The 288,358-nt window shown below is 40.5% G+C and overlaps 2 protein-coding genes and 1 pseudogene across 10 annotated transcripts; 1 reads left to right on the top strand and 2 right to left on the bottom strand.

Annotated features, from left to right (window-relative positions):
• Positions 1–54,093: 54,093 nt before the first annotated feature.
• On the top strand, positions 54,094–215,665 carry EML4 (EMAP like 4). 4 transcript variants are annotated; one of them, XM_015112230.3, is made up of 24 exons: positions 54,094–54,378; positions 132,257–132,439; positions 143,598–143,727; positions 148,176–148,349; positions 150,227–150,355; positions 151,751–151,776; positions 151,962–151,994; positions 167,800–167,923; positions 169,783–169,932; positions 171,606–171,675; positions 173,203–173,313; positions 175,123–175,218; positions 182,289–182,423; positions 182,545–182,680; positions 187,669–187,820; positions 189,552–189,677; positions 189,763–189,894; positions 190,936–191,003; positions 203,038–203,126; positions 204,529–204,626; positions 208,657–208,744; positions 209,285–209,383; positions 212,002–212,132; positions 212,852–215,665. In XM_015112230.3, the coding sequence occupies exons 1-24, from the start codon at positions 54,354–54,356 to the stop codon at positions 213,320–213,322; spliced, it is 2,976 nt and encodes a 991-aa protein (XP_014967716.1). In that variant the 5' UTR covers positions 54,094–54,353; the 3' UTR covers positions 213,323–215,665. The 4 variants fall into 4 exon arrangements, with proteins under 4 accessions (XP_014967716.1, XP_014967718.1, XP_014967717.1 ...); XM_015112232.3 differs by lacking the exon at positions 148,176–148,349; XM_015112231.3 differs by lacking the exon at positions 151,962–151,994.
• Positions 107,696–109,868, bottom strand: LOC144333783 (small ribosomal subunit protein eS1 pseudogene; annotated as a pseudogene). Its single transcript, XR_013402813.1, has one exon. The product of XR_013402813.1 is annotated as a small ribosomal subunit protein eS1 pseudogene (transcript).
• Positions 215,666–217,961: 2,296 nt separating the features above from the next.
• COX7A2L (cytochrome c oxidase subunit 7A2 like) lies at positions 217,962–254,712 on the bottom strand. 5 transcript variants are annotated; one of them, XR_003721765.2, is made up of 4 exons: positions 246,923–247,142; positions 236,722–236,853; positions 219,668–219,872; positions 217,962–219,352 (listed from the first exon to the last, which is right to left on the bottom strand). XR_003721765.2 is itself a non-coding variant. In XM_028831729.2 (3 exons), the coding sequence occupies exons 1-3, from the start codon at positions 254,682–254,684 to the stop codon at positions 234,721–234,723; spliced, it is 336 nt and encodes a 111-aa protein (XP_028687562.1). In that variant the 5' UTR covers positions 254,685–254,712; the 3' UTR covers positions 234,001–234,720. The 5 variants fall into 5 exon arrangements, 3 of the variants coding, with proteins under 3 accessions (XP_028687562.1, NP_001288633.1, XP_028687561.1); XR_013402429.1 differs by having other exon boundaries at positions 247,028–247,142; XM_028831729.2 differs by lacking the exons at positions 217,962–219,352; positions 219,668–219,872; positions 246,923–247,142 and adding exons at positions 234,001–234,861; positions 254,622–254,712.
• Between the last annotated feature and the right edge of the window lie 33,646 nt (positions 254,713–288,358).

The following is a 288,358-nucleotide window of genomic DNA, read 5'->3' as shown; positions in this document are numbered from 1 at the left end:
GGTTTTTGTTTTTGTTTTTTGGTGGTGGGGAGGGATGATTTATAAGCAGAACTTCTCAAAGCTTTTAATATGCTTATATATGTGGCAGTATTGAGAAGGGAAGATTTGATATTCCAAGCATCTTTGGCCACAGAACTCTTGATCATGGAACATTTCCAGTGTTCCATGAGACACAATTAGGGGCTAGTGAGCCACTGACTTTTGAGTTGGAAAGTGACACATGGAGAAAACAAAGTTTTGGAAGATTGATCTCATGGTAGAATATAAAGCGAATAGGAGAGAAAAGAGCCTGGATTCGGGCAACACAATCAGATGATTGGATAAAGTCTCAAGATTAGGGGGCGGGTTGCACTACACTGGAGTGGAGAGCAACAGCATTGATTGAATGCAAAAGAGCCTGGATTCGGGCAACACAATCAGATGATTGGATAAAGTCTCAAGATTAGGGGGCGGGTTGCACTACACTGGAGTGGAGAGCAACAGCATTGATTGAATGCACAGTCTTCTGTTGGACCCTGGGATGATACAGAAGTGTCAGAATTCCTGGGTCTTGTAGGAGTAATGAGGATCAATCAGGAGTTTGATTGTGAGGCATAGAAATCAACTTGGACCAGCTAAAGCAAAAAGACCATTTTTAGGGAAATAGGGATGTGTCACAAGGACTGGATCTAGGTACTGGAAATCAACAAAAAGTTCCCCATCTGATCTCAGCTTCTCTGTGTGTCCACTACGTATACAACCTTTCTCCTATTTGCTTTCCTCTCCACCCCCTACCTCCTTTCTCTCTCTCTCTTTTTTTATGTTTGTTTGTTTGTTTGTTTGTTTGTTTGTTTGTTTTTGGAGACAGAGTCTCCCTCTGTCATCCAGGCTGGAGTGCAGTGGCTTAATCACTGCAGCCTCAGTTTCCTGGGCTCAAGTGATCCTCCCACCTCAGCCTCCTGAATAGCTGGGACCACAGGTGCAAGCCACAGTGCTCAGCTAATTTAAAAAAAAAATTGTTATCAGAGATAGAGTCTCATTATGTTGTCCAGGCTGGTCTCAAACTCCTAGGCTCAAGCAATCCTCCCATTTCAGCCTCCAAAAGTGCTGGGATTACAGGTGTGAGCCATTGCACTTGACCTTCTCTGCAGTTATTGAGTTTGCATATTACACTGAGTTTACATCTTACATTTCTAGCCATATCAGAAACTACCTCTGCATCTCTCCTTCTCAATTTCAGATTTCTAGTAGAAAGAATCTTGTTCACCCAGCTTGGGACTCACTGAGTTATGACCAGTGGGATAGATTTTAGAAGATAAACATGGCTGTAGGGACTTACCCTGTGAATTAGTGGGGGAGCTGCTTACCAGGAAAAGGGATCTGCTGTAAAGTGATACTGTGACTTTAAATTGAAAGTGTGCTTCTAGAAGAGTTGAAGAGGAGTGGATTATTGTTGAATGGAATTAATGAAGCTTTAAAAGAACTTTATTAGAAAGTCCATATCCTTGTCTCTTTCCCAAACTCCTTTAGTTCCCAAGTCCTGAAAGAATCTATGGATAACAGAAGCAGAACACTACAGTGGTTAAGAGCACATGCTCTGGGGTTACACTGTTTGTGTTTTGGATCCTGGCCTTGGGGACTTGGGCAAGTAACATGATGTATCGGAGCCTCAGTTTCCTCACCTGTAATATGGGTATCACGAGGAATAAATAAGGTAATACGTGTAAAGTGTTTGGCACAATGCTCTTGATAATGTTAGCAACATAATTTTGTAATGAAAATTAACTGATGGAGCTGAAATGTGCATCAGCAGGTCCAAATATCCTTGATAAACTGGCCAAAAGAAAGATGAATTGGCATAGAGGCAAGTGTTCATCTCGGTTCTCCAGATATCCCTGTAAACGTGGCCTCTGGAGTAGAAGATTTGGGGAGAAAAATAAGCCATGAAGCTCTTCTGGCGCCAGCATGAACATCAGCAATCATGGGTCTTTTGGGCCAGTCACATTCCTCTTTGTTCCTAGAGATTTAATATCTACCTACCTACTAAATGGCCTTGATTTGGAGGAGAGAAGACAAGAAGAGGAATTGCTTTCAGCTGGTCCTCGCCTTTAACTAACCAGGGGTACAAAAATTTTTAAAACACAGAGGAGACCATGTGTAAAACATTAGTTAAGTTCAGATATAAATCTAGTCTTTGACCAGTCCAGAGCTAATCAATATGCTTTTCTACTCTCTTTGAACTTTTGAGTTTTCTGGCAACAACAAAAATCCCAAACCTCATCCAAAACCGTAGTCCAGACAGCCCAGTTTCTGCACTCCCTTCCTTGTGTCACATATTGTTGACAGAACTACTCCTGTTACCACATTCATTCCAGTGGTGATTCAAATTCTTCTGCAGAAATGGACTTGAAAGACAGAAAACTGCTCCTGTAATCACTTAATAAGGAATCTTGGACGAGGAATACAGAGCTATGAATACGAATTTACTCTTAGCCTTTATGGATGCCTTTTTCCCAGTTATTTTCATTGAAAATCTTGATGAACTAATTTAAATATCAAGGTAAAGTGAGATGGAAAATTACCCAGAATAAGAGTTTTCTGAAAATACAGATCGGCCTCTTTTAAGCACATCAAGTTTGCTTTGTTTAAATTACAAATTCACATATATTTGAAATGTGTTTAAATGTGTCAGTTTTAAGCAAAACTAAACTATTTGATTCCTTTCCAAAAATCAGGAATTTGCTTTGGAAAAACCCCATGAAGTCTGATTTACAAAGCAGAGGGGGAAGTGAGTAGCGGGTGAGAAAGACCCACCCAAAGGCTGCAACCAGCTTCCCCAGGAAGATTCATAACCATGCCACAATACTACCCTGCAATTCGTTCCAACAGATTTTACTGTAACTCTAAATCATTAGAAGCAACTGCTGCTATTACTAGTGCTATCTTTGCCTCAAAAAGAGGAAAAATCAATATAATCCCCTCAGGATCTAGGAGAGAAATCAGCCCATTTGTCATAAGAACTGAAAACCTCAGCTAAATAGCATATGAAACGTCAGTATTTCATACCTCGATATTATATATTTTTGAAAATAAAGTGAGCATACACACAAGAAGTGGCTAGATGCAGCAGTTATAAAGTGGCTTAAGTTGGGTTAACTAAACATAACATAGAAAAACCATCCTATCTATTGCAAATTCTTTCCAGAAAAAGGTAAGAAAAATCCAACCACTTTTTAAACATCCTGAGCTATTCACAGCAAGTGAATCCTTACCCTTACCAGATGTATAAACATTTACATAAGGCAGGTTCATCACTTGGAGAGTGTAATCAAGGAGGTACTAACGCAGTGCTCCTCTTGAATGACTTCCTCCTCATTAGGGTCATCATTGTTTTGCAGTGTCCAGGGATGAAAGGACTTTGAAAGGTCATGTGTCTTGTGACCCAACTAGCAGCATCGGCATCACTGGGGAGAAGCTGGTTAGAAATGCAGAAGCTTGAGTCCACGCCACTCTTACTGACACCGAATCTGCATTTTGACAGGATCCCTGGGTGATTCACACACATATTCAAGGTTAAAATATGCCACATTCTCCTGCTTCTGAGCAAAACTGGGCACGAGGGACAAACTGGTCTCCTTCAGCCACTTTCAAGTCCTTTATGGAGTGTCCTGTGTGAGTCACTGAGAGGAAAGGGGAAATAATGCTTATTTAGGGAAGTCTTGCATAACTTAACAAAGTAACTTCTTCAATACACTCAAGTACCTATTTTTGGAAGCCCTACAGGTTAGGTCAAAGTAAAGAGAAGCAAAAAATGGAGTGAGTTCAAGTAAAAAACTCTGACAAAGTAAGGGAAGTACAGAAGCTGAGTCTATGAGGGATGAGAGGAGCAATTTAACCAAATTATCAGATCCAAAATCATCTCTGCACTGTAGATGATTTATAGCCCTAGAAGCTTAGAGGCTTGAGTCTCTTGCAGTATTTCATTTCAAATTAATAATTTTTATCTAGGGCTTCCCTATGGCTTAAAATGAAGGCCCTGGAATTTCTGAAGTGAGATTATCTGACGATTTGTATGTATGGTCATTCTGTACTTATCCTGTAAGTTTCATATTTGTAACGAGACTGGAATCTGAACAACAGAAAACTCTGTGGAAGTAAGCCAAAAGCTGATGGACTTAGGAAAGTTACATATGTGCGTTTCAGTGGTCCTCAAATTTAGCTGCACATTAGAATCACTTGGACTTTGGAGAAAAAAAAAAAAACAGATTTCTTGAGGTATAACTGACAAATAATAAGACAAACATATTTCAGTATACAATTGGATGAGTTTTGACATGTTATATTCTTGTGAAACCATCACCACAATCAAGCTATTCACCCCCCAAATTTTTTGTGCCTTTTTGTTGTCCCACCCTTCATTCTGCAACCACTAATCTGCTTTCTATTACTATGGATTAATTTGTGTTTTCTGGAAGCTTAAATAAATGAAATCATATGGTGTGCATGTTTTTGGGGGAGAGGGCAGGGGGAGCTGGTTTCTTTCCCTCAGTTTAACTGTTCTGAGAGTCATCTGTGTTTGCATGTGTTAATAGTTTATTCTTTTTATTGGTAAGTAGTATCCTGTTGTGTGGATGTACCACATGTTGTCTAACCATTCACAACTGAAGGATATTTGGGTTGTTTTTCATTTGGGGCAATTGAAAATAAGCAGTATAAACTGCTATAAAGAGTCATATACAGACATAAGCATGTACGTTTTCATTTTTCAAGGTAAATACCTAGAAGTGGGTATAGTAAGTGTATGTTTAACTTGAAAAGAAACTACCAAAATGCTTCCAAAGTGGTTGTACCATTTTGCTTGCCTGCCAGAAATGTATGAGTTCTAGTTACTCCACATCCTTCCTAGCAGTTGATATTCTCAGTATTTTTTTTTTATTTTAACCATTCTAATAGGTGTGTAATGGTATTCCATTATGATACTAATTTAAATTTCCCTAATAACTACTGAGGTTGAAAAATCTTTCATGGTCATATTTGCCATCCTTGTATCTTCTTTGGTGAAGAATCTTTCAAGCCTTCTGCTTATATTTTAACTAGGGTTTTGTTTTGGTTTTTCTTAATTGTTGAGTTTTAAGAGTCTACATATACCGCAAACAACTCCTTGGTAAGATATATGATTGGCAAATCCTTTCTCCTAATCTTTTTATTCCCTTAACAATGCCTTTCAAGAGCAGAATTTTTTTTTTTTTTTTTTTTTTTGAGACAGAGTCTCCCTCAGTTACCCAGGCTGGAGCGCAGGGGCGAGATCTCGGCTCACTGCAAGCTCCACCTCCCAGGTTAACGCCATTCTCCTGCCTCAGCCTCCTGAGTAGCTGGGACTACAGGCTCTTGCCACTACACCCAGTTAATTTTTTTTTTTTTTTTTTGTATTTTTAGTGGAGACGGGGTTTCACCATGTTGGCCAGCATCGTCTCGATCTCCTGACCTCATGATCCACCCGTCTGGGCCTCCCAAAGTGCTGGGATTACAGGCATGAGCCACCGCGCCCGGCAAGAGCAGAAATTCTTAATTTGATGCAATTCAATTTATTACTTTTTTTCTTTTCTTTTTTTTTTTTTTTTTTGAGACAAAATTTCACTCTGTCGCCCAGGCTAGAGTGCAGTGGCACGACCTCAGCTCAATGTAACCTCTGCCTCCCGGTTTCAAACGATTCTCCTGCCTCAGCCTCCTGAGTAGCTGGGACTACAGGCGCACGCCACCACGTCTGGCTAATTTTTGTGTTTTTAGTAGAGATGGGGTTTCACCATGTTGGCCAGGCTGCTCTCGAACTCCTGACCTCAGGTGATCCACCCGCCTCAGCCTCCTAAAGTGCTGGGATTACAGGTGTGAACCACTGTGCCCAGCCTATTAATTTTCTTGTATGGATGGTGCGTTTGGTGATCTGAGAAATCTTCACCTAACCCAAGGTCACAAGGATTTGCTCCTGTTTGCTTCCAAAAGTTTTGTACGTTTAGATTTTATATTTAAGTCTATTTTGAGTTAATGTTTGTATATAATGCAAAGTTTAGAATGATGTTTAGTTTTTTGTCTATAATCTATGAATATCCAATAGTTCTAGCACCATTTATTGAAAAGACTGACCTTTATCTACTGAAGTGCCTTTGCACTTTTATTGAAAGTCAATTGACAATTGACGATATATTTGTGGGTCTATTCTGGATTCTTTATTCTGTTACGTTGATCTATTTGTCTATCTAATACAAATACCAGATTGGATATTTGTATTAAGACAAATATTATTTGGGTATTTGTCAAGACAAATGAAAATTGTCTTGATTACTGTAGTTTTATTGCAAGTCTTTAAGTCCAGCTTTATTATTTTTCTAAGAAAAATATGAATTCTAGATTAAGCTTAAATTTTAGAATAAGTTTGCCAGTTTCTGAGAGGGGAAAGCCTACTGGAATTTTGATGAGGATTGTATTGAATCTGCAGATCTATTAGGGGAAAAATGACATCTTAACAATATTGGGTCTTTCAATTCATGAGCACAAAGTCCTCTTTCATTTTTCTCAGCAATGTTTTCTTAGTTTACAGAACTTACAGCTCTTTTGTAAGGTTTTTTCTCTAAATATTTGATTATTTTGCACTATTATAAGTGTCATTATTTATATAATTTTAATTTCCAAGCATTTATGAAACCATTTAGAAATAGTTGATTTTTTTTATATTGATCTTTTATCCTGCAGGCTTGTTAAACTCATTTATTAGTTCTGTAGTTTTTTTGTAGAGTCCATCAAATTTTCTACATAGAGTGTCATGTTGTCTGAGAATAAAAACAGTTTTATTCTTCTTGTCCAATCTTAATTCATTTTATATTTTTTTCTTGACTTACTGTACTGGCTACAACCAGTACAATGCTGAATAAATATAGTGACAGTGGACAGCCTTTCTTTGTTCTTGGTCTTAAAGGAAAAGCATTCAGTCTTTCCTATTAAGTATGATGTTAGCTTTAGGTTTTTCATAGATGCCCTTTCTCAAATTAAAGAAGTTTCCTACTTTACTGAGAGTTGCTTTTATTTAAAATCAGAAATGAGGCCAGTCACAGTGACTCACACCTGTAATCCCAGCACTTTGGGAGGCCAAGGTGGGAAGATTACCTGAGGTCAGGAGTTCGAGACCAGCCTGGACAACATGGTAAAACCCCACCTCTACTAAAAATACAAAAATTAGCTGGGAGTAGTGGTGCAGGCCTATAGTCCCAGTTACTTGGGAGACTGACACAGGAGAATTGCTTGAACCTGGGAGGCAGAGGTTGCAGTGAGCCGAGACTGTACCACTGCACTCCAGCCTGGGCAACAGAATGAGGAAAAAAAAAAAAAAAGAAAGAGAGAGAGAAAGAAACAGAGAAGAAAAGAAAGAAAGAAGGAAATAAAGAAAAGAAAAGAAAGGAAGAAAAAGGTCTTGGATTTTGTCATTTCTTTTTCTGTATCTATTGATATATTCACATGGTTTTCCTTTTCAACCTGTTACTGTGGTGAATTACACTGAGTGACTTTCAAATATTAAACTAATCTTGCATTCCTGGGTTATGGCCATAATGTACTATCCTTTTATACATTGTTATATTCTATTTGCTATATTTTCCTAACAATTTTTGCGTTTATACTCATGAAGGATATTGGTCTGCAGTTTTGTTTTCTTGTTACGTCTTTGTCTGGGTTTGATATCAGAGATCAGAGTAATATCAGTATTGTAGGCACCATAAATATTTACTTGTAATGCTTTTTATTTTAATTTTTTCATTTTTGAGACAGAGTTTTGCTCTTGTTGCCCAGGCTGGGGTACAATGGCATGATCTCAGCTCACTACAACCTCTGCCTCCTGGGTTCAAGCGATTCTCCTGCCTCAGCCTCCCGAGTAGCTGGGATTACAGACATGTGCCACCATGCCTGGCTAATTTTGTATTTTTATAGAGACAGGGTTTTACCATATTGGTCAGGCTGGTCTTGAACTCCTGACCTCAGGTGATCTGCCTGCCTCGGCCTCCTAGAGTGCTGGGGATTATAGGCATGAGCCACCGCACCTAGCCTATAATGCTTTTTTTTTTTTTGAGACAGAATCTCACCCAGGCAGAAGTACAGTGGCATGATCTTGGATCACTGCAACCTCTGCCTCCATAGTTCAAGTGATTCTCCTGCCTCAACCTCCCTAGTAACTGGGACCACAGGCATGCGCCACCATATTCTGCTGATTTTTTGTATTTTTAGTAGAGATGGGGTTTCACCATGTTGGCCGGGCTGGTCTCGAACTCCTGACCTCAGGTGATCTGCCCACCTCAGCCTTCCAAAGTGTTGGGATGACAGGCATGAGCCACTGCCTCTGGCCATGGCTGGGATTTAAACTCAAGCTTCCTAAATCAAAGTTTATTTCTTTTTTTTTTTTTTTTTTTTTTTTTTTGAGACGGAATTTCGCTCTTGTTGCCCAGGCTGGAGTGCAATGGCGTGATCTTGGCTCAACGCAACCTCTGCCTCCAGGTTTCAAGCGATTATCCTGTCTCAGCCTCCTGAGTAGCGGGGATTATAGGCAGGTGCCACCACAGCCGGCTAATTTAGTATTTTTAGTAGAGACAGGGTTTCTCCATGTTGGTAAGGCTGGTCTTGAACTCCTGACCTCAGGTGATCTGACTGCCTCAGCCTCCCAAAGTGCTGGGATTACAGGCATGAGCCATGGCACCCGGCCAGTTTATTGCTATCTTTTTGTATATCATAGCTACTTATATTTTGTTCTGTGACATGTGTTTATTGACTTGAATTCTGTCTGCATTTCTCTCTTGTCCCCGGAATACACTGTTTTGGATTGTGGGAAGGAGCCCCATCTAACCCCAAACCTTATAATTTTCACTGGACCTACCGCATTGTCTGTACCCAGAAGATGATTCTAGGGTTTTTCTTTTTCCTTTTGAGCGAGCTAAGTATCTGGGTTTATCTGACCGCACAGTATTCATCAATCTGCCTTTTTCGTGGTCCATCCACAATCTAAGATTTAAATCAGGCTGTAATTAACTCTAGCACACAGGCTTTTCTACAAAAACCTTCCCAGGCTGCAGACTGTCAGCCTGCTTTTCTCCATTAATGCATGCCATTGGCAGCCAGCAACCAGATTTTGCCCCGAGCTACCCACACAAGTTTGAGGCAAGATTATGGGTGAAGAAAAGCTTGGGGTGGATGCATCTCCTATGTGTAAAGCCTGTTTTGGTTGAGTGATTCCAAGTGCTGGTACACTATGATTAATTAACTTGGCTAAGCATTAATTCTTAAAAATCAGGAATCATTTGAATCATTCCTCCAGGTGAGTTGCTCAGCTGCCTCCAGGGAGAGGATCAGTTGAAAAAAGTGAACAATTAATGTCTTAGAGATGACACACATTCCAAAGAGATAAAGAGAAAGGCTAATAAGGCATCTCTTTGATGCACACTTTCTCTCTCTGTTTTGTTTTGTTTTGTTTTTGGTTCACAGGTATCCTCAGCCTCAATATAGACTCGTATGTAAATCTATGTAAGCCTGTGAGTTTGTTTCTTTCCATAAATATTCAACAATGCAAATCCTACCCCCAAAACTGCCTTCTTTGACCCATTTCCTGTATTCCTGTGTCTGTTATCTTCAGATCTCTCCACCTGACTGTCCTCATTATTGAAACGTCATATTTTGACCTCAACACTTCATAGTTGCTGGTGTGACTTCCTCTATGTTTGAAATGTTTTCTCAGTTACTGCCCTAAGTAAAAAGCAAACACAACAAGTTAGGGCTTGGCTATCTTTTTTTTTTCTTTCAAAAAAGAGCTATTTATTACTAAGGCAAGTCTACAATAACACTAAAAGTATTCAAAAAGAAAAACATCACTCATATTTCTGCCACTTACCACAACCACTTTCTTTTCTCCCAGATTTTCTTCCAGTCTTCAGTCAGATATAGAAATATTTTACATAAGCATAATTATAATGTTCATGTAATTTTTGTGTTCCACTTTTTGTTTAACATCACCTAATAAACATTTTCTTGTCCTTGCATACTCTACCTAATGATCTTTTTTTGTGGCTTCGTGGTTTCCCATGGATATGCCATAACTTGTTTAATCATTTCCCCTGCTGCTATGGATTAAGTTGTTTCCAGTTTTTAACTATTATAAGTGGTTCTTTTTTTCTCTCTCTCTGAGATAGAGTCTAGCTCTGTCATCAGGCTGGAGTGCAATAGCATGATCTCGGCTCACTGTAACCTCCAACTCCCTGGTTCAAGATTCTCCTGCCTCAGCCTCCTGAGTAGCCGGGATTACAGGAGCGTGTCGCCACGCCTAGCTAAATTTTGTATTTTTAGTACACATGGGTTTCACCATGTTGGCCAGGATGGTCTCAATCCCCTGACCTCATGATCTGCCTGCCTCAGCTTCCCAAAGTGCTGGAATTATAGGCGTGAGCCCAGCCATAACTATTATAAGTGGTTCTTCTATAAACATGTAGTGCATGTAAAGATTTCCCTTCTTCTTTTTAATTATTTCCTTTGTAGAAATGTCCAGGAGGGCTGTTGCCAAGTTGAAGGCTTTGAATGATTTTCAGGGATGATGAGCTCTTAAAAAGGCAGTGCCACAGAAGTTCATAACACATGTTATATCTTGATTTATAAAACTAATGATGGGGCCTGGCGCAGTGGCTTACACCTGTAATCCCAGCACTTTGGGAGCCTGAGCCAGGCAGACTGCTTGAGGTCAGGGGTTTTTGAGACCAGCCTGGCCAACATGGTGAAACCCCGTCTCTACTAAAACCACAAACATTAGCCTGGCATGGTGGCAGGCGACTATAATCTCAGCTACTTAGGAGGCTGAGGCAGAAGAATCACTTGAATCCAGGAGGCGGAGGTTGCAGTGAGCTGATACTGCACCACTGCACTCCAGTCTGGGTGACGGAGTGAGACTCTGTCTCAAAAATAAATAAATATGAATAAATAAATTAAAATAAAACTAATGATGATACAGAAGGGCCAAGATACTTCATAAAGCATCACTAACTGTCCATTCTCATATTCCAGAGCAGTCCAAGCAATGCACAATAAATACATCTACATCGCCTTATTCTTTATTCTACTGATGCCCATTAAAAGAAAATTAACCAAATTTTTCCCATATTTCAAGTGAAAATCTTTTGGAATAAGTTTCAAGAAACTCAAGAGCAAAGCCATGAGCTAACCAAAGATCCACTTTCTGAGATAAATCTTGTCTTAGAAAGGAAATGAAGGCATACAATGTGTGTGGCAGGAGGGGCCATGAGGAGGGGGCTCAGGTCAGATATGATCGGAACGCTAGTGTCACAGTTGTCTCCTGTAAACTGGTCTCTGGGAGCTGGGTCAAGGCAGCAGATTTGAAAGCCAAACACAGACAGCAGCTGTTGAGGATGTAAAGTCTCTGGAGAGAGTGGATAGGGAGCTGGGTGTGGTCACCCAGAAGCCAATTTCCACCCCACCCTGCAGACCTAGCGACTGGGGCTGAGAAGAAAGAACTTCCCGTGTTGCATTCCAGCCCTCCTGGTTGGGCTTAGTGAGACTGCCAAAGACTGGCTGCAAGCTGCCTGATTGTACTGCACACACCTCCCTCAATGGTGTCCCAGCTGGAAAACACTGAGGCTTTTAAGAATACCACGTCCAGATGGCCAGGATAGGATGCAGGATTGACCTGCAACTGCCACTCTGGGCACCAGGTACAAATAGATCTCACTGAAGTCCTGGAGGGACTGAGTGAAACTGCAGGGGTATGTGGGTCTTTCCCATGTTGCACAAATCCGTGCTGAGCAGCATAGGTGACACTGATCCCTTCCACAATTTCCTAGAACATTTGTCAAGAGCCTGAAAGGGCTGCATCACTGAGTAGGGAATCTTCATTATTCATTTCAACATCACTTTTCTTGGAAACCTTGACTACTCCACTCTCCAGAAATAATCCATCAAACTTTTCTTTTTGTTGAAGTCATACTGCAAAAACTCCCATAATCAAATTCCCCACATTAGGATTCCTGTTTATTATGTAACAACAGAGTCAAGAGGGAAAAGACTGAATCAGACATCGACATTTTTCTCTCTCTCTCTGTTTTAACTTTTTGTCATGAACATTTTCAAACACACACAAAGTGAGAGAAATGTAAAAATGAACCCGGATGTACCCACCACCCAGCTTGGACAATCTCAACATATACCAATCTTGTTTTATCTATTGCCCCTCACCCCCACAACTATGCACACTTTTCTCTTTTTTTTGGCTGGAATTTTAAAAAGCAAGTCCCAGACATAGCATCACTTCACTAATACATACTTCAGCATGCATCTCTAACTAATAAGGGCTTTCCTTTTTTTTTTTTTTTTTTTTTTTGGAGATGGAGTTTCATTCTTGTTGCCCAGACTGGAGTGCAATGGCACAATCTTGGCTCACTGCAACCTCCACCTCCGGGGTTAAAGCGATCCTCCTGCCTCTGCCTCCTGAGTAGCTGGGATTACAGGCACCTGCCACCATGCCCGGCTAATTTTCTGTAGTTTTAGTAGAGATGGGGTTTCACTATGTTGGCCAGGCTGGTCTCAAACTCTTGACCTCAGGCGATCCGCCTGCCTTGGCCTCCCAGAGTGCTGGGATTACAAGCATGAGCCACTGAGCCTGGCCAGGACTTTCATTTTTAACATAACCTCTGTAGACACTAGTATTTATTTAGTATCTATTGGTATCTATTTACCATTTAGCATTTAGTATTAATGGGAGCCATTACAGTAAGACTCTTTACACTGTTTATTTCATAAAATCTCAGATCAGCAAAGAAACACCTTGGAAATTCACAAACTCCCCAGGAGAAAGAAAGAAATGCCAGGGCCCTAACAACATTGTTATTTGCATTTTACTCATAAGGAAAGGTGCTTAGCCAACTCGAGGTAAGCTGTGGAAAGGCTGCAGTCCAAGAGCCTTCAGAACTTGAAACAAGAGGCATGTCAGAGCCCGACTTTGCTCCATCCCCTCTGAGTAGTCAAGGTATTGAAAGAGCATCACTTCCTCATTTGAAAACCACCTTTAAAAACACACACACACACACACACACACTTTACGCCTATCATTTGAAGTTATATTGTCAAGATAGAAACACGCTTCTCGGGAAGGTAGTACCTTGAAAATAGAAGCTATTCAGCAAAAACGTTTTTGAAAAATCCAAGGTACATTTCCACTGATCAGGCTTGTCTGCGAATGGAGCAGAGGGAAAATGCTGCTTCACACAAAAGCAATCTCAGGGTAAATATTTCTGTTTGCTGTGCACTCTTCCTTTGTCATCTCTGTCCTTTATACACGAAAGCTCAGGAGATTTAGGCACAGCAGCTACATTGGGTTGACTTACCTGAATAAAGGAGTGGGGACTACACAAACATGGAATTTGGAGCGAGCCTTTGCCTCAAGGACAGACTGATAAATCCATTCTGAGTCACAAAGATGCCACACAGGCTTTGGGCTACTACCTGTGGCTGGACCTTCTGACCCCAGGCTCCTAGATACAAAACCCAAGTCAGCCCCCATAGACAGTCACAACATGCTGTTGATTTTCCCTTCAAAAACTCTTATGCCTTCTTCTTGTTGCCCTCCTCCAGGTTCTCATCACTTTATGCAAGATTATGCCAGGGACTGGGATGTGTTATACAAAAGAGCTGCCAGGAGCTGCAGTGTGGGTGATGGCTATGCCTAACAAGAGGGACGGATGTTAGGATCTGGGCCAGCACTGCACAGAGTACTCACTAAAACTGAGCTGTGGCATATGCTTTGGTGGGTGTTTGCTCTGCCTGGAGCACCCTGTAGTTGTCTGTTTGACTTGCCCCTCAGCCCACTCTGCTTCTTTCAAGTCTCTGCACAAGCATCCCATTCTTGAGGGGGCCATCCCTGGCCACACTATGTCAGACAGCACACCCGCTGCCACTCTTGAGCCCTTTATTCTGCCTTATTTGCCTCTATCCTCCTTATCACAACCAGATACAATAAATTTATTATTTGTTTTGTGTTTTGGTCACTACCATATCCCCTGCACCTAGAACAGTGCCAGGTATATGGCAAGGATTCAACACATTTTTGCAGAATGAGTGATCTCCTTGAAAACGAGATCTTGTCCTCTTATTCTACCACACGACTGATCTAAGCATGCCCTAATTATGGAATGCCCCGTTTTGGAGGAGGGGCTCCTCTGGAAATCCACAGAGAGATACAAACGGGCTTTCCAGAGCCAGCACCCACCCTGAACATCTAACTGTTCTAAAAGGAATGTAGATTTCTTAAATCTGCATCCTCTGTGACTGCCCCAGAGCTTGTGACTACCAGCTCCTAACCATGCATTCTGTTCCTATCATTTGTTCCTAACCTTCAGGATCCTTGTGAAGCTTCCCGATGGCCTGATGCTAACAAACTCTCAAGCACATACACTTTAAGAATAATATATTCCTCTCAGAGCTACACCACTGAAAGGTGTTGCTTCAACAACAGAAAGATTTATTACTTTCTTCCCTCGCAGAAAAACCACAGGAATATTTCCTTCTTGACTGCAGCAGTGAGTTCCAAGTTTCATTAAAGAACTGGCCAGATGCTTCCTCCTAGCTTGCGTGGGAAGAAGTTAAGATAAAGAGCATTTGAAACTCTACCTCTGCACACCTGCCCCATACCTTATTCCCTTTTGACAGTTCTTGTTTCCCCAGGGTTGGGGATATAGAGCCATGTGACCCGCCTCCCAGACAGCTGGGGCCCTGGAACTTCCCTGGCCCCTCACCCTCTGGTATTAATAATAGATGACTCTTAGTGAATTGCACATCTGCCATAAAGCAGGCACTATGCTTTTCAAATTGTCTCAAATTCTTAACACCCAAACCGGAAAAGAGCTGTAACCTGAGTGTCTGCTGCTTGGACAGCCCTCGTATTCGTAACAGCAGAATCTATCCTTCTGCCTCTGTCACTGAAAAGCACCTTCCTCCAGTATGTCTGCAGACAGGGAGTAAGTTTCTTATTCCCAAAGCCAGTCCACGCGGCAGGCTGTCCCTCTGCTCTTACCTGTCCCTAAACTCCACACTCAGCTGGGGCCTCTGCTCATAGTACTGTGGGTCCTGCCCCAGGACTCAGGGCTGCCCTCTTCCCTTGACATGACACTGATGGTGGCCTCAAGGGTGTAGTAGGCAGAATAATGATCCCCAAAAATGTCCACATTCTGGAACCTGTGAATATGTTACCTTATGTGGACTTTGCAGGTGTGATTAATTTAAAGACCTTGAGATGGAGAGATGATCCTGGCTTATCCAGATAAGCATGATGTAATCACAAGGATCCTCATGAGGGACAGAAGGAGGCATGAGAGTCAGAATCAGAGTCAGAGAAAATGAGATGATGGAAGCATAGGTCAGAGTGATGTGAGGTGGAGACTGAGGAACGCAGGTAACCTTCAGAAACTGAAAAGGGCAAGAAAATTCCTTCTCCCCCAAAGCCTCAGGAAGGAACACAGCCCTGCCAACACCTGGATTTTAGGTCTTCTACCTCCATATCAGGACAATAATGAATGTGTGGTTTTAAGTCACTAAATATGTGGTAATTTGTTACACCAGCAATAGGGAACTGATACAAGAGGTGACACAGGGATGACACATTGTTCTAGGTTCTAGAATAGAGCAGTAAACACAAACGACAAAAATCCAAGCCTTCACAGTGCTTACATTTTAATGGAACCCCCCTTTATGATCCTGACACTCAAAAGGGTCCACACAACCTCTACCCCTCTTCCCCAAATAGGCTAATCTGTAATATACAGATAATCCACAGCAATACCTTTTTCACAGTCTGAATTACTCAGTTAGGAATTATGCCATATAGTTAGATGATTCCCAAAATAATCCACGGTAGGCTTCATTTCTCCATTTCTTATTCTTTTCAGGGTCCTTCTGCCAGCTTGAGGTCAAAATACTCCTCCTCACTCTTCCTATGGTCTTCTGATCTCCTATGAGTAACTCTTAGATCTCTCTCTCTCTCTCTCACGCCGTCTCTCTCTCTCGCTCTCTCTCTCACACACACACACACACACACATACACACACACACACACACAAGCACACACCCCAAAGACTATCATTCTCAACCTAATTCTGTATTAGTAAGGAGGTCTTTCTAAAGGCAACATATTCCAACCAACTAAATTAAAATATGCCTTTGCTTTTGTTATTCAGAGTGGCTCCAGTCCCCTTTTTTCAGCCCCCCACCACCACTTATAGACTATGCCCTAGGCCTACCTGGCATTGGAAATGCTGCCCATCACTGTGCCTTTCTTTTTTTTTATTTTTTATTTTTTGAGACGGAGTTTCGCTCTTGTTGCCCAGGCTGGAGTGGGTGCGATCTTGGCTCTCCGCAACCTCCGCCTCCAAGGTTCTCCTGCCTCAGCCTCCCGAGTAGCTGGGATTACAGGCATGCACCACCATGCCCAGCTAATTTTTTATTTTTAATAGAGACGGGGTTTCTCCATGTTGGTCAGGCTGGTCTCAAACTCCCCACCTCAGGTGATCCGCCTCTCTCAGCCTCCCAAAGTGTTGGGATTACAGGCATGAGCCACTGGGCCCGGCCCATCACTGTGCCTTTCTAAACAGAAGGCCTCCATTCGTGAGCATCACCCTAGCTATCCAGAGAACTGATAGAAGCTGAGTGGATGTGCTTTTTCGATACACTGAGCCACAGCAAATTCCTACCCAGGGCTTCCTCTCTACTAACAGTCTCTGCTAGAAGTGAATGAGAACTCCCTTTTCCCCATCTATCACAAGCCCCCTAGTGTCATGGGATTTTTCTTCTTTTAGTTACAGACAGGAATCCCCAAGTATAAGTACCTCCTTTTAATCATTTATAAATGATCCTTTTCTCCTCCTTTCTCGTGGTCTTTTCCTAACAAAAAATGAGGACAATTCCAATCAAACACAGGCACTTCAAGTGAGTACTTCTGATTAAAACAAACTTTAACTCGGGCACTGAGGAATTTCAGAAGGAAGAACTGTTGCTGTAGACTCTGATTAAATTTGCCAACAATAACAATGCTTGTTATAGAGTAATTATTGTGATATAAAGAATAATACATCTCTTATATGCTGCCTAAGTACTAGGGACATGCGCTGAATATTTTACTTGTATTAGCTCATTTAAACCTCACCAATGAACTTAAGAGTGTTATTATTCACATTTTACATATGAAAAGATTGAGCTGTGAAGGGCTAAGAAAATTACTCCAAGATGACACTACTATTTAGTGGCAGAGCCAGGACTCAAACACAGGTTTGCCTGACAGCCAGACCCTAACCACTCTGCCATTCTGCTGTGGAATGCTTTTCGTACTAGAAGCCTATCCAGGGTGGCACCTTCCATCTCTATTTCCATTTTCAAGTGAAAATGCTGAAGGAGGAATGGAAGAAAAAACGCAGGTTCTTAACAAAAATTTGACCACTGTGAGAATTATGGATAGATAAGAAGAAACCTGAAAAGCCACGAACAACAACAACAACAAACTTTAAAAACCACATCGAATTGAGCAATGGTAAATGCAGAAATTTGGGGTTTATGGTCAAGAGTGGTGTAGGGACTGGTGGCAACATTTATTTGCAAAGCGTCAAGGACTGCCACCTCCAATTTAGATGCCTTTAATACATGAAAGTCTAAAATACTCTAAAGAGAATCCCAGCAGAGGCTACAAGCCAAGAATCTTTGGCTTACAAAATAGTGGGGGCTGCTTCTTCCCAAGTTACCATGCACAGAAGCAAAACTTGGCAGTATCTGAAACAGAGGATTTTGATCCTGTTCCTACCATTGCTTCCAGAGAAGGAAGCAAAACAAACCACTGAGTTCTATCTACTCCTGCTCCTGAGCACCAAGATCCTGCTCGGAAGAGAATCTCACCTTGCGGTCTGCTCAGGGAAATCAGCTCCTCTAGAGGAAGCACCAAAAGACCTAAGTGCAGGGCTGGAGTTTCCTACCCGTACTTATTTTCTGCGGAGTTCTGTTTCTTGACGAAACTTCCCCCAAATAATCGAGCTGCCACTCTGACACCATTTTCATTGAGTAATTCATGGTGATGTCACACCAACCAGGCACTAGGGGAAGCCCTGCTTTTATGGGTTGGCTCTTAATTTAGGAATTTTTATTTTCTGACTTCCATCCCTCTTTCGCTGGACTCCACTTTTTTTGAGGCAAGATGCCTGAGTGGTGAAGTGTTGCTTGCTTTTGAGAAAAGGAATTTCTGCTGGTTGAGAGGCAAATGGTTGAGTGAAGGCAAGATGCATGTCCTGTAATAGTACATCTTAATTGGAGAGCTGGCAAGAGAGGAAGGAGGTGTGGGCCTGCTATGGGCTCTGTTATTTCTAATAGGGTTCATTGAGCCAAGTACAGAAGATGGGCTGGGGGCACTAGGACTAACCGCCGCCCCCTGAAGACACAATCGCTCATGCCTGGGGAGCTGACCACCTCCTCTTGACACCTGGGCAGCCACATCTAACCCACATCCCCACCTTCCCACCTTGCCTCTCAGCTGCTCTGTGCAGCAAGACAGCAAAGGCAAGCTTGGCAAAGCTCGCCTGTAAAAGCCTAATCCAAACAGCATGTCTGCTGAGCTCAGCGGGGTGACTCATGTGCGGTGATGTGTGAGGCCAGCAAGCAGAGATTAGGATCTGGCCCGCCCGCCAGCCTACCCTGCACTTCCTTTGATCAACTCTGATGGTTTTTAATTCTGCAGAAGCAGCTTCCTGCCAGCAGCGAGCAGCTCTCAGTGGCGGCTGGAGCTGCGTCTGTGCTGACCCACTTGTCAGTGGGGAGGGAGGCGTGTGCTGATGGCACTGGGACATCCCGGGCTCACAGGCTGCACGGAGCGAGAGGGCAGCCTCTTTTGCTGAGGTGCCCATGGTGACATCAGAAGCTTGCTCCTCAGCCAACACCAGCAAGGCCATGCGTGTGAGCAGCCTGGGCTCTGAACCTGCTGCTGGCATTGGTTAGAATCACTGGGTAATAAAGAAAAATGGGACTCTCCCTGGGGGACATTTTTCGGTAAACTGGGGCATCTCTAAGGACGCCATCTGGCACAAAATGAAGCACTCTCTGGGTTCTTCAGAAGTACTCCTCTACATCTGTTTTGCTTGAAATGGAACACATTCGGAGTATATTACTTTTTTGAACCGCTCTTTCCCTGCTTGGTTGGAATGTGTTTGCCTCTCGATTCTTCCAAATCCCCTCGATTACCACTGCCAAGCAGAGCACCTGAAATCTGGTCTCATGCTTTCTCATTCCCTCTCTCCCATGTCTCTCCTTTCTCTCTCTTTTCTCAGGAAGGATAGCAGTGATTCTAATCTTGGCTGCATGTTAGCACCACCCTGGAAGGGGGGTGTGGTTAAAAAAACTCCCCAGGCCCAGGCTCTGCTCCAGTTTAATTCAATCAGAGTCCTGAGGGTAAGACCAGGCATTGGTACTGCTTAAAGCTCCTATTGTGGCCCGGTGCGGTGGCTCACGCCTGTAATCCTAGCACTTTGGGAGGCTGTGGCAGGCGGATTGCCTGAGTTTAGTAGTTTGTGACCAGCCTGGACAACACTGTGAAACCCCATTTCTACTAAAATACAAAAAATTAGCCAGGCATGGCAGCGCATGCCTGTAGTCCCAGCTACTTGGGAGGCTGAGCCAGGAGAATCGCTTGAACCCAGGAGGCAGAAGTTGCAGTGAGCTGAGATTGCACCATTGCACTCTAGCCTAGGCAGCAGAGCGAGACTACGTCTCCAGAAAAAAAAAAAAAGAAGAAGAAGAAAAGAAAAAAGCTCCCATTGTGCAACCAAAGTTAGAAGTCCTTGGGATCTTGGGGTCGTAGGCCATCGGCCAAAAGCCCTAACAACGGTTCTTATCTGTCCTCCCATCACCATTCAGGAGGGTCTAAGAAGTGGTGTGTACTTTAACCAGTTAAGGCAAAATAGTATCTGGATGGGATAACTAGCCTACATATTAAGAAGAATTTCTTCTTCTGATTAAAAGTATTTACCAGCTAGGTGCGGTGGCTCATGCCTATAATCCCAGAACTTTGGGAGGCCAAGGCAGGAGGATCGCTTGAGCCTAGGAATTCAAGACCAGCCTGGGCAACATAGTGAGACCCTTGTCTCTACAAAAAATAAAATAAAAAGTTAGCCCGAGCATGGTGACATGTGCCTGTGGTCCCAGCTGCTCAGGAGGCTGAGGTGGGAGGATAGGATCACTTGACTCTGGGAGGCAGAGGTTGTAGTGAGCTGAGATTGCACCACTGCACTCCAGCCTGGGCCACAGAGTGACACTCTATGTCTCAGAAATAAATAAATAAATAAATAAGTATTTACCATCCCACTGAGACTTAGCACAGACAATGAATATGCGTGACTGAAATACAGAATAGACGAGTCTTAACAGACAAGTAGGGAATGATTCAGTACACAGAACATCATCAACTGAATGGAAATTTCTGGAAAGCAGGTTTGTGATGAAAGGTTGTGGGTAGGGCAATGAATAAAATAAAGACCCCTAGATAGATTTTAATTTCAGCTATAGAAAAATAATGCAGTATTTGGGACATATTTATATTAAAAAATTATTCATTGTTTATCTGAAATTCAAATTTGATGGGATGATCTGCATTTTTTTTTTTTTTCTAAATCTGGAAATCCTAGTTTGGGTGGCAGGCTAGAGAGGAGAACCTCAGGCATTTGAGGGAGTGGTGGGTCTCACCTGTGTGGAACTGTCCCCCAGGAGCTGCGGGGAAAGCAAACAGCATGTGGGGTTGTCCCAATAACTAGGGGTTGCTAGCAGCACTTGGTGGATGAGGATCAGGATGCTAAATATAGTACATTAGGTATAGTTCAAATGAAGTTTTGTTCCAATGAAGAATTGTCCCATCTAAAACACCAACAGCACCTAGACCAGTGCCACCCGCTGTACCATTTTACTGAGGACTGACTCTATCATTCTCACATAGTTGATTCCCAGAAAGCAGTACACCAGCTACTCAGAGAGCTTCAGGACCTGCCCTCAGGGAATGAGACAACCAATGTCCCAGGTATTTGCCCCAAAGCCTCCCATGGTCCAAACCAAGCCTTATAGCTGGTCCACTGAAATGAACCCCTGAAACGAACTCCAAGCCTTCAAAGCTTACTCTAATTACCACCTCCTTCAGGAAGCTCTCTTTTGACTGCTCCAATTTTCACTAATCTGTCTGCTCAATCCCTAAAACTCTTTTTCTTCTAATTTAACACTTGAACATACTCTGCTAATAGTTCCCTGTGTGCTAGCCTGTGAGTTTTTCTCTTCAACTAGCTGGGTACTCAGGAAAGTAAGATCAACTTCTGGGTGACCTTGAGTGTAGCTGACATGTGCAAATAGGCGAGACAGTTGACATACAGACGAAAGGGGAGATGGGAAGCCATAAAGAGGAAGGAGAAGATCAGGAACCAGAGATAAGATAATTTTGTAAATGGATACTAAATTGAAGTCTGGGCTTCCTGACAGCTCCATCAAAAAGTGAAAGACAATTGGTTACATCACTCTTACTGTCTGAAAAAAAGGAAGCAATATCAGCTCATGAGGAAATGTAATCTTTTCCCTCATGCTGAATTGTAAGTGAAATTTATCACGTAGATCCTAAAAGACAGGACTCTGAGAAATAGAATAAACAATGTCTCCAATTGAGTTTTCAGAATATACAAAAAAGGGTGGGTTTGTTTGTTTGTTTTCTGTGATTACCCTCTAAGAAAATCAGAACTGGTGGGAGGCGGTGGCTCACGCCTGTAATCCCAGCACTTTGGGAGGCTGAAGCAGGCGAATGACTTGAGCTCAGGAGTTTGAGACCAGCCTGGGCAACATGGTGAAACCCCGTCTCTACTAAAAATACCAAAAAAAAAAAAAAAAAAAAAAAATTAGCCAGGTAACGTTATCATCCCAGCTACTTGGGAGGCAGAGGTGGAGGTTACAGTGAGCTGAGATGGCACCACTGTACTCCAGCCTGGACAACACAGTGAGACCGCGTCTCAAAAAAAAAAAAAAACAGGAAGTCAAAACTCTAGTATTGAACCTTGGCTTAGTGCAAAAATTTTTATAAGGAATTAAGCTAATATATTCTAAATATATTGGTTTCTAGTGATTTTTATTAATAAAGGGGTACTTTTCAACAGCCCAGAGCTGTTATGAAGGCTTCATGTGTGGCTCCCCCAGGAACTTCTGACAGCCTTAAGGAAAAAGTGGGGGTGGAAGCTAAGTTTGCGGTCGGGGGTAGAGGAAAAAATGGGAACAGACACACTCTACTTGTCACCCTACCCTCCTCTCCCCAAGCTAGAATCAGAGTGGGAATTACGCACCCTGCCAAGAAGGCGCTTCCCAGCCACATCCCAGTAAAGAAGAAAGGAAAACAGGATGTCACCAAGGGCCCACCCCAGGAGAGGATCGTGAGAATGACTTGAGAGACTCCCTGATGGTATGGATCATCTTCTAATGAGGGCTACACTTTGGGTTAGTTTGCCTCTCTTCCAAAGGCAGGGAACAAATAATTAGATGACTCAAAACAGAGTTTCCATTTTTTTGTTTGTTTTATTTGAGGCCCAGGGGCTGCGGGTTGTTGATTAACACACATGTCCCTCTCCATACCCAGCCATCCCCATCTCAGGTAACACCCCTAGGGCTTGGTGGCTAGCTGTGGCAAAATCATGATCAGTCTATAGGTTACCAAAAGTCTAAGCGGCAGGTCTGGGATGAGAGGTCAAAGCCAAAGGTACAAACCTCTGGCACGGGCTTTTGTCTTTTGTTTTTTTAATGGCAGTAGCTTCAATTTCCTTCCTGCTGGTGTGAAAAGGATGACCGGAGCAGGCAGGGCTGATCCAGATCCAGAGGCTGTTTGAGCTCCCCACTGCTCCCTCTCCTTTCCTCCCTGGGGCTGAGGGAGTCTTCTGTGGGAGAGAGGGGGCCATCCTTCCTTCGTCCCGGAGGAGAGGTCAGCCTGATTGTGCTGCTCTTGTTTGCCTAGGGCAGTTGCTTCTCAGGTTGATAGATTCTGGGCTTAGTGCTGGAATGTGGCTACTGGACTCATTTCTGATTTTCTGGCTCTTCAGCAATGTTGACCCAGGCTCTCCCCATCACATGGGATTAGAAGAAGGAGGTTTAGATAGAGTCATTTGTGGCTACTCAGCATCTGAACTCCCTTCACATGTTTAGGACATTTATCACTTTATGAATCTTGGTGTCCTAAGAAAGAGCCCCAAGGACCAAATACTATCTTATTTTATTTTATTTTATTTGAGACAGAGTCTCGCTTTGTCACCCGGGCTGGAGTGCAGTGGTATGATCTCAGCTCACTGCAACCTCCACCTCCCGGGTTCAAGCAATTCTCCTGTCTCAGCCTCCTGAGTAGCTTGGGCTACAGGTGCCTACCACCACACCCGGCTAATTTTTATATTTTTAGTAGAGATGGGGTTTCACCATATTGGTCAGGCTGGTCTCGAACTCCTGACCTTAGGTGATCAGCCTGCCTCAGCTTCCCAAAGTGCTGGGATTACAGGCGTGAGCCACCATGCCTGGCCCAGATACTCTTCTTTCTAGTCTCTTTTACAGGTAAGACATGGACACATAACCGAGACTTGGCCAACAGGTGCAGCTGCTCCAGAAGGAATCAGAAGGTACTGGCACCAACAAATACGGACACCTTTTCATGGGAAACTGCAGGGCAGTAAAAATATACAAGCCCCCAGAGCAGTGGTGCTCATGGTGGTATCCAGTGTCTGAAGCTGAAGATGGTGACAAGGTAAGCTGTGGTCCAGCACTGGGCAGTGGCAACAGTGGTATCCTCATCTTAGTCCCTGTGCTGTGATTGTACCTATAGCCTTGGCTGTGATCCTGAATTTCTGGTTCCTGTGTTTTTTGAGCCTGTTTCTCTAGCCTTCCCAGTTATTCTATGAGTTGCCCGATAGCATTTCAAAAAATTATTTTTCTGTTTAAATCAGAGTTGGTTTCTGTTGCTTGCAATTGAGAACCTGATTCTGTCTCACTACAACTGGCTTCGGTCAGTCACTGGCAGATGCTTTTTCTCTTTCGCTGCCTGCATTCTTCATGCCTCTGCTCTCCTGGCAATTCCTCAAGTAATCCAGAAAAGGAGGAAAGAGCATGCAGAGAATTTGACCACGGCTGGGAAGCGAGCCAGGAGAACACTAAAGAACTTGACTATTAGATCTCTTACTTTGTTAGGTGGGGTGAATGCAATATTAATGGGACAGAAGGCTGTGAGCTGTCATTTTATTTTATTTTTTTTAATCTCTAACTTGGTTATACAACGATACAATTATTACCTATGGTACTTAAAAACCCATGAAGGCATGGACCAAGTCTCCCTTGTTTGCCCCAGAATCTAGGTCATACCAGGTACTCAGTAAGTAGTAGTAGGGGATGATGATGGAAGTTTGAGAAAGAGAATTCAGGGAAGAGAAGCTTAATATATCCTTAACGTCTTTAAAAAAAGAATTGTCTCATCTATGTGGGAGCTAAAGATTAAGGTCTGCGAGTCGAGCCAACACTGCAAATCTGTGGTGGTGTTGATTGAGGAGCAAGAGCCTGGAGCTTGAGCCGTCAGACATTCAAAAGCCGAGATGACATTCTCCCGGGCAGACAGAGCCTGACTTGGGTCTAGCCCAGACAGAATGCTGGTCCATTTCTTCTTGGAAGGGGGCCCCAAGAATGCCTGCAAGCTGAATTGAGATGGATCTCCAAAAAGCATTTTGAATCAGTTTCAAATGCATTGGCAGTCTGGGGGAGTCAATGTGAGTCTAGATAACCAAGGGCAGGGTTTCAGCTCTCTTAAGCAGAAAATAACTTCAATGCATCTCTTTTTAGTTTATTTTTTTTTGTTTTTTTGTTTTGTTTTTTGTTTTTTTGAGACGGAGTCTCCCAGGCTGTCTCCCAGGCTGGAGTGCAGTGGTACAATCTCAGCTCACTGCAATCTCCTCCCCCAGGTTCAAGTCATTCTCCTGCCTCAGCCTCTCAAGTAGCTGGGACTATAGGCACCCGCCACCACGCCCGGCTAATTGAATCTCTTGTAGTAAGCTTAGTTTTGAGTAACACTGTCATCTGTCTCATCTGGATTTGGGTCCTTGAGGATGCATAGTTCCAAACTGACTCAGGTGCTAATCCGTGTCCATGGGATTAACTAGTGAACGCTTACCTTAGGCCGTCCTCTTAATTAAGCTATTTAAGCTGTCATTTCCCAATTTTAAAATCCCTGGTTTCAAAATATAGGGTTTAAATTACTTTGCTCACCAATTTCTTATCTAAAATGTGACATTTCTTATTACTTCCCTTAAGGACAAGCGTATAGGCATGAGCCACTGCACCCGGCCTAGCAGTGGTAAATTTAAAAAAGGGAGAAAGGATCAAGCGCAACGGCTCGTGCCTGTAATCCTAGCACTTTGGGAAGCCAAGGTGGGCAGATCACTTGAGCCCAGGAGGTCGAGGCTGCCATGAGCCGAGATCACACCACTGCACTCCAGCGTAGGTGACAAAGTGACATCCTGTCTCAAAAAAAAAAAAAAAAAAAAGACGGGAGGATGCTGACATCCTGTGACTTGTAAATACAATCTGACCTGGCATAGTGGCTCACACCTGTAATCCCAGCACTTTGGAAGACCGAGGCAGGCAGATCACATGAGGTCAGGAGTTCGAGACCAGTCTGGCCAACACGGTGGAACCATGTCTCTACTAAAAATACAAAAACTAGCCAGGCGTGGTGGTGTGTGCCTGTAGTCACAGCTACTTGGGAGGCTGAGACATGAGAATCACTTGAACCCGGGAGGCAGAGGTTGCAGTGAGCTGAGATTGTGCCACTGCACTCCAGCCCGGGCAACAGTGCAAGACTCCATCTCAAAAAATAATAATAATTAAATTAAATAAACAAATACAATCTATAACCAGTTGCAGAAACTGTACACTGCTTTTTATGTTCAGCTTTCTTTGTTGCTGGAGCTGGATTGCCAAGGAACCTACTTCTAGCCCAGGCTTATCTTTAGATTCACATTGAACAGGAGAAGATGGTAAAGGGTAGCATGCCTCATACTGCCTGAGGCTGTTGGAGCAGAGAGCTGTGAGCTAGCACACACAGGTGTATATATACATATATATAATTTTTATTTATTTATTTATTTATTCATATGGAGATGGAGTCTCGCTCTGCCACCAGGCTGGAGTGCAGTGGCGTGATCTCAGCTCACTGCAACCTTCACCTCCCGGGTTCAAGCAATTCTCCAGCCTCCCAAATAGCTGGGACTACAGGAGCACGCCACCACGCCAATATTTTTAGTAGAGACGGGGTTTCACCATGTTGGCCAGGGTGGTCTCAATATCTTGACCTCATGATCCGCCTGCCGCGGCCTCCCGAAGTTCTGGGATTACAGGCGTGAGCCGCCGCGCCGGGCCACACAGGCATCTATTTTAACTGTGCTGTCCAACAGGGTTCTAACGTGTAGAATCGACAGCAAGTTGCTTTTGCTCCGTAAGGGTGCTGTGACTCTTCTTGTCCTGGGATTCAAGTGATAAGCAGATTTGAAGGTCATAAGTAACAGCAGACAGGATGGTCATCTTATTTCCTCTGCTTTCTCCCTGGAGAGGGGCCAGAGGACTCCAGAGAAAAGAGAGATGGGAATGGAAACAAACGAATCCCAGCAGGGGAGCAGGGAGGAGAGATGAAATGGCAGCCGACTTGAGAGCTCAGCTGCCAGCTTCAAAATTTGATGCTCTGCATTGCTCTGCATAAAGGAGCCCAGGCTTCCGAAATCCAGGCGCCCCAACACGATTGCAAAAGCCACACCCATCAGCCCACAGAAAGCCAACGCTGCTGCAGAACCAGTGAGACACCTTGGGAGGCTGCCCGAGTTTCTGGAGATATCTCTCTAAAAGCCGCTTTTCTCCCTGGTGGATGCTTGAACCCCGGCAAATGGTGGCGGATGGGACCCAGAGCTGCCATACCAAGATAGAAAAAAAAATTTTTAAGGAAAAGTTAATTTCAGGAATTATGCTCTCAGTTTTGTTGTAGGGCTAGTTGCCAATTCCTTTTCCCACTGGCAGCAGGCAGGGCTGACTGAGCCAGCACACAGAGGCTTCTCAATGAGCTTTGATGTCAACAAAGGTAGGCAGGGCAGGCCGCGGTGGAAAATTGTGAAGTCAGCAGAGTTATCTCCGGCACTCCTCCCTTCCCCTTGCTTCCCCTTTCTCCACCCATTTCCCCCTCTCTCGGCTTCCAGCTTCTCATTTCCCAGGGGACCCTGTAATATACGAAAACCCGCTGTCATAAGATACCAGGGGCCGGCTCATGGCTCCAGCTATCAAAGTCTGCTTTTTCTTCCCAAGTCTAAAACAAACAAAAGCGTGCATTCCATACATTTCCTAAGAAAAGAGAGGGCACACAGAAACGTTGTCCTTCGTGTTCTCTCAGTTAAACCCCGAGAGTTTGGAGCCTCAAGTTTAAAGCTGTCCTCTTGCCTCCTGGGGTTTTAAGAAGATTCAAAAGTGCCTCAAATCAACACAGCTGCTTGGTTTATGGCTCAAATTTAAACCACAAATTATAAAATGATAAATCGCTGCTCAAGTCTCTTCCAGGAAAGACTATGTTTTCAGATTAAGTTACAACCTCATGGACGTATGAGTGAGTGTAGCTGCTGACTAACTCTCACACTCATTTTCCTGCTGGAGATTTTTTTTTGTTTTTTTTTTTTCCTTCATGAACATTCACTGTTTCTAAATGCTTTAAACAAAGAAAATGACCGAAGGCAGGACAAACATCAGGGACTTCTTAACCCATGGAGCTTTGTGCTTTATTATGTAATGGCTATTTTTATTTTATGAGAATCAAAGGAAGTTTAAGAAATATCTTTGTTCTTGAGCACTTACAGTAAGAAAGGGCTTCACGGGGGCAGCTACACGCACTTCAAACCCTAGCTGGCATGTGAGGCGTGTAGTAAGTCAAAGCTGTCTTAGGGAATTGGGATGTTAAAGGATCTGTTCAGTGATTTGGGCAGGATTGCAATATCAATTACTGTATTTTGTTCCCATAAAAATAAATTCTTTGGAATTCTCTTATAGGGTCTGGTCTAGCAACAGAGAAGTATGACAGGTAATTAGGGTGCACGCATGCTTTGTCGTAATGACTTCCCTGCCAGAGCTTTGGCAGGCAGGAGGTTAGGAGAAGAGATGAAATATGGACTTGCTTGAGGCAGCTATCTTGCCTCACTGCAGACTCGGTCACACAGACTTCATTTTGATCACCTGTGGCTGCAGGAGGCCGCTCCATGGTCCATCCAGCAGAGTACCTTGGTTATACAACTAAGATCTGGTTTCTCCAAGTCCCTCAAGCCTTGAGTACCATGAGGCTGTGAGTCATAATCACTGTAGCATTTACTCCTAAATTCAATTCCTGTTTACTTTCCTCCTTGACTTTCCATCTTCCCTTTCTTGGGGCTACTCAGGTCCTTTTCTGACTTCATTTCACGTTATCGAGGCCCCCCTCCAGCCACTGCAGGCCCCGCCATGGCTATTCCACTCTGCTTTTCTTGAAATCTGCCCTCATTGCTGCTGCTTTTTCTGGGATACTTCAAATTGTGGAGAGAGTTCTTTTCCTGTGATTATAGCTCTTTCTTCCAATTTTGACTAGTCTGGCGTCTCTGTGATTACAGCTCATTAGGACTCCCAAGGCTAGAGAAGGCATTAAAAAAAAGTTGTCATGTTTTTATTTTTTAAGATAACATTTATTATAACTTACTTTTGCAGAGCAGTATGAAAAAGAAAGCAATAATGGTCATGAATCCCACAGTCCAGATAACCCCTAACCGTATTTTAAAAAATAAAAGTAATACATATACATGCGAAGAAAATTAAAACAGTAAAAAAAGTATAAAAGGAAAAATAAAAGCTCCCTCTTCTGCCCTGAGTTTCTCCCCTAAAATATAACCAGTGTTACTATTTTTTTGTGCATCCTTATTATGACATATTTATGTATGTCCCCTAACAAAATTTTCCATGAGGGAGATCTTACCGTATTAATCATTCCCTATTGTTTTTCACCTTAAACGCCATCTCAGAGATCTTTCAAACACGAGCTACAGATATATTGTCTTTTTTTTTTTTAAGATGGAGTCTCTGTCACCTAGGCTAGTGTGCAGTGGCGTGATCTCAGCTCACTGCAACCTCTGCCTCCTGGGTTCAAGCAATTCTCTGCCTCAGCCTCCTGAGTAGCTGTGATTACAGGTACCTGTCACCACGCCCGGCTAATTTTTGTATTTTTAGTAGAGACAGGGTTTCACCATCTTGGCCAGGCTGGTCTTGAACTCCGGACCTCGTGCTCCACCCGCCTCGGCTTCCCAAAGTGCTGGGATTATAGGCGTGAGCCACAGTGTCTGGCCATACTCTCTACTTCTAATGTCTGCACAGTCTTTGTTAGGAGAGAATGTGCCTTCCAAGTGAAAGGCACTCAGCTAATGTCATTCCTGGCCCCTTTCTGTCCGTTTACTTCCACCACCCCTTGAGTGCAGAGTGATTTATCTGATTATATAAATTGAACCCTTTAGGTTCAATTCTGCCCTTTTCTTCTTAGGATGGAGTTGCCTACCGCTCCTCCAAAAGTGGGCAGAACTGGAGAATGTCTATCCAATTCGGGGTTTCCATAGTAGAAAGCCTATTTGTCTCACAGGATGAGATAACACATGGTGCAGCATGCACATTAGCCTTCATCAGAGAGATTTGTGCCTTCATCTGCCATTTTCTCAGTTTGTTCAGAATCTGAACAGGGAAGAAGGCTGCTATGTATTGGGCCTTTTCAGAGTCCTCAAATATTATTCCTTATTTGTATGAATCACAATGTATTTAATCAGTTTCCTTTTTTTTTTTTTTTTTTTGAGACAAGGTCTTGCTGTGTCACCCAGGCTGGAGTGCGGTGGCACAATCTCGGCTCACTGCAGCCTCGACCTCCCAGGCTCAAATGATCCTCCCACCTCAGCCACCCAAGTAGCTGGGACTACAGGCACATGTCACCTTATTTGGCCAATTTTTTTTTTTTTGCCCTGGCTGGTCTTAAACTCCTAGGCTCAAGTGATCTTCCTGTCTCATCCTCCCAAACTGCCGAGACTACAGGAGTGACCCACCACACCTGGCTAATCGGTTTCCTAATGATGGATGTTTAGGTGGTTTCCAGTTCATTGCTAGAACAAATAACACCTCAGTGAATATCTTTATACATCTATCTTGGTAAACTTTTTGCAATCACATCAAAAGGTAGATTCCCAGCAGGGCACAGTGGCTTAAGCCTGTAATCCCAGCACTTTAGGAGGCTGAGGCTGGTAGATCAGAAGTTCAGGAGTTCAAGACCATCCTGGCTAAAATGGTGAAACCCCGCCTCTACTCAAAACAAATAAATAAATAAATAATAAAAAGTAGATTCCTTACAGATATTGCTAGGCCAAAGATGTGTCTTAGTGTCCCAAATAAAGATGGGAGAAAAAGATTACCCTCAACCTTAATAAAAGTTGAAAAGGGGGTGCCTAGATAATACACCAATAATTATAATGAGAATAATTAACATTGATTTATTTCTTACTGAATGCCAGGTTCTGTGCTAAGCACTTTATGTATACTCATATTCTTAAATCCTCATAACAGCCTTATGAGAGTGACTATTATTATCTCAGGGTTTTTTTGTTTTTTTTTTTTGAGACGGAGTCTTGCTCCGTCTCCTGAGCTAGAGTGCAGTGGTGCAATCTCGGCTCACTGCAAGCTCCGCCTCTCGGGTTCACACCATTCTCCTGCCTCAGCCCTCCGAGTAGCTGGGACTACAGGCGCCCACCACCATGCCCAGCTAATTTTTTGTATTTTTAGTAGAAACGGGGGTTTCACCATGTTAGCCAGGATGGTCTCGATCCCCTGACCTTGTGATCCGCCTGCCTCGGCCTCCCAAAGTTCTGGGATTACAGGCATGAGCCACCGCACTTGGCCTTTATAGTTGAGGATACAGAGATCAAAACTGTCAAATAACTAGCCCAGGATCACACAGCTAGTAACTAGCAGAGATGGAATTCAAGTCCATGTCGGTGTAGACTAAAGGGTGTTCCCCACGGCATAGGGTGGTTGGTAGTCTTGTCTAGAATTTGAAAATGTGTGAAGACCATTGGCTCAGATCTCAGCTCCCACATGCGTGTGTATATGTGTGAGTGTGTGTGTGTAATCATGATTAAGAACACAGAATCTGCAGTCACACTATATGGGTTCAAATCCCACCTTAGTCTCTTACCAACTGTGGATTGACTACCTCAGTTTCCTCATCTGCAAAATGGAGACTTTTAAGAAGATTAAGTTATTTAATATTTGTAAAACACTAAGGAACACTGCCTGGCATCAAGTAAGTCTTTTGTAAGTGTTTGTTATTAATTTATTTTACAATTATTTTTAATTCTAAAAGCAATATACAAATTCATGTATGTATAATACTCAATAATTCAAACAATATTCAGACATATATAATAATAAATGAAAGTCCCCCTCACCTTAAGCATCTGCCACCACCTGACGCCACTGATTCCCATTCTTCCCTTTATAGATTCGTGGTTACTGTCTACGCCTTCAGACCTTGTTGTTCTTAACGTGCACTTTTCTTTATACATATGTAGTTGTATTTGTACACAACTGAGATTATTCTACTGGGAGAGTAGCTTAGCATAGTGATTCGTAAATGGACACTGGAGCAACACCGTCTGAATTCAAGTCCTAGCTCATCTACCTACCCACTGTGTGACCTTAGACAAGTACCCTAACCTCTGAGACTCAATTTTCTCATTAATTTCCACAATGAAAAATGGTAAGTACCTGGCTTATTATGGAGATTAGGTGAATTAATATATGTAGAGCTCTTAAAACAGTGCCTGACACAGAAAATATTCAGTAAATGTTAGTTCTTATAATTACTCCTACATGTGCTGTACAGGGACTTCCTCTGTCTCTTAACAATATATCTTACGGGTTATCCCACAACAGCAGATATAAAAATGCCTCATTTAAAAGTGGCTATAGGACAGGCAGGGTGGTCCATGCCTGTAATTCCAGCACTTTGGGAGGCTGAGGTGGGTGGATTGCTTTGAACTCAGGAGTTTGAGACCAGCCTAGGCAACATGGTAAAACCTCGTCTCTCAAAATAAATAAATAAATAAATAAATAAATAAATAAATAAATAAATAAAACTTAGCCAGGCATGGTGGCACACACTGTAATCCCAGCTACTTGGGAGGCTGAGGCTGGAGAATCACTTAAATCCGGGAGGTGGAGGTTGCAGTGAGCCAAGATGGCACCACACACTCCAACCTGAGCGACCCAGTAAGACCCTGTCTCAAGAAAAAAAAAAAGTGGCTACACAGTGTTTCATAGTACAACCATATTGTAGTTTATTTAGATCTGCCCCAATTTGGGTTGCTTCTAGCATTTGTATTCTTTCTTATGTGAGAATGTAGAATTCTAGACTGAATACCAGTCATCAGTATATTCCACTTTATTGAACAAACATATATGTCATTTACTACATGTCAATTTCCTAATCATCTTACTCATTTAATACTTATATTAACTCTATTAAAGTAGTGGCTATTTAATCCCTATATAACAGATGGGAAATTGAGGCACCGGGTAGTTGAGTAACCTGCCCATGATAGCATGGCCAGGAAGCTGGGCACTGGGATTCTAACCCAGGCAGTCTGGCTCCTCAGTCCATGCTCTTTACCACCACACTCAGAACCTCTCTCCTCTGTTCTAAAATCTGTAGCCTGCACTTCATTAGAACTCCGAGCCTCATCTCATCACAGTTTACACCTATACTGTGGATAGGAATTCACAGTCTTTGAATTCACTTAGGAATATACAAGTAATCTAAGGGACAACATGATTGCTAAACCAACCCGACTCTTTGAACTACCAGGAGCAAGCCTGTCTAAGGACTGCTCCTGACAACAGCCAGCCAGCATTTAGAAAGCTCTTCAGCGATGATACCAGTACTTTCCTCCAGAGGCCCCGGGTCTGGTCTCTCAACTCTGTCTCTGTGCCATGCTGGCCCACTGAGCAAACTCACAATGCGGGGCAGCAGACAGCCTTAAAATAAACAAACATGTTTTTGTTGTGCCTGGTTAGGAAAGTGTCTATCCAATTAGGTAGTAGAAAAGTCATGTAAATAATCTGTCCTTTTTTTCAATTCCTGCTATGTGGGAGTCTTTCACAACTGACTTGGCCAACTCAAATTCCTAAAATGCTAAGATTCAGGAAGTCTGGTCAAAAGTTTGCTAGTAAAATATGAAACTCTCTCTTCTCTGTCCTCTATCCCCCACCCCTACCCTCAAGCTACTTTAGCTTTTAAACATGTATGAAATGCTTTTTTCTTTAAAGATATGAGTGAGCTATTTCTTTTGGAGTATGTCCAGACAATCTGGCAAATGCACACTTGGCATTAGCCACAGGGAAGCACATTTAAAAAAAATCAGAGGAGCAACAAATAAAATTAGGGCAGACTATGGACCTACCCTTCTTACAAATCAGAATATCTTTCCAAATGGAAAACTTCATGAAACTCAATGAGTTTAATTTTTTTTCTTTTGCTTTGTTAATGGAAAAAATACATTCACAGACACATGTAATGTAATATTCTGAAAAGTTCTGACATTAACGATAAGAGTTTACATTTTAATTTGAAATATTATTTCTCATTCTAACATATTAAAACCTACATTTTCCTTTTATAAATATACTTCTATCTCTGGGTTGTGTCCTTATGAAAAGAAGTACCGAAAGCCAGTCTTTCACTCATCCCAAAGCTTAACTTTTGGCTCAAGGAGCTTCTTGTCCTGTTCCAGCTGTGACATGTTGAAAGTAGACCTGGAAATTGTGGACAATTTGCTATACTCTATGAATCTTTGCTGTGGTTCTACCCCTTTGCATTTTAGGAAATAAGGTAGGAGACAGGGAGTTGTATCAGGCCATTCTTGCATTATTATAAAGAAATACCTGAGACTGGGTAACTTATAAAGAAAATAGGTTTAATTAGCTCATGGTTCTGCAGGCTTTAAAGGAAGCATCATGCTGGCATCTGCTGGGCTTCTGGTAAAGCCTCAAGGAGCTTTCAATCATGGCAGAAGACAAAGCGAGAGCAGGCACTTCACATGGCAAAAGCAGGAGGAAGAGAGAAAGAGAGAGAGTGGGAGGGAGGCACTACACACTTTTACATAACCAAATCTTGCAAGAACTCACTATCAGGAAGACAGCATCAAGCTGTGAGGGATCCACCCTCATGATCCAAACACCTCCCACCAAGTTACCACCTCCAGCATTGGGGATTACAATTCAATATAAGATTTGGGTGGGGACAAATATCCAAAACTATATCAAGAGGGAATCATGGGGAGAGGCTCTGATAGGAACAGGGAATGGGTCCTGTTCAGGGGACTCCTTTCTACTTTTACTGTTCACATCATCCAAAGGGACAAACTGCCTTTACAACATATGTTTAATCCAACTCCTCTCACAGAGAGGTAGTTGAGCAAGGAATAGACTGGTTGGGGATGGGACAATAGGCTAGTCTTACCCTTAATTACAGTAGATAAAACTGGATCTTGAATACAGGAAACTATATCCCAGCAGATTATTAAGACCAAAGACAGGCCAGGCACAGTGGCTCACACCTGTAATCCCAGCACTTTGTGAGGCAGATGCAGGCAGATCACCTGAGGTCAGGAGTTCAAGCCTAGCCTGGACAACATGGTGAAACCATCTCTACAAAAAATACAAAAATTAGCCAGATGCAGTGGCACTTGCCTGTAGTCCCAGCTACTCGGGAGGCTGAGGCAGGAGAATCACTTGAACCTGGGAGGCAGAGGTTGCAGAGAGCCAAGATCACACCACAGCCTGGGCAACAGAGCAAGACTCTGTCCCCTCCTGCCCCCCCCAAAAAAACCCAAAGACCAAAGACAGAGGTTAATTGCAAAAGAGTTGATCCATTTTTTTTTTTTGAATTAAAATATCAATCAACTGGCCAAGCATGGTGGCTAACGCCTGTGATCCCAGCACTTTGGGAGGTCGAGGCAGGTGGATTACCTGAGGTCAGGATTTTCAGGAGACAGGCCTGAAACAACATATAGTGAAACTCCGTCTCTACTAAAAAATACAAAAATTAGCTGGGAGTGGTGGCATATGCCTGTAGTCCCAGCTATTTGGGACACTGAGGCAGGAGAATTGCTTGAACCCAGGAGGCAGAGGTTGCAGTAAGCTGAGATCCCTCCACTGTACTCCAACCCGGGCGACAGAGTGACATTCTGTCTCTCAAAAATACAAAACAAAACAAAATATCAATCAATCAATCACACACACACACACACACACACACACACAAATCAATCACCATGCCCTCCTGGCCCCCGTGAAAAAAGTAGACTCAGCAGCCATGTTTTGTACCATGAGATCTAGCTCTCTGGTCTCATGAATGATAGGATCGGGGTGGGCACCTGATTTAAGGGCAACCAAACCATAGATTGGCTAGATTCCCATGACCTGTAATCAGACATGAAAAGATACATTGGGCTGGGCGCGGTGGCTCAAGCCTGTAATCCCAGCACTTTGGGAGGCCGAGACGGGCGGATCACAAGGTCAGGAGATCGAGACCATCCTGGCTAACCCGGTGAAACCCCGTCTCTACTAAAAAAATACAAAAAACTAGCCGGGCGAGATGGCGGGCGCGTGTAGTCTCAGCTACTCAGGAGGCTGAGGCAGGAGAATGGCGTAAACCCGGGAGACGGAGCTTGCAATGAGCTGAGATCCAGCCACTGCACTCCAGCCTGGGCCACAGAGCAAGACTCCGTCTCAAAAAAAAAAAAAAGAAAGAAAAGAAAAGATACATTGGACACATCAGAATTTCTCTCTCAGAGGAATGGCATGAAAGTAGAGAAATTACCAGTTCATAGCAGGACAGAAAGGAGTATGGCTGAACTATAGCTATACTGATGAAATACAGTGAAGACTTACACATTTGTAATTGGTAAAGCGTACAGCCACCTCAAACTGAGAACTAGCTTTTAGCACTAGTTTCTCTGAAGCTAGCCCTTTATGGTTTTTGTTCTTGGGTTTCCAAAAGCTTCTATTATCTTATCATGTATTTTTCTGAATGTTCTTATACTTGAGCTAACTGGAATGAGTACCTGATACTTGCAGCCAAAATAAAGCCAAACTAAAGCATTATCAAATAGGCCAGCAAAAATAGAGCCGAAATAAAGGAGACTGAGGAATCAGGAAAGTCTGAACCAGAAGTAATACACGTGGGTGACTTTGCTAAGGCTCATGAGGTTGCAAATAATGTTACTGATATCAATTCAAGTTGATGAAAGAAGAAGGAAAAAAAAGAAATTCATATATTCATGTGGAGGATACTGAAGTAGCTCAAGGACAGCCAGGACTATTAAACATTAGTTCCAGACAGTTCCTCAAACTGTTAATCATAAAGTTATTACCATATGACCCAGCAATTCTACTCCTATGAAAACATATGTGCATATAAAAGGTACACCAATGTTCATGGCAGCATTACTCATGATAGGCAAAAAGTAGAAACAACTCAAATTCCTATAAAGTGATAACCAGATAAACAAAATGTGGTATGTCCATATGATGGAATATTATTTGGTTATAAAAAGAAATGAAGTTCTGATACATACTACAAAATGGGTTAACCTTGAAAAACTTAATGCTGAGTGAAAGAACCCAGACACAGAGGGCCACATATTGTATGATTGATTCCATTTATATGAAATATCCAGAATAAACAAATCCATATAGACAGAAAGTAGATTAATGGTTGCCAGGGGCTAGGTAGAATGGGGAATGGTGGGTGGTGACTGCTAGTGAGCTCAGCGTTTCTTGTGGAGGGATGAAAATGTTCCAGAATTAGATCGTGGTGATGCATAACTCTATACTAAAACCCATGGAATTGTACACTTTGAAGGGTTGAATTTTATGTCATGTGAATTATATTTTAATAAAGCTGTTATAAAAAATTATATGTATATAGTTTTTATAATTATATATACATATATAACAAAACAAACAAAAAAAGAATGCCAGAAAGTGGAAAGCCAGGAAGAAACCACACAAGACTTTTTCACACTCTCTCTCCTCTCTGTGTCCCTGTGGACACCTGTTTCATTCTTGTCACTCTACAAATCTTAGCTTTTACATGCACATGGTAGACAGATGATGGCTACCCCACCATTCAAAATTTACATATTGTGATAGAGACTGACTAGATGGTCACCTACCCATTTTCTCTTCTTTCTGGGCATACAACTGGACTGTGTTTCTCAGCATCCCTTCCTGTCAGGTAGGGCCATGTGATGAACTGTGGCCAGTAGAATGGGGGCATGATGCATACTATTTCCAGGTCTAACCCATTTAAAAAATCTCCTGTGCACCTCTCCAGTCTCTCCCTCTTCCCTTGACTAAGGTCTTAGAAAATAATGAAGCCACTAGATGGAAAGAACCTGGGCACTTAATAGAATTTATGGAGCATAGCATTTCCCTCGTCTCCATCCTCCATTGGCCTTCATTAAAGTATGATATGGTTGAGAAATAAACTGAAGCCATTGAGATTTGGGGATTGTTTGTTATAGCAGTTAACCTTCTCTGACCAATACATAGGTATCCTCTGCATAGGAGACTAACTCAGATTGACTGGATTAGTCTCACTTCTAATTTGAAATACTCAAGTGAGAAAATCATATTATCTCAAACTGTGTCAGATGGTTTCCTAGTTCAGTCAACTGACATCAGGGAATGAGGTCACAGGGCATAAACAGAGTCTCCTAGGAGCCTATCCATGTAAGTGAACAGCATTTCTTAGAGGACAGATGTCTACTATAGTGGTTAAATATTAGGGGTCATTGTGAATTAGGGAGATGGTACAATGTCTAGTGTACACACACACACACACACACGCACACACGCTCTAGTTCCTAATTCTAAGGTTCCTTGCAGGCAATATGAAAAACATAAAAAATGTCACCATTTTTTAGCACTTCTTTTCCTCCTTAATTCCCTTTTTTTTCCTTCCTCCTGTCTTTCAAGGCAGTAAAGTGTAGTAGCTAAGAGAGGCTAAATCCCTAGAATGACATGATGTGGTATATTAGTTTATTTTCACACTGCTGTAAATAAATACCCAAGACTGGGTAATTTATAAAGGAAAGAGGTTTAATTAACACATAGTTCCACATGGCGGGGCGGGGGGGGGCCTCAGGAAACTTACAATCGTGGTGAAAGGAGAAGCGGAAGCAAGGACCTTCTTCACGTGGCGGCAGGAGAGAGAAGTGTGAGGAGTAAAGGGGGAAGAATCCCTTATAAAACCATCAGATCTCGTGAGAACTCACTCACTATCTGGGAATAGCATGGGGAAACTGCCCCCATGATCCAATCACCTTCCACTGGGTCCCTCCCTCGACACATGGTGATTATGGGGATTACATTTCAAGAAGAGATTTGGGTGCAGACACTGCCAAACCACATCACCTGGACATAGCCTACCTTTACCATTTTTCTGGATCTGTGGCTTTGGGGAAAAGTACTGAATTGCTCTCTGTCTTAATTTTTTCATCCATATGGTTAATGATAGCACTTACCAGAAGGTTTTCACAAAGATTAATTGAGTTAATACACCTCCAGTGCTTAGTATAGTGCCTGGTTCATAGTAAGTACTTACTTACTATTAGCTGTTATTATGTATCTGAAACTGCATTCCAGTGTTTCTGCATTCTTTCTTGAACGTTCTAAGGATGGAAGATGGCTTTGTCTTTAGGGGCAACTCTTTTTATTTTATTTAATTAATTAATTTTTTTAGACAGTGTCTCGCTGTTTTGCCCAGGCTGGAGTGCAGTAGTGTGATCTCGGCTCACTGCAACCTCCACCTCTTGGGTTCAAGCGATTCTCCTGCCTCAGCCTCCTGAGTAGCTGGGATTATAGGTGCCTGCCACCACGCCTGGCTAATTTTTGTATTTTTAGTAGAGATGGGGTTTCATCATGTTGATCAGGATGGTCTTGAACTCCTGACCTTGTGATCTGCCTGCCCCAGCCTCCCAAAGTGCTGGGATTACAGGTATGAGCCACCGCGCCTGGCCTATTATATTATATTATATTATAATATTTTATTTTATTTTATTTTATTTATTTTTGAGACAGAGTCTCGCTCTGTCACCCAGGCTGGAGTGCAGTGTGCAATCTTGGCTCACTGCAACCTCCGCCTCCTGGGCTTAAGTAATTCTCCTGCTTCAGCCTCTCGAGTAGCTGAGACTATGGGCACGTGTCACTATGCCTGGCTAATTTTTATATTTTCAGTAGAGATGAGGTTTCACTATGTTGGTCAAGCTGGTCTTGAACTCTTGACCTCAAATGATCCACCCATCTTGGCCTCCCAAAATGCCGAGATTACAGCCCTGAGTCACTGAGCCAGGCCCGGGGCAACTCTTTTTAAATTCCTCAGGATCCAAAGGAAGTAACAAACAACTGTGCTTGGAGGGCCCTGAACCAGTGGAGTAATCCAAATGCAAATGTTTTAGATGAAGACACTGAGGTTTCTGTTTAACAATGCAGAAAACCATTTTTATTGGGAGCAGCTATAGCTGTCCAGATTATCAAGTTTCCTCTGCTGATGGTCAGAAACAAGAACTTGGGGTTCTAGAACTTGAGTCAATAGGAGGAGACCCCCTCTGGAAGGGTGAGGCAAACCTTTGCACAACTGTGGCAGGCTGAAAACAAAGGAGTGGACCTGTGGTGTAGAGTCCCTGGAAAGAGGCTTACAGGGAACTTTAGGAGCAAATGATATCTAATGTTCAGTGTTAGTTTTTTTCTGCGCTGTAATTCTCTGTGTAATCCTCGAGCCTTTGTAAGGTTTGTTAAAATTGTAGCCGGATGATAGAGAACGACAGTCAGCTGGAAAAACCATTTTGAGACATGTGAGAAGTGATTGGGGAAGGAGGCTGGGGCAATGCTCTGGAGTGCATGGGAATCAGATAACAGGATGAGCTGAGGAATACGCAGACATGTATTGGAGGGTCTCAGAAATACCTAGAGAGGGGACTGGACTGGTGTGACCATACAGAATGAAGAGTAGAGTTACGGCATATGAAAGTACATAAATCCAGTGAGGCTGGGAAACCTGGAGGATCTCTCTCTCTCTCTCCATACACAAATTGTGTGTTTGTGTGTATGTGTAGCATATATATCAACATTGGATTTATAAGATATGTAGATAGTTTTTCACCTTGTTTTTCATTTAACTTTATATCATGAGCCTTTCTTAATATTCTTTAATATTGTGCAAGTATATAACGAACAATGGCCTCAATAACCTATTGTATGATTATGCTATAATTTATTTAACTGATGTCAATTACGGGACATTTAGATTTTTTGCAGTTTTTCACTTTTATAAATAATACTTGCAGTGAACATTCTTACCTATTCTTTGCATATTAAAGAACTTATTTTTTGACTCCTCAGAAGTGTATTTTCTATGGCAAACGGTAAGAACAATTTTAAGGCTTTTGGTAGATTAACAAATTCCTGGCTAGAAAGATCATACGTAGGGCCGGGCACACGCCTGTAATCCCAGCACTTTGGGAAGCTGAGGCTCGTGAATCACCTAAGCTCAGGAGTTCAAGACCAGCCTGGGCAACAACATGGTGAAACCCCGTCTCTATTAAAAAAAAAAAAAAGATTAGCCAGGAGTGGTGGTGTGCACCTGTGGTCCCTGCTGCTCTGGACGCTGAGGTGGGAGGATCACTTGAGCCTGGGAGGCAGAGGTTGCAGTAAGTCGAGATTGTGCCACTGTACTCCAGCCTGGATGACAGAGTGAGACCCCATTTTTTTTAAAAAAAAAGACCATACCAAGCAGGACTCCATAAGCACCCCCAGTCTCCCACCCTGGAATTATATAGGCATACATTTCATCACATCATGGGGTTACTTGCAGATTTTGGGGGATGAGGTGTGCTCATTTGAAGAAAATGAACGTAGTCTGGCATGCTGGTGCCCGTCTGCAGTTCCAGCTACTCAAGAGGCTGAGGTGAGAGGATCGCTTGAGCCCAGAAATTCGAGGCTGCAGTGAGCCATGATCACACCAGTGCACTTGAGCCTAGGTGACATGGGGGAGACCTTGTATCCAAAGAGAAAGGGAGAGAGAGAGAAAGGCTGAATATGATGGACACAGGAAGGCATTTGCTTAGTTACCAAGAGGTTTCACTAACAAAATATATCTGTTTTCATGTCAGAAGAACTGCTTTTATTTACTTGCACAATAGTCTCTCTTTAGCAGTTTTGGCAGTGAAGAAACATCAATATTTCTTATAAAGAGACTCTAGCTTTCCTCACAGGGAGCTAATTCTTAATTCTACTTTTTCTACTTTGGAGGCAAGGTGAAATAATCCATTCTTTGGTGTCATAATTGAGGGAAAACCTTCTCTCCAACTCTCTCAAGTTTACCCCTACAAGTAGGTATCCTGGCTCAAGCTAAATGCCTACTAGGCTTATATAACACATTTATGGTGACCATGACCTTATGTTAAATGCAATGGAATTGAAACCCAGAACCAGTGTTCTCACTAATAGTTTCTACCTTATATACAGTAAATGTCAGCATGGAAATATCAAAGGGGAAATGTGATGGGGACAGGCAGACCATTTATAGGACTGGGCTGACATGAAATGATGTCCAATAGAACATGAAGGGGTTTCAAGGCTGAGTGGATGTCATAGCCATGAGATGAATGTTGCAAGTGATATGTTCATACTCACACCAGCTGCCCTGGCTCTCCCTTAAGTGCGTGTCTCAGTTCAAGGATAACCATGAGCAGCTCAGAGCCCTCAGCACCCCAGGTGGGCAGGAATGTGTAGGGCACGGGCCACTTTGAAACCTCTACCCTGTTGCTGACCCTGTTCCCACATGGGGAAAGCATGGGCCAGGGAAAGCATCTATGCAAGCTGTTCAATGAGCATGTTTTAGGTGCAGCAGTTTCTCTCTGACTTCATTAATTCATGGGAAGTAATTCTCTAGAAGTACCTTAGAGCTCTTTTACTTGTTATAAACAACACTGTCGCTGACTACCAAAGTAATGCAGTACAGTGTAGAAATAGAAAAAGTAATAAAAGTCATCCACAATCCCAGAACCCAGAGATAACCACCATCAACATTTTAGTAAATGTTTTTATTCTCGTATCTGTAGATCTATAGACACAGGGTCATCTCTTTCGTAATTCTGAGATCATACAGTAGTACTATTTTGTACTCTTTTCATTTAACAAAATGTCAACATTTTCCCACATCATTAAATATTTTTACAACTTTTTTTTTTTTTTTTTTTTTTTTTTGAGATGGAGTGTCGCTCTGTCACCCAGGCTGGAGTGCAGTGGTGCAATCTTGACTCACTGCAACCTCCATCTGCCAGGTTTAAGCGATTCTTCTGCCTCAGCCTCCCAAGTAGCTGGGATTATAGGGGTGAGCCACCACGCCTGGCCTACACTATGATTTTTATAGCTGCATAGTATACTCACCTATGGGTGTAGCATTAATTATTTAATCATAACCATCTGGTTGCACCTGTAAGTTGTTTATGGTTTTGCACCATTAAAAATCATATTGTGAGGAGACTTGTTGTTAGACAAGTCTTTGTATATAGCTCTGATTATTTCCTGTGGGTTAATTCCTCAGTGTGAAATTGCTTAGTTAAAGGTAGTCACATTTTGGAGCTTTTGATAAACAGTACTAACTTGCTCTCCAGAACTGTTGAATATTTCACACACTTGTATATGAGAGTACCTGTTTAACTGCCTCCTCATCTATGGTAAAGAATTTTTTGTTCGTTTGTTTGTTTTGAGACAGGGTCTTGCTCTCTGTCGCCCAGACTGGAATGCAGTGGCATGATCTCGGCTCACTACAACCTCCACCTCCCGGGTTCAACTGATACTCCTGAGTAGCTGGGACTACAGCCGCCCACCAACGACGCCCAGCTAATTTTTGTATTTTTAGTAGAGATGGGGTTTTGCCATGTTGGCCAGGCTGGTCTTGAACTCCTGACCTCATGTGATCCGCCCACCTTGGCCTCCCAAAATGCTGGGATTACAGGCATGAGCCTCCTGAGTAGCTGGGACTATAGGCACGTGTCACCATGCTGGGCTAATTTTTTTTTTTTTTTTTTTGGTATTTTTAGTAGAGATGGGGTTTCACTGTGTTAGTAGGATGGTCTCAATCTCCTGACCTCCTGATCTGCCTGCCTCAGCCTCCCAAAGTGCTAGGATTATAGGCGTGAGCCACATGCCTGGCCAAAAATTTTTTAAAAAAACACCTTTCACCAGGCACAAAAAGACAAACTGCATGTTCTCACTTATTTGTGGAATCTAAAAATAAAAACTATTGAACTCACAGAGATAGAGAGTAGAAGGATGGTTACCAGAGGTTGGGAAGGGTAGTGGGAGAGGTAGGGGTGAGGTAGGGATGGTTAATGAGTACCAAAAAAACCAGAATGAATAAGACCTAATATTTTATACCACAAGGTGACTATAATGACTAATAACTTAATTGTACATTTTTATATAACTAAAAGATAATAATTGGATTGTTTGTAACACTAAGGATGGATAACACTAAGGATCGATACCCCATTTTACATGATGTGATTATTGTGCATTGCATGCCTGTATCAAAAGATCTCATGTACCCCGTAAATATATACATCTACTATGTAGCCACAAAAATTAAAATTATAAGTTAAAAAAAGCCCAACTTTTCCAATTTGATTTCCATCAGATGTTATCTCCTCATTTTAGTTTGTACTCCTTTCTTTCCTTTTTTTTTTTTTTTTTTTTTGAGACTTTATTCATTTAGAGACAGGGTCTCACTCTGTCCCCCAGGCTGGAGTTCAGTGGCACAATCAGGGCTCGCTGAAGCCTCAACCTCCCAGGATCAAGTGATCTTCCCACCTCAGCACCTCACCACCTGAGTAACAGGGACTACAGGCATGCGCCGCCATGCCCGGTTATATTTAGACTTTGTTTTTTTGAGGCGGAGTCTCGCTCTGTCATTTGGGCTGGAGTGCAGTGACACGATCTTGGCTCAGTGCAACCTCCGCCTCCCAAGTTCGATTCTCTTGCCTCAAGCCTCCTGAGTAGCTGGGACTACAGTCACCCACCATGACGCCCAGCTAATTTTTGTATTTTTAGTAGAGACAGGGTTTTGCCATGTTGACCAGGCTGGTCTTGAACTCCTGACCTCACGTGATCTGCCCACCTTGGCCTCCCAAAATGCTGGGATTACAGGCATGAGCCACCGCACCCGGACATAATATTTGTATTTTTAGTAGAGACGTGGGTTCACCATGTTGTCCAGGATGGTCTTGAACTTCTGACCTCAGGTGATCCACTGGCCTCAGCCTCCCAAGGTGTTGGGATTACAGGCATGAACCACCATGCCCAGCCAAATTTAGACTTTTTTAGAGCAGTTTTAGGTTCACAGCAATATTGAGAGGAAAGTACAGAGATATCTCATATGCCCTCTGCCCTACACATCCATAGACTCCCACTATCAACATCCTGCACCAGAAGGGTACATTTGCTACAATCAATGAACCTGCATTGACACATTATTATCACCCAAAGTCCACAGTTTACATAAGGGTTCACTCTTAGTGTTGTGCAGTCTATGGGTTTGTATAAATATGTAATGACATGTATCCACCGTTATATCATCATACAGCGTATTTTCACTGACCTGAAAAGCCTCTGTGCCTATTCATTCCTCCCTCCCCACTTACCTCTGGCAACCACTGACCTTTTTACTGTCTTCTTAGCTTTGCCTTTTCCAGAGTGTTATATAGTGGAATTATACAATATGTAGCCTTTATGATAGGCTTCTTTCACTTAGTAATATGCATTTAAGTTTCCTCTGAGTCTCTTCATGGCTTGATAGCACATTTCTTTTTAGCACTGCATATTTCATTGTTTGGATGTATCACAGTTTATTTACTTATTTACCTACTGAAGGACATCTCGGTTGCTTCCAAGTTTTATCAATTATGAACAAAGCTGCTATAAATATGTAGAGATTTTTGTGTGAATGTGCTGATGTGCTGATTTTTAAATATTCTTGTTCTTACATACACTTACTAGTGATTTGTATTTCTTCTTTTATGAAATGCCTGCTCATATCCTTTGTCACGCCTACTTTTTTTTTTTTTTGAGACAAAGTCTCTCCCTGTCACCCAGGCTGGAGTGCAGTGGTGAGATCTCGGCTCACTGCAAGCTCCACCTCCCGGGTTCACACCATTCTCCTGCCTCAGCCTCCCGAGTAGCTGGGACTACAGGTGCCTGCCACCATGCCCGGCTAATTTTTTGTATTTTTAGTAGAGACAGGGTTTCACTGTATTAGCCAGGATGGTCTCGATTTCCTGACCTCGTAATCCACCCACCTTGGCCTCCCAGAGTGCTGGGATTACAGGCGTGAACCACGGTGCCCGGCCTTGCCTACATTTATTGACCTGCGGTCTGTCCAACTTGATGAGCCTGGTTGTGTGCAGGATACTGGATAACTGAGACCAGCAACTGCTGGCAACAACAGGAAGATGCTTTCCCCACAATTTTGACCCTGGGAGGAACTTGGGCCCTTCCACGGGAATGTCTTCTCACTTTTGGGTGAGGACAGCCCATTTCACATGAAGGACTCTCTGAACCTGGGTCATGGCTCACCTCATGGGCTGATGCAAAAATGCCACCCATGGCTGGGCATGGTGGCTCACACCCGTAATACCAGAACTCTGGGATGCTGAGGTGGAAAGATTGCTTGAGGCCAGGATTTGAGACCAGCCCTGGCAACATAGCGAGACCTCATCTCTACAACAACAACAACAACAACAAAGTCACATTTTGGAATTGATTTCAGGTGTCAGTTCTGAGGTAACCTTGTATTCATTTTAGTTTTATAACAGATCCTCCAGAAACTTCAACCATCACAGTTTAAATGGAAGGGAAGCCTTATCTGAAAATGTCATTCAGCTAAGTGCAAGTCTCCCAGGTACTCAAGAAAGAAAAGTCCCTATTCTTACTGGGAGGACTTTGATGATGAGCATCATTGGCTTTATGCAACTAGACATGCTCTGTTATTACAGACCATTCACATCTTGATCAAACACTCAGTGTGGGCCAAGCAAAGTATTAGGCTAAGAAGAGAGTGAGGAATGACACGAAAAGCTTTTTGACCATGTATCTGGAGACACACTCACGTACGTGCACACATGTGCCTTCTGTTTGCACATACAGGCATATACAATTATTCTAAAAGAAACTAAAGGGAATAATATGCACAAAAGCAAATCATTCATTTTCTATTGTTTTTCCTGTTTCTTTTCTCCCCCCAAAACTGCAGACTGCTTAGACGCAAATTAACACAGTAATACCAAAAGACCCTAAAGTCACAGCTGATTGCTCTGATGAACCTATGACAGGCACTAGAAGATTGCTTACTAAAGTCTGCAAGCAAAATAAAGAAACTGTTTCTTACACCCATTGTAAAGGCTTTGTATGCTTTAATTACATCCACCCAGGACCATAAACTCGGGGTGGGAAACTTCCAGGTCTTTAATCTTAATTGTTGTAGTCTAAGTATTTCATTGCACTTGAAAACCACTTATGACTTCTTACTTTTCTAGTTAAAATTTATTTTTTAAATGCCAGGTTTTTTTTTGTTTTTTTTTTTTTTACTCATAGACTTCTAGGTAAAAGTCCATCGACTTGGAAAGAGAAAGGTTTAAAGTAAAATAAAATAAGTCGTAAGTTTTATTGTTATTATTACTTAAATTAGAGGCAATTTTAACTTTTTGTCTTTATATACCTTCTTTACAATGTTTTGAAACTGCATTTGATCATTTGGTTATTGGATATAAAGTTTGGTGTTGTAAAGGACCGTAAACTACTGAATTTTTTTAAATGTGCAATTGAGATGTCATCTAATGATACACCTGTTTCTGGTTAATCAAAATGTTTTATCAAATCCTGAAAAGCTTACTAAGGTTCAACTGTGGTTTGGGAAAAAATATACACAGATGAGGAATATTTGACTTATCTTTGTGTAGAACATGAAGTAGTATAAGAAATAGACTTTTCAAAGAAGAATAAGACATGATGAATAAGAAACTGTTATCCAGGAAATTGGTACTATATTAGCTTACATTATAGACAAACTGAATAATGGAGTAACGAGGATAGTATATGGGTGAGTAAAGAGCATCCAGTAGATAACTAAAGAAAAGCCTAGGAAATCAGGTTCTTTAGCCTATGGAGATGGGAGAGAGAACTTAGTAACCCTTGCTTGCAAGCATACTTAGGTACTCTCAATTCTAAAAATTTGCCTCTTTAGGCTGGGCATGGTGCCTCATGCCTGTAATCCAACCCCTTTGGAAGGCTGAGGCAGGAGGACTGCTTGAGCCCAGGAGTTCAAGACCAGTCAGGGTAACATGGCAAAACCCCATCTCTATTTAAAAAAAAAAAAAAATTAGCCATGTGTGGTGGTGTGCACCTGTAGTCCCAGCTAATCAGAAAGCTGAGGCATGAGGATCACTTCAGCCCAGGAGATTGAGGCTGCAGTGAGCCAAGATCACAATGCTGCACTCCATTCTGGGTGACAAAGCGAGACCCTGTCTAAAATAAAATAAAATATTCCTCATCATCATACTTCAGCTCAAGTTAATTTTCTGTTTCTGATCTTCTTTATTCATTCATTTAACAAGTATTTATTGAACACCTACCATGTGCCAGGTGCTTTTCTAGGAGCTGGGAATTCAGTGAACAAAACGGACAAAATTCTGCCAAATTCCTTTAAACTATAGCCTGCATTTTTTTTCCACTTTCACACCCCCCTTTCAGTCTTCCGCAACTTGATTTTTTCCCCCACCACCAAGCTAAACAACTCTCTAAAGACCAGTGATCTCTCGTAATCACTAATTCTAGTACCCCTTTCTCACTTCTCATCTTCCTTGGACTCTGTAGCATTTAACAGCTTCCAACTTCCATCGTTAAAAAAAAACAAAACAAAACCCTTTGACTCCTTTTGGTTTTGTGATAGGGCACTAGTGGGATTTGCCTTCTATTGCTGTTATTGTTTTTTCTCTGACACCTTCTCTTGCCTCCTAAATATTGGAGGTCCCTCAAGTTCTACATTCTGCTTATTTCCATTTTTTTCTCTCTTAAATCTTTTTCCTCTAAGATTTCTCATAGTTTAAACCATCGTCTTTATCGAGAAGTCTCTTGCGTGTATATTCCCAGACCCAACCCTCTCCTCAACCACAGTCCACATTTCAAACTGTGTGCTGGAGGCCTCCATCTGGACATCTGGTTATGACGCCAAGCACAATCTGTTTAAAACTGAACGCAGCACTTGTACCACTCAGAGTTCTCTGTTGCAAACAACAGAAACCCACTCTGGCTGACTCAAACAGAAAACAAATTCACTGGGAGGATATCTCCTTCAGTCAATAGGAAGATCAGAGAGCTAGGTACAGAAAATGGGCAAAAACCCAGCCAACGTAGGGCACAGAGAGCATGGGCAAGTTTACTCTTTAGGAGGAGTCTGGCGAAGACGCTGCCCTGGAGTGGGCTGCCCTACTTCCTACCCCTGCACACCATCACTGTTGCTGTTCAATTTCTCAACCATCTTCAAGCATGGTCTCTGACTGCTAGTTTTTGTATCACTGCCCCACAACTCATCCCTGCCATTAAAAGACCTGGGTTGAGGCACTCACTTGGCCTAGGTCTTGTGCCTGGGCTCCAGCTATCAAAGATGACCTCGGATTCCCTTCAGCTTCCCACAAAGGTTAATTCATCACTATATTTTCTTTTCTCCAGTCACATCATTTCTTTAAGTTCCCATTTTAATATAATGCTGCCATTATTCTCTCCATCACTGGGAACTGAACCTGGATAACCTGTTTTACTCCCTCCTCTTCCTTAGCTTCTGAGGCAATCAGTCCACCCAGCTCTGCGAGGGCTTTGTTTGTTGTTAATTCATTTGTTTTCCTTCACACGATTCTTTTTTTTCTTGGAGCTTTCTGCAGCTACTGTTTCACTGCAAGTCTCCTAATTGGATTCCCCACTTCCAGTGCCTCTTCCAATGTGTCCACCCGGTTTAATCTTCCTAAAGCAATGCTTTGATCATATCACTTTGCTGCTAAAACTGCATTGTTGATCGGCGTCTCAGTCTGGTGTTCAAGGATCTCCACAACAGAATCCCATCGAGACCAAACGGCAAACTGGTGCAGCAAAGACTTTGATTTTCAGATGTAGATGGATACGGGTTCAAAACTTGATTTTCCCATTTCATAGTTGTATATTCTTGAGGCTCATTTTCCTTGTCTGAAAAATGGGGATAACGAAACCTACCACTTAAGGACATTCATAAGTAAGAACTTGGAAAGTTGAAATAGTGTTACATGTTGTATTAAGGTTGCAACATCAACCCACAGATGCTTATAATAGGGAATATTCAATTTCAGACCTGTCTGGTTCAAAACCTTAAGTAAGGTTGTCATCAGTGTGGTTTAGCACAGGCAGGTTAGGATCAGCATGCTACATGCTTTGGGGGCTAAGTGGCAATCTAACCACCAATTATGGCATTGTTTCTAATTTCAAACTGCTGGCTTACAGATGACCTTTTGGAAATATTTTATTTGCAAGTAGAGAACTTCCTGTGTTATTAATTTTGAGAATTGAATTTCCTTGATTGGCTGCTTTCCACTCTACTATTTCTATTTAAAAATATTTCCCTGTAGAATATCAATTTTGTAAGGGGTTGCTATGAACTCTTCATGGAGAAAAAGTTTACATTTATGATGGACACACGAAAATTATTAGCTATTATCTCTAAGGCTTGCCCAACATCCAGTAAAGGTAGTAAAGTTACAACACATAAAAAGAACCTTTAAAGTTGGTTCCACAATCTCAACAAGTTCAAATCTCATTTCATGGCATAAATTCTGAATCAGCGTTGGGAAAACTTAGCTCTGCAGGAGAGGCTAGTTGTCTTCTTTCTGCTAGTCATGGATGGCACCATCAGAACTGCCAAAATTAACCTCAACAGGCATTCATTCACTCACTCATGCATCTATGCAGCAGGTCCTCCAAGTGAGGTATGGCTGGTGATCCCCACAGGATAGATTTCAGTCTCATAAGCTCTCGCCAAGAATTTACAGCACTACTAATTGCTTGATTCATTTCTGAAGTCAGAAAGTCTGGAAAGTCTTACGAGAGAGATAACAATCATGCCAAGATTGGTAAAACGATTATTTAATAAGTATGAGATTTTAAACCAGTCTCTACAGACACAATTTATGAGTGTCTGAATTAATATGCACTGTAATATATTTTTTGTTTTTGCATTTTTAATGTTTTCAAAAAATGAACACTTATATGATTAAAATAATGTAAAAGTGAAATCCCCCGTTTCTCTCCTCTACCCTTTCCTTCTTCCACTTAATTTCATTTCTCAGAGGCAGCTACTTTTGACACTTTGGGGTGTCTCAAACTCCTTTTATTTCTCTTGCAGTATTTTGAAGTTCTCCCTAGGCATTCTTTATGGTTAGAAGCTAGAACAACATTGCCATTTAGCTTCTTATAGATTTTGGAACTCTTTTATACACTGCTTACATTAAACATATTATGAAAATGAAGAATCCCTTTTTTCCCCCCACTCAGGTATTAACTTCTCATTTTTTTCTATCAAATTTATACTTACATGGACTATAGATTTATACAATCTACATAGTTCCATGACTACAGGGTTTCATTTTTTAAATAACATTCAAATAATAAAATAAAAAGAGCTGAAGACCCAGTATACTTAAAAAAACCCTTAATTTTCCTTGACATTCATTTTAAAATGTCTGTGGGAGAGAAAAGCAGGCAGACAAAAACAGTTTATAGTTACTTTTCAAGGTCATCTAGCTAGTGAGAGTAAAACAAAGAAATTGAATAGGAATCTTATTTTTCTTCAAATGTTAGGTCAAGACTTTGACAATGTATCTTCACAAGTATTCTGAAACTCCTCCCACAATATACTCATCTTGACAGAGAGGGGAAGGTAAGTATGCAGAGTTGAGATCCTATGTATAAAGAGAACGTTCTGGCCAGGCACAGTGGCTGAAGCCTGTAATCCCAGCACCTTGGGAGGCCAAGGCTAGGTGAATCACTTGAGGTGAGGAGTTCGAGACCAGTCTGGGCAATATGGCCAAACTCTGTCTCTACTAAAAATACAAAAACTAGCCGGGTGTGGTGGTGCACACCTGTAATCCCAGCTACTTGGGAGGCTGAGGCATGAGAATTGCTTGAACCTGGGAGGTGGAGGCTGCCGTAAGCTGAGATCATGCCACTGTGCTACAGCCTGGGCAACAGAGTGAGATCCTGTCTCAAAAACCAAAATCATAAAGCTAATATTCTAAATTTTTAATATTCGATATGATATAGCTATATTTAGCCTTTTCCTATAACTGGGATCCTGAAAAATGGTACATATTTTGCATTTGCCTGAATTAAGTTATACTTAAAGCGCTCAAAGGGGCACGGGGACTCCACATTGAAAATAATCTAAAGATAAATCCTTTGTTAAGGTGAATAACCAAAATAACCCTCCAGTAATTGGTAACTGTTTAGTACCTTTGGATTTGTGTGTGTGTTTGATGATAATGTTCAGCTATGGCTTCACTTTTGAAAGATTTATGTTAAATTTTATTTTGTCTTGGTAGTATTAGAGGCTTAGATTGTAAGATCTACTTTGATAAATATAAAACAGAAAAATTCTGGCTGCTTTAAAACACTCAGGCACTGGTTGTTGAAACAATGTATTCAGATTGACTAGTTTTCAGAGTTCTATGTTTGTTCATTATTCAATAAATATTTATCAAAAAGTTGTTCTATAATATGCTCTAAGTATAAAAGAGAGAGCAAAAATGGGTACAAAATAAGAGCAGCTAATACCTACTGAGCACTTATAACATATTGTGCCCTTTTCTAAGTGCTTTACATGTATTACCTCATAGCATCCTCTCAAAAAGTCTAAGAAGTAGAAGTGTTAGCACCCCCATTTTGCAGTCAATAAAACCCAGGCACAGAGAGGTTAGGTAACTTGTCCAGTGTTTCATAGTTAGTACATGATGAGTTGGGATGTGAATCTGGGCAGCATGATTCCAGAGTCCGCACTCTAACTGCTGGGACATACTAACTCTCCTATATTTTAACAGCTTTCCTTGTAGTATACAGTATAATGAATGAGATGCTTATTGAATAAATCATCCAAGCAAATGAAAAAATTTAACTCTGATGAATGCCACGAAGGGGATTGCAGCAGAAACCAGGGAGCTGTTACCAAAATATGTCTCTTTTCCTTCTGGATACACAGACTACATTCCTAGCTTCCCTTGCAGTCATGTGACCAAGTTCTGGCCAGTGGAATGTGGACAAAAGTGAGGTACACACTTCCAGGTCTGGACCATAAAACATATGTATACCAATCTGTCAAGTTCTTATTCTTTTAATCGACCTAAGGCAGAGAGCGTGGCCTGAAGACACAAACGAACAGCTGTCAGAATTGAGAACTTCTCAAAGATTTACTTAGGCTTAATAGAAACTTATGCATATGAAAATGCCCATAGCAGAGGGAACATTGGGTAAATCATTTAAGTTTGAAGAGAAGGAAATTTTAGACACCGTTTAGTCTGTAACCTGAATTTATCTTGGCTGACTTATGGCCAGTCTCCATATAGTATGGTATTCAGAAGAAATACAGGTCTTATATCCAAATAAGAAATGCAAAGTAATTTACATTTTTAGCGAAGATTTTTAAAGAGGCACCAAAGGGAGACATATACCACAAGAAGGTTTAACAATCCTTTCAATCATTTAATTCCTCTAAGTCCCTCTCATCAGGGCATATTTCTTGTCTCATATTTCCCTCTCATCATGACATATTTCTTGGGGACCTCTTGTCCTGGACTTGACAAACCGTGAGAAAGTCTTTAGAAGTATGGGAAATCGTGTTGGGGAAGGGAGGAAGAAGATGAAGGCTATGTACATTTCCATGTTTTGGTTACATGTCCAGACAACCCATTTGCAAATGAATAAAGTCAGGTCTAAATAAATTAGGTGATTTGACATTCACCTCTTGGGTCATACGGAATTGGGCCTAGAATTCAGTGTTACTTCATTTGAAATAACCCTTATTATGGTTTCCTAGCAGGCCATCCTATAGCCTGCCATATATGGTCATATTCCACCCCTACTCGACAGAACGCTAGGGAGAGTAAGGAAGCCTGAGTTTTTGCTTCTACTAGGTTCGATGACCTTGGGCAGGTTGTCTTCTCTAAGGCTCCGTGTTTTTCTTCATAAGAAGGGTTGGGCAAGATGAACTTTTGGGTCATGTCCAGCACTAAAATTCTTTGCTTCTGATCTGTCCCGGGCCCTGCGCCTGTGGCAGTGGTGGTATCGAGCTAGTCAAAAAGCTTCGCCCCTATCTGTCCCTCACCCTACCGGGGGAGAGGCAGAACCTCTCCCTCTTGGTTGCTTCTTTAGTGTCCTTGTAGGACCCACGTGGTGGCCATCTCTTGTCAGGGGGGGTCCAGACTTGGCTCTGCGGGCTTCCCAGGGGCTACATGGGGAGAGGATCCTTCATGCATCAGAGTATCCCAGGCTGGAGGCTATGCCTTATCCCCACCTGTCGGAACCAAACCGTGGTCCCCAGGCTTCAGCAGGCCCAACGCGCAGGCGCAACCACCAGCTTGTCGCGAGGCGGACAAACGCCGAGGCCGAGGCAAGGTGAGAGGGCGGGGCTGACAAGACCCCGCCTCCGTGGCGTCACGTGGGAGGCGGAGTCGGAAGTGTGACGGCGTGCGCGGGGCGGGGCTACTGCTGCGCGCGGGCGCGGGGGCGGGGCGCGGCGCGGCGCGGCGCGGCGCTCGCGGCGGCGGCTGCTGCCTGGGAGGGAGGCCGGGCAGGCGATAGAGCGGCGCCGCTCTCAACCTGACGGGGAAGTGGTCCCGGCGGCCGCGGCTGACTACCCCAGGGCGAACGGACGGACGACGGAGGCAGGAGCCGGGAGCCGAGCCGGGCGACCTAGAGAGCGAGCGGGTCAGGCTCAGCGTCGGCCACTCTGTCGGTCCGCTGAATGAAGTGCCCGCCCCGCTGAGCCCGAAGCCCGGCGCTTTCCCCGCAAGATGGACGGTTTCGCCGGCAGCCTCGGTGAGTACAGCTGGGGAGTCCTGCCTCTTCTGCGAAGGGTGGGAACTTTGTTCTCTCCGTACACAGCCCAGGCCCTGCCCTCCCCCCTGCCCCTCGGGGTGGCCGCGGCTCCACTGCACATGTTCCCTTCGAGGCTGCCGCCTCTTCGCGGACTCCGGTGGACTGAGGGCCCCTCCCCCATGTCCAGCCCTCCTCTGTGCTAGACCCTCCTTTCCTCCCGGAGCCCCTTTCATTGCAGAGCCCTCCAAAGGGGGAACCCCGTCCCTCTCAGGCCCCCCAATAGCTGGCACACCCCTCCCCGTACATTCATGGCTCCCCCCGCTCACTCCCCTTCAGAGTTGGGACACTTCTTCAAATCCAGGCTCCTCTTCAAGGTACAACATTCCACCCCCTTTCCACATACAGAGCTCTCTTTCAGGGTGGGGACAGCCTTTACCCGAACAGAGGCTGCTTTTTAGGGTGGGGACCCTCATTCCCTCTTCAGGAAGGGGGCATCCCCCGCCCCCCAGTCTTCACTTTAAATTTGGAGACTTTTCAGTATTCTTCAGAGTAGTAGGCAACTTCCTTTTCACTCCCTCCACTTCTCTGAGTATTTTGCAGTGGTGGAGAGACCTAGAATCATCGGAGCATCATTCGCTTAATACAGGAAAGGAAGAGGTGCATCTGTGTTGGGGGACCCTCTTTAAGAGTGAAAGCAGAAGTGTTTTCTGGCTCTGCATGCGTGCTGGGGAGAAGCGATTCTGCCCAATGAATCAATAGGAAAGGGGGCCTCTATCAGGGAAGGAAAGGATTCTCCATTTTTGGAAGATGTTGTCTTTGTGGAATGGAGAAAGGGAAGAGGTTGTTAAATAGGCTGAAGTGCCTTTTCAGTGTTCCTTTCACTCAGGTAATCTTCTGGCTAGGAAAGTCACAGCGCCAGGCTAGTATTGACTGCCCTAGAAACTGAGTCTGGAATTACTACTATTCTTCGAGGCCATTGGAATCTAGTGAAAGATTGAGTTCAACTGTTACAATGGTGAGAGAACAGTTTCAGCTTTGGCTGATAACGCAGTTATGTGATACCTACTACTGGAATTGTATTTTGAGTTTTTTATGTGCAGGTAGCTTGTATTCAGACGCCTTTCTTTTACGTTTCTTGATGATAAGTCTCTACTTGGTTAATGTTCACTGATCAGTGAGCAGTCTGTCCATACATAGGCCGTACTATATCCAGATAATATCGAGATGAGATGGGTTTTTAAAATCTAAAGTGAAAAAGTAAGTTAAAGAGCAATGGGCCCATAATAGATATTAAATAGCAAAATCCATAATTTTGGCCTTCCCTTTTTCTTGGGTAGAAAAAATTGTTGTTACAGTGCTTTCAGAGTGGAAATCCTAAAATAGGAGGCAACTGAGTGTTGTGTTACTCGTTCCTCCTCAAAGGCACCTGTTGTCCATTATCTAACCTTTGATGTCTTGTAATTCCTTACTTAGGTTGGGCGCCTTTTAGAGAGACATCCATTTTTCCCTGGTTCTTTTTTAGCTCCATGCGTTGGTTTATTCACAGTAAATGTTGGACCGAAAAACTTGTCCTATATGTCTGCTAAAGGGCTGATCATATACTGAAGTAAAAATTGAGTGTCTTTTTAGGGGATGTTGTGGAGAGCTGTGTTATCTTTGTACTGTATTGGGTCCTCATCCTGTAGGAATGGGGAGATCACTATTCACTTTAACTTCTTTCCTGTTGGTTCTAAAGACTTCTGGAGGGTTTGGTAAAGCTTCATTTTCTGTAAGTGTTTAGAAGGAGTCTTTCTCACCAGTTGGGGCACTTAAGTTTATTTTCAAACATTGGTTATGCTTTGTAATAGCTTTCTTTCTTAACCAGTTCATGAGGCAAGTGATATAAAAGACCGAGAGATGAAGATGAATTGCATTTGGGGCTCACACTTTTCGTAAAGAGCGTCATTGTTGACCCTAATGTTGGATTTAAAAAATTCATTTGATGCCATGCTTTGGGTGGTATGTGATGAGACTTTTCTTTAGATATGGTGTTAATCAGGAGCAGAGGAGATATGCCTATCAGAGGAACCTGCGTCTGCAGAGAGGGAAGGAAATGGTTCCTGGCAGTATTTCTGGAGCTGCTCTTGATGAAGATACTTCTCAGTGGGAGCTCTGTGCTTTCTCTTTCTGTGCCCCTTGTAAGAGTAAAACTAGGCCCCATCTTAATTGAAACCTTAAAGGGGTGGGGGAGGAGTAGTGCTGGTATATTTTACTGGTAGTCTTTAAGCAGAGCTTTGCCCAGCTCTTGCCAAATTTCTTGTTTCTGTTCTCTGCAGTTAATTAGCCTAGAGCTTAGAGTTACATTGATCTTTATTTTATCAGGAGAGCCATGAATATAAAGGCAAGTACTTCTACTCTAGTAGATGTTTAAAAACTTTTTTTTTTTTTAAACCAAACAAGAATTCAAAACATGTGAAGTTCTTCTGGGGTTACAAGTATTGAAAGCATTTATCCTCAAGGAAGTATGTGTGTATTTCCTTTTACATATTAGATAGGTTCTTGAAAAATGGTGAAAAAAAAACTACATTTTTATAAGCAGAAAAATTGAGTGCTTTATAAACAGAACAATTTTAGAGAAGAGATTATTTAAGAGAATCCTGTGGTGACTCATTTTGGGAAGTGAAAAACTTAAAATTCAAACTGTACCCTTGATTGTTGCATGTTTAGATAAGAAAACCACTGTATTATGTACATTTTATAAGATGTCTAATGGCAATTAAGACTAGTGTTTTTTTAAATCATATGAATGGTAGATGATTGGCCATTTTATAAATGCCACATTGAAGTTACATGGTACTGATTATATTATCTTTGTTTTACATAAAAAGAACTGAAGAATTCTTTTAATCTCCGCAACTGATGAATTTCAGGCAACTTGGCTGGCAGGTGTTTGTACTCTGGAATTTCCCTTAGGTATTATTAATATATCTTTTAATTCACGAATTATGGCAACTTAAGGCAGCACTGTAGAAACTTTTTTTTTTTTTTTGTTAAGGAGCGAAAGCTACTCAATTACCTTGATGTCTTGCCTCCAAATCACTACATATAGATACCCATGTGCAAAATGTATATACTGTGTATATTTTAAATCTCAGGTCTATGTGCAAAAGTGGGAAACTATTCGTACAGCTTTTACCGATTTTTTGTAAGGCAGGGATTGGGTGCATTTCATGCTTAATCTTTTTAGAATCTCTTTCGTAATAGAGGTTTAATTTTAAGACTTTTATCTTGGAATTAACCTAGAGATTAGTCTGTTTGCATTTGAAAGAAACCTTATACCTAACCGTGTCAGCTTTAAATTTTTCTGCCTCAAAAGTTAGACAGCAAAACTTAAAATCTTCCCCCTAAGAAAAATCGTAGTGAACGAAACTGTTGGATTAGGATCTATAAGAAACAGTATTCTGGGTGCAGGGTATAAATGTGAACAAGTATAGCAGTATGCTTCAACTTCCGGACTGTTAGTCTTTTTAACATCACATTGTTAGAACTGTGATTTCTCATCACAGATTTAGTCTTGCTTTCTTAAAGGAACAACGCTGTATGTGATTTTCAAATATTAATCTAAAGCATTCCTTATTTACATGAAAATGTTTCTCATGTTTATTTGGAGAGGTTTTTTTAAAACTTTTTTTATTGGTTGCTTGTCTTTTGAAGAGTTCAAGATAGACTTAAGTTATGTAACAGGACATGAGTAGTAACTCTTAAATAGTAGAGCATCTTCACGAGTTAGCTAGAGTATTTTTCAACATGTATATGGATTACCATCGAGCATGGACTAGCACTATGCTAGGTGGTTCTCATGGGAAAGACAAGTAAAAGACATGCTTTTTGCCCTTTAGGAGCTTACTGCCTGGTTTTTAAAATAAGTACCATGACCAGGTACAGTGGCTCATGCCTGTAGTCCCAGCACTGTGGGAAACCGAGGTGGAATGATCGATTGAGCCCAGTAGTTTGAGACCAGCCTGGGCAACATAGCAAGACCCTCTCTCTACAAAAAAACAAAAATAGGCGTAGTGGCATGCGCCTGTAACCCCAGCAACTTGGGAGACTGAGGCAGGAGGAGCACTTGAGCACAGGAATTAAAGGTTGCAGTGAGCTACAATAGTACCACTGCACTCCACTGGGCCACAAAGCAAACCTCTGCCTCTAAAAAAAAAATAATAATAAAGTATATACTGTATGTAGAGATGTTTACTATTAAGCGTAAGTACCAGAAATGGGGATGAAGGGAGGAAACACCGTTTAGAATGCTGTGCTGTGTTTCAAGCAACTTCTGAGAGAACATTTGTTGGTTGCTAGATTTATCTCTGTAGAGCTTGGCTTTTTGAAACAATGAAATAATTTATTTAGCAGTTCAAATTCTAGGGAGTCTTTCTCTGTCTTATGTGTAAGTTGGAATAACACGTAGCAAAATATTGTGTTTTATATGTGGGAGTCCATATCTGTAACATGTAAAACTTTAATATTCTTAAGAAATTTTAGAAAAATATTTTGATGTTTAAAATAGATTCTAATACTTGTATAAAGTTTAGGGGAAGAATTCATCTAGTATTACCTCAGTGTGGAAGATTCCCAGATCTATAGTATATTTCTTTTTGTGTGTGTGTCTGACGGAGTCTTGCTCTGTCTCCCAGGCTGGAATACAATGGTGCAATCTCAGCTCACTGCAACTTCTGCCTTCTTGGTTCAGGCGATTCTCCTGCCTCAGCCTCCCGAGTAGCTGGAATTACAGTCGTGTACCCCCAAACCCGGCTAATTTTTGTATTTTTAGTAGAGACAGGGTTTCACCATGTTGGCCAGGCTGGTCTCAAACCCCTGACTTTGGGTAATCCACCCACCTTGACCTCCCAAAGTTCTGGGATTACAAGTATGAGCCACTGCGCCTGACCCTATAGTATATTTCTATGTCTGTATATGATCTCTTATCCTTTAGCTGTCTTATGCTATTATAATGGCTTAATTTTGCATGCTGTATATGATTTTTAAATATTATTCTAAAGCATTCCTTATTTACAGTTTACAAAGAGCTTTTACCTCATTTAATCTGCATACTAACCTTGGGAGATAAATTATTATGTTTTTTTTTTTGGAGACAGAGTCTTGCTCTGTTGCCCAGGCTGAAGTGCAGTGACGTGATCTCGGCTCACTGCAACCTTTGCCTGCCAGGTTTAGGCAGTTCTTTGCCTCAGTCTCCCGAGTAGCTGGGATTACAGGTGCCCGCCACCATGCTTGGCTAATTTTTATATTTTTAGTAGAGATGGGTTTCACCATCTTGGCCAGGATGATCTTGAACTCCTAACCTTGTGTGATCCACCCACCTTGGCCTCCCTCACAGGCGTGAGCCACCATGCCTGGCCGAGAGTGTTTGTTTTTGAGATGGAGTCTCGCTCTGTTGCCCAGGCTGGAATGCAATGGCACCATTTCAGCTCACTGCAGCCTCTGCCTCGCAGGTTCAAGCGATTCTCCTGCCTCAAGCCTCCTGAGTAGCTGGGATTACAGGCGCTTGCCACCACACCTGGCTAATTTTTTGTATTTTTAATAGAGATGGGGTTTCACTGTGTTAGCCAGGTTGGTTGTGATCTCCTGACCTTGTTATTCACCTGCCTAGGCCTTCCAAAGTGCTGTGATCACAGATGTGAGCCATTGCATCTGGCTAAGAATGTGTTATTTTTTTAAAACGTTGAGTCCAGGTTTTTCTTTTTTTGTATGGTTGGGATTGTTTGTATCTATATTATTTTATTTTATTTTATTTTGTTTTTTTGAGACAAAGTTTCTCTCTGTTGCCTAGGCTGGAGTACAGTGTCACAGTTTTCGCTCACTGCAACTTCTGCCTCCCGGATTCAAGCGATTCTTGTGCCTCAGCCTCCCGAGTAGCTGAGATGACAGGTGTGCACCACTGCCCCCACCTAATTTTTGTATTTTTAATAGAGATGAGGTTTCGCCATATTGACCAAGCTGGTCTCGAACTGCTGGCCTCAAGTGATCCATCCACCTCAGCCTCCCAAAGTGCTAGGATTAGAGGTGTGAGTCACCATGCCTAGCCTCATATTATTTTTAAATAAAGGAAAAAAGAATAGAAAAATAAATTATCTTTAGCCCATCTGTACACAGCTGATGTTAATGTGTTGATGTACTTGTTCTTGGTCTTTTTCTGTGTTTAACTTTTTAATAGTTAAAGTCATATTGCAGACATAATTTTGCATTCTGTGTTTTTCGTTGGATCCTAACCTTTTTTTTTCCCCACTTGAACTCAGATTTTTCTGATGGAGTGCAGTGGTCTTTTCTCTACTCAGTTACTGACTCTTGATAATCCTCAGGTACATACCTGAATCTGAACTTTTCTCCTGAATCAGTTTCTTTTCCTTATTTCCCACTGACTGTATCACCCAGTTTGAAATTTCAGAATCATGTTTGATTCTTTGCCATTTTTGCCTGGGGCATTAGAATCTCTTCTAAGACTTGTCAATTTTTGTCACCTTTTCTCATCCCTTTTGTTTTCCACCGCTGTAGTTCAGGTACTTATTATTCGATGCATGGATTATTGCATGGCGTCAAGAATCTCCACCTGTCCAGTTTATTTTGTACAAGGCCCTCAGACTAATCTTCCTAAAGCCATACTTTGATTGTGCCATTCACCCTCTCAGATTGCTTCATTGCCTTGATGACTACATTCAAACACCTTAGCCTCTTAGCCTCTTCTCAAGTCCTCTGTCATCTCTTCCGACTGTCTTACCGTGTTCTGACCGTGTTCTGACCTATTTCTTGTTCCTCAAATTTTCATCTTTTTATCCTGATGACCATTCTCAATACCCTTCTAGGCTCAACTCAAATATTATTTCCTTTGTGAAAATGTTTATTTGTTTTCCGAAGTATTCTTCCTTGAACACTTGATAGGACCACTCTTGGGGTACTTATTGCGAAATGTTTTTTTCTTACAGTTATAAGGTGAAAGTAATTATTACAAATCTTAAAATTGTTATTTCCCTAAGTCAAATTGTTTTTATTTTTATTTATTTATTTTTTTATGAGATGGAGTTTTGCTTTGTTGCCCAGGCTGGAGTGCAGTGGTGTGATCTCAGCTTACTGCAACCTCTGCCTCCTGTGTTCAAGGGTTTCTCCTGCCTCAGCCTCCCGACTAGGTTTGGTATGACAGGCGTGTGCCACCACACCCGGCTAATATTTGTATTTTTAGTAGAGATGGGTTTCGTCATGTTGCCCCAGCTGGTCTCGAACTCCTGACCTCAAGTGATCTGCCCGCTGAGGCCTCCCAGAGTGCTGGGGGATTGCAGGTACCACACCCACCTAAGCCAAATGTATAAGCCTCTTGAAGGCTGTATTGAAGGTTTTATTGAAGGCTGAAACTCTCATGTGTCTTTGAAGTCTTGAGGTGGAGATTTCATGATCCAGTAAAATGTAGAGTAAAATGTGGAGGAAAAAAATTAGGGACTAGCATATAGTTGATGACTTAACAACCTTCACTTTCATACCTTGTTTTTTTTTAAAGAAATGACACTTGAAGACCAAAAGATTATAATACACAATCTCAGAATAAAAAATTGTAAAATTACTTGAAAAATTAAATATGGGTTACACCTGTTATCCCAACAGTTTGGGAGGCTGAGGCAGGCGGATCACTTGAGCTCAGGAGTTTGAGACCAGCCTGGGCAACATGGTGAGACCCCGTCTCTACCAAAAGTACAAAAAAATTAGCCAGGCATGGTGGTGCACACCTGTGGTCCCACATAACTTGGGAGGCTGAGCTGGGAGGCTTGCTTGAGCCTAAGAGGTGGAGGTTGCAATGAGCTCAGATCACACCACTGGTCTCCAACCTGGGTGACAGAGTGAGACCCCGTCTCAAACAAGCAAGCAAACAAACAACTCACTTTGTTCTTATTTCTCATTTTACGCGAAATGAGTGAAATATTCTGGGCTTTATTGGGAATCCGATAAAGAATTGTGTGCCAGATTCTAGGGTATTATTTTCAAGTACAAGTCATATGCATGACCTATGAATGGTTTTTGAACTCAGTTTAGTAGTGGTCAGGACCAACATTAGAAAAATGAGACAAGGAAGAGATAATGTAAAATATCAGTACTTCATGTGAGATTGCTTCATGGAACGTTTAATATCAGTTATATATATTTGTCTTAGATTTCAGTGTAAAATTTCTGTTGGTCACAATCAGATGAAAGATACATTTTTAGTGGCTAATCCCTATCTTTGAGAGAATAGGTGGGAAGGTTAACATACATGAAAAGGTGGATGAACAATCAGAAGTAATCATGAGTTTGAAAGGTTAACATACATGAAAAGGTGGATGAACAATCAGAAGTAATCATGAGTTGTGGGCTATGTCTTTGATAAGTTTTTAGAGTCTGAATATAATTAGAATATGTTTAACATCAGTGGGAGCAGAAAGATATTTATTAGTTCTAGAATGAACGTAATTGAGGCAAACTCAGTATGTAAAGAAGTGATTTTATGATATTGGTAGGGCTGGGGTATATTTACCTTGCAAATCAATTCTTTGCTTTGAAAGAGAATTTTCAGGCCAGGTGGTGTGGCTCACACCTATAATCCTAGCACTTTGTGAGGCCAAGGTAGGAGTATCATTTGAGGCCTGGAGTTCAAGACCAGTCTGGGCAACACAGTGAGACCCTGTCTCTACCAAAAAAACAAAAATTAGCCGAACGTGGTGGCACATACCCAGCTCCTTGGGAGGCTGAGGTGAGAGGATCGCTTGAGCCCAGGAGGTGGAGGCTGCAGTGAGCTATGATCATGCTACTGCATTCCAGCCTGGGCGGCAGAGTGAGCAGCGAGACCCTGTCTCAAGTAAGTAAGAGGATTTTCCTTGTTTGTAGTGTGGTGAGTATCCCCCATGTGATGCTTGTCACGTGAGAAAGCCCTGGGAGCCAAAAATAACTGCAAAAAAAGAGGGTTTACCATATTGCTTTATTTTACTTTTAAGCCAGTCCAATGGAGTTATCTGTGTCTTGACTGGTTCCCCACTTACTTGCTCAAATACATTTTTTCCCCAGGAAGCTGTCCTGATTAGTACACTCAAACCATTGCACTATAGCACTTCTAAAGTGGAGGGGACTGAGCACTTACACTTAAGGGATCTGGGAGTATAGCCAAAAGTTGAAATCTGTGTAACTTTAAAGTTAATGTGATTGTTTTGCAACAATTATTATAAAGATTTATTCAGACAGGAATCGTCAATAGATGCTAAATCTAAGGGGATATTTTGGTGAGGAGCAGGATGTCTGCATGGTCTTAAATTTCTCCCCATATAATGCTTATTACTTGTAAGGGGGGAAAACAGTAACTCAATATGGTGGTGAAATCAGACAACCATATTGTTGTCTTTTTTGCACACATGCACATTGTGTGCATGATCAAAATAAATGTTGCCAGTGGTTGTTGTTTGTATCTGCATGTGATACCCTGAAAAGAACACATCACTTATGGTGTTTTTCAGCCGTGAATTCATAGCCTGAATCTAATCATGAGGAAATTTTAAACTCCAGATGGGGAACATCCTATTTTTTAAAACGTCGGGGAGCTGGACTTTTTATTTTTATTTTTTTTAATGTTATAAAGACAAAGTCTGGAAACATTCCAGGCTAAAGAAGACTTAAGAGATATGGTAACTAAATGGACTACCTGATTTTAGACTGGATCTTGTATAGAGGGGAAAATATAATAAAGGATATTATTGGATCACTTGGCAAAATTGGAATATGGATGGTAGTAAGTATTGCATTAATGTTTATTGAAGTTGATAACTGTCTTCAGGTTATGTAAGAGAATACTTTTATTCTTAGGAAATACATACCAAAGTTTTTATGGAGAATGATCCATGATGTTTATAACTTATATTCAAATGGTTTAGGAAACAAATGTAATGCATATGTGGGACTTTTTTGTTTTGTTTTGAGATGGAGTCTCGCTCTGTCGCCCAGGCTGGAGTGCAGTGGCGTGATCTCGGCTCACTGCACCTTCTGCCTCCCGGGTTCAAGCGATTATCCTGCCTCAGCCTCCCGAGTAATTGGAATTACAGGCTGATGCCACCATGCCTGGCTAATTTTGTATTTTTAGTAGAGGTAGGGTTTCACTCTGTTGGTCAGGCTGATCTGGAACTCCTGATCCCAAGTGATGCACCCGCTTCAGTCTCCCAAAGTGCTGGGATTACAGGCGTGAGCCACCGCACGTGACCATATGTGTTTTATATATACACACAGATACATGTACATATAGAGGGAGGGAGGGACAGAGAGCATGCATATGTGCATGTGTGTAAATAAAGCCAATGGATAAAACGTTAATAATAGGTTAATTTGGTGAAAGCTATGTGGATAGTCTTTGTGCTGTTTTTGTTAGCTTTTCTGTGAGTTTGGAATCATTTTCAAATGAAAAGTTTAAAAAAATATGAACTGTGCATTATACTTCATAGTATAGCTTTAAAAAAATTTGAAACTATCCTGTCTTCCAGAAAATTCCAGGCAAACCCTTGAGATAAAACTGCGGCTCCAAGAATATGTTCCTTGTGTATATCATGTGGCTTCCTTTTATCCCTAAGCCTCAGTTTGAGAAACATGTCTCTGGGCCAGAGGTAGCTGTGGTTCAGATTTAGCCAACAGACATGTTTTGTTTGGCCCTTTTGAGTGTTTTAAAAATTGGGAAATTTCGTATAACAATGTAGATGTTTGGTTTCTATTGAAAAATAGAGTGATCTTGCCACTCTGGGCTTGCATTCCATTCCAGATGGTCTATATATTCACTAAGTGGTGTGCCAGGTACCCTCAGTCCCTACCTTACATGCAGCTTGTTTTAGTCATTTCTTTCCTGGCCTCTGTAGACCTATCTTTGCAACCTTTACCTAGCCTAAGAGGTGATGAAAGTGCCTGTCTTCTTTATACTATAACAATTTGAGAACTAAATTGCTAAACAGATGCCCTATACCCTCTAACATTTTAGTGCTTATTTCCTGTAAATAAGGCTTTCTCCTACATAACCATCTGCAACCAACAAAATCAGGAAATGTTGATACATTACTGTCTAATTCTCAGACCCATTCTAGTTTCACTAATTGTCTCAGTAATGTCTTTTATAGCAAAAAGCTCTAGTTCACAATTACATGTTGAATTTAGTTCTCATGTCTCTTTGATATGGAACAGTACCTTAGTCTTCCTTGGGGTTTGTGACCTTGACACTTTGGAAAGTTGCCCTCCAGTTGTTTTGTAGACTGTCCCTAAATTTGATGTTTTTAGATTCAAATTATGCAGTTTTGGGAGAAATGCCACAGAAGTGAAGCTATGTTTGTCTCATTGCATCCTATTAGGTGGCACACAGTTTTGATTTATCCCATTACTGGTGATGTCCATTTTGATCACTTGGTGTCTGCTAGATTTGTCCACAATTTTACAGTTTTAATAATTGCAAGATTATTTTTCTTGTTTTACTTGGTAGTTAATAGCTATTTTTTAAAATGCGCTTTGAAACGATGTAACTATTCAGTTCTTCATCAGACCTTCAGTGTATTGGTTTATATCTGTATGGACTCAGGTTTCTTACTTTTATTTTATTTTGTATTTGAGACAGGGTCTCACTCTGTCACCCAGACTGTAGTGCAGTGGTGCGATCTTGGCTCACAGCATCCTCCGCCTCCCAGGCTCAAGCGATTTTCCTGCCTCAGCCTCCTGAATAGCTGGGTTTACAGGTGTGCACCACTACCACTTGGCTAATTTTTGTATTTTTAGTAGGGATGGGGTTTCACCATGTTGGCCTGGCTGGTGTCAAACTCCTGACCTCAAATGACCTACCTCAGCCTCCCGAAGTGCTGGGATTACAGGCGTGAACCACTGTGCCTGGCCAGGTTTCTTATTTTTTTGATGGGTTATAATCCATTACTGTTTATTTTGATGCTTCAATTAGCCCTGTTTTGGCAAGTAGATGCCCCTCTAAACTGTCTTCTTTGTTTTTTTGCCATGTTCTCATCATTCTTTGATGACTTTCTTGTGTTGTGACACAATAAGATGATTGAGGTTTGTCTTGTACTCTTTTTGCTCCAGCCCTAGAATCAGCCATTTTGCCAAAGAGCCCTAGTTCTTTTATGGAGAAAGGTATTTAGAAACCAAGTTCTGTGCGCTAGTTGTGTTCAATGCTGCTGGAGTCCTTGTCACAGTAGTTAAAATTAAGGAATATATTTATGTACGTGTGTGTGGCAATATATAGATATAGTTACAGCTATGTTTTTACAACAGCATAGGATTAATTTTAGTTTCCTCCTTTATATTTTTATAATTACTTCCCCAACAGAAACCTGGCTTCCATTATATTTAGCGTATTTATTTATTTGATGAGTCCTCCCCTGCACAGTCAATCTCCTGTCTCCACTGGTTTCTACTTCCTTGCCTATTCAGGTTCTGATTGAACCTGTGGTGGGCTGCCTGGTCATCTTGTACTGACATTCTCATCCCACCAGGGCTCCAGCATCCTATGCCAGGCTGCCTTTCTCATCCACCTGGTTGTTGATACCCTGCACACTAAACTCTGACACCCCATGCTGTGCTGCTCCTCTACCAGAATGACCTCCTTACACACTTGCCTTGCACTGGCTGCCTTAATAGCTTTAGGACTGAACTATGGGGAAGGGGAGAAGCTTAATCATTTTTAGAGAAAACAGTAGCTCTAATGAAAAAATTGAAAACTGTATCTTTTCCACCAAATATTACAAGCATTTCTTTATTTTATATCACTTCCCAAATCTTGTTTACATGTCTATTAGTCTGCTAGAGCTACCATACGAAATTACTACAGACTGGGTGACTTAAACAACAGAAACATATTTTCTTACGGTTCTGGAAGCTAGAGGTCAGAAATCAGTGTTTTGTCAGGTTTGATTTCTTATAACACCTTTATCCCTAGCTTGTAGGTTGCCATCTTCTGGGTCCTCGTGTGGCCTTTTCTTTGTGTGCACATATCACTGGTGTCTGTGTGTCCAAATTTCCTCCTTTTTTTTTTTTTTTTTTTTTTTGAGACGGAGTCTCGCACTGTCACCCAGGCTGGAGTGCACTGATGCAATCTCGGCTTACTGCAAGCTCCACCTCCCGGGTTCATGCCATTCTCCTGCCTCAGCCTCCCGAGTAGCTGGGACTGCAGGCGCCCGCCACCATGCCCGGCTCATTTTTTTTGTGTGTGTTTTTAGTAGAGATGGGGTTTCACGGTGTTAGCCAGGATGGTCTCGATCTCCTGACCTCATGATCTGCTGACCTCGGCCTCCCAAAGTGCTGGGATTACAGGCATGAGCCACTGCGCCCTGCCCAAATTTCCTCTTTTACAAGGATACCAATTGTATTGGATGAGGCCCCCCCACCCCACTGCCCATCTCTACCAAAAGTACAAAAAATTAGCCAGGCATGGTGGTGCATGCCTGTGGTCTCAGGGACTCAGGAGGCTGAGGTGGGGAGATTGCTTGAGCCTGGAAGGTAGAGGTTGCGGTGAACTGAGATCACACCATTGTGCTCCAACCTGGGTGACAGAGTGGTGACTGACGCTAATTATAGCTCCCAGAATGAAAATCTAACGATTTAACAAATATTTGTTAAGTAAATACTGCATGCCAGGCATTGTTTTCATACTGGGAATATGTCAGTGAACAAAACAAAAATCCCTACTCTCATGAAGCTTATATTATTGTGAAGGGAGATAGACAATAAAGAGTTTTAATTAAATTATTCACTCTTAGGAGGTCAGTGGCTTCTGTAAAAACAATTGATGTCTACACTGTTGGTTGTGAGCACATTATCCTTTTTTCTTAGATGTTGGTGATATAACCTGTGTGGGATATGGTTGGATCAGATTATACAGAAAAGTAATCTTGGGGATACAAAAACAGGTAGTTATAACATTGATAGCTGCCCTAGGGCCACTTTATTATACATCTTAGTCACTATCTGATTTTTATAGGTTTTTGGTGTGTATATATATATGTATGTATAAAATACACATATACGTTTTGCAGGCTTCCATTCTCGGTTCCTTTTTTTAAAAAATCATTTATATTTAAGGTCTTATTATTTACTATGCTACCTTTATGGTTGGACATACATTTCTTTTTATTTTTAGTATTTTTTCTTATTAAAGAATTTGGCTGTATTTCAATAAAATCTTTTTTTTCAGGTTAATTATTATAGGTCACTGTTTATCAATCTGGATTGAGGACCTATATCCAGTTACTAGAGAATTCTCAGGATGCTGGGGAGGTCTTAAAACAGCTGTTTGTGGGTGGTGGTGTTGGTAGAGGCAAAATGTGGGTTGTGTGACCAGGATGAGGTCACCTCTTCCACCTTCTGGCCCTCTTTCTTTCCGGACTTTAACACCTACTTTGGTACTTAAAGCAATTTGGGCTATTTGCTGTGCTCTGAAGAGTTGTTTAGTAGTAGCACCTATAAGATGGTGTTAAATGTTTTTTGAATGAGTCTATGTCACAGCAACAAAGAAAGAGTTGTTTTCAGTAGTTTGAAAACCATTGATATGGTTTTTATCTCATTCTATTCTTACTTAACCTGCATATGGCCACCAGATTATTTATTCTAACACACCATTTTCATTGTCACTCCCTGTTTTAAGAGCTTTCATCTCAAGTTTCTGTGAGATAAACTCTAGTATGGTGTCCGAGTTGTCCTGCCACCTGGCTCTCTCCTACCTTTCCAGCTTCACCTGTTACCACGGCCCCTACATGGATTCCCTCTGTATCCCTTTTCTTGCTTAGTTTTTTGTTAACTGGTTTCTTTTTATACCATTATTTATTTAATATCTTTCCTTTCTCTTACTAATTCCTGTTTATCCAAAGTAGTTTAAGTCCACCTCTTCTTTTGACCACTTTAATCCACAGGAATTTTCTCTCCCATTTTCTGAAATCTAGCACGTTTGATTTTACTTACAGAGATCAATCATATATTTGCCTTATGTTGTTAAGTCATATATAGCCCTTTAAGTATTTCATGTTGTCTCTTCAATTAGGCAATACATTTCTTAAGGACAAGAATGTGTTTTATAGTAGGTTGAATGTATTGCCTTTTGAGTGGTAACTGCTCTCGTATCTAGTGCCTAACTGCTTTGGCCGATGGGAAAAACCATAGGATCAGTGGATTGATATAATTCTCTTTAACTTTTTGTTTTTATGTAATCTAGTTTTCTGTCCTTTGTGCAATGATATATCTGTGACATATTGGCAAAATCATTTTTCCTGGAATAATATAATACCTGAGCATATATTAATTTTTTTTTTTCATTTTATAAAGAAACTGAGTTGAAGAGAGGGAAAATAACTTGCTCAGGATTATGGGTTGACAAACTACCACCTTCTGGCCAGTCTGGTCTCTTTTGCATTCTGTCTGAGAAAATGGTTTGTACATTTTTAAGTAGTTGAAAAATAAAAAGAATATTGTGACACATGAAAATTATATGAAATTCAAATTTCAATATCCATAAATAAAATTGTGTTGGAACCAGCCATACCCGTTTACTTAGGGGATTGTCTGTAACTACTGTCACGTGACAGTGGCAGAGTAGAGTAGTTGTAACAGAGACCGAATGGCATGCAGAGCCTAAAAATCTCTGCTGTCTGGTTTTTTATAGAAAAAAGTTTTCAAAGGTTGAAACTTGTTCAGCCTTGGCTTAAGGTTGAGCCATGATTTAATTCTAGGCAGTTAGAGAGCCTTCTTTATAGTCTCCTGAACATAGCATGGGGTCTTTGGGGAACTACTAAGTAAATATTAATAATTGAATATAGAGATGAGAGATGAAGGCAGGAGAGGACCATATCACTGATTATCTTCAGTGTCATGCTGAAGAGTTTGGCTTTGGGCCTGAAGGTGATGGGGGGGCCACTAAAGGACTTGTAATCAAGTTTGGATTTTAGAAAGTTTAGTCTGCTGGTACTGGGGAGAATGAATTGGAGCAGACAATATTGAAAATGGGAATATCAGTGTGGAGTTTTTGCAGTAATCTAGGAGAGACATGAAAGGGGTCTGAAACAGGTCTTCCCTCTTTTCTTCAGTTGGATAGGAGATACGGACAGATTTAAAATTAGAGGAAAATCTATAAGACTCTCTTATGAATCAGGCATTTTAAGCATATAATTTTAAGTGTTCATAGTAACTCTGAAATACCATTATTTTATAATACCAATTAAAAAGGCCCCAAAAAGCTATTGAGAATTAAATTGCTAAACGGATGCCCCATCACCCTCTAACATTTTAGAGTTTATTTCCTGTAAATAAGGCTTTCTCCTGCATAATCATACTACAAGCAACAAAATCAGGAAATGTTGATACATTACTGTCTAATTCTCAGACCCATTCTAGTTTCACTAAGTGGGATAACTGGAGTGTGATCTTTAAAAAGTCTATGCTTGTTTTACTGAACTTTGCTATGTCTGTTTTTACCTGGGAATAATGCTAGCTACCTACTTCGGATTGAATCACTTTTCCTATTTTCCAAATAGCTTATAATTGCCACAGAAAAATACATAGCCAAAATAACTAAGGAGATCCTAAACTACGTTACTATATACTTTTATTTCCCTGTATTAAGCACAGGGAAACACAAGTTCATTCTGGATCCACAATGAATTTGATTTTTGACTTTTTGAAAGTCCTTAATTTACATTTGAAAAAAAAATCTTTAACTGTAAGGTAAATATTTTTAATGCCTTAACTTGACAAACTTGCTGTATACCCTAGGGTGGATTATGGAATTTGAAAAACAACAGATAAGATAAAGACACATTCCTAAGAGATGTATGAGAAAGTGTGTTTAGAGCAGGCTTTTGAGAATCATTTTCTTTTCTTTGCTTATTAATCTCTTCCTACCTCACTTCACTGACATTTTGTTTTAACCCTGGATAAGGTAGTTAGCTATTTCTGTCAGACTTCATTGGACTTACTTAAAACTGGGTATACTCTGCTCCTTTGGGGATTTGTCTGTCATTTTTGTTATCAAATGCATTCTCAATAGCAAATTTTCACAGTCCTTTGTTTTTTTTTTGGTTTTTTTTGTTTTTTTTTGAGACGGAGTCTCGCTCTGCCGCCCAGGCTGGAGTGCAGTGGCCAGATCTCGGCTCACTGCAAGCTCTGCCTCCCGGGTTCACGCCATTCTCCTGCCTCAGCCTCCTGAGTAGCTGGGACTACAGGCGCCCGCCACCTCGCCCGGCTAGTTTTTTGTATTTTTTAGTAGAGACGGGGACAGTCCTTTGTTTTAAAACAACATTAGAGCATTTCGTATCTTGGTTTTAGTGAAAGAGTAGAACTACAGAGTAGTTTTCAGATTTCTAAATTTTTTAATCCATTTTATTGAGCTGTCTTTTACGTATAATAAAATGACAATTTTAGGAGTACAATGGGTCTTAATTTATATCATTGTGTATTCACTACTACAATCAAGATATAGAACATTTTTGTTACCCAAAAAATTCTCTCATGCCTCTTTGTAGTCAGTCCCTTCCCTCTACCTCCAATTCTTGGCAACTGCTGATCTGCTTTTTTCCATTATTTTTATATATATATATATATAGACACACACACACAAACACACACATACACATATATATATATATATATTTTTTTTTTTGAGACAAGGTCTCACTCTGTTGCCCAGGCTGGAGTGCAGTGGCAGGATCTCAGTTCACTGTAACGTCCAATTCCCAGGCTCAAGTGATCCTCTCACTTCAGCCTTCCAAGTAACTGGGACTATAGGCACACACTGCCGTGCCTGGCTATTTTTTTTTGTGTGTGTATTTTTTGTAGAAATGGAGTTTTGCCATGTGGCCCAGGCTCATCTTGAACTCTGGGCTCAAGTGATCTGCCTGCTTCAGCTTCCCAAAGTTCTGGGATTACAGGGGTAAGCCACCACATCCAGTGTATTTTGTCTTTTCTAGAATTTCACATGACTGGGATCTTACAATCTGTGGTCTTTTTTGTGCTTTTTACTTAGCATATTGCTTTAGCGATTCATCCATGTTGTTTGTTTCGCTAGTTCATTCCTTTTTATTGCTGAGTAATATTTCTTTGTGTGAATATACCACACTTAGTTTATTCAGTAGATGATGGACATTTCAGTTGCTATTAGTTTTGGCTGTTATGAATAAAGCTGCAGTGAACATTTGCATATACATCTCCTTTCAGACCCTAGCAACCATGAATCTGTTTTCTTTATGAATTTGCCTATTTGGTGCTCATTTTTTAAAAAAAAGAATTGCCTTAATTTTTGAGAGTATTTTATATGCTTTGGATACAAGTCCTATATAAAAAATGTGGTTTGCAAATATTTTCTCCCAGTCTGTGGCTTGCCTTTTCATAAATTAACAGTCTTTAGAAGAGTGAAAGTTTTTTAGTTTGATGAAATTCATTTATCAGTTTATTTTAATGTTCAACTTATTTTTTTCTTTTATAGTTTATACTTTTTGTGTCCTGCTTAAGGAATTTTCGCCTAACCCAAGGTCATAAAGATTCTTACTATTTCTTAGTTTTTGCTCTTATTTTTAGGTCGATGATCTCTGTAGAGTTAATTTTTGTATAGGGTATGAGGTCAAGGTTCATTTATTTGCACACTGATGATTTTTGTTCCAGCACAATTGAACTAATTGAAAAGATTGGCCTTTTTCCATTAAATTACCTTGGCACCTTTGCTGAAAATCAACAGACCACGTATGTGTAGATGAAGTTCTGCATTCTGTATTCTGGTATGTCAATCTATGTTTGTCACTAAGCAAATATCACATTGTCTTAATTACTATAGCTGCATAGTAAAGGTTTCAATTAAAATTTTTATGTATTTGAAAAACAATGTAGAGGAAATGGAAAATAATGTAGAGGACCTCCTGGGCTCAAGTGATCGTCCCACTCACCTCGCAGAGTAGCTGGGACTACAGGTGCACACCACCCTGCCTGGCTAATTTTTGTATTTTTTTGTGTTGAGAAGGGTTTTTGCCATATTGCCCAGGCTGGTCTCAAACTCTTGGGCTCAAACGATCCGCCAGTCTCAGCCTCTCAAAGTGCTGGGATTATAAGCCGTGAACCACTGCTCCTGGGTACTTATATTTTAGAGTTTACTTTTAAAATTCCTTTTTTTTTTTTTTTTGAGACAGAGTCTTGCTTTGTCACCCAGGCTGGAGTGCAGTGGTGTGATCTTGGCTTACTGCAGCCTCTGCCTTCTGTGTTAGCCTCCCGAGTAGCAGAGATTACAGGCACCTGCACTATGCCTGGCTAATTTTTGTATTTTTAGTAGAGACGGAGTTTCGCCATGTTGGCCAGGTTGGTCTCGAACTCCTGACCTCAGGTAACCTGCCCACCTTGGCTTCTCGTAGAACTGGGATTTACAGGCATGAACCACCATGCCCAGCCTACTTTTAAAATTACTTTCAGGGGCCAAGCATGGTGGCTCACACCTGTAATCCCAGCGCTTTGGGAGTCGGAGGCAGGAGGATTGCTTGAACCCAGGTAGGCAGCATTATTCCCAGGTAAAAATAGACATAGCAAAGTTCAGTAAAAAGAGCATGGACTTTTTAAAGTTCAAACTCCAGTTATCCCACTTTTAGCTTTTCTGAGCCTTTTTGTTTGTTTTAAATTTTTTAAGAGTTGGGATTTCGCTTTGTTGCCTAGGCTGGTCTCAAATCCTGGACTCAAGCCATCCTCCCTATTCGGCCTCCCAAAGTGCTGGTATTACAGGCATGAGCCACCATGACCAGCCATGAGCCTTATTTTTAAAACAGTGATAATATTTCAGAGTTACTATGGGGAGCACCTGAAATTTTATTCATGAAGTGTCTGATTCATAAGAGAGTCTTGTTGATTTTTCCTTTTTAATTTTAAATCTGTCCGTATCTCCTATCCCACCACCCAGGGAAGGGAGGAGGAGACCTGTTTCAGGCCCTTATCATGTCTCTCCTAGATTGAGTTCAAGACCAGCCTGGGCTACATAGCATGACCATGTCTATACTAGAAAGAAAATTAGTGAGCCAGGCGTGGTGGTGCGTACCTGCCGTCCCTGTTACTTGGGAGGCCAAGACGAGAGGATTGCATGAGTCCAGTAGTTCAAGGTGGCAATGAGCGATGATCTTGCTACTGCACTCCAGGTTCTGTGACACAGCGAGAACCTGTCTCAAATAAATAAATAATAAAATTACCTTCAAAAACATGATCTCCTTAATTCACTAACAATCTTAGGAGTTAGAACAGACATTAATATCTGTATTTTATAAATGAGGAAACTATAAGGTTTAAGAGGGCTGATTTGAGATCATACGGTTAGTATGATAAAGCACTGAAACCCAAGTCATGACTTTCAAAATACGGTGCTTTCCACTACATGATACTAATTTCATTTGCTGTTGTTCTCTCATGTTGAATATTGAAGAATGAGTGTTTTATGAATAATTCAATCTCAAAATTTTATTTAATTATATAGCTACATGAAGACAGCTAATCCATTTCCTTGGTTACTAACAGCATGAGACATACTAAGAAGTCAAAATTCCCAATCTGAAATGCAAAGAGGAAAAAAAAAAGTCATCAAAATTAGGCTTTTTTTTTTTTTTTTTTTTTAGGTGGTGGTGGTTTACAACCAGAAGAGGTGCTTATAATTTGATTTTAAATTTAGGAATGCAGGGAAGAGGCAAAATTTGTTAAAAGAAAGCAGAAATATTTCTTGAAAAACTTATTTTAAGAATTAAAGATGCTCTTGTCAGGATGATAGAACTTAAGCTTTAGACTATTTGAGTGTGTATGTGTTATCTATATTCTCTTCTGTTGACAGACCTTATATTCTTTGCAACCTTAAGTCCCTTTCCTCCCATTTCCTCCTCCTGCTGAGCCCCCCGACAATGTCAGGTCATAGTTAGGAGGTTCTTGCAGGAGTAGAATGGTGACTAGAGTTTGAGTAGTGATGGCAAAAGAAACGGTAGGGTTTGAAATATATTTTGAGGGGCCTATGGATGTGCTTGATGAACGGATGTAAGGGATGAAGAAAACGAATGAATCACGGATAACTCCTAGTTTTTCAGCTTGATCAACTTGGTAGTACTATTTACTGATGTGGGGAAGACTTAGATGAATTAGATGAGCTATACAGTGAATGAAGGGAAATCAGAAGCCATTTTTTTTAAGTTTTGTTTTCATAAAAAGTAATATCACATCTCAGACATTGGAAAGGTAGAGACTAGATGAAATTACTTATGATCCTGACTTCCTGACAAAATAATTTTAAGTGTTTTGGTGTGTATCTTTATAGTCTTGTGTAGTGGTTGGCAACCTTTCTGTAAAGGCAGCTACTTAACTCTGTTGTAGCATGAAAGCAGCCATATAAACAATATGTAAACAAATGAGTGTACTTGTGTTCCAGTAAAGCTTTGTTTATGGACGTTGAAATTTGAACTTAATGTAATTTTCACATATCGCAAAAAAATTCTTTTACTCATTTTTTTCCCCCAAACATTAAAAAATGCAAAAACCATTCTTTGTGTGCAGGCCACCCAAAACAGTTGGCAGGCCAGATTTGGCTGTCTAGCCAGTTTGCAGGCCCCAGGTCTCGTGCATTTGTTTTATGGTTACAGTCATTATCTTACATTGAATTTTATTACCTACCTTTTCTACTTTATATATGTGCATACTTTTTAAATTGAAAGACAAAGTGATTGCATTTGTTGAATAGTAGGCCCTGATAAACTTAGTTTACAGAGTGCCTTTATGTTCATTAATTTTTAAATTCTTAGAATAACCGTGGGAAGTGTGTGTCATGCTTAATATAAAGTAAAATATGTATTATGTACATCATTGAGGGTCAGATATACATTATCATTAGATCTCTGTCTCTTCCATTTCTCTCTATATGTTGGCTTTATTCTCTGAAATGATGTTTCCCCAGCAGCAGTGGTCATGGCTACCAGTAGCTCTGGAACAATATCCTCAAAGTTTCCCTCCCTCAGCACTAGTTTGAGAAATTCTAAGGCAGGACTTTGGTCCTGTTACATCAAAATTTCATCCCACTGTTAATCATTATGTGTTGAAAGGGCAGGGTCACATAGGAAGATAAGAGTTCTCATTTAGAACCAACGTTTAGAAAAATAGAAGGGAGAGTACGTAGTTTCTCACATGAAGGATAGGGTAGTGCGGACATGGCCACCTGGGGGAATTGTGAGTTAGCCACCCCAAATTGTATCTGTTGACATTGTTTGATATTGATTTAATTTTATGCTCTTGTCATTTACCTATTTGTATTATACTCAGTTCTCTTTGCCATTGCCACTTTATGGTTTATCACCACCTCAAATTGAATTTTAAAAATCCCTAGTTTTGCTGGACATTGTGGCCCACACCTGTAATCCCAACACTTTGGGAGGCCAAGGCGGGTGGATCACCTGAGGTCAGGAGTTCGAGACCAGCCTGACTGACATGGAGAAACCCCATCTCTACTAAAAATACAAAATTAGCCAGGCGTGGTGGCACATGCCTGTAATCCCAGCTACTCGGGAGGCCAAAGCAGGAGAAACGTTTGAACCTGGGAGGTGGAGGTTGTGGTGAGCCAAGATCACCATTGCACTCCAGCCTGGGCAATAAGAGCAAAACTCTGTCTCAAAAAAAAAAAAAAAAAAAAAAAAAAAATCCCTTGTTTTGAATGTCATTTCCCCAAGAGTCTAGGTCTTATACCTCAGTGAAAGTTATTCTTTTATTTGTTTCTGTTTTTTTGTTTTTGTTTTTGTTTTTGTTTGTTTGTTTGTTTTTTTGAGGTGTAGTCTTGCTCCTCTGTTGCCCACACTGGAGTGCAGTGGCACAATCTTGGTGCTTAACTGCAATCTCTGCCTACTGGCTTCAAGAGCTTCTCCTCCCTCAGCCTCCCGAGTAGCTGGGATTGCAGGCACCCACCACCATGCTTGGCTAATTTTTATATTTTTAGCAAAGACGGTGTTTCAGCCAGGCGAGGTGGCTCACGCCTGTAATTCCAGCACTTTGGAAGGCCGAGGTGGGCGGATCACGAGGTCAGGAGATTGAGACCATCCTGACTAACAGAGTGAAACCCCACCTGTACTAAAAATACAAAAAATTAGCCAGGTGTGGTGGCGGGCGCCTGTAGTTCCAGCTACTGGGGAGGCTGAGGCAGGAGAATGGCATGAACCCAGGAGGCGGAGCTTGCAGTGAGCCCAGATCGCCCCACCGCACTCCAGCCTGGACAACAGAGCAAGACTCTGTCTCAAAAAAAAAAAAAAAAAAAGGGCGGAGTTTCACCATGTTGGCCAGACTGGTCTTGAGCTCCTGACCTTGAGTGATCCACCTGCCTCAGCCTCCCAAAGTACTGGGATTACAGGCATGAGCCACCGTGCCCAGCCTACTGTTTTCTTTTTAAAAGACCATATTCTGACCACTCCAGTCCCTTAAATACTAGAGTTCTTTTATGACAAAAATCTTGGTCATCTCCTGCCTCTTTGATTATAATATGAAGAGCTAGATGAGAAATAGATGAGCATCATTTGGAAAACCCAGACATTAAAGTATGAATATATTTTGCTAGAATAACTGGCTCCCACTAGGATTCAAAAACCCAGAAAAACAGTGAGAAATGAAGCAGTTGCTCTTTTCTGAGTTTTCAGAACAATTGATTCCACTATCATGATTTTCACTTTTCTGTGAGACCCTGAGATTCTTGGTGCATCTGCAGAAAGCATTTAGGGTTTTGCTAATCTGAAGGAGTGGTTGGTGAAACTCAAGTATAGGGTATGTCAGGGAGGCAGTGGAAACTGGCATGTTTGTCTGGTTGGCTCCATTTGGCCAAACCTTAGTCTTTAGCGGCAGTACAATATGCTTCATAGTAAATAACAGTCATATACCACATATGAGGGTACTTCCATACGATTTTAATACTGTATTTTACTGTACCTTTTCTGTGCTTAGATACATACCATTGTGTTACCATTTCCTACAGTATTCGGTGCAGTAATATGCTATACCAGTTTGTAGCCTAGGAGCAATAGGTATACTGTATAGCCTAGGTCTGTAGTTGGCTATACCATCTAGGTTTGGTGTTGCAGAATGAAATTGCCTATGATGTATTTATCAGAACTGACACATGTCTGTACTGTAAAATGTGCATGTAATTTATTCTGCTGAAGGAAAAATTAGTAGAAGGTGGTTTCAGATAAAGAATAAAAAGAGGAAAAGCATTTAGAATGGTGTCTGCTGTGAAATTGTTTAGACTGACAGTGGAAAATGTCTTAGCAAATAAGTTGCTGTTGCAATTTTATTTCTTAAGACCAAACCCAATCTGATGCGATAATGAGAACTAAAATGATTTAAATTCCTTTAAATTTTGACCTTTTTCATTTCTGAGATTTCTTAAAGGGACATTGTTGCTATATTTTGCTTTTAAGTTTTCACTTTTGTCATTTATTGAAATCATTGTAGGTGTTCTTCTTTTTTTTTTTTTTCCTTTTTCCTTTTTTTAGAAGTGGGATCTTGGTATGTCACCTAGGCTGGAGTGCAGCAGCACTATCATGGCTCACTGCAGCCTTGACCTCCTGGGCTCAAGCAGTCTTCCTGCTTCAGACTCCTGGGTAGCTGGGACTACAGGCATGCACCACCATACCTAGCTAGTATTTTTATTTTTCGTAGAGACGGGATCTCGCTATGTTGCCTTTACTGTCTGGAACTCCTGGGCTCAAGTGATCGTCTCCCTTTGGCCTCCCAGAGTGCTGGGATTACAGGCCTGAGACACTGTGCCTGATCTACAGTCTTATTTTAAAATGTGTTAACATTACTTTATTGTGAAATAGTTGTAGAATTTCCCTTTTACCATTTTTAGGGTAATTCATTTTTGCTTATTTTAAATTTTATTAATCATTGTTTTTATAGCCTATATAAATATACTAAAAAAGATAGTCATCATAAACTTTTAATGTATAATGTTAATGGTTTATTTGAAATGGGATATCCTGTGGTGTTTGGTTAAGGAAATCAAGTCCTTTTAAATAAGATTAGGCAAAGCATATTTGTATATTTTTCAGTTATTTTCTTTATATTTCTTTTCTTTTCTTTTTTTGTATCTAATCCTGAATCCAGATCTTTATTTTTCACTTCTCTTTTTTTTTTTTTTTTTTTTTTGCGCTGGATAATTTATATCATTGTTGACTTGTACTATGGAAACAAATTTTTTGTCAGAAAATATTCTGTGAATATTTTCCCCTACATTGTGGCTTGCCTACTTACTTTTTAAATGATATCTTTTGATTGAGCAGGACTTTTTAATTTACCTTTTTTATTTCTTTTTTTTTTTTTTTTTTTTTTAAGACAAGGTCTTGCTCTGTTGCCCAAGCAGTAGCTCATGTGGTGCCCAACCTCCACCTCTTAGGCTCAAACGATCCTCTCACCTCAGCCTCCCAAGTAGCTGGGACTACTGATGTGCACCACCATGCCCAGCTTATTTTTGTATTTTTTGTAGAGATGGGATTTTCACCATGTTGCCCAGTCTTGTCTCGAACTCCTGGGCTCAAGCGATCCACTTGTCTCAGCTCCCAAAGTGCTGGGATTACAGGAGTGAGCACGGCCTGGCAGGGATCTTTAATCTTGATGGTCTGATTTATCATTTGTTCTTTAGGGCTTTGGCTTTTAGGTCTATGTTCTACCTTAGATTAATTTCTGTGTATGGTGTAAGATAAGAGTTAAAAATTATTTTTTTTCTTATAAATATCCTTAGAAACAGTAACAAACAACATTGTTTGACAAAGACTGCTTTATTTCCAAATTAGGTAATTAGTATTACATGATAAAATTATTCTTTCAAAGTAGTTGCATGGTTAGCTAACTCATTGGTTACAGAAGCTATATTTTTTAGGTCAGAATTATGGGTTTATGCCTTCAGGATCCAGTTAACTTGGCCTTGTTTTGTGGCCATGGAATGTATTTCTCCTAACTTGCTTTAGTCATTTGTTAGATTGGTTTCATTGCAAGTAAGAGGGTATATGATAACTTCATTATGCTACCAGGTAAAACATTAGAGCATATGCCTTACATGACTATTAACTAATTTAATTTTGAGTGAAAGGAGTGAAAGAGATTATATTACTACATTTTAAGGATACAGTATTCATAGTATTATGATGTTTAATGTATCATACTCAGTTTTTATGCCATACTAAAATAAGCAATAATACATTGATTTTAGTAAACATTAGGAAATAGTTTTTCAGAGTTTTGTATAGAGTGGGAAATGTAGATCTGACACTGTGAAGTCCATTTGTTGGGTTTTGTGGGTAAACGATGCTAAGTGTAAAAATTCAAGACATAGGAAAATTTAAAATGTACGTTTGCATATGCTTGTGCCAATATATAGACCATTCCATAAACCCAATTATTGGCTTACATTTCTGAGATACCAGCATTAAACATGAGTTATCTTTTAAGAGGCTGAATTTGAATTATATTACTCTGTTAGGATTTGTGCCAGCTTTTGGTTAATCATTATCTTGTTGATTATATTTGGTTCACGATGACTCATTTTTCAAGGAGCTTTATTGCAGCATTACATATTTACTACAGGAAGCCTGGATGGAAATGGAGCATCAGGTTATTGGAGATTTTTTTCTCCAATCTTTATTGCAGCAAGTGTTATTAAAGTTAATTATTTTTCAATAACTGAATTCCCTGTAGAACCTAGTATTTCATTAACCAACTGTTAGAGGATCAGTTATTCCTTTTTCATGGCAGACAAATATATCTTTGATGATTGCTTAAATATTGGTCATACACTAACCAAACTTAGATGTAGTATTTTATTCTCATCAAATTGAGTATGGTCATTAACTAAGAATTTTGGAATCAGAGATATTTGAGATTGAACCTTGTTTGTAAAATTTACTAGCTTTGGAAGCTTGTGCAAATACTTCTCTGAACCTTAGCATTCATTCAGTCATTAATGAGTGAATTAATACATTCATTTATTAATGTATTTGGATAAAAATATTTACCTTGCAAGATCAGATTAAAAGGATATATAAAAGAGTATTAGCACTTAATATGTGCTTAATGGTGATCACCATCTGTTGACACTTGCTTATAGTATATATTGAGGTTAGGAGTGCCAGTCATTTAGCCCTTCTCTCTCCAGGTTCTAAGAGATAAATAATGGACACAGCATAAGGCCAGTGGTCTGATCTGTTTCTAAAATTTAGACTATCTGATAACAGCAGAATTTGAGACCATAACATGGATCTAAGGATAAATTGAGAGTCTGCTGCAATCACCAACAAATCTAGACTGTGAGACTATGGGGAGAGTTCAGTCTGCCATGCCTACTCTGACTACACTTAATCTGGCAGCTGGCGAGAAGATTAGAGGCTTACTTTATGTACCTAGTTATCAGCCTAACAAAGAGCTGGAGTGAGAAAGGGAAAGATGGCCTTGTTTTCTGTGCAGTAACCTAATTTCCTTCTTGTTAAAAATAAGGTCCAAGGAAAGCTAAATCTAACCCACCAAATTAGTAACTTCCCTTCCCTCTCTACCCCTGCAGGAGTTTGTGGCTTGAGTTTGTGGAAGAGAGACTGGGAGAGTTTTCTGTAATACCTAATACAGTGACCATCCTGCCTCCACCCTGCCCTCTACTGTGGGAAAGAAAAGGGAAGTCTTATTCTTTATAACAGGAGATTAGTGTAAGAGTGCCCCCTACTTTGAAAAAGTAAACTTCACTTATGTTCAGTGTTTTTGTAGGCCCATAGAGTAAATACAGTAGAAGAGCCTTGCAAAAATGAAAAGCCACGCTAGGAATCAAAGAATATGTTGGTTTAAGGAAGTAAATTGTGTCTTTATTTTTTGAGACAGGGTCACACTCTGTCACCCAGGCTGGAGTGCAGTGGTGAGATCACTGCTTACTGCAACCTTGACCTCCCAGGATCAGGTGATACTCCCACCTCAGATTCCCGAGTAGCTGGCACCACAGGCATGCACCACCACTCCTGGCTAATTTTTGTGTTTTTTTGTAGAGATGGGGTTTTGCCATATGCCCAGGCTGGTCTCCAACTATGTGGGCTCAAGTAATCCGCTTGCCTCAGCCTCCCAAAATTTACTGGGTTTAACTTGTGAGCCACAATTCTCCCAGCCATCTTTTAAACTTGTTAATAGAAAAATTGATGTTGGTAAAGAAAAAGAACCCCCCCAAAAGATAGATAGAGGCAATAAAAATCACAAGTCGTCTATTGGCAGGAGGTGATAAGAGTTCTGTTTGCAAAGGTATATTTAAGACATCTACTTAAATACTAGAATTTTTTTAAATGAAAATATCAGTAAATCCAAAACAGTAGTCTTCAGAAAAAAAACAAAGTGGTGTAAACTCAACGTAAATTGTAAATCTATTCGGTAAATGAGTAATTTTAAATATCTGTGAAATATATATTAGTAGTGAATATTTTATCTTACAAAGCAAAAATTTGAGAGTGATCATTTATTGGCACTTCAGAAGAAACCAGTAAACGTGTAGCAAAATAGTGAATAATTGTCAGTTAAGCCAGTCAGTGTGTCATTAGCTATTGACAAAGATTACAGTTTTGGAAATAACTCCAGATGTGCTCCACCTCACACCTTGTGTACTCCTTTAGCCAGGATTTATAAAATAGAATTAGAAGCATAATATATGTGTTTGTAATTTGAAGCATAGGGTAGTGGTTAAGAATCTGGGCTCCAGAGTCACAGTGCCTACGTGTACATCCTGGCACCTGCAATAACTAGTTTGTATCCTTGGGCAAGTTATTTAATCTTTCTGTGTGCCTCATTTGTAAAGTGGGACTAATACAAGCACCTAGTTCATAGGGTTGCTTATCAGTGACTTTAGTGGAATTGTGGTGACCAGTTTGCTACAAGTTAGGTAGTGAATGGAAAATGAGAATGTCCAAACACCTGTAGCTTGCTCCTACCAGAACTTCTTAAGGGAGACAGAGGGAGTCTGACTTAAAATTGATCTTTTTCTTTCCTTTGGTTAATAGAGATGTGAATATCCTGAGGGAAAATGACCAGTGGATAGGTCAGATGTGAGAGAGAATGGTCATGTATGATTGACGTAAGGTCTCTAAAGATAGTAATAGGGGAGACGCTCTAAAGTGCTGGGGGAAGGCTTGTTATTTAACTCAAGAGGCAACTGTTTTAATGAGTTGGGAAGGGCTGGGTGTGGTGGCTCACATGTGTAATCCCAGCACTTTGGGAGGCCAAGGTGGGAGGATTGCTTGAGACCAGGAGTTCAAGACCAGCCTGGGCAATATAGTGAGACCTCCATCTCTACAAAAAAAGAAGAAAAATTTTAAAAGGAAAAGATGGTAAGGATGCTACTTTGGGGAGGAAGATTTCTACCTGAAGTCTGCTATTTTCTCTTTGAAAGAGGAAGTGAGGACAAATTCTGAGAAGTATGAGGTGGAGGTGGGGAATCGAAAACTGGAAGAGAGTTGTGAGGATTTGGAATAGTTACTGGGGCAATGGGAGCTGGAGATCACTTGGAAAATGTAGAGAGACCAAGATGGTTTGATGAGCAAGGGTTTTTGTGGTGGTCCCCGTTGTGTGTATATATTCTCATTTCTTCCCTCTGTTTCTCTCTACAGTACCCAGCAGCTACTGTGTAGAAACAGAAAAGCTGGGCAGTCAAAATGTTCTGGTATTGGTGGAGGCAGGACTTGACAAAGGAGAGTGGTGTGGGAAGACCCAGGGGCCAAAAGTTGGAAGTATTGCAGTGAGAGTGGTTGAAGTTATGTATCTTGGGGGTTTAGGCTGGAGAGTGAACACGTTGAAGCCAAGACAAGGCTGATAGGTGGGAAGAAAGTGGAAGAACATTAACACCAAAAGTTTCCATGAAGCTAAAGGGTGAAGTGTGATGGGGAATAGGAGTGAAAGAGACAAAGGATAAGGGGCTGGGGTTATGGGCCAAGATAGTGAGTCTTAAGATTTCAGAGGCGTAATTGTTGTGGATGATTAAGTGAGTGGTTATAGAGGTGGATTATTCAGTTGGGTAGTGGCTATCTCTTCACTCCAGGAGAGCAGCTAGGATGTTCACATGGATCTGCAATTTGCCTAGGCTAATAGTGGCTGGAAAGGTAAATTAGATAGTAAGATCAAAACTTATGTGTAATTTGGAGAGTGACTGAGAAGTTGATTGACGATAATGATGAATAATTAGGTTAGTTGTTAGATCCTAGTTATAAGTAAAGGAGGAACGTTTCTCAGGAGACTTTTGGAGTAATCGTATGTGTGCTGCAATAGAAAGAAGACAGGACAATGCTGTTATCTGTTTTCTGTGTGAGAGGTATAAGAAAGAATAGTTGCCATTTTGACTCAGCTGGAATGGAATTGGTGTCGTGTGGGAAAGCAAAAAGGTAGATTGAGGTTCTGTAAAGGATCTAGAGAAGTTTATTTGAAAATAAGAAGCATTACAAATGGCAGTAGTGAAAAAGGGAAAAGAGGGTAACCTTTTGGGAGAGTGAATGGGTAAGCAAGAGAAGGAACCCAAGCCTTACAGAAATCCGAGGCCATAATTCACTAGCCAGATGGTAAATGTATCAGGGAAATGAAAGTCATCTGTGGGTTATTGTGGAATCATGGAAAGAGACCATTTGCTTTAAAGGATAAGTATATGGGATATCATTTATGCCAGTCTTAAAAAACAATTTTGACATTGGATCATTCCTTAATGAGATGAAGAATGGCCGGGTAAATAAGGTTGCTGAGATTTAGAATAGAAATATCGGCCGGGCGCGGTGGCTCACACCTGTAATCCCAGCACTTTGGGAGGCCAAGGCGGTTGGATCATGAGGTCAGGAGATTGAGACCATCCTGGCTAACACGGTGAAACACTGTCTCTACTCAAAATATGAAACAAACAAACAATTAGCCAGGCGTGGTGGCGGGCGCCTATAGTCCCAGCTGCTTGGGAGGCTGAGGCAGGAGAATGGCGTGAACCCGGGAGGCTGAGCTTGCAGTGAGCCAAGATTGCGTCACTCCACTTCAGCCTGGGCGACAGAGAAAGACTCCGTCTCAAAAAAAAAGAAAAGAAAGGAAAAGAAATACCAGTGTTGTGTAGACATGGGGAAAAGAAAGAATTTCAACAAAAATTAATGGCCTTTGCTCTACATATGACCTATAAGCTGTAGATAGCAATCTTTTTTGAATTTGGCATAAATACTTTTATGGATAAATGTTAATTTGAGGTTGTCAGGTGTTGTGGTTGTCAGGCATATTTAATTCAACAAATGCTGATTTCTTATTTGCTGGTCATTGAAATCAAAAGCTCTCTTTTTGACTTGAACTCCCTTTCTCCAGTTGAAAAGATAGTTTCAGAAATTCTGGCACTAATTCGGACTTACAAACTTTCTTTGTAGAGACAGTAATTCTCAAGTTCAGCAGTTTGACGCTAAATGTCATAACAATTCTAAATTCATATCTAAAGGAATGTTTTAAATCTTTTTTGGCATTTTTAAAGAGTTTTTGCAGACACTCATAGTCTTGGCATGCCTTCTGTTGAATCTTTGGTGGGAGAAAGAACGTAAAGTAAAGGACTGAAATTTCCAGCGCTTTGCAGGGGACAGTAGGGGAAATAAGGCAGGAAGTGAGGGCCCACCTAGAGCACAGTTTATTCCAGGTCTTTTCCACTTCCCCTGTTCTCCATGGGCTGCCTGCTGTATTCTCCTAACGATTACCCTGAGAAATTAAGTGAATTGCATCCTCTAATTGTTGTCTACAGCAGTAATATGACAGAAGTATAGGACTTTTAAGTTCTTTTAAGTGAAGGACACCTGTATTCTAATTTCCATCAATCAAGTCGAATTTGTGAAGATTTTGTCAACTGTGCTAACTTTCAAAATGTTCTTGATGGCTATGTGCTAGCTGGGAATTGTAACTCTGAAAGCGTTACCATCAAAATCTAGCTATTAAGTAAATATATAAAACTAATTTATCAAGCACCACTCTGTATGAGAAACTGTTTGATGTTCCTTTATGTGTATTGGCTCATTTAATCCTCATAGTAAGTTATGAAGGAGTTAGCATTATTATCCCCATTTTATAGAGATGGAAACTAAGGGATGAGTTAATTAACTTGCCCAAGAGCACACAGCCAGGCTTAATGTATGCAGATTTTCAACTTGATTTAGGAAGTTGAACATAAGTCTACTAGAACTTTAAAAAGTTAAAAGTATAACGCTTTCTGTGATGAAGCAATCCCACTTCTGAGTATATATCCAAAGGAATTGAAACCATTATATTGAAGAGATGCCTGCACTCTCATGTTCATTGGCGCTTTATTCACAATAGCAAGGATATGGAAACCACAGAAGTGCCCATCAATGGATGAACAGATAAGAAAAACGTACTCAGCCTTGAAAAGGGGGAAATCCTGTCATTTGCAGCAAAATGGATGAACCTAGAAGACATTCTGCTGAGTGAAATAAGCTAGGCACATAGAAACAAAACCCAAATAGCCACATGATTTCACTTATATGTGGAAACTGAAAAAAAGTCAAACTCAGAAGTAGAAAATAGGCTGGGCATGGTGGCTCATGCCTGTAATCCCAGCACTTTGGGAGGCTGAGGTAGGCAGATCACTTGAGGCCAGGAGTTCAAGACCAGCCTGGCCAACATGGGGAAACCCCATCTCTACTAAAAATACAAAAAATTAGCCAGGTGTGGTCTCACACACCTGTAGTCCCAGCTCCTCAGGAGACTGAGGCAGGAGACTCGCTTGAATTCGGGAGGCAGAGGTTGCAGTGAGCTGAGATTGCGCCACTGCACTCCAGCCTGGGTGACAGAGTGAGACTCCGTCTCAAAAAAAAAAAAGAAGTAGAAAGTAGAATGACAGTTGCCGGGGGCTTGGAGGGGTGTAGACAAGGAAAGGAGAGGCATTGGTCAAATAGTAGAACGTTTCATTTGGACAAGAGAAATAGATCCTGGGGATCTATTGCACAGTATGGTGTCTGTATTTAATAATAAGGTATTGTAGGCCAGGTGCAGTGGCTCACGCCTATAATCTTAGTGCTTTGGGAGGCCAAGGTGGAAGGATTGCTTGTGGCCAGTAGTTCGAGACTAGCCTGGTGTATTAGTCAGTGTTCTCTAGAGGGACAGAACTAACAAGATACATGATATATAAAAGGGAGTTTATTAGGTGGTATTGACTCACACAATGACAAAGTGAGGTTTCACAATAGGCCATCTGTACACTGAGGAGCAAGGAAGCCAGTCTGAGTCCCAAAGCTGAAGAACTTGGAGTCTGATGTTTGAGGGCAGGAATCATCCAGCACAGGAGAAAGATGGAGGCCAGAAGACTACACCAGTCTAGTCTTTCCATGTTCTTCTGCCTGCTTTTATTCTGGCTGTGCTGGCAGCTGATTAGATGGTGCCTACCCAGATTGAGGGTGGGTCTGCCTTTCCTTATCCATTGACTCAAATGTTAATCTCCTTTGGCAGCAGCCTTCAATCCAATCAAGTTGACACTCAGTATTAACCACACCTGGGCAATGTAGCAAGACCCCATCTCTACAAAAAATTAAAAAATTAGCCTGTTGTGGTGGTGCATGCCTGTAGTCTTAGCTGCTTAGGAGGCTGAGGCCTGAGGATTATTTGAGCCTAGCAGTTTGAGGCTGCATTGAGCAATGATTGTACCACTGTACTCCAGCCTGAGTGACAGAGCGGGACCCTAACTCTAATAATAATAAGAAGAAGAAGAACATATTACATATTTCAAAATAGAATAAAATAGTGGATTTTAAATGTTCTCACCATAAAGAAGTATTTGGCCATTCTATAATGTATACATATATTGAAATATCACATTGTGTCCCATAAATACATACAATTATTATTTACCAGTTAAAATAAAACTTAGCATTTTCCATAAGTATATGAAGGTAAGTTTGGTTTTTTCCCCTCGTGGTCCAGTAGACATAGTTTATCTTTCCATCTGTGGTAGCCCTTTTTTGTTTATCAGAGGATCTGAAATAAAAACATTTTGAATCCATGTTGAATACACTATAATAGAGTTTTTCTGAACTTGAATAAATTTGGTTTGTCATTTTTAAGCAAAGTATATTGACATAGCTGTAATTAAAGTTATTAATATAACAAAGTTCACATGAACTTTATATAGATTTTATTTGTAGTACAGTGGATGGCATCATTAGCTATGGAAGCAGTTATACAAGATGGCTAGTCTGGAATCACAGATTAATATTAACAGCCATTTATTTACTTATTTTTTCAGACTTTATAGACACACCCTTTTTTTTGTAGAAGTTTCCCCCACCCCCTACATGTTTTGGTGTGAATTGCAGTTGCCTGAACATAAAGAGGGAAAAAAAAACCAGAAGGGATTAATTGATATTATACTTTTATGCCACATGTATAGGCACAAAAAGGCCTGGACCTCAACAGTTTGATAGGGATAGAGTCCCCTGTTTAGTAACTATAGTGGTAATAATAATGAAAATATAGTGCTTACTATAAGGTACAGTGCTAAGCACTCTGTATTTATTCCTTTATAAGATACTGTTATCTTTCTTTTTCCCCCAAAGAGATGGAGTCTTGCTCTTTTGCCCAGGCTAGGGTGCAAGTGACACAATCATAGTGCACTGCACCTTGAACTCCTAGATTCAAGGGATCCTCCCACCTCAGCCCCTGGAATAGCTAGGACTACAGGCACATGCCACTACACCTGGCTAATTTTAAAAGTTTTTAATAGAGATAGGTCTCACTATGTTGCCCAGGCTGGTCTCAAACTCCTGGGCTCAAGTGATCCTCCTGCCTTGGCCTCCCAAAGTGCTGTAATTACAGGTATAAGCCACCATACCTGGCCTATCTTTCTTTAAAAAAAATTAGAAGTTTTAGTTTTAGAACCATTAGATGACTTTTGACAAGCTATATAAGCAGTTAGTAGCAAAGACAGGTTTTGAACCCAGGGGGTCTGATTTCAGTACCTACAGCTTAATCTCTTGTCTGCTGTGGTATATGGCAGGGGCTGGCAAACTTTTTTCTGGAAAGGGCCAGATAATAAATATTTTAGGCTTGGTGGGCCACGCATCTCCAGTGGAACTATTCCTCTCTGCTTTTTTTGTAAAATAGCCATCGGCAGTACCCAAAAGAGTGGGCCAGGGCTATGTTGTAACAAACTTTTATTTATGAACACTGAATTTCATGTAATGTTTATGGGTCTCTAATAGCTGTTCCTTGAATTTGTTTTTCAGCTGTTTAAAAATGTAAGAAATCATTCTTAGTTCTCTTACCATACAACTAAGGGATTGTGATGGGATCAGGTTTGGCTTGTGGGCGGTAGTATGCCAACGACTACTGAATGGCTTGCTGTACTTGTTCTTTCTCCCTACTAGAATAAACAGAAATGGATGATTCTTTTAACAGTTTTTCAGAATAAAGAAAAACTGTTACAGGTAGAGTTAGACCTAGTTAACTAGTTAACCTAGTTAGGTAGGTAGAGTTACAAGTTAGTAATGAATCTATGTAAATATTCTTTGCATCACATGTTCATGAATGCTAAGATTATGGGGTCCCTTTAATATTACAGTTCTTCCTATTACTATACCATATGGTTTTAGAAATTATAAATATTCATTTCTTAATCATTTGCAATGCATTGCCATTTTGTTCTATAATCATCCAGATAACTTTGATTCGAGGTCCTTTTGTATATTAAGTGTTGAGGTAATTTGATTCTTTTAAGAGAAAAATTTTTTAGAAATAAAATGCAGGATTCTCAACAAAGATGATTCATGCAAACTTTACAAAGTTTGCCTCTTAGATTACAATTTGATATTTATAAACTTGACCTTGTAGAATTTTAGCGTAAGTTGGCTTATGTGCAACAAAAAACACTTCCAGATGTGATCACTGATATGATTCTGAATTAAAATGCTTAATGAAAACTTCTAGTGTTGACAAATCAACACTAATCAAATAAAAATCTGTCCTTACACATAGTGAAGTTTATCAGCAAAATTTACATTTTTATATTTGGTAGGGAAAAGAGATATACTCTAAAAGTAAACTAATTTCAGCTTGACCAATAATAATAATAATAATAATAGGTATAGATGGTGTTGAATTAAATGCCCCTGCCCTGAGTTAGCTTCCCTGGCTTATATAATCCACAGTAAGCACTCAATGAATGTTTGCTCTTAGACGCTGTGCCCGGCCTGAATCAGTAGGCACTTAAATGAAGGAAGCAGAAGATCTGTTAGTATAAAAGGAAAGGGTTTTGTTGTTGTTGTTGTTGTTGTTGTTTGTTTTAAGGAAGTATCAACTTAGATTTTTTAGACAGAAATGCATAAATTGTTTGTTATACTAATACTATGTCAGAATTATTTAGTGGTTGGCTATAGCCTATAGTATGAAATCTTATTTTCTTTGGGTTAGAATTCCATAATTTGGCCCCAGCCTTCCTTTTCTAGTCTTATTTTTACTCCTGTGTTAACAGACTATATAGTCAGTTTCCATTACTCAGTCATTTATCCACAAATATTCTACCACTTTGGAATTTTCTTTTTTCTCTCCTCTACCTAACCAGTTTCTGCTTAGATTTCAAGACCCAAATAATTTTTTTTTTCTTTCATTAGGACCACTCTTGCTAATCATGATCATTTTTGCTTCTAAATTTCTAGCACTTACTGCGTTTATCACTCATTTGACAATTACTCTTTTTCTGCTTTGTGAACATTTCTTATGAAAGTAAGTAAACATTTGTACAGTATTTCTAAATCTGTAGACCTTATTCAGGTTCCATATAGCATTCCCCCACTCCGGTCCAATCCAGAATCAGGCGTTACATTTAGTTTTTAATTTTAATTAATGTATTTGTTAGAGAGAGGGCCTCACTCTGTCACCCAGGATGGAGTGCAGTGGCATAATTATAGCTTACTATAGCCTCAAATTCCTGGGCTCAAGTGATCCTCCCACCTCAGCCTCCTAAGTAGCTGGGACTATAAGTGCACTCCACTGCATCCAGATGATTTTTGAATTTCTGGGGGAGAAATGGGATTTCACTGTCTTGCCCAGGCAGGTCCCAAACTCCTGGCCTCAAGAGTTCTCCTGCCTTGACCTCCCAAAGTGTTGGGATTATAGACGTAGGCACTTCTCCCAGCCTGCATTTAGTTTTTATGCCTACTTTTATGTCTAGTCATCTCGCCTACTTTAATCTGGAACTGAACTGTTCCTGAGCCTTTTTTGTTCCTTTTATGACATTGACAGTTTTGAAGATTACTAGCCATTTATTTTGTAGGATGTCTTTCAATTTGGTTTTGTCTGGTATTTCATGATCAGATTTAGGATATGCATTTTTGGCACATATACTACATAAGTGATGTGTTCTCAGTGCATCATGTATATTATTTTTGGTAAATAGTAAAATTTAAATCACCACAGTAAATTATAATAATTGCTGGTGAGTTTGAATAACACAGTAATCAAGACAGTCCTAGGTTCAAATTCTGTCCCTACCATTTGCTGATCATATAATCTTGGGTGTTACCTCTGTTTAGCTAATTTCTACCTCTGTAATTGCAGGTAATTTAAATACCTTTTTAGTAGGTCAAAAATAGTTGCGTATTGGCAGTTTTATAGGGATCTATTTAATATTTATAGATTTGTGAGATGAAATGAGACAATGCATCTGGCACTGAATATGTGTTCAGCATACTGTAGCAATATATTATTTTTCAATATAGTTCTGTAAAAATATGTCAGCATGATTATTGGTTACATTATAAAATAAAGTTATTTTTAAGTTGGATCTATAACACCTCCTCTATTTGATATTATCAGTTATCATTTGTAGTTTTATAAAAGTAATTTCTAAACACAACCAAAACTTTTATAAATATATGTATTTTACAAAACCATATCTATGTATATACATACAACCTCCAAATATATATTAATATAATACTAGATATAACTAGTTTTCATATAAGTAATTTAAAGAATGTAAGTAATACCTTTAGGGTAATTGAAGTGTCTTAGGGTTGTTTGCCTCTGCACTGAATGACCTAGGACCTTACACTTTTTCACTTATTGGTATCTTTTTAAAAATATGATTTTCTCATTGATGGATGAGTTGTCAGTTTCTTGCTTACCTTAGCAGCTCTACCGGAACCACTTTTTAATTTGTTGCTTTTTATTTGCTGTGAATTGGAAAACCAGATTATTTTGGTTCCTACCCAGTTCTAATAAACGTAGTTAACAGGCAACTTATGAGAGCCAGAGGTCCTTTTCTGAACTTAAGTGGTCTTTATACTTATGGTTTTAGTTTGGATTGTTATGAGGTCTTTTTCTGCTTACTTTCTGGTCTTGGCTCAGTTCTGATGACTTGGCTCTGAGTTTGGCATAATATAAAATGTGAATTCATAATATTAAACGAGAATTCACCTTTGCTTTACTGATGAGTAATTGATTTCCTAATTGTTCTGTGTTTTAGACAATCATATTTGAGCTATAGTTACATTATCTTATAGGAAGTTTTTCCTTAAATGTTGCAGTGAAGTTTAGTAATCGAGAGTCCTGAAAATGGCAGTATTTGGATATGAGTATGCTACAATATTGACACTATTGAAATTCAATAGTGTCAAAAGTCAGTTGGATGTGAGTGTGCTACAGTATTGACACTATTGAAAGTCAATAGCGTCAAAAGTAATTGGATATGAGTATGCTACAGTATTGACAGTATTGAAAGTCGGACATCAGTATGCGATAGCCTACTTTGTGATAGCAGCTCACACTTTCTATTTCATCTCTTCTTTGGTGGACAGGTACAAATTACATTTATTTACTACCTTTTCAACTCATGTTTCCGCATTTATTCGTTTGTTCTTCCTGGCCACTCTGGGAGGGAGGCCTTATGTCTTCTGAATAAAGGACAGTGGTTTAAGAACAGAAGGTGAATAGATGCAGAGTGAGTATTCAAATTTTGAGATAAATTTTCATTCTCAAACCTTCTTTGAATCTGAGTAATTTTGCCTTACATCATTTAGAACCAGATTTTTTTAAAGTTCTGATTTTGTATGTATAATCAAAGAACTAAAATTTATTTTTAAAATTTTCTATTTTATGTTGAATGTTTTCTTTACAATAGATTTATTTTGGAAACCTGCTCCTTTTTCTTTTTTTTCTTTTCTTTTTTTTTTTTTTGAGACAGTCTCACTCTGTCGCCCAGGCTGGAGTGCAGTGGTGCGATCTCGGCTCATTGCAACCTCTGCCCTCTGAGTTCAAGCGATTCTCCTGCCTCAGCCTCCCAAGTAGCTGGGATTACAGGCACCTCACCCGGCTAATTTTTTATGTTTTTAGTAGAGACGGTGTTCCACTATCTTGACAAGGCTGGTCTTGAACTCCTAACCGCGTGATCCACCCTCCTCAGCCTCCCAAAGTGCTGGGATTACAGGTGTGAGCCACCGTGCCCAGTCTGGAAGCCTACTCCTTTTATTTTTATTTTTATTTTTATTTTTTTGAGACAGGGTCTCGTTCTGTCTGGCTTTTTCTTTTTTCTTTTTTTTTTCTCCAGACACAGAAAGCCACATAGAACAAATGTAAAGCTTGGTAAACTATTATGAAATGGACATCCTTGTAACTACAGTCTAGAACAAGAAGTAGAAGTTATTATGAAATGGACATCCTTGTAACCACAGTCTAGAACAACAAATAGTAGTCACTTCAGAAGCCCCTATAGGTGCCCATCCCAGTTACAGTCTCTTTCCTTCCAAATTGTTACTACTCCTGGCTTTTGTAGTAATCACTTCCTGTTTCCTTATGGTTTTATCCCCTAAGAGTCCATTGCTAGACGCTAGAGTTTAGTCTTCCCTTTTTAAAATAAAGTACTTAAAATGCATCTTTATTATGATCTAATTGTAAAGGAAAGAGAAATTACAATATATTAAAAAATCACTAATATGATACTAAAAGCAGTTATTTGGAAACTCAAAGCCCTACATAGCTAAAAACATGGTTTCAAAACATGAAATAATTTTTAGACAATTATGTTCACTTTTCTGGTTTTTTTCCTTTTAACAAATACCACAAAGCAGAAGGGTACTCTTACTTTCTTTCAATACCGATCTTTTTTTCCAAGATAATATGTTGTATTTCTTCTTATGTTGATTATCATTTGTGCAGGGCTTTTCAGTTTCAAAAACAGATGTTCCTGATCTGATTTAATCCTCACAGCAGTCTTGTAATGTAGGCATATTCTTTCCATTTTATAGATGAGGAAATGATAATGTAACTAGTAGGTGGTGAAGCTTTGATTGGACCTTTGATTAAAAAGGGATTTCCTCATAAATGTTTTTCAAACTTTAGTCATCTGAGTACTACCTTCATGATTTTCCCAGTCTCTTACAACTATTACTATTTTACTTAATAATTTTATTTAAAATGACTTTTAAAAAACTGATAGACTGGCCAGGCGTGGTGGCTTACGCCTGTAATCCCAGCACTTTGGGAGGCTGTGGCGGGTGGAGCACCTCAGGTCGGGAGTTCAAGACCAACCTGACCAACACGGAGAAACTCCGTCTCTACTAAAAATACAAATTTAGCCGGGCATGGCGGCGAGCACCCATAAGCCCAGCTACTTGGGAGGCTGAGGCAGGAGAATTGCTTGAACCCAGGAGGCGGAGATTGCAAGGAGCCAAGATCATGCCATTGCACTCCAGGCTGGGCAACAAGGGCAAAACTCCGTCTCAAAAAAAAAAACAAACAAAAAAAACCCAGTAGACTTCATTTAGAACAGTTTTACATTTGCAGAAAAATTGATCATACAAGTTTCCACACACCCCCAAATTCCCTTATTATCAATATCTTATATTAGTATGGTAGATTATAATTTAAAACCCAATACTGACACATTGTATTAACTAAAATCCATAGTTTATTAAGATTTTCTTAGTTTTTACCTAGTGCCCCTTTTCCAGGGTCCCATCCAGTTGTCATGTCTTCTTAGGCTCTTGGCTATGACCATTTTTTCAGGTTTTTCTTGTTTTTGATACCTTGACAGTTTTAAAAGCAGTATTGGTATATTGTAGCAGCATTGGTATATCAGATATATTGTAGAATGTCCCTCTTTTGGAATTTGTCTGATGTTTTGGGGAGGAAGACCACAGAGGGAAAGCGCCATCCTCATCACATCATAAGAAGTACATGTGAGCAACATGACATCATTGATGTTGTTGACCGTGATCACTGAGGTACTGTTTGTTAGGTTTCTCCTTTGTAAAGTTACTTTTCCTAACCCCTTTCTGAACCCCTTTCCTCTTTGGAAGGAAGTCACTATGCACAACCCACACTTAAGAAGTGGGTGTGGAGTTATGCCTCACTTCCTGAAGACAGTGTATTTACATTTATTTAGAATTCTTCTGTTCTCTTAGATATTTTTTTCAGTCATTTATTTATTTCAGTATGGACTCATGGATATTTTGTTCTTTGGGTTAAGATCCAATACTATTTTATTTATTTTGTTCAGATTTTTCCAACTTTGGCCATAGGTTGGCTCCTGTGTTCCTTTGACATACTCCCACCTTTTTAAAAATAAAAACTTTTTTGAGAACTTCCTTACTTTCTGGCACTATAGAATAGTTTTTAGACATTTATTTTAAGATTAAATTTTATACACCACTCAGTAGATAGAAAATCATTTTATGGAAAATATTTGTTTATGTTAAAAGTTGGTTATGTTTAAATATTAGCAAAATGTTAGAGAGGTATTAGAAACTGAGACTTTCTTCTCAAAGTAATCAGAAGGTCCATGTGATCTTCTGTCTCTTATACACTCACTGGAGCATCCTGTCTTCTTTGCAACTGTAACTCTTTTTAGTATTTGCTTTAACATTGATTGAAATACCTTATAATGTGGTTGGTGTACCTACCACAGTAGATAGTGTGGGACATATAAAAGTGTGAAATACGGTCTCCTGTCCTGAAGGGGCATACAGTTGGATTTTGTTAAGTCTGTAAGCATGGTTGAAAAAAAATCATATACTCCTGCGTGTTAAGTACAAAATGGTATGAGTGTGAGGCTTATATGAGTTTAGGAAAGGAAGGATTCTGTGTTGAATAGAATAAAAGGAAGAACTTCTTAGAGGTTAAACCCATAGTAGATCCTGAAGGTGGGATATTGGGTAGGGGGTGAAGTCATTTCTGATCGGAGACTGAATGAACATTATCTACAGAACAATGAATGAGGAGATTGGCTTGGGTGGAATCTTGTGTTGCTATAAACTGAAGTAGTCGGAAATTTCTGAACCCGTGGATTAGTCCCCTCTGTAGTTAACAAGTGTGATATGCCTAAAGTGGTCAGTTCTAATTATGAAAGGACTTGGATGTTTTAAACCTGCAAATAAAATGTTGTTAGAGAGGTTGAAAACTTTATCCTTCCAGGAAGGTTACGTACTTTCTTATTGAAACTGTGACATTTAAGTTGGGTAACTTTGTTCCTGTTACTGCATAGTGTGTTGCCAGTGTTCTAAGTAGGGTAAGATTTATCCTTTGTCTTGGTGGGTAATGTAAACTTAGCCTGGCATTGGCAAACGTAGTATTTTCTTCACAGACACAAAATAACCCACTTTCTTTTTTTTTAAATTTATTTTTATTTTTTGAGACAGAGTTTCACTCTGTCGCCTAGGCTGGAGTGCAGTGGCATAATTTCGGCCCACCGCAACCTCTGTCTCCTGGGTTCAAATGATTGTCATGCCTCAGCCTCCCAAGTAGCTGGGACTACAAGTTCGTGCCACCATGCCCGGATAATTTTTATATTTTTAGTAGAGACGGGGTTTTGCCATGTTGACCAGGCTGGTCTTGAACTCCTGACCTCAGGTGATCCGCCTGCCTAAGCCCTCTAAAGTGCTGGGATTACAGGTGTGAGCCACTGTGCCTGATCCCCACTTTCAAATTGTATGTAAATATATATAATGGCTTTCTTTAAGCCTTGTGGTACTCAACTATTTTGTAGACTTTTTGATCATCTGTTAAGATAAAAATGTTTTTGTTGTTGGTTTTTTATTTCTTTTTTTTTTTTTTTTTTTTTTTTTTGAGACGGAGTCTCCCTCTGTCGCCCAGGCTGGAGTGCAGTGGCCGGATCTCAGCTCACTGTAAGCTCCGCCTCCCGGGTTTACGCCATTCTCCTGCCTCAGCCTTCCGAGTAGCTGGGACTGCAGGTGCCCACCACCTCGCCTGGCTAGTTTGGTCTCGATCTCCTGACCTCGTGATCCACCCGTCTCGGCCCCCCAAAGTGCTGGGATTACAGGCTTGAGCCACTGCGCCCAGCCGGTTTTTTATTTCTTAATGAAAAATTTCTAATTTACTTTGTATTTTACTTTCAAAGTAATGCACGCTATTTGACATTTGAACTAGTGTATATTTAATGTCACCTTTAATGAATTAAATATTGTACTCCCATATTTTAATAGCTATTAAAATATTTTACTTAATTACTTCAGTGTTTTAAAGAGAAGGACGGGAAATATATTAAAAGCAAACTTGGCAGTAGATTTTTTTTTTTTTAGCAATGCATGTTTCATTGCACGAAATAGAATATTTTGTTAATGTTTGAGACCATTTAAAAAACCTTCCCTTCCTCAGCTAGTCACTGCTAAAATTCTTTAATTTATTTTAATTTAGATCTCTTTTCTATCCAATTAACAGATAAAATGGCGTGACACCCACAGATACACCTACTTACTTACTGTGTGTCCACTTTATTCACTGCTATAGTAAGGCAGATAGTCCCCTTCATGCTTTTCTGTATCTTTATCACATTTTCCAGTGTTTCTCCCAGGGCACCACAGTACCTTTTATTGGACAGGGCATGAGAATAGAAAAGTATACCTGTGGATATTTTAAAAGTAACTACTAGAGAAAGAGGAATTGGCAGTATTGTGTGGTGATAAAGCACTTGACTAACAGTCTGAAAGCCTGTATTCCAGTCCTGGCTCTGCCCTGTGTTATGTAATCTTGGAAGTCAGTTTTTGCATTCTCATTTGGGTTATGTGATCTCTAAGACACTTTCAAAATTATATCATTTGTGCCATGGTTCTGCAAACAAATGAGCATATTAGTGTAACATAGGATCCATAATGAAATATTGGAGTACCTCTGCTTCAGTTGTAAAAGTGTTATAATCTTATAGCTTTGCCCCCACTTTTTAAAAATGTAAACTTTTAATTGAAGTCTAACATAACTTGCAGAAAAAGTACACTCATTATAACATAAAACACAAATCACAAAACATTACCAGAATCCTGGAAGCTCCTTAGTGATGCCTTCTGTTCACTACTATTCCCCCTCCCACATCTAAGGGTGACCACTCTCTTGACTTCCAACATCATAGGTTAGTTTTGGCTGTTTTTGGAATCACACAGTATGGCTTCTTGTGTGACTTCTTTTGCTCAGCATTATGTTTGTATGATTTGTTTAGTTCTAGTTCATTTCCATAGCTGTGGGGAGCTTTATGGATATATCATAGTCCATTTACCCAGTCTCCTGTTGGACTAACCATAAAGAAAAGAAGTAGTTTAAAAATATTTAGGGATTGAATCTTTCCATTGCATACTTTTGTGTACTGTTTAAGCATTCAGATCGCAGATGTGTGCTTCAACTTTGTTAGCCTATTGTCTCCCTTTTTCTTTTTCCCAGCAGCCGTATAAATCTTGCCTTGCTTCCTTGACTAGAAAACAGGAATAATTTTCTAATAGTTTTAATAGCATGGAAAAAATAAGGGCAATAATTTAATATTTTAAATTTTTAGGTCTAGGAAAGATACAGGAACAGTTTAAATTTATATTTTACAACTGGCTAGAAAGTACTTTTGCGTTTTCTTAAAACTGGTGTAAAATTAAGGATATTGATTGTTATTTAGATACGTCAATTTAAGTTTCCTTTATGCAATTATAATTTTTAGCTGAATGTGTAGGATTTTAAAATTCATTCCGTCAGCAGTTACTGAGTACCTGTTATGTGTGTAGTCAGAGAACTTTGTCTTTTGTGTATATCAAATATTATGGTAAATGGTGGGAAACACCTGTGTTTTGTGATCCCCCCAATTTTTCCTAACAAGTCAATGAAAACTAAAATGTAGAAGCTTAAAGCATTTTGCTGTTTTAAATTCAGTAATTTCTCTGTTAACTCTTTATTAAGACAGCCACTTGGGTGGGAGTCTCAGATCAGTGACAAAATGTCAGGTAGTGGATTCAGTATGAACTTAAATAGAAAAAATTTATATCTAATACATTTACTCATATAAATATCATCCAAAGTATAAAAAATTAATGGTTTAAAAAAATGGACTGTTACTTGATGCTTACCTGAGTTTTTATTGTAAGGGGTTTGTATATTTGAATAGGCTAGGCAGTTATTCCTAACTATATAGCTTTTTCCTTTACCTTGTTTTCCTCACCTACTTAGCCTGGAGTTTACAGCGTTTTTTTTGTTTTGTTTGTTTTTGTTTTTTCCATTTTTTAATTCATTGAAAATGAGTGATTTTTAAAAATGAAGGATTTGGGCTAAATATTTAGTGATTAATATACCCTTATTGATGTATTCTGGTTAAAAAAACAAACACCTAAAACTTAGTGGCTTAAAACAGCAATTTTGTTGTTATATCCAACATTATTGTGGGTCAGGAATTTGAGCAGGGTTTGGCTGGGCAATTCTTTTCCACTAAGGTCACATGGTGATATGCAGCTGGAGAGTCGTACCTTTTGCCTGTGTAGTGCATTGGCCAGGATGGCTGTGAGGCTAGGCTTAGCCGGGACTGTCAAACTGAGTGTCTGTGGCCTCTGGTATGGTGGCTCAGAGTAGTTGGACTTCTTAAAGGGCAGCTCAGTTCTGGAGAAGGTATTCCAGGAAAACAGAGTCTTAGATTCTGCAAGACTTATTCATATCTAGTCTTGGAAGTTACACAACTTCTGTTGGTAAAAAAGCAAGTCACGAGGCCAGCCTAGATTCAAAGGAGGAACTGACTACCGGTAGGCATGTTTCTTTGGGGTTCATCTTTCGAGACTAGCTATACTACAAGATCTGTAACTCTGCATAGTAGATATAAAACTTTTTTTGAGACAGGGCCTCTGTGTCACCGAGGTTGGAATGCAGTGGTATGATTATGGCTCACTGCAGCTTCAACCTCTTAGGCTCAAGTGATCCTCCCACTGCAGCCCCTAAGTAGCTGGGACTACTGATGCATACCACCACACTGGCTAACTTTTATATTTTTTATAGAGATGAGGTTTTGCCATATTGCCCAGGCTGGTCTTGAACTCCTGGGATCAAGTGATCTGCCTGCCTCAGCCTCCCAAAGTGCTGGGATTGCAGGCATGCGGCACCATGCCAGCCATAAAACCATTTTTTAACGGAATGGTATTCAAATCTTATAATCCAAGCTGATTTTCATAAAATCTAACTACCTTAATATTTTTATGTTCTGTAAAAGCTTCCAGGGTACTCTGCAAATTTATTTCATTTTCTCTTGAAGTGTGTCAGCCTCAGACTAGATTTTTTTTCTGTTTTATTATAAAAAAATGTTTAAGAAGTAAAAAAAAAAAAAAAAAAAAAAGAATTTTGCAATGAATACCTGAATATCTACCTCTGAGATTTCGTAACATTTTGCTATACTTTGGTTACTATATATCTATCTATTATCAACCTGTTTTCTGCTGAATTTAAAAGTAGGTTGCAGGTACTCAGATACAGATTTAAATTACTTTTTCTTCCAATCCAAACCTTAGAGGATAGTCAGAAAATACAAAGAATCTTTATTGCTATACCTTCTCCCTTTGAGAACTTTTTGTTTAGAACTTTTAAATCTGCCTTATTCATCGCATACCCAGCCATTCTTTGGTTTAGTTTTCCACAACTCTTACTCCTGATAGTGTCACTAGGATCTTTGGAAGAAAAGGAGAAACTCATTTCTCTTTTTTTTTCTATTTTTTGAGGTGGAGTCTAGGTATGTTACCCAGAGTAGAGTGCAGTGGCACGATCTCAGCTCACTGCAACCTACACCTTCCGGGTTCAAGCAATTCTCCTGTCTCAGCCTCCTGAGTAACTAAGACTGCAGGCACCCAACACCATGCCTGGCTAATTTTGGTATTTTTATTAGAGACTGGATTTCACCATATTGGTCAGGCTGGTCTCGAACTCCTCACCTCAGGTGATCTGCCTGCCTCGACCTCCCAAAGTGCTGGGATTACCACACCCGGCCCACTTTTTTTTTTTTTTTTTGAGATGGAGTCTTGCTCTGTCATCCAGGCTGGAGTGCAGTGGCGTGATCTTGGCTCACTGCAGCCTCTGCTGCCAGGGTTCAAGCGATTCTCCTGCCTCAGTCTCCTGAGTAGCTGGGATTACAGGCGCATGCCACCACACCCGGCTAATTTTTGTGTTTTTAGTAGAGTCAGGGTTTCAGCATCTTGGCCAGGCTGGTCTTGAACTCCTGATGTCGTGATCCACCCATCTTGGCCTCCCAAAGTGCTGGGATTACAGGCATGAGCCACCAGGCCTGGCCCGTTTCTTTTTTAATTATAAAAACAATCATCCACAATCCTAGTATGAGTACAGCTACTCTCATTAATATGTTACCTGTTCTTTTTTCATTTTATATCTCTGCATTTATTGCTAGTAATTAAAACATTTTGAATGTGTGACATTTTAAAGATTATTATAGCCAAACAGTGAATGCTCGATATTTCACTGAATGGCTGGACTGCTATTTTTAACCATGCCAGAACAATTGAGTTGCTTTCCAATGGAGGAAAGCTATTGAACCAAATTAAATACTGCTTATTGTCTAAAATTGGTTATATCCGAAGTTTATCCCACCCCTCTGACTCACACCCTTAAGTAAGAGTTTAAAGTGATGAAATGGCGGAGAAACAAAGTAGTTGGAAGGAATAAAGATCTTCTTGGTTCCTGGTTGACTTTGAAACTGCATAAGCAACAAACAAGGAAGTTAGAAAAAAAATGTAATTTTCAACTGTAATAAAATATTTTTGTTAAGTAAATTTTCATTTTTTTAACCAATATTCTGACAGTTAATATTCTCATAGTTGGACTAAATAAATGTTTTATTTAAAGTTTGCCTGCAGATGTAAGCATATTAGAAACCTTTGGTATCAAGCTCAAGAGCTATGAGATACGTATATTTCCTATGAATTTTATTTGTTTTTGTAGTGGAACTTCTTTTTGAACTCTAGACAAATTGTAATCTTAGGGATACAGTCCTCCTATATTGAACAAGATTATACTTAACCCATCAAGGCAGTTGAGTCTCTAAGTTTTTTTCAGAGAAAGCAATTCTTGATTGTCAAGATTCATTCTTCCCAGAATTAACCTTTACTGTAAAAAAAAAAAAAAATTCTTATATAACCCACATTCTTCATGTTATAGATTCAGTACATTTCTTGTTTGGCCCTCTGTGGAAACAGATGATTACTGTTTTTCATTTGGTAACTTTAGATACTTGAAACCTAATATTTGTCTTTTAGGCTTTGCTATGTTTGAATTATGTTATTTACAGAATGCAGACTTAAACATAGAGTTTTCTCTATGGAATACTGTACCTATGAAAAAGATTATTTCTGAGGATTCTTAAAATATGCTTCTGGACTACATTTGGTCATGTTTGTGTGTCCACATATTCATTGTCTTAATGAGTAGTTAGGTAATTTGAACTACATTTCTTGATTGCTGGAACTGTAGTTTTTAGAGGATATGTCCAAATATCAGATCTGTCAACCAATATTATAACCAAACTCACTAGCAAAAATGGTCTGAATTTGATCTGCTTTTAAATATGGAGATTTACTTTGGGAAAGACATGGGGAATTTGATCTGGGTGCTGATCATTTCACTTTTGGAAAATCCCAAGGATATTGGATTGATCCTGTGATTGATTTATGGGTCTCAGATCTGGGGTGGTCCTAGAAGATTGTATAGTCTGCAGTGAAGTGAGCTGTAGAACAGGGGTTCCCAACCCCTTGGGCCACGGACTGGTAGAAACTGGGTCACACAGCAGGAGGTGAGCAGTAGGCGAGTGAGCAAATCTTCATCTGTATTTGCAGTCACTCCTCATCACTCTCATTACCACCTACGCTTTGTCTCCTGTCAGATCAGTGGCATTAGATTTTCATAGGAACACAAACCCTATTAGGAACTGCACATGCAAGGGATCTCGGTTGCTCACTCCTTATGAGAATCTGATGCCTGATCTGTCACTGTCTTCCATCACTTCAGATGGGACCATCTAGTTGCAGGAAAATGAGCTCAGGGCTCCCACTGATTCTACATTATAGTGAGTCATATAACTATTTTTTTATGTATTACAATGTAATAATAATATAAAGTGCATAATAAGTGTAATGTGTTTGAATCATCCCAGCCCTGCCCTGCTGCCCGTAGTCTGTGGACACGTTGCCTTCCATGAAACCAGTCCCTGGTATCAAAAAGTTGGAGACTGCTGCTCTAGAGTGTTCCAGATATTCTGTACTTGAGAAGGATCTCTCATGTATATGGATCTTCCTGAGCCTGTCTGAAGAGAATATAGTAAAGGAGGAAAGGAATATTAAATTTGCCCTATCATAGTTCAGTGTCAGCCTTTCCTACTCAGTTCCTATCCATACAGCACAATACAATTTCATACTAAAGTACAAGAGTCCTCCTTTAAGTACTGAAGATGCTTTACTTTGACCACAAGAATATTTGAATTTTGGATTTTAACCAGTAGTATGGTAGTGGCTTCTTTTCAAAATCAGTGAAATTTATTTCTTTCTTTTTTAATTTTAAAGAGAGGGGAGTCTTGCTGTGTTGTCCAGCCTAGACTTGAACTTCTGGGCTCAATCTGTCTTCCCATCTCAGCCTTGCAAGGACTACAAACATGCACTGCAGCACTTGACTCAGTGAAAACTTTTAATATAATGTATAATGCAGTTAACTAATGCTTGTTGCGCATTTACTCCAAAATTTAACTGAAACACATTTGCTTGTTTCATCAGTGACATCATTTACACACCAATGACTCTTGGCCATGAAGAACCCACAGTGAACATAGAAAGTTTAGTTGTAGACCTTTAATTGATTAATTGTAGCAGAAACGGCATCAAATGAGGAAGAGCCCCCTTCATAAGGAAATACAGTTGACCCTTGAACAACACCAGTTTGAACTAGGCAGGTCCACTGAAATGTGGAATTTTTCAGCCAAACGTGGACTGAAAAATACAGTATTCCAGGGATGCCAAACCTGTGTATACAAAGGGCTGACTTTTTGTATATGTGGATTGTGCAGGGCTAAGTGTGGGACTTGAGTATGCCCGGACCTGGTATATGTAGGAGTCCTGTAACTACCCTCCCGCATATCTGAGGGATGACTGTAGATGTCTTTGAAAAGGTCTACCTTAAAGTTCTGAAGTTCTGTAAATTTTCAGCTTGCTTTAGTTTCTACATTTGATTTTTCTTTTAGATTTTCATAGATTAGAAAACGACATTTTGCATTTAACAAAATTTTAAAAAATCAAAAGGTTTATGTATGTCGTTTTGTTTTGGTTTTGGTGCAGGATCATTGAAAATCCGTTTCTGGCCCCGTGCAGTGGCTCACACCTGTAATCCCAGGATTTTGGGAGGCTGAGGTGGGCAGATTACTTGACGTCAGGATTTCAAGACCAGCCTGGTCAACATGGTGAAACCCCATCTCTACTACAAATACAAAAAAATTATTAGCTGGGTGTAAGGGGTGCACGCCTGTAATCCCAGCTACTTGGGAGGCTGAGGCAGGAGAATCACTTGAACCTGGGAGGTGGGGGTTGCAGTGAGCCAAGATCCAGCCTGGACAACGGAGGGAGACTCCATCTTAAAAAAAAAAGAAGAAAAGAAAAGAAAAAGAAAACTTTTTGCCAGGAATAGCTGCTTTGAAAATTTCTGTATAGGAAGGGCTTAAGAGGTGGCAATTTGGGTTGGGGAGTATGTCTTGAAGATTTATTTTGATGCTGCACTTTATTTTCACTCATAGTGTATGTCATAGATCATTCAAAATAGCAAAGTTCTCAAAAAATTGTTTTACTTCTCTATAATACGTGTATAACACATAATTGAAAAAATACCAATTATCCACATCAAATTCAGGCATACTTTGTTTTATTGTGCTTCACACTCTTGCACTTTGCAGATACTGTATTTTTTTTTTTTTTTTTTTTTTTTTTTTTACAAATTGAAGGTTTTTGGCAACCCTGCACTGAGCAAGTGTATTGGCCTTGCTTTACCAACAGCATGTGTACCCACTTCATCTCTGTCACGCTTTGGTAATTCTCACAGTATTTCAAACTTCTTCACTGTTATCGTGTCTCTTAAGGTGACCTGTGATCCGTTATCTTTGATGTTACTATTGTAATTGTTTTTGGAGTGCCATGAGGGACACCCATTTAAGATAACCTACTTAATAAATGTTGTGTGTGTTCTGACTGCTCCACGGACTGGCTGTTCCTCTGTCTCTCTCCCTCTCCTCAGGCCTCCCTATTCCCTGAGATAACAATAGTGAAATGAGGCCAGTTAATAATCCTACAATGGCCTTTAAGTGTTCAAGTGAAAAGAAGAGTGCACGCCTCTCACTTTAAATCAAAAGCTAGAAATGATGAAGCTTAGATGAAGAAGAGATGTCAAAAGCTGAGACAGGCTGAAAGCTAGGCTTCTTTTACCAAATAGCCAGTTGTGAATGTGGAGAAAAAGTTTCTGAAGAGTGCTACTCCAGTGAACATATGAATAAGAAAGTTAAACAGCCTTATTGCTGATACAGAGAATATTTGAGTGTTCTGAATAAACAGTCAGACCAGACACAACATTCCCTTAAGCCAAAGCCTAACCCAGAGCAAGGCTCTAACTCTCTTCATTTCTATGAAAGCTGAGAGAGGTGAGGAAGCTGCAGAAATTTGAAGCTTGCAGAGATTAGTTCATAAGTTTTAAGGAAAGAAGCCATCACCATACATAAAAGTCCAAGGTGAAGCAGCAGGTTCTCATGTGGAAACTGCAGCAAGTTATCTAGAAGATTTAGCTAAGATCATTGATGAAGATGGCTGCACTAAACAACAGATTATCAGTGTAGACAACACTGTCTTATATTAGAAAAAGATGTTACTTAGGACTTTCATAGCTAGAGAAGAGAAGCTAATGCCTGACTTCAAAGGACAAGCTGACTCTTGTTTAGGGGCTATTGTAGCTGATGACTTTAAGTTGAAGCCAGTGCTCATTTACCATTCTGAAAATCCTAGGGCCTTAGGATTATTCTACCCCGCACATGTGTATGCTCTAGAAATGGAACAACAAAGCTTAGATGACAGCACATCTGTTTACAGCATGGCTTACTTTTTTTTTTTTTTTTTTTTTTGAAACAGGACCTTGCTCTTTGACCCAGGCTAGAGTGCAGTGGTGCCGTCAAGGCTCACTGCAGCCTCAATGTCCTGAGCCCAAGCAATTCTCCCACCTGAGCCTCCTGAGTGGCTGGGACTACAAGCACACCCAACCATGCCTGGCTAATTTTTGTGGTTTTTTTTTTTAAGATAGAGTTTCGCTTTTGTTGCCCAGGCTGTAATGCAGTGGCATGATCTCAGCTCATTTCAGCCTCCGTCTCCCGGGTTCAAGGAATTCTCCTGCCTCAGCCTCCCAGGTAGCTGGGATTACAGGTGCCTGCCACCACACCCAGCTAATTTTTGTATTTTTGGTAGAGACGAGGTTTCTTCGTGTTGACCAGGCCAGTCTCGAACTCCTGACCTCAGGTGAGGCACCCACCTCGGCCTCCCAAAGTGCTGGGATTAGAGGCATGAGCCACCGTGCCTGGCTAATTTTGTATTTTTAGTAGAGATGGGGTTTCGCCACGTTAGCCTAGCCAGGCTGGTCTCGACATCCTGACTTCGGGTGATCTGCCCCTCTCAGCCTCCCAAAGTGCTGGGATTACAGGTGTGAGCCATCACACCCAGCCTCATTTTTGTATTTTTTTGTAGAGACAGTGTTTCATCACGTTTCCCAGGCTGGTCTCGAACTCCTGGGCTCAAACGATTTGTCTGCCTGGTCCCACAGTGCTGGGATTACAGGTGTTAGCCTCTGCACCTGGCCTAAAGTTGTCTTCTCTCCTTATTCTTCTCTCTCTGTAGCCATGAAGAAGTTGAGTCATGTTAATTAACACGCCAGTGATTCTGATTATGGAGAAGATAATTTCTCAGCTCTATTAATAAAAATTACATTTTCTTTTCTTTTCTTTTTTTTTTTTTTTTTTTTTTGAGACGGAGTCTGGTTCTGTCGTCCAGGCTGGAGTGCAGTGGCCAGATCTCAGCTCACTGCAAGCTCCGCCTCCCGGATTTACGCCATTCTCCTGCCTCAGCCTCCTGAGTAGCTGGGACTACAGGTGCCCGCCACCTCGCCTGGCTAGTTTTTTGTATTTTTTAGTAGAAACGGGGTTTCACCATGTTAGCCAGGATGGTCTCGATCTCCTGACCTCGTGATCCGCCCATCTCGGCCTCCCAAAGTGCTGGGATTACAGGCTTGAGCCACCGCGCCCGGCCTAAAAATTAGATTTTCATTTGAGAAGAGACAGTTTTTAAATTATTTTATGTATTTTAAAATGAAATGGCATAGTTGCTTATTTTAACACATTTTTTGCAAGATAGCCCCTGTTAACGGTTTAATTTGTGTCCTTCCACATCAGGGGTTGACAAACTTTAACACTTTGTGGCAAAATTCACTGTTTTGTATCCTGGGAGCCAAAAATGGTTTTTGTATTTTTAAATGGTTGGAAAAATCAAAAGAATATTTCATGACACATTAAAGTTATATGAATTCTAATTTCAGTGTCCATAAATAAAGCTTTACTGGAACAGAGCCATACACGATAGTATAGTTACTGTCTGTGGTTGCTTTTGTGCTGCCACAGCAGAGTCCAGTAATTGGGACAAAGACCTTTTGTCCTACAAAGCCAAAAATGTTTACTATCTGGTCCTTAACAGAAAAAGTTTGCCAACCCCTGTTCTCATGTACACCTGTTTTCTTGTTTGCTTTTTCAAAAACAGTACATAAACTGTACTATGTAAACAATTAATATGCATTATCTTTTGCTTACTGTAAACTAACTTAAAATATATATCCATTGATCATGCATAGCCTTCCACATTGATATATAGAAATAAAACATTTTAAATAGCTGCATAGATTCCATATTTAGATAACATTTCATTCACTTGATCCCATTGTGATAGGTTTGATTTATAGTTCCCTCTCTCCCTGCTACATACATTGTTGTGTCAAAGCATGTGTATTTTTCATTTTTGTAGTGATTACAGATTACTGTTCACAACTGAGATTTGTAGCAGTTCACAAATGCACCAGTACAAATGTCCTAACTTCCTAGCCAGTATTTGCTATCATTTTTTTTGTTTGCTCACAAGATCAGTAAAAATTATTTTTAATTGCAAGCCCCTGCCAAGTAATGGGGCTAAATCATTTGCACCTGTAAAGACATGCTTTGAAGTTGCTGAAGTTTAACCATTATTTCAGTGTTTTGTTTGATTTCTGTTTTTTAAGAGCTCTCTCCCCCCCCCGCCCAATAGCACTTTTTATTTGACACTAGTTGAAGTCTGAACTTTAAACAGATTCTTGGACTGGTGGTTCATATCCATCAGCTCGTTCAACTTTAGCACCTGTCTCGTCCCCAGTGGCTTTTCCAGAACTACTGCCTTCACCATGAAGCTCCATGAGCTTTCCCAATTCAAACTTGGGCTTCTTCAGCATTTTTACTTTTCTAACGAAGACATCATGGAGAAGATAAATAGATTGGCAAGCCTTTTCTATGTCTTTTCCAATGCTGTCTGGAATCAATTTATTGATTACTTATTTCAAGTCATTTGTCTGCACCTCTCGGGTCATGATTTCCATCATCTTCTTCCGGATTTGGCGGACCTGTTGGCGCTGAGCATAAGAGGTCTTCCGTATCTGATTGTTGCGTTTTTTAGTAAAACCAACACAGAACAGACGAAGCAAGTAACCATCGGTAGTCTTGACATCAACATGAGCTTCAATCATTGTCTGCCACTTTTTGACCATGGAACACATTTTGTCATGGGTAACATCCATGCCATGGAAGTTAGGCAGTTTTTGCCCTGAACATCTTCAGTAATCAGCTTGAATTTTCCAAATGCAACTTCATCATTCTGCAAATCAGCAAGACTCACTTCAAACACACGACCCTTGAGACCATCAGATGCAATTTTGGTTCCTTGGGTCCTGGTGACGAGCGTCTTTCCAATATTTCTTATATTGAACATAGCAGGTGCTTTCACATCATACCAATCTTTCTTAGAAAATGGATCAACCACTTTCTTCTTGGCTCCCTTTTTGCCGCCTTTCATAAGGCGCTTGTTCTTGCCAACCCTGTTTTTTAAGAGCTCTTAAATGTCAGTAGTTACAAATTACAAATTTTACTATAACAAGTCATCTTTCTTCTCCTTGCTTACAAGGAAGTAACCATTTTTTAGTCTTTCCCTATGACAAGAGTACAGTGTGAGAATTTTTGCTCCTCTTAGCCCAGATCTCTAATGTATATGAGAAACATCCCCATGAAAACACATCTAGATACTGTAAGAATCATCTTTGTTTACAAAGACCATTACATTTTCACTAATCTTTGGACAATTTGAATAAATACGCATAACTGTCTCTTAAGAAATGCTGGCTCTAGGCTATATTATGAAGAAGTTGAAGTTGACCTTACTACTCCAGAATCTTTTTCCCCCTTCATTTGTGCCCTCATGTAGGTGATTATTCTGGCCTTTTCACATACCTAATAATACCACTATGGGTTCTCCTTCCTGTCATTTATACACTTGGGAAAATTTAAATTCTATTTATACCTTCTGAGGGAATTTACAGTTTAAATTATGAACGTTTTTGTGGCTTATCGAATGAGGGTTTTTTCGTTGTTTTTGTGACAGCTGTTTTGAGATACAATTCACGTGCTATATGAATCACCCATTTAAAACATACAATTCAGTGGTTTTTAATATATTCAGAGTTGTGCACCATCAATTTTTAGAATATTTTTACCACAATAAGAATAAATCCTGTATCCTTTAGCAGTCACTTCCTATTTCTCCCAGTCCCTGTAGTTTTTAGCCAGCTGCTAATCTACTTTCTCTTATAGGTTTGCCTATTCAGGACATTATATAAATTGAATCATACAGTATGTAGTCTTTTGTGACTGGCTTTTTTCACTAAGTATGTTTTCAAGATTTCATCCATGTTGCAGCGTGTATCACTGTTTTATTCTTTTTTATTGGAGTAATACTCCGTCATATAGGTATAACCATGTGAACAAATAACTGTTCAGCATTTAATGGACATTTGGGTTATTTCTGCTTTTTGGCTCTTACGAACAGTGCTGCTATAAACAGTCATGTGCAAGTTTTTATGTGGGCATCTGTCTTTATTTCTCTTAGGTATATACTTTAGGAGTGGCGTTGCTGGGTTATATGGTGCCTCTGTTTAACCTTTTGAAGAACTGCCAGATTGTTTTCCAAGGTGGTTCTACTGTTTACATTCCCACCAGCAATATATGAGGGTTTCAATTTCCCCTTATCCTTACCAACACTTTGTCATTTTGATTATAGAGGGTTTCAATTTCCCCTTATCCTTACCAACACTTTGTCATTTTGATTATAGCCATCCTAATGGTATGAAGTGGCATCTCATTATGATTTTTTTATTGTTATAAAATACACATAAAATTTATCATTTTAAACATTTTTAACTTTACAGTTCAGTGTTATTAAGCACATTCACATTGTTGTGCAGCCGTCACCAGTATGTTTTCAGAACTTTTTCGTCATATCAGTAACTCCTCATTGACTTCTCCTTTCAGTCCCCAGTAACCTCTTTCTCTTTTCTGTTTCTATGAATTTGCCTATTCTAGGTACCTGGTATAAGTGGAAACATACAATATTTGTCCTTCTGTGTCTGGTTTATTTTACTTAACATAATGTTTTCAAAACTCACTCATGTTTTAGCATGTGTCAGAGTATCATTTCTATTTAAGGCTGAATAATATTCCATTTTATGTTTATCCATTCATGTGTTTGTGGACATTTGGGTGCTTTCTACCCCTTGGCTGTTGTGAATAATGCTGCTATGAACATTGGTGTGTAAAAGTATCTTGAGTTCATGCTTTCAGTTCTGTTGGTTTATACCTGTAAGTGGAGTTGCTTTGTCATATGGTAATCCTGTTTAATTTTTTGAGGAACTGCCCACTATTTTCTATGGTGGTTACACAGGTTTACATTCCTACCAGCAATGCACAAGAGTTCTAATTTCTCCACATATTTTCATGTGCTTATTGATACTTTGTATATCTTCTTTAGAGAAATGCCTGTTTATTTATTTATTTTTTTTTGTCTACTTCTGGATTGCTGGATTGTAGGCCAAATATACTTTCACATTTTGTAAGTCTTGCTGAGTTATTCTCCAGAAGAGTTTGTCGATATACATTTCCCTTCAGAATGTATAAAAGTTCTGATGCTTTAAATCCAACTAACGTTGCCAGACTTTATTTACGTTTTTTGTTTATCCAAGGATGTGTGAAATAGTATTTTGTGATTTTAATTGTCATGTGCCTAATTACTAGTGACCTTGATTCACCCTTCTTCCCTCCCCACAGATAGAAGTTTGCCTAGTCATGTCTTTTTTGCATTTTTCTATTGGACTGATGTCTTTTTTTATTGCTTTATAGGCAATATTGACATATTTCTTTCATATGTTGATTTTCTCAATCTTTCAGAAATTTAAAAACTTTTATTTTTTTGAAGTGAGAAGAAAGCAAGTTGAATTTGTATCCTTGAGATTTAACATAGTCCTGACAAATTAGTCGCTCAATAAGTATAAAATGTATAAATATTTTACAAACATCTAAAAATTTGTTTTATTTTTAAAGAAATAATGCTACCCAAATTAAATAACAAAAGAGCTCTATTTTGTATATTATATACTATAGTTTTATAATGAAATGTTAAAACAATCATAAGGAAAATATGTTCACCGTTCATTAAGTGGAAATGGATGTTCATAAAAGTCCCATTTGTACAAAAAATGTGTTAATCATCCCTTTATGGTAAAATAATGTATTGGATCTTCCACCGTTCATGCCTGAGGCACATTTGTAAGTGGATTAGAAAAATAGTTCTTCCCAGTCTTTTCTTGGTATGATAGTCATTTAAAGTAGATTGAATCTGTTAGATCTTCCAGATACACTTAAATTCTGAGATTAAAATATACATACTCACGTAATTCTTAGCCATAACACTGAAGGGACAGAGATTGGGCAGATGTTGGCCAAAAGACACAAAATTTCAGTTAGATGGGAGAAATAAGTTGAAGAGATCTATTGTAAATCATAGTTTTTACAGTTAATAAAAAAATAAATTGTGGGCCAGGTGCGGTGGCTCACGCCTGCAGTCCCAGCACTTTGGGAGGTCGAGGCGGGCGGATCATGAGTTCAAGAAATCGAGACCATCCTGGCCAACATGGTGAAACCCCTTCTCTACTAAAAATACAAAATTAGTCGGGTGTGGTGGTGCATGCCTGTAATCCCAGCTACTTGGGAGGCTGAGGCAGGAAAATCACTTGAATCTGGGACGCGGAGGTTGCAGTGAGTCAAGATCGTGCCATTGTACTGCAGCCTGGGCGACAGAGCAAGACTCTGTATAAAATAAAATAAAGTAAAATAAAATAAAATCTTGAAAATTGCTAAGAGAGTAGATTTTTAAGTGTTCTTTCTCATAGAAAAATGTTATGTGACGTAATGCATATGTTAAGTAGTCTGACTTTGCCGTTCCACAGTATTTACATGTATAAAGTATCATGTTATACACCATAAATATATACAACTTGTCAATTAAAAAGTAAATTTAAAAATGTTAAATGAGATTAAAAAAATAAAAACTGCTTACTTCTAGAAATATATATATAAATTTTGATTCTAGTAGCAGTATATCCCACAAAATTTCCATGAAGTTCAGCAAAGGGAATCCCCTCAAAAGGAAAGCAAGATTTTGTTGAGCATTGTACTGAGCTTGTTTAATCCAGACTTTTTCCCACTGTCAGTTTTATGTACATATGAAATGATCATTCTTTTTTTTTCCCCCTTGAGGTAATATCTCGCTCTGTTGCCCAGCTGGAGTGCAGTGGCACATCGTGGCCCATGCAGCCTTGACCTCCCAGATTCAAGTGATCCTTCCACCTCAGCCTCCACAGCCTGCCCCAATTAGCTGGCTAAGATTCCTGGCATACACCTGGCTGATTTTTTAATTTTTAATTTTGTTGAGATGGGGTCTCACTGTGTTGCTCAGGCTGGTCTCAAGCAGTCCTCCCACCTCAGCCCCACAAAGTGCTGGGATTACTGGCGTGAACCACTGTGCCCAGCCTCTGTTCTTATTTTTTAAAGAATTATATCCTACCTGCTTTCAAAATTAATATGAGCCTGTTAAGCCTTTGTTTTTGTTTGTTAGTTTGTTTTAAACTACTACTCTTCCACAAAGAAAAACTTGAAATTTGCTCCTGGTCCAACAACTCAATTTTGTGTGACATATTGCAATATATATGCCCTTCAAATACAGTTGACCCTTGAACAACACAGGTTTGAACTGTGTGGGTCCACTTATACAAGGATTTTCTTCGGCCTCTGCCACCCCTCAGGCAGCAAGAACAACCCCCTCCTTCCTCCTCTGCCTATGCAGTGTGAAAACAGCAAGGCTGAAGACTTTTTATGAACCTCCATTTCCGCTTAATGAATAGTGAATATATTTTCTCTTCCTTATGATTTTTTAAAACATTTCATTATAAAACTAGAGTATGTAATATATATATATAACATACAAAATATGTGTTAACTGTTTGTTATTAGTAAGGCTTCCGGTCAACTGCAGGCTATTAATAGTTTGTAGGGAGTCAAAAATTATACATAAGCCAGGCATGGTGGCTCACACCTGTAATCCCAACACTTTGGGAGGCCGAGGCGGGCGAATTACTCGAGTTCAGGAGTTGAGAACCAGCCTGGCCAACATGGCGAAAGCCCGTCTCTACAAAAAATACAAGAAATTAGCTGGATGTGGTAGCATGCGCCTGTAATCCCAGCTACTCAGGAGGCTGAGGCATGAGAATTGCTTGAGCCTGGGAGGCTGAGGTTGCAATGAGCCAAGATCATGCTACTGCACTCCAGCCCGGGTGACAGGGAGAGATTCTGTCTCCAAAAAAAAAAAAAAAAAATACAAAGTTATACATGGATTTATATACTTGAAAATTGCTAAGACAGTAGATTTTTACATGTTCTTTCTCCTCAGAGAAAAATGAGTGGGTGGTCAGCACCCCTAACCCCTACATTGCTCAAGGATTGACATAGTTTTAGGAATGAAATTGATGAGTTTTGATGATATAGCTTGTGGTTGATTGATAGATTTCCTCTGGATCTTTCTCTGCCTTCTTTTTTATTTGAAATAGGCTAAAACATCTTGTTCTTAGAGCTTGTCATTTAAAATTTAGTATTCAGTACTTACATTGTTTGGAATATAGCTGTAGTCTTATAATTTAGAAATTATAGCTTTGCTTAATGTTTTATAGGCCTACATTGTGAGCTCTTAAAATGGCATTGCTTTAAAAAATTTCTCATCAATATTTTTCTTTTAACAGAAAAACAACTTGCTCCAGAGACCAGGCTTTCATTCTTTTCTCTCCTGGTAAAAATTGACTGACTTTCTTTGAGTTCTACAATTTTCTGTATATATCTGTCAGGACAGCTGTTGTATTGTACTTTATTTATTTACCTTTTTCTGTCCGCCACAATGCTTGCTAGGGTTAGGAAACCATCTCATTTAAGTCCTAACAATACATGGTATGTATTAATAATTAGAAGGTCACTTAATGTTAAAAATGATTATCAAATAACATATATCTTTGTGTTATTTCCAGCATCTCCTGCTAATTCCAATTTAGTCCATTTTTAACTTTCTGATGATTAAAATGAAATTTAGTGAGTAAACAAATCAGTAAAATATAGTATCTCTTTCTGCTACGGTATTAGAAACTAAGTTTTAGTGAAACTTTGATTGTGTACCCTAGGTATCTGACTGCAAATGTTACTCATCCTTAGGGATTAAGGTGATCTAGGTGTGGGTTTAGCAGGCCTTTATATTGGAATCTTATGATTATAGTAGTAGCTAACACTTACAAAAAAATTTCACCTTTTGTCATTTTAACATGCTCTTTAATTTATCTAATTTAATTTTCTGTAAGTTTGTATGTTAGGTGTTCTTAGCTTCATTTTAAAGATGGAGAATCTGAGGCATGAAGAAGTTAAGAAACTTGCCTGGGTATATAGTTAGTAAATGATGAAGCCGGTTTTTAAATCCCAGACAGTCTAAATCCAGAATTGTGTTCTTAAGCACTATATGCATATTAAGTAAGTTTTTAGCTTACGCGTGAACTTTGTATTCCAGGAACAGTTTTGTTAGTAAAATCTTAAATGGTAAAGTATTTTTTTCATAAAGCAAGATCTTGCAAGAATCACCCATTCACCACTAGAGAGAAAAATAAATGTGAGCGAGTGAGTTTAGGGCTAAATACATGTAAATAATGAGTTTGTCAGAGGAATCAGGGAGGGAAGTAAAGTAGATTTTTTTTCTTGGATAAGAAATAAAAGCATTTTAGCCCATTTGCTTATAAAAAAAAATAAGAGGAAAACTCTAGCAAAATAAATCTAGAGTCCTGGGTTGAGACCTAGTAATGCAAGAACGTCTAATCTCTTAGTTGGGTTAAATCTCTAAAACTGATAGGAATAACAAAACTATACTTCATTTTGGTCATATCCTGGCAGAGGGGAAGAGGGGAAAGGAGGGCAGGAAGATAGATAGTCTCAAAATACAGGTACAAGAAAGGAAAGCGGGGGGAGATATTCAGAGAAAGGAAAAAAAAACAAAGGAAGAAATACTAGGATAGTGAGGGAAGAGGGAAGAGATACCTATCTTTTCTATCATACAATTATTAGCTAAATTTGCTTCTTCCAGATTCCCCCTCAGCTACACGGAACTTCTAATAAAGGGGATTCTTATCTTCTAAAGCAACCTCCAGTCCTATGCATTAGTCCAAACTAATGAGTGCCTTTTTTCATTCCCTGTTTTATCCTGTCTTTGTTGCTTATTCTGAAGTACAACCACAACAAATCAACCACTGTTTGGAGAGTTATTGCAGTGTGTGATGCTTTGCAGGTGTAGAGGAAAATGAAAAATAGCTTCTTCCCCAGAGGGTTTTACAATCTAGTTAGGAATTTTAAATGTAACTTTATTAAAAGATAATTAACAATATCCTGCAATGTTATGAGTCATGTGGTATATACAATTCCACACTTACCTATTGGCTCAACCTCTTATTTTTTATTTTCTATTTTATTTTTTTGAGACAGTCTTTTACTGTTACAGAGGCTAGAGTACAGTGTTGCAATCTCAGTTCACTGTAACCTCCGTCTCCCGAGTAGCAGGGATTACAGGTGTGTGCCACCATGCCCGGCTAATTTTTTATTTTTAGTAGAGATTGGGTTTTGTCATGTTGGCCAGGCTGGTCTCAAACTCCTGACCTCAGGCGATCCCTCCGCCTCAGCCTCCGAAAGTGCTGGGATTACAGGCGTGAGCCACCACGCCCAGCCAGCTCAAGCTCTTTAACCAGCTCTTCTCAGCAGGGCATGGTGTCTCCTGCTTTACAGAAAAATTAGGTAGAAAGACAAGTATCTGTACCTCCTCTCTTCTTTTTCCCTTCATTCTTAGATAAAAGCATCTCTTCTCAGAAAAGGCTCATTCTTTGTCTGGTTTTTTCTATTTTAGCCCTTCACATCTCTAAAGCTGGAGCTCTGCTGCATGTCCTTTCGTGTTAGTACAAATCACTCTATTGGTTCCTTCCCTAAACCCTGTAAATCTACTACTCTTACATTTAAATAAAAACGCCACCATCAGCTTTGCAAACACTCTCTTCACCCCCATCCTGTTAAACCCTTTCCATCTTCAATCAAATTCCTTAAAAGACTGCCTTACCTCCCAGCCTCACTTCTGTGCTTTTCAGTCATGCTTCTGTTCCCATGACTCCACTGAAACTTCTCTGGTAAAGATTTCTTAATACTGGCCAAATCAGATGGACCATTTTTAGTCATTGTCTTTTGATATCTTTGCAGTCTGTAATGTTATATCTCCGTTCCTGAACCTATGACTAGCTTTCTGACAGTTTTTATTTTGTCTTCTCTGCTGGATAACTTTGGCCCTATTCGTTTCTCACTCCAAGTCATCAATTCTCATGACTCCAGTTATCAGATATGTCCTAATAAAGCTCCCAAATGTAATCTCTAGTTCAGGCCTCTGTCTTAAGCCCAAAACCTAGTTATAGTTTTCTTATAATGACCTCAAACTCAGTAGATCCAAAACCACACATCATTCTGTTCCCTCATTCCCCACCCTGTTTTGTTTTCCTTTGTTCTCTATCAGTGAATGTTATAGAACCATTTATTCAGTCATCCAAATAGAAACACAGGGATCTTCCTCTACTTTTTATCCCCTCATCTAGTCAATGACCATATTCCATCAGTTCTGTCTTGAGAATCATCTATTAAAATTATCCCTTTATGGCCAGGCACGGTGGCTCACGCCTGTAATTCCAGCACTTTGGGAGGCCGAGGCGGGTGGGTCATGAGGTCAGGAGATTGAGGCCATCCTGGCTAACACGGTGAAACCCTGTCTCTATTAAATATACAGAAAATTAGCTGGGTGAGGTGATGGGTGCCTGTAGTCCCAGCTACTCAGGAGGCTGAGGCAGGAGAATGGCGTGAACCCAGGAGGCAGAGCTTTCAGTGAGCCGAGATCGCGCCACTGCATTCCAGCCTGGGCGACAGAGAGAGACTCCGTCTCAAAAGAAAAAAAAAATTATCTCTTTATTTCTAATTTCTGATAGATAAATTTCTGACAGTAATTTTTTTTAATTCTCAGCACTTGGAAAAATTTTTATATATAGTAGTACTCAAATATTTGGATGAATAGGCCTTTTGGAAGAGATTTGACTGTAATAGAAAAGAGAGAAGATGATTCTTAATCATAGAAACAGCTAAGACTGGATCCCACAAGCTTTTTCCCTGAAATTAGATTTTAATTTGAAAGGGAAGAAATGCCCAAGGTACATAATATACAAATTAGTAATGCACTGCACAAATGGGAGGTGCTAGGAAAAAAAGCCCAATATACTTTGATGTGCAAGGGGACCTTTTTTGTTATATGCTAATTAGAAAGCACTTTGCTACAGAACTTTTTTGACAGCCCTTCTAACCTTAGAAACCTCTAAGCAATCATTTAATTTGGGTCCATTTATTGTAAAGAAGAGTATAGTTGACACTTGAATCATAAAACTACAGCCTTAAACATTTGTCTGGTGATTGAAGAGAAGTATACTAACATACAATCCGCTTTCAAGCCTCTCACCAGTTAATAGCAAGAATTTGAATTCCTTCCTAGCCTGTAATATTTCAAACACATTACATATTCTCCAACCCACCTCACTCCTGTTAATCTTTCAAGTAACTCCTATACTTTGATGAATCTGTACCAGGTATTAATCAAAAGAGAAGTGCTTTCCTGAGTCTTACTTGTAGAAACACACTTTTCATGGCTTCTGCTTTTCTGTAAAGGCTTTTTTTGTTTTGTTTTTGTTTTTTTGAGATGGAGTCTGGCTCTGTCACCCAGGCTGGAGTGCAGTGACGGGATCTCAGCTCACTGCAAGCTCTGCCTCCCGGGTTCATGCCATTCTCCTGCCTCAGCCTCCCAAGTAGCTGGGACTACAGGCACCCACCACCACGCCCGGCTCATTTTTTGTATTTTTTAGTAGAGATGGGGTTTCACCATGTTAGCCAGGATGGTCTCGATCTCCTGACCTCGTGATCCACCCACCTTGGCCTCCCAAAGTGCTGGGATTACAGGCGTGAGCCACCGCACCCGGCCTGTAAAGACCTTTTGTAAGTATTAATCTGGATCATTTTGCCTCATTCCAGTGTCTTTTATCAGCTTTTGCTATGAGTTTATCCTTATCTCAATCTCTTCATGTTCACAGCTCTTCATGTTTAGTTTGGTTTAGGTTTCATCCCTTTCACAGTAGTTTTTGGTGCGTGTGTGTTTATAGCAGTCATGTTGTTTATGTTTTATTTTGAGTTGGTTTAAATTTATTAAGTGCAATTGTAAAGCTTAAAAGCAACAAAAAGAGATGAACCACTGATAGTCTTGTTTTGACATTTATCCTCACAAATTTATTCTTTAATTAACTTTAGAAATAGTTATAGGAGAATAAATACATGTTCCTTTCATTGTTACCTGGTTTTACTAAAGATATTCATAATATGAATTTCCTTACACATTGACATTATTTGAAGCATGAGTGGTTTAAAAACTGGACTATCTAACCAGCTCTAAACTGTTTGTTATTATAGGTTTCTTTTTTTTTTAAACGGAGTCTCACTCTGTCACCCAGGCTGGAGTGCGGTGGCACGATCTTGGCTCACTGCAAGCTCCACCTCCCAGGTTCACACCATTCTGCTGCCTCAGCCTCCCAGCATCTGGGGCTACACGTGCCCGCCACCACAGCCAGCTAATTTTTTTTTTTTTTTTGTATTTTTAGTAGAGACAGGGTTTCACCGTGTTAGCCAGGGTTAGCCAGGATGGTCTCAATCTCCTGACCTCGTGATCCGCCTGCCTCAGCCTCCCAAAGTGTTGGGATTACAGGAGTGAGCCACTGCACCCAGCCCTCATTATAGGTTTCTTAATACTAGTACTGTAATTAACATTTTCAAACAACTTGGAAAATTAGTTAAGAAAAATGATTCTCATTGTTAATTACATTTGTTAACTTAGCAAAATGTTTATAATAAATCTCAGTATCTTAATATTTTGGTTTTAAAAATCAATAAAAAGTGATAATTCCTTTAGTTTTGTTACAATTCATGTGAGTTTCATTTTATTTTAAATAAAATAAGGAAAAAGGAAATATGACTTGCTACTTTATATACACATTGTTTATTTTATTTCCTACTAGAAAAAATACTTACTTTGGGGACTTTAAGCTCTAAGCTCCAAACTGGTTATTGTTAACCAGTTTAAGGAAGATCAGAAAAGTAGTGCCCAAGGACAGCCAAATAATTGTGGTGAATATTTGTGTAGTGCATTAATTCATGCTTTTCTGTTGCCTAGGGTTTAGCCACTCCTCAAAGCAGCCCAGGTTTTTTGTCTGTATCCTGCCTGCTTTTGCCTGTGTGCTGTGTGCTCGCTCTCCTTCAGTTTGTCCCCTTTTATAAAATAGAGCACTTTCTTTAGTTCAGAGAGCAAAGGGGCAGGAGAAGAACTAAGTTTTATTTGTGCCAACATAGAAGTAGTTTGTGTGATAGGCCATCTGGACTGAGGATTTTCTCAGAATGTAAAGTATGCTGTGAGATATAGAGAGCTGGGATTTGCTTTGGAACTATCTGGGAAAGTGGTAGGAAAATACACAGAACTGGTTTATATTGCTTACAACATCGGTGGTGAGAATGGAAGACAACTTGCCTGGTCTCGCTTCAGTGTGTGATTCCTCTACACTTAAGAATTTCTGACCAGGTAACCTATCTCTCCATTCCTGTGAGTTCAGACCTGTCTCACAAACTTGTGACAAAAGAAGTCTGAGGACTTGGGAATGAATCTAGATTCCTTGCTCCCTCCATTAGCCCCCTTCTCCCTGTAAATATATGTGTCAGTAATGTCATAAACATTTGCCTACACACTTGTATAAAGTACTTAAAACTACTTACTTTGTAAACAAATATATTCCTGTTGAGAGGACAGAGTGGGTTTTGCTCAGCTTGTTCTTGTTCTCCGTGAAAAAAGATGGTCATGTATATGAAACAGCAGCTTTTAATGGAAAATAATTTAAAAGTGCCTCTCTTAATACATCAGAAATTGCATAATTAAGCTTGACTTTTGCTTTTGTGAAGTCTAACCAAAAAACTTCATCAAAAACAATTATCTAGGCCAGGCGCTGTGGCTCATGCCTTGTAATCCCAACACTTCGGGAGGCCAAGGTGGGTGGATCACTGGAGACCAGGAGTTCAAGGCCAGCCTGGTCAACTTGGCGAAACCCCATCTCTACTAAAAATACAAAAATTAGCGGGCTGGGCGTGGTGGCTCATGCCTGTAATCCCAGCACTTTGGGAGGCCAAGGTGGGTGGATCACCTGAGGTCAGGAGTTTGAGACAGGCCTGGCCAACATGGTGAAATCCTGCCTCTGTTAAGAATACAAAAGTTAGCCGGGTGTGCTTGGAGGTGCTTGTAATCCCAGCTACTCAGGAGGCTGACACAGGAGAGTCTCTTGAACCTGGGAGGTGGAGGGTGCAGTGAGCCAAGATCACGCCGCTGCACTCAGCCTGGGCGACAAGAGCGAAACTCCATCTCAAAAAAAAAAAATTAGCAGAGCATGGTGGCATGCTCCTGTAATCCCAGCTACTCGGGAGGCTAAGGCGTGAGAATCACTTGAGCCTGGGAGGCAGAGGTTCTAGTGAGCTGAGACCATGACACTGTACGCCAGCCTGGGTGACAGAGCCAGACTGTCTCAAAAAATAAAAAAGCCCAACACTCTACACAGTGTGTGGTATTGTTACTAGTTTCTCATGGTCTTCTGTCACGTTAGCTTCTCTAATCGAACCTAATCTGCCATTACTATTCTAACCTAGAACGGCTGCCCAGTGTCTCAGCATAAGTGCTTTAGGAAGGGGAGATCAGAGACTATTTCAAATTTTTTAACAACTTATTTGTTCTTGGGATGATATATCTCATACAATGTAACTTTTTGAAATGAAGGACTTTTTTTTCCATAGGTTTGTAGATAACTAATCTTAGGGTCATACCATTAGGCCTCAAAACTGTCATAAAGACCAACTAGTCTAGTTGTTTTTATGCCACAAAACCCCAGGGTTCTTGGAAATACAACTTCATTTTTGTTTTGGAATTTAATTCACAAAAATGGATTCATTGTTCTCCAAAGAATAAAGTGAGTAAGTCAGTTATGTAGACCAGTTATCCCCTATCCACTTTTACAGAAGAGAAAAATCATTGAACTTCCCTTCCCCTCCCTAAAAAGTATAATACATGTTTTAATCACATAGATGTTCCATTATGTGTGAGTGTCTCACTATCCTATCCTCTGTCATACAACTATCAGAAGTAACTATTGTCATAAATTTTGTGTATATCATTCCCTTGGTTTTTCAGTAGTTTTTTTCTAAACATTGTATTTACTTTTGTATGTTTTTGAACTTTATGTAAATTTCACCTGACTTGCTCTTTACATTCATCATGTTCCTGAGATTCAAAATGATGTTGCACATCGCCATAGTTTATTTTTACTATTCTGGTATTCTGTTGGTTGTTAATATCACAATTTATTTACCTATTTTACAATTGATAGATATTTAGGTTGTTTCCCATTTGTTTTTATGATGAACTATGCTGCTGTGAATATTCTTGGACATGTCTTTTGGTGTATGTATGTCTGCAGGAGTTTCTCTAGAACAGAGACTGGGAGACTGCCTGGGAGGCCACCTGTTTTATAAATGAAGTTTTATTGGAACATAGCCACACCCATTCATATGCATATTTATGGCTGTTTTTGTGTTACAAAGGCACATCTGAGTAGTTTGCTGCACAGACCGTGTGGTCTGCAAAGCCTAAAGTATTTAACTATTTTCCCCTTTACAGAAAAGTTTGTTGACTTCTACTTTAGGTTTAGGGTAACAGTGAAATTGCTGGATCATAGGATGTGTGTGTCTTCAGTTTTACTAGATATTGCCAAGGTTTTTTCCCCCCTAAAGTCATTGAAACAGGTCACTTTCTACCAGTAATGTTTGAGAGTTCATATCCCTCCATATCTTTGGGAATACTGGATGTTGTCACACTTTACATTTTTGGCCAGTCTGGTACACATAAGATAGTATTTTGGGTGGTTTCAGTTTGTCTTTCCAAGTTTATTAATGAGGTGCTTGAGCCTCATTTTTTGTTTGTTGGCCATTTATGTTTCCTTTTCTATGAGGTATTTAGAAAGACTGGCAAAAGCTTTGATGAATTATGGAATTATTTGTAGTCTCAACCTCCTTGGTCTCAGGTCATCCTCCCACCTCAGCCTCCTAAGTAGCTGGGACTACAGGTATGTGCCACCATGCCTGGCTAATTTTTGTATTTTTTTGTAGAGACGGGGATGCCATGTTGCCCAGGCTGGTCTCGAACTCCTGAGCTCAAGCAGTCCTCCTCCCTCGGCCTCCCAAAGTTCTGGGATTACGGGCATGAGCTACCATGTCCAGTTTGGATACAAATTTTTATCATTTATATGTGTTACAGCTATCTTTTCCATGTTTATGGATTACTTTCTCTATTATGTCTTTTGGAGACCAAACATCTGAATTCTGTTGTAGTTAAGTATCAATATTTTATGGTTAGTTCTTTTTGTATCTTTTTTAGAACCTTCCTGTTTGTAGGATATGAAGACATTTACAGTTATTTTCTAAAGATTTTATAATTTTGCCTTTAATTCTTTAATCTTCTCAGATCTTATTTTTGTGTGTGGTAGAGATATGGGCTTTAATATATGGTTCATCCTTGAATAACATGGGGGCTTGGGATGCCAACTCCTTCTCCCCCTCAGTCGAAAATCCCCGTATACTTTTGGTTCCCCAAAAACCTGACTACTGATAGCCTACTATTGACCAGAAGCCTTACTGGTAACAACAAGTTGATTAACACATATTTTGTGTATTACATATATTATATGCTGTACTCTTATAATAAAGTAAGCTAGATAAAGAAAATGTTATTAGGAAAATCATAAGGAAAATTCATGTACTGTTCATTAAATGGAAATGGATCATCATAAGACCTTCCTGCTCGTCATCTCAACTACTCAACATGAATTGAGTAGGTTGAGGAGGGAGAAGAAGAGAGGTAGGCTTGCATTTTCCTGTTAAGTACTTTAGTATGAATACATTTTAAAAAGTGATTGCTTATTGGTAGTATATAAGTTCAGAGTCAGGAATGATGGTTATGCCAAACAACAACCAGTTGTCCACGTGGGTGTCTGAGATAGTGACACCTTTGCTTTCTGATAGTTCAGTATACACTTTATTTCATGCACAAAATTATTTTTTAAATATTGTATAAGATTACCTTCAGGACATGTGTGTAAGACGTAAGTGAAACATAAATGAATTTTGTGGTTAGAGTTGGATCCCCTCCACAAGATATCTCATTATATATATGCAGATATTCCAAAATCTGAAAAATTTGAGATCTGAAACACTTCTGGTCCCCAGCAATTCAGATAAGCGATACTCAACCTATAATACATTTTTAAAATAGAAGAGGTCTTCATGTTAGAGACTTCTCATATAAACAGTTAAAAAGCTTAGTTATTCAGTATCCCGTAATGTAGGAAATTAGATTGGAAAGGGAGCATTGCTATGGATAGGCATAGCTAATCCTGACTGCAAAGAGGCAAGGAGAAAAGTAGAAAGAAAGATTAGAAAACCAAAAACGTGGTCTGGTGCAGTGGCTCATGCCTGTAATCCCAGCACTTTGGGAGGCTGAGCAGGGAGGATTGCTTGAGGGTGGGAATTCAAGACCAGCTTGGGCAACATACTGAGACCCCATCTCTACAAAAAAGAAAATCAAAAATGTAATTTTATTGTATTTGTATTTGTATTTATTTATTTATTTATTTATTTATTTTAGCAATAGGGTCTTGCTCTTTTGCCCAGGCTGGAGTGCAGTGATGCAGTTATAGCTCACTGCAGCCTTGAACTGGGCTCAGACAATTCTACTGCCTCAGCCCCTCAACTACAAGCATATGCCACCACAGCTGGATAACTTTTTAAAAATTGTTAGTTATTTATTTTAAAGACAGGGTCTTGCTCTATCATATAGACTGGAGTGCAGTGGCACAATCTTGGCTTACTGCAGCCGTGACCTCTTAGGCTCAAGTGATCCTGCTGCCTTAGGACTGGGACTATAGGCATGTGCTGCCACCCCCTGGCTAATTTTTTTTGTGGAGACAGGGTCACCCTAGGTTACTCAGGCTGGTCTTGAACTTCTTGGCTAATGCAATCCTCCTGCCTCAACCTCTCAAAGTGCTGAATTACAGGCCTGAGCCATGGTTCTCAATTATTTAATTAGAAATATAATAGCCTCTAGGGTATCATTTCACCACAGTGCTTGCAGCATAGTAATTAATATTCTAAATGAAGACTGAGTCACCAAGAAGTGGTTACATTATGATTGTATGCCCCCACTAAGAAAACAAGACAGTAAGTATTCTGTTTTAGAAAGATACAAAATCAATAAAATCCAAAGATACTAGAATGTGTAGGCATGTCTCATTCTGATATGATGATGTAATACTGGATTGCCAACTTTTGGATATTTATAATAAAACACAATATACTTATCTCTGCAAAGGTGACACATTTCTCAACAGTTCAGAAAATATGATTCTGTGTAATAAAAGCATAATGAATAGCTATAATTGTATTCTTTAAACTGTAATATTTTAAACTTTAAAATATAAAGTGTACGAGTCACATATAAATTTCCTTGTGCTGCTAAAAAGAGACTGACTCATGCCAGTAAATGGATTAGACTGATAGTAAGAGGTTTGTGGATCTCTATTTTCTCTTCATTCTTTACTTTTTCCTTAACGAGTTAAAAAATGCTTGAGAATTCATTTGTATTTCATATTTCAACCTTGAAAGCCGGAAACTATTTTGAGAAGGAGCAAAAATTAAAAAAAAAAAAAACGAGGCAATTACCAAAAATTTTTTAAAGGGAGGGGGATTACTGTTTTTAGCTTATACTCCTACTCTATAAAAAAGGTGGGGGTGTATAAGGAAAATGATCTACTTGGATCAAGAAAAGGGAATGTTAATAGCCCTCAGAAAATATATTCATTTACTGAACAGTTATATCCCTTAGTTTATTGTGAATGAGAATGGTGGTATCTTAGAGATTGGGAGGGAAGAAAAGTAAGAGCAAAGTCTTCAAAATGGAAAGAACAAGAGCAGTGGATTATGTAGAGTCATCAGAGGAAGGAACTCTGACTCCAATTTGCTGTGTGACCATGGGTAACTCACCTGATGTCTCAGAGTCTTAGTTTACTTATTCATAAAATGATGAAAGGGGTTGTTGGACTTTAAGATAGTGTCTGTTCTTGTTTTAGTAATCTATGACAGAAATTTAAGTTATTTGTATTCTGCTTTGTATGTTCCTTATAACATTGGAACACTGTAACTGGAGGAAACTTGTTTTAAGAAGTTAAACTTCAGAAGCAGTGCATTTTACCTTAAAGGGCATAAATTAATACACATTTTTATTGTGAAATTCGAATAATACGAGAATACATACACTGAAAAGCAAAAATTTCTCTTTAATCCCACTTTTCTAATCTCACCTTCCTAGTCAGAGGTAACCCAGTTACCAGTTTGATGTGTGTACTTCACAGCTTCTTTCTGTGTACATTATATATTCATATGTGTGTGTGTATACGTTTTTTGTGTTAATTTTTAAAAGTGTGTTTTGGTGTGTGTCTATAAATTATTCAGTACATATTGTTTTGCAGTTTGCTTATTCACTTAAGTCGTCTTGTAGAACTTTCAAATTTTTAGCTTATGCTCTTCTGTTATTTTAAATTATTGCATGATATTCGATGGTATGGACATATCATAGCTTATTTAACCTCATCCTTAGACCTTAGGTCATTTCTAATTTTGTGGCAATAACAAACAGTGCAGTAAAGAACATCACTGTAGGATGATAACTTATTGAAACCACCCTATATGGCCATGCTGTGCATTATTTCATTTAATCATCCAAAGCCTGAGGTAAGTACCCAGTTCGCATGAGTAAATTACACATGAAGAAAACAGTCACAGAGTTGGTAAATAGCAAACAGATGGCCGGGCACCGTGGCTCACACCTGTAATCCCAGCACTTTGGGAGGCGAAGGTGGGCAGATCCCTTGAGGTCAGGGGTTGGAGACCAGGCTGACCAACATGGCAAAACCCCGTATCTACAAAAATAATAATCATAATAAAATTTAGCTGGGTGTGGTGGCACGCACCTCTGTAATCTCCCACCTGTTCCCAGCCTCAGCTAATTGAGGCTGAGGCAGGACAATCTCTTGAACCCGGGAGGCAGAGGTTACAGTGAGATCACACCACTGCACTCCAGCCTAGTAGACAGAGAGAGTCTCAAAAAAAAGAAAAAAGAAAACAGATAGATGTATTTAGTCAGTGTAATACCAGAGTTCATACGCTGTTCTACCACGCTTTTATTGGATTCTCAAAGAAATTCATGCTCCTGAAAGGGTTAAGAGCCAGGATTTTAGACAGGAAGGAATTAGAGCTATGAGAAACTCTGGGGATCAACTACTATGCTCCGTTACATTGCCATTGCTTGTTGCCTTGGCTATAGTGACCCTGTAATTGATCATCCAAGCCAGGGAACTTGAGAGTGAAAGAGGGGGCATTATGATAATATTTATACTGAGACAGGAGACATACTTGTTCTGGAGAAAGAAACTGAGACACTTGAACATCTTAACCCTAACATGGGCCATCATCACCTTTCACATGGGTTACTACAATAGCCTCCTGTCTGTTCTTGCATTTACTCTTACCCTGTTCCAATCTGTTCTCACGCAGCAACCAAAATGATCTTCCTGAAACAAAAAACTGATTAAATCACTCAATAGTTTTGAAGCCCCTTGCGTGGCTTTGTGAAAGGATGTATTTGTTTGCTCCTCATGTGATTATTGTTAGGATGCAGCGTGGAATAAAATAAAGGGCACTGAAGTTGAGAGTCAAACGACTTGTCTTTGAGTCTCAGATATCTAGATTAGTTTGGTGACCTTGAGCAAGTTACTTAGTTTCTTGAGCTATTTCCTCCAATATAAAATATAGATAGTGTGTGTAGGGGGGTGTGGGCTGAGGTAATAAATATGAAAGGCACAATGTAAATGCGGGACATTGTTAATGGTTAACTTTGTACGTGTTATGTCCTTTGAAAAATTGTCCTTGTGTCTATCAGTGTTATGCCCTTTGAAAAATTGTTCTTGTGTCTCACAGTGTCTATCAGGGTTTGATAGGAATTTTACAAGCTGAACCACCTTTCTCGTCACTATCCAAGTTTCACACAACTTAAAAACCTTAGTCATTTTTTTAAAAATCAAAGTTTGTAAAAGTTTGCTGAAAGTAAAAGATACCAAGTTGGCACTAAAACCTAGCACCCTAACCTTGGCATTATAGTCTGGTGATCTACTAGCTCAGCTGCCCTCCCGGAATAATTAAACAGGTTATATGTTTACAAAAATCATATAAGCGTTTTATCTGTGCTTATAATATGAAGGTATAGCTCATCTTTCATGAATTGAGAACAATTTAGAAAAACATATCCATATAGTTTACTGACTTAATCATGGCCTTTGGTTTACAAATAATGGCTTGCAAAAAGTGAATTTATTAGGTTACATAATTAGCTGGGAGGAATATTGGAGTAGCTCTCAGAATTGAAGGGCCAGGGCTTCAGAGACTAGAACTGGAACACAAGGTAGTTAGAACCACCTTTATTTTTGACAGTCCTAGGGTGACATCTTTGTAGCTGGAGAACAAAGGAGGATGGGCTATAACTCTATCTCTGGAAGATTCAAGAGGGCTTCATTTGGCCTAGCCTGTATCTCATGACTACTACTCCTGTGGTAGCATTAGATTGAGCCATATTAACTCACTCCCTCCCTCCCTCTCTCCCTCCCTCCCTCCCTCCCTCCCTCCCTTCCTTCCTTCCTTCCTTCCTTCCTTCCTTCCTTCCTTCCGTTTCTGCCTCCCTTCCTTCCTACCTACCTCCCTTTCTCCTTCTTTCCTTTCCTCCCTCCCTCCCTTCCGTTTTTTCTTTTCTTTTCATTTTTTCTCTTTTCTTTTCTCTTTTCTGTTTTCTCCTCTTTCTGACAGGGTCTTCCTCTTGTCACCCAGGTTTAAGTGCAGTGGTGTGATTAAAGCTCACTGAATCCTTGACTTAAACACATACTTGACTGGGTTTAAGTGATCCTCCCACTTCACTTTCCCGAGTAGCTGGGACTACAAACATGGCCACCATGCCCAGCTAATTTTTTCTGTTTTGGTAGACATGGATTTTCACTGTGTTGCCCAGGCTGGTCTCGAACTCCTGGGCTCAAGCGATCTGCTCACCTTGGCCTCCCTAAGTGCTAGAATTACAGTCGTGAGCTGCCGTGCCCAGCTGAAATTTCTAATAGTAATATTTATACAACTGAAAAGGCCATTTTATATGGTTCAGTCTCATAGTATAGAGGGCAGAGGGGAAAGTGAGGCATCATAGATTGACAGCCCTACTAGGAGCAAGAAATATGGTGGAGTTTCACAAAAGACAAGAGGGACTATTCTTTCTGTCAGAAGAAGGAGAATAGGAAAGCATTCTGGGTAGAAAGAACAGTGACCGTAGTCTAACATACTTACAAAGAATATAGATAAGCTAGAATTCAGCTAGACCACTGTGGACATGAAAAATACTTAAAATATAAAAATTTCTAAGGTGAGAGACTGAATTGTTCTTATTCCTTAAGCATCTCGGAGTTGGACATATCTGCCTTTAAGTAACAAATGTGCTCAAAGCTTTCAAATTCTAACTTTTGTGCTTTGTACATATCCTAGGCGCACCCTCCTTGTAACAATCTTATTTAAAGATGAAGAAATTAATACTCAAAGAACTAAAATAACTTGCCTAAGATTATGTAACTAGTTAATATGGAATCAGAATTTGAAGTCTAAATTAAAGATGAAACCCAGTTTTCCTTCAAAATCAGTACTTCTCGAAGATAAGATTGTCAGTGAAATACTAGTAAAGACAGAAGAGAGTACATATGTATGCATAGGAGGTCTGGTGCTGTATATGATCTTAAATATGAAATATGAATATTGTTTACTGTTACATAATGTAATGGTGATAGCTTTGGTTTTTAAATGTTGTGGTGGTGATTTTAACTCAAACTTTGAATTAAATTGTTAAGTTCCATAGCATACTATCTCAGTATGAGAAAAAACAATACATTCTGCGTTATCGTCTGAATGAGTGAAACATCATTTAAATGATCTCAGTCTGGTCCAAACAACTCTTACATTAGAAACTAAAACGTCCCTCAGTGTAAGCCAAGGGTGTTTTTAACACTTAGTTATTTCCCTGAATTTTCCTGCTTATACTGAATGAAGCAATAGCGATTAATGTTTCTTTTTTCTTTTTTTTTTTGAGACGGGGTCTTGCTGTTTTGCCAGGCTGGAGTGCAGTGGCGTGATCTCGGCTCACTGCAGCCTCTGCCTCCCGGGTTCAAGTGATTCTCCTGCCTCAGCCTCCCGAGTAACTGGGACTACAGGCTCATGCCACCATGCCCGGCTAATTTTTTGTATTTTAGTAGAGATGGGGTTTCACCTTGTTGGCCCAGATGGTCTCAATCTCCTGACCTCGTAATCTGCCCGCCTGGGCCTCCCAAAGTGCTGGGATTACAGGCGTAAGCCACCGCACCCAGCCAGCGATTGATGTTTCTATATGTTTAGATTCTGATTGACCCAACAAATACAGTAGTATAAAGTTACGTATTGCTGTGGTATAGCTAAGCCTTATTTGAATAGTCTTTCTCTTGTTGCTGTTACATAACCTAAGGCAAATATTAAGTATGTACTTCATAAAAACCTTTTTTTAAGAGAGGTCGTGGTGTTAGGTGGAGAGAAGGAGCAGCGAAAAGTCTTTTGTTAATTACATAGCAATACTGACTTCTGTGGGGTGTGGGAGAGTATAATAGTACAGTAAAGAGTAAAGTAGTAAAGAATGCTTCTTCATCGTTGTTGGTTAAAGTGATAGACTCCCTATCTGATACATAAAGCCAAACAGAAGTGATTTATATGCCTTTTCTGTTTTCATAGAGAACTGTGATGATAATGTTGTAATTAAGAAAGGTTGGATAGTTTGCTGTCTTGCAAGTTTCCTGATGTCTACAAGATGATGTAGTTAGGGAGCATTTTCCTGAGAAAACCAATTAAGATGATGTTATAAAAATAGGGGGAATTTGACCTTGGGGAAGATTTTCACCATTTTAATTATTTGTCAAATTTATTAACTTATTTTAAATTAAGATAGCTATGAAAATCTTTATGGAAGGTTCATATGTGTCAACATGATGGGATGTTATGGGTTTTTTGTTTTGAAATTTTCTCATCTTTTTTTTTTTTTTCTTTTTTTCTTTTTTTTTTTTTTTGAGACAGAGTCTTGCTGTGTTGCCCAGACAAGAGTGCAGTGGCGCAATCTGGGCTCACTGCAACCTCCGCCTCCAGGGTTCACGTGATTCTCGTGCCTCAGCCTCCCACATAGCTGGGATTACAGAAGTGCACCATCATGCCCGGCTAATTTTTTGTATTGTTAGCAGAGACGAGGTTTCACCATGTTGGCCAGGCTGGTCTCCAACTCCTGACCTCAAGTGATCTGCCCGCCTTGGCCCCTCAAAGTGCTGGAATTACAGGCACGAGCCACTTCACCTAGCCAGAGTTCTTCTCATCTTTTGTAAGTCTTATCTGGGATAGTTTTTCTTATCAGAAATTATTTCTCAAGCAGTTTACTTTGATAATATTCCATATTTTATTTTATAGATGATAGTATTTCTGCTGCAAGTACTTCTGATGTTCAAGATCGCCTGTCAGCTCTTGAGTCACGAGTTCAGCAACAAGAAGACGAAATCACTGTGCTGAAGGCAGCTTTGGCTGATGTTTTGAGGCGTCTTGCAATCTCTGAAGATCATGTGGCCTCAGTGAAAAAATCAGTCTCAAGTAAAGGTAATTGTGTTGTAAAGTTAAGAAGAGTCTTGCTTTTTGCAGTATTTTCTTTGAAAGTTGAAGTTGGAAATATAAAACTAGTTTTTTATGTTAATTACGTGTGATTATGGTTTGTTTTCCATTTCCTTTTTTTTAATTCCCAAAAAGTTGTGAAAGTTTATTCTTTATTATTTAAAATAAAGAATTTTTGCGTAATCCACTGATTATACTTACAGGTTTTTTATGTTACAGTATTTGTGTTAAGTTAGTGTCTTCTAACTAGTTGATAAGTTTACTGAGGGCAGGAGCTGAATCATTATTTTGTGTCTCATTTCATATTGAACCTAACTGGTAGGCACTCATGTGTTTTTAAAATTAATTCTGTTGTCAATACAGAAACATAATTAAAATCATTATAGTTTAAATAGCTTTATTCTGAACCCTCTGTGGTAGTCAGCAGAATCCTGAAAAAATTAATTTAAGCTTTGACACTTACTAGCCCAGTATAATGGGACTTTTAACTTTTCAGTATTGGGAGTTTTCAAGGTTGAGAGAAACAGTCATCAAGACCCTGTTGCTCTGAGTTTGGAGCAGATGTAGTGTACCTTTTGCCTTCCTTCAACCACCAAGAAAGAATTTTATCATTCTTTCACATAAATCAAGTATTTGAACATATCATTTGATGTCTCTTGCTGATTTATTGGTAGAGTAGATGGGAATTGGCATTATTATGCCCATTTTGGCCAAGGGAAAAGTGAGAACATTTATCGGCTTGCCTTCCTACTTCAATAAGTCCATGTAAATTATTAACCTAGGGAGGAGTTTTATGTAACTCCCAAATTCTAGCCGAATAGGAGATAGTGCAGTCAGCCCACCAGCAAATGAGAAGCAGATTTAGAAGAAAGATTGTGAATTCAGTTTCTGAATGTTGTTTGGGGTGTGTATGGTATGTAGAGATACATATTGGTAGCTGAATTACATATGGATCTAGTGCTCATGTTAGTCTTGGCTAGCAACAAGAATTTGGGAATGTTCCTCTTATGGATGATAGTTGAAGCCATAGAGGAAGTAAAATGAGAAGGCAGTTCGGGATAGTTCCATTGGGAGCTCCAACATTTCAGCATAGCACAAAAAGTGATGCGCATTGCCAGCTGCTACAGAGATGTCAGATAAAACGAAGACTGAGAGATGACCTTTGGACTTGGCATTTACAGCAATATTAGAAACCTCTCCAAAAGCAATTTTAGTGGAGTAATAGAACTGCAAATCAAATACCAGTATTTTGAGAAGCAGCAATTTAGGAGAATTGTAGAATTGAGAGCAACAAATATAGCCGCTCTCAAAAAATTCACCTGAATGGAGGAAGGTAGTAATAACTAGGAGAGGATGCTATATTGAAGGCCAATTTTAATTACTTTTAAAAATTTGTTAAAAATACATGATAGACTTGAGTGCAAAGATAGGTTGAGGACAAAAAGGCAGCAGAGAGGAAGACCAATATGGAGAAATAAAGTAATTGATGAGGCAAGTATCCTGAGAATTTGAGAAAGGGATCTTAGAGCAGGTGAGAAGCTATTAGTCTTAAACAGAAGAGTACTACTTCTAAGATAGAATGAACAGATACAACTGAGTGGAGGTTGATATATATTCACAGTTGTCAGGGTTGGAAGTTTTAGTCCTTATCACTGTCTCCTGAGAACTACAACTTCTATATCTGATAACTGTGAATATACATTGAGACACTGATAACCTTTAGGCAGAAAGATAGGTCATCAGTGGTAGAAAAAAAGGGAATACATGTTTGGAGTGGTTAAAGCTGAGAATGGAAGACCGTAGACTTTTGAAAGGATGCTGAAAGACCCTGAGGGTGTGGAGACAGGAAACTTATTGTGGAGGAAAGGTGAGTATCATTCTGCCCAGTTTTGTGATTCCCACTCTTTTCCCTCTCAGCCTCATGTACTCTGGGTCTGTGTATTTACAGTGGAGAGTTAGGTGGAAGATAGGATTGATCTTTTTCATTAGTGGTAGTAAGATAAATATGTCAATGACAAAGGGTAAGGGACCTGAGGGTTTGGCAAAAGACTTGATGGAAACCACTTTGACTGATTGTGTTAAATTATGCTTGCTTGCTTGCTTGATTTGTTTACTTTTTAGAGACCCAACTTTGAGGACCGCCAAGATCAAGCCAGAAAAAAGTTTTGTTTGGTTATAAATTGATTTTTATAGGGGGATTTTGGAATTTTAGAGTAGAATAAGGAGCTAGATCAGTTAATGTATATGGGCTTTATAGGGAATATCAGCTTTGTGTAGAGAGGGAAGAACAAGTTTCCTGTATATAATATACAGACTCAGAACCCCAGGGGTACATATAAGTATTTTAAAACCTATAATACGGGAGGCTGAGGCAGGAGAATGGCGTGAACCCGGGAGGCGAAGCTTGCAGTGAGCTGAGATTGCGCCACTGCACTCCAGCCTGGGTGACAGAGCGAGACTCCGTCTCAAAAAAAAAAAAAAAAAAAAAATTAAAACCTATAATAGAAAATGATAATGATGTTTGATTGCTATTCACATTTTTAAAAGCTTATTTTAAGTAGTTTAGATTTTTTTTTTTTACTTTTTTAAGAGACACAGTCTTACTCTGTCACCCAGGCTCACTGTAACCTCAAACTCCTGGGCACAAGTGATCCTCCTTCCTCAGCCTCTGGAGTAGCTAGGACTACAGGTGTACACCACCACACCCTGCTAAAATCTTTTCTTTTTTTGTACAGGTGGAATCTCGCTATGTTGCCCAGGCTGGTCTCAAACTCCTGGGCTCAAGTAATCTGCCTTGGTCTCCAAAGTCTTTTTAATATGCTGAAACAACAGTACGTTATAATTTTATGTAAATTGAGAAAAATTTTAAAGATATTTTCTCTCATATTGTATCTACTAAGATATTTCAGTAAAGAAAATTCTGAAATATTTTAAAGAAATTTAAAAATTGCTTTTTTTCCAGCGTATACACAAATATTTTATATGACACATGAGTTATTTAGCACCTACTTCTCAATGTCATGAAATATAAATACAGTTAACTAGCTATAATTCCTATTCCCCAGGAACTTACTTTTTGTAAGTTGTCGTTTCTGGTGCTTTTCTAATTATCCTTAGTTATAATTCCTGTGTCTCTAAAGTGAGTCTAGGATCAGTTTTGTTAATGGCTCTTTAGTGAAGGATTACCTACTTCTGGAGCCACAGAACCATCTCTGTGGGACTTTTTCTTTTCACATAACACTAACTCTTAATTCTTTTTAATAACCTTATTAATTACAGAGAGTTTTTTTTCCAGTTGATTTTAAAATTATACTTCGTAATTAACTTTGACTGCTATTTTATAATATGCTAAGGTGGTTCACTCTTTGAGTTACTCTGTTGCCTGGGACACAGGCAAGTCTATGAAATGGATTGATGGGGGTATTGATTAATAATTTGAGAAAATAATTATTTCATAGATGAGAATAATTCATGTTAATAATTATTATATTTCCCTTTAATGGAAAAATACGTCCAACTAATTATGTTTCCAATATTGATATTAAGACATTGAGAGAAATACATATGTAAAGTTTCATAATGTTATTGGCAACTCTGAACAGCTTTATCTTGGAGTTTATATATAGCATATTGTTGAAAGCAATTGGAATTTAAGTGACTCTTCACTATTGACATTTGTGTACAGCCTAAAATAGATCATCTCAGTTTTGATATTAAACAAGATTAATAAATTAGTGGTAAGAAAATTTGGAATAAATATTTTAAGCAAAGTATTTTCAAATAAGTGAAGTTTTTCATAACATTAAAAATGAAATTATCTTGTAGGGATTTGTATTTTTTCTTTAAAAAGTAAAGTCATTTTTTATATTATAGACAGTTTTATATGTGATTTTTTTTTTAGCCCCTTGTGAAATTAGAATTTATAGTATTGAATATCACATAAATTATTGACAGGAAAATGATCATTATCATCTTAAGGTGTTTACATTTTCTAGAGGATTTTTCTTTAGAGGTCAAATTAAATTCCTATGGATAAATAGGATAGAACCCTTTTTGAAGCTGTGATTCAAAGGACAGGTCAACTTCCCTATTACTGAAGACAGCTGTTGTATGATTTTTGCTAGATGGTGGTGATATGGGAAGGACATAAGTTGTCATCAGATATGACCAAAAGTAAATGTTAATGATGTGTGTGCTAAGGGCTTAATGAAATTCTGCTATTTTGCTTCATAGTAGTATTGCCATTCAGTAAATACCAAAATCAGAAACACACCTAACCTTTAAATATATTTCGTTGTCTTAGTTTATCTTCTGCAGTGTGCCAGCAGTATTTAAAGCTAAGACCCATTTTTTTCTTGAGTAAATTACGCAGGGTACTTGACTGAGGTAGAAAATTTTCCCATGAGTTTTTAAGGTGGCCGGTCACTTAAATTTTTCATATACTTTCTCCTCTGTCAGAGAATTCTTTCCTTTTGACAGCATGTGTTCGTAATATATGCACCAGTTGCAGCTGAATCCTTGCCAAAAGAAAAAAAAAATTACCTGTACTTCGGAGCAAAAGGGAAGGTCCAGAGAACACTGGAAGTTTTAGCTGCCAAGAAGACAAATTATGTCACAGCTGGTGCCTGGGAAACTCATTAGGACCTCTTGAGGTGACCAAATGAATGTAATTTGAGAACACAGCCCAGTGGCACTATGTGAAGACAAGCTGTTAGTACACAATGATACAGAAGTTAAAAAGTTAAATTTATCTGAAGGTGGCAGTCAGTCATTTAAATCAGGAAACTGCTGGTTAAGCCAAAGTACAAAGCATTGTAATTGCCACTTGAGAAATGAAAGAACCCAAAGGCAAAATTGAAATGTAGGGGTAGATTCTCCAATAGAAACATTGCTAATTATGTAAAATCTGGGATACTCTAAAGGCACAGATCTGTATCATTCAGCTCCTGGCCCAAATAACATTTGGGAGGATTCAGGGATTATCATAGGTTTCCTGTAAATGTTGTTGATAAGCACGCTACATCCATCAGCTTAGGAAGGTATGAATTGCCTTGGTGGGACCCTTACACTAAAATGACTGGTAACTGTGGAAGGGGATGAGGGAGTGTCTCGTTATTTTTTGCGTAGAAGTATAGTCATGCATCACTTAACAGGGATACGTTCTGAGAAATGCATCATTGGGCAATTTTTTCCTTGTTTGAGCATTATAGGGTGTACTTACACAAACCTAGATGGTATAGCATAGTATGCATTTAGGCTGTATGGCATAGCCCAGTGGTCCCCAACTTTTTTGGCACCAGGGACTGGTTTCATGGAAGACCATTTTTCTGCAGACTGGGGTGGGTGGGGGGAGGTGTTGGGATCATTCAAGCATATTACATTTGTTGTTCTATTCTTATTACGTAGTAATATATAATGAAATAATTATACAACTCACCATAATGTAGAATCAGTGGGAGCCCTGAGTTTGTTTTCCTACAACTAGATGGTCCCATCTTGGGGTGATGGGAGACAGTGATAGATCATCAGGCATTAAATTCTCATAAGAGCATGTAACCTAGATCCCTCACATGCACAGTTCACAATAGGATTTGCTTTCCTGTGAGAATTCAATACCGCCTCTGATCTGACAGGAGGCTGAGCTCAGGTGGTAATGCAAGTGATAGCGAGCAGCTGTAAATACAGATGAAGCTTCACTCGCTGCCTTCTCACCTCTTGCTGTCCGGCCTGGTTTCTAACAGGCCACGAAGGTACCAGTCTGTGGCCCAGGGGTTGGGGACCCCTGGTATAGTCTGTTGCTCCTAGGTTACATAGGCAGCTGTAACACAATGGTAAGTATATGTAACAAACCTAAACATAGAAAAGATACAGTAAAAATACGGTATTTGGATCTTTTTGGACCACTGTTGTATATGCAGTCCATCGTGGAACAAGACGTCATTATGCAGTGCATGACTGTATATTGGCAGGTATTGCCTCAGACCAGGTAGCAATTACCGTTTGCAGAGTGCCATTTCTATATGAGAGTCAAATGCTTCTTTGTCATTTCCACTCAAAATGTACTCTTAAGTAGTGGCCACAAGTAGAAAGGCCTAAGGGTACATCTTCCTGTGAAATAAGAGGAAGGCAGAAGTATACAGATAAAATTCCAAATGGAGAAGATAGAATTTGAGTATCACATAAATTATTGACAGGAAAATGATCATTATCATCTTAAGGTGTTTACATTTTCTAGAGGATTTTTCTTTAGAGGTCAAATTAAATTCCTATGAAGCTGTGGTACATGTAGTCTTCAGTCTTCTCAAAGAATAAAGCAAGAGTAATCAGCCAATTGAGAAAAGGGACAAAGAGCTTAAAAATGAGGGGTTGGAAGAAGTATACAGTTAGAGCTATGAGGCATGTGATAGAGAATTCAAGATAAATAAAAAATTTGGAATATCAACTAGACTATCTCTACCCTTCTTCTGATCAAAACTGTAGCCATCTTAAAGGCCTCAGAAATTATTTTCTGAAAATGATCTATTTTTTGTCACGTTTTGGAATTGTTTTAAATTTTTATTTGTACATCTCTTTTGGCATATATATTCATTGCTCCCACTAGATCATACACTGTTTGTAAGAGGTCACTAACATAGTCATCCCAAGGCTAGCTGAGAAACAATACATTGTTTGTAAATTGAATGCCAGAAGAAGTTAGTTATAGAAACAGGAAGTTGTGATAAAATTACAGTTTTAGAGAGACAGGTTGGGATAGATGCAAGAATAAGATAATACGTACCAGAGTAGCAAGAAGGATTTCAGATTTTGAGCTTTGGAATGTGCAGCAGTTCTTAGTGATAACTTTACTCTGTTAGTCTACAGTACACCGAAATTTATTTGTATTTAGGAACTTTCAGGCTAAGATGTCAGTAAGGTCATATACTTGAGTCTGTCATTAAGGGGTGTAAACTATAGTGATTAGCATTCTCATGTCATGATCAAGTATAAAAGTTTTTATTGACCTTCATCCTGGCATTATGATGGTTTCCACCATGATTCTTAAAACTTCCTTCACTTTTTCATTCACGCTACCTAGCTCTTGGTCCCCACCATCTTTTTCTCAGACCACTGCCCTGAAATCAGTTCTTCACATGGCTACCAGAGGGTATTCTCTAAAATGTAAATTGAACTCTCTTTTTCAGCTTAAAACCCTTTAGTGATTCTTCATTCTCTATAAATAAAGTTTGCATCATCTGAATGCTACTTACCTCTTGTCTCTGAACTATCCCCTTTCATTCTACATCCTGGCCACATCAAGGAGCTTTTTGTCTCCCACTAACAACCACTCAATGCCACAAATACGTACACTCACTTTGCTGTTAGAGTGTTTCTGTTGCTTTACACATACTGCAATGGATCCAAGTATCTTATCACCACCCTTTCGGTTGTCTGTTTCTTTCTTATTCTTTAAGGTCTTATTGTGTATTTTTTCAAGGAAGCCTTCCTTGAGCTCTGTGTCCGTAATCCTTACGGAATTATGTGTCCTTTCTTTGTACTTCCATGATACTCCATTGATACATCTCTGTTACTGTACTTACCAGATGTTTTCATTGCCGATGTGATTCTCCTTGAAGATTTTGAATTCCTTGATGTCAGCAACTGCCTTGTATACCTTTGTAAACATAAGACTAGGATTATAATTGGTCCTGAGTAAATATTTGATTGGTGCATGGATGATGAATACATAACAGTTTAGGCAAGCAGAGGTGACTAGCGTATGCCGGAGAGAAGGATCATCCAGGTGCAGAAATGCAGAAGAGTAAAAAGTACTTAGTTTAGGAATTCAAAATAAACTGAAGCACAGGGTGTGAGATTGGGAGTTTCAAGAAATGAACATAGACTGGTAGGGCCCATAGTGGAAGGTTTTCTTACACCTTTTTAGGGAATTTAGTTTTCATCCTGAAGGTAGTGGAGAGCCACTAAAGAATCTTAAGCTGAGGACTGACGGGCAGATTTATAGTAATCAGTCCAAGATGCCTACGTTTTTGACATTTTTAACATCCCTGAAATTACAGTACATATTACAATTGATGGTGTCTTATAGTTCTAATAGGAAATACTTCTTTCTAATGGTACTTAAAATGATGGGGCATATTACAGTTCGTGGCATTAAATTTAAAAATACATAGCATGTGTTAGGTCATTCTGGCACAGTGTAGCAATGCCATAGTGTAGGGTAAAACTGCAAGAAGAGAGACTCAAGATAAACTCAGCATAATCCAGAAGAGAAATTTGGTGGTGAAGTTGCATCCATTTAGTTGTTTTGGTATTAAGTACTTTCTGTGTGCTAGGCAGAGTGCTCAAGTTATTTCAACCCTAATTCAAGAGTCATTAAAGTCATATGCCAGGGGAAAAAAAGACAAAAAAACAAAAATACTTTGACTCTTATCTCACACCATAAACAAAAATTAAATCAAAATGGATCATAGACCTCAATGGAAGGGCTAAAACTTATATAAGAAAGATCTTAGTGACCTTGAGTTTGACAAAGATTTCATAAGTAGCACACAAACAAGCACAGACTATAAGAGAAAAATCAATTAATTGAATTTCATCAAAATGTAAGAATCTTGTTCTTTCAAAAACTGTTTTGAAAATAAAAGGGCAAGCTACAGAATAAGAGAAAATAATTGCCAGACATGTATTTGTCAGAGGACTTTTATGTAGAATATTTGAAGAACTTGTATGCCTCAGTTATTAAGAAGAAAGCCCGTTCTTAAAGTGGGCAAAATGTTTGAGCAATTGAAGTTGATATGCCATTTGAGGCATTGGTAAAAGAATGGTAAAAATGCCTGTAATTGGTGGCCGGGCACAGTGGCTCATGCCTGTAATCCCAGCACTTTGGGAGTCTGAGGCAGGTGGATTGCTTGAACCTAAGTTAGAGACCAGCCTGGGCAATGTGGCAAAACCCTGTCTCTACAAAAAAAAATACAAAAATTAGCCAGACGTGGTGGTGTGCACCTGTAGTCACAGCTGCTCATGAGGCTGAGGTAGACAGATGGATTGCGCCCTTGGAGGCTGTGGCAGCACTGAGCCATGATTGTGCCATGACACTTCAGCCTGGGCAACAGAGCGAGACCCTGTCTCAAAAAAAAAAAAAAAAAAAAAAGACTAGGAAAGAAGAATAAACTAAATCCAAGGCTTAGCAGAGGGAAGGAAATAAAGATTAGAGCAAAATAAATGAAGTAGGGAATAGAAAAACAATAGAATCAATGAAACCAAAACTCAATGAGGTAACACTTAATACCCTTTTGAGTTTTTTTAACCTGAAAATAACAAGTGTTGGCAAGAATATGGTGACATTGGAACCCTTGTACATTGCTGGTGGAATTGTAAAATGGTGCAGCCACTGTATTTGGCAGTTCCTCAAGAGTTGCACATACAACAACAATGTGGCTCAGCAGTTCCGCTCCTAGGTATATACTCAAAATAATTGAAAACAGGTGTTCATATGAAAATTTTTACACAAATGTTTATGGCAGCACTATTCCCATTAGCCAAAAGGGGAAGGTGGAAACAATCCAGGTGATCATCAACAGATGAAAAACAAAATGTATCTATACAATGGAATATTTTTCAGTCATAAAAAAGAATGAAATATACGTGCTACAACATGGTGAACCTTGAAAACATTGTACTATATAAAAGAAGCCAAACAAGGTATGGCTTCTTTGGAGGGTGGGGTGTAGGGGGGAAGTGACCGCTTAATGGAGTGAGACCTAGTCTTGCTCTTTGGCCCAGGCTGGAGTGCAGTGTGGCGCGATCTCTGCTCACTGCAAGCGCCGCCTCCTGGGTTCGCGCCATTCTGCTGCCTCAGCCTCCCGAGTAACTGAGACTACAGGTGCCTGCCACCACGCCTGGCTAATTTTTTGTATTTTTAGTAGAGATGGAGTTTCACTGTGTTAATCAGGATGGTCTCAATCTCCTGACTTCGTGATCCACCCGCCTGGGCCTCCCAAAGTGCTGGGATTATAGGCTGAGCCACCACGCCTGGCCAGTGGATACGTGGTTTCTATTTGGGGTGATGAAAATATTCTGGAACTTGGTAGTGGTGATGGTTGCACAACATTGTGAATATACTAATTGTCACTGAATTGTACATTTGTAAATGGTTAAAATGATAAATTTTAGGACTATTTTATCACAGTTTTTAAAAAGCTACTGATAAAACAATAAGTAACTTGTTTGACATATTAGAACTAAATCTAATGACCAGTGATATTTGCATAATTTGGGGGTTAATATAACTTATATGTAAAATATTTCTTAAGAGGTTTCAAAAATAAATGCAGCAGGTCTTCTTCTTCCTGTCTTCTAATTCATTCAATCTAATGTAGGACTTAGGAATCTATATTAAGGAAGCATGTTAGGTGATTATGATACAAATGACCTCCAACATCTTATTCTTGACAAAAATGCAGTGTTATGCCACCATGTGTAGAACTTCTTAAGGTACCAGATATTACTTGTGTGCACATGAGAAAACTGAGTCCAAAAATTAAAAAATAAAAATGTTCTCTATTTCCAAATCTTTACTTGACTCTTAGTATAGACAGGACTGTTTTATCTTGTGATGTTGTGTGTTCTGACCATGCCAATATACCAATCACACATTTATTCCACTCCTTGTACTGTGTAAGTTAAAGGAGAGGTTAACTTTATATACTTACGCTTTATTTATATGGAGTAACAGTCTAGAATTTAATATTTATGGTTTCTAGAATTTAAAATTTATGATTTTAACAAACAAGCTGTTTTTGAAGATTGATGGCATGGGATTTATAGTTTACTTGAGGCACGCATTTGAATCATGTGTTATAAGGCTGCTGTGTGTGGTAAAGCAAACCATTTAGCTTAAAGAACTAGCCCAACTGTGTTTTAGTAAATTAGTATGGCTTTCCTATAGGTCTGTTTTGATGGGATTAAGTCTTGAGACAATATCATGTGCTGCATACCAGGGGGGCACTCTGCGCAAAAGTTATAAACAATAATGTACTTAATTTTTTTTCCACCATCCCCTCCTTCCAAATGGACTTAATTTTAAAACTTAGATCTTTGAGGAATATATTCAAATTTGATATAATTTTTTTTCCTTAATTATCTTTAGGCCAACCAAGCCCTCGAGCAGCTATTCCCATGTCCTGTATAACCAATGGAAGTGGTGCAAACAGAAAACCAAGTCATACCAGCACTGTCTCAATTGCAGGAAAAGAAACTCTTTCATCTGCTGCTAAAAGGTACCCGTTTGTGAAGGGGGGAAAACTAACATTGCAAAATTGTCTGAATGTGGTAGAGGTCTACCTTTAGAAAGAATATGAAATAGAGCTGTTTGAATTCAAATGAGCATGTCCTTTGAATTCTTAAACTGTGAAAGTAGAGACGTTTAGCCTGTGCTCACTCAGCTTGCACTCATCATACCTGTCAAGTTGTTTGAGGAAGCTTTCCTTTCTCACTAAGAAAGCAAGCAGTTTCATTTCCTGGTTTTGTTTTGTTTCTTTTTAACAAGTATTTGTTGGCCAGGCGCGGTGGCTCAAGCCTGTAATCCCAGCACTTTGGGAGGCCAAGACGGGCGGATCACGAGGTCAGGAGATCGAGACCATCCTGGCTAACACGGTGAAACCCCGTCTCTAGTAAAAAATACAAAAAAAAAAAACTAGCCGGGCGAGCTGGCGGGTGCCTGTAGTCCCAGCCACTTGGGAGGCTGAGGCAAGAAAATGGCATAAACCCGGGAGGCGGAGCTTGCAGTGAGCTGAGATCTGGCCACTGCACTCCAGCCTGGGTGACAGAGTGAGACTCCATCTCAAAAAAAACAAAAAAAAGCAAGTATTTGTTGATAAGCATCACTATATTTATAGAAATTGTATAAGTGAATTTTCCATAGCAAGTGATATATTTGATACAGCATTTTTAAAGGGAAAACAGAATATTTGATATGTCTGTGTCAGTGGGATGTCAAATGCTGTTATAACTTTTATTTTTTAACCATAACTATAAAATGAAGGCTTATTTCAAAAATATAGTACTATCTGAGGGGTGTGTGTGTGTGTGTGTTAGGGGGTGGTGGGCAGGAGGGCTGTGGAATTACAGCAGTGTAAGTTTCAGTGGATTACAGATTTGCATTCTTTATGTTCTTTTCATCAGTTAATTAATTTACTCCAATAAAAGTGCTCACAGGATTTTCCCTCTTTTGTAATTTCTAGCAAATTATTTGATGTAGAGTTTGGAGAGACCATAGGTGATAAGCTACAAAATCTTAAAACCAGTTTCTTCAAAGAATGAGTGAGGAAAATCTTAAGTAATAAGATCATGTGTTAACAGTGTACTGATGGAAAATGCTTACCTCAATAAACTAATGCCAGTGACCGAATTATTCATCGGTGAGGATTCATAGGTACTTAACCAAACAGTTAACTACAAGAATGTTGAAGAAATACCAAGATCTTCAGCCCTTTTAAAAATTCCTCCATCTAAAAAAAAAAAAAAAAAAAAAAAAATATTCCTCCTAGAACTCAGTCTTTGACATTGTTATTACAGAATCTAGACTTTCCCCTACAAAGGATGCTAACATTTATTACCTGTACTCCACTTTGAGTAGAAAAGGAGAAACCGTAAGAAAATGTTAGTACAATTTTAAATAAATTTCCATGTTGTATCCAGTAATGGTTCAGATTCAGCCCATTTTCTTACGTAGCTATTGTACTGTTGGTGTGTAGTGATCAGTATTATGCACATTAGTGATTCAACAGTCTAAGGCCAGCTGAGTTACAAGTTTATGATCCAGGATCCCTATATTTTGCTTTTAAATAACCCAGAAGGAAAATGGCTCTTTTAGGTTGTACTGGGCCCACATAAAACTAGCGGCCTCTGTATTCTTGTTGAAGAACAGCAAGAAAGAAGTAAAGTCTGTTTTTTGTTTTTGTTTTTGAGAGAGTTGGACATACTGGAACTCAGTTTTTTAAGTTAATCTGACATTCTTGAAGTATAATTGTATTTCTTAATTTTTATTTTTTTATTTTATATACATATATTTTTTGAGATGGAGTTTCACTCTTGTTGCCCAGGCTGGAGTGCAATGGCGCAGTCTTGGCTCACCGCAACGTGAACCTCCCGTCTTCAAGCAATTCTCCTGCCTCAGCACCGGGAGTAGCTGGGATTACAGGCATGCACCACCACACCCAGCTAATTTTGTATTTTTAGTAGAGACAGGGTTTCTCCATGTTGGTCAGGCTGGTCTCAAACTCCCAACCTCAGGTGATCCGCCCGCCTTAACCTCCCAAAGTGCTGGGATTACAGGTGTGAGCCACTGCGCCCGGCCAAAATTGTATTTCTTAGGCACCCACTTTAAAAAATTGATCACAAAGTAGATAGTCAAGGGCCAGTCTGAAGTCAGAAGTTATCAGAAGTGTATCAGGTTAAGAAATGTCACTTGACATTAAAATATACTCTAACATTTTAACCTATTATGTGATAAATTGTATATATTATGTACATTTATTTAAAATGTTCTTGAACAAATTTTCTTGTTGATTATGTACCTTATAATCGAATTACAAAACGTCCTTTGATTAAGAAAGACATTCAGGGCTGGGCACAGTGGCTCATGCCTGTAATCCCAGCACTTTGGGAGGCCGCGGCAGGCAAATCAGCTGAGGTCAGGAGTTTGAGAACAGTCTGGCCAACATGGTGTAACCCCATCTCTACTAAAAATGTAAAAATTAGCTGGGTGTGGTGGCGGGTGCCTGTAATCTCAGCTGCTGGGGAAGCTGAGGTGGAAGAATTGCTTGAACCTTGGAAGTTGCAGTGAGCCAAGATCATAGCACTGCACTCCAGCCTGGATGACAGAGCAAGACTTCGTCTCAAAAAAAAAAAAAAGGAAAGTAAAGAAATAGGCATTTAGTAGTTTCCTACCTTTTCATCACTGAAATTCAAGTCTTGATTCCATCAGCTTTATAATATTGTCTAGAGTGTTTTCAGTATAAGTACACTTATCCAGTCTGGTTAGGAATAGCAGGTGGTTTATTAACCAAGAGTCAAAGTACAGAATCCAAAGAATATATACATAAATATCTGAAATATTTTAACATAAGATATATTCACCTGTATTCATTCATCAGTTTTTAAATGAAAGACCAAACCTACCCTCTAAATATGTATGTCTGATCAAATTCCTTGTTGACTGTCTTTCATAAAATATACCCATAAATAACTTTCTAAAATTTTTAGTTTCAGTTCTCAGAAATGAAATGAGTAAGAAATTTAAAACTCTGGCAGAAGAGTATGTTAGAACCCATCTCTCTTTCTATGATTTTTTTTTTTTTTTTAGACAGAGTCTCGCTCTGTCACCCAGGCTGGAGTGCAGTGGCGTGATCTCGGCTCACTGCAGGCTCTGCCTCCTGGGTTCACGCCATTCTCCTGCCTCAGCCTCCCAAGTAGTTGGGACTACAGGTGCCCACCACCACACTGGGCTAATTTTTTGTATTTTTTAGTAGAGACGGGGTTTCACTTTGTTAGCCAGGATGGTCTCGATCTCCTGACCTCATGATCGGCCCGCCTCGGCCTCCCAAAGTGCTGGGATTGCACGCATGAGCCACCGTGCCCGGCCAATTTTTTTTTTTTTTTTAAGAGACAGGGTCTCACTATGTTGCCCAGGCTCGTCTTGAACTCCTGGGCTCAAGTGATCCTCCTGTCTTGGCCTTCCAAAGTACTGGGATTACAGGTGTGAGCCACCACACCCAGGCTCTGTGATTTGTTTGTTTTTTGAGACAGTCTCACTCTGTCATCCAAGCTGGAAAGTAATGGTGCAATCTCCTCTCACTGCAACCTCCACCTCCCTGGCTCAAGCGATTCTTCTGCCTCAGCCTGCCGAGTAGCTGGGATTATAGGCACACACCACTGCACCAAGCTAATTTTTGTATTTTCAGTAGAAACGGAGTTTCACCATGTTGCCTGGGCTGGTCTTGAACTCCTGACCCCAGGTGATCCACTTGCCTCCCAAAGTGCTGGAATTGCAGGCGTGAGTCACTGCGCCCAACTGCTTCTGTGATTTTTTAAATTGTGTCACTCACACTAAATTTAACAGCAATTTTTTTTAGTAACTCATTTTTTTGTAGTCTTTCGAGAGCATTAAACTTAGTTTTCATAGAAATTGCTATTCTCTTTGTATTTAATTAACTTACATAATTAAAATAACCAACATAAACAGATTTGGGGAAAAACTTAAACTCTTGGTAAGTGTAAAACTCAATTGACGGGAGTAGAAGTATACAGAAAAAAAACAGGAATTGGAGAATAACGTTTTAAACATGAATATTTAGTGTTCCTTTGGCATCAGTCATTATGCTTTACATAGATAATCCTCTGATTTGGGTAACTTGAGGTCAGTTAAGAGATCTTCATTTGTCCCCCAAAATCTGCCAAGATGGCAAAATGTATTAGAGACCATTTCTGTCTAAAGGGGCAATCTTCATGGGATGTATCACCTTAGAATTTTTATAAATTCTTCACTGAAGATGTTAATAGCTTCTGGAATTTTCAAAGAAATATTGTCCTTCTTGAATGAAAACAGTGCAAATTGTATTAGCTGTATGACCTAAGGTTTTGAATTATATAATAATCACTTTTCTATCACTTGATATTTTTTATTTGTTTAAATGTGTATTGTTCCATGTTATACTTTATTTTACAGTGGTACAGAAAAAAAGAAAGAAAAACCACAAGGACAGAGAGAAAAAAAAGAGGAATCTCATTCTAATGATCAAAGTCCACAAATTCGAGCATCACCTTCTCCCCAGCCCTCTTCACAACCTCTCCAAATACACAGACAAACTCCAGAAAGCAAGAATGCTACTCCCACCAAAAGGTTTTAACTGTCCCCAAGTACAGAGCTAGGGAATGGTTGTAATGATACCTAAATTCTGTGACTTGGGAAAAAGTTAGCTATCCAAGGATTCTGAGAGAAAAGGCTGGTGGCTTTATTTTTCCCTTCTTCATTGCTTATAATTTATGTTTTATAGCACATTGGGGAATAAAGAATTAAGGTCACAACTTCTCAGTTAAAACTGGAAAAAAAAAAACTGAGTTATGAACAATATGATGAAAGGAAGGCAGGAATAACCTAGTCTAAAACCAAACAATATTTTCCCAACTAAATTTTTGAATACTTTTTAGACTTGTATGTAACTATGCTATAAATTTATAGCCATGGATAGAAAATGGCCATATGTAATTGTCCTCACTGTATTTTGGCATCATTACAACCTTCAACCTGCAAGGGCCCATCTCAGGTGGCTCTTCATGGTGGCTGCATCTCAGTTTCAGTTTTGGGTCTTGGGAGGATAAGTTCTTGCTTGAGTAGAGAAATGAATCCATTTCACCTGGTCTTTTCTATGCTAAAGGCTTGCTTGAGGGCTTCTCTCTGTGTCCGTAATAATATTTTAAAGTTATGAGAAGGGGAAGAGGGAGAAACATTCTAACAGTGTGTGTGAGCCTAAATTGAGAATCTAAACCTGCATGCTGGGAGTTCAGTGCTACAGCTGCCTCCTAATCAAATATTGAGACCAATCTAATTAAATTTGCCTGTTTAGAAATGCTTATTCAAGCCTTGTGATTAGGAATAGACATATTTTATCATCGTACTTCTGCTTGGAAATCTTAGGAAACTTATTAAACCATTTCCAGAACTGGCTAGAATTTTAATAAAATAAATGACAACCATTCCTAAAAGATTTATATTTTTATTTGATCAATTTAATATTTTGCCTCAGATCGCTAATGGAAATTGGGAAAATCAAAATACCCTTCGCTTGATTGATGCATGTTTACCACTTACAAAATGCTTTGTCTGTGTGTCTCATGCAGATTCTTACCCAATCTAAATGGTTTGTAATTTTTCTGCCTGGTCTCTTGTGGAGTTTTTCTTGGATATAGCTTATTAATGCTACATAACTTTGGATTGTGTGTGGTTTAAGGTGGCTTTTTATAATCGGTCTCTTTAAGGTTCTGATTTCACTTGGTATCTTCTTTGTCCCAGCATCTTTTTTTTCAGCTTCTTGAGGTCTCCTGGAAATGTGCTTGCCCTCCTAAATTGCTCTTTGGATATACTGTTGCAAGAAATATTGGAGACTGGATGAGTTTGAGGATAGTTAGCAAGGCAATGAAAAATCATTTGTAAAGAAACAAATTTCACTTATAAGTATAGGGAATCAGGATTGCCAATAACCACATTCATATGTAAAGTCTTGTTTATTTCTGATCATTGGTAAAATTGTCCCTAAAGATATAAACAAGAGTTTATTCCTTGTTATATTTAGAAATTGTCTGTACCGTATGTAATGTAGTTTCTTGAGGACATAATTGCATAAAAAATGAAAATGGCAGCCTCATAAAATTCAATGGCTATGAAAAAATACAGGTTTTCTGTAACTACAGATTATGAGAAACCTACTCGGCGATGTAAGGAAATAATTTTTTTCTGTTAACAGAAGTGTTTTTTTTAAAAAAAATCAGGTAATATTTGTTCTAGTGAATCTTCTGAGTGATACAGAAAATTATAATACAGGTTTGGGAGTTGCCTTGTTAAACTCCTTTACTCATCCAGGCAGTCTTTCAACTAATCCTTCTCTTTTCTGGATTACCTTTAAGGAAATGTTAATTGCTGCTTTTGTGTTCTGTTTAAATTGTCAGTTACGTGTCTTTTACACTCAGAATTTTTCTCTAAGAAATTAATATTCCTTCTAGCATAAAACGACCATCACCAGCTGAAAAGTCACACAATTCATGGGAAAATTCAGATGATAGCCGTAATAAATTGTCGAAAATACCTTCAACACCCAAATTAATACCAAAAGTTACCAAAAATACAGACAAGTAAGTATTGCACTTTCTTCATTATATCTAAAAAGTAATAATTATTTGGCTATTATGTTTGCATGTACAGTTATGTATGCCTGGTTTAAATCTTTTTTCTTTTTTTTTTTTGAGACAGAGTCTTGCTCTGTCACCAGGCTGGAGTGCAGTGGCACCATCTTAGCTCACTGCAACTTCTGCTTCCCAGTTTCAAGCAATTCTCCTACCTTGGCCTACCGAGTAGCTGGGACTACAGGCACGTACCACCATGCCCAGCTAATTTTTGTATTTTTTAGTAGAGACAGGGTTTCACTGTGTTGGCCAGGATGGTCTTGATCTCTTGACCTCATGATCTGCCTGCCTCCGCCACCCAAAGTGCTGAGATTATGGCGTGAGCCACCGCGCCCGGCCTTGGTTTGAATCTTTTTAAAAACTCTGTATTATAGTTTTTACTTCTCTTATGGAGTCTCACTCTGTCGCCAGGCTGGAGTGCAGTGGCACAATCTTGGCTCACTGCAACTTCCACCTCCCAGGTGTAAGCGATTCTCTTGCCTTAGCCTCCTGAGTAGTTGGGACTATAGGCGCGCACTACCACACCCCGCTAATTTTTGTATTTTCAGTAGAGGCGGGGTTTCACCATGTTAACCAGGATGGTCTCGATCTCTCAACCTCGTGATCTGCCTGCCTCGGCCTCCCAAAGTGCTGGGATTACAGGCGTGAGCCACCGCACCCAGCCCGGTGTATGTTTTCTTTCAAGTCTTCTACAAAAAGTTGTATCTACCTTTTAATGCTCCCAACTCAAATAATATGTCTTAATATGTCTTTTTTTTTTTTTTTGAGACAGTGTCTCACTCAGTCGCTCAGGCTGGAGTGCCATGGCACTATCACTGTTATGTCTTACTGCAGCTTTCACCTTCCTGGGTTCAGGTGATTCTCCTACCTCAGCTTCCTGGGTAGTTGGGACTACAGGCACGTGCCACCATGCCCAGCTAATATTTTTGTATTTTTTGTAAAGACGGGGTTTTGCCATGTTGCCCAGGCTGGTCTTGAACTCCTGGACTCAAACAGTTCACCTACTTCAGCCTCCCAAAGTGCTAGGATTACAGGCGTGAGCCACTGTGCCCAGCCAAATAATAAATCTTAAGAATTATCTAACATTTGAGTATTTTTCGTAAGTTATTTTTATGCTTTCACGGTTTAGATGCTCTTGTGGGATACTCATTGTTTTATAAAATAGTGTATATTAGTAGCTCATCAGTGAGAAACTTTAAAAAATGCTGATTTCTTACTTTTGCTTCTAGAGATTTGTCTAGGTTATAACCTAAGCATTGACACTTTTACAGTTTCTTGAGGTGATTCTAATGGTCAGCCATATAAAATTATAAAATAAATGTGTTTCTTAAATTTCTTTTCTAGGCATAAAGATGTCATCATCAACCAAGGTAAATTAAAAATCCTTATTTTTGTTTTGCCTTTCTTAGTTTAATTTTTGCTAATTGAAAAGAATATTTACTTATTTTCATCCAGTGCACTTTATTAGTTCATAGTAATCGAAGTGCGTTACTATAGTCATTTAGGAAAATACCCAGTTTTTATTGTAAGATAATGTCATTTTTGTCTCAACCAGCAAAAATGTCAACTCGTGAAAAAAACAGCCAAGGTAAGAATAAACTACGCAGTTGGTTGCCTTCTAAGTGAATTTTTTTCCTGGATCTCTTATTTGGCTTTTCATTATTTATGCTGCCTGACTTTCCTCCTAACAAAGGAAATATGGTGATTTGAACTAGGTGAATCCAGCTACATTTTACTTTTTTTTTTTTTTTTGACACCGAGTCTTGTTCTGTTGCCTATGCTGGAGTAAAGTGGCACAATCACATCTTACTGCAACCTCCACCTCCTGAGGTCAAGCGATTCTTGTGCCTCCCGAGTAGCTGGGGACTATAGGCACCACCACACCCAGCTAATTTTTGGTGTTTTTTTGTTTCATATTTTTAGTAGAGATGAGGTTTTACCATGTTGGCCAGGCTGAGCTCGAACTCCTGGCCTCAAGCAGTCCTCCCTCCTCAACCTCCCAAAATGCTGGGATTATAGACGTGAGCCACCACACTTGGCTCAGCTACATTTTTAAAAATCCATCTTATTTCTAAGAAGTCTGAAGATTCAAGGTGAACAGCAAAAGTACAGTATTACAGAAAGGGATAAAATACTAGAGGGAGTTTTCTCCCTTAAAAAAAAGTTTTACCTAGAAAAGCCATTTAAAAGATTGATAAATTTTAACTCAATTTCCTGTCTTGCCAACTCCATTGCAAATAATCACTCATTTCTTGATGCTAAGACTGAAAATATAACGAGTCTAGCGAATCCGTTTCCTCTTAAGTTTTTCTTTTGTATTGTTTGTAACTTCTGGCTACTTGCTGTTGTTGGCTTGTTCGGACCAAAAAAAGAAAGCAGACTTTTGGCAAATGCGTATTTAATTTAATTTCAGTGTAGGTAAGTTTTATAAATCAGTTTTACATTCTCTTTAGATTGCCTGCAAATTTAATTGAAGCATGCTGATCTTAATGAAAGCATGTCCTTTCTGTGCATGGTTTTCACAGCTCACTTCTGTCTCTCATAGTTAGCCTTATTTTCTGGTCTATTATAGTAACAAACTACAATGTGGTTAAAGGTTTTTTTTAGAGATTTAACTTGATTTCTGTGGATTTTTACTTTTTTGATTCCAAAAAGAAAAAATATTTCTAATAGTCTTTAGGTCATTTGTTTTTACATAGACATTCTAAATGAAGTTGAATTTTGCTGGCATTCTTCCTTAGTAGGTCTTACTTTTTCCCTTCTTTATAATACAACATAGATTAAGTAATGTTTGAGATACTTTAAAGGGAAAAATGAAATTTTGTTTATGAAGATAATTCTTATTACATTGTATTTTGAAACTTTTAAGAGAAAGAGTCTTGCTCTGTTGCCCAGGCTGGAGTGCAGTCACTACCTTGGCTCACTGCAGCCTTTACCTCCTGGGCTCAAGCAGTCCTCTCACTGAAGCCTCCTGAGTAACTGGGACTACAGGTGCGCACCACGTACCTGGCTGATTTTTGTATTTATTGTAGAGATGGGGTCTCACTTTGTTGCCTAGGTTGGTCTCAAACTCCTGGGCTCAAGCAGTCCTCCTGCCTCAGCCTCCCAAAGTGTTGGGATTACAGGCATGAGCCACCACCTCTGGTCTGAAAACTTTTTTTTTTTTTTTAAGTAGAGGCAGTAGTATGTGATAGGAAGAGCAGCGAATGGGGAATAGCTGTGTTTAGTGTTTGGTCCTGGCTGTTATGCATAATAGCCTTATGACCTAGGCTAAATGACGATATCTCTGAGTGGTTTTCTACTCTGAGTATACTAACTATAAAGCTTATTTCACATGGTTACTGAAGGATGAGATAATACATATGAAATATAAATTGAAATAGAGTGGCATCTACTGAAATAGGGAACATTTGAGGAGAAGGAGATGTGTGGAAAAGGAGTTTGGCTTTGGACAATTGCATTTGAGTTGTCTGTAAAACTTAACCTATATGTAGAGATGTATAGCAAACAATGTCTTGTAGATGTTTAAACACATGGATTTTGGAGTCCAGAGAGTGGTTTTACCATTGACTTAGCTATAGTGACCTTGAGCAGGTTACTTCTACCTCTGTAAGTCTTTGTTTTCTCATCGTAATTGAGATAATAGGCCGGGCGCGGTGGCTCACGCCTGTAATCCCAGCACTTTGGGAGGCCGAGACGGGCGGATCACAAGGTCAGGAGATCGAGACCAACCTGGCTAACACAGTGAAACCCCGTCTCTACTAAAAGTACAAAAAACTAGCTGGGCAAGGTGGCGGGCGCCTGAAGTCCCAGCTACTCGGGAGGCTGAGGCAGGAGAATGGCGTAAACCCAGGAGGCGGAGCTTGTAGTGAGCCGAGTTCGCGCCACTGCACTCCAGCCTGGGTGACAGAGCAAAGACTCCGTCTCAAAAAAAAAAAATTGAGATAATAATAAGCCGTTAAAGGGTTACTGTAAAAATTATAGTAATAAGTTGTACACAGTATCTGGCATATAATACCAAGTAAGTTTTAGTTATTAATATATGAATTTGGCAGTAAAACTTTGCACTCAGATTTGTATTGTAAGATGAAAAGATAATTATTAAATTGGTGAAATTAATTGACCGTAAGTTGTAAAGCTATTTTAAAAGTCTGGTATTCATTTTGCATGGCATATTCACAACACATTTTCTAGTATTTCAGCTATTAATGCTAATATTTGTCATTTTTGGACATTCTTCTTAAAATATGACATTAATTTAGCCCCTTGACTTGTTCCAAATCATCTGCTTTGATTTGAGAAGAAGCCTATTTACATATGGTACATTTAAGTGAGTGGTAACAGAGAATACTTTACCTGAAAGGCCTGTATACTTCAGACAGAGCAGAGTAGGAGAAAAGGTAGAAAGCTGCAATTCCAATCACCACTTAGGCAGAAGCCAGGAAACTGGTTGTTGAAAGCAATAGAAAGTAGAATGGGATGTACACAGGGCAGTCTCTGAGGTTAGATGTGAGAGGAAGAGCAGGTTATGCCACTAAAAAGAGGCTCTTACTGACCTATATGTTTATATCCTGAAACCTGAACTTTTTTTCATTACTCTCTTCCCTAGTTCTGCTGGGTTGTGCTCCAGATACAGCAGAGATAAAGTCCTAGCATATCAACTGGAAATTTGAATAAGCTTCCCTGTAGGACTGTCTGTTGTTAGAGTGGCAGTTAGGTTCTAATACAGTAGTATTCACTGTGGTGAGTTACTGATTTTAAAACATTTTCCAAGCTAAGTTGGGGGACTTGAAGCACCATGTATAAAATTGCTTATTATGGAAAATAGATAACAGTTTGACAAATCTTCTAATAAACAAAATGATACTGCCATTAAGGTCATCCTTGAAATAGTTATCAAGTACAGCTGGCCTTCCATATCTGTGGATTTCACATTCCTGGATTCAACCGACCTGCATTTGAAATATTCAGGGAAAACAAAGTTGCATCTGTAGTGAACATGTATAAGCTTTTTTTTGGTCATGATTCCCTAAACAATACAGTATAACAACTAGTAAGTAATCTAAAGGTGATTTAAAGTATACAGGAAGATGGTCATAGGTTACATGGAAGTACTATACCTTTTATATCAAGGACTTGAGCATCCACAGATTTTGCTGTCTGCAGGAAATCCTAGAACCAATGTCCCATGGAAACCAAGGGACCAACTATGTTACATTTTAAATTTATTATTTATTTATTTAGAGACAGGGTATCACTCTGCCAACCAGGCTGGAGTTCAGTGGCATGATCATAACTCACTGCAGCCTTGAACTCTGGGCTTGAGTGACCCTCCTGCCTCAGCCTTCCAAGTAGCTGAGACTACAGGCACACACCACAACACCCAGCTAATTTTTGTTTTACTTTATAGAGGCGGGGTGTCACTATGTTTCCCAGGCTTGTCTTAAACTTTTGGCCTCAAGCAGTCCTCCTACCTCTGCCTCCCAAAGTGTTAGGATTATAGGTGTGAGTCACCACACCTGGCCTACATTTTTTGGATATGGAAAATAAGTGTCACATGTTCTCATTATTTCTGAAACAGAATCTGAATGTCCTCAAAATACTTTTTCAGACTTGAATAATCTTAAATCTATTTTTTGTCTTGTAGAACTTCAAACTAGGCCTGTTTATATTTAACACATGATTACCTGGTCATGTTGAGAAACTGAATGACTCAGGTCTCTATTGGGAAGAAATCTGCTTGTTTTGAGGAAAAAAGAAGTCATCAATCACTAAATCCCATTCTTACTTCCTCTTATGGTGCTGTCTCCCTGCTCTGGGATTAGATTCATTGTTATTTACCATTTCAGTACAGTCATATCCTAACTGTACAGGTGTATCAAGGTGGAAGGACAGTTATAATATCTTAGAAAATTGAGAAGTAATTGAGTATTAGCTACCTGTCCAAAAATGGCTTCAGATTAAAAATACTTGAGAAGTCATTTTGAATTATATACTGTCTAAAATCCCTCAGTAATTTATTGTAGCCAAATGATTTATCAAATAATTTTAAAATAAATAATACAAACTCATTTATAAAATTGGGGAAAGGAAAAAACCTGAATAATCGTGTCATTCTGACAGATTACAGTTCTGATGTGTTTGTTTATTGTTCTTTATCATATATACATTTTATACATTCACTCATTTAACAGATATTTACTGAGTGCGTATTTTGTCAGACCCTATCCTAGGCAGTCAGAGTTACAGCAGTTACAGTGTTGGGCTGTGTGGAACTTATATTCATGCTCCATAGACAAAACAGGTAATAAATAATTCATACGTCAGGAAGGTGATACATATGGGGAAAGAATAAGGAGAGTAGAGAATTGCTATTTTATATAGAGTGGTTAGGGAAGACATTTCTGATGTGGTAACCTGAAGGAAGTGAATGAAATATGAAATATGTAGATAACTATAAAAAGGATTTTATGAACAGAGGAAGCTGGAAGTATATAAGCCTTGAGGCAGGAACTTTCTTGCTGTGTTAAGGAATAGCAAGGAGGTCATTCATCATAGAGTACATACAATTTTGTATTATTTAGCAATTACATTTATAAAATGCATATTCATTCCAAGCAAGAGAAGCTTCGTGAGGTACAAAATGTAGGAAAGGGAAGTGAAGTGATACAGCAGAAAGGGCAAATGAGTAGTAAATATGAGACCTAGTTAGGGGTGAAATGACCTGTATCACAGAAAATTAAAGAATCACAGTTCTGCATTATGAGTTAGATAACTCATAATTTTGGGAGAAGCTGAAAATTCCATTTGCTAAAGGCAGTGATTTTAGAAAACAAAACATTGTTGTCTGATAAAATTTTTCCTATTACCCTGACACTTTGGGCCTCAGTTTCCTTACATATATTTAGTCTTAGAGTAGATATCACTAAGGTCTTTTCGGTAACTTTTTGAAAGCTTTTTCTTGTAGCAAACAGAAAATGAAGCACAGTTTCCTGCTGTCCCCACAATACCTTCACTAACTTGCTTGTAAACTACCTTTTGAAGAACTTAAAGGCTGGGTGAGGTGGCTCACGCCTGTAATCCCAGCACTTTGGGAGGCCAAGGTGGTTGGATTGCTTGAGTTTAGGAGTTCGAGATTAGCCTGGGCAACATGGCAAAACCCCATCTCTACCAAAAATACAAAAATTAATCAGGCATAGTGGCACACATCTGTAGTCCCAGCTACTTGGGAGGCTGAGGTGGGAGGATGGCTTGAATGGAGGTGCTTTTGTTCAGAGCCTTGCATTATGTTTTCTGACCTGTTGGCTCCAGGCCTGTTTAGTCCTAAAACCTGTTCACACCTGTGCAAACTGAGCACTGTATCTGAAAGAATAGCTAAAATTTATCGATAAAGATATATGATAGCAATGTCCAACTGACACTGTTTATTGTGTCACCCATTGAGAGGGTGTATATTGTCACTTACTCAGAGAGTGTGCAATTTGAAACAAACCAAAAAAATCAAAAGCCTTTCATTGAACTACAGACAGATTCTTTCCTTTTTACCAAGATGGTATCCCAAATTTGGCAATTCCAGAATTTAGGAAGAAGTTTGTTGGATGTGGATAAGCAGAAAGGACAGAAAACCAGTGCATTTCCAATGGAGACCATACTTAATTCGAAAACTTATTTATTTTCTTTTTTATTTTTGAGGTAGGGTCTCACTCTGTTGCCCAGGCTGGAGTGCTGTGGAATGATCACAGCTCACTGCAGCCTTGACCTCCCGGGCTCAGTTGGTCCTCCCATCTCAGCCCCCAGAGTAGCTGGGACTACAGGAATGTGCCGCTGTGCCCAACTAGTTTTGTATTTTTTGTAGAGACAGGGTTTCACCATGTTGCCCAGGCTGTTCTTGAACTCCTGAGCTCAAGTGATCCACCCGCTTCAGCCTCCCAAAGTGCTAGGATTATGGGTAAGGCCACTGTGCCTGGCTAGTTCTAAAATTTACATACTGTCCCTTTTAATAACCTGTATAAACATAATTTGGATCCCTGCATCTGGGGTTTGTCCAAGTCTTCTCTGTATTTTTATTTTATTTAAGAGCGTAGAGAAGACGCTGCCAAGGGCAGCAGGCCTGCCAGGCTGTTGGTCTCGCCATCTGTATTTTAAAAGGATACCAAAAAAAGGGGACCTTTCCTCTGTTGGAGATTTTTTTTTTTAAGCTCTATAAAGCAAAGATCTGATTTCATAGTGTTGTGGTTGGTTAGTAGCAGTCTTCTGGATTAAAATATGTTTGAAGACTGTCCCATTTTTTAAAATAGAAACTATCCCAACTTCTAAGAACATGTTCTTGACATCCTCTTTCCTTATTTTCAGCAAAGAAAAAAGCCCCAACTCTCTCCTCTGGACATCAAGTATATGAATACTTCATTAGAGAACGTTCTAATCTTATACATATTTATTGTGGCTAAAGTCTTCATTCAAATTATGTATATTTTTGCTATACACATACTTTTTAAAAAACTCTAAACTAGAAAATATAATTAACCAAAAATTTTCAGTCTTCAAGCATGCCAGTTAACTGAGTGAAATATCATAGTTAGAAATCTGTGCTGTCCAGGCCAGGCACAGTGGCTCATGTCTGTAATCCCAGCACTTTAGGAGGCCAAGGTGGGCAGATCACCTGAGGTCAGGAGTTTAGACCAGCCTGGCCAACATGGCAAAAGCCCATCTCTACAAAAATACAAAAATTAACCAGGCGGTGGCACCTGTCTGTTGTCCCCAGCTACTTAGGAAGCTGAGGCAGGAGAATCTCTTGAACCTGAGAGGCGGAGTTTGCAGTGAGCTGAGATAGCACCACTGCACTCCAGCCTAGGCAATAGAGCGAGACTCCATCTCAAAAAAAAAAAAAAATATCTTGTCCAAAAATGGCAATTATATTCTATATTGTATTTCTAACTCTAGTAATTGTTATTGTTTTCTGGAAGCACTTTGAAAAGAATTCTAAAATTTGTGATTAGCTGTAGCCAGAAGGAGTTGCAGTTAATCAGTGGCATATACCAAGATTGCAAGGAAAAGGTGTAGTAAATTACGTGCCACGTCCCTGAACTGCACTCACAACTGGTTCTCCAAAGAACAGTTTCACCAAAAATATTCTATTGTTTTCCTTCAATAATGCTTTTTAAACTTTGGTGAACTATTTTAATGTTTCTAAAAATATATTCAAATAATACAGTGAGCACCCCATATGCTGACCACCCAGATTTATCAGATCTTCACATTTTGCTTTATTTGATTCAGGGGTTTTTTTTCATTTGTTTCATTTTTTCCTTTAAGAAATAACATTATAGTTGAAGCTTCTCATTAATCCTATTTAATCAGAATTTTTATATACAGGTTTTTAATGTTCTGCTGAGGCCTCCTGATTCCCTCTCTGCTATAGTTAATTGAGAAAACAGAGCCAGGGTGATAAATAGTTTGACATTTGAAATTTCCTTTTCAAATTTCTTATTTTTAAAAAATTAAGTGCAACTTAGTATATTCATATAAAATAAAAAGGTTTTTCATTTATTTAGTGCTTTAAATAATTTTTCCTGAGGATATAAGTGAGTGAGTTGGGGGAATTTTTTAAATAAAACCATATTTTGCCTACAGAAAAGTTTTAGGCAGTATAGTGAGTCTTTTAGCAGTTTTATGTGTCTCATGTTGTTGAAATAGATTTCTTTTCCATCTTTTCCCAAAAAAAAAGCCTTTTCAAGCAGTACAAATAATCTAAAATGCTTAAGCAAACTCATTTTCAAGTAATTTTATGACAATCAGAGAAACATCAAGAGAAACCTGATTAAAGGAGGTTTAGGTTCAAGAAGGTGGGTAACTGTAAGTTGGCTTACTACTGTAATTAGTATAAGAGTTGATTAACAGGGGCACAAGACATGGTTATGTCTCCAATCTAAGCTCCTAAGAGGTTAGGTTCATATCTTTTACACTGTGCATCCCTTACCCCACTATGTAATTAAAAATTCAGGAAATTTTATCAGTCAATAGAATTCTGCCTATAGAAGAAAAAAGTTAAGATCGCATTTTGTACTTGGTCATATTTTTCAGACCCAAGTTTTATGTTTGCTAATAAAACTACTAATATTTAGCAAGTACTGGAGCTAGGAATTTTTTAAATCTATGAAATAAGAGAGTTAGATTATATCCTTCTAAATTCCCTTTTGGTTTATTTGGGTCTCTATTTTATGATTTAACTATTTTTATAGCTAGATCATTGAAAGGGGGCAAAATCCAAACATCCTTACAGATTCCATTGTTTGATTGGAATTTTAAAATATTTTAAAATATTGAATTATAACTACAGAATAACTGGATCGTTAACTGGGACTTGGAATCTTTTGTCTGCATCAAGAACATTTTTAAGAAAATATTTTAGCCTTCCAAAAATGTTCCTTGTCACTTTCTACTATAAAATTATAGTTAATATTTCTGGGATTTTGGCTATCCTTCTATTGTTTAACTCTGTGGTTTTGGGAAGTAGAGCCTGATAGTATCAGAGAAAAGGCTCAAATTGAGTAAAGATTCTTTAATTTTCTGCTTGCAGAAATTAGGTAGCATCACACTCTCCTACCTTTTAGTTAAATATAAAACTCAAATTCCAGTTTAGGGGAGCCTATTTAGTTCTAAAGATTGTAAAATACAGATTAAAAATGGATTCCTAAAATGGAAACTTTCGGGAGAAAGATGTGTTAAGTTGTAAGCAATCTAGACGTTCAGAAGGCTTTCTACAGGTAGTACCCATTACACAAATAATTATAATCATAGTCCAAATCCCTGAAGTTCTGTTGTTGCCTTTGAATGGCTTTTTTTTTCTTTTTAAAAAATCTCAAAGACCAGAAGTAAAGCAAGCTTAAAAAGAAAATCACTGGAGGAACTGATCTTGGAATGGAGTATGCCCAGTGCCATCTCCTTTCTCCACTCTGCCTGACTTTTAACTTTTCCATTGCTACAATTTGTGAGCAATTAATAAGTTTTTGTAAGGATCTTATATAAATTACTTTAAAAACCAATTATTTATGCATGAGTATGAACCATTTTGAAAATATGGCTTTGCTCAGAACACCTGAGATAACTGTCTCAAAAGAATGGGAGTTTTGATTAGGGAATATGATAACCATTTTGCAATTTGGGACACCTTGGAGTGTCAGATGGCCTAAGGGAGATGCAAAAGCAGAAGAGCAAAACCCAAGGAAACTGAAGGGGAAGCATTAGGAGGAATGGGGGAAGGACACAGAAGGGAAACTGCAACATCAAGTATTTCAAATTTTTACCTAACAATCACTCTTTCCAAAGATAGTAGAGCAGAAACATCTTCCTCTTCTACTGTCCTCCCTAATTTCCAGCTGTTGGGATTCAGAGCTCAAGCTAGTACTATTTGGATTGAAAGGAAGCTGTGTTGCCACCTTGTAATTGGACTAGCCTGAGGCCCTTGGCAGTATCTGAACAGCACTGCCTAATGGAAATACAATGTATAACACATATGTAATTCAAATTTTTCTAGTCAAATTTTTAAAAAGACACATGTAATATTAAATTTTAATAACAAATTTTTAACTCAGTGTAGCCAAAATACTGTCATTTTGATGTGTGATCAGTATACAAAAATTATTAGTGAGATATTTTACTTTTTTTTCCATATTAAGTCTTCAAAATCTGGTTTGTATTTTATATTTCCAGCATATCTCAATTCAGACTAGCCACATGGTAAGTGTTCAGTAATCAGTGTCTGCAATTTTAGACAGAGCAGGTCTAGATCATAGTTTTAGAGTGAAAATGTTTCCAGAGTTATAAGTAATAGAATTTTGGACCAAAGTCTAAAAATGTATTTAATCTCTCTGAGCCTTGGTTTCCCCTTCTGTAAAAGGAGGTTAGACTAGGAGAGCTATAATATTTTATCCAGCCCCAACATATGTGTCTCGGGAAATGAACAACAGCCTTCATGAATGATATCCTACAGAATTTCTTCTTTAATAATTAAACTACTCTATCACTGATCAGATTGACTTAAGAATATTTATTTTGTTTGAACATACGCTAGTAAGTGCTAAAGCTGAGATTCGAACCAAGGTCTGTATCACAAAGCTTGTATTCTCTTCACCCTCTCAGTCCCAGAAATTTTCACCATACCAAGGTTGGAGATAAAATGTTGAGGCTGTTTATATGTAAGTTAGCATCAGCTTCATTATTGAATACTCCATACTGTGTTTACTATCATGAGGCAGGTAGTTTTCCTCACTTTCCTTTTCTGGACCACTAGACTTTGTATTTTGTTACTGATCTCCTATTGTGCTTCGATCAGTCCCATCGCCCATCCGTTATTAAGTTTCCTGGTGGTGGTTTATAGTGAAGACAGGCAGAAAGTAGCATTGGGATAATACATACTGACTGTAAGTTTTATGATTGTAAGATCAAGAAGCCTGAGAATCTCAGGAAAAAGTTTGCAGTGAGAATTTGACAATGACTGGGGAAAAAAGAGGGTCTTCTTCATCTATGTATTTTACCTAATGCCCAAGGTAAAGAGTGTCTTAAAAGAAGAGGTTGCAAACTGGTGTTGTGTGCAGGCCACAGGTATGTTTTCATATGGTGTTCTCCCTTTTTTTGGTAGAGGAGGGAACATTTTTAAATTGGCAGATTTCACAATAAATTATAGATTTTCTATTTCTTTTGAAAAATAAGAAGACTTAGTAACACTGGGCCCACATTCTTCATGGAGTGGCCTTGCTGCTCCCTCCCTGAGATGGAGTATGGGGTATTTGAATACAGTGTCCCCACCCTCAGTCATCATGCACTCTCCCACTTCTCTCAGTTTCATTTCCTGCAAATGAATTTGTGTTGTTTTTAAGTGTACATAATAGACTCAGCAGAATTCTAGTTTATTTACTTATACTTGCTGTTCTGTGGACAGTCACTTTAAAGCTTAGGAAAAGATACTATAGGGTACTAAATCATAAACAATTGCTAACCAGTGTTTAGAGTGGTCATAAATCCCTTTCAAAGGCAGAAGGATAAATGTTTGTCAAGAACCTCATATTATGCTTTGCAGTGTGATATCTTATTTAATCACTTATAATTCCAAACAGTAGGTAGTATTACCACTTTATGTATTGAGAAAATGAAGCCAGTCTTGCAGCTAACAAAGCATGAAGCTAAGATTCAAGTCATAGACTTTTCCAAAGCTCATGCTGTTTTCACTATAATGTATTGCCGGAAATTGTCTGAAGTGCTTAGGTTATATACTTGATCTCTAACATATATGACCAATTTATAGATAGTGAAAGCATTGTCATCCTAATATGCATTGCCATTTTTATATCATATCAGAAAAGTTAGAAGCACTAGATCATGCCTTTACTTTTCTACTTGGTTTCTTAGGCTGCTTGACATTTGATAACCAATATGGTATTCTCAGCTGTGCCTGTTCAAAAAGGAGACTTTTTTTTTTCCTTGATACTATGACTAACCCTCCCCCTTTGCTGTACCTACGCTCCTTTCTAAGTGGTGATAGAAGCATCTATTAAATGTCTTTTTTATTCAGAACACATTTATGATGTACATCTCTGATCAAAGATCCTGGAGTAAATTCCAAAGGATGAGATATCTGCCTTCAAAAAGTTTGTAATCTTAAAAACTAGAGGAAAAGTTATATAACAAGTTGACACTTGAAAAGAGTAAACTATACAAATAAGAACAAGGATATACAGATCAGGATGACTGCAGAAGTAGGGAATATTTACAGCTGGTCATTTTCTTATCAAATTTCAGCTGTGCTAAAAATCATCAGGAAACAGCCCACTCTTAGATTCGGAAGTAATGAAGACATACATCATGTGGTGTTAAAACCATAGTGTGGGAGGCCTTAGCCTGTTCTTAGATCAAACTCTGAGGCCAGCTACACTGAGTAATAACAATAAAAATAACTTGAACTTCTCACCCATAACAAGCACAACCTTTTTTTTTTTTTTTTTTTTTTTCTTTTGAGACGGAGTCTCGCTCTGTCTCCAGGCTGGAGTGCAGTAGCATGATCTCGGCTCACTGCAACCTCCGCCTCCTGGGTTTAAGTGATTCTCCTGCCTCAGCTTCCCGAGTAGCTGGGATTACAGACATGTGCCACCACACCCGGCTAATTTTTGTATTTTTAGTAGAGACGGGGTTTTACCATGTTGGCCAGGCTAGTCTCAAACTCCTGACCTTGTGATCTGCCTGCTTTAGCCTTCCAAAGTGCTGGGATTACAGGCATGAACCACCATGCCCAGCCCAAGCACAACCTTTTAATCTGATTGAAAAAATACTTGCAGATATTCAAGAAGTAATTTATCTTTCCTTCCTCTTCATGGTTTGCATTATATAAACTACTGCATTATTACATACTCTTCTCCTTAGGTCGTTTAAGTCATTATTAGAGATCCTAAGGTTGTATCAGCCTCTGGTTGTTGATCACATTTTCAGTCTGGTTCTAATGCTATTTTCATATCATGCCAGACAAGTTGGCAAGTGCTAGACATTTCCCATGTATCTGTACTAAGTCTTTGTCTCTCCTTTAGGTCCTTCTGTAACCATTTCACAATCACCATCAATATTATTAAACCTGTTATATGGAGGTCACTGGGATGCTAGAGGCAGGGTTAAGTGGGGTTTTTTTGGTTTTTTGTTTTCAAAGGAGTAAGAAACAATTGTGGCTGGGTACGGTGGCTCACACCAGTAATCCCAGCACTTTGGGAGGCCGAGGGGGCGCAGATCACTTGAGGTCAGAAGTTTGAGACCAATCTGGCCAACGTGGTGAAACCCCATGTCTACTAAAAGTGCAAAAATGAGCCGGTTGTGGTGGCGCGTGCCTGTAATCCCAGCTACTTGGGAGGCTGAGTGGGGAGAATCACTTGAACCCAGTGGCAGAGTTTGCAGTGAGCCAAGCTCGTGCGACTGCACTCCAGGCCTGGGTGACAGAACGAGACTCCATCTCGAAAAAAAGAAAAAATTCCATCAGTTGCATGAAGTATTTTCTTTTGTAAAATATGTGTAATGTTGCCCAGGCACGGTGGTTCATGCCTGTAATCCCAGCACTTTGGGAGGCTGAGGCGGGCGGATCACCTGAGGTCACGAGTTCAAGACCAGCCTGACCAACATGATGACACTCCGTCTCTACTAAAAATACAAAAAAAAAAAAAAGCCAGGCATGGTGGCACATGCCTATAATCCCAGCTACTTGGGAGGCTGAGGCAGGAGAATTGCTTGAACCCGGGAGGCGGATGTTACAGTGAGCCAAGATGGCGCCATTGCACTCCAGCCTGGGCAACAAGAGTGAAACGCTCTTTTAAAAAAAAAAAAAAATGGGTGCAGCACAGCAACATGGCACAAGTATACATATGTAACAAACCTGCACGTTATGCACATGTACCCTACAACTTAAAGTATAATAATAATAAATAAATTTAAAAAAAAAATAAAGAAAAAAAAAGATGTATAATATGGATTTGATTCTAGACTTGTGTTTTTTAACATTTTAGTTTTAGACTGTTGCAGTTCTTATAAACACCTATTGGTTTATGTAAATACAAGACACCTATCCTGCCAATAAGAAAACTGTTTCTTAGCACTGTCTTGAAAATCTCGGAGTATGACATTTGAAATCTTGAGGTCATGTTTTTGTTTTCTGTTATTGCGAGATTTTATATATATATGTGTGTGTGTGTGTGTGTGTGTGTATGTATACATGAGCCACATTTTCATTATTCAGTTGAGTTTAGGTTGTTTCCACATCTTGGCTATTGTGAACAGCGCTACTGTGAACCTGAGAATACTGATATATCTTCAAGATACTGATTTCAGTTCTTCTAAAAAATACCCAGTAGTGGGATTGCAGCATCATGTGGTAGTTGTGTTTTTAACTTTTTGAGGAACCTTCATCCTACTTTCCATAGTGACTATACCATTTTGCATTCCTACCAGCAGTGTACAAGTGTTCAAGTTTCTCCACGTCCTCATCAATACTTGATGCCTTTTTTTTTTTTGAGACAGAGTCTCGCTCTGTCTCCCAGGCTGGAGTGCAGTTGCGTGGTCTCAGCTCACTGCAAGCTCCACCTCCCCGTTTCACTCCATTCTCCTGCCTCAGCCTCCCGAGTAGCTGGGACTACAGGCCGGCCGCCACCACACCCAGCTAATGTTTTGTATTTTTAGTGGAGACGGGGTTTCACTGTGTTAGCCAGGATGGTCTCGATCTCCTGACCTCATGATCTGCCCATCTCGACCTCCCAAAGTGCTGAGATTACAGGCATGAGCCACTGCACCTAGCTGTCTTTTTATTATTATTATTATTATTATTATTAATAGCCATTCGACAGGTATAAGGTAATATTTCATTGTGATTGTGATCTGCATTTCTCTGATGATTAGTGATGTTGAACAGTTTTTTATATACCTGTTGGCCGTTTTTATGTCTTTGGAGAAAAGACAAAAGAAAAAATGTCCTTAGTCCATTTTAAAGTCAGTTATTTAACTATTGAGTTCCTTATATATTTTTGAGATTAACCCTTTATTAGATATATGGCTTGCAAATATTTTCTCCTGTAGGTGGCCTTTTTATTGTTGATTGTTTCCTGGCATAAGAAAAACTTACGCCATTTAACATCTGTAGGTTCATCCAGTAGTGTGGTAGACATGGTTGTTGTCTATTCAAATAATCTCACTCTTCTTTTCAAGTGTTAGGAAAACTGTTGTCACAAAATTTTCTTTTGTGTTTTTCTACTCAGCCTTCCTGGCCTTCTTGTAGAAATGTGTCAACTTAGATAAATTATATTTTAATTCTGAAAAAATTATTCTCAGTTAAGGAGATGGCCATTGGTTTTTTTTTTCCCCTACGATGTTTTGGACTAGGACTTTATAGTATCACTTTGTTTTCTATATGCTGTATAATGTAGTTGGCGCTCTGTATCCATGGGTTCTGCATCCACAGATTCAGCCAACCATGGGCGGAAAATATTTGGGGAAAAAGATTGTCTGTTATACTGAATATATGCAGACTGTTGTCATTCTTTTCTGAACAATACAGTATAACAACTATTTACGTAGCATTCACATCGTATTATGAGTAATCTAGAGATGATTTAAAATATACAGGTTATATGCAAATACCATTTTGTGTCAGGAAATTGAGCATCCATGGATTTTGGTATCTGAGGAAGGTGTTCCTAAAATCAATCCCCCATGGATACAGGACTACCATATAACAAAAACAATTGTATATAATGAGGCTAAAACTCTGAAGTAGTCATTTTTGTCTTGTTTTTATTGTATCGCATTAATAATCCACTTTTGTATGACTATACAGAAAATATGTATGATTTAACTTTTGTCTTGTATTTCAACAGAAGGAGAATATATTAAAATGTTTATGCGCGGTCGGCCAATTACCATGTTCATTCCTTCTGATGTTGACAACTATGATGACATCAGAACAGAACTGCCTTCTGAGAAGCTCAAACTGGAGTGGGCGTATCCTTCTCTACCATGACAGCAAATTCATTTGCTTTGTCTCTAGTTTGACAAATTACTTAACCTATTCTCTGTCAAAATTGTCTTTATACAAAAAAAAAAAAAAAAGTAACAGCTACTTAAAGGAAACATCAGGCCAGGCGCGGTGGCTCACGCTGGTAATCACAGCACTTTGGGAGGCTGAGGCAGGCGGATCACAGGGTCAGGAGTTCAAGACCAGTCTGGCCAACTTTGTGAAACCCTGTCTCTACTAAAGATAAAAACAAAAAATTAGCCAGGCGTGGTGGCACACACCTGTAATCCCAGCTACTCGGAAGGCTGAGGCAGGAGAATCACTTAAACCCGGGAGGTGGAGGTTGCAGTGAGCCAATTATCAGGCCATTGCACTCCAGCCTGGGCGACAGGGGAAGACTCTGTCTCAAAAAACAAACAAAAAAGGGAGATATTATCTCTAATTCTTTGCTGTTAGCAATTTAAAGCCATCAAAGTTTATATCTTTGGAAAGGACAAACAATATTTTGCGAACATCGTGGCAGGTACTTGTGGTATGCTAGAAAAGGCACTAGACTGGAATTGGAAGACTAGTGTTTGAGTTTTGGCCCTGCCACTTACTCCCTGTGAACCTTAACTTTCTTTACTTATAAAGGGGGTTAATAACCCATACCTCACAGGGGCTGCTGTAGGAATTAAATAAGAAAACATCAGTTAAGCATTTTGTAACCTCACATTAACAAGGCTGATTCTAATTCAGAATTAACTTTTCAGCCAGACTTTTTTTTAAATGACTAACTGTTAAAGGAGAGTTTTCCTAATTTCACCTAGAAATTTTCACTTCTCTTAGAACCTCCAAGAAACTCAGTGAAACAAAAAAGAACTAGTAGTTTGAACTCCATTGTCTGCCTCCATTCTCCTATACTTCCTCCCACATCCCTTGCATTATTCCCTCCTTAGGCCGGTATCAGCTTGGACACACTCACCAATCCTTTAATTCTGTACAACATATTTTTAACAAACATTCTGCTTACCAAACTGTTCCTGGCTATTCCTTATTTATCATGTAGGTCCAGCATAAATATCCCTTTTCCAGATAGGCCTTCTTTTGGTCCCTCCCTTCTCTCTCTTTTTCTCTCTACCTAAATTAGGTCTTCCATTTAGGCTTTCTCCTAGCAGTCCGTTTTTTGGTTTTTTCCCATAATTTGTAGTTTTATATTTGGTGATTATTTGTTTTCTTTGCCAGAGGATAAGCTCCAGAGACAGGCCCTACATTTTTTTGTTCAGAACTGAATATTCACCTTTATGCTTGATACACATTAGGATCTTAATATATATTTGTCTGGTAAATGAGGAAGCTAAGATTTAAACATATTAAAAGAGTTAGGTTGCACTAGGGCTAATGGCAGGATATGAGTTTTCCTTTTCTTGGGCAGGTGGTGGGGGCGGGTGGCGACAGTGTCTCTGTGGCCCAGGCTGGAGTGCAGTGGCACGATCTTGCTCACTGCAGCCTTGACCTGACCTCCTGGGCTCAAGTGATTCTCCCACTTTAGCCTCCCAAGTAGCTGGGACTACAGGCATGGGCCACCATACCTGGCTAATTTTTTTTTTATTTTCTGTCCAGATGGGGTCTCACTATTGCCCACACTAGTCTCAAAAACTCCCGAGCTGAAGTGATCCTCCCACCTTGGCCTCCTGAAGGGCTAGGATTACAGGTGTGAGTCACTCTGCCCATCCAGGACATGAGTTTTCTAGTTCTAGTTCAGTTTTCTTCATGGTACCTTCCTAATTCTATAAGTATACATGAAAAATCTGTTAACACCTTGAAAACTGTGTTTATTTAAAACCTTGACTCTTTTTCTATTAAGATATGGTTATCGAGGAAAGGACTGTAGAGCTAATGTTTACCTTCTTCCGACCGGGGAAATAGTTTATTTCATTGCATCAGTGGTAGTACTATTTAATTATGAGGAGAGAACTCAACGACACTATCTGGGTCATACAGACTGTGTGAAATGGTTGGTATCATTTAACATTGGTTGATTTTTGTTCTTTCAAACCCTCATTTTGTATTTTTTAAATTTGGGTTTTGTTGAAAGTGATTTCTTGTGGAAAGCTCAGAATGTAAAAATATTATGGGTCATCTGTTGAATATATTTTAAAAAGAAAAAAAGACTTTAGACCTCCAAAATGGTGGTGTGGTATCAGCAGCAACAAAACACATCCTCCATAAATCATGATTGGAACCTCTTCTGCTTTCTCAGATGTCTTACAGTCCTTCTCTTCTCTGGTCTGTAGTATGAAATGTATATAGGACAGACTGGACATTTTCAGGTTTCTGAAAGTGATTATTGGTTACTTAATATTTATTGAGGATTTGTCCTATGTAGATCAATTTTAGACTTGAAGCTTTATTCTTTTGGAAAGAAAGAAATCATAGCTGAATAAGGATCATAAGTATGCCATAGGATGTCAAACTACAAATGTGAGAATTCCTTTTAAATGCTTAGGCATTCTTTTAAATTATTTTGTTACCTTTTAGTTAAATGCATTTATTTACTGCTTATTAATATTTTCCAACTTTTTAAATTTACTACCCTTTTCCCCCCTTAGATCCAAGGACTGACTGGATGTTTTCTAACATTTGAAAGTTTTTATGTCTATACTATTCTGACACCTGTATCTTTATCTAGAAAAAAATTAATAGATGACTATTAGAATATTACATAGATATGAACTTTTGGAGTTGATTAAAATATTGCCTTTCACACTCGCAGAATAATGTATGTACAAAACTATTTACTGCAGCATTGTTTGTGATAAAGATTAGAAACAGCCTAAGTATTTTTCAGTTGGGGACTTACTGGTGAGGTTGTGGTGTACCTACCTATAGGCCACCATTTAAGCTGTAAAGAATGAGGAAGCACTTTATGTATTAATATGTAAATATTCCTCTGATGTATTCTTAAGTATAAATATTTAAGAACAAGAGAATGTTCACAGTGTTCAACCATTGTTGAAAGAGTCTAGATACGGACATAAGGATGTCTTTTTCAAAATTTTGCTAGTCACTTGTATACGTACTGTGAGTAATTTAGGTACATATGCTACACTACTTCCCATTTCTATTTAAAAATTCCTTGCCTCAGTTTGACTTACAAGAATTTAGCACTAAGAACTAATTAAAAGGTTGAAGGCACTATGTGTGAAGATGCTCATTGCTGTTTTGTTGAAAAGTAAGAAATGGCCTAAAAGATGGAAGAGCTGTCAAGTCAGCATGTATGATGATTATGTAGCAAAAGGAAAAAATGCTTGTAACTTTAATAGATTAAAATTACACAGCACAATATTGCATCTTCACTATAATAAAGTCATGTGATTTGTATGCCTATGTGCATGGACTAAAAAGGAACTTGAACAAATGAAAACAGTTCATTAGCATGCCACAGTTGTAAATAAATATTTTCTTTGAACTTAATGTTTCATTCATCTGTGCAGCTTCACAAATAAAAAGTACAGCTGAAAATTCAGAAATCTTCAGATATTTGATATTAGTTTGATTTGCTAAAGAAAACAGATAAATGTGTTCTTTTAATGATTAAAAACTGCTTATTTGAAAAATGTTGATACAAAGGTATTCTGCTGTTTCATGTTTCCTGTGTTTAAAATCATTCTTAATACTGCTTTTTAGCCTTGCTATACATCCTGACAAAATTAGGATTGCAACTGGACAGATAGCTGGCGTGGATAAAGATGGAAGGGTGAGTGGCATAGCGTTATGCATTCTGTACCTAGAGACATTGCTGTTAGAGTGGAATCTATTGTAATTTTAACCACGACTCATTTGTTTTATTCTTTTGAAATTTAAGTACTGAGGAATTTCTAGTATAAGCATGGAAAAAACATTAGTGTATAAGAACACTTTAAAAGACAGAGTCATACTAATAAATTTTGTTTCTAAAAAATAAGTGTTCTCCCTTAAACTATTTACTATAAAAATGGGAAAACTGATATGCTCATTACATTTTTCTTTATATAAAATAACTTACCAGTGTCTGCCAGAAGATACTGCAGTTTCCCTTAGTTGATGGACCTGTTGACCCTTATTTACTTAATTATTTATTTATTTATAGGGGTGGAATCTCACTTTGTTGCCCAGGCTGGGCTCAAGCTCCTGGGCTCAAGGGATCCTCCAGCCTTGGCCTCTTGAGTGAGTAGCTGGACTACAGGTGTGTGCCACCATGCCCAGCTAACTCTTGATTTTATATGTGACTAGAACTGATACGACTTAGAGTTTCAGTTACTGTTTGATATTATTCAGTTGGTTTGTATAACAAATACCTTATTTCTAAGGATCAACAGTGAATATTAATGGTGACTGAGTAACGTGTGTATGACTATACTCATGACGTTCTCAGGCTTCAGAGGAGTGGAAGGTTTCTACTGGATAACTTCTAAGACCCCTTCCAGTTGCAAATGCTGTTTAAGGGCTGTTTAGTAGTTTATTGGACATTGATTAAAAAGTGTTATTTTCTCAGGAATGAAGATTAGTAATGCTAAAAGCAAAGTATCCAGAGCAAATTTGCCTAGAATTAGAATCCTGACTCCACCTTTTTTTTTCTTTCTTTTTTTGAGATGGAGTCACAGTCTGTCTCCCAGGCTGGAGTGCAGTGGCACGATCTTGGCTCACTGTAACCTCCGTCTCCCAGGTTCAAGCGATTCACCTGCCTCAGCCTCCTGAGCAGCTGGGGCTACAGGCTTGTGCTACCATGCCTGGCTAATTTTTTGTATTTTTAATAGAGACAGGGTTTCACTGTGTTAGCCGGGTTGGTCCTGATCTCCTGACCTCGTGATCCACCCGCCTCAGCCTCCCAAAGTGCTGGGATTACAGGTGTGGTGGGCCACTGCGCCTGGCTGACTCAACCTTTTAATAGCGGTATCACTTTGGGCAAGTTATTTAAATCTCTGTATTCCAATTTCCTCATCTGTGAAATGATAATTATAATAGTGTACCTATAGCTCATAGGATTAAATGAATTAATATGTGTCATACTTAGAATAGTATGTATAACATAGTAAATACACAAGTTATTTGCTGCTATTGTTATTTTCACAGTATAAGAAAATACCTACTTAAGATTTATTTGGGGGCATGTCTAAGTCTAGTAATTTTTTAGTAGAAGCTTATCCATCCCTATTACTTTTTTAAATGGCATTAGTTCTGTGTGCTATTGGTATTTATTTGCATCCACCTGTCCAGTTAGCCCTGCTATCTTGTGTTTTTGCAGCCTCTACAACCCCACGTCAGAGTGTGGGATTCTGTTACTCTCTCCACACTGCAGATTATTGGACTTGGCACTTTTGAGCGTGGAGTAGGATGCCTGGATTTTTCAAAAGCAGTAAGTGACAATTTTTAGAGAAGTAAGCAAGCTGAACAAAAAAGCAGGAAAGAAGTTAAGCTCAGTTGTGTGTTTATGTATCCATAAAACGATAATCCTGAATTGAAAAATGAGCTGCTAGCTATTACTAACATATTACCTATTGCTAAATGGCTAGCATTTCAACTTGAGTGCTAAAGTACTTTGGTTTAGTTAGGATGCAAGATATTTTACTTTAATTATGCTGCCTTGAAGTAGAGCTCCCGTGTAGTAGCAGGAAGTGGTTAGAGGAATATATACAAAGCAAAGTACAATTTTAGACAAGCAATAGGATGTATTTTTGCCTTACCTTGAATCATAGAAAAGATCTATTTTATTTTAAAAATTCACAGGAAACTGGGCCAATTCTGTGCAAATATTGGCTTTTCTTAACGTCATATTTGAGCAGCAGAAACAATCAAACCTTTGTATTTCCTAAAGTCATGAATTATCTTGGTTTTGAATTGATGACAACATGGGTTTAAAATTTTCCCTAGCGGTCTTTTCTAAGTGTTGAGGCTTTATTCCAAGGGTAAAATAAGACAAGATCTTACTCATTTAAACATTCTGGTTTTTTCTTGAATTGTATGTCATTGTGATTATAAAGTATACAGGTAACCTTCTGTATTTTAGGATATATACTTTTTTAATTTCAAAGATAAATAAAAACACTTATTTTTATCTCTTCAGTTCTTAGGCGTTGGCAACTATATTCTGGATTATGGGAGTTCTGTGGGACACGGAAGAAAGGACACTTTCAGAGCAGAAAGATAAATTTTAGTGAATTTAGGAACTTTGCTAGCTTGAAGGCACTGAATGTCAAGGGTCTAACAAGTCAGGAATTGGGAGAAAGACATTTAGAAAAGGAGATAAGAGGTCATAAAGGAAATACTTTTGCTACTTTATTTTCTCCCATAAATCTCTACAGCAGGTACTGTCGTCCAGTTGTTGATAACCATTGTTACAGTGTTAAGACCATCTTGTATTGCCTCATAACTCTATCTTTTCTAATTCAGATAATATTCCAATTTAGGCTAAGAGAAAGATAAAGAGGAGAAGAGAGTAAGCTCTGCCCTTCCTCAGTGCCTCTCACTCTTCCCTACAATGTTTCTGTGTTCCATAACATTGTAAAGCATATTTCACAAATGCTACTATTTAAAAAATCATTTAATATCATCTATAGTTATTTTTCTTAAACTGGGAGACTTAAAATACGTGAATGAGAATGGTTTCAGAAAAATAGGAAATTTCATTATAAAAAAGGAATTTCATTATAATTTTACTTAGGTTGTTTATTGGTGTTAATGTAAGTCAGATATCTCACAGAAAACTGAAATCAGCAAACTTTAAAATAGCCATGAATTTTAGCTTATTCTGTCAGACTGTCAAAATTTAGTGAGGAACAAAGTTATGAAATTATGTACATTTCTTCTTACCTACCACAAGGAAAAATACCTTAATACAGGCAGCAAGAAGGAAGCACAAGATGCAGAAGGGACTAGGATAGCCTCAAAATTAGTCACTATCTCTGAATAACAGGAGTGACTAGATGGCAAGTGGAAACCAACATGGAGGGATGAGGGGATTTAAATAGAACATTTTTTAAAAGAATCTTTATATTTTTGAGGAAAATATAATTGTGGTAAATAGTGCATTATGTTTCAAAGAGTGATGAGTTTAAAGGATTTTGGGTTATCTTCCTATTAGCAGTTTTAATAATATGGTATTTCTTTCTTAGAATGTCAGCCCTATCAGTGAATTTTAAAATGCCTTTAATTGATTTTTCTTTAGGATTCAGGTGTTCATTTATGTGTTATTGATGACTCCAATGAACATATGCTTACTGTATGGGACTGGCAGAAAAAAGCAAAAGGAGCAGAAATAAAGGTAAATTTTTAAAAAACTGAGTATTATTTTTTAGAGTACATTATTTGTTTTGCAGGTATTTGGAACTATATCGGTATTGGAACAATCTCTTCTTAAGCCGCAAAAGCAGATCTGGCCAAATTCAACAAATTTAGTGATTTGTCATAATCCTTAAGATATTAACACTATAGTTATACAAGATAAAATAGTCAAGCAACTTGAAGCAATTTCAATATTTCAGACATTACTATAGTCCTGAAATGCCAGAGTAGATGGATGTCTGATCTCAAAATTAAGACTGAACACTCTTCTTGGTTTTCTTCTTTAATAAAATATGTAATTTCATTCCATCTTTAAAGTTTTAGAAATCTAGAGGAAAAATTCAGTAGGAATATGGCTGATGTAACTGGAGGGCTTATGATAAGTTTTTTGGTCTTAATTATGTTTGTAGGATTATTTTAGAAAATTCTATAGCATTTATAATTGCTATAATTGCATTGTAACTCTTTACAGTACAAGGGTTGATCTCTGTGTGGATCAAGCTGTAAATTGCAAGAGAAGAATGTAAAATGCATTGAAGCTGTGTTTATATGAGCCAGAAATGGACTTCTCCCTCTGACAGGCTTTTTTAAAGATTCAAAGTGACAAAATGGCTTTAAAAAGTCTGTGTAATATTTGCCATACTCTTAAATAACATCACATTTCTCTCCAACTCCTCTCTCTTAACAGTTTTGTTTTGAGTAAGCTTCAAGCTTTTAGCTTGTTGGGCAAAAAGATTATATGATGTTTAACTTAACATTTTGAAAGAAGTAGATTTGATTGTACTTAAAAGGAATGTAAGTTGTCAGAAAACCTCAAACTAGAAAACATAAATGAAGATATAGATTGACTTCCAGTTATTCAGACTAATTTAACATTGAAACATAGGGAAGTTGCATGAAAATGAAATATATCAATTTTGATTCTTCATAGTAAGGTTTACCAGATGAAGTCTTGTGGTTTTCCTCCTACTGGCCATTTCTTGATCTCCTTTCCAGGACCTTAAATGTTGGTGTTCTTCAGAGTTTTATTCGAGATGCTCCACTGATACTATATGCTGCTCCCATGGCCTCATTTTCTATCTGCTGAGTCCCGTATCAGTTATCTCCAGCCCAGATCTCTAATAGGTTTAACTCATATTTCTAGTTGCATCGTAGACATCTTTATTTGAATGTCCTCTACCACAAATGAAAATCAGTATGTTCAAATCTGTACCTAATCATCTTTCCTAGCCCCCAACCACCAGTTTCATTCCCTAGTGATTGACACCGCATTTCACCTAGCTACCTAAGCTAGAAACTTGGACATCATTCATGGCCCTTTTTACCTCGCTTCTCACATCCAGGTAGTCAGGAAGTTCTCTAAACACCGTGTCCCAAATATCTGCATTATAACACTTCCTAGTACAAGCGACTGCAAAACAATTGAAATTAACTTAATCTGGCCAGGGATGGTTGCTCACACCTGTAATCTCAGCACTTTGAGAGACCAAAGTGGGTAGATCATTAGAGGTCAGGAGTTCAAGACCAGCCTGGCCAACATGGTGAAACCCCAGCTGTATTAAAAATACAAAAAAAAAAAAAATTACCCAGATGTGGTGGTGGGTGCTTGTAACCCCAGCTACCCTGGAGGCTGAGGCAAGAGAATTGTTTGAATCCTGGAGGTGGAGGTTGCAGTGAGCCAAGATTGCGCCATTGCACTCCGGTCTGTGTGACAGAGCAAGACTTCGTCTCAAAAAATAATAAAAATAAAGTTAACTTAATCAAAACAGAGGTTGTATTGACTCCTGTTTAGGGAGGAAGAGAAAGCCTCTAGTAAAGGTCAGAGGGAGATTTTGACTCAGAAATGCCTTGATTCAGGGGCTGGATTACAGGTTGACTGTCTTCTCCTCTTCTCCCTGTTTTGACCTTATTCTACTGTAAATAGACCTGTTCTACTGTAGATGAGCTCCATCATTGCTTAAGTCACAAAGATTTGAGGAGTGGATGTATAACTTTTTAATTTATGTAAGTTTAAAATTCAGTAAGGCGAGGGCAGCCCAGATGACCCGAGCTTGCGGGACCTCTCATGAAAAACAATAAAAAATTAATATTAAAATTCAGTAAGGACCTAGGTGCTGTGGCTCACGCCTATAATCCGAGCACTTTGGGAGGCCAAGGCCAGAGGATCGCTTGAGCCCAGGAGTTTGAGACCAGCCTGGGCAAACATAATGAGACCTTGTCTCTACCAAAAAAAAAAAAAAAAAAAAATCATCGCATGGTGGTGCACACTTGTAGTTCCAGCTATTTGGGAGGCTGAGGTGGAAGGATCAACTGAGACCAGGAGATTGAGGCTGCAGTGAGCTGAGATTGTGCCACTGCACTCCAGCCTGGGCAACAGAGCGAGACCCTGTCTCAAAAATTTTTTTTTTAATTTTCAAAATAAAAATAAAAGTAAGGCAACTTAAAAACCTTACTGACAGAAATTAAAGAGGAGGGATATTACATAATCATGGATAGGAGACAATAAAGATGTCAGTTTTGCATATTGAGCTATACATTCAGCATAGTTAAAACTCAGCTTTCATAGGAGTTGACAAACTGAATATATGTGGAAATATGAAGGGGAAGGAATAGGGAATAGTCAAGACAATTGTGAATAAAGAGAATAAGGTTGGCCAGGCGCAGTGACTCACACCTGTAATCCCAGGAGGCTGAGGCGGGTGGATCACGAGGTCAGGAGATCGAGACCATCCTGGCTAACACGGTGAAACCCCGTCTCTACTAAAAATACAAAAAATTAGCCGGGTGTGGTGGCAGGCGCCTGTAGTTCCAGTTACTCGGGAGGCTGAGGCAGGAGAATGACAACCCGGGAGGCAGAGCTTGTAGTGAGCCGAGATCGCGCCACTGCACTCCAGCCTGGGTGACAGAGCCAGACTCTGTCTCAAAAAAAAAAACAAAAAAAGAATAAGATTAAAGTACATAAAATATGAAATATGAAGACTTATTATAAGATATTGTGGTTCAAACGTAGATCAATGGAAGAGAATATAGAAACAGGTTACACAAATCAGTTGCTTGACTAATGCCAAAGGTGGCAATGCAGTGGGCAAAGAATAATGTTTTCAGTGAATGGTGGTGGATTAATTGGATACTCATGTGAAAAAAAATTAGCCTTGACCCCTACCTCACAGCATTCAGAAAAATCTGTTTTAGATGGATTATGCATCTTAGCATGAAAGGTAAAAAACAGTAAAGCTTTTAGAAGAAAATACAGAACACCTTTATAAGTAGATTTAAACAAGGCATATAAAGTACTAACTATAATGAGAGAAAAAGATAAATCATATTAAAAACTTCTCTTTATCAAGACGCCTTTTTTTTTTTTTTTTTTTTTTTGAGACAGTCTTATTCTTTCACCCAGGCTGGAGTGCAGTGGCGTGATCTTGGCTCACTGCTGCAGCCTCCACCTCCTGGGTTCAAGTGGTTTTCCTGCCTCAGCTTCCTGAGTAGCTGGGATTACAGGCATGCACCACCATGCCTAGCTAATTTTTGTATTTTTAAAATAGAGTCAGAGTTTCACCATGTTGCCAGGCTGGTCTCAAACTCCTCACCTCAAGTGATCCTCCCATCTCAGCCTCCCAAAGTGCTGGGATTACAGGTGTGAGCCACCAGGCCCAGCCTATCAAGACACCTTTAAGAGTGTGAGAAAGTATTTGTGATACATACTTCCAACAAAACACTCATGTTCTGAATATATAAACATCTATAGTTCAGTAAGAAAAAGACAGTTTTTTAAACAGCAAAAGACTTCTGGTACTACATAAAACAGGGTGTCCAGGTGATTAATAAGCATATGTAAAGGTACTCAACCTCATTAATTATCAAAGAAATTCAAATTAAAACTCAAGTTCAATACCACTGTGCACTTACCAAAATATCTTACATGAAAAAGACAAAAATACTAAGATTGGTGAGGATTCTAAGTAACTGGAACTCTTACACAGTCTGCTGGGCATATAAGTTGATATAACCATATTATCTCTTCAGTTCTTAGGCGTTGGCAACTGTATTCTGGATTATGGGAGTTTTGTGGGACATGGAGGAAAGGACACTTTTAGAGCAGAAAGATAAATTTTAGTGAATTTAGGAACTTTGTGGATTGTTCCTTAGTGAATTTAGGAACAGTTTAATGAATTTCGGAAAACTATTTGACATAACCTAAAGTCGAACATATGCATGCCTTCTGGCCCAAATTGTTCATCTCAGCAGAAATATATACATGTGTTTGCTAGAACGCAAATAGCAGTGCTGTTTATGGTAGCCAAAAATATGGAAACTACCCTGCCCATCAGCAGGAGAATGGATAAGTCAATAATGTGATATTTTCGTACAAAAGAATACAATAGAGCAAATAGAACAAACAAGGTACAACTATGTGCACCAACACAAATGGATCTTACAAATGAAATGTTAAGAAAATAACCCAGACATGAAGGAATGCATTGTGTATAATTCCATTTGAATGAAACAGAGAAAACTAATCTTTACTGCTAAGAGTCAGGAGGATAATGGTTAAATAGGGGAAGGGGATAGTGACTGGAAAGGGGATCTAGGGTATTTATGGAATGTTACTAATGTTTTGTTTCTTGTTCTGAATGCTGAATAGCAATGTGTTCAATTTGTAAAACTTTATTGCGCTATGTACTTAAAATCTGTGTGCATATATATTATATATAGTGTTATATATATATTATATATATGATGTTATATATAGTATTATATATCAGTGAGAAGTTATAATATCCTGTAAGGCAATACTCATACGCAAAATGATTTAAACTCATAGAGTTCTTCAGTTTATATCTTGACTGTCTTATCACTAGCATGATGGGTATACTGGGAATATTTGTTGTTAGTTTTACAACCCTTTGATTATCTTAATTTGGCCTAAAATTTAACTGTCAAGTAGTTTTGATTTGTCTGAGTGAGAACTAAAGACTGTTCAGTTAATCTTTAAACCTTACTTAGACTTGCTAAATATATATATAGTTCCATACTACTCAATCACTGGAAAATTATATAACAAGCAAGATATGCTATACTTTATCTTCATCTTTTTTTTTCCTTTTTTGGTCAGGGTCTCACACTTCACCCAGGCTGGAGTGCAGTGGCTTAATCACAGCTCACTGCAACCTCAAACTCCAGGGCTCAAATGATCCTCCAGCCTCACCCTCCCAAGTAGCTAAGACTACAGGGCACACCACCACGCCGGCTAATTTACTTTTTGTAGAGACAGGTCTCACTATGTTGCACAGGCTGATCTCTAACTCCTGGGCTCAGCAATCCTCCAACCTTGGCCACCCAAAGCATTGGGATTACAGGCATAAGCCACAACACCTGGCCTAGATTAGATTTTATTAGTTGAATTTTATTTATGTGCTTATGCAAAGGCCCCTAAGCCCAAATGTTAAGTAACAGAAATGTAAAACTCATGGAAATATTAGAACTGTGGGGGAAAAAAAGAATTGAAAACAACCCTTTCAAGTGTCATTTTATTGGTATAACCTAAAATTTATTATTTTTAACTCAGTTCATAAGACTATCATCTTTATCATGGTTTGGTTTTGTTTTGAGATGGAGTTTCACTCTGTCACCCAGGCTGGAGTGCAGTGGCGCAATCTCGGCTCACTGCAGCCTTCACCTCCCAGGTTCAAGCAGTTCTCTGCCTCAGCCTCCCAAGTAGCTGGGATTACAGGTGCCCACCACCACGCCCAGCTACTTTTTTGTATTTTTAGTAGAGATGGGGTTTCACCATCTTGGCCAGGCTGATCTTGAACTCCTGACCTCGTGATCAACCCACCTCAGCCTCCCAAAATGCTGGGATTACAGGCGTGAGCCACCACGCCTGGCCCATGTTGTTTTGCCAAGAGGAAATGCTTCCATACACATAAAGTTCTTTGCTGAGTTAAAAAGTGGACATTAATGATCACTCTGTAAATAAACACTAGCTAATAAGTAGCTTTACAGGCATGTAGGTAGGTATCACCTCACTGTTAAGTTTGAGTAGATGATTTTACTCTAAAATATCAATTTAGTAACAATTATGATTTACTGAAATTATAGAAATACAATGTTTTAGAATAATATCCTCAATTGAAATCATTTTAATGAAAAAACTAGTAATTTCTTCTTGAGTCTCATGCTTGTGTTCTTCCTAGTCCACCATAAATCTTTTAAACCTAAAACCTGTCTTTGCTAGATTTTTTGAGGGAAAAGAGCATAAAAGCTCTCTGGGAATGTTTTTGTTTTCATTTCCGTAGGAATCAGTAGTGACCATTCTAAATCTACTTTTTAAGAGTTCAGCCTGAAGGACCTATCTCTAAATTAGTCCTAGTCTCTAGCACTTTGGGAGGCTGAGGTGGGCGGATGACTTGAGGTCAGGAGTTTGAGCCCAGCCTAGCCAACATGGTGAAACCATGTCTCTACTGAAAATACAGAAATTAGCTGGGCATGGTGGCGGGTGCCTGTGGTCCCAGCTACTGGGGAGGCTAAGGCAGGAGAATCCCTTGAACCCTGGAGGCAGAGGTTGTCGTGAGCCGAGATCACTCCATTGCACTCTACCCTGGGTGACAGAGCAAGACTACATCTCAAAAAAAAAAAATTGTATGAATAAATGCTCTGTGATAATAGTACAAAGAAAGATAAGACAGTTTCTTTTTTTTTTCTTTTAATACAAATAGCAGTGTCTTTAAGGAAGAATGTACATTGCTCTTAGATTTGATAGTTTTAAATGTACTTTTCTGGCATGTGCAAAAAGTTAAAGATATATATATAAATGTCTTTCTAATGCAGAGTTTTTATAAGTAGCACAAAAGGTGATATAATAATACAAGGACATCAAATTTAAATCATCCCAAAAATACATTATCAAAATTTTTCAGGAAAATTATCTTGGAAGAAGAGGCATTTTCTCAAAATCTTTCCCTATCGTTGTCAGTAGCAGTAATTGAATTGATACTTGAAGAAGATAAGGATATACATTCATCTAAAGTTTTATTTCCCTTTTTATAGACAACAAATGAAGTTGTTTTGGCTGTGGAGTTTCACCCAACAGATGCAAATACCATAATTACGTGCGGTAAATCTCATATTTTCTTCTGGACCTGGAGTGGCAATTCACTAACAAGAAAACAGGGAATTTTTGGGGTAAGGATCAGATTGTTTTAATGGCATTAAGTATATAAATCTTTAATTTTTTAAATTGTTGAGTAAGCATCAAGTCGTCATGGCAAAAAGAAAATTGAAAATTTTCATTGTTTCCTTGTAGAAATATGAAAAGCCAAAATTTGTGCAGTGTTTAGCATTCTTGGGGAATGGAGATGTTCTTACTGGAGACTCAGGTGGAGTCATGCTTATATGGAGCAAAACTACTGTAGAGCCCACACCTGGGAAAGGACCTAAAGGTACAGTATTCTTATATTAAACTCACTTCTTAAAATTCTCACATAGTGCTCTTTCAGTCCCATCTATTAGACCAGGAGAGAAAGAGCTGCAGTGTAACAATATGAGCAAGTCACAAACATACCTTTTGTTTTCACCTTCTTCATAATCTTTTTTAATGAAATTATTTATCCAGTTATTTATTGAGCTTATATAATCCACATTTGACTACACTGAACCATTCCCTTTAGGAAATTAATAATTAGAAAGAAATGATATATGTTAGTTTAAAAAGTATAGAGGCTCACTCTCCCTTGAGCTGGTTCTGGGTTATCTGTTAGGGCAGAATGCATGGCCATGTGATAAAATGGGAGAGGGGAGAAAAAAGGAATAAACTCATAAACTAGCTGTTTGAAAACTATTTGTCAAACATTAAGGAAATAACTTTCATCTTAACTTTGGGTGTCAATGTAGGAGCAAAAGTTGAATAGTCTTGATGAAAGCACTATTTTCACCAAAATGTGGAATTTAAATTTCATGTTACTATTTTCTTACGACTGCACAGAGTTTTGTACTGTATTTTTTAGGACATATATTCAAATGCTCCTTGACTTCTGGATGGCATTATATCCTGATAAATCTGTCATAATGTCAAAAAATAATAAATTGAACCAACATAAGTCAGGGACCATCTGTTACTAAATTAATGTTTGAATTAAATGTTTTTCAAATCCATTCACCTGAATTTCTAAGCTCAGCTGTTGAATTGAATTAGACATATTAAGAAGTTTAAAACAGTGAGCCTTAAATTGTATTACCGTTGACCCTGATCACAATCATTGGCTATATATTCTTAGCCTCTTTCATTCAGTTTAGATTCAAAATTTACATACGAGAAGAATGGCAGTGGGTTGAGGGTTCTTAAAAAAGAGAGTTACAATGAAAGTATATTAACTACCTTTCCTGTTTATTTCTCTTCTTTTTTTCTCATTTTTCTTTCCTGGGCACATTTACTTAGTATCAGAAATGCCAGGAACAGCATAGTATATTAAAACAGTGACTTTTAAATTGTTCACGAATCTCCAACACTGAGCAGAATTTGGGTATAAATACACCCTTTTGTTAGTGTTAATGTTTGTGTTCAGGTTGGGGACAGGAAGAAGAGGTTCAGAGGTTTTTATTTTGGTCTTTGAAAAATTTGTGGCTTAGCCTTTCTACATATGCACAAACAGGAAACAGGAAATCCAATCTTGTAAATTGCTGGGCACATGAAATGGCCTGTCTTGTACTTTGCCACATGACTTAACCCTATTATGGGTTAAGTTGCTAAGAATTTGAGGTTTTCAGTTGGCTGGGGAGGATTTGGTGAGCGCAGTGAAATAAATGGAAGTCCAGACCAGAATAAGTGCCCAGAGTTTCCATATTTTAATTCTTGCTCCCAGATTTCAGTAGGTCCAATTTACATATTCCCAACTATGACATTTCTGCACTTGTGGCAGTCTTACCAACCAAAATTTGAGTGTACTGTGACATCATGTCTGATTAAAGGACATTTTTAAATGGCAGAAGTGTAATTTCACAACTAATCCTTTTACTTTTGTAAATAGGAGACAAACCAAAACTGTATTTTATGTCTTAAAAGTGCTGTTATATTTTTTTTCTTGTTTCCAAACCATTTATTCCTAATAAATTAATGGGAATCTTCAAATAATTAGTATTTTCTATTTCTTAAGTAGGTATGAGGTCTTTGTTATTTGTTTCTTACACATATGAAATAGACTGAAATTGTTCTTATGCAAAATAATTTGTAATCTTTTAAGTGGGTAAGTGGAAGTTGAGGGTATCTACAGAACCATTAAAATGTTCACTATTCTTAAGTCTTGCAAAGGAGCTAAGAAACACTGCCATTTTATGTGTTCTCCAAATAATCAAATTGGCCCAGTTGCTAAGAATACAACATAAATTTCAAAGTCTCCCTAATATTTGATTATTTAAACAGGCACAGAAAGCCTTCCAAACGTCTTTATTTGGCAGGCAGTGTAAACTTTTATGGAAGCTTTGTTTCTGTTAGAGATGAGAAGGGCGAGATTTGTGATTAAGTTTGGATAGACTTGACCATATGAGTAAGCCTGAAGGCAGAGTAGGTTTTTTAAATTCAAGGGTAATTATTTTGCTTGGCAGGGATTTCAGACATTATTTGGCAACTGGAATATCAGAAATACAGGCCCATAAGAAAGATATCTTTGGCTATAAATTTGTTTTATAGGTAAATATTATATAAAGGAAACTGATAATTTGTTTAAATTGGAATCACTGAATTTTTTAAGCTAAATTGATACTAGGTCCACCTCAGGAAATAACTTTCCTGGAGTGAGAAGGACTCACTGACTTGATCACTATATAGAGTATTTTTATTTCTGATGAAGCATTTTTTTCTTCATATTTATTTTTTATTTTCTAGTTTTCCATCATTCTGGGAGGATTTTAAGTGTTTAACAAGGTTTTTGTCATGTTTCGAAATATGGACAGTGGACTTAAGAATAGAAAAACTTTATTTTCTTACATTTTAATGGAGAACTATGAAACTCCCACACCTCTGCTTTTTGTGTTTTCTTATATGATGCCTTCAGGCTACTGTTGTTAGTTTGACCATGCATAGGGAAATAAGCCTAAAATTTGCTTTTCTCTATTTTTAATGTCCAAATAAAGCCAGTAGTACTCTCAGAAAATTCACATCTCTCAGGTGTCCTCACTCTCATGGTCACATCAGAACAGAGATAGATACTTGTCTGCCTATTCCACTGAACACAATTGTGTTGTTCAATTTTAAGGTATTTTTAGATGAGAAATGTTGGTGTAAGTGGAGACAGTTGACCTGAACAGCACATTTGTTGGAGTTCTACTTCCACCTCTGCTGAATTAGGCAAGCTGTCCTCCGAATCAAGCAGGCCCTTTCCTGTCTCCCTGCTGTATATACCCATCTGTTAAGTATTTGTACCACTCATCCTCACACTGAGAGAATTTTTTTTAGGATACCAAAGCCTTAGAAATTTTAGTTAATTTGTTAAATATAATAGCAGCTCAAATAGTAAAAAAGAACAGTCTCAGTAACAGCTTTGAGATATAATTCACATACCATGAAATCTACTCTATTGAAGTATCCCTTCAAAGTTCAGTGGTTTTTAGTATATTTACAAGGTTGTACAGCCATTACCACTATCTAACCTAAGGACATTTTCCTCACCCCCCAAAAAAAACCTGTACCTGTTAGTAGTCACTTTCCATTTCTCCCTCCCCTCAGCCCCTAGGTAACCACCAATCTCCTTTAGGTCTGTATAGATTTACTTGTTCGGGACATTTCATATAAATGGAGTCATACAATGTGTGGTCTTTTATGACTTGCTTCTTTCACTTAGTTGTTTTTGTTTTGGTTTGGTTTGTTTGTTTGTTTGGTTTTTGAGACGGAGTTTCACTCTTGTTGCCCAGGCTGAAGTGCAGTGGTGCAATTTCGGCTCACTGAACCTCAGCCTCCCAGGTTCAAGCGATTCTCCTGCCTCAGCCTCCCAAGTAACTGGAGTTATAGGCATGTGCCATCATGCCTGGCTAATTTTGTATTTTTAGTAGAGATGGGATTTTGCTGTGTTGGCCAGGTTGGTTTCAAACCCCTGACCTCAGGTGATCCACCCCGCTCAACCTCCCCGAGTGCTGAGATTACAGGTATGAGCCACGGCGCCCAGCCTTCACTTCTCATTATGTTTTTAAGGTTCATCCATGTGGTGGTAGCATGTATCAATACCTCATTCCTTTTTATGGCTGAGTGATACCACATTGTATAGTATATCTATATCTAAATATAGATATACTATGTTTTTAAAATCCATTCATCAGTTGAGGAACAGTTTTAGAAAATGAATAGTTGTTAAACCTGAATTTTTTCAAGAGGACTAAGGGCTATTTATTGACTTAATTTAGCCATATTTCAATAAGGCTGTAACTTCCCATTTTGAACCTGGTAACTAATTCTGTCGGACATCATCTTCCAAAAAGCTTCACTCTTGCTCTGCTAGCCTATCTAGCTAAAGAGCTTCTCTGAGGAAGACATTTATGAATACCAAAGAAAAAGGTATGAGTACTATCATCTTATCCTCACCCTTAAAAGGGGGCAAAATATAATTTAAAAACCACATGTGTTTTGCCTAAAATACCTTATATGTACCCCATTGGTCACTCCCTGGGTACTTAACAACGTGTGCTATGGGTATACAAGAAAACTGGGCTGTCATTTAGCCATCACATTGGTACAGCTGAATTAATTTTTAAAATACTGAAATTATTCTCTGCTAGTAGGTCAAAAGCCACTGCTACAGGTATCCACTGCCTACCTTTGTCCCAGTAACTTCCATAGTGCTCCTGTATCTCAGCAATAAAGGGGAGTATTCCTTGGCACAGCAGAAGGCCTCTGTGTTAACAGTGGTTGTACAATGTTAAACATTGTGACTGTTACCTCAGAAGGAAACAAAGATGTTTTTGCAAAGTTAAAGGAACATCATGGTGGGAGACTTGAGTCTAGTCACAGCTTTGTTATTAGCTAACTATGTGGTATCCCCTAAGCTGCTCCTGTACCTCTTATGTCTTGAGCTCTAAAATCAGAAGAGTAATACCTACTCTGTCTACCATACAAGATGATTATGAGAGATAGTAAAGTTCGGAAACCTATGCTATATCCCCTTTTGTCTGTGGAATTATCACTACTTTAGCTTTGGTTTTTTTGGAGGAAAATATTTTGAAATATTTTCAGAGTAAATAAATATTGACATAAATGCAGAAGATTATATTATGCCTTAAGCTTTACTACCTGCTTTGCACAGACTTGCTGAAAGTAGGTTTTTGATTGAGTCATATAGAACATTCTGATTGTTAACTCTAGTTCTACTGAAGTTTTCTTCCAAATAGACACTAAAATCTGGTGAAAAGTATTATCACTAGTGTTTTTATTTTTCCCTCATATTAGGTGTATATCAAATCAGCAAACAAATCAAAGCTCATGATGGCAGTGTGTTCACACTTTGTCAGATGAGAAATGGGATGTTATTAACTGGAGGAGGGAAAGACAGAAAAATAATTCTGTGGGATCACGATCTGAATCCTGAAAGAGAAATAGAGGTAAGGATGGAAACGGAATATAAAAATATTAAATACTCTAAACTCAGGTATTTTGTCCCACATTAAGATAACTACACTTTTCTGGCAAACTTATTAAATTCTTATAATTTCGTTTCCTTCCCTCAAGAAAGGAGTTTGCTGTTGCCTTTAAGATAACTTTTTTCAAAAAAAACTAAAGACCATTAAACAAAATAATTTGAAAGAATATTTTTAAAGATTAGGCAGAATAATTTGCCTGTTAAAACCAGAGCAAATGTCACAAAGTTTAATTTTTCTTCTCTTTTTTGGTGACTTATATTTTGGATTTATGCTTAGTGTTTTTTTTTTCTACATGTAACATTCTTTCCAGAGAAAATCTTCTGGAAAATCCTCTTAAAAAGAGGATTCTGATAGTACTGCTCTTGGATTTTATTTCCAAGAAGATGGATAGTAAAGAGTTGCTTAATCACAACCTTCAGTTCATACTGAAAATGCAACTTCCATCACTATTTTCTTCACCGATAACTCATATCCTTTGTTATTAAAAGCTATACAGTCTAGTTCACTCCTTCCTTTCCCATTTCTAACATAAATTTGAATTACTCTTAGAATTCAGTTATTTGTATTTATAGGAGTAATTTTAGATCCCACTTTGTAAAGTGGGATTTATAATTTCATTATTTCAAAATCATTCTTTGAGATTATTATTAAATGTATTAACACAGCGTTCACTGAGATTGTTCCATGTATTGCATTAAACGAAACTGCTCTCCCAAGGAGTCCTATTATTATAATACTTTACAATATATTGTTTTTTAATTTACAAAGAAATTCCACATTACATTTTTTTAATTGACACATTGTAATTGAACATATTTATGGGATACAATCTGATGTTTTGATACAGATCTGCTGTATAGTAATCCAGTCAGGGTAGTTATTATATCTGTTGCCTCATGCATTTGTCATTTTTTTGTGGTGAGAATATTTTTATATTTTGATCCGTACAACAATCAAGAGTAGGTAGGGCATGTATTATTATCCTCATATTACAGAAAATGTTTCTTAGGCTAAGTAACTTACCCAAAGTAATGTAACTAATATAACTAATAAGTAACAAAACCCAACCACATTCTTCATGTGATCTAATAGAACTTACTTCATTTTTCTTTCTTTTTTTTTTTTTTTTTTTTCCCTGAGACAGAGTCTTGCTCTGTCGCCCAGGCTGGAATACAGCGGCCCAATGTTGGCTAACTGTAACCTCTGCCTCCGGGTTCAAGCAATTCTCCTGCCTCAGCCTCCTGAGTAGCTGGGATTATAGGCGCCTGCCACCACACTTGGCTAATTTTTGTATTTTTAGTAGAAATGGGGTTTCACCATGTTGGCCAGACTGGTCCCAAACTCCTGACCTCAGATGATCCACCTGCCTTGGCCTCCAAATGTGCTGGGATTATAGGTGTGAGCCACCATGCCCAGCCTTTTTTCCCTATTCTTAACCCTTAACTCCTAAAATCATGTAAAATACATGTTTAAAATTAATTGAAGCAAAGAGTGTTGATAATTATTATAACTTCAGTATAATAAAATGTAATTATCTGGACAAATAAATTATTAGTAGTACAAGATTACCATGTTCAAATTTGGGCTTTTGTCATAATTACCTCATAATTGCTTATAGCTATAAATGCAGGCTTCGAGTAGTAATTAATGCATGTTAGTATGTATATGGTGACTTTACACTTTTTTTTCTAGGTTCCTGATCAGTATGGCACAATCAGAGCTGTAGCAGAAGGAAAGGCAGATCAATTTTTAGTAGGCACATCACGAAACTTTATTTTACGGGGAGCATTTAATGATGGCTTCCAAATAGAAGTACAGGTAAGCTGTGTGATACTAACCATTAACTGAGTATTTTTTATTATGTTCTTTGGTTTTTATAGCAATGAGTGTCTTTCATTTTCAGGGTCATACAGATGAGCTTTGGGGTCTTGCTACACATCCCTTCAAAGATTTGCTCTTGACATGTGCTCAGGACAGGCAGGTGTGCCTGTGGAACTCAATGGAACACAGGCTGGAATGGACCAGGCTGGTAGATGTAAGTGAAGCAAGATGTGATTATTAACCTCCCCACAGAAACTCCTCACACTGAAAGTTGAGAGCAGCAGAGTAAAAAGGACTAAGTGTTGATTCAAACCAATGTAAACATATGATTTAGTAAAAGAGGGTGGAGATAAGAGGGTAGTGTTTAGTCTTAAAGTGTGAACATGAACCGATTTTAAAGAAGTAAGTTAGGCCGGGCATGGTGGCTCACGCCTGTAATCCTAGCACTTTGGGAGGCCAAGGCGGGCGGATCACGAGGTCAGGAGATCGAGACCATCCTGCCTAACACGGTGAAACCCCGTCTCTACTAAAAATACAAAAAATTAGCCGGGCGTGGTGGCGGGCGCCTGTAGTCCCAGCTACTCGGGAGGCTGAGGCAGGAGAATGGCGTGAACCTGGGAGGTGGAGCTTGCAGTGAGCCAAGATCACGCTCACTGCACTCCAGCCTGGCCAACAGAGCGAGACTCCGTCTCAAAAAATAAAAAATAAATAAGAAGTTAGCAGCGTAAAAGCTCAGTTTGTCCATCAGCTTCAGTGGTAAAATCATAAAGATTTCACATATCTATATAGCATTAATTATTGTGGAAATATTTGTGCCTCGGGTGGCGTTGCAGTTGGATTCAGTAAGTGCTACTCACTAACAGGCTGTACTGTCTTCTTTCTGAGTGGTCTCTTACTGTATTTTCTCTCTACCCAACCCAGACATCCACCTTCTCTAGCCCAAAAGGTGGATACAGGTTCTTTGTGGATGCTAAAGAACTGTACCAGTGTTTGTTGTTGTTATCCTTATTATTGTTCCACTCCCTAGCCACAAGCTGGTTGTCCCTTTCCCTCACCACTCTGCCAGCATATCCCCTTCATGCTCTGAAATTCTTTTTCCTCTGATAGCCGCGTGTTATTTCTCATTAGCTACAAAGTTGATGGAAATTTTATGTTTATATGAAACAGGTTATTTTCAGATGTTTTTGCCACTATCCCCATAGATCTAGGGAGACTTTCTCATGTACTCCCCAACAGCTGTCTGTCTCTTTTCTAGGAACCAGGACACTGTGCAGATTTTCATCCAAGTGGCACAGTGGTGGCCATAGGAACGCACTCAGGCAGGTAGGGTCTTTAAGTGAGCTGAGTAACCTGAAGTGGTGGGATGTTTAAATGCTTAATCAGGAATGTCCTCGATCTGATCTGGAGAATTAATCTCTTAAGTGGCACACTAATATACTTGTTGTTCTTATCTGTTATGTATATTCATACAATTCAGTTATTTATTGGGCACCTGCCTATTGCTACATGCTATTGTATGTATTCAGAATACAACAGAAAACAAAACAAAAATTCCTGCCCTGTGAAGCCCACATTTTAGTGTGTATGGGACAGAAAATAAAAAATAAGGCCTGATGCAGCCAGACACGGTGGCTCATACTTGTAATCCCAGCACTTTGGGAGGCCAAGGTAGGCAGATCACCTGAGGTCAGGAGTTCGAAACCAGCCTGGCCAATGTGGCAAAACCCCATCTCTACTAAAAATACAAAAATTAGCCAGGTGTGGTGGCGCACACCTGTAATCCCAGCTACTTGGGAGGCTAAGGCAGGAGAATCAGTTGAACCTGGGAGACAGAGGTTGCAGTGAGCCGAGATTGCGCCACTGCACTCCAGCCTGGGCAACAGAGCAAGGCTCCATCTCAAAAAAATAAAAATAAAAAAAACGAAGGCCAGTTGTAGTAGCCCACGCCAGTAATTCCAGTGCTTTGGGAGGCTGAGGCAGGAAGATTGCTTGAGGCCAGGAGTTTCAGACCAGCCTGAATGAGACCCCATCTCTACAAAATATAAAACATAAAAATAATAAACATCATAACGAATTATATTAGAAAATGTTAAGAACCATGTGAGGATAGGGAAAATGTTGGGAGATTAAGAAGGAGTGCAGTTGCAAAATGATAGAGGGGTCATTATGGGCTTCATTGAAAAGGAGTTAGCAGATTTGACTTTGCTTTGTGAAATTAGAAGAATCAGAAAATTTCTCTCCTCATTTTCTTTTATGCAGGGGAAGGATTTGAAGCTGATGTAACACAATTGAGCATTTATAAGTTGTTTGTGCTATACCTTTTGCCATCCTGTCTTATTTTAAATGCTATGCAGATATATAATAAAGATACATTTTCTAAAATAATTTAAGACCTGTCTTGCAGACCTTGCGTAGTACCTTTCTAAGGTTAACATGTTGATGATTTATGTATCTTTAATTGACTCATCTTTATTGCCTCTGCTAGTAAGTAGTCCTCCTCACATTTTTAAGGAGGCAAAGAAAAACATGAAGTCAATTTTCCCAAAATTAAACTCATTAAAAAATGTGGAATGCTGATTTTTAATGGGGTGAGACTATTGTGAACATACTTATGTAAATATTTTTGTTTATATATAAGACTTAAATACTTTAAACCAACTAATTCATTTAATTCTAAAACTAAATTTAGTCATTTAGAGGGGATTTTTTTTGGTAGCAATTTTTCCTTCTGGCTGTTAGATACAAATTAAAACCTGAAATGTGAAAACACTCCAATTTCTTCTTACATATAGTGCTGCAGAATCTTTCAGTATAATGGAAAAACAGGTCTTTAAAGATAATTGAATTATGAATGTGCAACTAGAGATGCTATTGAGTGAAATCATTGAAATTTAGAACTAGGCTGCTGGAGAGAGCAATTGGTGATACTTTGCAAATGTAGAAGGCTAGCTCAGATCTTCCCCAAAACACATTAGTAATAGATCATTATGAGGTTTAAAAGCACTTAGACTTGGACAGTTGTCCATTTGGACCGAATTTGGTCCATTGTCTTTGAGAAAGACACATGACAGGTCACTGTAGGATTTGGAGGAAATTATTTTCTTCAACCAAAAAAAATTGTTGTTAAGCACGTAGTAAACCATCTGAGGTGTAGTGCTGATCTAGTTTTCAGAAAACCACAAAGAAATTCACTTCAAATCTTTATTTTATCACACATGCTAAAGTCCTTGAAATAATAAAAGTAAGAGATATCATTTATTCAGTGTCTGATGACCTTGTGCTAAAATCTTTTTTTTTTTTTTTTGAGATGGAGTCTCACTCTGTCACCCAAGCTGGAGTGCAGTGACGCAATCTCGGCTCATTGCAAGCTCCGCCTCCCAGGTTCACACCATTCTCCTGCCTCAGCCTCCAAAGTAGCTGGGACTACAGGCGCCCACCACCACACCCGGCTAATTTTTTTTTTTTTTGTATTTTTAGTAGAGACGTGTTACTCTCTACTAAAGTTTCACTGTATTAGCCAGGATGGTCTCAATCTGACCTCGTGATCCACCCGCCTCGGCCTCCCAAAGTGCTAGGATTACAGGCATGAGCCACGGTGCCCAGCCGCTAAATTCTTTTTATCTGTTACTCCTAATCTTCACAAGAATGTAACAAAGTGTTTATTAATATCATGATTGCACAGACAGGAAACCAAGACCCATAGAGTGCTGTTACTTGTGATTGAGCTCAGGTGCTGCATGGTTCCAAAGCCTGTCCTTTCCTCTAATCCAACAATACTCTTTGAGATATTTATAGCATTTCTTAGAAATATTGTTAGGAAGGTTTATCTTTGACAGTTAAATCACTGATTGACACTTTTAAAGCATACTATGTATACAAGGGAGTCAAACACTAAATGGGCGATTGTAAGGCTAGCGGGGTTTGAATCATGAAGATAAACTGCTTGGTTGAAGAAAACACTGTGTTTACAAATGTACATACACAGCCCCAATTTGTAAGGGAAAATTGTTCTGAAAAACTCACTGGAATTACTTTCGAACATTTACATAGCTGTGAAGTCATCATTGACAAGCTTAAAATGGAAAGTCACTCAATTTTAGTGACTTAAACTAAAGTTAAGCCAATTGGTTTCTCTTGGAGTTGTAAGTAGAAAACACTTTATAACTGAGAGTGATGCGATAACTAAATTGAAAGGGCTGGCAGTCCATTTGGAGATTTTTTTTTTTTTTTTTTTTTTTTTTTTTTGAGACGGAGTCTCACGCTGTCGCCCAGGCTGGAGTGCAGTGGCGCGATCTCGGCTCACTGCAAGCTCCGCCTCCTGGGTTCCCGCCATTCTCCTGCCTCAGCCTCCTGAGTAGCTGGGACTACAGGCGCCCGCCACCGCGCCCGGCTAATTTTTTGTATTTTTAGTAGAGACGGGGTTTCACTGTGGTCTCGATCTCCTGACCTTGTGATCCGCCCGCCTCGGCCTCCCAAAGTGCTGGGATTACAGGCTTGAGCCACCGCGCCCGGCCTCATTTGGAGATTGATTAGAATCTAGGGGAGATGTAGTTGTCAGTGTTCATTCTGTATGTAACTCCTGTCTTTGGTTTCACATCTGGTTAGGTTCTGTTGGTCCTTGGGAAACTTTCTCGTTTGTTTTTATTTTTGCCTTGGATCTGTGAATACCTGACTGTATTGTCTGAAGTGGAAAAATCTTAATGTAGCCATTCTATTATTATCACTGACCCTAAGCCTGAAAAAACTCACACCTAGGGTTAGGAAATTTTTATTTTATTTTATGTATTTATTTTTATTTTTATTTATTTATTTAGAGACAGTTTCCCTCTTTCTCCCAGCCTGGAGTGCAATGGCGTGATCTCAGCTCACTGTAACCTCTGCCTCCCAGGCTCAAGTGATTCTCTAGCCTCAGCCTCCTAAGTAGCTGGGATTACAGGTGCCCACCACCATACCCAGCTAATTTTTATATTTTTAGTAGAGACAGGGTTTCGCCATGTTGGCCAGGCTGGTCTCGAACCCCTGGCCTCAAGTGATCACCTTGCCTGGGCCTCCCAAAGTAGTGGGATTACAGGCATGAGCCACCATACCCAGCCAAGGACATTTTTCTAGTAGAATGCAACACATGTCCAAGTTGTGCATGATCAAAAAAAAGTGACTAGTAAAAAAAATGTAATGATGTCTTCATGTCCAGATCTGGATATCTTCTACTTCATGTAACCAAAGAGTAAGCACAGTGTGAATAAAGCGTCAAATAAGTACAATTATCATTTTAAAATAATATATTATTAATGTAATTTTAAGAGAAAAAAATTAAACCTGTAACCTTAAGTGGACATACTACTTCCTTAACACATTAATGCTCCTGGGCACGGCGGCTCATGCCTGTAAACCCAGCACTTTGGGAGGAGGCCAAGGCAGGTGGATTGCTTGAGCCTAGGAGTTTGAAACCAGCCTGGGCAACATGGCAAAACCCTGTCTCTACAAAAAAAATTTTTTTAATTAACCAGGCATGGTGGTGTGTGCATCTGTAGTCCCTGCTACTCGGGAGGCTGAGGCAGGAGGATTGCTTGATCCCAGGAGGCAGAGGTTGCAGTGAACTAAGATCACACCATTGCACTCCAGTCTGGGCACTGTCTCAAAACAGAAAGCAGAAGTTAATGCTCACATAGAAAGGATTCTTTTTAACAGCTTTGTTGAGATATAATTCACATACCCCCCCAAAAAAGAAAGAAAAAATAATTCATATACTATAAAATTCACTGATTTAAGATATATAATTCAGTAAGTTCACAGGGTTGTGCAGCTGTCCTCACAGTCTAATTTCAGAACAATTTTTAACCCAGAAAGAAATCCTGTACCCATTAATAGTCATTCCCCATTACCCCACCCACCTCCCCCTTGCTCTAGGCAACTGACCCACTTTCTGTTTTTGTAGGTTGTCTGTTCTGGGCATTTTCTATAAATGGAATGAATCATATAACGTGTTTTGTGATTAGCTTCTTTCACTTAATGTTTTCAAGGTTTATCCGCGTTGAGTACTTCATACATAGCGTGTATTATGGCCAAATAACATTCCATTGTATGGATATACCACCTTCATCAATTGATGGACATAGGGGTTATTTCCACTTTTTGGCTGCTATGAATAATGCTGCTACATACATTCATACACGAGCTTTAGAGTGGATATATGTTTTCAGCTCTCTGGGATATAAAGGAGTAGAATTGTTGGGTTATGTGATAACTCCATGTTTAACATTTTAAGGCCAGGCACAGTGGCTCACACCTGTAATCCCCACACTTTGGGAGGCTGAAGCAGGAGGATCACTTGAGCCCAGGAGTTTGAGACCAGCCTGGGCAATATAGCAAGACCTTGCCTCTACAAAAAAAAAAATTAAAAAAAAATTAGCCAGGCATGGTGGTGCATGCCTGTGGTCCCAGCTACTCAAAAGCCTGAGGTGGGAGGATAATTTGAATCTGGGAGGTTGAGGCTATCATAGGGAGCTATGATGGCACCACTGCACTCCAGCCTAGATGACAGAGTGAGATCCTTTTTCAAAAACAAAACAACAGCAACAAAAAATTTTGTTTTGTTTTTTTAGGAACTACCAAACTTTTTCACAGCAGCCATTATTGGCTTATGATTCCACCAGCAATGTATGAGGGGTTTCAGTTTCTCCACATCTTTGCCAATACATATTATTATCTGTGTTTTGATTATAGCCATCTTAGTGGGTGTGAAGAGGTTTTTCATTATGATTCTTTGATGGCTAATGATGTTGAGCATTTCTTCAAGTACTTATTGGCCGCTTGTATATTCTCTTTAGAGAAATGTATGTTGAAATCCTGTGCCCATCTTTGAATTGGGTTGTCTATTCTTGTAAGAGTTTTTTATACATTCTGGATACAGTTCCTTGTAGATCTTTTTGAAATATTTTTTCTCATGCTGAGGGTGGTCTTTTCACTTTCTTGCTGCTGTTAGTAGCACCAGAGTTTTAAGTTTTGATGTAGTTTAGTTTATCTGTTCTTTCTCTTGTTTCTTGGGCATAAATATTTATTTCTATGTTATCTTCTAAGAGTTTTATAGTTGTAGCTCTTACCTTTAGGTCTCCAATTCGTCTTGAGTTAATCTTCATATATAGTATGGCCCAGTAGGTGTCCAACTTCATTCGTTTGTATGTGGATATTCAGTTACAGCACCATTTGTTGAAAAGACTTTTCTTTCTCCATTGAATAGTATTGGCACCATTTTTGAAAATAAATTGACCAAAGATGTATGAGATTTTCTCTGGACTTTGAATTCTGTTCCATTTATATATATATAAAAAAATCTGTGCTTAATGCCAGTACCATAGTTAGAATCATTGTGGGATTCTGTAAGGCCTAATGGATCTTCCACTTCCCTTTCCCTTTTCCCTTTTGCAGAGTCTTGCTCTGTTGCCCAAGATGGAGTGCAGTGGCACAATCTCAGCTCACTGCAGCCTCTGCCTCCTGGGTTCAGGCGATTCTTGTGCCTCAGCATGCCAGGTAGCTGGGACTACAGGTGTGGACCACCGTGCCTGGCTAATTTTTGTATTTCTAGTAGAGACAGGGTTTCACCATTTGGCCAAGCTGGTCTTGAACTCCTGAGACCTCAAGTGATCTGCTTGTCTCAGCCTCCCAAAGTGCTGGAATTACAGGCATGAGCCATCACACCCAGCCAGAAACTTGGTTCTAATGTATATACTCTAGACTAGAATAAGAATACAATGAAATAGTAAAAACTTAAATATTTGTTTATTTGGCCATCATAGTGGCTCAGGCCCAAGGCCCAGGCAGGAAGATCTCTTAAAGCCAGGAGTGAAATTTTTTTTAAAAAATGTTTTTTAATTTGTAGAAAATCCCCTTGGCTAGAGGATTTGTTGTTAGAGATGGAGCCTCTGAGCCAAAAAGTCTTTTCTGAAGGTAAAACATAGTGCTTGCAATGAAAAGGGGTGGGAACTCCAAAATTATGTATGGAAATTGTATACCTTTAATAACAAACATTGAATTACTACTAAAAATGATTTACCAAAAGTAGAAGAATTAGTGTCTGATAATGTATTAATAATTAAAGAAATAGAAAACTTAGGCACTGTTTGGTAGGGGTTTTCTGGTTTCTTTTTTGATAGTCACTATCTCTAACTAGGAAATGACTAAGAGTTTTTAGGTTTCTACACATTTTTACCAAAACAGACACTACAGGGTTTCATTACATTCTCAGGGAGTGTCCAAAGAGATAAAATTACATAGTTTTCCTAGGAAGATTAAACTGACTTTGAAACAATCTTAAAACAGTATCAGTTGGTGCTTCTCCAAAATAAAAATTGAGCTGGTGTGGTGCTCACACCTGTTATCCCAACACTTCGGGAGGCCAAGGTGAGAGGATTCTTGAGCCTCAGAGTTCGAGACCAGCAACATGGCAAAACCCCTCCTCTACAAAAAATGATAGCATGGTATGGTATGGTAGCACATGCTTTTGGTCCCAGCTACTCAGGAGGCTAAGGTGGGAGGATCACCTGAGAGCCTGGGAGGTTGAGGCTGCAGTAAACTGCACTCCAGCCTGGGCAACAGAGTGAGACCCTGTCTCAAAAAAAATAAATAGATAAAAGTAATAATTTTTAAATGCATGAGAGTGTCATAAAGTTTCCATAAACTCATTAAAAACTCACTTGATACAGAGCAGCTCTGTATCTTGTCATTTTGGTGTGTCAGTTCAGTCTGAACTAGGAAATTATTTTGTTCCCTTACTCTAAAAAGGCACTTGGCATCAGCTTTGGCATTTCTAGGCCCAGAGGAATTTCATAGGAATAGTCATAAAAATTGGTTAATGAATTACATTCTCAGAAGAAACATAACCTGTGGGTACTGTCAAGTTGTAATAAAGTGTATTTCTTCTGTGGTTTTTGTTTTTTATTTTATATTTTACTTTTAATGTTATTTTAAAATAAAATAGAGATGAGGTCTCACTACGTTGCCCAGTCTGGTTTTGAATTCCTGTGTTCAAGCGATCCTCCTGCCTCAGCCTCCCAAAGTGCTAGGATTACAGACATGAGGCACCATGCCCGGCCTTCCTGTGCACTTTTTGAAATGAAAATAATTGGAAACATGAAGCATATGGCTTCAAAGTGCCAGTTTTCCTGCTTATTGGCCTTTAAACTCAAGTATTCACATATGAAAGATATTTATCTTACCTGAGTAGATGACAAAATTAGGTTAGCTGCCTGGAAGTTTCAGCTCATAGCTCACAAATTACTAAAATTTATGAATATGTTTAGAGATTTCACTGATAAGTTATAAATCAAAAATAAAATTCTAAGGCCTCCCTACCATCTGACTGGACCCCTCGTCTCTGCCAGGGAATTCCAAAATTAATCTGAAAAACTGGTTCAGGCCATAATGGGAAGGGAAGGTCATGCTTTGTTATAACCTCTTAGAATTCAGGAAAAGCCAACCAACATTTAATATTAATACAGACTTTTAAGTCTGATAAGAAACATTTCTCTGTTTCTATTCTATTCTATTCCCTCTGAAATCTGCTACCTGAAGACTTTATCTGCATGATAAAACTTTGGTCTCCACAACCCCACATCATAACCCAGACAATTCCTTTCTACTGATAATAACCAATTGCCAAGAATTTTTTTTTTTTTTTTTTTAAGACGGAGTCTTGCTCTGTCGCCCAGGCTGGAGTGCAGTGGCACAATCTCGGCTCACTGCAACCTCCACCTCCCGGGTTCAAACGATTCTTCTGCCTCAGCCTCCCGAGTAGCTGGGACTACAGGCACCACCACACCTGGCTAATTTTTTGTATTTTTTTTACTAGAGACGGAGTTTCACCTTATTAGCCAGGATGGGCTCCATCTCCTGACCTCATGATCCACCCACCTCGGCCTCCCAAGGTGCTGAGATTACAGGCATGAGCCACTGCGCCTGGCCTGCCAGTCAGAAAGTATTTAAATCTACCTGTAACCTGGAAGCCCCCACCTACCTTCGAGTTGTTTTGCCTTCCCCGACTGAACCAATGTATATCGTCTTTTGTTTCTGTTTTCCCAGGCTGGAATGCAGTGGTGCCATCTCGGCTCACGGCAAGCTCTACCACCTGGGTTCACACCATTCTCCTGCCTCAGCCTCCCGAGTAGCTGCGACTACAGGCACCCGCCACCATACCCAGCTATTTTTTTGTATTCTTAGTAGAGACGGGGTTTCAGCGGGTTAGCCAGGATGGTCTTGATCTCCTGACCTCATGATCCACCTGCCTCAGCCTTCCTAAGTGCTGGGATTACAGGCATGAGCCACTGCACCTGGCTGCTGCTGCTTTTTTTTTATTATTATTATTGTTATTATTAAACAGAGTCTCGCTCTGTCGCCCAGGATAGAGCACAGTGGTGCAATCTCTGCTCGCTGCAGCCTCAGCCTCCCGGGTTCAAGCGATTCTCCTGCCTCAGCCTCCCGAGTAGCTGGGATTACAGACACCTGCCACCATGCCCAGCTAATTTTTGTATTTTTAGTAGAGACGGGATTTCACCATGTTGACCAGGCTGGTCTTGAACTCCCGACCTAGTGATCCACCTGCCTCGGCTTCCCAAAGTGCTGGGATTACAGACGTGAGCTACCACGCCTGGCCAAACCAGTGTATATCTTAACATGTATTTTATTGATGTCTCATGTCACCTTAAAATGTATAAAACTAGGCTGTGCCTCAACCACCTTGGGCACATGTTCTGTGAGGGCCCTCTCACCATGGGCCGTGGTCACTCATATTTGGCTCAGAATAAATCTCTTCAAATATTTTACAGAGTTTGGCTCTTTGTTGACAAGGTAAAAAATTGGGATCTTTTAGTCTTCAATTCTACCTTGAATACACTAAGCCACGTTAAACAATATCACTAAGCTTAAAAAAAAAAAAATCCTTCAAGCCCTTTTCTCTCTCCTGAATATTTCTTTTAATTTAAGAGGGAAATGGTCCCTTTCCCAGATACTAGTTACAATGCTTCAAAATGAAAAGCGACTTATCAGCCAGGTGCAGTGGCTCATGCCTGTAATCCCACCACATTGGGAAGCCAAGGCAAGTGGATCACCTGAGGTCAGGAGTTCGAGATCAGGAGTTTGAGACGAGCCTGGTCAATATGGCGAAACCCTGTCTCTACTAAAAATTCAAAAAATTATCGGTGCATAGTGGGGCATGCCTGTAGTCCCAGCTACTTGGGAAGCTAAGACACGAGAATCACTTGAACCCGGAGGTGGAGGCGGAGGTTGCAGTGAGCCAAGATAGCGCCACTCCACTCCAGTCTGGGTGACAGAGTGAGACTCCATCTCAAAAAAAAAAAAAAAAAAGCTGTCATCATGATTATTTTTATTGGCTGATATTAGTGGTGGAATTTTTTCCATCTGAATAAAAATGAAACGACTCAGAAGGTAGGAGCAGGTAAAAAATAAAGATTAAAAATAAAAACTTGCCGGGCACAGTAGCTCACGCCTATAATCCCAGCACTTTGGGAGGCTGAGGTGGGCACATCACCTGAGGTCAGGAGTTTGAGACCAGCCTGGCCAACATGGTAAAACTCCGTCTCTACTAAAAATACAAAAATTAGCTGGGTGTGGTGGCGCCCACCTGTAATCCCAGCTATTCGGGACAGTGAGGCATGAGAATCGCTTGAACCCAGGAGGCGGAGGTTGCAGTGAGTCAAGATCGTGCCACTGCACTGCAGGCTGGGGACGAAAGCAAGCCTCCGTCTCAGAAAAAAAAAAACTTGCTGCTTTTTTTGCCCTGTTCAGTTCATGAATGAATTTTTAGTAACTTGTAAGCTATGGGTTGAAACTTTTAGGCAGCTAACCTAATTTGTAAATTCTGTCATCTACTCAGGTAAGAGAAATAGAATTTATATGTGAATACTTGAGTTTAAAGGCCAATAAGTAGTGATTGTTTTTCTAGTCTTGTCCTGTTCGTTCCATCCCATCCATTTTCTTCCTGCACACTGCACTACTATTAAATACCTCTTGCTAAAATTTGGCTTTTAACATGTTCAAGACTTACTTTTAATTTATTTGTTCACTTACTCATTCTGAAGATATTTAGTGCCTACTCTAATCTGGGCAGTGCTCAACTCTGAATTCTTCCAACCAGCTGTGCATGCTGCCATCCTCTCCCTTATGCAGCCTTAAGTTTGCCTGCCCACGGTTCCCATCTTTGCTTTATATTCCTGGTTTCACCATACTCTTCTGAAGTACCCATCCTTTCCTTCAAATACTTTTAGGAAAAAGGTCTAATAATAGAGATTTATAACATCATTGGATTTAAGTCATTGTTTTACCTCTCAAGAGGCATTTGCATTTTGACTTTTCCTATAAATGTGAATGAAAAAATATCTCTTTCAAAGAATTTAGAGCTTCCCTGTGCAAGTGTTGGAGGTCTCAGGGAGGAGAGTGCTCCCTACTGGTTCTTTTGAATCACACCAAATGAATGACTTGCTACTGTTCCCTCCCACCTTCATATTGTCCATGGTTTTTCCCACCTCCCTAGCTATACAGCTCCTGTTCCTCCGGCCTAAAATGTCTGACATTCCCTCAGTGTTCAGCTCAACCCACATCTTACATCTTCCCTAAGGATGTTTTTCTGTTTGCTATCATTCATTTTCCTCCTATGAGTTCCTCTATTATATTGAGTCACCATCACTGAGGTTGGCATTTCTTCATTCTTTGTTTCAATTGACTCATTTCCTTTCTCCCAACTTAGTGTCTTCTTCAAGAACACTGATCCTGTATTTCTGTTTTATATTTAAACAGTGCCTAGCAAAGAGACAGGAATGGCAGTCAATGAATACCCAAATAGAAATGAGAATATGCCTAGGCCCATATATATTTATGTATGTTTTATCTAGCAGCATTTTGCTAAATGAATTTATCCTTCATCAGAAGAAGAAAACATGTCATACTTAAGGACCATTATTAAAAATTCTTAAAATTAAAAAAATAGATCTGTCTGGGCACAGTGGCACATGCCTGTAATCTCATTAGTTTGGGAGGCTGAGGTGGGAGTTTAAGGCCAGCCTGGATAACACAGTAAGACCCCATCTCTAAACAAAAAAGAAATTAAAAATTAGCCAGTTATGGTGGCATGCACCTGTAGTCCCAGCAACTCAGGAGGCTGAGGCGTGGGAGGATGGTGTGAGCCCGGAAGTTCAAGGCCGTTGTGGTGAGCTAGGATCACTCCATGCACACCAGCCTTATGACAAAGCAAGACTCTGTCTCAAAAAAAAAAAAAAAAAAAAAGAAAACAACTTTTTTTTTCTATAAATGCTAATATCTGAAGAAAATTTTGGTTTTTACTTCTTAACAGGTGGTTTGTTCTGGATGCAGAAACCAGAGATCTAGTTTCTATCCACACAGACGGGAATGAACAGCTCTCTGTGATGCGCTACTCAATAGGTAGGCAAATTTACTCCCACCTCCCAAGCCTGGCATTCACAGCACTTCACTGCAGTTGCATACTTTTACTTCTGATAAGGCTAACTACTTTTTTCTCTCGTTAGAGTTGTTAAGTATTAAATCTGTTTCCCCCAACATTAAATTAAATTCTGCTGCCAGAAACTGCAAAAGATCTGCTAAAGTTAAACAACATTCTGAATCATCAAATTTAAAATGGACTACTACAGCTGCATTTGCAATTGAAAGCAGAATGAAGTGCAGTCAAATCCCCTTTCTCCGGAACTACGCATACTTTAGAATTTTCAATAGGTATTAGGCTAAATGTCACATCTGGTTAGCAACCTTTTCTTTATTTATAAGAGAATGTAAAAGAAATTACAGAGAAATTAAAATACACAAATTGTATAGGCCCTTCAAGTCCTTTAGAATCTAGTGCATTGTTTTGGTTACATAGTAATGATAGGTTTGTTAATTAAATGCTCGGTTTGTTAATTAAATGCTCTGTAAGAATTTGATATATTCCTTTAGCCTACTTGAGAGTAATTATTTGTATTTTATTCACAATATTAAGTTTCTATGATAATACCCCAATTACCTTTTCCTGTTATTAATGTGGCTTTGATTCACACTATTCTTCCCTGGAGTTAGTCTGACATTTTCTTTATTTGAAAATATACGCCAATAGTTGTTGCATTAGCACAGGATCCAGAGAATCTTTTTGATTCCTGCTCAGTTGTTTCAAAGGAATCACAGAGTAGTATTCTTTAAATTGAACAAGGAAGGAAAAGTATGTACTTTATGAGCCTGAGAAGAGTCCTTTTGAAGCACAAAAATTTTAACATTTTTCTGGGGTTTGTTTTGTTATGTTTTTAGTGTTGTAGTAGCAAATAACCACTGCAAATATAGCTCTCGAACTCCAGAGATGACATGGACTTTATTGACCATTTGTTACGTGCTTAGCGCTGTGGTGGGTACAGGGAAGGACACCACAAAAGAAAGGAACATGGTCTCTTCCCAAGAGCACCTGCTCTGTAATTGGACAGATCATATATGCTAGCTGAACTAAGCAGCTGTCCGCTCAGCCTGCCATGTAAACCCTGTACCCTTCCACCCAAGAAGGCAGAATAACCTCTCTCGAGCTGTTTTTTAACTAGAAGATGAGGCCTAGAGTCCAAGGCCTGTAAGCATCTCCAAGAAGGGATTGTGTATTAGACTGGATGACCATTTATTTTTCAAATGTATTTAGTGGATAGGATTCATTCATCAGTTGCCAAATAACAGTTAAATTGATGAGATTTAACAGCATTTGTAAAATTTGTCATTTAGGGTAGATCCAGTAAAATAACAGTAAATAAATTTAGCAGTGTATTTCTCTAGTCAACACTGGCCTATTTCATTCTAGATGGTACCTTCCTGGCTGTAGGATCTCATGACAACTTTATTTACCTCTATGTAGTCTCTGAAAATGGAAGAAAATATAGCAGATATGGAAGGTGCACTGTAAGTAGTGAAGTAAAACAAGTTGTAAAATTATTGGGAAATTTTACTTCTGTTAAAAACAAATGTTTACATCGATGTATGTGTTGTTTCCTGTCATTAGCTGCTTTAATCTCTGTCTTCGAAAACTGGGACTGGTAATACCTGACAGCAGAACATTAGCGTTCCCTGTGTGCTCTAAAAAGACATCTCCTTTTGATGGGGGTGTAATATTTGTCACTCTTTGACTAGTTTTAAGACAGTTTCTTAAAGCTATTTCCATAGGAAACCTTTAGAATAACACTTTTTGAAAACTGAATGAGTCAGAAATAAAAGAACATCTCATGTTTAATCTTAACTCCTATGATTCTGTCCCCTTCAACACCCTACAACATTATGTATCACTTCTCTTCCACTAAAAATAAAAGAATGTACATGGATATTTGTCTGCATTTAAGAGAGTTAACAGAAGGATGTTTCCTGTAATTTGTTGCCCACTTCTGCCTTCATTGGGCTGAAAGAATTAGACATAGCATGTTTCTAAATAAAAAACCTGATAAAGATATGTTTTCTACAAACTAGCCTCTAAATTTGATATGATCTTTAGATTTTCACCATATTTATGGGATTAATAAAATAGTTCTAGTTCATGTGAAATTTTCCACGTATCACAGAACTATCAATGGTTGGGAATAAGCAGATAGACTGATGAAACAAAAGCATCCAGAAACAGATTTATGTTTTTGTGGAAGTTTACTAAGTAATAAAAGGGGTATTTCAAATTAGTAGAGAAAGAATAGACTTCTCTACCTGTATTTTCCAATATGGCAATTACTAGCCACAACTTGCTGTTCATACCATTAAATGCAATGAGAGTGCAGCAACATTTCAATTACTTAGAAACCACAGGGGATTAGTTGCTACTGCATTGGACTGCACTGATACAGATATTTTTTTGTCACTGCGGAAAGTTCGACTGAACAGCATAACTCTAGATGGACAAAAGCTAGGTCCTAAATCGAGACCTTGGTTGCTTAGTTGGTTGTTTTTTAACTCCCCAGGTAATCTTAAACCAGTTGCAAACCACTGATTCAGGTGATAATCATCATGCAGTTGACAAAGATTTAACTCACGTATTTCTGAATTTTTTCTTCATAGCCATATTCTTTCACTTTGTCACTTGGGATTATTTTTGTGGTAACGCCATATGGCTACTTAATGACAATAATGAAAGGGCCAGCTTAGACTACTTGTTTGTCTTCAAGGAGATATACTAGAATTTGCTCTTGTGTTTGTGCCCATGGAGTAAAGTTTGAGGCTGTTTTTCTAAGCTGTGCATATACTTTGCATTAGCCTGTGAGTTGGGTAGAGGAAGGACACTGAGGTGATTTGTGGGGAGGGTAACATAGACCCCAGCAGCTGCATTTCATCTTTTCTTTGCTTATTTATTGGAATCGATGCCAGGCAGAAAATACTCTCTTTTCTAAATATGAGTTAATAACTTTCCTAAGATCTTTTCTAAATTTGGGGACTTCTCCTACTCAAGACTCCTTTTGAGAATACTTTTATGTTGATTTACCTTCTGAAAATAATCTGTGTCCAACACAGATGTTTTTTGCATGAATATCATGTATATATACAATGCTTTTGATGCTCTTTTAATTAATGGTATTGAAAGCTTTGCACAAAGATGCAGATAGTATTTTTAAATACTGTTACATTAGGGTGAAATTCTCAGAGGCCTGTACTTTGCCATGACCAGTCTTGTTAAATCTTCATCCATGTAGCAAGTTTTAATTTTAGAAGCATGGCTTCCCCAGACGCCAGAGCCAGCCATCAGGCTCATCAGGCTCATGTGCACTGTGAAAAGGATGTATGAACCCTGCCATACTCAGAAAATAGCAAACATCCATGTGCATCTTGCTGTCTATGAAAACTGATTTCTTAAGTTAGTAGGTCCCCTGTATGCCTAGCAAGTGATTCCCAACCTGTTTTCCAATATACTGCTTAATTTCTAGTGATTTCAGAAAGCTTCACTTCTCAGATTCATATAATTTAAATTTGTTTAAATATGTTTATTTCCCATACAGCACTATGGTGGAGATTATGGTTCCACAAAGGTTTGGGGACACATTGGTAGACTTCAGAAGGATACTAAAAGAATTAAGAGTCATTGCTCTAATATAAATCATTAAAAACTATCCCTAAGGTACACTGAATTTGTTAACTTAAAAAATAAAATCTTGGCTGGGTGCAGCGGTTCACTATAACCCCAGCACTTTGGGAGGCTGGGGCAAGTGGATAGCTTCAGGTCAAGAATTCAAGACCAGCCTGGCTAATGTGTTGAAACCCCGTCTATACCAAAAAAATACAAAAATTAGCCAGGTGTGGTGGTGCGTGCCTATAGTCCCAGCTACTTGGGAGGCTGAGGTGGGAGGATCACTTGAACCCAGGAGGCGGAGGTTGCAGTGAGCCAAGATTATGCCACTGCACTCCATCCAGCCTGAGTGAACGAGTGAGACCCTGTCTCAATTAAAAAAGAAAAAAAGAAAAAAATCTTAGAGGAAGAAAAGAATAGGTGAAAAAAAATAAAATAAGGCTTGGTGCCATGGCTCACACCTGTAATCCCAGCACTTTGGGAGGCTGAGGTGGGCAGATGACTTGAGGCCAGGAGTTTGAGACCAACCTGGCCAACAGAGTGAAACCCCGTCTCTACTAAAAATAGAAAAAATTAGCTGGGATGGTGGTGCATACCTGTAATTCCAGCTACTCAGGAGGCTGAGGCATGAGAATCGTTCGAACCCAGGAGGTAGAGGTTGCAGTGAGCTGAGATTGCGCCACTGCTCTCCAGACTGGGTGACAGAGTGAGACTCTATCTCAAAATAAAAAGAAGAAAATCATGTGACCAGAAAGCTAGTAATTGAATGGATACAGTGGCTAATGCCAGTAGTCCCAGCACTTTGGGAGGCTGAGGCTGGAGGATCACTTGAGCCCAGGAGTTCGAGACCAGCCTCAGCAATGTGGTGAAACCCTGTCTCTGCAGAAAATACAAAAATTAGCCGGGAGTGATGGCATGTGCCTATAGTCCCAGCAATCCAGGAGGCTGAGAAGTGGAAGGATCACTTGAGCCCAGGGAGGTCAAGGCTGCAGTGAGCCGTGATAGCGCCATTATACTCCAGCCTTGGCAACAGAGTGAGACCCTGTCTCAAAACAATAAAGTTAGTAATTGAAAAAGCACAGTAGAAATTAAATGTGTTTCACCCCAGACTGTAGGAGGTAAAAGTAAATACAGGTCTCTGTCAGCTTTGGTGAACCATAAGATCTGGTAATTTATCTGAAATAGTTTATTGGAAATACATAAGTGCTTATATGGGAAGCCAACAAAAATTAGTGTTTCGTAGTTTTTTTGTTTTAACTCCCACAGTGTTAAAACCTAAGCAGAAAAAGATCATTGTTTCCTGCTTAAGGAATGTTCTAAGGAATCAGATGATTATATTGAGTCCTACTGTTCTGATGGAGTACAGCGTTGAATGAATTTTCCCCCAAAACATTCTTTGGAGATAGTTTCTCTAGGATACCTCCATAGACCATATATGGGCGCTGTATTCCTCAGCTTCTGAGTTGTACCATGGAGAGTTAAGAAGTAGCCCAGGTAGACTGTATTCCTTATGCACAACTTACAACCAACACTTCATTCTCAAAAATGGAGTCACTCTCATGAGGACACCAGTGACGTGAAATAAGGCCAGAGGGTATGATACGTGTTGTAGTGTCCTGTAAGATACAAGTTTAAGAGACTGTCTTTCTTGGAAGTGTCTGATACACGTAGTAGGTACTAGTTTCTGGTATCCAGATAGGCCAGAAAGTTTCTCCCAAGTATCCAGTGCTAAGGATCTGCTGTGAGCCTGCTCAGTTCTGGAGGGTGTAACACTGCTTCCTCTCCTTTGGAAATTCCAACAAATGTGTATTCAGAAAGCAGTATTGGCTAGCTGTTAAAACTGTTTATCATTCAGAACTCTAAATGCTTTCTAACAGTGTATCTGTTATTTTCTAGGGACATTCCAGCTACATCACACACCTTGACTGGTCCCCAGACAACAAGTATATAATGTCTAACTCGGGAGACTATGAAATATTGTACTGTAAGTATGAATGATCAGATATATATGGGCTGAGACGTGTCTGACAGGGGTGCTAATGAACAGGCTGCATGGAATCGGAATTGTGCGGAGAATGCTTGCCAGACTCTTTAACCTGACAAACCATATGTTACACTGAGCTAAAGTAATGAGAATCTCAAATGTGGTTCACTTCTCCAAGAGTAATGAATTAATGTAATAGTGTAGAACGGAAGGCACATGTAGTAATAAGAAATTACTCTGTCAGATTGATGCTGCTCTGAATGGTTTTTCATTTACTACTTCTCCTGGAGGTAGGGAGGAATATAATGGATGGGCATTTATGCTTTTTAGAGAGAGAAAAAACTTCCCATGGGAAACAGTTTGTGGTTTTATAAACCCTGTTAAAGTGAACACTTTCTTTTCCTTTTTAAATGTGTCTTAATGTTTTTCAGTGTATGGATTATAAATACAAGTAAACGTGGCTAGTTTGAATCAAGATGCACTTTCACATACATTTGTACACAAGCACTATGATTATACTTCCTGTTTCTAAATTTAAAGGGGACATTCCAAATGGCTGCAAACTAATCAGGAATCGATCGGATTGTAAGGACATTGATTGGACGACATATACCTGTGTGCTAGGATTTCAAGTCTTTGGTAAGGACATGCATGACACCTGATGTAAAGAAGTGGCTTGTGGGTTTTTCATATATAATATTTACTTGCTTAAATTTATAAATGAAAAACAGTCTGTGTGTTCTTTAGCTTTATCACTATTAATGTCAGCCTCAGAGAAATAAAATGTGTTAGAATTGAACAAACATGGGATTTGTATTTTGCAGAATCCAGCACTTTTGGTCCTCAATATGAAAGACAAGGAATTCACATAGTAGTACAGATTACCTTCCCGTTTTTCTTTAAGTGAAAATTAAGTTATTAAATTTGGAAAGGCATTTTTAAGTAGCTTGAGATACATACCATACAGTTCACCTATTTAGAGTATAAAATTCAGGCTGGGTGTGGTGGCTCACACCTGTAATCCCAGCACTTTGGGAGGCCGAGGTGGGCAAATCACCTGAGTTCAGGAGTTCGAAACCAGCCTGGTCAACATGGTGAAACCCTGTCTCTGCTAAAAATGCAAAAATTAGCTGGGCGTGGTGGTGTGCACCTGTAATCCCAGCTACATGGGAGACTGAGGCAGGAGAATCGCTTGAACCTGGGGGGCAGAGGTTGCAATGAGCTGAGACTGTGCCACTGCACCCCAGCCAGGGTGACAGATTGAGACTCCATCTCATAAATAAAGTGTAAAATTCAGTGGTTTTTGTATACTTAGTTGTGTGACCATCAAGGTCTAATTTTATAACATTTTCATTATCCCACAAAGAAACCCTGTACCCATTAACAGTTACCCCATCTCTCTTATCCTCTGCCCCACCCCCCAGCAACTACTAATCTGTTTTATTGATTTGCCTATTCTGTATAGTTTATATAAGGGGAATCATACAATATGTGATGCACTGAGACTAGCTTCTGTGATTTAGCATAACATTTTCAAGGTTTATCCATGTTACAGCATGCATCAGTACTTTACTCTTTTTTATGGCTAAGTAATATCCCATTCTGTGGATAGACCACATTTTGTTAATTCATTCATCTGTTGATGGACCTTGGGTTGTTCCTACTTTTTGGCTATTATGAATACCACTGCCATGAACAGTCATGTGCAGGTTTTTGTGTAGACATGTTTTCATTTTTCTTGGGTATTTACCTAGGAGTAGAATTGCTGAGTCAAATGGTAACTGTATGTTTACTCTTTTGAGCAACTGCCAGACTGTTTTCCACAGTGACTACATTTACATTTCCACCAGCAGTGTATGAGGGTTCCAGTTTCTCCATGTCCTTGTCAGTGTATATTATTATTCTTTTGCATGTGGATGTCTAGTTGCCTTACACCACTTGTTGAAATACAAAGGCATTTTTAGTAGAATTATATAAAGATAACTATGTGGGACTTCTTCCTAATCTGACGTTTTGTAAATTTCTGGAAATCTGACCTCTATGACTGTTTTCTAAGCCTTCCTCAGTATTTAGGTATCCTTCTGAAAGGGTTAGAAGATAGATGGAAAAATTAAAATAATAAAGCGTTATTTACAAAGAATTAAAAAGAAGTGTTATGCTCAGGTTATTAAAACACTGGATATGGATGTGGCACCAATACCTAAAGCAATGCACAAAAATTAATATTTTCTCTAACAATATATCTCTGCCTTCTGAGAATTGAGTTCTCCAGCCTGATCATAGATCTGAACATTTCTTTATGCTATGTGCATTAGAAAAATAATCCATTATAGGTGATTGTTCGAAACACAAGTGCTGTCAAGACAGAGAAGCCTAATAGGCCAGGAAGAAATTAAACACAAAATAATTCTGTCCATAAACAATTTCATTATTGTAGGTGAAAATGAAGCAGTGACCCACAGCTGATAGCTTCTGTGGTTATTTAATGAAGACATTATTAAATTATTAAGAGAGACCAATTTTAAAGTATTTTGACTTGTTTTTAGCAAATTTACCAAAAACATATTTGTTCTCTGGAGTAGCATTCAACCACAAGTGGCTAACATCTCAACCCTTAAATGTTCCATACTTTCAATCTAGCCTAATAGAGGTCTGTGAAAATTATGTTCAACGTGATCATTAGTGCTGCATAATGATTCAGAATAATTAAATTTGGTGTGTCTTATTTTGGGACATAATCTTTCCAGGAAAATTCTATGGGATAGCATGCTAAACTAGTGGATGACTTATGCTTTCTATAAGAAATAATCTCTCTGAGGTTTTCTTTGAGGTGCCTCCCTGAAAGAAAACCTAGACTACACTTTGAAGACTTGGTGTTATGGCTTTGTTTTTGAACCTTGTCTATACAAGTAACTGATTCCCTCCATCCAGAAGCTTTAAAAAGGAAGAGCTTATTGCTGAGGTGTAAGTCAAGCTGAAAGTAAAATAAATTATTAGCACCACCTGCTGGTTACTATTGAGCACCATTGAGTTTTCCATTTTAGGGCTATTTTGATTTTTTATTAGTTAGATTTTGGACAGGACTTCATTTGAATGAAGAACAGTGTGAGCCACTGAGAAATTTGTAAAGGAAATGTTAACAGCTAAGAGTTTGAACACAGATAAAAGCTAAACAGATTCTAAAAATAAACATATGTAGCGTCACAGTTATACTTCTTCAGCTAATTTTTCTGCATCCCTGTGTTTCCATATCAAAGGTGTCTGGCCAGAAGGATCTGATGGGACAGATATCAATGCCCTGGTGCGATCCCACAATAGAAAGGTGATAGCTGTTGCCGATGACTTTTGTAAAGTCCATCTGTTTCAGTATCCCTGCTCCAAAGCAAAGGTAAACTCACTTTAATAGAAACTAATGTTATAAGGCCTTCTGTCCAGGGATGGTTCTCCATCAATGGCAAGAAAATATTTGTAGGTTACCGATTCCTCTCCATGCTACTCCAGCGCACAGAGGGAGATAAGGGCCATCGGTGAGCATCCAGCCAGGCAGTGCTTGTCTTCTCCCCTTTCCTAAGGCTAAGGAGAGGCGAGCTGTGGAAATGACGACTGATGATGGATTATTCGTGTTTGTTTATCGTCCGGTTGCTTTTTGATTTGTTGGCAATTTAAAACCTCTCTAAATATTTTAAAGTATTTTATTTGTTGGACACATATTCAACATTATAAAACTAATGGAACTGTTTCCCAAATCTCCTGTAATCCTGCCAACACAGTAAGTGTTCCCCTAACCATTTCAGAAGAATAATTACTAAGCTCTGGCAAGTATACTACCAACATCTAGAAGAGACAGGCTTTTAGCTATTTTTTTTTAAACATATAGTGTGAAAATACAGAGATGTCAAATTCTTCTGTTTTGTTTCTCCTATGTAAAGTAGTAATAAAAGGAAATAACGGCTAGTCTTACTCCTGAGATTCGATGACTTCTGGCTTTAAATTGGATTGCCCATTTCACAAGCTGAGTTTACCCCCCTTAAGTATCACCTCCGTTCCTGAAACAGGCTTGTCAAGAACGAGTTGAATTTTCCTGTCTGTCTGATTTATTTCATATAGGCTCCCAGCCACAAGTACAGTGCCCACAGCAGCCATGTCACCAACGTCAGTTTTACACACAACGACAGTCACCTGATATCAACTGGTGGAAAAGACATGAGCATCATTCAGTGGAAACTTGTGGAAAAGTTATCTTTGCCTCAGAATGAGACTGTAGCGGATACTACTCTAACCAAAGCCCCCGTCTCTTCCACTGAAAGTGTCATCCAATCTGATACTCCCACACCGCCTCCTTCTCAGTCCTTAAATGAGACAGCTGAAGAGGAAAGTAGAATAAGCAGTTCTCCCACACTTCTGGAGAACAGCCTGGAACAAACTGTGGAGCCAAGCGAAGACCACAGCGAGGAGGAGAGTGAAGGGGGCAGCGGAGACCTTGGTGAGCCTCTTTATGAAGAGCCATCCAATGAGATAAGCAAGCAGGGCGAAGCCACCCTTCCAGAGGACCAGCAAGACCCTTTGCCCTCGTCCTAACACCCTGGCTTCAGTGCTACTCTTTTCCTTCAGCTGCATGTGATTTTGTGATAAAGTTCAGATAACAGGATGGGCAGTGATGGAGAATCACTGTTGATTGAGATTTTGGTTTCCATGTGATTTGTTTTCTTCAATATAGTCTTATTTTCAGTCTCTCAAATGCAGCCAACTTAAAGGTTTAGTTTGGTGTTTATTGAAAATTAACCAAACTTAATATTAGGAGAAGACTGAAACGATGATGATGTCTCACAAATTACTGTGTACGTAAGTGGTGTGATGTAAATACTGGAAACAAAAACAGCAGTTGCATTGATTTTGAAAACAAACCCCCTTGTTATCTGAACATTTTCTTCAGGAACAACCAGAGGCATCACAAACACTGTTACTCATCTACTGGCTCAGACTGTACTACTTTTTTCCCCCTGAAAAAGAAACCAGAAAAAAAAGTACTCTTACTAAGATACCCTCTCACCCCAAATGTGTAATGGAAATTTTTTAATTAAGAAAAACTTCAGTTTTGCCAAGTGCAATGGTGTTGCCTTCTTAAAAAAATGCCGTTTTCTTACACTACCAGTGGATGTCCAGACATGCTCTTAGTCTACTAGAGAGGTGCTGCCTTTCCTCAGTCATAATGAGGAACGGTCCCTTAATTTCTTGTGTGCAAATCTGTTTTATCCTAGAACTAAGAGAGCATTGGTTTGTTAAAGAGCTTTCAATGTATATTAAAACCTTCAATACTCAGAAATGATGGATTCCTCCAAGGAGTCCTTTACTAGCCTAAACATTCTCAAATGTTTGAGATTCAAGTGAATGGAAGGAAAACCACATGCCTTTAAAACTAAACTGTAATAATTACCTGGCTAATTTCAGCTAAGCCTTCATCATACTTTGTTCCCTCAATAATAGGAGAAATATAAATACAGTAAGTTTAGATTATTGGTGCTTGAAATTTATTGGTTTTGTTGTAATTTTTATACAAATTATATGAGGGATAAGATATTCAGCAAATTGCAAATTCTTTTTTTTACAGAAATGTGGATAACAGTCAGCAGTTTTTTTTTTTTTTTTTTTTTACCAACAGCATACTTAACAGATTTGCTGTGTAGCAATTTTTTTTCTGGTGGAGTTGCTATAAGTCTTGTAAGTCTAACGTGGCTATCCTACTATTTTGGGCAATGCATGTATTATGCATTGGAAAGGTTTTTTTTTTTTTTTTTAAGTTCTGTTGGCTAGCTATGGTTTTCAGTACATGTTTCCTATTGTAAGAGTAATTGCTGACAAACATGTATTTCCTATATATTTGTTGATACTTTGATTATAAAAAAGTGTTTTGATTTTTTAACTTGCTGCATTGTTTTGATACTTTTTATTTTTTTGGTCAAATCATGTTTAGAAACTTTGGATGAGTTAAGAAGTCTTAAGTATGCAGGCGTTTACGTGATTGTGCCATTCCAAAGTGCATCAGAACTGTCATTCCCTTCTAATATCTTCTCAGGAGTAATACAAATCAGGTATTTCATCATCATTTGGTAATATGAAAACTCCAGTGAACTCCCAAGGACATTTACATTTATATTCACACGCTGTATGGAAGGGTGTGGGCGTGTGTGAAGGGGCGAGTGGAGACACTGTGTGTATCTCTAGATAAGAAGATATGCACCACGTTGAAAATACTCAGTGTAGATCTCTATGTGTATAGGTATCTGTATATCTTTCCTTTTGTTTACAACTGTTAAAAAACCTCAAAATAGTTCTCTTCAAAAGAAGAGAGATTCCAAGCAACCCATCTTTTTTCAGTATGTTCTGTACATAGTTATCAGAGCACGCCAGTAAGTATCAGGCATATATATCTGCCTATTAGCAGTGATGATTACACCATCAGATCAGCATGTGCTATACTCCCTGCAAGAAATATACTGACATGAACAGGCAGTTCTTGGAGAAGAAAGAGCATTTCTTTAGGTACCTGGGGAATACAGCTCTCAGTGATCTGCAGGGAGTTTCTTTGAGAACATCAGTCACCTTTGGGGTTGCCGTGTACAATGAGATTTATAATCATGATACTCTTCGGTGGTAGTTTCAAAAGACACTACTAATACGCAGGAAGCGTTCCAGCTATTTAATGCTGGCAACTACTGTTTAATGGTCAGTTAAATCTGTGATAATGGTTGGAAGTGGGTGGGGTTATGAAATTGTAGATGTTTTTAGAAAAACTTGTGAATGAAAATGAATCCAAGTGTTTCATGTGAAGAAGTTGAGCCATTGCTATCATGCATTCCTGTCTCATGGCAGAAGATTTTGAAGATTAAAAAATAAAATAATCAAAATGTTTCCTCTTTCTAAGTGCGTCTTAACTCTTTCTTCATTTATACTGCTAGTTTCCATGACTATCCAGTTATCAGAAGGCAGGACAATTCAGAAGACAATATTTATCAGTGGGCTACTGCTGCTGCTGTGGATGAAATCATTCTGGTAGTAGTAAACTCCCATCTCATAATGTTAGAGGAAATTACTTCTGATTTATGTTCCTATTGAATATGGGGATAGCTTTGTTTTCATTTATTTCATGTCAACACTTTCTCTCATGTTTAATATTGGATAATCCTGATGATCTTGGTTACCCGTTCAACGAGGCTGCCTTGCAGTGTTAGCCTTTGTGAAGTACTTGAACTCAGTAGGCCATGGCATTCTCTGCTTTCTCCCATCTCTCCCATATTGCTTAGTAACGCAGATCTTCTGTATACCACAGTCACAAATTGGCCACTACAAATTTTTCTTTATGAAGAATAGGTTGATAGTATTCCAAACATTCCCCAGTTTTACAATCATAGACATGATGAGGTTTTCATTATTGCCTTACTTGCCCCTGGTTGACTGAATATCCACAGCCACTTACATATACTAACCCACGAGAGGCTATCCTGGGATAGGAGTTCCATTTTCACTGATTCTGAGACAGAATGGCTGGTGGGCACCAAAACAAACCCACTCAACAATGTGATTTTTCTTTAAAAGTAAGAAAATCCAAAACTTACCTATGGAGAAATGATGAATTAGATTTTGGGCACAGTGAGGTATTGTATCAGTGTAACTTCTAGAAGCTTAAAGCTGGAAATAAAGGACAAAGGACAAGTACATGTTTTTAGGACCAAGAAGGCTGAAGAGCAGATGGGCAGGATATGGACCAAGAAGAGCTGCTTCTGGAGGAACACCTACTGTGGACCCAACATCCCCCAACACCCAGGTGCTCAGGGATACAGGGGAGGTGACTATAGATGAGGAAATTAGTTTGGGAGGTTTAGTAACCAGCCCATGTTCGTTTAGATCATAGCCATGCTGAGACTTTGTGTTCTAGAACTTCAAAATCTGTACTTCCTCCACCAAGTAGGAGAAAGACATTCATTAGACACAGAAGGAAAGGACCAGGGTAGATTCATAGACTTTGGAAAGGAGATGAGGGAAACAGAAGAGAGTCTGTGTCAGTCTCGGTCCTCAGTCTGGGAGCAGGTGAGTCCACAGCACAGCAATGCTGCACATCTGCATCACCAGCACTGCCGCCCACCATGCTGGAAAAGTCCCTTTGTCAAAGATGCCCACGACCGGAGTCTCCAGCAGCCACAGAAACAGAATGGTCTGTAGGTATGTTTCCCAAACAAAAAACAGGTGCATCTCCTTGTGAAGGGGCAGCTCCTCTCCTCACAGGGACTCATGTAATGTTAGTCATTTTGTGGTGATTGGTTCACCTTTCCAAAAGAAACTTGAATTTCTGCTCTACCTTCCCTTCATTAATAGATCCTGATAATAGCCTTAAAAGCTTTGATGTAAAGAAGACATTTCCAGCTAGGCGCAGTAGCTGACACCTGTAATCCCAGCACTTTGGGAGGCTGAGGCAGGTGGATCACTGGAGCCCAGGAGTTCAAGACCAGCCTGGGCAACATGGTGAAACCTCGTCTCTACCAAAAACACACACACACACACACACAAAAATTCCAGGTGTGGTGTGCACCTGTAGTCCCAGTTACTAGGGAGGCTGAGGTGGGAAAATCGCTTGAACCCAGGAGGTGAGGTTGCAGTGAGTAGAGATCGTGCCACTGCACTCCAGCCTGGGCAACAGAGGAGACACTATCTCAAAAATAAAACATTTCCTAGACAAAGGAAAAGGAAGAACAAATAGAAAAGTTTGTCTCCTGGGAAGGTCAGCCTGTTTCATTTCTTTATCCACTATCTCTTCATGGGTGATATCCTCAGGAGACCATGGCTTACTGAACTGACCACTTTTTTTTTTTTTTTTTTTTGAGAGGGAGTCTCGCTCTGTCGCCCAGGCTGGAGTACAATGGCCGGATCTCAGCTCACTGCAAGCTCCGCCTCCCGGGTTTTCGCCATTCTCCTGCCTCAGCCTCCCGAGTAGCTGGGACTACAGGCGCCGCCACCACGCCCGGCTAGTTTTTTGTACTTTTTTTAGTAGAGACGGGGTTTCACCGTGTTAGCCAGGATGGTCTCGATCTCCTGACCTCGTGATCCGCCCGTCTCGGCCTCCCAAAGTGCTGGGATTACAGGCTTGAGCCACCGCGCCCGGCCTGAACTGACCACTTTTAAAGAATTTGCCAATCCAAACAGGACCACATTCATTACTAGATGCTGATGTATGCTTTTATTTTTATTTATTTATTTAGAGACAGAGTCTCGCTCTGTTGTCCAGGCTGGAGTGCAATGACACAATTTTAGCTCATTGCAACGTCTGCCTCCTGGGTTCAAGTAATTCTCCTGCCTCAGCCTCCCAAGTAGCTAGCTGGGATTACGGCTGTGCGCCACCATGCCCGACTAATTTTATTTGTATTTTTAGTAGAGAGAGGGTTTCACTTTATTGGCCAAGCTAGTCTTGAACTCCCAACCTCAGGTGATCCGCCTGCCTCGGCCTCTCAAAGTGCTGGATTACGGGTGTGAGCCACCGCTCCAGGCCTGATGTACGCTCTTAAAGGTCAAACAGTTGTTCCCACATCCTCTCCCCTGCATATGACAAAGCATCAGTATTTAAACATCCACCATGAGCCTTGTTGGATTCTGATTCAAACGAATGGTAGAAAACATTAAGACAATTGGGGCATTGTGACGACTAGATATTTCATAAGCAATTATTTTAATTTTTAAAGTGTGATAATAGGCCAGGCGCGGTGGCTCATGCCTGTAATCTCAGCAACTTGGGAGACAGAGGCAGGCAGATCACTTGACATCAGGAGTTCCAGACCAGCCTGGCCAAAATGGTGAAACCTCATCTCTACTAAAAATACAAAAATTAGCTAGACCTCATGGCGCACACCTGTAGTCCCAGCTACTTGGGAGGCTGAGGCATGAGAATCGCTTGAACCTGGGAGGCGGGAGGTTGCAGTGAACTGAGATCACGCCACTGCACATGAGCCTGGGCAACACAGCGAGACTGTGTCTCAAAAAAAAAATAAGTAAAAAAATTTAAAATGTGATAATAGAATGCAGTTTTGTTTTGTTTTGTTTTGTTTGTATTTTTAGTAGAGATGGGGTTTCACTGTGTTAGTCAGGATGGTCTCGATCTGACCTCGTGATCCGCCCGCCTCGGCCTCCCAAAGTGCTGGGATTACAGGCGTGAGCCACTGCACCTGGCCAGAATGCAGTTTTTCAAAAAGCATCCTTAACTTGAAAATAAACAACTTAACAATTCAGAAATCTGGTAGAAAACCTATAGGGCACCACTTCTATGTCTCAAAGGACAAAAACATGAAGAAGTAGGCTGAAATAAAAGCAAGGTGCTCAATGATTAAAATATGGTCCAGCCCCATGACTAAATGCTATTCAATGAAAATAGTTAACACTTCATGTGTTTAACATGTATTAACTCAATCTTTTCAAAATACTAAATTCCATTATCTCCATTTCACAGATGAAGAAACTTGAGGTACAGAGAAGCCGATTGGCTGAGCTATGAGTTGAAGCCAGGTACTCCCACCTCCAGAGTCCGCGCAGCCAGCTGCCATGCTCATCTGCTGTAGGTTATATGCACTGTAAAATAACAATGGTTGTTAGTAAGAATGAAATCGGTTAAACTTCCAATAGAAGAATTTAAGACTGGCAGAAGAGAAGGTGATGATGAGGCTTTGGACTCTGAATCGTGTCAGAGTTGAAGGGGGGCTTATGCACAAATCCTTCCCTGCTATCCCTACAACCATAGCATGGGGCAGAGGAGCCGCCAGGCTGGTTCACTGTGGCACCTGCTGCCAGCAAATGCCTGCTCTTCTTGCCTTCTCTGACCTTGGGCACACAAGTCCTTACTCCCCAATGTTCAATTTAAACCTACTGGTGTGAAGACACCACTACCTTATTTTCCAGGCTTTGGGCAATTTCCATTTCACTGAGCTCAGCGTGGCAGCTTCTCTCCATCATTGGCCAAGTGCTTTTTCCACTTCGTCCTCGTTCCCCATCGCTCACTTGCAAGTGTTGGGAGGTTGGGCCAACTCCATGCTCAGCCATAGAACTTTGATCTTCCGTCTCTTCTCCCTTTTAGCAACATAATCCTGTAGGCCTGAAAATAGATTTTCCTGAGGAGCCATCCACTGACAAATGAATATGGACCACTGCTGATGATGACTATCTCAGTGGGATTCAACAAAATCGATTCCAGAGGCCGACATCGACTCCTGACAGGGTGTCCTTTCATCAGATCTCACTGAAAGCACTGAGAAGAAAGTGAGTGCCCGACGAAAGGGAAAGGGCCTCAGGGAGGAAAAGGAATTTCCTAATATGCAAAGCCTGGTCATCCCATCCCATGCTTGACTGATCACAGTAACCAAGCCCTTGTGCCTCCTAGGAAAGATCACAGGAGACTCCGGAGCCTGCCACTGTCAACAGTGATGCCCGTTTGGCCGACACTGGGTTGGCATGACTTGATAACCTGGTTAGAAGCAGGGAAACCAGAAGCTGGAGCCGTCACCGTAGAGCTCTGTTTCAATTGACAAATGTAAGTCAGATGCCTTACAGCAGCTCCTCTTCTACAGAATTTAGTCTCTCTGCAAGAAACACGCATTGTGTTGCTACCACCTTCAAAGTGGCAGCCAGTGTGAATCCTGGGGAGTTTGTGTGGAACTGAGGATCTAAAGGAGGCACCCATTCATCAGATATATATATTAAGAACCTGCCTAGGGCAAGGAACTGTGTGGGGCTCAGCAAGGAATCCCAAAATGAGAAAGAGTAGCCCCTGCCCTCATGGAGCATACACTCTAGAAAGGTTGTAAAAACAAACTTTGTATATTTTGGAACTGGTTTAGAGCAAAGTCACGTTCCCTCAAAATTAGAAAATTGTAACTAGATGCTATAATGTATAATGGAAAATGTACAAAGTAAATTATTCCTAAGGAATCTTGGATTGGTCACCTACTGAAACCATCTACCCATTGCTTAAATTCTAGAATCAACACTCCAAAAGGCTGAATCTCAATATTTAAAAAGTGATGTTGCCACTTGGAATCTTCACAGAAAAACCAAGTGACGTGCAGCCCACACAGTGGAATACTACTTAGCAAGAAAAAGGGCTGTGGACACATGCACACGCGATGGTGCTCACGGGCAGGAGCACCAGTGACAAACAGCCCATCTCAAAAGTTTACAAACTGCATCCCATTGATACACCACTCTTGAAATGACAAAACTACAGAGACAGAGAACACACTAGTGACTTCAGGGGACAGGGCTGGAAGGGAGAGGAGGCAACTACAAAGGGGCGGCACAAGGGGATTCCTCTGCGGTAGCGATGGGTAGGGTGGCCGCCACATGAGTCTACATGTGGGGTCGGATTCCACAGAGTGTACACAGAACTGCTGGAAACAAGGAAGCCTGTAGTCTGGACTGCTGTGTCCTTCCAATGTCACTTTCCTGGTCTCATTATAGTTACATAAGATGTCACCACTGGGGGAAGCAGAGGGAAGGGTTCATGGGACTCTACTATTTTTGCAACTTCCTGTCTCAAAAAATTTACATAATGATGTAGAAACTTTACCTTCTTTTTATGCTTTTGAAGGCAATATGGAGAAGAAAATAAGCCCTACTACCACAAAGCCTTTTGAAACTCTCCCTGCACCTGTGCACCTGCAGTGCTCCCCCAACAGGTCAGAGGGGGCAGTGCGGACCGTGGGACCGCGGGGTGCCCACAGGCTTTCTAGCGCCCACTTTGCTATCACAGGTCCCTGCGGGAGAACTCCTAGCACGGTGTGGCCATGAGGGAAGCCTAGGCAGGGGAGGGTCAGTCTGGGGTATGACTGTGAAGCTCAGCGTCTGGGACCACAGGGATAAGAAGACCAGGGAGCACTAAGAATTCATCTTCTGGTCTGCCCCTCTGATGACGGTTGGTTGATCCATAATGCTGCTCCCCATGCTCCTGGCACGCATGCAAGGCGGAGACAGCCTTTCCGTGTTTCTCCCCCGACCGCGGGGGCCACAGCACCCCTTCTCCCTCCTTGTTTTGCTTCTGGTTGATGTATCGTTGGTACTCACTCCTCCTCAGATGCCCTCTCCTGAAGCCATCCAGCCTCCGCCTTTCCTCGGGTGTCTGGGCTGAATCAGCTTCCCTTATTCAGAATTAATCAAATGGAAAGGAAGAGCAGAATTTCACTTTCTTCAGCAGAGCCCTCTCAAGACTGCTCCCGAACTGAGATGAGGTGACCAGGCTTTCTCCGAGAGCGACAGGTCCTGGCTCTGTCGGCAAGATCTGTGTTAATGTGGCCTGCCCTGTGCTGCCCGTGAACATCTCCTCACCAGAATCACTAGCAGAAATGTTTGCCAGGCTTGGACATTTCCATGGAGAAGATGATTAACTCTGAGCGGAGCCAAGAATCCCCCAGACAGGATTCAGCCCTCCCCAAGACCCTGGAGCCTTGGTGTGATCCAACTCCATCCCCACCTGGCAGGCAGCCTGTCGGAGGGCCAGTGAGGAATCTGACAGCAGGGCTCTAACCTCTGGCTACGGTGCAGAAGGCCTCAGGAAACAGTTTTCACTCACGGGGGAGAATTACTGCCTCCTGAAAGCATTTTCCAGGGAGTGGAGGTGAGTTTAGGTGCTCTCTGTGCAGAAGAGGTACCATCTCCTAGGTCTAGAAAGGAAAAAGAGAGGATGAAGGCCTTGCCCACACCCAGTCCAAAGGGAAGAGACGTCCTGGCGAGCTCTGCACATAAGAGAACGAGAGATGAGCTGTCCCCGCATCAGAGCGCCGTTAAGGCCGTCCCCTCTGAGCACTGGCTGGAGCCTGCATCACAATCACCGGTGTTTGCACTGGAAGCCATGGGCAACGCGACAGATTGTGAGGAAAGCCTGCAGATGGCTCCGTTAATAAAGCTGCCGTTCGCCACGCCAAAGCTGAAGTGGTTTCCATGGGAAACTCTCACATTAAAATAGAAGGAAGTTTTTTTTAATCAAATGTTAGTAATTACATTTTTTTTATTAAACATTATCAGGTTTAAACACAAAGATTTGCCAGGGAGGGCACTCAGGAAAGCACAGACGCGGCCGTTGGCACCGCCAGGAGCTGAGGGGTTTCTCGGGCACGGGATCCCCCAGCGGCTCTTGCTCCTCCATGTCCTGATTTAACGCTAGGGTCCATTCCACACCACTCACTCAAAGCGTGAGGGACACACACCAGTGGTGAACCCAGAGGACTGCGGGGCAGCCTCCAAGGCCACAGGCCTCTCCAGAGCCGGCGCAGTGGCTTCAGCTCCAGGCGTGTGAGCGACACTGGCCGTCATCCTCGTCCTCGAAACCACCTCCTCTCCTGCCACCATTCCTCCTGGTTTCTTTCTTCCCTCCTGCCCTTCCTCCCTCCCTTTATCCCTCCCTCCTTCCTTGCTTTCCTCCTTTCTTATTTTTAACACTTTTAAAATTTATTACTTCCAATAAAGTGCAAAATCTCAGTGCATCGTGCACACGTATACACCCACACAGCCATCCCTGGAGGAAGACCTGGGATGCTGCCAGCACTCAGAAGTCGGCCTGGGACCTGCTCCTGTCAGGGACTCCCACAGGGCGGCCTCGATTCTGACCTCCTGTCACCACCGAAGACTTTGGTTCGGTTTTGGCTTTTACACGAACAGAACGCGAAGTGTGCTCTCTGTCGTGTCCGCCTTCCTCTGTTCACACACTCCATGAGCCTCGCTGCTCTCTTCCTCTCCACCCACCTTGTTCAGTCTTGGTTATCCCCCCTTCTATTTCCTCACTCCCACACAACCCTCTGAACAATGTCGCAGACATCCCCTGGTTTCCGCAGCCACCTGTATATTCGGTCTCGAGTTTTAACTCCAGTCCAGATCCCTCACCTTCTCCCCCAGGCCGAATCTATGGGATTCCTCACCTAGAGGACCCGCAGGCAACCCACGTTCTCCACAGAAACATGCCTGCTTGTCTACCCCTAGGTTCTGTACTCCCCTCCCCACTCACCCAGAAGCCAAGCTGCACCATCCTGGGGGTACCCCAGAGGCCTCCTCCCCTCTACTGGGATGGGCAGTTGTCACGCTGGGTTCACTCTGCCTTCCTTGCACCCTTGGGATCCATTCCTTCCTCTCGTGTCCTCGGCCCCCATCAGCTCTCATAACAACTCTTAATTATCAATTGTTGTGAGTCTTCTTCCTCTCCATTAGGTTCAAAAGCACCAAACCAACACAAAAACATCCCTGCTGGATCGGGTGGTTAGCCCCGACACACCCCTGCTCACCAGTCAGAGTCCGGTTCTCAGGCCCAGCCCCAGGAAGGTACTCCAGAAGGCCTAAGCCTCTTACTCTCATCCTGGATCCTGCCTTTCCTCTCTTCTCCCCAACTCCCCAGGCGCACCCGAGATGCCCTCACACCTCAGTGCGTGCCTTCCCCATGTCCTCTGGTGGAAACCACCTACTCACGTGAGGTGCACGTTCAACAGCGCCCCGGCGGGAGCTTCCCTGCCACTCCTCTCGCCTTCCCAGGGCCTGGCCCTGCACTGGGCCGCTCTGCTGCCCTCTGACTGCTCATCATTCTGCAAGCACAGGAGGCCAGGAGCAGTGTCGCCTTTCTCCGTGTCTCCACTACGCAGCACACTGCAGAAGGAATGATTTGTGCTTCAGGGGCTACTGATGGCAAAGGTGGGACAAGTGGTTGGCACCTCTGACCTCTGTTCAGACCTAGAGCCAAAGAAAGCGAGCTCACCTCTGGCATCCTGGGTTTGAAGGGCCTGAAGTACCCCACCCTGCAGAATCCCACACTGGCTTAGAGATTCTGTCTTGGTTATAACGTGTCACATCCATAATCAATGGAGAAAACAGAAAAAATATGCTGGATGACAAGTTATGGGTGAGTCCTGCAGGGGGACACAGTGGTTGATTTCAGTCCTTCCTCAGCCCCTCCTGCTGTGGCCACTAGACAGGAGCGTGGAATGCTGGCTCTCAGGAGACTGAGGCTGCAGACAGGCCCTGATGAGGACTCAGATCTACCCCTTGGCAGGAGCAAGGCCACCCATACCCAAGGCATAAAGACTCAGAATAAGCTAGGTCATGACGTCGCAGGGGCAGCACACCTCCCTCCCAACCTGCCCAAGTCCCACCTGGGCAGACCATGCCTCACTTGGCACGCCAAGGCCTGCCCAAGCTTGCCTGGGCTGGGGGGCCTACCTTAAACACTCCTTAACTTCCTCTCCCACAGCCATGAGATTGCTTTTTGCAAGTCACATGGTTCAATCTAGCCAGCAGTGCTCCCTAAGCCTTCCTGATGCAGTGAGCACCCACATCCTTCAGCTCGAGGAACAGGTCCTGACTCAGAGTGATGGGTGGGGGGACACAAAGTTATAAAACCAACTTTCCAAATGACCATTTGATCAAGAGGACTTAGTTCCAGAGAAGGCAAGGGAACAGCCACCAAGTATAAACAAAGGCTGCTCTGTGTAACTCAACTTTAATTAGAATGACAACTAATTGAAAGTAATTTAATGCTAGTTCATGAACCGTTAATGAAATTCATGTTTTGGAGATGCTGAATGCAACACAGATTTGGCCAGAAACACAAATCTAACCTTTATTCACTTTAATTATTTGGTCAGAACCATTTCCTGGGAGCAAATCTAGTCTCTGGATGGCTCTAATCAAACACCACTGAACTTTGAAGACATCAACTCATTCAGCTGCAATTCAATTTTCAAATTAATCTGCCGCATAACGTAGAGGCTTTGTGGCCTAAGCAGGGGGCATGCGGGAGGGGAAGATGGGCTTAGAGCCTCCCAGGTATGAACTGATTCTGGAGCATCTGACCTTCCCCACCCTCTCTAGTGGTGAGGCACTTCCGGAACTGGTACCAGGCCTTCCGACGAGAGGCTGAGCTGAGCAACCACGCCGCCTCCATGCTTGAGCTCAGGGCTGCACACTCACAACTGAAGCCTAAGCCTGGTACAGCTGGAATCCTGGACCAGGAGAGCCTGCCTCTTCCACCCTAGCCTAGCTGCCCTTCCCTGCTCTCCCCCTCTCCCTAGGAGAGCTGAGATGAGGGACTTGAGCTCTCTGCCTGGCAAGATGCCCTCAGAAACCACCCCAATTTGTGTACCCACTTACTTCCTTGGCCCTTCAGGCAGGCACCAGGTACAGCCCACACAGCCTCAGCCTCTCCTTCCCTGCCTTGGAAAACCCAGGTCCCTAACTCCGTCTGCTTTACTGTACAGCCCTTCCAAGGCTTCTTCCTAAAACCTTCTCTACCAACTGGGAGGCAACACCACCATTTCTCACAGCCTGGGGCAGCTTGGAATGTGATATTTGGAGTCAGCAAAGATTCCAATCTGGCTAGTACATGTTAGGCATCGTAGAGACCTGTGCTTTGGCCCTGAGGTACAGCCATGTGACCATGACTAATCTATGTCATAGATGAAGTTGGAACAAGAGAAGGCAGGATGTCCCAGGAGGGCTGTGTCAGAACTCAAGGAAAAAAATACGACCTAAAGAATGCTCTTCCTGACCATTCACCGGGCCCCGTTTCGGGAGCTGACTCCCCCGGGAAGTCAGCTCCAGCAGCCTTGGGACCCTGAGCAGGCAGCACCCAGGTCCCCACCTGCCCATCCCAACACATCCTGCAGCAGCACCACACCCGGGCACCGTGGAGCCCCAGAGGTCAGGAGGCCTGATTCCAGCTTATGCAAGTGACAGTGGCTGATGGCAGAGGAGACTGCAAGTGATTGTCCCACGCCCCTCCTACCTCTGGAGGTGCTGAGCCACCTTCACTGCTCTTGTTCACGTCATGAGAGCGAGATTCAGCTGCTGCTGCCCTCCAGGCTACAGGGCCTGACCTGCTACCACCAAGGGATGACATGGGTTCCCAGAACAGCAGCCACAGCCAGGCTTCCCTCCACCACACACACCCGGGCAGCCTCCTCTAAAGCCACCAAACCCCGCCAGTCACACAGAGCTTCCAGATCAGAACCGGTGAAGGATAACTGCAGAATTCCTCAATAACAAGGTCATTTGCTAGCCACGTGGTCTATCAACCCTAAGAAGTGGAGAGACACCCTGAACATGACCCTAAGCATGATTCATCTCTGAGGATCCAGCACCGAATAGTGTGTGCTTCTGCACACTAATTAAATGTCCAGAATAACAGAGAATTAATGCGACTCCTTGAAGACGGTGGGTTAGGGAGTCCTTGAGGAGCCAAAGATACCGGCCAATGAACCCAACAAGAGGAGCGCTAAGGACGGAGCACCGCTTCTCAGCCAACCCGACATAGGCAGTTTGTGGTACTAAATAGTGACCCAACTTAGGAGGTGTGGAGTTAAAATGTCAAATGGATGTATTAAATCACTGGGACCAGCCAGTATCAGAATTTCTCAGCAACCAATTTTTATAGCCCCAGGTATAACCTCTAGCTATTGAAGACGAATGCGACAGAAAGTGAGAAGTTTACAAAGCTTTTGACTATGAGGAAAATCAGAAGGAAGATGTGGGGATGAACAGACCTCAGAGTCAGACAAGCAGGGGAGCCTGCCCAAGGCCACACACATGAAGGGAAGAAAAAAGCAGATAAATAAACCAAAGCTGGCCAGTGTTATCAAAGTCACAGCAACCTTCACCTCACCCAGCAGCTTCACAGCAAAGTCACCCTGGATGAAGGGGCCGAGGAGGAGAGGGAAAGCTAGTCAGACCCCGAAAGGGAACCTGGCTGACAGAGCAAAGCGAGGGATAAGTAGGCACTGCTTCACAAGGACAAGTGTAAAGTAGCCAGGTTCAACCCTTCTTACCCTTGTGTACCTAAAAAAAATTTACATCGATGCATATCTAAGCTTAATACCTAACATTTTTCATCTTAAATTTAAGTAGTTGCAAAAAGTATGGTTTCTATTGTTAAAAATATTAGCTAAATTATTAAATCACTTCTAAAGGCATCCAATGGGATGTAAATTCCACTCAGTTGGACACCCACCTTCATCTGGTTAAAAATACACATCTATACAACAGTCAGATACCTCTGCTTCTACGCATATTTCCATTCCACTCCCATACCCACAACATTACCCCTAAAATTTACCCTCATACAGCTTTAGGAATGAAAGTCTCCTTTTGCTCATGCATAATTCTCTGTAACACTCTAAAATTGAAATTTGTTTAAATTTCCTGTGACCATAAACTCTAAGTGTTAGAAATATTTTTATTCTAGATTGAATTATTACAATTACTGTTAGTACATATTTGACCAAAACAAAGTATGAGAAAATCTGTCTTAGAATGTACTGCAGGCCCGGCGCGGTGGCTCACGCCTGTAAGGTCAGGAGATGGAGACCATCCCGGCTAAGGTGGTGAAACCCTATCTCTACTAAAAATACAAAAACTTAGCCGCATGGTGGCGGACACCCGTAGTCCCAGCTACTCGGGAGGCTGAGGCAGGAGAATGGCCTGAACCCAGGAGGCGAAGCTTGCAGTGAGCCAAGATTGCGCCACTGCACTCCAGCCTGGGCGACAGAGCAAGGCTCCGTCTCAAAACAAAAAGAATGCGTCACAATTAGAGGGAGCGAGCTGGTTCAGATTTAAATGGATAAATCTTGCTTACTATTAAAATAAGATAATTTCAACAGAAATTCCATTCCCATTTTTATTTTTACAGATATAAGCACTCAAAAACCTTGTTTTCATAAACAGAAGGGAATGAAGTTTCTCCTGAGTTATAACTGAAAGTCATGTGGTGATCTATTATCAAAATTATTTTTAGGTCGGGCATGGTGGCTCACACTTGTAGTCCTAGCACTTTGGGAGGCTGAGACAGGTATATCACCTGAGGTCAGGAGTTCGAGACCAGCCTGACCAACATGGAGAAACCCTGTCTCTATTAAAAATACAAAAATTAAACAGGTATAGTGGCACACACCTGTAATCCCAGCTACTCGGGAGGCTGAAGCAGGAGAATCGCTTGAACCTGGGAGGCGGAGGTTGCAGGGAGGCGGAGGTTGCAGTGAGATGAGAACGCACCACTGCACTTCAGCCTGGGTGACAAAAGCGAAGCTCTGTCTCAAAACGAAAACAAAAACAAAAACAAAATTATTTGTAATGATCAAATGACAACTTAGTTGGCTCCTCCAGTTTTGTTAAAAACCTCTAAATTGCGAAAAAAAAAATGTCAGTCATTAGAGTCACACACTTCCTCAATGTTACCAATATTTGCACTTATTCCCACGTTGCCCCAGGGATGGTTTTCACTCTCCAGGGCAACACCCCTTGGTGGGACAAGAATGGCTGAGGGTCTGCCTTCCGTTCAGAGTGAAAGATCATCATACAGGACCCCCTTAAGCCAGGTGTGCTCTGCAGCAGCTTAATTTTAGGAGGTGTAATAGAGGATGACTTAAAATAATTCCCTTAAACTATCCTTGTGTGGGTACCCCAGGAAGTCTTCATACCCCCAGGGTCATGTGAACCCAGAGCACTGTTGTGAAGAGTAGGACTGCATTTACTCAGCATCGCAGCCTAACTGCATGGCCTGGAGGAGGTGAGTAGAGGGAAGACCCTGCATTAACAGCATCTCATCTAGACAGCACTGAGAAGAGACGAGCTGGTGAGAGGGAGGAGGCTCTGCCTCTGAGTAAACAAACCAACCTGGCAAGGGTTCAGGGTAATGTGCTTAGAAGGCATAATCCTAACTCTGAGAATACAGCGAATCCTAACTCTGAGAATACAGCGAATTGACATCTTGGATGTCAATTAACATCCAAGAATAGGACAGCCCAGACTTCTTGCCTGCATCTGCCCCCACAGCCTGGCACCAAACAGCTGACTGGCCCAGTGGGGGACACCTCACCCAAATGGGACAATAACATTCTCTCTCTCCTGGAATTTAGGGCATGTTGCCAGCAGCTGGACAACCATTTCCTTCCAAATCCAGTGAGAAATAGAGAAAGCTGGTCTGCAGAAACAGAATTAAACAGCTGCATAATCAAGAGAGTGACAGAAAGGACAGCTGCCTTGGACCCAAAGGCAGTCCTTGTGAGGCCCAGCTTCACTCAGGTTCTGAAAAATCTCCCTTTCTGTATCAGCTGGATTTAATGAACTTCTGGAACTTGCAATCAGAAGAGGTTTGGCTCAGACAGGAGTCACTAGAGACTATCCCTAAGGAAGTCAGCCCAATAGACCAATACATTCAGCATTATCAGTGAGTACTCTGGGCCAGGCAAGTGGCTCACATCTGTAATCCCAACACTTTGGGAGGCTAGGGCAGGAGGACTGCTTGAGGCCAGGAGTTCAAGACCAGCCTGGGCAACACAGCAACAAGACCTCGTCTCTACCAAAAGCATGTTGCAGCAGCGCCTACAGACCCACTACGTAGGAGGGTGAGGTGGATCACTTGAGCCCAGGGAGTCAAGACTACAGTGAGCCAATACCGAGCCACTGCACTCCAGTCTGGGTGACAGAGTGAGACCCTGTCTCAAAAAAAGAAAAATGAAATTACCTTTTTATTATAATGAGTGATGCTGAGTATCTTTTTTTTAAAAATGTTTTATTCTTTTTAAAGGTAAGTTGTATTTCCTTTTTTTATGAGCTATCTATTCATGTACTTTGCCCATTTATCTCTAGAATACCTTTTTTTTTTTAATTCTTTAGAGACTGGTTCTTGCCCTGTCACCCAGGCTGAAATGCAGGGGCACAATCTCAGCTCACTGCAGCCTTGACCTCCTCGGCTCAGGCGATTCTCCTGCCTCAGCCCTTTTTGTATTTTTGTAGAGACGCTTCATCGTGTTGCCCAGGCTGGTCTTGAACTCCTGAGCTGAAGTGGTCTGCCGCCCCAGCCTCCCAGCATGCTGGGATTATAGGTGTGAGTCATGGCGCCCCGCCTAGTGAGGCAATTTAAACCACAAAGAAATGTTATCACTTAGAGGATTGGCAAAGATCACAAAGTTTGGTAATATTTTATGTAGACAAAGGTGAAGAGAAACAGGCACTCTCAACGCTGCTAGATAGGAATGTCAACCAGCACCAAATTTTTTTAGTAATTAGCACTACTGAAATTGGAAAACGCACATCCCCCTCACCCACTAAATCTCACGTCTAGAAATGGTCCTAGAAATATAGCCAACATTGTGTTAAATGACAGCTCAAGATGATGCATTCAAGTCAGATTTATAAAAGCAAAAAATGTGAAACTGAATACCCTTCAAAAACAGACTAAACTATGGTACATTCATAAAATAAAATCCAATGTAGAAAAATGAAACAGAACAATCTCTAAGCTACAAGTGAGATTTGGAAGGTATACGAACTACCATTGAGGCAAAAATAAAACAGGCGAAGAAAATGCGTCGCCGGGCATGGCAGCTCACACCTGTCATCCCAACACTTTGGGACGCCAAGGCAGGTGGACCACCTGAGGTCAGGAGTTCAAGACCAGCCTGACCAACCCAGAGAAACCCCGTCTCTACTAAAAATACAAAATTAGCCGGTTGTGGTGGCGCATGCCAGTAATCCCAGCTACTCGGGAGGCTGAGGCAGAAGAATTGCTTGAACCCAGGAAGCAGAAGTTGTGTTGAGCTGAGATGATGCCATTACACTCCAGCCTGGCAACAAGAGCAAAACTCCATCTCAAAAAAAAGAAAGAAAAAGCGTGTATATAAATTCATAGAATATACCTGATAATAAACAGAGGAAACTGAGGTAAGGAAAACACAAGGTCAGCGTGGAAGCCATCTTGTCTGTCACAAAGTAGGGAGGTGATCAAAGACTAATAGGAGATGCTCATAGAACACAGAAGCCACATTTCAGCATCGAAATGAATAATGGCAGAGGTGCTTATTATACATCAAATTAGGAAATTCAGTCATATTTCTTTAAAGGCTCATCTTCAAAGAAGAAATATCAAAAATGTAGAAGGAATGACAACAGAAAAAATCACTTTACAACCACCTTAGTAATAATTCAGTCAAGAATGACCAGCGAACAGAGAATGCAAACTGCTGAGGAGACGATATTCCCAGTCTCAAATATCACCCCTCAGGCTACTTATTAATTGCAAAGGGGAAAGGGTATCAACTTGACAAGGGAGAAATCTGGCAGACACAACTTCAAATCACCAATAATGGGACAAGCTGGTATCAAGTACCACTTGACATAATGAGGACACCGTATCACCTATAAAGAACTCCTGACAAAAATGTTTAACCTGAAGCCACAATGAGACAATCCGACAAATCCAAGTTGAGGAATGTCCTACAAAACAACTGACCTGGACTCTTCATATAGGTCACTATTAGGAAGGGCACTGGGGACTGACTATTCTGGATAAAAAGAGACTGAAGAGTCACAACATGCCAGGCGCGGTGGCCCACGCCTGTAATCCCAGCACTTTGGGAGGCTGAGGCGGGAGGATCACAAGGTCAGAATATCGAGACCATCCTGGCCAACATGGTGAAACCCCATCTCTACTAAAAATACAAACAATCAGCGGGACATGGTGGTGTGCACCTGTAGTCCTAGTTACTTGGGAGGCTGACTCAAGAGAATTGCTTGAACGCGGGAGGCAGAGATTGCAGTGAGCCGAGGTCATGCCACTGCTCTCCAGCCTGGAGACAGAGTGAGACTCCATCTCAAACAAACAAAAAAAGTCACAATAACTAAATGCAATGTATGATCCTTGGCTGGATCCTGGACCCAAAACAAAAACAAAAATGAACTGCATCTGCTGGTGAGAATGTTAAATGGTACAACTGAGTTGGAAACAGTCTGGCAGTTCCTCAAAATGTTAAACAGAGTTATCATATGATGCAGGAATTCCAGATACCCAGGAGAAATGAAAACGTATGTCCACGTAAAAATTTGTTCACTATTGCTCACAGCAGCATTATTCATAACATCCCCAAAGTGGAAAGAACTCAAATGTCCATCCATAGATGAGTAGATAAACAAAATGCAGTATATCCATTCAACTGAATACTATTCAGCCATAAAAAAGAATAAAGTATCAATTCATGCCACAACATGGATAAGCCTTAAAAACATGACACTGAGAGAAGCCAGTCACATACATCACACATCATATGATTATATTTATATGAAATATCCAGGAAACACAAATCCATAGAGACTGAAAATAGATGAGTGCTTGCTTTGGGCTGGGAGGTGGGAGTTGGGGAGGGAAGGCAAGTGATTGCTAATCGGTACAGGGTTTCTTTTTAGGGTGATAGAAGTGTTCTAAAATTGATTCTCGTGGTGGCTATAAAACTCCAAATACAGTAAAAACCAATGAATTGTATACTTTAGGTGAACTGTACAGTATGTAAATTATATTCCAATAAAGCTGTTATTTTTTTTAAAACACAACTATAAAGAACTCATTATTAGAACAACTGGGGAAATTTGAAAGTAAACTATATATTAGATGATAGTATTGTGATAAATGTTAACTTTAATCAGTCTGACAACTGGATTCTGGTTATAAAGGAACACATGTCCTTAGGAGATACTTGCTAAAGTATTTATGGCTGATTTATAATTCCATAACAATCTTAAGTGATTCAACAAAAACCAGATCTATGTGTGTGTGCACGTATGCATTGTGTGTGCCTGTGTGAGAGAACAAGAAAAAGCAAAGGTGCGAATATATTGGTAACTGGTGATCTAAGTGAAGGATATACAGGTATATATTGTACTATGCTTAGTCTTTCTGTAGTCTGAAAATTTTCAAAATAAAAACTTGGGGGAAATACCAGGGAATAAAATTTAGATTTGCAGATAGATATATACACACACACACACACACACACACATATATATATCACTGCATAGCTACTACTGAGTATTTTCAAATCACCATATTTTATCCTGAGCAAGAGGTCACTGTTCTGTGCTATGGTAAGATACAAACCATTCCTTTATATATAATAAAACTCCACCTTTTTTCAAAATTAATATAGGGTAAGTGAAGTCTACCAATCATGACAGCAAAGGAAATTAGTGTCTAAATGAACTGTGAGTTACAGGCACATTTCACTAAGGGGCAGGCAGGTTTTTATAAAAAACCATACGGTAATCATCAATATGCCATTAAGACTCCTATTATGAGACTTTTAGGAATCATTTTGTAAAGATTATCTGGTGCCTAATTAACAAGAAAGAAATTAGACTCAGGTTTAAGATGCTGCTGGTGTTCTGAAATTACTCTGAAAGGTCATTTGAAGAACTTCAAACTTAAAATGTTTCATTCATGTATTTATTCCACAGTCAAAATAAATCATAATTTAAAGCTATAACATTTTTAAAAGATAAAGGAGAATTTGTGGCACAGCTGCATTAACAAAACAGACACCAGTCTAAAGTGCAACACTAAACAGGTGTTCTCTGTTCCCATGGTGGAATAAATACACACAGTTACACATAAGATTTCACTGACGATAGGAGATGAGGCAAATAACCCTTTGAAATTAACTGTCCAACGAATAGAGGCAGGCTACATTAATTTAACATTTTACTGCAAAATGGAAAAAATCCCCGAGGCGACTAACTCAAACCCCTCATTTCATGCACATGACCTTGGCTTCTGTGTTCTTTCCACAGCCACATCCAAATCCAGAAAGTCTTCTGCACCCCGTGCTCAAAAATGCCACCTCAAGTCCCTGAGGTCCTCAGCACAGACTGACGTTAACAAGCCTGTGTGCAGCCTTCATCTAGAACCTCCAGGGAAATCAGGAGCACACAGAGCAAAGCACCATTTCTTTAAACAATGGCTTTAACTGTCGAATGAGCTCTGACAAGTCATATGCATTTCATAAACAAACCAAAACATCATCTTCATATCTTCCTATTTTTCTTGCAAAAATATTAAGCCATCCAAGTAAAAAAAAAATTTTAATTTAACAATGAAAAAGGAAATTCAAAGGGTTTATGCCAAAAAACAAACCAGTCCTCTGCAGCCTAACTCATTTGTTTTTAGGCTGCGAAGCCATGTAGAGGGCAATCAGGCAGTAGATGGTCCCTCCCAGAGTCAGCGCCATGGTGGTCCGGTAAAGCATTTGGTCAGGCAGGCCTCGTTTCAGGTAGATGGGCACACCATCAGCTTTCTTGAAAGCAAGAATTAACAAGGGCATGGTTGAGAAGAAAAATATTTTACAATTTTATTCTTTAAATTAAAAAAAAAAAAATTTGTCTACTCTGTAAGTAATTCATCAAAATGTGACAGTGGGAAAAGCCCTAATCCATGGAACGCTAGTAGATGTTCCTATAAATGTAGCTAAAGCTTGTAAATCCAAAGTCATTCTCCAAAATGCTGCCTCAGGGAACATGCATGCAAAAGATTCCAAATGTCTAAGACATTTATCATATATTGCTTAACTGGAGCATTGGTGCATTTTTTAAAAGGCAAAGGTAACCAGTAGTTAAAAGAAGTGCAGGCAGGAGAGGCTGGGCACAGTGGCTCACACCTGTAATCCCAGCACTTTGGGAGGCCGAGGCAGGCAGATGGCTTGAGCCCAGGAGTTCAAGACCAGCCTGGGCAACACGGCAAAACCCTGTCTCTACAGAATAACTAAAATTAGTCAGGTGTGGTGGTGTGTGCCTGTAGTCTCAGCTATTAGGGAAGCTGAGGTAGGAGGATCACTTGAGCCCAAGAGGTCAAGGATGCAGTGGGCCGTGAGTGGGCCGTGAGTGTGCCACTACACTCCAGCCTGGGTGACAGAGTAAGGCTCTGTGTTAAAACAGATAAAAAGAGGTGCTGGCACGAGAAACGTTCTCCATTTAGTTTGGATTCTGATTATAAGTGGATGGGATTGGAGTACTTCATGTCAATAATAAAAAGGTTCAAGTCCATTTGGGATTCGACTGCCCTCTTTCCGTCACACTGTTAAACACATTTAATAATCAAATTCCATGAGATATTTAAATCATCATCATCATCATCATCTTAGAGACTGGGTCTCACTCTGTTACCCGGGCTGGAATGCAGTGGCTCAATCATAGCTCACTGCAGCCTCAAAATCCTGGGCTAAAATGATCCTCCCGCCTCGGCCTCTGGAGTAGCTGGGGTTACAGATGCGTGCCAACACACACAGCTAACTTTTCTTGTAGAGACAGGGTCTCGTTATGCTGCCCAGGCTGATCAAGCAATCCTCCTACCCTGGCCTCCCAAAGTGTTGGGGCTGCAGAAGTGAGCCACCGCACCTGGCCTGTTTAACTCATATTTTGCAGTGTCCAAAATCCCTCCCCACTGCACCTTGAGATTCTAAATGCTCTCTCAAACCTTACTGATCAGATAAAAAGAGATTAAACTGATCAAAACAAAAGTGCTCTATCCTCAAGATGGGTCTGGACCTGGACTACTTCTGAGGAGGAGAAGCTACCTTACAGCAACAGCAGTAGCAAGCACTGCCATGGCACCAAAGAGTTGGTCAGGTCACTAACTTCTCAATCATTTGCAGGTAGTTTCACTCTAATAATATTTTCAATTCCAATGCTGGCTTCTCTGTTGATACGCAAACCCATAAGCACCTCCTCTACTTTCAGCAATAGCTCAGTGAATTTTAATATCAAGCAAGCAAAGAACAATTAAAAAAAAACTCACTGCCAAGTCACTACATGTGTCACAAAGTCAAATATATATATTGGGTTATTCAGTTATACAGGCTATTCAGTTATAGAGGCTATTCCTTCTTCCATGCAATAAATGATCAAGAGCTATTCATGCCATTTCAAAACCCTCATACCCTTAAATACTAATGAGGAAATTAACCACCCTCCCCTCTTTTATCAGTATCTACCTATATAAAGTTCTATTCGTTTATGGCTCAAACTAAAATCAAGAGAATACTACTTAAAGAAAAAAGAAGGAGGTTGGATAGTACACTAGATTAAGATTTAGTTTCATAAGGGATTTTTTAAGCCTATGTATTTCACAGGCTTCTCTGCTGTAGAGTATCTTCCCTCACCTGGAAAAACTTCTGTAGCTCTGGAACTCTGTTTTTCCCAGCATAGTCATACACTGTGGAATCGGAGGTCAGTTTAGTTGGTGTGGCAAATATGATAGGTGGTGCTTCTGTGGAAACCACAGGCTTTAATCCCTGTAGAGAAAAAAAGGAAAATGGCAAGTTGAAAGTATGTCTGAGGAGACTGTCTGGAATAGTGGAGGCAGCCATTCAACCATGAGACAGAAAGAAAATCTCTCCAGCTTTCCCAGAGCAAACCCTGTCAAGAACCCCTTGCCATTATGATTGCAGGGAGAGGGTGAGGGTCAGGGGGACGACAACGAAGGCACAGTCTGAGCTTCCAGAAATACCTGGTGTGTCTTAATCTTCTTAGCAAACCAGTAAAACATCTATAATCTGTTATGAACTTGTCATTAGCTTTTATGGGGAATCTGTCTGCCCCTTTTTTCTTCCAAATGAGCTAATCTAGTAACATGGAATGTCTAACCCCAGAGCGAACTTCAGAAACTTTTCCCAACACACAATAAAGAAATATTCAACGTGGAACAGCCTTACTGGTTTAAAACAAAACTAAACAAACAAACAATACTTGCCTTCAAGGACCAGAACACAAAATCAAAACAAAAAATTTTTTGAAATGAACTTTTCAGCATAAACCCATAACTGAAAACACATATAGCAAAAATTTAAACAAGGTGAAGGGGGAGGAAGTACTGATACATGCTACAACATGGATAAGCCTCTAAAACATTATGCTGGGTCAAAGAAACCAGTCCCAAAGACCACATACTGTATGATGCCATTCATAGGAAAGTCTAGAAGAGGGAACCGTAGAGACAGAAGGTAGGTTAATGGATGCTTCAGGTGGGGGCTTGGGAGCTAGGGAGGTAACAGTTAAAAGGTATATTGGTATCCTTTTGAGGTGATAAAAAACGCTCTAAAATTAACTGTGGTGGTAGTTGCATATATCTGTGAATACACTAAAAACCCCTAAATTGTACCCTTTAAATGGGCATATTGTATGCTATGCAAATTATATCTCAATAAAGCTGCTTTAAAAAAAGGGAGGGAGCTCTGGTTTTTTTATCTTAAAGGAGTAAACCTACAGTGACAAATACATAGAGTAATCCAAAATAACCTGTAAATTAAAATAAGGAGCTAAGAGTTATAAGCCAATAAAAATCATCCTTTTATTTAAATTCTAACTAAGAAAAATAAAAATTTAAAGTCAGAAAGCAGAATTCAAACCCAGCCTTTTCCTTTCACAAAGAAGGAAACCTCTTGCCCAAATACAGTCATCAGTCCACTGATTCTTGTCTCAAAGAAATCTGAATTTACCTATAATTGACAGGGCCTATTATAAAGATTAGATATTGAAAACCTCAATGCTACTCCCACCAGGCAAGCATTAGATGAACAGGTCGATAAAAAAAGCATTAAAGTAAACTTGGCTTCTATTTCTTCTGACACAGTACAATAAATGGGAATGAACCATGGCCTGTTTTCTGTAATGTATTCATTCATTCAACATTTATTACTGATCACTAACTCTGCACTAGAATAATGTATTCATTCATTCAACATTTATTACTGATCACTAACTCTACACTACAATAAATAAGATCGCCACAATCTCAGCCACCACGGATATTAACATTATAAACCAACAGCAGCTAGTATCTATTTAACCCTTGTGAAGTGTCAGTATTATGTTAAACATTTCATATGCATTACCTCACTTAATTCTGACAGCAACCCTATGAAGATATTACTATTCCCATTTTTCAGAGGAAAACAGTGGAGAGAGAATAACTTGCCTTAGATCAAATAGTGAAAAGCGAGTCAAGTTTTCAAACTCATGCCTTTTTCAAGTCCAGAGCCCTGGCTTTTAAGTATTCCACAACTCACACCCCACCCTCCCCCATCAACTGTTGCTTAAAATCAACAGCCCATTTAAAGAGAAAGTTTGGTCAGTAAGATGTCAGCCTACATTCAGAAATATAACACACTCAAAACAGAGCGTCAGAGGAGTCGGAGAGGCAAACAGAGGCTCTGCGATCAAGATCAAAAGGCTAACAAGGATCGTGGTTTGAACTGGATACAGAATGTCAGATACTCCTTTATATCATTCTGTGAGCTCACCATATTTTCTCCTTGAAATAACCATTTCTTCTTGAACGCAAAAATGTAAAAACCCTTTCTACCAAGGATCTACAAAAATGGTTTGAAAGTAAATTCATGTCTCAACAGGACTAATGTGAGAGTATTTTTGAAGGGATTATATTTGTTTGTCCAACCATGCAGTGATTCAAAACTACAGCAAGGTTTTTGAACAGTATCATCTGAAAACAGGAATATCAACCATCGTAATTTTAAATTAATTCCGTATTTCCCTTTATAATATTGTAAAAATTTATAGAATTGAAGTTACCTATAATCTCATTATCTTATCCCATTAATTGCCATAAATTGTAAATTTGCCTCCAGTGTTTATTCAGGTTTAATAACTTAATAGTCAGTGTAAAGTCCTACATTCTGCTTTTTTTTTTTTTTTTTGAGACGGAGTCTCGCTCTGTTGCCCTGGCTGGAGTGCAGTGGTGCAATCTCGGCTCACAACAACCTCCACCTCTCACGTTCAAGCCATTCTCCTGTCTCAGCCTCCTGAGTAGCTGGGACTACAGGTATGTGCCACCACGCCCAGCTAATTTTGTATTTTTCATAGAGATGGGGTTTTGCCATGTTGGCCAGGCTGGTCTCGAACTCCTGACCTCAGGTGATCCACCAACCTTGGCCTCCCAAAGTGCTGGGATTACAGGCGTGAGCCACCACACCCGGCCCATTCTGCCTTTCTTCCTTTTTGAGCCAGGCTCTTGCTTTGTCACTCAGGCTAGAGTGCGGTGGCATGATCCTGACTCACTGCAGCCTCCAATTCCCAGGCTCAAGTGATCTTCCTGCCTCAGCCCCCTGAGTATCTGGGACTACAGGAAAATGTCACCACACTTGGCTAAATTTTTAATTTTTTGTAGACAGGGTCTGGCTATGTTGCCCAGGCCGGTCTTGAACTCCTGAGCTCCAGCGATCCTCCCACCTGAGCCTTCAAAGTGCTGGGATTACAGGTGTGAGCCATCAAGCCCAGCCTCATTCTGTTTTTGTTTATAATAATAAGTTTTTCAACTTTCCACAGTCTTTGTAACTATCAAATTCATTTTATTTATTTATTTACTTATTTATTTATTTATTTATTTATTTTTGAGTCAGGGTCTCACTCTGTTGAATTTAATCTTCAGAACAACCCTATAAATAAGTTATGATTAGCCCATGTTACAGCTGATTAAAACAATGCTCAGAGATCCCATAAGGAAGATGGGATTCAAACTCACGTTTTTATTACACCGTACTATCAGTAACTTAGCTGTTCTGGTACCACAGGAAAAGGTAGTGAACATTCCTAATGTTTCAAGGCAGCTGGATCACTAGCACTAGGCTTCTCAAGATTGGAAATGACCAGGAAGCTTTATCTACAGGAGAGGATTCAGCGTAAATCTCTTCACCTCTGCCTACTCCAAGACTGCAAGAACTGTCAGTCTCAAACATGTCCCTCCTCATCACAACAACGACAGTGCCAAACTTCCAGGCACTCAGGCCAAAACCTTGGAAATACTCTTTTTATTTTTTTGAGACGAAGTCTCACTCTATCATCCAAGCTAGAGTGCAGTAGCGCATCTTGGCTCAGTGCAACCTCCACCTCCCGGGTTCAAGCGATTCTCCTGCCTCAGCCTCCCATGTAGCTGGGACCACAGGTGTGTACCACCACGCCCGGCTAATTTTTATATTTTTAGTAGAGACAGGGTTTCACCATACTGGTCAGGCTGGTCTTGAACTCCTCACCTCAGGTGATCTGCCCACCTTGGCCTCGCAAAGTGCTGGGATTACAGGCGTGAGCCTCCGCACCTGGCCAAAACCTTGGAAATATTATTGACACCTCTCCCTCATACACTGTAAATGTATGAGGCTCTACCTTCAAAATATATTCAGAATCTGACCACTTCTCACCTACCTCCACCAATTCACACTCGAGTCTAAGCCCCTGGATTTCCACAACAGCCTCCCAATTGGTCTCTCGGCTTCCACTCGTTTGCTGCCATGAAGTCTACTCTTATTACAGCAACCAATGATTTCATTAAAACACAGGATGTCACTAGTCAGCTCAAACCCTCCAAAAGGCCTCCTATCTCACTGAGTGACCCCTAAAGTTCTCACAATGACTTTCTGAGCTCTACAAAGTGCATCCCTTTCTTAGCCCCTCTTATTTTTTATTTTTTGAGACAGGGTCTTGCTCTGTCATTCAGGCTGGAGTGTAGTGGTACAATCACAGCTCACTGTAGCCTCAGCCTCCTGGGCTTAAGGAACCCACCCACTTCAACCTCCTGAGTAGCTGAGATGTCAGGCGTGCACCACCACATCCAGCTAATTTTTTAAAAAATTGTAGGCCGGGCACGGTGGCTCATACCTGTAATCCCAGCACTTTGGGAAGCCAAGGCAGGGGGATCACCTGAGGTTGGGAGTTCAAGACCAGCCTGACCAACATGGAGAAACACTATCTCTACTAAAAATACTAAATTAGCTGGGCTTGGTGGCACATGCCTGTCATCCCAGCTACTCAGGAGGCTGAGCCAGGAGAATTGCTTGAATCCAGGGGGCAGAGGTTGCGGTGAGCCGAGATTGCACCATTGCATTCCAGCCTGGGCAACAAAAGCAAAACTGTATAAAAAAAAAAAAAAATTTTTTTTGTAGACACAGAGTTCCTCTATGTTGGCTAGTCTCAAACTCCTTAGCTCAAGCAGATCCTCCAGCCTCAGCCACCCGAAGAGCTGGGATTACAGGCACGAGCCACTGCACCCCAGCCTAGCCCCACTTCTATCATTCCCCTCCTCCTCCCTAGCCCACCGATCTAGCTCCTGAAACCTCCCAAGCACAGCCATGTTCTCTCTGCCTAGAATGCTCTTCCCCAGGCATCCACGTGGCTTATACCCTCACGTTCTTCAGGTCTTTACCCATCCCCATAAGCCACCTTCTCAGTGAGATCTTTCTGACCAGCCTTTCAAAAACCACATGTCCTCCCCCTTGCCCTACTAACAACTTACCCTCTTTATTTTTCTCCACAGCACTTATCACCACCTAACATACTACATTTTACTTTGCTTACTGTGTCTCCCCCACTACAACGGAAGCTCCATGAGCACAGGATTTAGGCACATCTTGCTCACTGCTCCTATATTCCAAGACTTAGAAAAGCAACTGGCAGAGAAAGCGCATTCACTAAATACATGCAGAATGTTTAAATAAACTAAAGAAAGCTATAGCTTCACCACAATGTAGGTTTCAGTATCTCAAAAACAAAGTCTGATAAATTGGTATTTGATGGCAGGGCATCCACAATTCCCACAGCAATAATAACTGAAAGCTGTTCTTACAATAAGTGGACAGGCCGGGTGTGATGGCTCATGCCTGTGGTCCCACCGCTTTGAGAGGCTGAGGTGGGAGAATCACTTCACTCAGGAGTTTGAGATCAGCCTGGGCAACATATTGAGACTTTGTTTCTACAAAATATCAAAAAATTAGCCAGGTACAGTGGTGCACACCTGTGGTCCCAGCTACTTAGGAAGCTGAGGTGGGAAGATGACTTGAGCCCAGGTGGTTGAGGCTGTAGTGAGCCATGATCATGCCACTATACTCCAGCCTGGGCGACAGAGACCCTGTATCAAAATAAAATTAAAAATAAGTGGACCATAGATCAAGAAAAATCACATACTTTACTTTTCAATACTGAATCTCTTAGCTGCTTAAATAAGCCCACCTCCAAAATTAAGAACCATTCAACCTTAACCACGTTTAGTAATTGAGTTTTTCCTGGTTTATTTCAATTGCTCCAAATTTTTAAAGAGAAAAGTAAACATGCCGGGCCCAGTGGCTCACGCCTGTAATCCCAGCACTTTGGGGGGCCAAGGCAGGCAGATCACAAGGTCAGGAGATCAAGACCATCCTGGCTAACACGGTGAAAACTCGTCTCTAATAAAAATACAAAAAATTAGCCAGGTGTGGTGGCGAGCACCTGTAGTCCCAGCTACTGAGGAGGTTGAGGCAGGAGAATGGTGTGAACCCAGGAGGCAGAGCTTGCAGTGAGCTGAGATTGCACCACTGCACTCCAGCCTGGACCACAAAGCCAGACTCCGTCTCAAAAAAAAAAAAAGAAAAGTAAAAATGATTTTCCCTCTAAAAGTTGGTTGTAACATTTTCCTTTTCTTCTACCTCTTAGGTTTGGGGACGAGGGTGGAGAGAAAAGAGGATTACTCCTCATAATTTTAATTTTTAAATGACAGAAATGTATGAACCTTTTCACTGTAATTTAGGACTGGAAACCAGTTTCAATCTGCAATGACTCAATTCATTTGGCTTTTTGTTTTGTTTTGTTTATAGACAGGATCTCACACTGTCACCCAGGTTGGAGTGCAATGCATTGATCACAGCTCACTGCAGCCTCAAACTCCTGGGCTCAAGTGATCCTCCCACCTCAGCCTCCTGAGTAGCTAGGACTACAAGTATGTGTCACCATGCCCAGCTAATTTTTCTTATTTTTTTTGTAGAAATGGGTTCTCACTGTGTTGCCGAGGCTGGTCTCAAACGACTGGCCTCAAGCTATTCTCCTGCCCTCACCTCCCAAAACACTGGGATTACCAGGGTGAGCCACCACACCTGACCTCTATTTATTTCTAATTGTAAGCTAGACATCACCACCTACCTCCGTGTCCTTCTGACACCGCACGCTCATCATGTCCAAAATTCACTCATAAGCCCATTCAGGAACTCCCTGTCACTGTGAAAAGCACCAATTCACCAATCATCCTGAAGCCCTCCCTCCTCATCCCCAACATCTGTCTCATCTGAAAGGACAAACTCTACCACAACTCTGCATCAAGTTGCTCTGTAACTTCCTACTCGTGCCTCACAAAATTAAGTCCTACCATCCTAGGCCCTTCATGATTTACCTCCATCCTCCACAGTCAAACTTACCTACTCAACACTTCTCCTCCAGACCCCCTCCCTTCCGTTACTCTCACAGTTCCCTTTATCTAGAATACCATTCTGCCATCTTAACTGGGAGAGGAATTCCTAGATCACATAGTAAAATTATATTTCCTTTTTAACAAACTGCCAAACTGTTTTCCAAAGTGGCTGCGTCATTTTACCATTCCCACCATCCCACCACAAATGTAATAGGTTTCGTTTCTCTACATCCTCACCAATAGTTGTTATCGTCTGTCTTTTTGATTCTAGGCATTCTGGTGGATATTAAATGGTATCTCACTGTGGTTGTGATTTGCTCTTCTCTAATAACTAAAGATGTTAAACATGTTCATGTGCTTATTGGTCTCAATTTATTGTTGACGCAGTTCAGAGAAAGATAAGGAAGACGCTTTTCAACCAACGGAAAACGCTATCCCACCAACCACTCGCTGTCAAGCTGACTTACAAATCTCTATCTGTGCAACTGTTACTGAACCACCTTTTCCATGTTATGTTATTTAATGCATGGTAAATTATTCACTTTACTTACTACTAAAAGTTACAAACATCTTCATTATATATTTCCAGGAAAGGAAAAAGCTGAAATACTCCTAATTACCAAACTCAGAGCACCTAGTTGGGAGGGCACCTGTCACAATCACTCAGAAATTTACAATTCATATAAAGCCTACACAATATCACTTCTTTTCAACATAGTTTGAGGCATCTTTAAGTAACTAAAGAAGTTCAAATTCTCAAGAGAAACACGATTCACGAGGAGAGGTACTAGAAATCTGAAAGCCCTATCTATATCAAACTCATCTCAAGGTCATCTCTGCTGAGTGCCCATTTTATTACAATACGCCAGTTTTTAGTCAAAAAATTTACTTTTTTCTTACTAAGCAACAAAACCTAGATTAGGCTAAAGATATATTAAAAGAACATAAACCAGGTGTGGTGGTACACATCTGTAACCCCAGTCACTCAGGGGGCTGAGGTGAGAGGACTGCCTGAGCCCAAGAAGTTCAAGATCAGACTGTGCAACACAGCAAGAGCCTGCCTCAAAAAATATTTTTAAAAAATAAAAGAACATCTACTACCACCAACAGAATAAACTGTGATATATTTATAAAATGAAACCCTACAGAAGAATAAGAGGATAAAAGGATTAACTACTGATACGTACAACAGGGACTAACCTCAAAAATATTTAAATAGGCTAGCAGCCAGACATGGTGGCTCACATCTGTAATCCCAGCATTTTCAGAGGCGAAAGGAGGACTATTACTTGAGCCCAGGAATGAAAGTCTACAGTGAACTATGACTGTGCCATTACACTCCAGCCTGGGTGAGAGCTGCTTCCATTTACATGAAGTCCAAAAAAAGGGAAAACTATCTATTTATGATGATAAAAGTCAGAATAGGAAGGTGGCAGGGATTGACAGAGGGTAAAAGGGAACTTCCTGGGATGATGTAACATTCTGTATATTGAGGGAGGTGTGGTTATACAGCGCGTGGGTTTGTCCAAACTCATCAAACTGTAACATTTAAGATCCATACACTGAGGAATACGCTTTACAGGAGCAGATGATAGAAATGGTCATTTCCCCACATAATCTGTAAAAGAAGTGTAACACTGCTGACTGTTCCTTCCTTACAAGTCATTACCAATTTGATTTCGGTGACACCACACTGGTTTCCCTTCTCACCCGGTCTATTCTTTAAATACATTTTCCTTCTCCACCCTCCCTTCATGCTTCTGTACTCTTAACTATGATCCAACCTTTCTTCCCTACAAACTTCCTGGGTAATTTACCCACCAGATTCTACCACCTATGGGCTAAAGACATCTAACTTTATTAAACTCCATATTCAAAAATCTAGCTGCTACCAAGCATGACATATCACAAGCTCAACATTTATAAACCCTAAACTCTTCCTTTCCGTTCCCACTGCAACTTCCCCATTAACTCCCGCAAAACAACAACAACAACAACAACAACAACAACTTGCCCTTCCTATCCTAGATTAGAATCATTCTGCTTTTTAGTTTTTGTTTTTAAAGACAGGGTCTCACTATGTTGCCCCAGGTGATCTCAAACTCCTGGGCTCAAGCGACCCTGCCGTCTCAGCCTCCCAAAGTGCTGTGATTTACAGGCGTGAGCTATAGTACCAGGTCTGACATCTTTCTTAAACATCTGCCTCTTGGGGCAAGTTGTAGTGTCCCACAGAAAAAGGAGAATGAAGCAGCAGTAAAGGAGTATCCTTTACACCCCACCTGGGTCCCTTACTACTGCAGTCTAACTGCGTATCTCACCGACCCTTCCCACACTTCTCTAGGAGGATGAGGAGGGAATATACTGTCTCAGACAGCTTCTGATGAACGGTTCACACTTATTCAGAACCAACCACCTGCCCAAACTGTTGGTCACTTGACACACCTCATTTTAAAGTGTACTAACGCCGCCCTGGATGAAGCTGAGTTCACAATAAATTAAGTAACTTGGCCAAGGTCACACAATTTAAGCGAAAAACGCCATGATTTGAAAAGGCACGTCTGGGGCTCTAAAATCCCTCGTTTACCCACAACACATGGAGACTCAAACTCCAATTGGCAGAACCTGCGTGAAATGGAATACTTTTCAGACTACCCAAACAATGAGCATCTGTCAAACATTTTACAATCGGGAAAGTGTAACCTCGCTGCATGCAACTTCCCTCCCTGAACGTGTTAAGTAACCTGTTAAATCTCCTAATCCAGATCACAGCCCCCCAACCCCCTGCCCCACGGTTTCCCTAAAAGCCTTTATCCCCGCTCTCTAATCTCGTGCTCAAGTTAGGCTGCCTATGGGGCTGTGGCAGGAGGCGACAAAGAAACGACAGGGAGGCCGAAAGCCAGATGTCTTCAAAGAGAGGGAGAAGGCCGAACCTCTGACTCGGGTCACACTGGGGACTCCCCCAAACCATCCCTTTTAGACAAGTGACCCCAGGGGTCACCTTGACCCCTGCAGTGTGCCAGACCAAACTTCCACGCCAGGCCAGCCCCACCAGGTGAGCAGGTACACAAAGAGAAGCCTCAGTGACCACCGTATGCTGGTGTGGAGAGGCCCCGGAAGGTGCAAGGAGAACAGAAACGAACTCGACAGCGGGCAGAAGCCTCTCCTGGCTCCAACGCCGCGACTGCTTGTCGCCGAGGCTCGGGCTGCCACTTCTCATGTCCGAGCTGGCTAGGCGCCACTCGTACCTGCGGGCTATAGGCCTCCGAAGCCCACGCTCCCGCCAACTTCTGCGTGAAGCCACTAAATTTGTAGTACATGACGCCCAGAGTCCGGCTTCCTGCATGCGCTGCCAACGCGACCGCCCCAGAGAAGGACCCCGCCTCCCAGGCTGTGGTCCCAAGAGTCAGCGCAAGGACCCGGTGCCGGGACTAGGGCTGCCCGAAGATCGCCTAACTTAAAACCTGCTCTCTTAAGCCGCATTGGGGAACCAAAAGCCAGGGTTCTCAGGATCACGAAAGGCAAAACTAGCTCTAAGAGAGCACGAAAAGCCGCTGTGTCTGTAGGAAATATGAAGTTCCCTCTTTACCCCATTTAGATTTGGGCAGTGCCACGACAACTCAAGAAATGCGCAAGCGCCTCGCGCACTAAGCCCGGCGGACTAATCCCGGCAGTGTCGGAGTCAGGTGAGGGGCAGGCTCTAAAAGGGGCCGGCTCTAGGCGGGGCCTGGGAGGGAGAGGGCGGTGATTGGTGGGCGTGGTCTGGGTAGGGGCGGGACTATATCGAGGCCGGGTGGGAACTCCACCAGCCGAGAGAGTCTGTGCTGCGAAGCCACCGCCTGGTCGTCGGGGTGAAGGCGTCTCTTCCTTTACCAAACTTTACTTGATCGTAGTCTCATTTATTTCCTTCCGACCTAGAGCACCTCTTGAAGTATCCTGCTGTTACTCAGTCTGCCCAGGAGTATAGACCTGTCGCCAAGCTTCCCCTGGCAACCTGGGAGTTGAAGCAAACAAGAAAATTTGGAAGCACCTGCTGAAGGCTGTTTAGTACCGAGGGCTGTTGGGAGATTTGCCCCAATAATATAAAAGTAGCCTCCTGGGCTTTGTGCAGAGGAATTACACATGCAGAGTGACCTAAAGCTCAGGTACCAGGATGTAAATGTCACACAGTTTATCAGAACTGGTTTTTACTCTCACCTGGGTTTTAAGGTCATTGGTTATTCATCCTTTTCCTGGCCTCCGCTCTTTGCGATAAATGAGGTAGGGGGAGGGTGATCAGAAACACTTGTAAAATCTGGACCTTGAGCCTGAAAGATCTGGAACTACCGCTTTTAGTTCTAGTAGCGTTCGCCTCAGTTCAATTTAAATATGTCTGTTAAGTCTGTGCTGTGTGCAAGGTACCGTGTAAAAGGAGTATACTAGTTTCTTACTCTCCAGGGATGGACCAGGGCTTTTCTTAGCTTCATCATCTAACCATAGGTTTACACAGGCATATTCTAGATGCATTTATGAAATCATGTTGCAAATTAATGGATGATACTAACAGACCTATATAGAGTATTTTCCCAAATTCATTTAATCTTCACAACAATCCTATAAGGTAAGTGCTATTCTCATCTCCATTTACAATACAGGAAAATGACTCCTGAAGAAGCTAAGTAACTTGCTCAGGTCAGGGTTAAGTGGCAAAGCTAGGCATTTGGCTCAAGACTTCCTACTGTTAAGCACTATGCTACAAATAAATAGATATGAAGCCATTCTGAAAAAAGGAGGATCAAAGCTGAGCACTCCAGGTGAGGGTGTACACCAGCATCCTGGTTGCAGGCCTAAGTTCAAGAGCCCCAAGTATGCAGCACTGCCAATACGTTTTAAAGGTTTCAGCGGATTCATGTAAGCCAGCCCAAAGTTGCCACTTTTACAAAGCAGCATTGTGATATAATGGAAAGAACATGCGATTTGGGTTTATGTCCTTATTTCTCCAAGGATAAGTGGTTTGGGACTAGTGATTTCCTATTTATTTATTTATTTATTTATTTTTATTTTGAAAGAGGGTCTCACGCTGTCATCCAGGCTGGAGTGCAGGGTTGTGATCTCGGCTCATTGCAGCTTTGACTTCCCAGGCTCAGGTGATTCTCCTACCTCAGTCTCCAGGGTAGCTGGAACCACAGGTGCGTGCCACCATGCCTGGCTAATTTTTTGTATTTTAGTAGAGCTGGGGTTTCACCATGTTTCCCAGGCTGGTCTCAAACTCTCTGGGCTCAAGTGATCTGCCGAACTCAGACTCCCAAAGTGCTGGGATTACAGGCGTGAGCCACCATGCCAGGCCCATCCCATGTTTTGATACTGAATAGATTCAGGAAGATTTTTCTACAGACAAAAAGTTTGACTACCTCAAAAGAAAATGATCCATTGATATTAGCCTTCTTGAGTCCCAGGTGCTAGCAAATACTGAGTGAAAGAAAAGTCTTTTGTAGAGTTTAGATTGAAAAGAGAAATTAAATGATTTCAGACAGCTACTGTCTCCATCCCACTGACTTCTGGACATATTTTGGAAGAAGAAACTAAAGAATATTCTCGAACTTTTAGCAGCACTAAGGTGTACCAGCTTCTTTTATAAGGTGCCTGTCAACACTGGTTATTTTCTTAAAGTTCCTGCCATCTGATTTTAGATCCTGCAAGACATAAATTAAGAATCCTGAAAATGTTACAACAGCCGGGCTGTTCAGTGGGAGATAAAATGTCAGTAGCGGAGTGTGGGTTGGGATGTCACATGGAATGGCTGATCATGGGAAGATTTTGTCTCATTTCCCAAATAAAACACAGCACACTCTGACAGTACTGAGGCACCCTATTCTCATTCAGATTTGCATATCCCACCCAACATCAAAGACAATCTTTTTTTATCACAATCCCTTCAGGTCGTTCCCCACATTCTATTCTGAAGGGAAGTGACCACGACTCAGAGTGCAGAGAAGCTTGCCAGCCACCAAGTGAACTGAGTGAGTGCAAATGCCAGTCCAGCTCCTGGTGAATCTGAATACCGCTGCTTCTCCATTTGTGAAGGGTGTGTGCTAACGGCCTCTGGCAGGCCGCTCTGTGAAAGCGCTTGGGGAATGAATGGAAATCCAACATAAAATATAAATTGGGTAATACTGAGGAGAGATAGGAACCAACTGTGAAATAGTTGTTAATTTTTTAAATTCTCTCATTTTTTCCAAACCCGACTTTTAAAAAATTGACACTTAGTGGGTCTGGCAGAATTAAAACATGTCGGCCTGTAGGAGTTGAGGTCATGGCGGGCTCCTGTTTTGGAAGGATTCTGCCCATTCTAGGGTAGTTTCCCTGAGAGAAAATGGAACATACATAGGGCAATGTTATCGTGAAGTGTTACCTTTTCCATTGTTGTTTATGTTTACTGTGTTTTTACATTTTTCCCAACATTTAAAACTGCTAGTGATAACCCTAAGAAAAGCATCCCCAGCAAAATACTGGAAAGCAAAATGGAGTGCTAAACTCACTTTATGATATTCAGAATGATGACACCTGCCATGCAATTATTCGGTAATTTTCATGTGGCAGAAATCTCAGCTGTCATCTCTTACTGTTTTTTGTCAAATAAAGCCGTATCTGGTGTGGAAATTTCATCTTCCAAACCTGAAACCTAGATTATATTGATATTGAAAACCAAATCTTTCTTAAAGCATGGTGTTTTCATAGCTAAAGAGCTGAGGGTCTGAATGGCTCATTTCTCACCCAAAGGAGGGAAAATGGCAGCTGGGATTGCAGTTGCCGGGACAGCTTTATTGCAGTACGGGATGAACATATTGACATCAACTCCCTACTCTGACCTTCTCGTTGTTGAATGTCAATACAGTGTGTGAAACTGCCTCACTTTTGCCTGCCTGCTTTTCCTTATGTGCAAGTCAAAAGCACATCCACGGAGAATATGGATTTAACTCAATTTTGACACATCACATTTCATCTCACTGGTTAAGGCTGAGGTATGACTCATAATTTATTTTAAATCATTTTAAATACACTTAATTATGCATAGAAAAAAGTTGAGATCCAGAGCCAGATTCATGCTATTTTACATTGACATCATCTGTAAAATTACAGTACACACAGTGTTGTCTTATGCATAGAATGAAAGGATTAGCAGTGGCCTCCAGTTTGGGGGATGGGTGGTGGTTTCTCATCATTGAGGATTCCCACTCTCTACCTCACATACATCTGCAGTGTTGAAATATTTCACAGTGAGCATACATGAGTTCTGTAAGCCCACATACACACACAGAAATAACACAAAGTCGGCTGGGAATGGTGGCTCACACCTGTAATCCCAGCACTTTGGGAGGCCAAGGCGGGTGGATCACCTGACATCAGGAGTTCGAGACCAACCTAACAAACATGGCGAAACCCCATCTCTACTACAAATACAAAAATTAGCCGGACATGGTGGCATGCATCTGTAATTCCAGCTACAGGGGAGGCTGAGTCAGAAGAATTGCTTGAACCCAAGAGTTAGAGGTTGCAGTGAGCCCCGATCATGCCATTGCACTTCAGCCTGGGTGACAAGAACAAAACTTCGTCACCCAAAAAAAAGAAATGACACAAAGCCCACCAAAAACATACAAATTAGAATTTTAAACATGCTTTCATGTATTTACACCCCCAAATTACCAGGTAATTTAGAATGTTCTTTAATCACCCCCTGAGTAGATATGAGGGGCCTCTTAAGTGACACTGCCCAAGTGTTAGGCCACAGGAAGGGTGACTCAAGGGCCATTCTGCCCATTACAGTTAACACTATAGTGGTTCTTCTTCCTAGGGCTGTTGGAGAAAAAAAATGAATGAATGAACAAATGAATAAGAACAAACACATCACCTCCACACATTGCTGTGAGAAATGAGCAACCACTCTGTGTAGTTACTTACATCAGTGCCCAGACAGCCGTGGAAATTAGTGATCAAGTGGGAAAGAAGATTAAGAACCACACCTGGGTCTTACGGAGGCTAATGTCAATGGATCATTTTCTTTTGAGGGAGTAGAATTTTTTGTCCATAGAAAAGCTACTGAATCTATTCAGTATCAAAGCAAGGGGTGGGCTGGGTGTGGTGGCTCACACCTGTAATTCCAGCACTTTCGGAGGCCAAGACCAGTGGATCACTTGAATCCAGCAGTTCGAGACCAGCCTGGGCAACATGGTGAAACCCTGTCTCTAAGAAAAAAATACAAAAATTAGTCGGGCGTGATCACACACCTGCAGTCCCAGCTACTTGGGAGGCTAATGTGGGAGGATCACCTGAGCCCAGGAGGTTGAGGCTGCAGTGAGCCCAGATCGTGCCATTGCATTGCAGCCTGGGTGACAGAATAAGAGCCTGTCTCCAAACAACAAAAACATAGGGTGCTCTGCTAGCCATTGAAGGTCAGGATGTCCAGATTCCAACCCTGCACTAGATTTATGACCTTTGGCTAGTTCCTTAACCTCTCTTAGCCACAAGATAAAATTTTCAGTTTACAGGGTGATTGCAAGGATTAAATAAGATGGTGTGTACTGAAAAAGCTTAAAGAAAATATGTAAATACCTGGAAGTCTATATAGGAAATACATTTTGTAAAAATAGTAAAACTGGATCTCTAGTCACTGATATAGGCCAAAATTTAATTTAGCATGATGTAAAGCATTAGAGTTTTGAGTCTAGTTTATGTTTGTATAAAGTTAGCTAGTTATAATCAAAATTGTAATCTACAAATCTTTCCATTTCCCCAGCCCCCTTCCCTTTCTCTCTCTCTTGCTCTTTCCTCTTCAGTCTCCTTTCCCCCAGAGGTAGTAACTATTAGTTAAGGCTGTGAGACAGTCAGACTAGAGCTGTCAGGTGGATCCTGGTATGAAAACAGCCACCAAAGATAAGGAATCTGTGTAAAACTTGAAGACCAAAGAGAGGAGTTGGGTATCCCACTAAAATACCAGCCAATCTTTTAGCATTGCATTAAATTTAAAAATCAGATCACTTCCAAATGCCAAATACATAATTTCACTTGCTTCCCCTTTCTCCTCAGATTCTCAGATGGTGGAGATTTGGCATTTCTTTAGTTTCTGCTCCATAGAAACTGAAAGTCATAGCCCTAAGATCACCTTCTAAAGAGGGTGACGAGAACACAGGCTGTACCTGACTAACCTGGGTCTGGATCCCAGATCTTCCTACTGATAAGCTCAGTTATCTTGAATAAGTTACTTCCCCCTTCTGAGTCTCAGAGGTGAAATGATGTTCTAAATCAGAGGATTGGCCACATATTACCATGTAGCAAAGGTACCAGCGTGTGTCCACTAGTGCCTGGGCACAGCCTGCCAAGTGATTCCAAAATGGCTAACTTGGGGAGGAGGGCTGGGGAAGTCAGCCTGGGTCTTCTTCCGAGAAATGGACAGGTCTGTAGTCTAGGAAACAAAACCTATAAAGAAAAAAAAAAAGCTAGGAGGAAGTTATCAATCAGTGAAAAGTATCTAATGGAAGGCAAATCTCCTCCTTAAAAGAAAGGGAAGTGGAGAGGGTATGACATTCCCAAAAGCACAACTGAGAAACTTGGAAAGCCCAAGTCAAGGGGCACTGGCCCTGGGCCTGGAACTTCCAGCCACACGCCTGCCCTTAGCATGGCTGTGCCCTCCAGTGATCACCGATTGGCACTCTGAGCCAGGGGAGAAATTTGCTGAGAAGCAATTCCAAACGACCCAAAGGTTTCCAGCAAAAGACTTATGCTGAAGCTCAGCTTTCTGACAGCAGGGAGAGCCCAATGCAGACAGGATTGCTGGCGTTTCATTGTATGATCCTCACATCTCTTCCACCCCCAAACTGCAAGGCTACCCTGTCCTCTTCCCTGGCACCACTCCTATACCCTAACAGCCCACAGATGCATATTGGAGAACAACCACATCTATTTTCATTTAAACCATGGCAAAGGTAAAAATCAAATAAAGGTGTTTGTGTTTTCTCCCCCTGGGAAGAAGCGAGCACTCTGTAACACACATAGCCTTGTTTCGGCACAGATGTCAGGAACGCAGAGCCTGTAAATCTGCCCAGGCAGTTCTGTTCTTGAATCATTAAGAACAACCGAGTGGGTGGAACAAGAACATGAAATTGCTGTGTGCACTCATGTTTTGTTTATGGAGCAATCATTTCTAGATGTGTTTTCTTTTTTTATGAAGAATCTTTTCTATGTTTGCCTTTTAACACCCCACCTTCCTTCCTGTCCCCAGCTCTCCCACACCCACTAAAAAGAAACGTTGAGAGCATTACAAAAATCTCTGTAAATTTAAAGAATGGGTTACATTAAGTGTCTCTCTAAAGCAATTCCATTTAGTCAGTCAAAATAAATGATTTAGTAATATGAATAACACAGGTAACAGTTGAATATGAACAGTGTGTATTGTTTAAAAAGCTCACAACAACTGTTCCCTAATCATAAAAATCACTTTCCTTTTTCCACCATTGTGCAATGAGGACCTTGTTAACCCAGTGAATTGAAAGTTCTTGTGATGCCAATTATCAGCAGTATTTAATTAGTGGCTTATGTATCTGCCACAAGATTCTTCACTGAGCCTCAGTTTCTTTATCTATAAAATGGGAATAATATCTACTTTGTGAGGATTGAGTTTATTCATATGAATGCCTAGGACGTAATAGCACTCATTAAACTGCAGCAGTTACTGTTATTACTAGTAGTTGTAGCAACTGGGCAGACTGGATGGAGTAGGATTTGGCCAAATCTTTCAGTCCTCTTCTCCAGTAGACCCCAACCTTGGCACATAGCAAGCACCCAGTAAATGGTAGCTCTTAGACTTACCAAGGCAATAACAACTCCAGTTAGTGCCCCAGGCTTCCCACATCCCCAGCAGTTTCCATCCATCTCCTGACCTCGCTGGCTGCTTTCCCCACTGCTCCCAGAAGGGAAGTGTGTGTGTAGCTCTGCTGCTGTGTTTACCATCCGGGTGGGTCTCACTTTATTGTGTTTTCTCCCACTGTGTTTGGCTTCCCTGCATTGTCCTGCTTGGCACACGCCCCGGCCTTGTTCTCTGTGGCATAGCACCGTGATGTCCTCCTGTTTTGGGCATCAGCTTGCTGCTACAGGCCTAACATGGTGGCATCAGGTGGCTTTAAAAGAGGGAGAGATTGCATTAAATTTTCTCTCAGGAAAATGAGCTTGGGGTTTTTTTTGTTTTTTTGTTTTTTTAATGTTCCATGGAACAGATTTAATAACTTAGCTCCCTAATAATTTCTCCTCTGCTTGCTCTAATTGCAAAGGATTCTTCCACAAACAATGGAGTATTATTGCTTTTCAGTAGGCTAATGAGACTGCCTGTACATAGTGCTTTTCAGGCTTTACCCCCCAACACAAACAGGCACCAAGGAAACTTCCCCAGCAAGGACAGAGCTGGTCCTGCAGAAGACCTAGGAGACCCAGTGGATGCCATGGGCCTTCAAATCATGCCTTCCCCAGGAGGGTCTTGCAGGTCTCCACAAGAGGCACTTTGCCTTTTGTTCTGAAAGCCTGCCCAGCCAACACTTAGTGTGGAGGACAAGGTCTTAACCATAGCAATCCAAACCAGGTTACCAGGCCTACTTTCTTCAGGCTCTGGGACTGCCAGGGGCTGTCCATCTCCAGCTAAGTACACTCTAGGAGCTGATCAAATTAGAGAGCTGGGGGAGGGGTGGTATAGACTCTTCTAAGAGAGCTGTAATGCTGTCAGTCAACTAGCACTTCCTTTCCGGTGGGTTGTAAAATTGCCATGTATCCTGCAAGCTTCAGAGTGAGTAGCCCGGTAGGATTCTAAGTTAAATGATGCAAGAAGAATAACTCTTGGTGAGGATTTTGCACCTCAGAATTAAAAACAAAGCAAAAAAGACCAAACCTATGTTTATATTGATTGCAAATATTGTAGGAAGGAATTTCTTTTCCAATCTATTTCCGTTAAATTCCCTTGCTGACATCACATGTCACCTGAGTTGACAGCCACTGGAGGCCTGCAGCTGTTCAGCACCCATCATGGGCACAAATGGAACTTTGCTACCACGCCCTTATGGGGCCGGGCCTCTGCAGGCTGCTCAGTTTTGACACTGTCCTGCCCATAAGGGGATGGTCCCCAGGGAAAATGGGTAGAGTCAGGTGAAAGGGTGCTGGGGTGAATGGAACTGGGGCAGTTAGGAGGGGACAGCAGCAGTGGCCCTGGAACAGTGAGGCGGTTGGCGGAAGGAGGCCAGAGGCTGATCTGCTGCCATCAGACATTTATACCATCTCCTGGCCTTGCAGACCTCTGATTTACAAAATCATCGGGAGGCCGGGCGCGGTGGTTCATGCCTGTAATCCCAGTACTTTGGGAGGATGAGGTGGGTGGATCACGAGATCAGGAGATAGAGACCATCCTGGCTAACATAGTGAAACCCCATCTCTACTAAAAATACAAAAAATTAGCTGCATGTGGTGGCGCGCGCCTGTAGTTCCAGCTACTCAGGAGGCTGAGGCGGGAGAATCACTTGAACCCAGGAGGCGGAGGTTGCGGTGAGCCGAGATCACGCCACTGCCCTCCAGCCTGGCAACAGAGTGAGACTCCATCTCAAAAAATAAAAATAAAAAGTAAAAGAAAACCATGGGGAACTTTTCATTTCTAAGAAAGGCCATGAAATAAAGAAACAACATCATTTAACCCTGTAGAAGATTCATTGGTGTTAAATTCCTTACAGGATGCAAAAATGCTGTTCAGTAAGTTTTACCACAAATGCAGAGTTAAATTCAACAATAAAGTAGATGAGCAGTGCTGTCCAATAGTATGTTCTCTGATGATGGTCATGTTCTGTGTCTGTGCTGGCCGGTATGGTGGCCACCATCCACATGTGGCTACTGAGATTTTGGAATGTGGCTAGTGCAACTGAAGAACTTAATTTTTAATTTAAACATAGCCACATACAGCTAGTGGCTATATTGGCTAACACATGTGTAAGGAGATTAAGGTTTGAAAGAGAAAGCCAACGTAAGAGCAACCTTCCTATTTGTCCAAGTCTCAAAAGAAGGAGATCCAGGCTGGGCGCAGTGGCTCACGCCTGTAATCCCAGCACTTTGGGAGGCTGAGGCAGGAGGATTGCTTAAGCCCAGGAGTTTGAGACCAGCCTGGGCAACATAGCAAGACCTCGTCTCTGCAAAAACCTTAAAAAAGTAGTCAAGTGTGGTGGCACGTGCCTGTAGTCTCAGCTACTTGGGAGGCTGAAGTGAGAGGATTACTTGAGCCTGGGAGGCAGAAGTTGCAGTAAGCCAAGATCACACCACTGCACTCCAGCCTGGGGAACACAGCAAGACCCTGTCTCAAAAAAAAAAAAAACAAAAGCCAAAAAAAAACCAATAAGAACAGAAGAAGGAAGTCCACCTTATTTGCCAATAAGTTCAGACTACAGGAGTAAAATAATAATTTCAATTTGTTTTGAAAAGTGCTTTATTTCCTGTCTAAATGTTGAACCATAATAGCTTTTCTTTTTTATAATTTCAGTGGGAAAAATGCCATTATATGCTTCTGGAGATTGGAAGTGCCATCCTCAGCATGTGCTCACCATTAATAGCTTCATCTTTTAGCCACATAGGGTTTTTGCCTCTGTAGGCTTCTAACATCATCTTACGGCTTTGTTTTTTCTTTTTTCTTTTTTTTTTTTTTTTGAGACGAAGTCTCGCTCTGTTGCCCAGGCTGGAGTGCAGTGGTACAATCCCGGCTCACTGCAAGCTCCACCTCCCAGATTCACGACATTCTCCTGCCTTAGCCTCCCAAGTAGCTGGGACTACAGGTGGCCGCCACCACACCTGGCTAATTTTTTGTATTTTTAGTAGAGACGGGGTTTCACCATGTTAGCCAGGATGATCTCGATCTCCTGACCTCACAATCCGCTCACTTTGGCCTCCCAAAGTGCTGGGATTACAGGCGTGAGCCACCACACCCGGCATATTACAGTTTTTATAGCCAGAGGCATAGGCAAGTTCTTCTATCGCTAATGACAGGTCAGGTTTCTCACCCTAATTTAGGCAACCACTCTATCCAGCAGCTCACTGCATTTCAACATTTCTGATTTGTGACGTGGCGACTTATTTCTCTGAGAAATGTTTCATGTGCTGCTGCTTGTTCAGCAACCAGTTCATATCCGCAGATCTGAGTGCCACCCCTGGGCCTGGGTGAATCCCCTGAAGATAAAGTGGCCTCTGTCCTCAGACAGTGGGCACGAGGGAAGGAGCAGTACACAAGTCTTTCTGACTGCCCACCCACAGCCCAATCCCCCAGCAAGCCCCATGGAGCAGGCCCTGAAGCCCTGGCTTCACCCCTTGAAAGGGGCAAAGGTCAAGCCAAGATGTCACAGGTAAGGGGAAGCAAAGGGTTCTTAAGCAGGACATAGGTGGGCAGCAGCAGACCAAGCTCTGGGAAGCAGGGCAGGAAGAGGGAGATGAGACTTTTCAGGTTAAGAACAAACAAGGGAAAGATTCAGTAAGCAGGCAGCTGGGAGCCACGTGTCTGGGCCAAACAATAAGCTTTTAAAAATCCATAAAGGGCAAGCACTGCATTACAGCACTCTTTGATGTCAGAGTTCTGCCCTGGCCTTGTGAAAAGCACCAAGGACTCACCCTGCAGCAGCCAGGCCCTAAATAGTGGGGTGGGGGCTGGTATGTCCCAGGCAGCTAAAGGGTGCAGAGAGCAGATGTACCAGACCAGGCTCTGCAGGCCTGGACAGGCAGCTCAGCCAGGCCTGCTTCATTGATATAGGCTCCTAATGAGCAGGATAAACACCATTTGGGGCCATTTGCTGTGAAATGGGCTGGGGTGTATGAGAAATTGGCCTTGTATGGGCATAAAACACACACATCAGCAGAAAATAATGTGCTGCAAAAGTTTAAATTGAAGACGTGCCATTCTGAGTGTGCAGAGGCGTTAATGCTTATGTAATTAATCATTTCATATGTGAAGATTGGGATTTCTTTCCCTTTTAATTAATTAGCCAGTAGACTCGTTATAGTACATTTTTCATGTCAAAAAGGCAGTGGGTTCTAAGAAAAGGGAGGGGGGCTGCAGGGGAGAAGTGACAGTGTGTTATAGCGTGCTGTGGAAAGTGCAGGGAACCACCGTCCCTGCTCAAAAAAAATCCCTGTGGAGGGTGCAGAAATCCAGAACTCAGCAAAAAATGTTTTTGACTTATCCAAGTCCCATGAATGCAAGACTGCTGGTGCCCACATTTCCCAGAACCTGCATTTAGCTCCTTACCAAGAGTTGCTGCCTACTCAGCTACTGTGTCTCTTTTACTAGAAAGAGGATGCAGCAAGAGGGCTAAAGGTTACACTCTGAAGCCAACCAGCCAGATTCCATCCCTGACTGCACCTTATCAGCTCAAGACTTTCAACAAGGAACTTAACCTTTTTGGGCCTCAGTTGCCTTCTGTGTATAATGCAGATGATAGTACCTACCTCAGGGTTATTGCGAAAAGAAAAGAAAATAATATATTAATAAATTGCTTACCTGGCACATATTGAAGACTCAAAAATGATAGACTTTATTACAAGAAGAGTTGCACTTCTTTGTAGAATAGAACACCACCCTTGACTTCTTTTTTTCTGGGTTATTTTTTTGTTTTTTGTTTTTTGTTTTTTTTGAGGCAGAGTCTTGCTCTGTTGCCCAGGCTGGAGTGCCATGGCATGATCTCCACTCAGCACAACCTCCACCTCCCAGGTTCAAATGATTCTCATGCCTCAGCCTCCTGAGTAGCTAGAATTATGGGTGTGTGCCACCACGCCCAGCTAATTTTTGTATTTTTTGGATTACAGGTGTGAGCCACCATGCTTGGCTTATCCACCCTTGACTTCTTCACAAAGCTGTGTGTGCGTGTGTGTGTGTGTTTGTACGAAAATACATATAACCATTTTAGCCATTTTTAAGTATACAGGTCAGTGGCCTTAAGAATATTATTGTACAACCATCACCACTATCCATTTCCAGAACTTTTTTTCTTCCCCAACTGAAACTCTGTACTCATAAACAACAATTCTTTATTTCCCCCTCCTCCCAGCCCCTGGCAACCACCATTTTACTTTCTGTATCTATGAATTTACTACTTAGGATTTTCTTTTGTTGTTGAGACAGAGTCTCACTCTGTTGCCCAGGCTGGAGTGCAGTGGTGCAGTCTCGGCTCACTGCAACCTCCACCTCCCCGGTTCAAGCAATTCCCCTGCCTGCCTCAGCCTCCCAAGCAGCAGGGACTACAGGCATCTGTCACCAGGCTGGGCTAATTTTTGTATTATCTGTAGAGACAGGGATTCACCATGTTGCCCAGGCTGGTCTTGAACTCCTGGGGTCAGGTGATCCTCCCACCTTGGCCTCCCAAAGTGTTGGGATTACAGGCACGAGCCACCGCACCTGGCCTGCTTACCTTTTAATTATTTGTCTCCCCCTCTGGAGGGTTAGCTCATGAAAGGAGGGACTGTGTCTCTCTTGCCTGGTACAGAGCAGGAGCTCAGTAAATATTTGTTAAGCAAATGGATGAATTGCAACTCTGCACTTCCACTTGAAGGGCTTAGTTCTTCCTCCACATGTCTTCTCCCAGACATAGGCCCAGACTCCACCTCTGACTTATCTCTTTTCTCTACCTTTATCCTGTCTGTTTCCTACTTTTTTCACAGAAATGTCTCTCCTAACCTTCTTCTTTCCCCACAGTTTCCCCCATTAAGAATCTGTTCCCCGCTGGACGTGGTGGTTCATGCCTGTCATCCCAACACTTTGGGAGGCCAACATGGGAGGATCCCTTGAACCCCAGAGTTTGAGTCCAGACTGGTCAACACAGTGAAACCCTGTCTCTACAAAAAAAAATTTTTTTTTTAATTAGCCAGGCATGATGACAGATGCCTGTGGTCCCAACTACTCAGGAAGCTGAGGTGGAAAGATTACTTGAGCCCTGAAGGTCGAGGCTACAGTGAGCTATGATTGTGCCACTGCACTCCAGCCTGGGAGACAGAATGAGACCCTATGTCAAGAAAAACAAAAAACAAATAAAAGAATCTGCTCCCCAATGCCTATCAAGTCTAAATTTTTTTTGGCCTAATTCTCTAAGTCCTAAGAAAAATGTAGATTTACAGGGTTTTAAAAATGTTAACTCTGACACTCACATTTATTGAGGGTCCGGAGGAATCTGTACTCACTTTATATAGTTCTGATATTCCTTCTGGAATTTAAAACCTTAAAAATGTGTAAACCTGGCCAGGTGCAGTGGCTCACACCTGTAATCCCAGCACTTTGGGAGGCCGAGGTGGGCGGATCACGAGGTCAACAGATAGAGACCATCCTGGCCAACATGATGAAACCCTGTCTCTACTAAAAATACAAAAATTAGCTGGGTATGGTGGCACATGCCTGTAGTCCCAGCTACTCAGGAGGCTGAGACAAGAGAATCACTTGAACCCGGGAGGCGGAGGTTGCAGTGAGCCGAGATCACCCCACTGCACTCCAACCTGGCGACAGAGCGAGACTCCGTCTCAAAAAAAAAAAAAATGTAAACCCTTTCACCCAGAAATTCCATGACTTCGTGCTAAGAGATAATCATAATTATATCCAAAGATGTATCTTCAAGGATATGCATTGTGGTAAAAATTTTTAAAGGTACAAATAAACTATCTGATCAAAAATAGGCAATTGATAAATTATGATACATTTGCAAAATGAGTATTTTGAACCCATTACAAAGTTATGCTGTAGTAGAATTCTTGCTATTGGAAAATTTTATTAACATACTGATACATATTTATCTAAACAGGAGTATTAGTTAAGATACAGTTTCAAATGCTAAATCAAAAGTCAAAATGATAGTAGTTTAAACAAGATAGAAGTTAATGGAGTGTAGGGCTGATGAGTCTCCACAGGGTCAGGGACCCAGGCTCCTCCCCTCCTGTCCCTCTGTCATCTGCCTCATGGTCTCCAATGGCTGCTCCAGCTCCTGTCATCACAGCTGTCAGGGGAGGAGAGAAGTGGGCATAGGGGGCAAGCCCCCATCCTTTAAGGGCATGAGCCAGAATTTGTACACATCCCTTCTGCTCACATCCATTAGCCAGAAGTTAATCACACAGCCATACCTCACTGCAAGGGAGATGAGAAAGTGGATGCTATGCCCAGTGAGAGTGAAGATCTTTGATTATGAAGGTTGAGTGGCCCGGAGAATAACAAGCAGCCTCTTCCACAGCAGACGGTAAACGGAGCATGTACAGTAGGACATATGCCAAAAATTTTCAGCAGTGATCATCTCTAAATGGTGATTTTTATGTTTGGTTTATGCTTTTCTGTACAAATACTCTAATGAACATGTACTACCTTTGAAGTCAAGGCAAAAAACGTTACCATATTTCCTGTTTAATTATTCCAGTCTCCCTGCACTTCTGCTTCATTTCCTGCCAGGCCAGGGTCTTTACAGTGCCAGCACAGCCCTGGCTCATTTGGCCTTAGAGTCTTTTAATCATGCTGTCCCTAGGGCCCCGAGCGCTGCCTGACCCCCTCCCCCAGCATCCCCATTCAGTTCTCCTCCTTCAAGATCAGTTCAAGATCCATCCATCTGCACTCTTGCTTCTCCAGGAGAAATTCCCCAACTGTCACAGGCTCTGGGCAGTCTTGCCTCAAAAGTAACCACATCAGCTGGGTGCAGTGGCTCATGCCTGTAATCCCAGCACTGTGGGAGGCCAAGGCGGGCCTTGGCCTGAGGTCGGGAGTTTGAGACCAGCCTAACCCACATGGAGAAACTCTGTCTCTACTAAAAATACAGAATTAGCCAGGCGTGCTGGCATATGCCTGTAACCCTAGCTACTCAGGAGGCTGAGGCAGGAGAATCACTTGAACCCGGGAGGCAGAGCTTGCAGTGAGCCGAGATTGCACTCCAGCCTGGGCAACAAGGGCAAAATTCCGTCTCAAAAAAAAAAAAAGTAACCACATCACATCCACATACACACTTTCGTACCTTTGTTAAGCCCTCTGCAGTCCACCTCCACCCGCCACCATGGTGTCTTATGTAAGCCCCAAGACTGGAAGCACCTGGAAGGCAGGTGGCTACCTTACACTGCTGTGATCTTCCCACTGTCTCCCCAGCTGACCCTGGGGCCAGGTGCTGCTGTTTCTGAGCCACAGACTGTTATTTCTGGCTTGCCTCTGTCAAAGACTATGCAATGGAACAGTAGAAGGGTTTCAGTTCAGCTACTTATGGGTTACATATCTTGGTCTGTGTTCCTTGAACCTATTAACCTATAAAGTTAAACATAGTTACAAATGTTACCAAGGTTGCTTTTTAAAAATATCTTTTTTTTTTTTTTTTACAAAAGCAACACACTATAGGAATATTGAAAAATACAGAAAAATACAAAAATAAAAGCAAAACACCTATCCTTCCACCCCCTTATCCTCCCTTCTCATGAAACATGTAAAGTAAAGTAGGAATAGGAGAGATCCTCCCACCATCCCAGAGCTAAACTCTGTGAGTAAATGATTTGGAACAAACATGGCGAGGTTTTTGTTTCTATAGTTATACTAAATGTAGTATCTTTCCATATTCATATCTATAGCATCCATATAGTATCTATGTCTATATATAGACATATTAAGTACTATTTTTTTCCAAAATAAAATGTTGTTATGCTGTTCTACAATTTTCCATTTTCTCAATGATATTTGTATGTCTCAAGGTCTTGCTCTCTTTACACACACACACACACATTCTAATGCACATGTGCATGAACACACCCACCTTATCAATATATCCCATTTTTATGTGACATAATTTATTTTAAACAGGTTCCTACTTATCAACAATTGTTTTCCACTCTATTACTATAACCAGTGTTATAATAAATACCTTTGGACCAGGCATGGTGGCTCATGCCTGTAATCCCAGTGCTTTGGGAGGCTAAGGCAGGGGGATCACTTGAGACCAGAAGTTTGAGATCAGCCTGGGCAACATAGTGAGACCTCATCTCTACAAATGTTTTTTTAAGTTAGCTGAGCATGGTGAGCACCTGTAATCCTAGCTACTAAGGAGGCTGAGGCAGGAGAACTGCTTGGGCTCAGGAGTTCAAGGATGCAGTGAGCTATGATAGCACCACTGAACTCCAGCCTGGACAACCGACTGAAACGCTATCTCTAAAAAAATGTGTGTGTGTGTGTGTGTGTGTGTGTATGTGTATACATATGCCTTTGCACATATGCCTTTACATTCTTTTTTTTTTTTTGAGACGGAGTCTTGCTCTGTCGCCCAGGCTGGAGTGCAGTGGCCGGGTCTCAGCTCACTGCAAGCTCCGCCTCCCGGGTTCACGCCATTCTCCTGCCTCAGCCTCCGGAGTAGCTGGGACTACAGGCGCCCGCCACCTCGCCCGGCTAGTTTTTTGTATTTTTAGTAGAGACGGGGTTTCACCATGTTAGCCAGGATGGTCTCGATCTCCTGACCTTGTGATCCGCCCGTCTCGGCCTCCCAAAGTGCTGGGATTACAGGCTTGAGCCACCGCGCCCGGCCGCCTTTACATTCTTATACTAGAAGTGAGATTGCTGGAATGGTAAAGATGTGCATTTAAATGTTGTTAGATACTGTCAAATTATCTTCCAAAAAGGCTACAGCCATTTTCCCAGCCCCCCTTGTGGGCAGGCTGTAGGCTGCAGTGAGGAGTCCCAGTCCCCAGTACCATCCCCGTGTCTAGGCCATCAGCTTAGCCTAAGCCTTATTTCACAGTCAGGAATGAGGAGGCTAGAACCTACAGCAAAAGTGCTATGAGTAGGACATAGAAGGATCCATCTCAATGATGAAGGGAATATCACCACCGATCCCACAGAAATACAAACTACCATCGGAGAATACTGTAAACACCTCTACGCAAATAAACTAGAAAATCTAGAAGAAATGGATAAATTCCTGGACAAATACACCTTTCCAAGACAAAACCAGGAAGAAGTTGAATCCCTGAATAGACCAATAACAGGTTTTGAAATTGAGGCAATAATTAATAGCCTACCAACCAAAAAACATCCAGGACCAAACAGATTCACAGCCGAATTCTACCAGAGGTACAACGAGGAACTCGTTCCATTCCTTCTGAAACTATTCCAATCAATAGAAAAGGAGGGAATCCTCCCTAATTCATTTTATGAGGCCAACATCATCCTGATACCAAAGCCTGGCAGAGACACAACAAAAAAAGAGAATTTTAGACCAATATCCTTGATGAACATCGATGCAAAAATCCTCAATAAAATACTGGCAAACCAAATCTAGCAGGACATCAAAAAGCATATCCACCATGATCAAGTGGGCTTCATCCCTGGGATGCAAGGCTGGTTCAACATACACAAATCAATGAATGTAATCCATCACATAAACAGAATCAAAGACAAAAACCACATGATTATCTCAATAGATGCAGAAAAGGCCTTTGACAAAATTCAACAGTCCTTCATGCTAAAAACTCTCAATAAACTAGGTATTGATGGGATGTATATCAAAATAATAAGAGCTATTTATGACGAACCCACAACCAGTATCATACTGAATGGGCAAAAACTGGAATCATTCCCTTTGAAAACTGGCACAAGACAGGGATGCCCTCTCTCATCACTCATATTCAACATAGTGTTGGAAGTTCTGGCCAGGGCAATCAGGCAAGAGAAAGAAATAAAGGGTATTCAATTAGGGAAATAGGAAGTCAAATTGCCCCTGTTTGCAGATGACATGATTGTATATTTAGAAAACCCCATTGTCTCAGTCCAAAATCTCCTTAAGCTGATAAGCAACTTCAGCAAAGTCTCAGGATACAAAATCAACGTGCAAAAATCACAAGCATTCCTATACACCAATAACAGACAAACAGAGAGCCAAATCATGAATGAACTCCCATTCACAATTGCTTCAAAGAGAATAAAATACCTAGGAATCCAACTTACAAGGGATGTGAAGGACCTCTTCAAAGAGAACTACAAACCACTGCTCAGTGAAATAAAAGAGGACACAAACAAATGGAAGAACATTCCATGCTCATGGATAAGAAGAATCCATATTCTGAAAATGGCCATACTGCCCAAAGTAATTTATCGATTCATCCCCATCAAGCTACCAATGACTTTCTTCACAGAATTGGAAAAAACTACTTTAAAGTTCATATGGAACCAAAAAAGAGCCCGCATTGCCAAGACAATCCTAAGCCAAAAGAACAAAGCTGGAGGCATCACAGTACCTGACTTCAAACTATACTACAAGGCTACAGTAACCAAAACAGCATGGTACTGGTACCAAAACAGAGATATAGACCAATGGAACAGAATAGAGCCCTCGGAAATAATACCACACATCTACAACCATCTGATCTTTGACAAACTTGACAAAAACAAGAAATGGGGAAAGGATTCCCTATTTAATAAATGGTGATGGGAAAACTGGCTAGCCATATGTAGAAAGCTGAAACTGGGTCCCTTCCTTACACCTTATACAAAAATTAATTCAAGATGGATTAAAGACTTAAATGTTAGACCTAAAACCATAAAAACCCTAGAAGAAAACCTAGGCAATACCATTCAGACCATAGGCATGGGCAAGGACTTCATGACTAAAACACCAAAAGCAATGGCAACAAAAGCCAAAATTGACAAATGGGATCTAATTAAACTAAAGAGCTTCTGCACAGCAAAAGAAACTACCATCAGAGTGAACAGGCAACATACAGAATGGGAGAACATTTTTACAATCTACTCATCTGACAAAGGGCTAATATCCAGAATCTACAAATAAACACATTTACAAGAAAAAATCAAACAACCCCATCAAAAAGTGGGCAAAGGATATGAACAGACACTTCTCAAAAGAAGATATTTATGCAGTCAATAGACACATGAAAAAATGCTCAACATCCTGACCATCAGAGAAATGCAAATCAAAACCACAATGAAATACCATCTCACAACCAGTTAGAATGGTGGTCATTAAAAAGTCAGGAAACAATAGGTGCTGGGAAGTATGTGGAGAAACAGGAACACTTTTACACTGTTGGTGGGACTGTAAACTAGTTCAACCATTGTGGAAGACAGTGTGGCGATTCCTTAAGGATCTAGAACTAGAATTACCATTTGACCCAGCCATCCCATTACTGGACATATACCCAAAGGATTATAAATCATGCTGCTATAAAGACACATGCACACATATGTTTATTGCAGCACTATTCACAATAGCAAAGACTTGGAACCAACCCAAATGTCCATCAATGATAGACTGGATTGAGAAAAGGTGGCACATATACACCATGGAATACTATGCAGCCATAAAAAGGGATGAGTTCATGTCCTTTATAGGGACATGGATGAAGCTGGAAACCATCATTCTAAGCAAATTATTGCAAGGACAGAAAACCAGACACTGCATGTTCTCACTCATAGGTGGGAATTGAACAATGAGAACACATGGATGCAGAGTGGGGAACATTACACACAGGGGCCTACTGGGGGTGGTTTGAGGGGGGAGGGATAGCATTAGGAGATATACCTAATGTAAATGATGAGTTAACGGGTGCAGCACACCAACATGGCACATGTATATATATGTAACAAACCTGCACGTTGTGCACATGTACCATAGAACTGAAAGAAAAAATAATAAAAAAAAAAAAAGAAGAAGGATACATCTCAAAGATGTTACCACAGTGCCCAGAATATAGTAGTCGCCTCACAAAGTCAGCTGCCATTATTATCTTTTAAATTTTAGCTAATCTGATAAGCAAAAAAGTCATATTTTATTGTTGTTTTAATTTGCATTTCTGGAATCACTAAAATGATTATGGCAACTTCTCCTGAGAGTGTTGCTGGCTTCCCCACAATGTATTATGTATTTGGCCAACATGCCAATCTCATTACAGTGCTCTGCAGAGCCTCATCATACAGGCCTGTGCCCCAGACTGACCTAGAATAGACCCTTATTAGCCACAGCTGCACCTCCAGGGGGCCTGCCTCACTGTCCAGATCCCCTCTCCTTCACTCTCAAGGCCACACTGTGGCTGGACTTTAAAGGGCAGGGACACGGCCAGGCGTGGTGGCTCATTCCTGTAATCCCAATACTTTGGGAAGCCGAGGCGGGCAGATCATGAAGTCAACAGATCGAGACCATCCTGGCCAACATAGTGAAACCCCATCTCTACTAAAAATACAAAAATTAGCTGGGTGTGGTGCTGCACACCTGTAGTCCCAACTACTCGGGAGGCTGATGCAGGAGAATCGCTTGAACCCAGGAGGCGGAGGGTTCAGTGAGCCAAGATCGCACCATTGCACTCCAGCCTGATGACCGAGTGAAACTCCGTCTCAAAAAAAAAAAAAGGAAAGAAAGAAACAGCAGGGATGCTTGAGGTAGCTGAGATCAGAAAGGCTTAGTTTTCCAAGACACTGGGAACCCGAGGGAGGGTCTCAGGAGGCCTAGAGACTCACACCTACCCTTGATGGGACCACTGCTCAAGTCACCTATGGTAGAGTTGCCAGACTTAGCAAACAGTAATACGGGATACTCTGTTAAATTTGAAGTTCAGAGTCAGGCATAGTGACGCATACCTGCAGTCCCAGCGACTCGGGAGGCTGAGGTGGGGGGATTGCTTGAGCCGGGGAGTATGAGGCCAGCCTGGGTAACATAGTGAGACCCCTCCCCACTCACCTCTAAAAAAAATAAGAAATTGAAATCAGATAAACAAGGATAGCAATATTAGATGGGATATGCTTATACTAAAGAAATTATTTTAAAAGTATTCATTATCTGAATTCGAATTTAACTGGGTGTGCTGTATTTTATCTGGTAGCCCTAGCTACCAGCTACTTTAGGTTTTTTATTAATCTGCTGTATTACTTCTCTATTGCTGCTGTAACAGATTACCACAAATATAGTGACTTGAAACAGTACCGACCTACTCTCTTATAGTTCTGGAGGCCAGAAGTCCCAAATCAGTTTCACTGGACTAAAGTCAAGATGAAGGCATGGCTAGTTCTTTCTGGAGGCTCCAGGGGAGAACCTGTTTCCTTGTCTTTTCCAGATTTTAGAGGATGCCTTCATTCCTTGGCTTATGGCTCCTTCTTCCGTCTTCAAAACTTCAAAGCAGTGTTGCATCTTCAAATCTTTCTCTGTCTCTCTCTGAGTCTGACACTTCTACCTCCCTCTCATGAGGGCCCCGTGATTATATTGAGCCCACCCAGGTAATCCAGGAGACTGTCCCCATCTCATGATCCTTAATCGCACCTGCAAAGTCCCTTTTATTTATTTATTTATTTATTATTATTATTATTATTATTATTATTATTTTGAGGTGTAGTCTTGCTCTGTCACCCAGGCTGGAGTGCAGTGGCACGATCTCGGCTCACTGTAACCTTCGCCTCCTGGGTTCAAGCCATTCTCCTGCCTCAGCCTTCCGAGTAGCTGGGATTACAGGTGCGCACCACCATGCCCAGCTAAAATTATGTATTTTAGTAGAGATGGGATTTTGCCATGTTGACCAGGCTGGTCTCGAACTCCTGACCTCAAGTGATCCGCCCACCTGTGCCTCCCAAAGTGTTGGGATTATAGGTGTGAGCCACCACGCCCAGTCCAAAGTCCCTTTTACCAGGTAAAGTCTATTCACAGGTTCTGAAGATTAGGACACAGACATCTTTAGGGGACCATTATTCAGCCTACCACACCTGCCTGGTAACCTTCATACATTATATTGCTTCTATTGCAAAAAGCATTCTGAGTTCTAAACTCCAACACCAACTTTCTTCCTCTATCTGTATAATAGCACTTGGCATATTCTATTGTGACTATTTTACATCCCTCTGTCTCTGTCTCCTGACTCATTTATCTCAGTCTGCCCTGTGCTTGACACACAGTAGGCTCCTGAGCCAATGATGATTGAATTAATATTAAACTGCAGATTAGGGTGTGCCTGTAACCACATATTTATATTATGGAAGTGAACAAGAAAGAGTGTATTGGTTGGGAATGTGGACTTGGGAAGACAGATGGGGTCAGGACCAGACAGCTGAGCAGCAAATGGAACACCGTGATCAGAGAGGTGGAGGTAGGAGAGAAAAGAATGAGGCAGAAGGAGAGGAGCACCCCAAACTGTGACCCCTCCCTGGGTCCTAGGTGCAGACAGCGTACATTTAGGAGGTGGTTATGAGAGTAGCACACCTCAAGGCAAGGATTTGGGTGTAAGCATTTTGAGAGATGATCCCAGGAAGCTCAGTGAGGGAGCAGACCTGTTTACAGGTGACTGGAGTGGGGAGCCAGGGGGATATGGTGGGATACCAACATTATCTGCTCAACATAGCTATTACTAGGAGGTGAATTGCAATGATGTATACCTTAACCTTATTTTGTAACATTTTTAAATTTTGCAAAAAACAATACTTCTGTTTTGTAAAAAAATATATAGATAATTTTAGGAAATACTCATGCCTCACCATTCAAAGTCCAGTGCTGTGACTGGGCTTCTCAAGAAAGATTGCTTTTCAGCCTCCAGTACAGCTGCCCTGACTCTCCTAATCTGATACATGTCCAGAAAATACCCATTGGCATTTCTGATTTGGGTTCACTAAAATTATCCTCTTTCCCCACCCCTTTCCTTGTCATGATCTTTTTGTTTTGTTTTGTTTTTTGTTTTTTGAGACAGAGTCTTGCTCTGTCGACCAGGCTGGAGTGCAGTGGCACGATCTCGGCTCCCTGCAACCTCTATCTCCAAGGCTCAAGCAACTGTCCTGCCTCAGCCTCCTGAGTAGCTGGGTTTACAGGCGTGTGTCACCACACCCGGCTAATTTTTTGTATTTTTATTAGAGATGGGGTTTCACCATGTTGGCCAGGCTGGTCTTGAGCTCCTGACCTCAGGTAATCCGACTGCTTCGGCCTCCCAAAGTGCTGGGATTACAGGTGTGAGCCACCATGCCCGCCTGCTTGTCATTATCTTTAACCAGTTATCAGTTTCCAGTCACAATATACATCAGGGTCCATCTCTGATCATTAATGGTCTCCTCTCAAAAGAAAATAAATCTCCCTTATTATAAATGCATCAAGTTCATTCTGTTAGGATGAACTTTTGTTTCCCTTTATGTTCTTGTTTCAATGAATTTTGTGTTCTTTGGCTGTTTTCAGACCACGTGTATCCCATATCTGCCTTCATTCTTTGGTTCTTGAGCTGGGATCACAAAGGGAGAAAGGGCCATAGAAAGCTGTCATAGGTGACAAGACCCTTCTGAGTGTGAAGAGCTCAAGTGGGCTACCAGGCTTCACCTTGGGGTCCATAATGACAAGATCGCTGGTCCCTGCCAGCCATCCCTAGGGCTGCTCCCAGGTGCAAATCCAGAATAGCAGTCCTCCCAAGACATCCCAGTTTGGGAGGATATAGGTTGGTGGATTAAACCAGAAAGACTGCTACTCAGAGGCATTGGAGTCACCTGTCTAGTTTCTTGATGCGAAAGAGAAAGAATATGGAAATTTTCTCTTCACTCATTTACCCCACAGATTCTTGCTAAGGATCTATTATGGGCAGGCACTCTGCTAAGTGCCAATCAGAGATTACATGTGAATTATTTTCCCCCAAAGGAATAAAATGCATGATGCCTGCGATGCTATCTGGTCAGCCCAGAAATGGAACAAGTAAGAGGTGAGGAGGAAACAGAGAGAAAAGGGAAGAGGGAGCAGATAATTCCCACCCATGAGAAACACTGGGGCCACAGCCCATAGCCAGCTGGCTGACCAATGGTGAACTGACAAAGTTGGAAGCACATGGCATCTCATTCCATCAAAAACCTTCAGGAACACAGTGTTTCCATAAATAAGCATCACACACGCACACACATACACACACACACACACACTCACAGTCCGGAATGCTCTGCTAGCTTACCACATACAGTGGATTTTTGTTTACTTTGGAAAATCTAAATTTGAATCTAGAATCTCATCACAAGGCCTGCCTCGCAGACACTGGGCCCTGTCACGCATATGTCCCTAATGCAGCAGGGGCAGAGTGGAGGGAGGCCAGCCCACTAAGGTGGGCTGGACCTCAGGCCTGGGGTCCCCTGCCAGCTGTTCCCTGACTGCCCACCATTCTGCCCTTCAACTGTACAATCTGTCTTGCAACAACAGTTGGCGTTCCATTTTCAGGGGATGAGCACCAAGTGAAAATTTTTTTTTTTTTTTTTTAGACAGAGTCTTGCTCTGTTGCCAGGCTGGAGTGCAGTGGCCCAATCTCGGCTCACTGCAACCTCCGCCTCCCAGGTTCAAGCAATTCTCCTGACTCAGCCTCCCGAGCAGCTGGGACTACTGGTGCGCGCCACCATGCCCAGCTAATTTTTTTGTATTTTTTATAGAGGCAGAGTTTCACCATGTTGGCCAGTATGGTCTTGATCTCTTGACCTCGTGATCCACCCGCCTTGGCCTCCGAAAATGCTAGGATTACAGGCGTGAGCCACCGCGCCCTGCCCAAGTGCAAAATATTAACCAACTGGAAATTAAGCTTTGGCACAAAATTGATTGCCACCTCAGCGAATTAAATGCAGTGAGCTGCCTCCTTATCTTAGCTGTGCATTATAAATAATAAGCAGCACCTCCACCTGATCTCTAGATAAGGAAGTTGGAGGCAGAGCGAGATGGGTATTAGGTAGGATACACTGTTGGCAGAATATGGCTGCAAGATGATCATCTCCTTAGCGGCAAAAGAATAGCTGGCTCTTCTCCACATTCATCTCCAGTAAAGAATTCACTCCCCGCACCCTTCCCACATCCACTCTGAGCACTCTGAGAACGGCGGGAGACCACTCTGCTCTGACAACTTTCTCTGCCACTGACATTATCTCCTAATTATCTTCTCAGCAGTGACGGCCTGGTACCAGTCTTCAACTTGTGCAAAATGATTATAATACCCAATCTGATTAAGAGGAAAAGGAAATTCTGCAGTTTCTTTGAGCTTCTTGGGGCTGTTACCATTTTCCCAAAGGGCCTAAATATTCACAATGATCAGAAGGGGCAAAACACACACATTACTTTAAATGACCATTACTCAGAAAACAGTAACACATGTTTCAGCCAGATGAATATGTTTATGTAGGGGGGGAACTCTTGTCCGCAGCAGTTTCCAAGAACCAGAGCCATTAAGTAAATGGCCTGAAACAGAACCCAAACAATGTATTTGTTCCATGACATACACCCTGGGTGGTGGGACACACTGCAGTCTTTAAAAAAAAAATGATTTTTATTTTAGGACAAATAACTTTTTTCAACAGCTTTGAGGTAAGCAGCTGCAGCACATGGCATGCTTTGCTAGGGGAAGAGGCCAGTGTGGCCCAGATATCAAGTGGTGGTGTTTTAAGGCCAACTTTGATGAGCATGTGACTGTGTCTGTCCTTAGAGAAGGAAGACTAGAAATCACACCCCAGGTTCCCTGCCCAGCCTCAAGCTCCTTCTTCCCTTGGTCTCTGGTCACCTCTTGGTGACATAAATCAGTTCCTGGTGGCCTAAAACTCCTCTACCACCAGTATGGAGCCAATCAGTCAGAAAAATAGAGCCTGAAACCACTCATCCTTGGTTAGCTTCCTTTGGTTTCATAAACCCAGAATCCCTGACTGGCTATGCTGGTGGTCTAAGGGGTCTTAGGGCTGTGAATGGACAATGCTTCCACACTGATGGAAAAGCCACCCAAGTGTTTGCAGGCCTGACACTGGGTGTAAGGACCACACACAGTGTTCCACTGCAGGTCAGTAAGCCATCCTCCTAGTCCCTTTCCTCCTCAGGGACTCTCTGGGGACAGCCCCAGTGAAGGGCAAAGGCCTGAGAATTTGGCACAACGCACACTGCAGCACTTCTTAGTGCTTGAATATATGAACAACAAATTTTAGCTCTCCAGACTGGAGCAGCTGTGTGGGTTTACTTTAACTGGGAGTCCATTGGATCTCCAGTGCTGGTGTGATTGAATTTACTGTGCAGTTCTCTAAAAACCACCTAGTTCTTTAGGGCAGTTTTCTTTCATTTTGCAAAAATAGAGTTAATAGAGCAGCCTCCTAAGCCATCAGCTTACTGGTCATTAAACCTCACAATTGCTCAGGTGAATGGACTGTCTACATTTAAAAAACATCATTAATGATTCTGTTACTGGCTTTGTGAGAGGAAATGTTGGAAGAGAAGTACACTGTAACATTCAAGCTGAAATGCTCGCTTTCCTTCCAAATATACAGCAGCTGGGTGCCTCTCCCAGCCTCCTTTTCCCTCTCCTGCCCACCTGCCTTCCCCCAGCTCTGCAAGGTGCCAGCCTTGCCAGTTTCTGGAGTGTGGTCATCAGCAAGGCTGTTGCTGCTGCAAGGAAGCTGGGACACACAGGCCATCAGCTGGGCTGCCAGTTGTCATTTAAAACCTCAGGCTTCTGCTATTTCTTGTAAATAATTGGGGAACAAGTGCCTCTCCCCAGTGCTAGTCTTACTTCATGCCTTCCTCAAATCAATTCAACAAAGATTTGTTGGCCAGTTACTAAGCGTCAAACAGTGACAGAGAGAAATGCAATCCCAGTGAAGAAATACAAAATTTATCATCACTGAGGATGTGCAAGGCTGAGGCTGGCCCTAAAGATGCCAAAATGAATGTTGCCAGTGCTGCCTTTGAGATGCTGATGGAAGACCAAGTCCTTACCCTCAAGGAACACACAGCCTCAGAGACTGATGGGAGGCCACCACCAACCTGCTGTGACAGCAGGCCGAGCCAAGCACTGGGAGCAGCAGAGGGAGCCCTTCCAAAGGCAGGGACTGTGGAAAGAGGGAGGCAGAAGCATCTGAGCTGGACTATGATGCCTAAGATTTCAGCAGAGGCCGGCGCGGTGGCTCAAGCCTGTAATCCCAGCACTTTGGGAGGCCGAGACGGGCGGATCACGACGTCAGGAGTTCGAGACCATCCTGGCTAACACGGTGAAACCCCGTCTCTACTAAAAAAAATACAAAAAACTAGCCGGGCGAGGTGGTGGGCACCTGTAGTCCCAGCTACTCGGGAGGCTGAGGCAGGAGAATGGCGTAAAAACCCGGGAGGCAGAGCTTGCAATGAGCTGAGATCCGGCCACTGCACTCCAGCCTGGGCGACACAGCAAGACTCCATCTCAAAAAAAAAAAAAAAAAAAAAAAAAGATTTCAGCAGAAGAAAGAAGGTGACATGAGAACGTGATGCAGGAAGTCACAGTGTCAGCAAAATGCAGGAGGGTTTCAAGGTGTCAGGAAAGAATAACCCCCATCAGACCCCAGTAACAAAACACAGATTCACAAGAGAAAAATGAACAGAAGCTTATTAACATGTATAGTTCACATATGCATGGGAGACACCCGGGCAATGATTAGTTCTCAAGGAAGCAGCCTTGAATTCCAGCTTATTCTCAACAAAGAACAGTACATTTTCAGATAAGTGACAAGACAAGGGAAAAGGACTTTGGGTCTCTAGGGGGAGCACTTTGGGGGGCAGCAAATACATGTAGATAAAGGCAAGTTACCAAGGCTCATTAATCTAGATTCTTCTGGTACCATCTCCATGTCGATAAGGGTCTAAAGTTGTCTTCAGTGGTTAACCTTTGTCCTCCCTAGTAGAAGAGGGAGCCAGGGGCCGGATGTGGTGGCTCACGCCTGTAATCCCAGCACTTTGGGAGGCCTAGGCGGGTGGATCACCTGAGGTCAGATGCTCAAGACCAGCCTGGTCAACATGGTGAAACCCCGTTTCTACTAAATATACAAAAATTAGTCGGGCGTGGTGGCAGGTGCCTGTAATCCCAGCTACTCAGGAGGCTGAGGCAGGAGAATCGCTTGAACCCGCGAGGCGGAGGTTGCAGTGAGCCGAGATTGCACAATTGCACTCCAGCATGGGCAACAAGAGCGAAATTTGGTCTCAAAAAACAAAAACAAAAACAAAACAAAAAAAAAGAAGAGGGGGCCAGGATACCTTTTGTCCCTGTAGATCTGTGTCATGCTTTTAGGCAAATACAGGAAGGGCAGAGAGCTTTCCTGCATCTGCTGCTTCTTATCTTCAGCTCATCAATCCTTCATATTTGGGGGCAGCATATTCTGGTCTCCCATGAAGGAAAGTCAGCAAGGATGGTGGAAAAGATCAAGGAGAGATGGGATCCTTGATCCTTGGTGTCCACAGCCTGGGCCACTCGGGGAGGGTCTTGGAGACCATGTTGAAGAGTCTGGCCCTGACTCTGCCTCATCAGGCAGTGATTGGGAGTTAGGGAGTGGGGAAGGCCTCTATCAGATCACTTTTCTTCCTCTGACAGAAGCCTGCCTCCCATTCTTGCTGTGGGTCTTCTTGCCTTCCAGGTGTAAGGGGTGAAGTAGAGAGGAAGAAGCGCCAGGCCAGCCTCCGGCACTCTCCTCTATGGAGTTAAAGTTCAAGGGAATTATGGCTGAGGGTTTGGACATCTGGGTCGGTCCTGACTCTGATCACACTGCCCCGCTTTGTGACACCAGGACAGTTCTCATCTGGTCAAATGCCAGGGATGGCCCCTAGAGATTATAACAATTAAAATAATCCTCCACATTTCCACCCACTTTGGGTAATGATAACGTGTGTGCATGTCTATCTCCCCTAGTGGACAGTCCTTGCCTTAACAGCAGGTGTTATTTTGGTCTTCAGCTTTGCATGTCTTCAAGTTTAGCATGATATCTTGCGCAGTTTGAGCACTGACATATGTTTGTTGAGTGCATATATTACACTACTTTTTTTTTTTTTGAGATGAAGTTTTGCTCTTGTCGCCCAGTCTGGAGTGAAATGGCACGATCTCGGCTCACGACAACCTCCACCTCCTGAGTTCGAGAGATTCTCCAGCCTCAGCCTCCAGAGTAGCTGGGATTACAGGCGCTCACCACCACGCATGGCTAATTTTTGTATTTTTAGTAGAGATGGGGTTTCGCCATGTTTGTCAGGCTGGTCTTGAACTCCTGACTTCAGGTGATCCACCTTGGCCTCCCAAAGTGCTATGATTACAGGCGTGAGCCACTGCTTCCGGCCAACAATACTCTTTATTTTTCTACTTTATATGTAAACATTATTTTTAAATTCCATAGTCAAAGAGAGCAGTAGCAATCCTCATGCCAGTACAAACTCTTCCCAGTTCTTCCACTTAGTCACCTTAAATTTTACTTAACTCCTAGAACACTAAGATATCTAGCAAAGAGTGCCGATATCTGCAACAGTTCTTAATAGCTAATGCAAAAACAGCAAAATCCCTCAGAGGATTTAAAGATGCTTATCCAAGCTCATACTTGTCAATGCAGAACAAATTCATAAATAGATAGGTCTGAAGCTGGTGTTCAACACTGACAGATTCTAGCTTTTGCAGCAAAGCCATTGTCACAAGCACCACCTTCTTTCTGGAGCCCGGCTCCCAGGCTTCCCCTTGCCGCCAGGTGGATGCACAGGAATAAATCAAGGCTGGCTGCTCAAGCCTCTACCATAGCCTGCACACCCCCTGGGGTACTGGAAAACATATGGCCCAGAAATAGCTCATGGTTGGCAAGGAAGTCAGAGAATGTGACACCTTTCTATTTCCAATATGAAATTTATACCTGGAGTGGGACTCTGGAGGATTGAGACTGCTCTCTGAGTCTTACTCACAAGATGAACCAGGACTAATGCAAAAGAAAGAACAAGACAGGCGGTAACTGGTAGCAGAGCTGGGCACTGGTCTTGGAGCCAAGAGGCCTAGTTCCTGGCCCTGGGTCCAGTGCCACTAGCCATGTGATGTTGGGTAAGCCACCTAACCTCCCTAAGCCTTGCTTGTGAGAAGCGATACTACTTGCCTTGCTTACTGCTTGTGGCAGTCAACTAAGTTAACATATACAGATGTGTGTTTTAAACTCTAAATCACTGTGCAAGCTCAGCTAGAAATTATTGGCAATGCCAGGGATGTGGGGGTCAGTGCCCCCTCCCTGAGCACCTGGGATAAGGAGCCTGACAGCAGGTGGACACCGCAAGGACATGATCTTTGAGTGATCTCACCATTCCCACTCAATACTATTCCTGAAAGAGACCCGGAGAGTTGTGTTCCTTTCTGTCAATAATGATGTGGAGCCCTAAGAATAAATGTTTCACATTTATTGTTCTTTAAATAATAAAGCAATTGAGATTCACTACAGCAAATAACAGAGAGCAAAAACAAGAAAACGTACATACTCACTGTCTTAGCTTGGGCTGCCATAAAATACCACAGACTGGTGGCTTCAACAACAGGAATGTATGTTCTCACAGTTGGGTTCTGGGGGGCAGGGCTCTCTTCCTGGCTTGCAGGCTCGGCTGCCTCTTCGCTTTGTGCTCACATGGCTTTTCCTTGGTGTGTGTGCACAGAGAGAGCTTTCTTCTTTCCTCTTCTTATAAGGCCACCAGTCCTATTAGAGTAGAACCCTATGATTGCATTTAACCTTAATTACTTTCTAAGAGCCCTACCCTCAAATATAGTCACACCAGGAGTTAGGGGTTCAACATATGAATTTGGGGGTGGGGGATACAATTCAGTCTATGGCACCCAATAGTCTCATCCACCTAGAGAAAACCACTATTTATACCTTGGTATATCTTATCTCCTTCTTCTAAGCACACACTTTTTTTTTTTTAAATGAGATCATACTATGCAAATTACTTTGTTTTAGTTTCTGTTTTGTTTTTTATTTGAGAGGGAGTCTCGTTCTGTCACCCAGGCTGGAGTGCAGTGGCAGGATCTCGGCTCACTGTAACTCCTACCTCCCAGGTTCACACAATACTCCTGCCTCAGCCTCCCGAGTAGCTGGGATTACAGGCACCTGCCAACACACCCAGCTAATTTTTGTATTTTTAGTAGAGACGGGGTTTCACCATGTTGGCCACGCTGGTCTCAAACCCCTGACCTCAAGTGATCCTCCCCCTTCAGCCTCCCAAAGTGCTAGGATTATAGTAGTGAGCCACCTTGCCGGCCCCATGTAGATTACTTTGTAACCTGCTTTTTTCACTCAACAGTATATGGTCATAGTCTTTCCACATCATCAAACATTTCTCCAACATTGCTCTTAGTAACTTTGTAAATTCTTTGGTGTGGCTATACTATTGCTCCTATGGTCCCTAAATTTGGACTTCTGGTTTGTTACCAACTTTACTTAGAGTGCTGAAAGAAAGGCCCTTGACTATTTCCTGGGAATGAAATTATGGGTCAGTGGTCACACACATTTCTAAAGATTGTAATGAGCAGTGTCAGAACATCTGTACCCATTTATGCTCCCAGTAGTAACAAACAAAAATGTGACTTCACTTTTTCAAGAATAAACTTTTTATTTTGGAATATATTTGTATCTACAGAAAAGTTGTAATTATAGCATGAGGAGTTTCTGAAAACACTTCACCCAGTTTATCCTAACGTTCGTTGATATATTACCTGACCATCGTGCATTTGTCAAAACTAAGAAATTTAAATTGGTACATCATAATTAACTAAACTGCAGACTTTATTCACATTTCACCAGTTTTTTCTGCTAAGGTTCTTTTACTGTTCCAGTATCCAGTCCAGGACACCACACCGTATTTTGTGTGGCATCACTTTTTAAATCTTATTTGTTATCAACTGCAGGAAAGTCCCTGGTGCTTTGGGGGATTGCTATCTCTAATGCTAACTAGTGGTTATTCATTGCTTCGGGGTATGTCTTGTTTCTGCCTATACTTGTTCCATCAGCATAGTTTACTGTTGTAAAGGACAGTGCCGGTGATTTAGAGAAACTGACCATGGTGGCTTACTTCCCCCACCCTAACTTTGTAAAGAGCCAAGGGGAAGGCTCTCTATGTGGGAAAGGACATATGTGTGTTCCTACTGCATCTCCCATGCGAATGTCATGCAGGAAACATTTATAAACAACAGCACCAAAATTGGATTTTGCTCTATATTTGGAAAATTTGGCCCTTCATTACAAAGCAAGCTGATGCTATCTTACTTAGTTCATTCTTTTGCTCATCTCCTGTAATCATTAAATTACACAGCCATATTTCCAAAGCTCTAAGAAAAAGAATGGATTAGGAATAAAACCTTTTAAGCTCCTTTAGAAAAGCTCTGGATTCATTTGTGAATGGTGGATGCAGAGCCCAGGGAATGATCTATTCTGAGCCATCCTGGGTGAAGGATTGGCTTCATTTTCCGTAGCTCTACAATGTTCACTCTTTAATGTAGAACAAGGATGGTGCCTTTAATATTTTGTTCCTGGATGTATTCCTGATTGCTGCATGACCCAATCCCCAGTGGCAAAAGTGACGAAGGGATGAGAAATGATATACGTGAATGATCGGGAGGAAGAAAAAACTTTTAAACCCAGGGAAACAAGGCTGCTGAGTTGTTTATCAGATTCCTCTGAATAAGGTCATTTTGATCTTGCGGAGTTATTCCTCACCTTTCTCAGAACTGTCAAACTGAAAAAGTCTTTGTTCTTTCCTTAGAGAGGCCTGTTTCTCTTAGGTGACTCGAAAACTTAACAAATAATCAGTGAGCTATTAGAACAGCTCTCCTACCAGCATTCACAGGCTGTTATCTTCCTAGCTCCAAATCTGTCTGAAACCATGATTGATTCACTTATATTTTCATTTCCCCTCATTTTCTCTGAGAGTCCAATTTGGACTCTTTTCAGCAAGGTTCCTTGGGGACACCTATTTGTTTCTCCGGGCAGTCCAGCTTTGCCTTAGGATTTCCCCCAGGCTGCCACCAACTGCGGGCTGAGCTCACAGGTTCAGCTGGGGAATCTTCGGGAAGGACTCTTCTGGAGAGCGCTGCTGTGACTATTTTCCTCCCAGACAGCTCTGCCAGGATGTGGCTCTGCAGGCCAGATTTGCATTCCAAATACAGGGCCCATTTGCCTCATTATGTTTTGTGTCTTTATTAAGAATGAGGGGAAATTAGAGGAGAAGAACATTTCTAACACGGCGCTATTGAAATCCCCCAGCAAGCCATCTCCTCCTCATGGAGCATTCCACATTGTCCTCACTTCTGTGACCAGAAGACAAGCCCCTAATTGTTGCCTAGAGACCCAGGGCAAAGTGACCCACCTGGTTCAACCCCCATAACTCACAGCTTATTAGCGTGAGCTCAAATTCTGCTTCCAGCACCTTCTAGCTTGCGACAGCATCCTTACTGGCTTTTTTACAGCCAGTTTGGGGACTAAGGATTGAAACAAAGTGGCAACAGAAACAGACCAAATTTCTCTCTGCAGCTTCCTGAGAAAGCGGCCCTTCCCAGCCTTCTCATTAACCAAGAGTAGATGTCTAGCATACACTTGTCTCTCTTTTAAACATTTTTGTATCTCTTGTCTTTGATGAATTCCATCAATAAAGATGCTTTTACGGTGCCAGGCACTCATATCAGTATCTTAAAATTTGGCCCCCAATTTTTCCTACCATAGATATAGCAAAATCTTAGAGATCTCTTTATTCATAACAATTAGAGCATCTGAAATTGGCTAAATAAGTATTTCATCAGTTCAATTCAAATGAAGTCAAGATGTGCCAAAGCCTATGCCTAAGAAAATTATGCTAAATGTTGGAAATGCCTTAAAGGCATGAGCTCAAGAGGTTCTCCCTGCCACCTTCCTCTAATGCATTTAGGGAAAGGGAGCTTGTCTCCCACCTGCTCTTAGTCCATGCTGCAGCCCACAACTCCCTGCCCTGCCAGGTCACCTGGTCCCTTCCTCTAGTCTCTGCTTCTCCTTGGTCCTTTGCTTGTGCCACTACTAGTTACAACCTGAAACTTTGGGATCTCCTTCCTTCATATCCTGGGTGTCAGGGAGTGGGTAATGCCAGGGGAGGATGGGTGTCCGCCACCTGCTGATTCTATAATACAAGACTGTGGTGGTGGCAGATTCAGGGGTGGTACTACACAATTGTTATTGAAACACCAGGGTTCAGTCTAAGTCCTACTGCTGGCAGCACAGAAAGCCAATCACTGAGACAATAATTATGGCCAAAGAGAAGGCTTTAGTTGGGTGCTACAGCAAAAGAGATGGGAGCTTGGTCTCAAATCCATCTCCTTGACTGACTAAAATTAGGGCTTTATAAACCTGGGGAGAAATGTAACCATGTATGGGAAAATAGGAACTCAGGAGGGGTAAGGAAGTAATCTCGATGAATGAGGAGCCTGGCATCTCACTGTCCGGACGCAATGATCTAGTGAGCTTCACTTCTTTGATACTTTTGAGAGACCTGGGGGTCCTTTCCTGAGGAAAGAACTCACACAAAACAATGTGAGTTTCAAGCTTTAAGACCAGAAGGGTCAGTTTCTATGTTTATCAAAACAAAACAAAACTGTCTGTGGGACTATTGGGTTGATTTCACAGCCGTATCAGTTAGGATGGGGTTCAGCCATGTTGATGCAGTTTAAGTCAGTCAGTCTAGCACAAAGTTTACAAACCCAGATTGTTATCATATTAAGCCCAAATTAATTGACTTTGAGCAAAATAGCTAATCTCTCTGTGCCTCATTCTTTATCTGTAAAATAGGGATAATAATAGTACCTACTTCATAGAGTTGGTAGTAAGAGAATTAAATTAGTACATAACCCAAGCACTTAAAACAGTACTTGACATGTAGTAAGTGATTATTAGGATAAAATAGGAAAAAAAAAAACAAAGAATTTTGTCTCTTACAAAAAAAAAGGCCGGGCACAGTGGCTCAGGCCTGTAATCCCAGAACTTTGAAAGGTCGAGGTGGGCAGATCACTTGAGGTCAGGAGTTTGAGACCAACCTGGCCAACATGGTGAAACCCTGTCTCCGCTAAAAATATAAAAATTAGCTGGGCATGGTGGTGGGCACCTGTAATCCCAGCTATTCTGGAGACTGAGGCAGGAGAATCACTTGAACCTGGGAGGCGGAGGTTACAGTAAGCTGAAATTGCACCACTGTACTCCAGCCTCGGCAATAGAGTGAGACTCTGTCTCAAAAACAAACAAACAAAAAAACAAACAAACAGTCCAAAGGTAAGAAGTTCAGAGCTGGTACAGCAGCTTCATAGTACTGTTAGACTTAGACTCCTATCTTTCTGTTGCTTCTTCAAGATTACCTCATAACACAAAATAAGTGCTGGAGCTCCAGTCATTGCATCCAAATTGCAGTCTAGAAGGAGGAAAGGCAGATGGGCCAAAAGAGGTTATCTTGACTGAATAAACTCCCCCCCTCTTTTTTTTTTTCCGAGACAGAGCTTGGTCTGTCGCCCAGGCTGGAGTGCAATGGTGCAATCTCGGCTCACTGCAACCTCCACCTCCCAGGTTCAAGTGATTCTCCTGCCTCAGCCTCCTGAGTAGCTGAGATTACAGGTGCCTGCCACCACACCCAACTAATTTTTGTGTTTTTAGTAGAGATGGGATTTCATTATGTTGGCCAGACTGGTCTCGAACTCCTGACCTCAGGTGATCCACTTGTCTCAGCCTCCCAAAGTGCTGGGATTACAGGCGTGAGCCACTGTGCCAGGCCGTAAACTCCCTTTAATTAGTCTTCCTGGGATTCTGACATAACACTTCTGCTTACATTTATTGCCCAGAACTTGATCACACTTCTTAAATTTTATTGAACAGAACGGGGTCACATGACCATGACATGCTGCAAGGGGAGCTGGGAACCTCTTTATTCCAAGTGAAAAGGGACTCAGCTAAAACTGCTAAAAAGGCAGAGAAGAGTAGACATAGGGAGACACAGTCTGCCATGACACCACAGCACAGCAAACAGCCTAAGGGTGGATATCAGGCTTCTCTTTTCCAAAGCTCCTCAGGCATTCCCTCCCACAGGGCAGTTTTCATCAGCTACCATTCTCTCCTTCTGCTCTAACTTACCTATATCACTCAGCTCAGGCCTTCTCTAGACCCTTGTCACACCTACACCCTTCTCAAATCTTCCTCTTTTTTTCTGAGAAAGGAAAATAAATCTCGGGGTCCCCAAATCACTAAACTAAAGGGAAAAGTCAAGCTGGGAACTGCTCAGGACAAACTTGCTTCCCATTCTATTCAAAGTCAGCCCACTGCCCACTGAGATAAATGTATATCTGACTGCCTCCTTCGGAGAGGCTAACTCTTATCTACCTATGACCTGGAAGCCCCTCCCTGTTTGAGTTGTCCCGCCTTTCCAAACCGAACCAGTGTTCATCCTACATGTGATGAATGATGTCTCAGGTCTCCCTAAAATGTATAAAACCAAGCTGTACTGTGACCACCTTTGGCACATATCGTCAGGACCTCCTGTTACGGGCACATGTCCTCAACCTTGGCAAGATAAACTTCTAAATTAACTGAGACCTATCTCAGATATCTGGGGTTCACACTTTCTAGTCTCGGAACACTTCAGAAACTCCAAATTCTCCTTGGTGTAGTACTGAGCAATTCAGCTTCCTCTTGACACTGCCCTGATCTGTATCTGAATGCCAAGGGGTCCTGCGATGGCTGGGACAAATCTTTCTCAACCAAAATGCTTGTCAGAGCAACCAAAGCATTTTTCTGAATCAAAAAATAGCTGAAGATGGTGGATTGAATACAGGTATTTACTCCTGCCCCCTCTCCAACTCCTCTGAAGCACTGGTTATAGATTTATAAAGGATACAAGCCCATAGGGACAAAGAACGAACTGGACAGGAGACAATAGCAATGTTCCGGAAACTGGAAAGCACATGGAGAAGGGGTCCATGATTTAGGCAGTTCCAAGAAAGATGAATGATAAGCCAGCAGGTGGAAAAACAAAACAAAACAAAACACAGCACAGCACTCCCTTTTACAGCACACTCACAAAGGCAGGATTGGGTAGTAGCAGTGAACAGGGAGCCAGAAGCAGGAAGACTGGTGGAAAGATAGTTTAAGAAGGAGCTGGAGCCAGGCGCAGTGGCTCACGCCTGTAATCCCAGCACGTTGGGACTACAGACACCCAGCAGGAGCTGGGACTACAGGTGTGCAGTTTTACTGTATTGTTTACTTTGCTAGATGTAATAATGATGTCTGTGTTGGACAATGTCCTTATTTATTGGATTGTATGCATAAGTACTGATGCTCCTTGACTTAAAACAGGATTACATTTCAGTAAATCCATCATAAATTGAAAACATTGTAAATTGAAAATACATTTAAGCCAGCCATGTTAGCTCACGCCTGTAACCCCAACACTTGGGAGACTGAGGTGGGAGGATTGTTTGAGGCCAGGAGTTCAAGATCAGCCTGAGCAACATAGCAAGGCCCCATCTTTATAAAAAATTTTAAAATTAGCCAGGTGTGGTGGCACACACTTGTAGTCCCAGCTACTTGGGAAGCTGAGGTGGAACACTTGAGCCCAGGAGGTTGAGGCTGAACTGAGCTGTGATCAAGCCACTGCACTCCAGCCTGGGCAATATGTTGAGGAAGACCTTGTCTCAAAAAAAAAAAAAAAAAAGAATATGCACTTAATACCCCTAACTCACAGAATGTCACAGCTTAGCATAGCCTACTTTAAACATGCTCAGAACACTTGAATTAGCCAACAGTTGGGCAAAACCATCTAATACAAAGCCTATTTTATAATAAAGTATTGAATGTCTCATGTAATTTATCAAATACCATACTGAAAGTAAAAAATTGAATAGTCATATGGGTACTCCAAGTATAGTTTCTACTGCATGTATATCAGTTTTGCATCATTGCAAATTCAAAAAAAATCATTAAGTTGAACCATGTAAGCCAGGGACCATCTGTATTTATATGTAAAGCATCTAATGTCCATAAATTTCTTTAAAATTTTGTCTATTTTTCTAAAAATCTCAGGAAAAATATATGAATCAGTGATAAAATGTTAAGAATTTTTTTAATCTAGGTGAGGGGAAGTATTGGGATTTCATTGTCCTATTTCTTCTCTTTTCTAGTTTTTCCTTTTCATAATAAAAAGTCCAACCAACCAAAACCAGTCAGGGAATGACAAAATAAACTGTGATGTAACTTCTCCAAATTCCACCAGAAGAAGAGGAGGCAAGAAGAGGGCAGTTTGGTGGTTCCTGCAGTCGTTTCTACCTGCGTCCACAAGGGCCAGTGAGAGCCGGGGAGAACCAGTTCAAGACCCCTGGGAAAGTCAAGATTCTAATCCTGGAAAGTTCATACCCAAACTTCAAGTTTAGGGCAGGACAGACTGAAGTTGGGGGTCACAGAGCATGGTTCAGAGCTTGGCAGTGGGAATTCAAAGCCAAGGATGGAGTTTCAGGAAATTGCTTTGAAAACTGATGGGTGTGTAGGCGAGGTCAGGCACATGCTGTAACCACTAAAAATTATGTTCACACAAGTCACTCAGTGGGGCATGATTTGTTATAGTAAAAAATTTAAAAGAATGTTGTTTAGGGAACTAGTTGAATAAACTAAAATACAGCCACACAATGGAGTACTAGGTGACCATAAAAAGCAATGAGAGGTTGGGCACGGTGGCTCAACACCTGTAATCTCAGCACTTTGGGAGGACAAAGTGGGTGGATCACCTGAGGTCAGCAGTTTGAGACCAGCTTGGTCAACATGGCGAAACCCTGTCTCTACTAAAAATACAAAAATTAGCCAGGCATGGTGGCAGGTGCCTGCAATTCCAGCTACTCGGGGGGCTGAGGCAGGAAAATAGCTTAAACCCAGGAGGTGGAGGTTGCAGTGAGCCAAGATCACACCATTGCACTCTAGCCTGGGCAATAACAGCAAAACTCTGTCTCCAAAAAAAAGAAGAAAAAAAAAAAGCAATGAAAAAAAAACTCTAATCCCTGAAATGGGATGGTTTCTAGGATATACTGGCAGAAAAAAGGAAGGTATAGTATATGTTACTTTTCATGTGGGAAGGAAGGGGAAATATATGTAAGTACCTGGAAGACAAACCATAGACAAATAAGCACGATTACTTACAGGAGGAGAAAGAGACTGAGAGAGGAAAGAGATTGAAACTTACCTACACATATGTCTATTATATATTATAGTTTCAACTTTGGAATTATGGTTTACATATTAGAAAATTAAATGAAAAGAAAAAACAGGCTTATAAGGACTGAAATAATGTAAGAAAGTATTGTGATGGTAGGTATAAAGGTGACACAGAACATCTTATGTTGAAGCCTTTGCATGGAATAATGACTGGGAAGATGTACATTACAATGCTCTGTGGTTGCTTTGAAGAATGGGACTGGGTTTTCCTCTTCTTTCTACTTGCTTATATTTTCAAAATTATCTTTCATGAGTCTGAGTTCACTTAATAATGGTGAAAAATAAGAATGTGTTTTTAAGAAGACATGGTTGTGTTATGCATGAGAAAATCTTGCATTTGTACGGACCTTTTAGAGTCTGTTCACTCTTATATGTAACCAGCCACTTAATTCTCACAATTCTAACAGGCAGACATTGTCTTTAAAATCAAGAAGAAAGAGGCCGGGCGCAGTGGCTCACACTTGCAATCCCAGCACTTTGGGAGGCCGAGGCAGGCGGATCACAAGGACAAGAGATCAACACCATCCTGGCTAACATGGTGAAACCCCTTCTCTACTAAAAATACAAAAAAAAATTAGCCGGGCGTGGTGGCGGGCGCCTGCAGTCCCAGCTACTCAGGAGGCTGAGGCAGGAGAATGGCGTGAACCCGGGAGGCAGAGCTTGCAGTGAGCCGAGATTGCGCCACTGCACTCCAGCCTGGGCAATAGAGCGAGACTCTGCCTCAAAAAAAAAAAAAAAAAAAAAAAAAAATCAAGAAGAAAGAATAATACTCGAGAATTGGACTCTGAGATCCGTGCTTTTTGCCATGGTTGCTTCCATCATTTTGGTGACCTTTGTTTTGCTCAACTTCGGAGCATCCAGTCTCTTCCTCTGGCCAGAGGTAAGATGACAGTGTCCCAGGAAGAGCCCTGAGAATCCCATGAAAAATCTAAGCAGGTGAGTTTTGAGACACATGCATTATGGAAGACTCAGAATGGCTTTGATAAGCATTATAACCTTCCAGATTAAATAAACCGTCTTCCAACAGAAACCAATCTTTGAGAAACAAAGAGCACAGAAGTAGCCCAAGAAATGTAGCAGCTGGATCCAAAGGAAACCTCATTACAATTTAAAGCACTGGGCATTTTTGACACACGAATCTGGTTATTAATTCTGAAATGGCCCAGGAGCAAATACAATCTGCAACAGTAGAAGGTTCATGCCTTTTACTCTGCAAGTGACGGGATCCACAAAATGTCAACAAGCTGTGAACACACACACAAAGATGGGAGAGGCAAGGGGAAATGTTCTCACATGTCCGAGGGACAGGAGCCGGGCTCATTCTGGGAACTGAGGGATAAGAGGACAGACCTTCACAAAACCTGCTTACAGTAGGGTCCCAGAGCTCCGGGGAGAAATGGAAAAGGAATTTTTGACATGTCAGCACTGTGAACACTACTGATTTGAAGAGAGAGACCAAGAGTGCCTCAACCTCTGGGAGCTCTGCCTGGGCAGGAATTGCCTCACCCTCAGCATCTTTTCAATGTTCATTGCCTTGTAAGGTTCATGTTTTGTGAATTGCCTGTTCATATCCCTGGCCCATTCTTTAATA

The sequence above is a fragment of the Macaca mulatta genome, chromosome 13 (assembly GCF_049350105.2).
Source record: "Macaca mulatta isolate MMU2019108-1 chromosome 13, T2T-MMU8v2.0, whole genome shotgun sequence".
In the NCBI taxonomy this organism is placed as follows: domain Eukaryota; kingdom Metazoa; phylum Chordata; class Mammalia; order Primates; family Cercopithecidae; genus Macaca; species Macaca mulatta.
Note: the sequence above shows the minus strand (reverse complement) of the source record. Positions and strands in the feature narration are given on the sequence as shown.

Bases quoted from the DNA above. Each gene is read 5' to 3' on its own strand.
- EML4 (XM_015112230.3), top strand. From the start codon at position 54,354: ATGGACGGTTTCGCCGGCAGCCTCG. The intron at 151,777-151,961 runs GTAAATTAAAAA...TGTCTCAACCAG, and splicing joins AGATGTCATCATCAACCAAG to CAAAAATGTCAACTCGTGAA. The intron at 173,314-175,122 runs GTAAGTGACAAT...ATTTTTCTTTAG, and splicing joins GCCTGGATTTTTCAAAAGCA to GATTCAGGTGTTCATTTATG.
- COX7A2L (XM_028831728.2), bottom strand. From the start codon at position 247,099: ATGTACTACAAATTTAGTGGCTTCACGCAGAAGTTGGCGGGAGCGTGG. The intron at 236,854-246,922 runs GTTCGTTTCTGT...TTTTCTCTACAG, and splicing joins AGGCTTCTGCCCGCTGTCGA to GGATTAAAGCCTGTGGTTTC. The intron at 234,862-236,721 runs GTGAGGGAAGAT...CTTGCTTTCAAG, and splicing joins AGCTACAGAAGTTTTTCCAG to AAAGCTGATGGTGTGCCCAT.